The sequence below is a fragment of the Diceros bicornis genome, chromosome 6 (assembly GCF_020826845.1).
Source record: "Diceros bicornis minor isolate mBicDic1 chromosome 6, mDicBic1.mat.cur, whole genome shotgun sequence".
In the NCBI taxonomy this organism is placed as follows: Eukaryota; Metazoa; Chordata; class Mammalia; order Perissodactyla; family Rhinocerotidae; genus Diceros; species Diceros bicornis.
Window position 1 is genome coordinate 75,374,545 of NC_080745.1, and position 288,358 is coordinate 75,662,902.

A 288,358-nucleotide genomic window follows, 5' to 3' on the forward strand; every position below is an offset into this window, starting at 1 on the left:
CTTGCAAGAGGGCTGCTGCATTTGGAAATTAGTCATACTATTCTCTCTCCTTTTATATAGGTTTGAAAGTGTACATTAAAAAACTAAAAAAAGACATTTATTTTGAGCCTTAACACATAAAGAGATTAGTAGTCATCATTTCTATCTTTACCAAAAAAATGATAAACAAACTGAAAGTCAACTATTTTTCTCTGGCCTATCATGCAACTGAGTTCACAGGGCAAATTGTCATCTTGAAATCTGGAGAGGGTAGGTGAACTCAGAAAGTCACAGCTGAGATATATTTACATGGAAATGAAGCAGTGGGGGTCATAAATTCATAGGAACACTTTAATGACCATTTTGATGAATAGTTGGAGGCTGAGTATAGACTAGCTTGAGAGTGAGAAACTCTTGAGTTTGCAGTCTTAGGGTTGGAGGGCACACTCTTGTGGGTTTTACTTCCAGGAACCCCACTAGGTTCTAACGGTGAAGAGCTAAAAAAAAAAAAAAAAAAAAAAAAGTCCCCTCATAGCTCTGGCAGGTGGAGGGAAGAATGCCATTGCAAAAAACACCCAGGAGGAGGGAAGCTAAGAAACACTTATGAAAGTCAGAGCCCAGAGGCACAGGCCCACTAAAAGACAGATTTAATCATAAGATAATAGAATGTTCCCCTCCTCCGTACCTTACCACCACATCAACAAGACTCCAGTATAATGGTACAGCTGAAAGAGCTGCAAGGCCCAGATGTTATCTAAGGAGGAGTTCTTAAGAAAACCCAAAGACAACAGAGAAGACAAAAACAAGGGTATTAGAGAAAATAGAAGCCTTTGGCATCTAGAGTTACAGCAAACATTAAACACAGCCCAATTCCTAGGTTAATATAAATCCTCATGCTAAAGGTCCATTTATCTCAGCTCCTATCACTGAATACATCATGTTCAGCTTTCAACAAAAAATTACAAAGCAAGCTAAAACATAAGAAAACACACAGTCTGAAGATACAAAGCAAGCATGAGAATCAGATTTAGATATAACACAGATTTTGAAATGGTCAGACAGAAAAGTTAAAATAACTATGAATAATATACTAAGGACTCTTTTGCAAAAAAGTAGACAACACACAAGAACAGATGGGTGATATAATGAAGAGATGGAAACTCTAAGAAAGGATGAAAGGAAATGCTAGAAATCAAAAACACAGTAACTGAAATAAAGAATGCCTTTGATAGGCTCCTCAGTTAACTGGACACCACTGAAGAAAGAATTAATGAATGTGAAAATATGTCAGTAGAAACTTTCCATACTGGAATACAAAGAGAAAAAATAATGGGGGAAAAACCGGAATCTACAAGAACTGTGGAGCAATTTCAAAAACTGTAACATATGTATAATTAGAATAACAAAAGCAAAAGAAAGAGAGAAAAGAAGAAATATTGAAGTAATAATGGCTGAGAGTTTTTCAAATTTAATGACTGACACGAAACCACAGATCCAGGAAATTCAGATAACACTAAGTAGGATAAAGACCAAAACATCTACATATAGGCATATCATATTTGAACTGCAGAAAACCAAAGATATGGAGAAAATCATGAAAGAAATCAGAGAATGAAAGCACCTTACCTATAGAGGAAGAAGAGTAAGAATTACAGCAGACTTCTCATCAGAAATTGTACAAGCAAAAAGAGAGTGGAATAAAATATTTCAAGTATTGAAAGAAAAAAACCCACCAACCTAGAAGTCTGTATCAAGTGAGATTATCCTTCAAAAGTGAAAGGAAAATAAAAACTCTCTGAGACAAATTAAAAATTGAGGAAATACATGACCAGCTGTCCTGCCCTACAAGAAATGTTAAAACAAAATTTTCAGGGAGAAGGAAAATGATATAGGTCAGCAACTTGAATCTACAGATAAAGGAAGAGCATTGGAGAAAGAATAAATGAAAGCAAAATAAATTATTTTATTTTTCTTATTCTTACTCTATGTAAAACATAACCATTGTTTAAAGTGATAATGTAATCATGTATTGAGTAATTATAGCATATGGATAAATGAAATGAATGACAGTAATGTCACAGGGAATAGAAGGGAAGTATTGGAAATATTCTGTAATATATTAACTACATCACAAGTGAAGTGGTGTAGTATTGTTTAAAAGTGGACTTAGATTAGTTAAAAATATATATTGAAAACTCTAGGGTAACCATTAAGAATGTTTTTTTAAAGGAGGATAATGATTATGCTAAAAGAGAAGATATATTGGAATTATTCAACATTCTCTATTAAAAAGAGAAAATCAGAAAAAGGAGGGAAAAAACAAAGAACAAATGCAATAAATAAAAAACAATTACCCACAAGGTAAATATTAATCTGACTATATAAATAGTCACTTTAAACATGAAAGGCCTAAATACAGCAATTAAAAGACAGATTTTTCAGAGTGGATTAAAAAAAGACAATTATATGTTATCTACAAGAAAATCACTTCAGTATAAAGATAGGTTAAATGTAAAGGGATGGAGAAAGACATACCATGCTAACACTCAATCAAAAGAAAACTGGAGTAGTTATATTAATTTCAGACAAAGAAGACTTCAGAACAATAAAACTTACCGGGGATAAATAGGCATATTACATAATGATAATGGTCAGTTCTCCAAGAAGACACAACCATCTTACATGCATTTGCATTTAACAACAGATCATCAAAATAAATGAGGCAAAATTTGAAAGAAATGCAAGGAGAAATAGATAAATTCGTTACTATTGTTGGAGATATCAATACCCCTCTTCCAATAATTGGTAGATCAAGCAGGCAGAAAATCAGTAAGGATATAATTGTCTTGAACAGCACTGTCAATCAACTTGATCCGATCTATATTTACCTAATACTCTATCCCACAACAACAGATTACATATTCTTGTCAAACTCAAATGGAACATGCACCAAAATAGACCACATTCTGTGCCATAAAATACATCTCAACAAATTTAAAAGAACAGAAATCATACAAATATGTTCTCAGAATATAATGGAATTAAACTAGAAATCAGTAACAGAAAATAGCTGGAAAATCCTCAAATATTTATTGATTAAACAACATACTTACAAATAACACATAGGTTAAAGAAGATGTCTCAAGAAAAATTAAGAAATATTTTGAATTAAATGGAAATGAAAACACAACTCATAAAAATGTATGGAATGTAGTGAAAATAGTGCTTAGAGGGAATTTATAGTGTTAAATACATATATTAGTAAAGAAGAAAGATCCAAGATCAGTAATCGATTTCTTCTAGGTTGTCCAATTTTTTCACGTTAATTGTTCATAGTAGTCTCTTATGAATCTTTGTATTTCTATGGCATTGTTTGTAATGTCTCCTCTTTCATTTCTGATTTTATTTGACTCCTCTCTCTTTTTTTCCTGATGAGTCTAGCTAAAGGTTTGTTAATTTTATGTATCTTTTCAAAGAACCAACTATTAGATTCATTGACCTTGTCTATTGTCTTCTTAGTCTCAATTCCATTTATTTCCACACTGACTTTTATTATTTCCTTCCTTATACTAATTTTGGGCTTCATTTGTCCTTCTTTTTCTAGTTCTTTGACATGTAAAGTTAGGTTATTTGGGGTTTTTTTGGTTTCTTGATGTAGGCATTTATCACTATGAACTTTCTTCTTAGAATTGCTTTTGCTGCATCTCATAAGTTTTAGTATGTTGTATTTCCTTTTTCATTTGTCTCAAGGTATTTTTTGATTTATCTTCTGATTTCTTCTTTGACCCATTCGTTGTTCAGGAGCATGTTGTTTAATCTCCATATATTGGTGAATTTTCCAGTTTTCTTGTAATTAATTTCTAGTTTCATACCATTGTGGTTGGAAAAGATGTTTGATATGATTTCAGTCTCCTTAAATTTATTAAGTCTTGTTTTGTGATATAACATATGATCCATCCTGGAGCATGTTCCACGTCACTTGAGAAGAATGTGTATTCTATTGCTTTTGGATAGAATGTTCTGTATATATCTGTTAGGTCCATTTGGTCTAACGTGCCACTTAAGGCTAATATTTCCTTATTGTTTTTCTGTCTGGATGATCTCATCCATTGATGAAAATATCTTACTATTATCGTATTAAAATTCCCTTAATTTCTTAATAAATAATTTGTCCAAATCTTTGCTTTGCTGTCTCCTTTCAAACCATGTTTTCTAAGACTTAACTTCCCCAATCAAATAAGCTTCTCAATTTGGTGTCATCTATTTTAAAATATATTGTATTTTATGAAGGAATAAAAATAGTTTAAGTAACTCAAATAGAAACTAAGGCTTTATTCAGCTGATGTGGCTCAGGGAGCACCTGAAGACCAGGTAACTTTGAACCAAAGCAAGGTTTGAGGAGTGAGAGGTGAGGAGTAAGGAGGAATAGTGTTCTTACGGTATGGGTTAGGTGGCAGTTTTTTTCATCTCTATCTGCTACAAAATTTGTGATTGGACTGGTTGGAGATTATTCTAGTTTTTGTTCCTCTTGACTGTGTTGTTGGAGTAATCCCATCCTGGCAACTGTAAGAATAATTCTTTCGAGAGTTCTTTGGAAAACTGCTTTGCTGTTTGTCAAGGCTCAGGGGAGAAGTAGGTAGGGGAAGAAGAGGAGGGGTAGGGGACAAAGGAGAGTGGAACCAAGTGCTGAAGCAGAAAAACTGGGGACTCTCTAATATGTCTGTTTTAATCCTTTACAGCCTTCTTTATTTACACAGACATAGTGGAAAGAACTTGAATTCCAGACCCTCTATTTCCATATCTTGGTAATTCTACACCTTTCCTGTCTTTCCTCTTTTCTTTCCTTCCTTTGTTAAGTTGTTACTGAACTAGGCTTGTTGGGCCCACCACACAATTATGCCAATCACTGAGACAATGAGATTGCAAAGAGAAAGGATTTAATCACAAGGCAGCCAAGTGAGGAGACGGAGAATCAATCTCAAATCTGACTCCCTGAAAAATGGGATTAGGGATATTTATGGGATAAGAGGGTGGGGTGGTCTCAAGTGGGAATAGATGATCGGAGGTAAGGAGAAGTGAGGCAATTGATGATCTAGTCAAGTTTCATGGATTTTCATAGGACGCATGTTCACAAAATGGTGTCTTTACCATGATCTGATGGTGGAGTTTTTATCTCCTTGATGTCAAAGGGTCACTCAGTCACTCATCCTGGTCATCCGCACAGGCCCAGTTGATGATTTGGTCGTCTCAACCAGCCTAAACTGGACAAGGAGTAGATTTTCAGTTCCTGAAAAAACTTAAGCACCCCACCCATTACCATGGGACCCAAGTATCAGAGATGTTATCTATAGGGTAGGCTTTAGGGAAGGCATTACCTGACTACTTTTGCAAACAGACAACTAACTGAGTAGAGTTAAACAAAGTTGACCCCTGCTTTCAACGTTGTGTGGACTTGCACAAGGTACTTCTTCTATTTGTACCTCAATTCCTAGGTTGGAAAATGTGGATATAATTCCTACCTTACAACAATATGATGAAGATTTATGAGATGATATGTGACATTATTTCAGTACATATACTGAGGAAAATGTGTTCCTCTCTGGACTTCCTCCATTTCATTATCATAGACCTTTGGAGTTCAAGGTTAACATAGGGGAGAAAAGAAACATTTGAATCACAAATTCTCAGGGTAGATGACTTCATAGTCTGCTGTGCATCACCAAAGGGTTCAAGGGGACCCAAGCTCACTACAAAATCTTTTTATGTTGCCTTTCAAACCAACCCCACCCTTCTTTCTATCACCATAACAATCCACAACCCATATTCCTGGCACAAAAAGTCCAGGATTAAGGTTTCTGGTATTTCACTTGTTCAAACTTATCTCCTCAACTCCTCCACCAAAAACAATATACAAGAGCTCAAAATCAGATATGATACCAAAAGCGAAAGCAATAAAAGCAAAAGTAAATAAGTGGGACTACATCAAACCAAAAAGCTCTGGACAGCAAAGGAAATAATTAGCAAGATGAAAAGACAACCTATGGAATGGGAGAAAATATTTGCAAACCATCTATCAGATAAGGGGTTAATATCCAAAACATAAAAGGAACTCAGAGCATTACAACAGCTGGCCAGGAGCATAAGTCAGCCTCCCTGGGTGCCTACAGGGAGAGCAAACAGGCCACAACAGAAGGACACACATAGCCCACATAGGGGTCACCGCTGGAACATTGAGAACTGAGGGAAGCACACGGCAGGCCTCCTAAGCCATCACTTACATAAGGTCATCTATCCAAGAGCAGGAGACATAGCTGACCTACCTAATACGTAGTCACACGCACAAAGACAGAGGCAAAATGAGGAGGCAAAGGAATACATTCCAAGTGAGGGAAGAGGACAAAACCCCAGAAAAGGAACTAAGTGAAACAGAAATGAGCAACCTACCCAACAGAGAGTTCAAACTAAGAGTGTTAAGGATGCTCACTGATCTGGGGAGAAGAATAGATGAACTCAGTGAGAATGTCAACAAAGAAATGGAAGATATAAAAAAGAACCAATCAGAAATGAAGAATACAATACTGGAAATGAAAAATTCACTAGAGGGACTCAAAAGCAGAGTAGAGGATACAGAAGAACGGATCTGTGAGCTGGACGAAAGACTAGAAGAAATTACCCAAGCTGAACAGGTAAAAGAGAAAAGAATTAAAAAGAGTGAGGACAGTCTAAGGGACCTCTGGGACAACATCAAGTGCACTAACATCCATGTTACAGGTGTCCCGGAAGGAGAAGAGTGAGACAAAGTGGCAGAGAATCTATTTCAAGAAATAACAGATGAAAACTTCCCTAACCTAAGGAAGGAAACAGAAATCCAGGTACAGGAAGCACAGAGAGCCCCAAACAAGATAAACCCAAAATGGCCCACACCAAGACACATCGTAATCAAAATGTCCAGAGTTAAAGATAAAGAGAGAATCCTAAAAGCCGCAAGAGAAAGTCAAGTTACATACAAAGGAAACCCCATAAGGCTATCAGCTTACTTCTCAGCAGAAACCTTACAGGCTAGAAGAGAATGGCATGACATATTTAAAATGCTCAAAGGAAAAAACTTCCAGCCAAGAATACGCTACCCAGCAAGGTTATCATTCCAAACGGAAGGAGAGATCAAAAATTTCCCAGACAAGCAAAAATTAAAGGAGTTGGTCACCAAGAAACCAGTGCTACAAGAAATGTTAGAGGGACTGATTTAAGGGGAAAAGAGAAGACCACAAATAGGAAAAATTATCTATTTCCATGATAAGAGGGAAATGGATAAAAATGCACAAAAAAGAGGTTAGATATGATATCAAAAACATAAAAGGAGGGAGGAGGGGAGTTAAAGAGTAGAGCTTTCAGACAAGGGTCAAATAAAAGAGACAATCAATTCTGTATAGAGGAAGGAAGGAACAGAGAAGGACTACTAAAACACTGACAAAAAAACAGTTAAAAAATGGCAGTAAGTACATACTTATCAATAGCTACTTTAAACGTCAATGGACTAAATGCTCCAATTAAAAGGCATAGGTGGCTGATTGGATAAAAAAACAAGACCCATATATATGCTGCATACAAGAGACACAAATCAGATCTAAAGACACTCACAAACTGAAAGTGAAGGGATGGAAAAAGATACTCCATGCAAATGACAATGAAAAGAAAGCTGGGGTAGCAGTACTCATATCAGACAAAATAGACTTTAAAACAAAAACTGTAAAAAGAGACAAAGAAGGTCATTACATAATGATCAAGGGAACAAATGAGCAATAGGATATAACACTTGTAAATATCTACGCACCCAATGTAGGTACACCTAAATATATAAAGCAATTATTAACAGACATAAAAAGAGAAATAGACAGTAACACAATAATAGTAGGGGACTTTAAGACACCACGTACACCAACGGATAGCTCATCCAAACAGAAGATCAATAAGGAAACATTGGCCTGAAATGATACACTAGAACGGATGGACCTAGTAGATATATACAGAGCATGCCATCCAAAAACTGAAGAATACACGTTCTTTTCAAATGCACATGGAACATTCTCCAGGACTGATCACATATTAGGCCACAAAACAAGTCTCCATAAATTAAAGAAGATTGAAATAATATCAAGCATCTTTTCTGACCACAACAGTATGAAACTAGAAATCAACTATAGGAAGAAAATCAGAAAAGCCACAAATACGTGGAGATTAAACAAAATGCTACTGAACAACGACTGGGTTAATGAAAAAATCAAAGAAGAAATAAAAAAATACCTGGAGACAAACGAAAATGAAAATAAGACATGCCAGAATTTATGGGATACAGCAAAAGCAGTTCTAAGAGGGAAGTTTATAGGAATACAGGCCTATCTCAACAAACAAGAAAAATCTCAAATAAACAATCTAGCAATGCACCTAAAGGAACTAGAAAAAAAAGAACAAACCAAGCCCAAAATCAGTAGAAGAAGGGAAATAATAAAAATCAGAGCAGAAATAAATGAAATAGAGACCAAAAAAAAAACAATAGAAAAAATTAATAAAACCAAGAGCTGGTTCTTTGAAAAGATAAACATAATTGACAAACCTTTAGCTAGACTCACCAAGAAAAAAAGAGAGAAGCCACAAATAAGTAAAATCAGAAATGAAAGAGGAGAAATTACAACAGACACCTCAGAAATACAAAAGACTATAAGAGAATACTATGAAAAGCTATATGCCAACCAATTCGACAATCTGGAAGAAATGGATAAATTCTTAGAATCATACAACCTTCCAAAACTGGATTAAGAAGAAGTAGAGAATTTGAGTAGACCAATCACCAGTAAGGAGATCGAAACAATAATCAAAAACCTCCCCAAAAATAAAAGTTCAGGACCAGATGGCTTCCCTGGTGAATTCTACCAAACATTCAAAGAAGACTTAATACCTATCCTTCTCAAACTCTTCCAAAAAATTGAGGAGTGTGGGAAGCTCCCTAACTCATTCTATGAAGCCGACATTACCCTGATACCAAAACCAGAGAAGGACAACACAAAAAAAGAAAATTACAGGCCAATATCACTGATGAACATCGATGCAAAAATCTTCAACAAAATACTAGTAAATAGCATACAACAATACGTTAAAAAGATTATACACCATGATCAAGTGGGATTTATTCCAGATATGCAGGGATGGTTTAACATTCGCAAATCAATCAACGTGATACACCACATTAATAAAATGAAGAATAAAAATCACATGATCATGTCAATAGATGCAGAGAAAGCATTTGACAAGATACAGCATCCATTTATGATAAAAACTCTGAATAAAATGGGTATAGAACGAAAGTACCTCAACATAATAAAGACCATATATGAGAAACCCACAGCTAATATCATCCTCAAAGGTTAAAACTGAAAGCTATCCCTCTAAGAACAGGAACCAGACAAGAATGCCCACTGTCACCACTCCTATTTAACATAGTACTGGAAGTCCTAGCCAGAGCAATCAGGCAAGAGAAAGAAATAAAAGGAATCCGAATTGGAAAGGAAGAAGTGAAACTGTCACTATTTGCAGATGACATGATTTTATATATAGAAAACCCTAAAGAATCCACCAGAAAACTTTTAGAAGTAATAAACGAATATGATAAAGTTGCAGGATATAAAATCAACATACAAAAATCAGTTGCATTTCTATACACTAACAACGAAGTAGCAGAAAGAGAAATTAAGAATACCACCCCATTTACAATTGCAACAAAAAGAATAAAATACCTAGGAATAAACTTAACCAAAGAGGTGAAAGAGCTGTACACGGAAAACTATAAAACATTGCTGAAAGAAATTGAAGAAGACACAAAGAAATGGAAAGATATTCCGTGCTCTTGGATTGGAAGAATTAACATAGTTAAGATGTCCGTACTTCCTAAAGCCATCTATAGATTCAATGCAATCCCTATCAAAGTTCCAACAACATTTTTCACAGAAATAGAACAAAGAATCCTAAAATTTATTTGGAACAACAAAAGACCCCGAATAAGTAAAGGAATCCTGAGAAAAAACAACAAAGCTGGAGGTATCATACTCCCTGACTTCAAAATATACTACAAAGCTATAGTAACCAAAACAGCATGATACTGGCACAAAAACAGACACACAGATCAATGGAATAGAATCGAAAGCCCAGAAATAAACCCATACATCTATGGACAGCTAATCTTTGACAAAGGAGCCAAGAACATGCAATGGAGAAAAGAAAGTCTCTTCAACAAATGGTGTTGGGAAAACTGGATAGGCACATGCAAAAAAATGAAAGTAGACCCTTACGTTACACCATACACAAAAATTAACTCCAAATGGATTAAAGACTTGAATGTAAGACCTGAAACCATGAAACTTCTAGAAGAAAACATAGGCAGTACGCTCTTCGATATCGGTCTTAGCAACATATTTTCAAGCACCATGTCTGACCGGGCAAGAGAAACAATACAAAAAATAAACAAATGGGACTAGAACAAACTAAAAAGCTTCTGCACAGCAAAGGAAACCATCAACAAAACGAAAAGACAACCTAACAATTGGGAGAAGATATTTGCAAACCATACATCTGATAAGGGCTTAATCTCCAAAATATACAAAGAACTGATGCATCTCAACAATTAAAAAACTACCAACCCAATTAAAAAATGGGCAAAAGACCTGAACAGACATTTCTCCAAAGAAGATATACAGATGGCCAACAAGCACATGAAAAGATGTTCAAAATCATTAACTATCAGGGAAATGCAAATCAAAACTACAATGAGATATCACCTCACCCCCATCAGAATGGCTATAATTAACAAGACAGGAAACAACATGTGTTGGAGAGGATGTGGAGAGAAGGGAACTCTCATACACTGCTGGTGGGAGTGCAAACTGGTGCAGCTACTATGGAAAACAGTATGGAGATTCCTCAAAAAATCAAGGATAGAACTACCATATGATCCAGCTATTCCACTGCTGGGCATTTATCCAAAGAACTTGAAAACACCAATGCATAAAGATACATGCACCCCTGTGTTCATTGCAGCATTATTCACAATAGCCAAGACTTGGAAGCAACCTAAGTGCCCATCAAGGGACAAATGGATAAAAAAGCTGTGGTATATATACACAATGGAATACTACTCAGCCATAAGAAACGATGAAATCCAGCCATTTGTGACAACATGGATGGGCATTGAGAGTACTATGCAAAGTGAAATAAGTCAGAGGGAGAAGGTCAAATACCGTATGATTTCCTTCATTAAGTAGTAGATAACAACAACAATAAACAAACACATAGAGACAGAGATTGGATTGGTGGTTACCAGAGGGGAAGTGGGGAGGGAGGAGGGCGAAAGGGATAATTCAGCACATGTGTGTGATGATGGTTTGTAATTTGTATTTGGGTGGTGAACATGATGTAATCTATTCAGAAATAGAAGTATAATGATGTACACCTGAAATTTATACAATCTTATAGACCAATGTTACTGCAATAAACAAAAAATTAAAAAAATAAAAAAGGAACTCATACAACTCAATGGCAAAAAAACAAAATGTGATTAAAAAATGGACAAAGTCCCTGAATAGACATTTTTCCAAAGAAGACATACAAATGGCCAATAGGTACATCAAAAGGTGCTCTGCGTCACTCATCATCAGGGAAATGCAAATCGAAACCACAGTGAGATATCACACACCTGTTAGAATAGCTATTATCAAAATGACAAGAGATAGCAAGTGTTGGTGAGGACATGGAGAAAAGGAAACTCTTATGTACTGTTGGTGGGAATGTAAATTGGTACACCCACTGTGGAAAACATTATGGAGATTCCTCAAAAAATTAAAAATAGAACTACTATATGATATAGGAATCTCACTTCTGGGTACACATCAAAGGAAATAAAATCACTATCTTGAAGAGATATCTGTAGTCTAATGTTCACTGTAGCATTAATCATGATAATCAAATCATGGAAACAACCTGCATCCTTTGACAGATGAATGGATAAAAGAGATCTGGTATAAATTTATATATACAATGGAATACTATTCAGCCATAAAAAGAAGGAAATTCTGCCTTTTCTGACAACATGGATGGATCTTGAGTCCATTATACTAAGTGAAATAAATCAGACAGAGAAAGACAAATGCTGTATGTTCTCACTTATATGTACAATCTAAAAAAGCTAAAATTATAGTAATAGAGAGTAGAATGGTGGTTTCCAGGGTTTGGGGGAAATGCAGAGATGTTGATCAAATGATGCAAACCTCCAACTATAAGATAAGTAAGTTCTGGGGACCCGATGTACAGCATGGTGACCATAATTAACAATACTGTATTTAATACTTGAAAGTTGTTTAGAGAGTAGATCTTCGATATTATTACCAGGTACAAAAAAATGGTTATTGTATGAGGCAGTGGAGGTGTTAACTAATATTTTTATAATCATTTCACAATATATCCATGTATCAAATCAAATCATCATATTGCACACCTTAAACTTACATATGTCATATGGCAATAATATCTCAGTAAATAAAATATCTCAGTGAAAAAATAAAAGAAGAGAGCTCAGACTCATCACCCTGCCCTGACTCCTTGCTGCCCATTATATTTTACAACTTTATGTGTTCTCTTAATGTTTGCATCCATATAACTAAAGTCCCAAGTAACATATGTTTCATATACTAGAATGGAAAGAACCACAGCCCCCATTAAGAGGGACATAAAAAAGGAAAATGGTAATCTAGGGCACTCTCAGGCAATAATTTGGAACCATAAAGGGAACAAAGTCAAAGCTACTATGTAAATACAAAGGAATCTAAGTTTGAAATAAAGGGTGTTGGATACAAAGTTCAGGCATTAAAAAAAGGAGAGGGAAAAGATTTTGCAGTTTTTTGCCTGTTAAGATAGTGCCTCAATTCTGTTTGAATATTAGTCCTCCACAGGGCTAGGGGCTTAGAGTGTGATAATTGACCTCACCCCTGTCTTCACTCCTGAGTTTAACATCAACTTTGAAAAACCCAGTAGTCAGACAGATGGAGATCAATATATCAGCCTAATTACCAATAAAGCTGATTGCAAGAGGTGGCTTGGATGTGTGAACACTGTCAGACTTCCTAATATGTGTCTCTTAAATCAAGACCTCAGAGAGGTCTCACCTGAGTGAGAATGTGAATATAAAAGAAGACACATTCCATATTGATGCTCCTCATATCCACAGTAGAGAGTGAGAGACTCAATATACAAATGGATAATGGCCAGACCATATATAAAAATAGAACTCTGATCCACAACCTGTAGCAACCAGCCCAGAGAACCAATCCATTATCTATAGTAACTAGACCAGGAAGCCAGTCTGCTATCTATAAGACAGACTTGTAGGAAGTCTGCTATTTCTAGTAACTGGTCCAGGGAGCCAAACAATAACCCCTGTAAAAATCAGCCCAAAATGGCCAGGACTTCATTAATAACTAACAGCTTCCATAACTTTGTCCCTACTTTCAATTTAGGACCAACCAGAAAAAGCCAAATGTGCCTCCCTAATCAATCATATACAGTGCCCCACTTCCAAAGAGCCTGCCTCCAGCCTCCCTAGGCCAACAGTCTACAATCAGAGCATATCTGAGGCTTTCCTTTTTCCACATAAAGCTTTCCCCACTCCCTTACCTCTTTTCAAATCTCTGCCAAAATACTAAGTGATGGGGGCTGACTCCCTTGCTATAGCAAGCTCTGAATAAATAGCCTTTGCTTGTTCTCATTTGATTGGTCTTCATTTACTTCCACAGGATGTAGAGAAAGAGAAAGGTCACAGGATCTCTCTCTCAAAGGCCACCCTAGGCATTGCCTTGACCTTGGTGTGCAGAGAAGGTAGGAGCAAAGTCAGATGCAAAGGTCCTCTAACAGGCTGCTCTGAAAGAAGAGGACAGTTTCTGCCGGGCTGCTCAATCCTTGCTTCCCAATTTTACTAATTGGATACATCTCTTCCAATACCTTGGAAGGGAGTAAGTGAGTTAGGGGTGAAGAGGAGGAAGTGGAGGGGAAATTCCTTCCCTTGTAGGAGATTTGAGAAGTAGGGAATCAGCGTAATTCTAACATACAGTATTGGGTCTCTGCAACTTTAATTCTTCAACACATCTCAACACTATGTATGGTGTTATCATCATCATTGTCATCATTATCATCATCATCATGGTCAAAGGAAATATGTTGGAATCAAATAAAAACCAAGAAACTGGAAGGCTTCCTGCTGGGCTGCCCTTTGTTATCCTAGGATTATTTTGCCCAGGATCCTTCCCCTGCTTAAAATCTACATAATCAGGAAATGATTACTGAGTTTAATAAGACCTCAAACCCCTCTGACAATCAGTTACTGGGGCCCGTACATAAGGTGACTTTCTCTTAATGCCCCCTGACTTGTGGAGAGAGGAAAGAGCAGAGCAAGCACCCGTTCCCCAAAGACTGAATTACTGGGATTCACAACCCAGGATTGGAGGTTGGAGGTGGGGAAGGATTTCCCTAGTACCTCTCTATCACTTTTGTGATAACAAAGGTGAGAACAAGATGATTCATTATGTAACAACAGCACAGCCTGCCAACAGTGGTCCCTGCGTGAGCAATGTGGGTACAGCTGTGTGCTCACTTCTCCATCTGGGGTGAGCTCAAAATACTCCAAGCAAGGGATTCACATACAGCCCTGCCTGTCAAAACTAGAAACCTTGCCAAAGGCTTGAGAAAGCCACCTTGAGACTAAATAGGACTCATTTTGTTACTCTCAATTCAGAATTTAGAACAGATTTGTACTTGTAGTGATGTCCTAATTGGATAAATAATAGCACCTCCTAGTTGTCAAAATTACTTGCATTAAAACTCAGTTTGAACAATACAATGAAATGTCCTTCTTTGCACACTGTGTCCCAATCATGATGAATGGTGTGGTTATTCTTGTCCATCTTCTTCCTAACATGATTAAGAAGGATCGCTTATTAGACAAAAGTGCAGAACAAAGACAAATGCATCTCCAGCAGAAGACAAAAGTCATTACCTAAACAGATGCACCCAGGTTGTGGGTACAAGTGACACCACAGCACGTTCCTGGGGTGGCCACAGAGCATCAAGTACAGTTCCAGTGTTCACATAAACAGCAGAGCTGTGCTGGTCTGGGAGAAAGTAAATGAGTGAGGAAGGGTTAGAATAAACTTGTGCAAAATAAGAGCCTGTTGTCATTGAGAATCAACTCCAAAATGCAATACTTTCTTACATGTGATCCCCAAATTTTCATCTCTATTCATTTCATAGTAGGGAGTCTTATTTGCTATGGAGTTAGCCCTGGGAGATCAAAGTTTCCCCCAAGGAATTCAAGTCAAGATCTTTTATGGATGGATCAACCAAAAATATTTATTCAGTATCCATAAACAATAAAGGCTCGTGCTAGATATAATAAGCGATATGTGTAATAATATGTCTCAGTCTTTATCTTTAATAGACTTATACTTTAGTTGGGGAGATAATCCTCATAATTATCTTCCTGGCTGAGCTGGCTAACCTTACAAGGAAGCAGAGTGTCACTGGGGAATCAATATCACGAGACCAGAAGTCATCTCATCAGCAACTCAAGATTCAGGTTAAGAATGAGGTGTTCAGAATGAGACAGGTTTACATTCAGTCACTTACTCGCTGTTCTTGAGTAATGTGTTCAACTTCCTTTTGCCTCAGTTTCTAAATCTGTAGAATAGGGTGGATAATACATATGTGTGAGAAATTTTAGCAGAGCCTGTCCGGTAGTTGTGACACAATAGACAACAGTTATTCTTTTTTCTAATTTCAATTAGCACTTGAAAAAAGGACCCAGTGTGTTTAAATTTGTTTATTTTTGCTATTTTGTTGTTATTTTGTTTGTGTTTTTCCTCCCTCATCATGAACCTGAAAGGATGTTCACAGTGAAGATGTGTCTGCTACCTTGGTTGAATTCATGAGCATGTGTGGCTGTGAAGGGGAGCTCTTGTTTCTGAGGATTTGCCAGTATTTGGACTTGGATGGGCCAGGAAACAGCACAGAAGGAGAGCGTGGAGACTTGGATGCATGTCCAGTTTGCTTGTCATTATAAATAGTACTTTAAGCTAACTTGCCTAATCACTTTGAGTCTTGTTTTTTTCATTTATCAAATGGGAAAGATAGAAAGAAACTTCCACTTACTGAGTGTCACATGTTATGATAAGCACAACCTGCATACACTGACTCATTTAATCCCTACTCCAAAGCTTCAACCAGTTTTATCTTTATTTTACAGATCAGGGAGCTGAAGAAAATGGAATCTGGGGCCCAAAGTCTTGCAGCAAGGCAAAGCCATTCAGTAGGAAGACCACAGGCTTGGACTCAGATCAATTCAGCTCAAATGTGTCCTGGCCAGTGCCATCTTGAATAGACTACGCAGCACCTCTCAAACTCAATGCTTTCATCTGTAAGATGGGAATAACAACACATACCGTTTGGGCTTGTCAGTATTAAAATAAAATAATGACTGTGCTAAGTGTCCAGATCAGTTCCTGTACCTAGTTGCATTAAATGGTGCCTATGAGGACCTAGACCACAATCAAAATGGGTCACATGACAAAGGTATATTGGAAATATCTGGATCTGGACACAGGTTCAGAAAATAATACTGGCTTAGATGGGCTTCTTTGAAGGCTTCAACATCATCTCCTGCTCCTCTGCCTTTAATCCTCCTAAAGGAGATAAGTTGCATGGATGTTCCTGACAGAAGGAGAGAGAGCCTTGAGCCCACTTCTGCCTTCCTGTTTAATGACTGGTGTTAATGTCCAGCTCACAGCTTTTCTCAGAGGTGTAGATGGAAAAAGTAGCCATGAAACAAGACCTCCAAGTTTCCATCAGGGCCATGAGATTCATTTAAAAGTATATTTAGTGAGCACCTACCATATGCCGGGTACTCTTCTAAGTGTGCGTTCACAGCAGTAAATAAGACAGACAAAGATCCCCACACTCATGGAGCTTACTATCTAGCAGAGGGAAAGACAATAAACATAATAAATAAGGAAATTATATAACATGTGAGAAAATGATTGAACCACTATGGAAAAAAGAAAAAAAGAGGTTAGGATAAGGGATTGGGAGCATGGGGGATGGGGTAGACTATGACAGCTTTTAAATTGGTTTTCAGGGAGTCTTATCCAACAGGCATCATAATTAATATCACCTCAGAGATAATAGCCTTGAGCTGAATCTGCAGATGTTTAATGCTGCTTTGTGTGAAAAGTGGATTGAAATGATAATTTAAGAATAATTATTTTAATTGATGTTTGAGTATCAGAGAGGCAATGAGCTCTCTGGTGGGATGGGAAGGCGTGCTTGTGCTCAGGGATGTTCAACTTCATTTATTTAAATGAATTTTCCATTCAAGTCTGTTTTCTGGATGCGAGGTAACCCTTCCAAGTAATCGTGAGCTATTCTCTTTACTTAGAAATATCCTCTCATTTGTTCTCTCCTACCGAGCAAAAAGGGTTGAAAGCAGCTGTGAGAAACCTCAAAATCATCAGACTAGAAAAGGAGCGAGCTCAGCCAGGTAGTTAAAATAATGCCATTGTGCTTGTTATTCTGACCTGTTCATATGAAGGTGGCAGAAGTTCATGGAATTTTCTGCCAGTCAGTAGTTAACAGAAACACTTCTCTTTCCAATGAAAAGGATGACACTATGTATACTGCTTATAATTAATTCATGCCTTAATGATGCCAAACGACCACTACAAGTGGAATACAAAACTACCTGGAAAGATGATCAAATTACATTTTAAGTGGGAAAATTGCATGTGTGGTATGATACTATTTTTTGATATTATTGTTTATATATAAATGCAAAGAAACTAAAATATTAACAAAGGCTGTCTCTGGGTGGTAGACTTCAGCCTGATGCTTATTTTCTTTTTATACAATAAACATGTCATTTTTGCAAAAAGAACATATCAACAGTAAAAGTTATATTTAAAACATAATAACAAATAAGTCAGATCATCCATGGATATATTAGCCTTGTCCTCACCAAAAGACTTGAAATACCTTTGACTATTGGACCGCACCCTTATTGTGTATTGAGTGTATGCAGTTTTAGTGGAGGGTCGCACCGCTGATGTGCTAGTAAACATTTAACAAATGGCTCTCTAGCCCACTCCCCTGTCCAAGAAAAAAAAAGCCCTGATTTTAGTGTTTGCTAATTTCCATGGTATATGTAGTCCCTCCATAGCTAATTTCAAGCTATCAATGTCATGTCACTGAATATTGAAAAATCCAGAATTTGGAATCTCTATGTTACATGAAGAAAGAAACCTTACAAGAACAGGTAATTGAGACATAGAACAGCAAACGCCATTCTAGCAAGAGACCCTGCGTTATGTCACTGAATGAGGATTTGGGAAGATACGTTCACAATTGACTCTTGTGAGCCTCTATGTGATATGCTAGTACACCATTGGGTCATGTTCACATCTGCCTGAACACAGATTTAGGCAAGGAGCAAAACTGGTCTTATACATTGTTGGCTCACTGATGCTTCTCTTTTCTCTGGGAAAGGAAGTGGCAGATACAACTACTTATTGTCTTCCACTATGGTAAGGTCTCTGGAAAGCCGCAGGATCTTTTGCTAGTAAAAACTTTCCCGCTCTATTTCTTAACTAACTGTTCTTATATGGTTTAATTTTTTCATTTAATAGTATTGAGATTCGGATTCTAAATTTTTCAATATATGAGTTCCTTACCGAGTGTTTCAGGAACTTCTCAGAGATTCTGTGGGAAGGAGGGAGATAGTCAGTTCAACACAACCTTTGCTATATCAGGGTGGGAGTGGAGATTTAGCTTGAGAGAAAGGCAATAGACATTCACCCTGAAGCCAGATTGTTACATAAAAATCACAGGGCAATGATATTTGCACTGAGGAACCATTTGACGTAGATGGTGGTCGGTGATAGCCAGGAATCCGCAGAGTGAAATAATGACTACCATATACTGGGCATGTACTACATGGCAGGAAGAATCTCAGTCAAATCTTTGTGACAATCTTATGAATTAGGCATTGTTATTAACCCCCGCACTATAGGTAGGGAAACTGCATAGATTTATAAAGATATCAAGGGGTAGAAATCTGATTCAAACCCAAATCAGCCTTATCTGAATCTACCCGAGTGGATTCTCAAAAGCACGACACTATGTGGCCTCCCCAGTGTGTGGGGCAGTTCCTGGAAAGGCCCTGGGTGACAATATACTCTGTCAGAGACACTGCTATGTTTTTTGCAAAACCCATTTCATTTTCTTCCTGGTTACACAGCTAAACTTTATTTTCTAGGTTCCTTGAGATATGTTGGAGCCATGTGACTGAGTCTAGATTAAATGAAATGAGGTCAGAAGTAATGTGGGCCACTCTCGGCCCGTACAAACCCCATGCTCAATGCTCCTTTCTCTTTCCTCCTTCCATGGTGACTTTGGAAGATACATTTTGAACACGGAAATACCAAAAAATGGAAGGAACCTGAGTTTCCGAATGAATGTGGTTAAGTCATGGAGACTTGGATTTATTTGTTACTGCAGCACGGCAGAGTCTACCCTAACTTATCCACACATCTCAGTGAAACCTTTTGGTTAAAAGCAGATGATGTGGCCAGACCCTTGCTCTGCTCAGATGTCCCTCTCAGAGTAGTCCCCCAGACTTCCATAACACAGTCCATATACCTCTATGTTACTGTGTTGAATTGCAGTTTACACTTTCTATGTTTTTTGGTATGTTCCTTTAATGCAGGACTGGCCTCCGGAGCTAGTCCAGGCTGACTGTTGGTTGGCATATTGATTGGACCTCACACATTAGCCTGTAAATGTCTGAAATGAAGGACTGTCAAGAACCAGTACAGCATTTTGAAATTGTTGCAATGTTTCTTTGGAATTGCATTTTTGCTCTCTTCCCTCAAATCCCCAAACCCATGGGGTCCTCTCATCACTGATTCTAGGAAACAAACTCTTTCAATTGAGATTATAAGTCAGTGCCTCACTTCTCCCTGGAAAATTTGCATTTTAAAGCTGACTGAGGAAGGAGAGGCTTTGAGCCCTGGGAAGAGGGTGCAGACAGCTGGAGTTGGTCAAAATTGTTGGGGGACCCTTCTCTGCTCCTGTAAACCCATCCCTTGGCCGGCTGAAGCCATGATAGCACCTGAACTTCCACCTTATTGCACTTATCATGTTTTATGCCCATGCATTTCCATGATTATGTGATGCCTGGTTATCTCCTTACCAGACTGTATGCTCCCTAAGGACAGGGATTATAGGTTTTGCTCACACTGCAAGCTCAGTGTCCAGCACAGACCTGTTGTTATGCTGTGGGTGCTGAATGCGTAAGACTGCCCTGGTGCCCAGAGTCAGGCTGTAGGCTCAGAAATGTTCTACTAGGAAGTGAAGAGGAGAACTGCGCTAGACACTTACAGGTTTTCTCATTTAAAACCTAAGTGAGAAACTTAGAGCCACTCTGTGAGGTACTTATTATCATCCTGATTTTACCTTTTAGAAGAGAGAACAGTTCACTGCTGCTAAGTGATGATATTGGGATTTGGCCAGGGTCTGGCAGACACCAGGGTTTCTGCTCTTTCCATCAAACCTCTCTCCTTCCACATTCTCAGCCAGTCAATTGGGGTCAGAATGGAGTAAGAGGTTAGAATAAATAGCCCCGTCTGAGATGCTGGTCCATGAGCCTGACTGAGGCTCCTGGTCCTCACTTTAGACTCCTAGATGGCCCTAGACTCAGTGCTGGGAAGATGCATACATTCTCATGAGCATCTTTTCAGTTCTGGTTGCTGAAAGCAGGCACTGGGGGAGTGAAAAAGCCAGGGGAAAACACAGAAATTCTTTTGAGTCTGCCGAGAGAATGGGATACCCTGAGACTGATGAGAAATTAAAAATACCATAAAGCTTTTTGAAGAATCATGCCACTTTTATCTATCATTACTTTCTTTTTGGGCAACCCTCCTTCTGATTCTCTCTCTCTCCTTATTTCTTGTATATATTACTGATATTCTGCCATGTGTGTTATGGGATACACACCCCACCAATCTTGCCCCACTGACTGGACCGAAGTTTTATACACGGAGCACTCTTGGAGATCCTCGAGTTAGTAGAAAGCCAGAGACCACATTACCACTGACCACATGGCTTCTCCTTCCCCTGATCTGCAGATAGCCACCTTACAAAATCCAGACATGTCTTATTTCTCAGCTGGTTAAGACCAATCCCTTTGAGTGTGTGGAGAATCAGCATCAGGCTGATCCACTTTCTGTATCTTCATTTGGCTATCAGAATACATAGTGAATATCCTAAAAATCTCTAGTGTATATTCAAAATCTACGTTTTGTAGATTCAGAATATAGTCACCAAACAATCTTGAACTTGTGAAATAAAGTGCTCTTTGATATCCCTGCTCTCAAAATATACCTAGAAACAAAAGAATCATGCCCACATTGAAGACAAATTTTCCCTTTGATCATGTTTAATGACACTACTTTTACATATTTTATCTGGTTTCCAAGGAGCATTTGGAGGGTGATATTCTATCTTCTGTTGTCCCTTTGCTCTGATTTTTTTGGTTCCAGGGTTCCTTATGTTTCTATATTGAAAGAAATAGTTAATGTATGATGACAGGGTCTGCTGGCAAAACTGAGCTCGACTTAGATAGAGTCCCATTTCCTCCTGTATCGTTCAGAAGAAACAAAAGGAAACTCTGTGAGTTAATAAAATACGAATGCCACGGACTCACTTTCTCTCAGGGGAATCTGAAAAACAACCTTGGCCCTCTTCCCAGCTCATTTAAAAGTGAGAAGTCAATGGAATGAAGCTGTTTGTGCCAAGCAATAATGGTGATAAATAATGCGTGGGCATTTATTATTTCCACAGTCCCTCCCCTCCCTTGATCCAGGCCCTGAGAAAACTTTCTCCTCCTCACGCTCATTCTCTGCCAGCTGAAGGGCCCAGTAAGAAATGATTGGTAGTTCATGCCCATGCTCACCCGGAGCAGAAACTGGGAGTCACGTGTGCTCTGCAGGCCACATAGAAGGATGATGTACCCTGCTGGGATCTGCTCCACATCTCCATTTGACGGAAGAGGCTCCTCCTAACTGCATCTTACAGCAGGCCTGTGTTTCGGGGAATTGGCCTGATGGGAGGATGGATCGAGTTTTCTCAAAAAAATGGCCATCAGGAAAGAAGGAGAAGGTAATGCTTTGTGCTTGTACAGAAGAAAGGGCAGCCAGACCGTGGATTGTCACCCAGTTTGCAACCCATGGTTCCACTCTGCCTTTTTGGAAGAGCAAACTCCAGGTTCTTTGCTCGAAGCACTGGAAGGACAGGTTGACTTGTGTTGGGGGAAGAGGGAGAATCTCCCTCTGCCCTTTTCCTTAAGGTTCTTATGGCTGGCCAAATAATCAACAAGACAGGTTAGCAGGAGAAAATAATACCAAGTCGAATAACATGTATACATGGGAGAAACTCAGAAATGAGCAACTCGTCCCTCTGTCTAATCTGCTTGCTTAAGTATTGCAGCTAAATGTGAGGAACGTGTTGGGGGTGGGTAGTGGTCTGGGACTTCAGAGGCCAGGAAGACAATTCTTTTCAGGGTCATCTATAGATAATGTGGTCAGGGAGAGACAGAGTTTTTGATAAAAGAGGCTTGGTGCCTTTCCTATTGTAACCTCTATCCTACATTATCTTTACAGCCATCATGATAATAACTCCTTCCTGAAACAGATCTTTTGTTTTAAATTCTTTAGGCAGTTTGGGAGGGGAAACTCAAATATTCTTCCTGAGTTCTCTGAGTCCTTATTGTCTTCAGCTCGAAATAATCCGCATACCAGAGTGGTACCTCCTGGGGTAGCTTGGCCTGGGCGCCATCACTTGGATAATCTGGTTCAGACTTTCCCAGCCAGAGGTCCAAGGAACTGGTCCCTCCAGATGCTGGAAGAAAAGACAAAGTGTTCCGTGGGCAACTATGTTTGAGAAATAATTGAGTTTCATTAGCACAGGATTTCTGAGAATCAAAAATATGTGATTCTAAATTGTGAATCTCCAAAAGGGAGGTACAGCAAATGGTGGCTCCCAAACGTAATTGACTGTAGAATTCTCTCGCTAACTTTTTTATAGGAATCACTTACCAGCTGTGTGACCTTGGGCAAGTTACTTAAATGTATTCTTTATTTTCAAAATGGGGAAATTACACTGATTAAATGAGTTAATGTATGTAAAGAACTAAGAATAATGCCATAGAATAGTAAGTACTATGTAAACAATAAATGATTGTTGTTACTATTTTGATTGTTGTTGCAGAATCCGGGATTGCCATGGATTAAGAGTTTAAGAGTTTATGACACATATTTCAAGCATAGTGGAAAGAAATCAGACAGCTATAGTTTCAAATACCAGCTGTCGTTTTCCAGCCGTGTACTCTTGGGGAAGTTTGCTTCTGTACCTTAGCTTCTCCTCTTCAAAACGGGGATGTCGTGGTATCCTGTAGGAGTATTTCGAAATTGAATGAGGTAGGATTACGTATGTAAAGTTCTTAGCACTGTGTCTGCCTGCATATTGTAAGAACTTTCAAACATCACCTACCATCATCATCATCATCCTTTTTATCACTATAGCCATCATCTTAATTAATATTCAAAACAACCCTGCAAATTGAGAATTATTGCAATGGAAATGTAATGGGGTCAGAGGGGTTAAGTCATTTGTCCAAGGCCACTCAGCTAGTAAGAGACAAAATGCAGATTGGACCCCAATTCTATCTGGTTTGAAAATCTCCATATGCCTGAGACATTAAGTGTTTTTAAAAAATCCAAAATCTCTATGCTCCCTATCGTCCCCAACCTCCCTTGCCATTGGGCTGGGTCGAATGAGTGAATCTGGCAGATGGGAAATGACGAGTCATTTCTGGACCAGAACACTTATGCTTTGGTGAGACTCTCTCATCCCTCTCTTCTCTGCCATGACACACTTGGAAGATATATGCTGATTATGATGTGTCACAGACTGAGGGAGGCTGAAATCCTGAGTCACTAGGTGGAGTAGTACCCTCTCCAGCCTTTATTGGGTTAAACCACTAAGATTTTATGGTTTGTTGTGGCGTCTAGCAATGTGTATCACAATACATCATACTCTACCCATTATGCTTAAGATACTGCCCCTGTTCACAAAGAACTCAACAACTAGTGTGGGATATAAGACACACACACATGAAAATACATTTTAAATACTCAAGAGTATGTCAGCAACTATATCATTAGGGATCCAATCAGGAAAACAAAATCACTCTAGGTATATGAAACAGAAGATATTTCACATAGGAATTGATTACAAGGACATTGCAGAGGCTGGAGGATTAAAAGAGGAGAAAATAGAGATACTTATAGCATTTGTGGGAAACTAGTACTATTTCTGGATCCTCGCAGCAAAGATCTACCTGGAGGCCAGTGTGCTGTGCTGCTAAAGCTCCTGCAGTTGGAGCCTGGCTGCCTGAGCATGACCCAGAGGCCTGTGCTCTGAAGCCACTGCTGCTTTTGCTACAGTTGCCAGTCCCGAAACCATTGCTGCCATTGTCACTGCCACCAACACAGCTACTGCAACCAACTTGATTCCTGATGCTGCTGCCGGAAACACTGCCAAAAGCCACCTTCCAACCTCCTTCCTATGCCCTCCATTGGCAGAATCTAAGCCAGTCACAAGGAAGTCAGGGGTGTATTGTTTACTATTCACAGAAGTGCAGCATAGAGGGTGTGGAAGGAGGGATGAGGACAAATGGCTGGCATGGAGTCAAATCAAGCAGTAAGGACAATACTTGCCAAGGAAGCTTAGAGAAGCAATTAGGAAAGACTCTATGGTCAAGGAGCCATGTATCAGATTCTTGTTGCTGCTGTAACAAATAGCCATAAAGTCAGTGGCTTAAAACAGCACAAATGAATTAGTTTACAGTTCTGGAGATCATAAGTCTAAAATGGGACAGCATGGCTGCCTTCCTTTTGGAGACTCTAGGGGAGAAGCTGTTTCCTTACCTTTTCTAGCTTCTAGAGGCCATCCACCTTCTTCAGCTTGTGGCCTTCATCACTTTGACCCCTGCTTCCATCATCACATCTCCTTCTTCTGACTTTGACCCTCCTGCCTTCTCTTATAAGAACCATTGTGGGGGCTGGCCCCATGGCATAGCGGTTAAGCACGCGTGCTCCGCTGCTGGCGGCCCAGGTTCGGATCCTGGGCGCGCACCGTCCCACATCAAGTGGAGGAAGATCAGCATGGATGTTAGCTCAGAGCCAGTCTTCCTCAGCAAAAAGAGGTGGATTGTCATGGATGTTAGCTCAAGGCTGATCTTCCTCACAAAAAAAAATAAATAAATAACCATTGTGATTACATTGTGCCCACTCAGGTAACCCAGGAAAATCTCCCCATCTCAAGATCCTTAGTTACATCTGTGAAGTCCATTTTGCCATGCAAGGTAACATATTCATAGATTTCAGGAATTATATACAGAGGACCATTATCTTACCTACCACAAGAGATTTGGGCCAGATGCTCAAAGGCTGCATAAAATTGAGATGAGTAGAGAAGAGTAAGGGGAGCAGTGAGTTCCAGGCAGGGGAATTGGCAAGTGCAAAGGCACAGGGGCAGAGAAGCATGCAGTCTGGTAGAGGACAGTCTATAAACAGTTGTGACTGGCAGACGGCTTATGTAGGACCACTGTGAAACATAAATCCAGAAAGGAAGTTGTGGACCAGATGCTGCAAAGCATTGATTTTGTAGTTTATGTTGTAGTTAATGGGAAAACTTGAAAGACTATTGAGCAAGGAAATGATGTAAAAAAAACTCCTGTCTAATAATGTAAATAATGTCAATAGCTAAGATTTATTGAGACTGCCAGGCATTGGGTTGAGTATTCACATTCAATAGCTCATTAACCTACATGACAGTCCTGTGAGATGGGAACCATTAAGATCTCCACTGAGCAGATGAGGAAACTGAGGCCAGGAGAAGTTTAGAGATGTTCCCAAAGCCATTTGTTTGGTAAGTCAGGGAACTGCAATTTAAATCAACTAATCTGCCTTTGGAGTCTGAGTTCTTAACCCCTGTCTTAGTCTACTCAGGCTGCCATAACAAAATACCATAGAATGGGTGGCTTAAACAACAGAAATTTATTTTCTCACAGTTCTGGAGGCTGGAACGTCCAAGATCAAGGTTCTGACTGATTTGGTTTCTGGTGAGAGCTATCTTCCTGGCTTGCAGATATGTCTCACTGTGTCCTCATATGCAGAGAGAGAGAGCAAGCTCTCTGATGTCTCTTTTTATGAGGGCACTAATCCCATCATGAGGGTCCCATCCTCATGATCTTATCTAAACCTAGTTGTCTCCCAAAGGCCCCATTTTCAAATACCAGCACGTTAGAGATTAGGGCTTCAACATACAAATTTGCTGGGGGACACTACTCAGTCCATAGCAACCCCTAAGTAAGTGTAAATCCATAGAAGAAGTAGATTAGACCAGAACTGGATTTCTCAAATGCTTCCATTTTCTAGAATCTCCTAGACAAACTTTGGAGAAGTTAATTTTGAAATTTCATGAACAGAAAAAGAATGGGAATTACAACAACAATAAAGTGTCATTTCACTCCTATCAGATGGATGAACATTTAAAACTGACAACACCAAGTATGGGTGCAGATATGGTGTATGGGAACTCATATCCTGGTGACAAGAGAGTGATGCCTACGTTTTGGAGAGTAAATTGACAACACCTCATAAAGGGGAAGATGCTCATACCCCATAAGCTGGCAATTCTACTTCTTAATATATTAATAGAGGAACCATGTTACAATTATGTAGGAAGACATTTACCAATATGTTTCTTGTAAACATATTTTGCTGTGTGTGACTGCAAAATAGTAAAAACAAGCAAGCCTTCTATTAGTGGGGAGAGAGATAAATAACTGATGGTTTATTCCAATGTTAGAATAGCATATAACAGCTAAAATGAATAAACTTGAGCTCATCTATCAACATGGGTGGATCCCAAAAACATAATATTGAAAGAAAAATATAAAATAAGGCATACAATATTGGCTAAAATGCACATAAATTTTTAACACACAAAAATTTAGTGTATATTTTTTGTGGATACATATACACATAGTAAAATTACAAAAACACCCATGGGAGTAACGCCCATGAAGTGTAGGTACGTGAAGAGGGTGGGGAAGTGAGAGTAGGGCTTTAGCTTTACCTGCAACATTTTATTTCTTGGGGAGAAAAATAGACACCTGAAGAGTATTTGTAAAACGTTAACATCTGCAAATCTGAGTGGGAAAGATGTTTGTGTTGTATTGTTTTCTGAACTAGTATGTTTTCATTCTATAAAATATCCAAATTCTTTCATAATTTAAAATAATTAGGAAAGAAATCAAGGGGACTTAATAATAATAATGCTCAGCTCCTCAGGCTGATTTGAAGATTGAATGAGATACTATATCTAAACCATCTTGCACCGGTCTGTCTCTAGAGGCAAGACTATGGCCTCAGGGAAAGAACGTTCCCTTCCCAGATTTTCTGTCACACCTTGACAATTATGTATGATCTATGGACTTTATATCTTTTATTTTATTTTATCATCATAACAAGCTAGTGGATACAGCAGATATCATTATTCTCATTTTAATACACTGGGGCTAAGAAATGAATGTAGGTGGTTCTAGGCAGGCTGGAGGAGGAACCATGTCTCTGTCTCCTGACACCTGACCATGGCTTTTCCCACTATCTCCCCAAGATGGGGCAGTAGTGGCTTGTCAAGGGCTGGAGCAAGTTCTTCTCCCTGCAGTGTGATCATAACTCTGATAAGCCTAACTTGCAGGCTGTAGAAGAGAGAGACGGATTGGAGGGAAGAGGGCTCCCCTGAGAAATTCCTCCACTGGCGGCTAACAAATCCCCTAAGCTTTCTTCCTGAATGCTCTTGTTCATAAATTGGAGATAAAAATACAAGTTTTTCCCTATCACACAGCCTTGTTCCCTGTAAATGCTTTAGAAATATGGATCAAACGAAATCATATGTGTAGTCATGCTTTGGAAATAATGATGTGATAATAAATGTAAAATACTATTATTATTGCATAAATGGGCCATTGGACTGCATGTTTTGATATTTCAGCATTTCCATATGGTTAATATCCTTCCTAAAATTCTAAGAAAAAGAGAAGGAAGCGGGGAAACTCTAGTATTTTTAACATCCAATCTGATGAAAAGCCCAAGAGAGGATTTCTAATTGCAAAGAACCAATTCCACTGAGTCAACAAAACACAAAGTTATGTTTAAGTGTGTGTGACATGTGGGTACCACAATATCTTCTTCAATAAGCAGCTTCAATTTGTTCACATTGCTTTCCATGCTGTAAAAGTAATTTCTAGTTTACAATATCCAATATGATTCATTAATCTAGAAAATTAGATTTCTGGGGGAACATGGTCTGTGTGTCCAAAAATTAAAATCCAACTCTCGGCGCTCTTTTGTTTTCCTTCAAAGAAACTTTTAGGTTTGCAAATGCAGAACTAATTAATTTAGCGAAATTATTGCCCTCAGATTTATAAAAATGCATGTTTGACTTAGTCATCACAGAGCTAGGGGAAGTGCGGGACAGCAAGGACATGGAGGCTGATAAAAATGGAAGAGAGGGTGAGTTGACAGTGAGGTCATGCAAGGGCATCTCCATAATGGGGATGACACTCTGGGCACAGGCAAAACCTTCTATCTGCCAAGGTACCTGGAAGCTAACATCTGGGACGAGTATCTTCTATTAGCCCTATAGGGCTTGTCACCGAGCTTTTCAAAAGCATGCCTTAATGGAGAATCAAAAAGAACTAGAAGGGAGCTTTCCAGCCATTCAGCAGTCTGAGGCAGTTGGCTGTATCTGGAGTGACTAACACCTAAGGGGCAAGTGCCTGGGTGCTAGCCAACTTGCATGGTCTAAACTTTCTCACCTGCACAAAGGAGATAATACCTAGCTTCCCAGGCCAGTAATAAAGTTTCAATAGATGACATGTTGTAAATGCTTGGGAATGCCTTACCACGTACATCACTGTACAGTCTATTTTCCCTGAGAAATGTTTGGGGAATAGGATGCGACTCCACATCCACCACAGATTAGACACCATTCTTTCAACTAAAGTTCTTATCTTTCTGAGTCTACCCAAAGCACTTAATAAAGGCTTTTTGAAGCGATCCTTCGGGAACAAGACAAGGGGTTGGGCAAAGAAGTAAATTATTTCTTATTGATGACAGTAATGGAAAACAAAACTCAGGAGAAATTCATAAGAATAATTTCTCTTTTACAGGGCAGCAGATTTCATTTGAATTGATCTACACTGACCATTATTCCCCAGCTCCTTACTGTATGCCTCATGTCTAAAACAATCCTTTCCAAGCTATACATCGTAAGCACCCGTTCAAAATAATTAGGTATTGCTTGGATTTTTTACCAAAATGATTCAGGTCTGAGTCTCCGGTTTTTATATCTCATGTATCATGTGTCTTTAGAACTACTTTAATTTAATATTAGAGAAATTAGATACGTTTATAATCAAACTCCATTATTCACACAATCTAGGCATCCACACTTTTCAATGCTTTTATTTCATACTTCAGTTTGTTTTCTTTTAAGGGTTGAATCAACTTGATTAGGTATTCTTATTGTTCAGCATAAGCTTTCCTTTTCTTTTCAATCTCCTTCCGGATACACCACATCTCTATTCATATGCATTTCTATAAATTTACACTTGATCGTATTCACATAACCTTCCTGCTTTAAAACATGGATGATCAAATGATTCCAAGTTTTATGACATTTTTGTCTCCTGGCCCTTTAGTAGTATCGGAGCTTTAGCTATGTAACAAACTATCCTAAAATTCAGTCCCTTAAAATAATAGCCATTTCTTTAGCTCAAGATTTAGTGGGTTGACATTTTGGGCTGGGCCCATCTGGGCAGTTCTGATGTCTCAGCGAGGCTCACTCAGGCATCTTTCATCAGCTACTGGTTGATGGTCTCATTCATGTGTTTGGCAGTTAGTTGGTTGGTGGTTGGCTGGCTGTTAGGATAACTGGGCCAAATGTCACTCATTATCTAGTAGGCTAGACCAAGCTTGTTCACGTTGTGATGGTCTCAGGGTTTCCAAGGGTAGCAAGAGAAAGCAAGCTGGAATGTGCAAGCATTTTTCAAGTCTCTCCTGCTGAGCAAAGCAAGCCTAGGACCAAGCCCACAGTCAGGATGGGAGGAGACCACCTAAAAGAGATGTGAATAAATTGGGGGCCATTGCTGCAACCACCTACCACAAGCAGCAAAGTCAATTCCTACGTTGTTCCTTCCTCCTGAATGGACTCCTTTCCTGCACCTTCCTTGGGGAGATTTCCAAGAGAAATTCTAACATACACCCTTCCATTCTGCCCCAAACCAAATAAATAAGGAAGGTCTTTTTCTCTCATCATCTCCAGCTGAATCCAGAGGTCTAGACAGCTTGAGATTGAGCCAAACTTGGGAGATTTCCTAAATTACCCTTAACTGAGCACTGACCATTGAGCCACAGAGACCTACCAGCTTCAACATTTCAAACTCAAACCAGGGTAGCACCGATGAGCTGCAGATCTTCACTGATGAAAGGAAACTCAACACATAAATAAATGTACCATTTTTTTATTCTTCAGAAATATTATAGATTGCAAGTTCACTTTGTTTTTATGATGGATTGAACCACTTATATCTTGAGACATGATTTTCTATGAGATTGCTCCATCAAATGGTGTGTGTATTCTTAAATAGGTATTTCCAGATTGCTTTCTTCACAGGATGTAACAGTTCAGATTTCTACCAGCAATGTATGAATATATACTTAAATTCTCCATCAGGAATAGGTAATAGAGGCTTTTACAATTTTTGTCAGTTTGATAGGTGTGTGATATTTCATTGTTACTTTAATTTGTATTTCCCTGACCACTAGTGAGTTGAAGAAATTTTAAATATGTATGCTGGTCATTTGGATTTCTTTTTCTTTGAATTGCTTATTCACACTTTTGACTCATTTTTCTGTTCAATTGTTTGTTTTCTTGTCAATTTGTAAGACCTCTTTGCATATAATTAAAGTTAGTTATTTTTTTTTTTGGCTGTACTGAAATTTTCCACCAATACGTAGTTTGTTTATTGATTTATTTTTTGCTATGCAGAAAGGATTTTAAAAATTATTTTTTTATAAGCAAGTATGCTTATTTGGTTTTTAAATGGTTTCTCGTCTCCCTGTCTTGGTTAACAAAGTTTCTCCTGGCTTTAGATTGTATATGTAACCTCCTTGATTTCCACTAAGATTTTAAAATATTTTTGTTATTTACCGTTAAATCTTTCACCCATGTGGAATTTATTTTTGTAGGTGATGCACTATAAAGGCCAAATGTTATTTTATTCACTGTGGATGAGCAATTATACTATCACCATTTGTTTAATAATTCACCCTTTCTCCACTGAATTGAAATAGCATCTTTAACAGCTATTAAATTTTAATACATAGTGGAATTTTTTCTGGATTCTCTACTCTATTTTTCTGATATATATATATATTTTTTTTTTTGCTTTTGTTCTTCTCATTTGTACCAGCCCTTGCCTGATTCCATACATATTCACAATTATTTCCTCTTAAGTCTGAATTTGAATTCAGAAGATGTAAGTCCAAGTAGAAGCACCTCCTCTTACAAGATTTGACACACTCGGCAAGATGCTTTGCTTCTCCAAGCCTCAGTCTTCTCTTTGATAACATTAGAGTGTTAATACCTGTCAGGCCTGCAGAGCTGCTATAAGGATCAAATGAAAGAGTTTGCACAGTGCTAGAGACCCTATAAGATCCTATAAACATGTAAGCTATTATGGTACAGAGAGATGGAATATATCAACAGATATATATGGCCAGAACACATATGAAAACAGAATTCTGACCCACAACCTTTGCAGCCACCAGCCCAGGCAGCCAAACCACACCCTCTGCAGCAATTGGCCCCAAATGATCAAAACTTGGTCAATAATTACAGCTTCCCTAACTTTTGCCACATCTTTCCCTCACTTCCAACTCAGACCCAACCAGAGAAAACCAAATATGGTCCCCAAACAATCACACAGGATTCCTCTCTTCTAGTTAGCCCATCTCCAACTTCCCTTGCCAACAACCTCCAATCAGAGCTTTCTAAAGCCTTCTCTCTTCTTTTTTTCACTATCAAGCTTTTCAGTCCCTCGCCTGCCTTCCTCTGAGTCTTTGCTAAATACTAGTGACTGACTCCTTTGCTAGGGCAAATCTGTGAAAAAGCCTCTGATTGTTCTCATTTTGATGGTGTTTGTATATTTTTATAATATCTGGTGTATATTTAAATTTACTCCTGTAAAACTTGACAATATCCACATTTTTTATTCCAGAGAAATCCATTCATTTGTTGGCTTAACGTTGATATTTATTATGCATCTACTATATAAAAAAACTGTGATGGCTCCACCAGGGTTTCAAAGAAGACTAATTAATTTATGTAGAACCATAGATTACATAGACCCCCGTGGAGCACATGGCTCTGCTTGTAAAATATGATACAGAATACAAAAAAAGTAAATAAAAAGAAAGTCAGCAATTGAGATTTCACATGAGATATTTTAATAAGGTGCTCCATAGATTTTTTTTAAAAAGAGGCTTGCAAACAATTATCTGAATTAATATGGACTATTTGTGTAATTTTTGCATGTGTCTGATTTCTTGATATTGGATGGGAGAGGTCCAGATGATACCTTGATACCGAGATGGAAGCGTTATCAAGCCACGTCTTCTTTGCTGGCCTCTGGATACCTCCTTAGACTGTCCGGAGCTTTGTGACCCACAGCATGAAAACTAGAGATCCAAAAAAAAGATGAAGGCAAAGGAACTGAACCTGTTTAATAGATAAGAACATTGGGAACTGAAATAAAAGTAGAAGAATTATTAGTCCAAACCCATTTGGTTTCAGACTATTGTACTTAAGCAAGGTGCTCCATGGAGTTAGCCTGATTCTGCCTCCATTTCCCTCTTTACCTTAAGTGCCTATTTTACTCAAGACACGTGCCTGGCCTTTGTGGGACCCAAGAAATCAGTCAGACTCAGTTTTGCCTTCAAGGAGCCAGGTGATATGGGAAAAAGGTAGGGGTTATGAGAATTCAGAGGAGAAAGATAAATCCCCAACTGCTTCATGGGGAGAAAGATCTTCCCCAAAAGGAAACAGAAACAGAAACAGGGGCAAGTGTATGCGGTTTGTGTGGATGGCTTGATTGTGATGTGCATAGATGGTGAGCATGGAGGTATCAGTGATAAGACAAGAAAGGTAGGTTGGAATCAGATGATGATGGGCCCTGAATGCCATGGAAAATTTAGTCCAATATGAAGATGAGAAGAAGACAAGTTCAAGAGGTCTGTTCAAAACTGACCAAGCCTGGGGCCGGCGCCATGGCTTAGCGGTTAAGTGCGTGCGCTCCGCTGCTGGCGGCCCGGGTTCGGATCCTGGGCGCTCACCGACGCACCGCTTCTCCGGCCGTGCTAGGGCCGTGTCCCACATATAGCAACTAGAAGGTGTGCAACTATGATGTACAGCTATCTACTGGGGCTTTGGGGGGAAAAAAAAACTGACCTTCTTCATCTTCTGGTATGAAAATGTCCTGTTGATCCCATTGATCCTGGGAAATGTCTATTTGCTTTCTGAGACACCCTTTCATCAGGGTCCCAGCTTCCAATAAAGGTGATTCTAATAAAGGAGGCTACAATATTCAGGGCTGTAATCATTAGGACCTCCTTGCTTACACCAAAAGTGTAGCTTCTCTAAGCCAGATCTTGAGTCATGGTCCTGTCTGCCATTATTATCTCATTCCCATCCTGGTCTGGGGCTGGGCTTCTGGTCTGTCTCCCCCTATCTCTGACTCTGCACAGTGAAGATGACTTAAGGTAATGCTCCCAGCCCCCTACTCTACCTGGATCTCAGAATTCAATTGCAGAAGTTAAACCGAGAAAATTCCCTGTAAGAGGAAGCCTTAAGCAATCCTTCCTAGAAGATATACTGGACTTTTAATTCCAATCTTTTCCTAGCCACAGTGTATTATGAGGTAAATGTTCAAAATTTTAAAAAGATATAGAAAAGAAATTATGTTTTCTGTATGTTGCAGGGAGGGAAAGAAGTACAGAATGCAGACAAGTGGGAAGATTCCTTTACAGTGTTTGTCTTGTTTTTTTGGTTATGTCATTCCTTAGGGCTGGGACATTCAGAGCTTTTGTCTGTTCTACACGTCCATGTGGGCAGCAGGTCTGCAGAAATACCCACAATTGGTCCCCACAGGTACCTAAAGTTGGAAAAGTATTCCATTTATATGGCAACATCTGGACATACTAAAGTTACATTTTCATTTTCTAGCAAGATGACTTATTTTGAAAGATTGGGAACCTGTGCTTTGAAAACATGTTGAAAAGATAATGTGAGTAATAACACCACACAGAAACTATTATTTCAGCTGTAAAATACAAGTTCCACAGAGAGTGATGGTTTTGAGGATAAGATAGGGTTTTCAAAGATAAAAAGTCTATATTTTTGGTCCAACTTTTTACACTGTGCAAAGGGCTCTATTATCTGAATCGTGTTTTTAGCAACTTACTTTTCTTTGTGGCAGACATGACAGTTCATTTTGAATGAGCATCTTGAAATCTTCTTAAATCCACTAAGACTATAACTACCAGCTAAAATAGCAACTACTCACTTTACTTTTGACTTTTTTTTACTTTGCTTTTTGTTAATTGACTAAATTTGTTTATTCAATAGAAGTCTAAAGATTTTATGCAATGGAAAATGCAAAATAATAATGAGATGCAATTTCTGCTTTCTAGAAGCTTAGAGTCTAATTAGAGGGACACGATTCATAGACTAACAACTATGACACAAAAGAGTATATGGTAAGGGCCTTATGAATGATTTCATTAGTTAAACGTTGTCTATAGATCAGGAGTTACAAATACAAATGGCTAGGGGATCCAGCAGGAAATGAAGGATAGGTAAAGCTGGCCTGTGAAAGAAGCAATAATGATTGGTGAGGATTGTGGCAAACTCTAGAGTACTTATCCTACCTAAAGAGGGCAGCTTTTACACACGTGAGCTGTATGTTGTCAGGCAAGAATATGGGCCATCTTCTGCCCACCTTCTTATTTTTCAAAAGAGTCTAATGATCTCGATTATCATAATATCTAAAAAAAATCTAAAAAAAAATCTAAAAATATGTAAATATCTAAAAAATATCTAAAATCTAAAATCTGAAATATCTGTAAAAAAAATAAAATTAACCCTACGTGAGTCTACAATGTGCAAGCCAAATGAAATGTGTCTGCATGTCATATAGAGCCATAGGCCATAAGTTTTCAAACTCTCTTTAGTCATTTAGAGAAGGAAGTAATTACATTGTAACAGATAAGAGCATGGGCTTTGGAATCCAGCAGTCATAACCTCAAGCAATGACTTAACTTTTCAGATCACTACCTGTAAAATAACAGGTAATCACAGAGTTGTTGTGAGGATTAAGTGATAGACCATATACAGAATATCTATGAGGGTTCCTGGAAAATTTTAAATACTCATTCAATGATAGGTCTCTCTCTCTCACACACACACAAACACACACACGTACACACACTCATATCCTGGAAATCTTGAAGTCAGGAAGATCTATGGCTTCCGTATTTATCCTCCAATTACATGGTAACAACACATTCAGACTAGAGGTTGAATTAAACTGACCACTAAACTTAGTGAAATAATCACCGTATTATAGTTCTAACTTCCTATTAATTGGTAGTTAAACATAGAGGTTTGATCAGATTCAGGTTTGATTTTGTCGTTTTGTGGTTGTAAGTCTACTTTACAAGTGAACTTCCACCAGGAAGTACATAATGTATAGTTAACTCCCTTTTTGTGATGGTAGCAGCCATCAATGATCAATGCCTGAAGCCATTAATTCATTAGGCGTTCTAAAACGGTAATATTATAATTCTATTATTCCTTCTCCGTTTGTTAGCAAAAATACTTCAATCAGGAAAAATTTTCTCAGTAACTATTTTGTCATCCTGACATATAAATCTTATTAGAAAGACAAGATAAAGCTTGATTCTTTCTTTAATTACCAGTTTTCAAAATAATGAATAGTTCGCTACCATCTTGAAAAGGTCAACAACTTGTTTGTCAATTTTATCATTGTCATCATCAGTAATACTATCATTGTGAACTCATAGACTCAAACATATTTAATGTCATTTAGTCTAGTGCAGTTATTATTCTTACTGATGGACAAATTTCTCCTTCTTTAGTCAGTTGGAGCTTACTCAGGTTGGCTTCAAAGTCCCTCTGTCATGACCCCAGTTGACTTTGATATCTTCTCTACTTTCTGCATGATAAAATATTCCAGGATCATCCTGAACTCTTTCTGCTGTGAGCTTAGAAATAGCCACTTCTTCAAGGACTCCTAGTTCTTTTAACAGGAAATGATAGTTACAAATCACAATCTGGGCACTTGGGGTGCTTATTCCTACTGAGTTGGTCATGATTTCTAGTAATTTCATTTGACAGAATTAAAATAAAAGTATGATTCTTAATATACACTATATAATGAGATCTCACTGATTCTTCCAATCTAAATTTAGAACTACAAAGTTGTACTTAACCTGATTTTTTTACTTAATATCAAAATCACATCTGTATTTCCTTTCACCCACACTAAAAGTCTTGGTTCTCAAAGATATCAACATAGACATTCTTTTGCTTCATTCCTTAAGACACCTGCAGCTTGTCTTAGAAGAACATCTCCAACACTATTGCTGATATGACATTAAAGATTGTTGTTTTTTGGCCATTAGTTTTGTCCTTATCCCCCACCAGGGATATACAGTCAAATATGTGTTCAAATCACTTTGAGTACTTTCTCTCTGCGTGATTATGCCACCAATTTTGAACACATCCATGTTAATTGTCCATCTTACTTTTGATTTTTAGGAATTGCTTTTTAAAAATGAAATTTTGTTTCATAATTAAGTAAAATACCTATAAAACCTACAAATAAAGTACTTCAAAGAAGTCTAGCTTCTATCCATGCCCCTCCTTTTCACTGTAGGTCAAATTTTTTTAAAAGGTTTTTGTGGTTTATCTTTCCATTTCTCTAATACAATTGTGTGTGCTTATCCTCTCCTTTCTTAGATAATCCATAGCATTGTATTGTATTGTTATTGTACTTCCAGTACAATGTTGCATAGGAGTGGTTGTAGTGGACATCCTTCACTTGTTTATAACCTTAGGGAGAAAGTATTTGATCTTTCACCGTTAAGTATGATGTTAACTATAGGTTTTGAAGATGCCCTTCACCATCTTAAGGAAGTTCCTTTCTATTCCTATGTTGCTGAGAGTTTTTATCATTACTAGAGGTTGATTTTTTTTCAAATACTTTTTCTGTATCTATTGAGATGATTATATGGCTTTTTTCCTTTAATTTATTGATATAGTGAACAATATTGATTGATTTTTGAATGCTAAACTAACATTGTATTTTCAAGGTAAACTATTCTTGGCATGATGTATTACAATTTTTCTATTGTTATGTTTGATGTGTGAATGTTTTACTGAGTGTTTCAGCATCAATATTCATGAAGTGTATTGCCCTGCAGTTTTCTTTTCTCTCAATTTCTTGGTCTGTTTTGGTATGAGGGTGATTGTGATCTCAGAAAATGAATTTGGGAGGTGCTCTCTCCTTTTCTATCTTGTATTCTCTGTGACAGTTTGTGTATAATTTGAATTATTTCTTCTCTTAAACATTTTGTAGAATTTCCAGTGAAGCTATCTAGACCTGAAGTTTTCTTTTTGGAGAGGACTTTAGCTACAAATTTAATTTCTTTATTAGATACAGAACTATTCATATTATCTAATTCTTCTTGAATTAGGTCATTGGTCATTTGTATCCTTTAAGAAATTTGTCCATTTCATCTAAGTTGTTGAGCTTATGAACATATACTGGTTTGTACTATCTCATTTTTAGATTTTAGTCTCCATAGTAACTGCAGTGATATCCTTTTTTCATTCTTAGCTTTTAGTGTCCATAGAAACTGCAGTGATATACCTTTTTTCATTCTTGATATTAGTAATTTGTATCTTCTTACTTTTGTGAATTTTGTTGATCTTTTCAAAGAATCAGATTTTGATTTCATTGATTTTTTTTTCTATTGTTTTTCTTTTCTCTATTTCATTTATCTCTGCCTTAACTTTTATTATTTCCTTTCTTTTGTTAGCTCTGGGTTTAGCTTGCTCTTACTTTTCTAGTTCCTTAAGCTACAATGTTAGGTTCATGATTTGAATCTTCCTTGTTTTTTTGTTTGTTTGTTTGTGAGGAAGATCAGCCCTGAGTTAACGTCCATGCCAATCCTCCTCTTTTTGCTGATGAAGACAGGTCTTGAGCTAACATCTATTGCCAATCCTCCTCCTTTTTTTTTCCCCCTTTTTCTCCCCAAAGCCCCAGTAGATAGTTGCATGTCATAGTTGCACATCCTTCTAGTTGCTGTATGTGGGATGCCACCTCAGCATAGCTGGACAAGCAGTGCGTTGGTGCGTGCCTGGGATCCAAACCCAGGCCACCAGTAGCAGAGCATGCACACTTAACCACTAAGCCATGGGACCAGTCCCTTCCTTGTTTTTTAATGTAGGTGCTTAGTTACAAATTTTTCCCACTACACACTGCTTTTGCTGCGTTCCATAAATTTTGGTATGTTGTGTTCATTTTCATTCATCTCTAAATGTTTTCTAATTTCACTTGTAATTTCTTCTTTGATCCAATTCGTTGTTTAAGAGTGTTTTGCTTATTTTCTACATATTCGTGAATTTTCTAGTTTTCCTTCTGTTGTTGTTTTCTATTTTCATTTCATTGTAGTCAGAGAAGATGCTTTGTATGATTTTAAAACTTATTGAGAGTTGTTTTGTTACCTAACAATTATGTAGTCTATCCAAGAGAATCTTCCATGTGTGCTTGAGAAAAATGTGTACTCTTCTGTAATTGGGTGGAGTGTTCCATATAAGTCGATTAGGTCTGGTTGGTTTATAAGGTTGTTTAAGTCCTTTATTTCCTTATTGATCTACTGTCTAGTTGTTCTTTCTCTTATAGAAAATGAAGTATCAGTGTTTCCAACTATTATTGTAGAACCTTCTATTTCTGCCTTCATTTTCGTCAGTTTTTGCTTCATATATTTTGGGACTCTGCTGTTAAGTGTGTGTATGTTTGTAAATGTTATATCTTCTTCAGGGATTGACCCTTTTATCAATATACAATGTCTTCCTTGTCTCTTATGACTAATTTGTCTTACAGTCTAATTTGTATGATATTAATATAGTGACCCTAGCTCTCTTTTGGTTACTATTTGCAAGGAATATCATATATATATAATCATTTTTAATCCATTCTACCAATTTCAATTGGACCATTTAATCCACTTATACTTTAAGTAATTACTGATAAGGAAGAATTTACTTTTAGTATTGTACTGTTTGTTTTCTATATGGCTTACATCTTTTTTTGTTTCTCAATTCTTCCATTACTGCCTGTTTTTCCTTAGACTTAAGGATAGTTTGGATCTCTGACCTCAGATCTCTGATGGGCTCAAGATAAGTTATGATTTTGTGATTTTGTAGATAATTTAGCTTTTTTTTTATTGTTATTTTTTTTCTTATTGTTGATTTTCCTATTATCTCTCTTGTTCTTATTGTTTGGGAGTGATGTTCTTTCCAGTTTTTTCCAACCCAAGTGGAACTTTTAAAATCCAAGTCTTTCTCTTGAAAGAAAGTTTTAGTTATTAATTCAAAGAATTTATAGGACCCAGAGTGCTCCAGTACTTTCCGATCTCATTGCATTTCAATTCCTTTTCATTCACTCATAACTTATATGTTTCAGAACATCTTCCCACTTTCTGCTGCTGTTCTCATATTGGCTAGTCATATTTCCCAGTGAGTACTTATTGAAGATTTTGAGTTTGTTCTATCCTCAGGGCCATGATAAGCCTAATTTCCTTTCCTCTACTTTCTCCTTTACAGATGCTGATGCCACATGGGTCTTATTAGTGATTTGTCTCTATCTGTTTATATTTCGGGTTTATGGAGATAGGCAGGTGATCCAATTTTGCTGTAGGTGTCCATAGGTCTTTAGTTGGCTCTTTTAGCTATTCTGCTAATTTAATGGAAAGATTCAGGGAGAACTGAAAATTACACTTACTGTCACTATTATTCCAGGATCTATAGTTACTTTTTATTACCCCTTAATTCCAGTAAAATGGCTACCATTTACTGACTGCCTACTCTAGACCAGGCACTTTACATATGCTATTATTAATACTTTTTACCAACCTTGCAGCATATTAGTCCTATTTTGGAGATGAAGTGACTAAGCAGACTTATCTACCTAAGATCCCACAGCTAGGTGGTGGTGGAGGTTGAACTAGGTCTTTCAGAAATCGGGCCAATCGGGCCAGCCCCACGGCTTAGCGGTTAAGTGCATGCGCTCCGCTACTGGCACCCGGGTTTGGACCTGGGTGCGCACCGATGCACCGTTTGTCTGGCCATGCTGAGGCCACGTCCCACATACAGCAACTAGAAGAATGTGCAACTATGACATACAACTATCTACTGGTGCTTTGGGGGACAAAAAGGAGGAGGATTGGCAATAGATGTTAGCTCAGAGCAGGTCTTCCTCAGCAAAAAGAGGAGGATTAGCACGGATGTTAGCTCAGGGCTGATCTTCCTCACAAAAAAAAAAAAGAAAAGAAATAAATGACTGTGCTTTTTTGACTATATCGTATGACTGCTTCACCTAAGAATATCAGCGCAAGCTAAGGCAGTGCCAAAGAGTTCTGAGGTTAACTTCACAGCTATGACTTACTCATACAACCTTTCACTGACCTTCTAGGATTATAGTCACTCATTCAATCAACAAACATTTATTGAGCTTATTTTATGTGCCAAGAACTTATATAATGACACAGATATAATGAGTATTATCAGTAAGAATCTCTGCCTTCATGTTACATAATCTAGGACATGTACTCTTAGAGTAACAGATCCTACTAAATAGCAACGAGATAATAAATATGCTGATTTCAAAGGCAAGAGAGGAGATCCTGGGCTGTAGTGATAGAGATCCCTCGAAGAGAGTAAAATTTAACTGACTTGAAGGGCATGAAGAAGTCCATTTATTGAACTTGGATGTTCAGTGAGGACTGGGAGTAGGGAAGGTTAATAGTGTGATCCCTAAAGATACCATAGGATGGAAATTAAGGAATAAGATTAATAAACACTAAGTAAACTGATTTGGGGTCGTCAATGCCCACTAAGTAAACTTAGTGTTTATTAGACACAAAATTATTTGAAATATTAAAAAATCACATTTATAAATAGTCAAGATTTAGTTAAATAAAAAGGAAAGTGCAAACATTTTGGGTCAGAAAGAATAATAGCACACTCATAGATGTGGGAATGCTGCGGTCAACTCTGGGGACAATGAAGTGAGTATCCCCAAAGAGAGCATAGAAAAAGGGGTTGGAAGAGAAGAATGGGGCTGGTATCATATGAACTTTGAGTTCTAGCTTGCTTACTAACTTCACGATCTTGGACAAGTGACTTAACCTCTCCCAGCCTCAGTTTTGTCATCTCTAACATAAGGATAATAATAAGACTTCTTCATAGGGTTGAAGTACGGATCAAATGAGATGAGGCACATAAAGAACCTGGCCCAGTGCTTGCCACATGTTAAATACTCAATACATATTTATGATGATGGTGCTAATGTTAGGGATAATGATGACAATGAGACTGATTTGGGGTCATCAATGCCCAGCTAAATACCAAGGTGTTGGAATTCTGTTCCATAGTTTATGGGAACTGCTAAAGGGAATTGACTCTTTCTGAAGATGAATTTGGCTATATCATCAGAATGGATTAGCAGGTATAGATCAGAGAGGCAGGGAATAAGGCTAAAAGTTTTTATCTGGCAAAAGTTCAGACATGAAAAGTGCAGAGCATGGAGGAAAGACAATAATGTACATTTTTCTCTCCAATGAGGACACTCTTTGTTTTTTATCTGGTGTTTTGTTCTGATTAAGTATGTACATTGTTATCTCAAGGATATTTTCTCACTGACTCAGAATCAATATCAAATTATTCTTTTCTGTCAGTTTTGTAGTTCTTATCCTGTAAAGGATTCAACTCCAGGCACTAAAATTGAAATCAAATAAATAGAGATTTAGGACTGATTATCAGATGCTTAATGTTCTTCCTAAAACTAATGGTACTGGAGAGAAATATAAAAAAGGAGTGTACTTTGCTTAAGCAAAAAATTTCCCCATCACTTCCTAGAGCAGTTTGCTTAGGGAATATAGTCTTCTTGAACTCCTCCGAAAGGAGGTGAAAAAGAGGTCACCAGTCTGATGGGACCAAGTAATGAGGCCAAACTGACACATGCTCTGGATATCCCCTTTCTATAGCTGAGTAAGAGGAGATAACATATTCAGCTTAGAAAGAGTGATTCAAAAACTTCCTTTTGGCCACATAATTCAGCAACAACAAGATGGAAGTTTTAACTTATTTTACCATCAGGAGGACGATTGCTTTGATATTTTCTCCAGTAACAAATATGAGTTTTCACTGAACCACAAGCAAATCTTCTCCTGGGTCACCTTTTGACCAAAAGCATATGTTTATAAGCTGAAAAACAGAAAAAAAAAAAAGTCAGTCTGTGTATAGCTCATAGTGCTAGTCTGTGTGTAAGAAACTGAATGGAGGATAAATGGCTCACATCACTACACTGCTGTGACATTGCCCTCAAAATGGGATTTGATCTGGTATTCTTGGGAGTTGGACTGGATTTGTGAGAGATCTTTCAAACCTCATCTCCTAGACTAATATAAACCTCCACTCTTGTTCCAGGCCATGGTCAAAATCAATGTCACAAAAGATACGTTTTCTTGCTGGATCTGAGCCAGGTTTTATTTCACCCACTTTTCTAGTGCCAAACTAACCTTCATTTACTTAATCTAAAAATATTTATTGAGGGTTGAATCTGAGCCAGGGACCTGCTTGGAGCTGGAGAAATAAAAGTTAGTTTGACCCAAGAGATGGATCCCAACTTTCTCAGGACCAATGTGTAGCTCTTTTCTATACATTTGTCAGAGCTTGTTGGGTCTTCATTTATTTATGTTTCCAGTCTTCAGGCAGACAGTTCCATACATTTTCCCCTCCTGCGACAGTAAGAACTTGCCTTATTTTCCTAATCATTTCATATCTAGTTTCAAAGAGAAGCCGCTATTGTTACTCTAAATTTCCCATTCTTAATTAACAAGGCGATAAAAGTCCAAACACTTTCATAGCTACAAAAATGTGGGTCTGTAAGGACATCTTATTTCTTAGCAACGAATGGCATTTTAATCTGGAAAGCATTTATATTAGAATGGTTGCCCTTTTAGCTATTGTTTCTACTGTCAGGAATAAAAAACCCTGGAAACACTAGTTATTATTTCTCAGTAGAAAAGGAAGTTTGAGGTACTTCTGAATCATCAGTTCTAAAAAACTTCCCTGAGATCATGCTATTTTATTATGTATAAAACTGTAACAGTCTTTTAAAAATTAACATTATTGTCAATACGTGGAATAACGATAAAATGTGGTGCAGTGTTCTAACTAGGCAGGCAGAAGAACAGCCCACTCTGGGAAGGAGATGGCCTTGCCCCTGTGTCCAAGAGCTAGCAGCTGTGGTGCTGGGAAGGAAGTGTGCAGAGAGAAGTCTACACTTCAGCAGAGCTCAGCCTTGCAAAAGACAGGGTCCAACGTGAAACAAATGGGACCTGTTTTCACATTGCCTACCCTTGCTTCTCCCCGTTCTGTGGTAGATGACCTGCATCCTGGGTAATTCTGTTAGAAGACTGAAGCCTGGGACACAGCAAGCAGACACAGATGGGCAAAAAGGCCAGTGAATGAAGAATCATCCTCTAAAAGGGAGCTCTCTATTCTGCACAGCTTTGAGTTACAACATCCAATGCTACTGCCCAAGAAATCCCCTCCTGCGGATTCCTGCTGTGGAAGCTTTGCTACAGAAACACCAGTTTACCACACTTTGTTCAATCAGGAAAGACCTATGGCTCCTCTCCCTTCTTTGCAGTCTTCCCCTACAGTGTAAGAAGCTAGACAGTGTTTATAATTTTTCTGGATGAGATTTGGTCTGAACTAAGGCGAAGAGGAGGACAGAGATGCGACAGAGAGTCACGTGGAGAAGGTAATGGGGTTTGTTCGTGTTTCCTCCTGGAGACGGGGAGCCTGCTGTCCTTTGGGAGACATCTTCTCCATCCATGATGACTCATAGCAAACATTCCTAGTGATAGGTTCCCTGGTTCCAGAATCTAGAGCCTCTTCTCAGTTCTCCCCTCACCATTTCTTTGTCAAATAAAAAAATTTAAAACCTTCCATGACACAATCCACTAGGAGAAGAGCTCTTCCTTTTCTAACTAGAGGCTGTGCACGCTGGAAGTGGTCACCTCCCATCCAATCCACCAGTGAAGCCTGTCCGTCCCAATTTTGAACTGTATCTGGAATCTGACCACTTCTCACCCTCACCACTTTCTCTGCTAGGACCTAGACCAAGCCACTACCTTCTCTTGCCCAACCTCAGTCCAACAAATCCATCATCCACCCCGATGTGCAGTCTTTCGGGTCATGTCTCTCTCCTACACAAAATCTTTCAATGGTTGCACATTACCAAACAGTGTTACAAACTTGGTGTACTGATCGTGTAGAATGCTTGTAAAGATACCTAGTATGAGGTCCAACCCCTGAAAATTCTGATTCAGTTTGGCAATTCTATTGCGGAAATTCTGAGGCCCGTACTTTGAGAAAACCATCCTAGAGGATAAATGTCAAATTCCTTTCCATGGATGTCTGTGATCTGGCTCCTCCTTATCTCCTAGGGGTCACTTTTACTGTGCCCTCCTCCTCTACCCGCCATCCTGTCTTTCAGCTATGCTGAACTACCTTCAGTTCCCAGGAGCTGTCTTGCTATTTTAAAATTTATGTCTTTGCTCCATCAGCCTGGAATGCTACCTTTCTTCCAACTTGTCTGCTCTGTGAACACCTATACATCTTTCACTATGTGAAAATACTTATGGTGTCCACCATGTTCCCCAGGTAGAATTGATAGCCCCCTACTTTCTGTTTTCATTTTATCTTTATGGACCTCTTTTATAGCTCTCTAATACCTGATTGCGAGTACGTGTTTTCTTAAGAGATTAGACGTTCCTTGAATTCAGAGACCATGTCTTAGTCTGCTTTGTAGCCAGGTGTCTGGTATTGTTTCTGGCACACAGAAAGTGCTCAAAAAATGTATGCTTTAAAGAATGAATGCAAAAGTGATAGATTTTAAGAAATTTGTGTATTCTTCCAAATCAGATTAAAACTGGGAGTCAATTTCCTCCAGTCAATAAGTAATGAAGAAAAACAAAGCCTTAGTTTCATAACACAGAAGGTCATGGGCACTCACTTCTCAGTAGCTTGGGGTACCTCAGTTCCTCTCAAACTTTAGTCTTGGAGAGCTTGACAAATGCATATTTCTGGGCCAGTCCCTCAGAGAGTCCAGTTCTGAATGTCTAGGCTGTGGGCCCATGAGGCTACATTTTAAACAGTGCCTCAAGTGGTTCTCGTAGAGATGATTCCAAGACCCTAAAAGGTTTGTTTCTCCACTAGAATAAAGCAGCCAAAGCCTGATGCAAACCTTAAATTCTGCAACCCAACACCCTGGCACCTACTGGTATTAATACAATATAAATATTCTTAGCTATGATTTGAACACATTTTTCCTCCCTTTTGACTGACAGGAGGTTATAAACACAGCTCAGAGTTGTCAAGCCCTGGTTGACAGGAAAGCTTTGTCGTTAAGAGGATATTGTTGATCATAGTGGGGGAAGTTGTAATGCTCTTGAGGAGTTAATTGCCTGAGTCAGTGCTCCACTCAAGCAGCCATCTAGTATGTGCCCTCTCTCAGGTGTTCAAGGCCTACAAGTTTCCATCTGTCCTCCAGGAGAAAGGAACTCCAGGAAGCCTGAGGCCAGGCCTGAGACGCTGTGATTTCTTTAAAGGTTGGAACTTTGTCAGAATATCTTCCCCATCCTGGCAACCCTTCCTCGTTGACCTTCTGGAGTGAAAAATCTCAAGTGCACGGAACTGCCAGGCCGATTTCTCCTTTCCATTGCTAGTCACTATAGAAAACTGCTCAAGGGCTAGCTGCTCCTAACATTATCCCAGCACTTATGCTCCCAGGCTTGACATAAAATCTAATCTTATCAAAACAGACAGAATCAAAAAAAGAAAGGTACCCTTGACAGACCTTCTGGGAGGGACCCCCTGCAGGAAGTGAGATGAGGTGAGGTGAAGTGTCTATGGGTTCCCCAACCCTGGGGCAATGTCTAGTTTGCTTCCTACACACACTGATACTTGCCTGGTTGAATAGTACAGAAATAAGTAGGCAGTGCTAGGGAGGGGGTGAAAGATTTATATTAATGAAGGAAGTCATGATGGTCTTTGCTCCTTCACATAAAAGTGGAGTAATCATTTAGGGGCACCTAATGTGTAGGAAACTGGGCACCACCAAAGACAAAAGAGACACTGTAGGGCTGGTTTTATAAACTGAAAGACATTTGCCAACATCACTTGGTTTTCTTAAAACATGCTTTGCCCATCTTTACTCAGATTTAGCAAACAAAAAATATTTAACAACACAGTAGCTATTACATTTTATGTGCAGAGTACTGGATGGAACACATTACGTTTATTGTTGTAACTTTCACAGCAATCCAGAAATGGAGATACTATTATTCCTATTTTATAGTTGAGGAAATGGACATTCACGGAGGAATAGTTTGCTTAATCATTATACTACAGCTAAAACTATCAGATGTCTATCCAAGAGAAAATGTCATACTTGTTTGAGAACTAATAATATAAGTAGCATGATCACAAACATGTTTTAAAATAAAGAAAAGGACGTAGGAGTGGTCACAAAAGGTAAAATTCAGAAGAAGAAGAAGGTAACTGTGGTTAGGGTGGTCAGAGAACGCTTCATTGAACTGAGACTGGGAGAGTGGGCAGAGTTTGGTCTGACTGGCATTAGACTGGACGGGAAGATGGAGGCAAAGCAGAGGCAGGACTCTGGGCACACAGAGTTGTTCAGTCTGGTAGACACAGTTTGTAATTATGCATCGTGGAGAAGAAGTTTAGAGGCCTCCGTGGGTCTAGAAAAAAGAGAAACCTTGACAGTTACGTTACAGAAACTGTTTTTCCTTATAGACAAATGGAAAGCTTCAAGGTTTTTTTTTGTGTGTGTGTGTGTGTGTGTGTGCGTGTGAGGAAGATTGGCCCTGAGCTAACATCTGTCGCCAATCCTCCTCTTTTTGCCAAGGAAGATCGGCCCTGGGCTAACATCTGTGCCCATCTTCCTCCACTTTATATGGGATGCCACCACAGCATGGCTTGACAAGTGGTGCGTCGGTGCATGCTCAGGATCTGAACCCCGGGCCACTGCAGCGGAGTGCACACACTTAACCACTATGCCACCGGGCCTGCCCCACTTCAAGGTTTTTTGATTGAGTTTATTTTAGGCAATCGGGTACAGAATGAATTAAGTGAAGGAATCTATTTGGAAAGGCATTTCAGGGATTGAGAGACGAGAAAAGAATTATCACTGTATACATTTGTTTTATTCTGCAACTCTGAAAGCATGTGGCGGAAGGAGGTTCTTCACATGTGGTGGAAGGAGAGAACAGGATAAGAGAGAGAGAAGGGGCAACACTAACAAAGAAGTGCCTGGACTTGCTCTCAGGGTCAATAAAGACCTAGTTTTGAATCGTCCTTCTACGATTCACCTGGAGAGTAAGAATAGCCAACATCTATTGAACACTGATTGTACATCGCACACGGTGCTATCATTCACTCACTGCACAGACATGTTCTGAGTGTTTTCTACATGTCAAGCATCAATTTAGGCACTAGATATATGGCTGAACAGGACAGAAAATGGCCTGTTCTGTCTCTAATTCTATGAGATGGATACCATTATTGTCACCATTTTACAGATGAAAAGATCAAAGTTTTGAGAGGTTACATAACTATCCAAGGTCACATAAATGGTAAATGGCAGATCCATGCCTCTCTAGATTCTAAATCTAGGAACAAACCAGCAGGCTATTAGAGCAGGGTGCAGATAATTAACCTTTCCTGAGCTACAGTACTCTCTTCTGTAAAATGGGGACATAGAACTTTTTCGTAGCACATGGCAGTTTTGTTTGTTGATTTATTCATTCATTCATTATTGGAGGCTAATTAGACTAGAGAATCTCAAAGTGATTCCCAACCCTCTTTTAAATGAGGTTGGCATGACTCCAGGGATATTAGAGAGCAACGGGGCTCTGCTCACACTAAGGATGACTTCAGTCCTTGTGTTTTGACAAGGCCACAGTTGGCAGAAGCACAAACAAAGTAGGTATATTCTTTCTCTTCAACCCAAGTTCTGAAGTCTTCTTGATTTTCCCAGGAGTCAAGGGAAAAGAATTATCACTGTACACATTTGTTTTATTCTGCAACTCTGAAAGCAGTGTCATGGACACAAGGAAGTTGTTATTATAATTATGGGTTTATAAGCTTTGGTAAGAAGCTAATTTTCTTAGACTAGACTCTAAGAAGAAAACAGGCGAGAGGCTTCACGACTTGGTTAAGTGTTGAAGTAGGCATCCTGTGTGGGTAATACCACTTTCTTAGTCAGATTATATTCATAAGAAGGCAGCCTGAGGAGGGGCCAGGAAATGGCACACAATCCCTGCAAATGAGACTTGCCGCTGGGCAACCTTTGTAAGACAGGAAATGCATTAAGGAAAGGAGGCAAAATTAATTGTGTTACCTTGTAGAAAATACCACCCACAATACCTTCCCACCAGAACAGGTACAGAGAGAGCTGTTAAGAGCTGTGAAGCTAGTTCCCTTTATTTTCAAATACAAATGAAGAAAGAGATCTTGGATATGAAAGGGACTTTCATTTGAGCAATGAGTACATCACCCAGCAAGATGGATGGAAGATATCTGTCCCAAGTAAAGTCAAGCATAGAGCACAATGAATTGGAGATTAGAAATCATTCTATGTAATTTTTAATTATTTACTTCACATTGATTAAGCATTTTGTACGTTCCTGGCTAGGCGCTAGGGATTCAAGGACAGATTCACATATGGCAAAGTAGTTGAGTGTGATCCTTGTTTATTGTTACCAACAGAGGAGTGGCTTTGGCTTCTTATTTAACAACTCTGAACTTTACTTTCTCATTTATAAAATGTGGACAGCAATGACACTTACTTCGTAGGGTTATTATGAGGATTAAATTAGTGGCTGGCAGACAGTAAGTGTTCAGTAAATGTTACCTGCTATTACCCATCACCGTTAGATGCTGGGATAGAGTGATGAGCAGTACTGACATGCTTGCTGCGCTCTAGGGGCTTAAAGTCTATCACACTTACTAATTTTCCAAAGAGGCTATGGTAGAGGAATGTTATAGGGTATGGTTATCAGCCAAGGGTACAGTGGTCAATTTAAGTTAGGAGAGCCTGAAAGTCTTTCATCAATAGGTAGATTGGACAATGACAGATCGGGGCAAGAAAGTGTACTTCATGTAGGCAGATCAGTGTGCTAAAAGGTAAGATGCAGCATCCAGGACTGTCAAGACATATACTGGGATGTAGGAGTGCAAAGACTGAAGGGGAAGCTAGAGGCCAAATCATGGAGGATTCTGGTGCCATTTGTTCCTTCAATAAATGCTCTTAAGTGTCTACCATGTGCCAGGGACTGTATGAAGTACTGTAAGAGAACAAAGAAGGAAAGGACTTCACTTCAAAAGCCATTTACAAAAAACCCTTGCCGAGGGCAGTGGGCCATAAATACGATGACAAGAGGAACAAACTGTACAGTTGCCCTGTTGCTGCCTCAGACTGTGACCCAGAGCAATTCAATTTATCTCTTTGGGGCTCAGCTTCATCATCTGTGGACTGGGGATATTAATTCTTCACCGCCTACCTCACCTGAAAACAGGAATGAGAGCTGAGAATATCAGAGAAGGCAACCATGGGAAGGCACCATGGGAATTGTAAGGAACCACTGACATATAAAAGACTGTGAGAAAATGATGATGATGATGGCAAAGACCACGATTGTGACGATAAAAAAACTAGAGAAGATGACGATAAATAAGATGAAAAAAGTAAGGATCATCATGACGATTCATCACGATTCATTCAATCTTTGAACAAATATACGTTGAGAGCTGACTATATGTCAGACACTGTTCTAGCATTATGGGTACGGTAATAAACAAAACAAAGTGCCTCTCTTATCTTTTTTATTTGGAGGAAAACTATAAATAGATGAATAGTCATATAGTTATTAGAGTTTTAGGTAGCAAGAAAAAAAAATCCCTGTGGGGGATTTCAAATCAGGGAGGCAGATTCCAGTGGGCCCCCCTTCATTTTAACTTTCTGATCCAATCTTTGTCACTTTATGTGGTGCAGAGTGGCAGACGTGGTCTTGTGGCATTTGTGTAAGCTCTGAGCTGGGTGCATGGAGGACAAAATGTGGAAGAAAAGATCTTATGGATGCGATTTCGCTAGGCTCGTTCTGAGCCCAGATGACCAGTCTGAGCAAACAAAGACCCTGGTTGTTTCTTTCCTATAAAACATGTTTCTGAGGTTTGTCCTCCCTGCCTCCAAGAGTGATTTCTGTGTAAGGTTTAGGAGTCTGGCACATACTGCAGGTTGGTAACATCAATTTTCCCCATAAGAAATAATAACATCGTCATAATTGTCTTTGGTTTTAGGCTTATGTTATTGTCCTGAGGGAAATGAAGTTGAAGGTGGGTGAAGAAAGTCTATTAAAACCCTGGGTTCTTTCTGCACGTACAAAGAGCGTACAACAACTTCACTCACCCCAGTTTTGGCAGCCAGGGTCTGAATTGGCTTGGGCAAACCCTGAAGTAAACACCTGAACATCACAGGAGCAGAGAACAGTGAAGCAGAGGGACTGCAGGGAAGCCCAGATACAATTAGCACATTCTGTAACATTTTAAAATTTGATGCAAGTCAAAGAAAAGGCTCCATTGGGCTCTGGAAGGTCACCAAAAGCAGGGGCCATGTTTTATTCACATTTATATTCCTTGTCTTTTAGTACTGCATCTGGTAACATAAATCAGGAAGCATTTAGTTGTTTGAATGTGGGACAGAATAAAAGAGAGAATGAGTAAGTGAGCAGGAGAATTAATTAGCAGAAACGGGAGTGGAGCAGAAGTGGAAGGAAGAGACAAATGTGGAATCCGATCCAGGCTTCATCTTCCCCAGCTGGAAGATTCTAGGCACGGTCTTGACCTTGAGCTTCATTTCCCTCATCTGGGAAATGAGGATAATTATCATATCTACCTGAGAGAGCTATTGTGAGGATTATGAAATGACATACAGCATATAAAACTCCTAAGCAGTGCCTGGGATGTAGATGTGCTCAAAAAATGGTCAGTGTTAATAATCATATTAGTTATCATGCTCCCGATCATTGTCAGAATGGCAGTACTTTTCAGCACCAGAGGAAGAATGCATAATGTAGACATATTTCAGTAAAATGTCTAATCACATCATCACTTAGCCAGGGCTTCGATCCCTTTAAATTGTGTATCAGTCTCACCATCCCTAAATAAAAAGCAGTACACGTATATTTATTGATCACTTATGTGTTTAAAGTGTTAGGTGCTATAGGGGACACAAAAAATGATAAAATGCAGGCTCTATCCTCAAGACGCTTTTACTACTTAGAAACATAGAGAGATAGATACAAACAGACAAGCAAAACTACGAAAGGACCAGTCCCATGGCCTAGTAGTTAAGTTCAGAGTGCTCCGCTTAGGTGGCCTGGGTTTGGTTCCCAGCCGCAGACCTACACCACTCGTCGGCAGTCATGCGTGGGGTCACCCCCATACAAAATAGAGGAAGTTTGGCAGGGATGTTAGCTCAGGGCGAATCTTCCTCAAACAAAATGAGGAAGACTGGCAACCGATATTAGCTCAGGGCGAATCTCCCTCAGAAAAAAAAAAACCTATGACACAAAGCAATGCAAACTACATATTATAGGGGATCAGAGAAAGCAAGAAGTACTCAGAGGTAGAATAATTGGAGATACTAGAGATAGTACAGCTCAATTCCACCTTCCTAAGAAGCAGATGTTCTTAAACTGGATGATGGGTAAACAAAGAAAATGAAACTTAATATTAAACATTTCAGTTAAAAAACTTGGAACTTCTAAAATATCATTCTGAATAAACTTTAGATCATAGAAGAAATGAGCATTGCAGTCACAGACTTTCAGAGAACAGCTGTTACCGGATACATACCCAGGTTCTTTACCTGCCACACAAGAGGGGCCAAATAAAAACTGGAACACCAGGCTTATGGCAAGGAAAGAGTTTTTATTTCAGGTGACGTCAGCCGGGAGACAAGAGCTCTCAAATTTGTCCTGTCTCCCCGAAAGATGGGAGGCAAAGGGTTTTAAAGGTTGTGAGGAATGTGGCTGCTGGTAGGGAGGGGGAGCCTGTGGCCTTGCTGGTCAGCGCTTTCCCATCAGCCTGCGTTTGGCCTTGTGAGGCTGCCGGCAGGGAGGAGGAGGGCGAGATAAGGGAATCACAGGTGAGTGTCCTTCAACTGTCTCTGTCTCTATGGTGGATGGTGGATTCTGGCGCCAGGAAGCCAAGGAGTTGAGGTCTGAGAAGCTTTAGCTTCTTGATATCGGTTTCCCTCTAACAAATCTTAAGAACTGGTAATTAACCAAAACATCAGTGTGAGCCCAGCTTGAGGCCACCGGGGCTTTTAACAATTAGCAACTTCTATCTGCCTTGTGAAGTTCAGGGATACAAAGGTGTAAAAAAAAACCAACAGTTACATATGAATATAGCTCAGAAGCAGGCAAAGAGGATGAGTGCTTTTGGTTTTAACCCCATCTATTCTGGGTTTAATGTAGGGTAACTGGTATCAGGGCCGTTATCACAACTATGATGAAAACTACATAGCAGATTTACGAGATGTGGTCAAAGCTGCACTCAAAGGAGATTACATTGTCATAAACGCTTTCATTTTTAAATACCAAAGAATAAATATGAGAGAAATAATCATTAAATTCAAGAAATTAGGAAATTAACAAAATATACCTAAGTAGGAGAAAAGAATGACAAAGATGAAAGCAGAAATGCATGAATTAGAAAGCAAAGAAAGAATTATTAATAAACCAAAGAGGTGCTTCTATAAAATATCCATGTGTCTTGAAGAAATGTATACATCTTGTGGGAAAAAAAGAGAGAGAGAATAAGACAGTGTGTGGAGAAACAGGCTATCTTCCATTAGAAATGGAAAATAATTCATAACACATAGAGACAGTTTTAAATTATTTTTAAATGCTATTAAAATGTTGAATAAAATCGATAAAGTTTGTAGAGGATATACATGATCAAAATTGGCTTAAGAATTAGAAAAAAGGAATTGGACAATAATCAAGGAAGCCTTCCCCTCCCCCTCCCCAATTTCAAAAACAACCTGTATGGTGTTTAATGGACCCAGATGAATTTTACAGATAAATCCTTTAAGGAGCAGACAATACCTATGTTGTTTTAACTCTTCCATAGAGAGATAGAAAGATTCCCAATTTTTTTTTTTTTTGAAGCTAGTATAATCCTGATAACTCAAATCTGATAAATGTAACACAAATGAAGGGAATATTAGACTATTTACGTTGCTGTTGTATCCAATAATAGAGGTATTCCAATCAACTATCCTGGATTCTGACCAGATTAGCCCATCACAACTTCTGGGAGAAGTAGGATAATGAGTAAGAGAATGAGATAATGACAAATACAGAAGCAAGAAGAAAGAAGTTTCTGTGGTGTGGGAAGGAGGGTTAGGAGCTGCACTTTCTTCTACCTATCTTTATCTAATTGGAAAACTCAAGAGAAAACAACTGAAAAAATTTTGGAATTAGTTAAAGAGCTTAGTAAACTGATTAGTTACAAACAAACGTACAAAACAATTATCTTTCTATATAACCAATTTTAAAGTATAATGGAAAAGTTTTCCTAATAAAAATACAAAACATCTTGGGATAAATTTACTAAGAATACTTGGAACCTGTATGAAGGAGACTATAAATATTTTCTTAAGGTCATAAAAGGAGGTTTGAATACATGAAAAATTATACCTTGGTTCCTTGGTAAGAAGACTGAATATTATGATGTCAAGTATACCCAAATTAATTTACAGATTTTAATACATATTAGTGAAAATCCCAACATGATTATTTTTGAATTGTCCAAAAGGTTATGAAGTTCATCTGAAAGAGACAAATAGATTAGAATAGCCAAGAAAATTTTTAAAAAGATAAATGATGAGGCGGTACTTGATATATTTATTTAATATTTATTTAATATATTTATTTAATATTTTTGAATTACATTTTACTATGTTAGTATTTAAATATATTTTAAAGCTAGAATAAGTTTTAAATGCCTAGAAAGATATTAAACTAACATGATAATTATGAATGCCTCTAGGTTGGGGTGGTTGTTCGTTTTTATTCTCTTCTCAATGTTTTCTCCATATTTTCTAAATTTCCAATGGTGGACACGTATTATTCTTATTATCAGAATAAAATTTAATGTTGTTTTTAAAGGGTTTATAGAGTGCAGATAGAGAAGACAGCCAGTCCAGTTTGTGGCAACTCTATGAAGAAACAGATGGGATATAAATATTAGCTCCATGAGATTACACAGAATTTACATTCTTACTTTGAATGTGTCATATTTTTTAAGTTTTTTATTTTGAATGTTTTTTATATGTTTGTAAATTCCTCCTCTCATAGCTCCATGAGGGATGGAGATTTTTTTCTGTTTCATTCACTGTTGTGTCTCCAACATCCAGATCAGTGTCCCTCCCGTATTATGTACTCAGTAAATGTTTGATGACTATTAAATGCATATATATTAGTGTGTTTGATGTCTTAGTTTGGATTACCCCCAAAACTGAGTCTGAGTACAAGTAGCTTACCTGGGAGCTAAGCCCGAGAAGCAGAGTGAGGGAGTAGGTAGAGTGAAATAGGAAAGTAAGGCCAGGGGATCTAAGGATGCATTATGAAAAGTAAGCCTGTAAGTAACAGAGGCCCAACTCCCCTGGTACCTGCTGTGAAACAAACAGAAATTTACACGTGAAGGATGGGAGGCCAGGGCATTTGTCTACTGGCTCCCATCATCCATTGATTGAGGTTTGCCCTTAAGGTATTGATTTCTCTGCACTATAAGCAGGCCTCTGCAAGGCTGAAAGATCTTAAGGCAAAAAAAAAATGAAAAATGATTGTCTTGTGCTGAGGCAAGACACAGTCATCATGAAGTAGGACTTAGTTTCCAGGGATCTGTTCATCACAGCAGAGGCTAAAATCAGAGGTGGACCAAGAGGTGGACTTCAGATACCAGCGATGTCTGTCACAGCTGATGAAGAGTATGATGATGCCATTTTGGAAAGGTGTTGAGTCTAAGGAGTGGCAGGTTGGCCTCTATTCTGTGGCAAAGGGAATGAGAACTCACGGAGAAAAACAAACTCATGCTAGTACCATTAAGAGAACCACAAGAAGAGCAAAGTCAAAGTAAAGGGGAGCAACGATGCTTTCCTTTACAACCAAATGGTTAATAACAACTTTGAGTGGAGAGATCATATGCTCTAATCTTGAATTATGGGATTGAATAGCCACATTACAAAATTTATATCCTGAATTAGAGGGTGGCTGTGTTTGGAGTGTAAGAGACTGAAGGACTTAGAATTTCCACCGTGGTCTTTGTTCTGCATAGCTGTTTTTCCCTATTCCCTTTTGCAATTGACTTTAGCCCCTAAGAGTGACACCTCACCCCTTTCGATGAACCTGAATTGCCTTGTAATTAATCTGTAGGAATAATTTTTCTCTCTTAGAACCATTTTCTGTCCAACTATTCTCAAAACAGGCTAAACTACTGATCCCTCTTGCTAAAACTCTTAAAAAGCTATGTACCTTTCTCTTTTAAATTATAACATCTTTTGGAGACTTTTCATGCCATTTTGAATAAAGGCTTATCCGAACCACGCTCTGGTTGATTTTCCTCCAGTTTTTGGTGCAATCAATTGGATCAGGACTGAACTTCTGCTCATCCTTGGCCACCTAGATGAGAATAGAGAGTATCAAAGACCCTTTGATATCTCCCCTCACTGGAGTCCTAGGGCTGGTCAGCTGAGTAAGTCCTACTCCTGATGAACAAGCACTGTGCTCCCTTTGCAATGAAGTGCTACCTAAGCAGTTATTTTTAATTTTTATTGTCTTTGATATAGTCCTCTTGTTTTGCTTTGCCTCACTGCTTAGGGCTATCATGGACTAGGTGAGGGTTAGGTTCCAAGAGCCTGGTTATCTGTCTCTTGTCTGTTCTCATCAAAGAAATCTCTGTGTCATCTGGCTTCTGCAGTTCTGTTAGGGTCTTACTGAGGAGATCTTTATCTTCAGTGACCCCTCTGGGGAACTTGGGATACGTATAAGAAGATTCATTTTCCTGGCACCTAAGAATCAAAGGGTTCAAAGATTTCAAGTAATCGATGAGTAATTTATTTATTGGTCTAAAGAGACATCTGAAAGATAGAAAATTTCTGAAATTACTCCCCTTGAGGACTCCTTAGAGAAGGCTAATAAAAATATACAGAATCTAAAAATCTAAACTTAAACTCTCTTCTTCTCCAAACCCAACTCCAAATTGGTCTCCCTCTGTTGCCCTATACATCAACCACCTCCTTGCCCTTGCTCCACTCCTTTCGTTACTTCTGAATCTTCACCAGAGCCTTTCCACTTCCCTTCATATCTTTCTCACTGGACAATATGTGTTCATAATGTCTTATAATGTAGGTGGAGATGAAGGTCAGCCTTATTGCTCTTATAATTTTTAACCTACTCTAATTAAGATCAGATTTGCATAATTTGGTTAAAGGCTCTCCAAACTCTTAGATAGAAGACAGTTCAATGAAGAGTTTAGAATTGTCTTATGATCTTATAATTCTGGATTCCCTGATCACTGTCAATTTGTTCACTACCTTGTGAGACCTAACGACACTAAAACTTGATTAGAAACTACGGAATGTATTGATTACAGAATGATTAGCAGCTATCTCTATGGTCTTTCCTGCTAAAATTGATGAGTCAACAATCCAGTCTTATAAACAGAAAAGGAATGAATCAATCCCTAATCAGAAACTGCATAAAGATCACCATGGAATACTATCGTTTCCATAAGAGCAAAGATATGCCAATAGCCCTATCCACCTTCTTTGTTGACATTCCTGAATCAGAAGTGGCATATTTAGGTAGAAAACAGAAGCCAGAATGGCAGTCTGCCCCCCTCCTGAATTAATAGGGCTTGCTGAGCATTTTGAGGATACTTTGACTCAGAAAAAAAGAAAAATGGCAGGTCAAAATAACAGCTCTTCAGATAAAGCAATGAGATAAACCCAAGAACAAGGGCACCTCTGTGCCTGATGTAGATCAAGACATCGGCCAATATTGTGAGGAAGAGACATTGGAAGAACAATTCCCACCTTAGCTTGAAAGATGAAATCTCAAAACTTCTATGACAGAATGACAACCCTCTGAAGAAGTAGCCCCTCAATTCTGCCCACAATTGCCTTTAACACAGAAAGGAAAAATGTCCATGCAATTTCAAAACCAGAAGGTTCTATTTCTAAATGATTCTAGTCTACACTCTGTACTACAAACCTTTCCACCTTTCCATCATTTCTTACTCAGAATAACAAAAAGTTCCAACAATTCGAATCTCAAATACCCCTTAGACCACCTTTGTCTCAGCCACTCTTGTCCCTCTGAGCTCTTTTGCCAGCAACACACTTTACGGCTTAGTGACCCCACACCAGTGAATCAGTTGGAACAAGACCTACTTTCTAAATGGGATGCCACTATTAAATGTGGACCAATGGCCTCTTTCTGGAACACCCAGAAGGAGAAGAATCTCCAGTCTGTAATTTAATGATTGCACAGATTGATTACTCACTAGCAACATTTCAGACCTTGAATGTGTCCCTAAAAGCTTCTGGGTCAAAGACAGTTCAGATGTATGACACATTAGGGAGGCAGAGCCTTAAAGTCTCAATTAATTCAGCAACGCTCTTACTAAAACTGTTCCAATACCCACTCCAAAAGGAGGGTACTGAAGAACTGCAGGCCATCATATCTACATTCTTCCAAAAAGGGCTCATTATCCCCTGTACCTGCCCATGTAATGTCTCTGTTCTACCCACCTAAAGGACAAATAAGCACGGTCACTGCTTTGTTTAGGAATTATGGATCATTAATAAGACTGTGCCTTTTCACTTTCCTGTAACCCCAAACCCTAATACCATCATGTTCTCAATCCACAAAACAGCTGCTTAGTTTACACTGGTAATGCTATGCTCTACATCCTTAGGATACCCTGCTCACAGACTCACCGTATCTATTTGCATTTACTTGGGGAAATCAATAATGTGTATAAACAGTTTACCCCAATAGTTTACAAAGTACTCTCTTACTTCTTAAAATTATTTAATCATAGCTTTAGAAGCAACCAAATCACCCAGGACTCTGTTCTTAAACAATATGTGGATGATTTGTTATGTTCTCCAAATCAAAAGTCTTGCAGAATTGATTCCCTTTATTTGCTGACAGTGTTAGCATATGAGGGACACAAAGTCTTTATGGATTATCTTCAATTTTGTCATACCCAAGTGCATTATCTAGACTGTGACATAATGCAATATGGAAAGACTCTTTCTGTTCAAAGACTATAAGCTATTTGTGACTTTCCCAGGCCAATTACCAGTAGACTACATAAGAATTATTTGGTGTCATATGATGAACAAACATTTGCTTTGTAATGTTTTTGAATTGGCTTCCTTGTTTATGATCCAATGAAAGCTGACACACATGAGCTCTTGTCCTGAAAAACTCACTGGAAACTGTTGTAACATAAAGGACTCTCTCGAAAACCTGCTAACCAATTACCATCAAACTTTCTATTTGTACTTTAAAGATCAAGACAAACTTTGGGGGTTCTACACCACAGTACCATGGATATCAGTGATCTATATCGCTTATTATAGCCTCTCACTTTTGCTCACCAGGTAACAAAATCCTACCTCCCTTATTTGTGTGCAGTGGTAGCAGCCACAAATTTAACTGAGGCCTCTGCTGACTTAGCCAGGATCTACACTTAGCCACATGATCTCTCATGTTGTTCAGACTTTACTCTTGTCTGAAAATACTCAGAACTTTTCTGCTTCTAGAACGACCTCCTGTGAAATCCTTCTGTCATCCACACGTATTTCTATCCATCATTGCAAGACGCTAAACCCCACCACCCTTCTTCCACTCTCAAAGGAGTGAAAATCTCATGACTGCCATGCTCTTCCTCCTTGCCTTGCCTTGACTTCTTTGAAACGTATCTAGAAAACCAAGATTTAGAACTGTTTGTAAATGATCCTATTTAAGAACTCAAGAAGGAGGTTATAAAACTGGATATGCAATCGTAACCCATTCAGACTTGATTGAATCCAATCCTTACCCAGAAGCTGATTCTGTACAAGTTGATGAACTTGTAGCCCTTAACAGGGCCTGCTAGTTAAGTAAAGACAAAAGAGTGTCTGTCTATACAGATAGTAGATACACTTTGGGGGTAATTAATGATTTAGAAGCAACATGGCTTCTTAACTTCCCCTGTGAATGATTATGAATATGTTCATACTAGTGTCTCTCCATTTTCTGGTTGGCCAAGAGCCTGTCCTTACTGTAAAGCAACTGGTGTTTGTTTCTCATTTAGTGAATATCCACATATTTATTTTGTGATGGGGTATCCATTTCACTAAAGCTGTAATTAAGGAATTTGCAAAGCTCACCTGTCACACACAAGTTTCACCATCACTATTTCCCAAGAAAAATAGAAAGAATGAATAGCAAATTAAACTGAAACTTGCAAAAATATCACAGGCACTTACGTTTCCATGGTTAAAGACCTTGCTCTTGGCTCTCATGGATGTTAGATTCGCTTTAAACAGGAACTCATAGACTCTTCCCATAAGAGCTGGTCACTGGATGTTTCATGTGTCTCAGCTGCTTACCTCCTATCCTTAGCTTTACTCTTTTACTGGTCAAAATGGCCAAATACTACAGAGATTTAATACAATTTGTTCAAGCTTATTAACAGCAGGTCCAGGTGTCTTTTCCCAATTATAAACCATAGGAACCCCTGCCTGACTTTTAGCCTAGAGACCATGTGTACTTGAAATGACACCAATATAAAACTTCTCTTGAACTTCTTTGTAAGGAAACTTGTCAGGTGCTATTAGTTACAAACACTGCAGTAAAAGCCCAGAGAATTAACTTTCAGATTCATCTCTCTCATTTAAAAAGATATCTTATATCCACTTCCTGGATTTCCAAACTAATGGAAGAAACAGACTATCATGAAGGAGACAGCCTGCCCAAGAGCCTCAGATCAAGCAGCAGACTATATGTGTATTAGTTAACATTCTCCAGAAAACAGAACCAATAGGATATATATAGGATATTTATTATAGGAATTGGTTCCCATGATTACAGAGGCTGAGAAGTCCTGTGATATTTCGTCTGCACACTGAAGAACCAGGAAAGCTGGTGGTGTAATTCAGTCTGAGGCTAAAGGCCTGAGAACCATAGGAGCTGATGGTATAAGTCTCAATCCCAGTCTGAAGGCCTGAGAACCAAGAGCTCTGGTGTCTGAGGGCAGGAGAAGATGAATGTACCAGCTCAAGAAAAATCTTGACTAATGATATTGAAGATCTTTTCATGTTTATTGGTCACTTGTATATCTTCTTTGGAGAAATATGTATTAAAATCCTTGGCCCATTTAAAAAATTGGGTTATTGGTCTTTCTTATCATTGAATTTTAAAAATTCTTTATATAATCTATAAACAAGTCCTTCATCAGACATGTCTGCCTATATCATGTAAGTGGTCTTTTCACTTTCTTGGTGGCGTTGTTTACAGCATGAAATTTTTTAATTTTGATGAAGTCTAATTTATCTATTTTTTCTTTTGTTCCTTCTGCTTTTGGTATAATACCTAAAAAACTGTTGCCTAACCCAACATAACAAAGATTTACTCTTATATTTTCTTCCAAGAATTTTATGGTATTAGCTCTTACGCTTAGGTCTCTGATCCATTTTGAGGTAATTTTTGAGTATAGTATGAAGTAAAGGTTCACTTTCATTCTTTTGCATTGGATTATCTTGGCATTCTTGTCCAAAATCAATTGACCATAAATATTTGAGTTTATTTCTCGATTCTTAATTGTAGTCCGTTGATCTACTTGTCTATCCCTAAGCCAGTATCATATTGTCTTGATTAATCTGTAGTAAGTTTCAAAATTGGGAAATATGAGTCTTCCAACTTTGTTCTTCTTTTTCAAGATTTTTTTTGCTATTCTTTGTCACTTACATTTCCATATGAAATTTAAGATCAGCTTGTTAATTTCTGCAAAAGAGGCAGCTTGGATTTTGATAGGGATTGTGGTGAATATGTAGATCAATTTATGGAGTATTGTCATCATAACAATATTAAGTTTTCCTATCCATGAATATGGGATGTCTTCCCATTTATTTAGGACTTTTTTCAATTTATTTCAACAATGTTTTGGAGTTTTCAGTGTACAAGTCTTGCACTTCTTTTGTTAAATTTATTCCTAAGTATTTTATTCTTTTTGATTCTATTGCAAATGGAATTATTTTCTTAATTTCATTTTTTTGTTTTTCATTGCTGGTGTATAGAAATACAACTGGTTTTTGTACATTGATTTTGAATCTTGCAAACTTGCTGAATTTGTTCGTTAGTTACTATACTTTCTTAGTGCATTTCTTAGGATTTTCTATATATTAGATCATGTCATCTGCAAATAGAGATAACTCTACTTCTCCCTTTCCAATATAGATGACTTTTATTTCTTTTTATTGCCTAATTTCCCTGGCTAGAACCTCTAGTACAATGTTAAATAGAAGTGGCTAGAGTGGATATCCCTGTCTTGTTCCTTATCTTAGAGCAAAAGCATTTACTTTTCACCATCAATTATGTTGTTAGCTGTGGGTTTTTCACACATGCCCTATGGATACCATATTGGATAGTACAGCTCTAGACTTTCCCTACCAGGTCCAGTGACTCATTCTTTCTGTGTTTCTTGATTGATTCTGCCCTGGAGAAGGAAGAATCACTTCTCTGACTGGTGAGTTTGGAAGAGGAACAGGGCACGTGGTGTTCAGCCTCTTCCCCTTTCCTCTTTCTGCGTGGCCAGCTGACCACAGGAAGCACATTTTCCAGTATTCTCCTCTATGCTTTAAGTTTTCAGGGGAAAGTCTTAACATGGGGAGATCTGCAGTTGTTCACTACTGTCTGTGATTAGGTGTACAATTTGGAATTTCAGTTTCAGAAAACCCGTCTACGACATGTTCTTCAGTATTATCTGTACTAAAGAAAATATGACATTTTTACCCTCATCTGACTGAGGCGCTCTGTCTTAACTGATTCCTGACCTGGGCAGGGGAAAGGAATGTTATACAGACCCCCATGAATCCCAGATGAGGACTGAAAGAATGCTTCAAGGTCTAATAAAATGCCATACGAAAACATTAAAGCCATCTGTGTGTTTAGCCAGGGAAAGTAGTATAACTAGTAGAATCAACCCCTGATACAAGCTTTAGTGTGCTCGCCAACCATGCACTTTGAATGATATATAAGTTTATTCATCATCTTTAACAGGGAAAATGAATTTGGCTAAACAAGTGTCAAATTCCTGGGTAAAATGAAGAGCTGAGGTTGTATGTGGAAAGAGATGGAGAACAGGAGGGGAGATAAATGTTTGTCTTAGATGGCAGACTCAAATTTCCAAGAGTAGAGGACTGATGCTTCAATGCCAAGGATAAGATAGTGTATCTATAAATAATATCAGAGAGGCTTCCTTAGACAACCAATGATTTTCATAGCCCATAGACCCCAATGTAAACCCCTGGCTGAACTGAGTCTGCTTGCTTCATACACTGAGAGATTAAAAGAAGAGGCTACGATTATAATTAAAATCTTCCAATAACTGAAGTTTGTCTCATGAAAGAAGAGTTAGATCTATTCTGGAGCCTTCAGAAGGCAGGTCAGAAATAGCTTATTGAAATTAACATGGAATAGAATTTGGTCAATGTAAAGAAAAAGCACATAGTTAATGCTGGTCAAAAAATGGAATTGAACACACTGTGATGGCAAGAGCCAACATTTTGGGGAACATTTTACCAGAAACTCAATGCTCACCTCTAGAAAATACTGTAGAGGGAGATTCCTGCAAGTAGTAGGCATAGAACCAAATGTTCCACATGGTCCTTTCCAACTCTGAGGTTGTAGGATTCTGGAAGGAACCAACGTGGGGACTCAATGCAACTCTTTAAGTAGAAGATCTGGGTTCTTGGCTCGATTCTTCTACTAACAAACTAGCTGTATGACCTTGAGCAAATTACTTATTCTTTATGAACTGCAGTTCCTTTATCCATAAAATGCACATCCAGTGTTGCAAGAGGTAATCTTTATTTAAATTGTCTTTTAGTTTTAAAAGATACTAAGATTTAAAAGGAGACAGAGTGGTCTAGAGCAGCAGTATTCAAATTTGCATAGACGAAGACTTTCTAAGGGGTAGAGCACAGTGCTGTGGTGAACCGGCTTCTATTAGCTCATGAGAACCAATTGTGCATCTTTTTCCAACTCTGTAGTTCCGTGATGTCAGATTGGTATCATGGGAATATTTACAACATGGAACTCAGTAAATACTGCAAATCTGAGCCTTTTTGTTTCAGAGAGTAGATTTATCAGAACAGTGTTGGTTACTGGGCAGGTATAGTTTTATGGAAATCAATCTTCAGATTGAAGATTGCCTAACAAAGTGACTGAGATGGTGGTGTAGTTTCTTTCTCCTCCAACTTTACAAAAGAAAAGCACATCTCATGCTATCCTAACTCTTACTAAGAAGCATTTCCCCAGGGAATAGAAACCTCCAGAGCACTAAACAAAGACACATTTTGAAATGCTGTTATTGGTGTTGAGAAAGTGAATGACTAACGACTTAGAAATCAATCCTTTTGTAAAACAGGTAGTTTCCAATTTGTTTTCAATAAAATTGAAGGACAATTCATCTGAGCTGCCAATAAATAGATCATTAACAATTTTTTATGATAAATCTCTGTGATTTTTAGCATGTAACTCAGAAGGAATTCAAAGAATTGAGTTGCATTGTTATAACAAACACTAAATATTGCTTGTCATTGTTTATATTTTACAAAGAGAGAAATAGAATTAATGTGGAATCCTGCTTCATTCTAACAATGTGATATTTGTTTAAACGTACATAACCTAATTTAAACAAAATCCTTTTCATATTATTAAGAAATATACTACTGTAAAATTTTATTTTTTAATTAATATTTTTCACAATTTACAATATATTTATTGTTTTGATTAATATATGAAATAATAGTTTTAATGACATCTCACACAGAAAAAAAGTTAATACTTAGACCCTTATGCTCACAGGCAATAAAAAGTTACATATCCACTTATGTATAACATTTTTGATGCAGAAAAACATAATAGGGTTTTCTATAAAACGGTTTCAAGCTTAAAATACATTACTTTAGGATAAAATTCTGTGTGGGACGTGAAATAGAAATTTGAGTTCAAGGAGAAAAGGAACTGGTGTAAAATTTCCAGCTGTTAAAGAACTTACTCTTGTGCATATGTGTGTGTGTGTGTGTGTGTGTGTGTGTCTGTTTTAAACCGAGGATAGTGAATATCACATTGTTAAAGTATTTAAATTCTTCTAGATGATTTAAAATAACAAGGTAACAGTTTAAAATGTTAATATTTACCACACATTGGAAATGATATCCTTGGCAGTTTAGTGAGTGAGTTGGGGGCTGGGCATGTCTGCCCCCTCCCACGATAAATCATACAGCAAAGGGGAGCATGATGCAAGCCACCCCACCAACTTAGAGACACTTCTACGTACTACTACATGATTCGGTACAGAGGAGCCTCTCAATAAATCCGGGATTGATTGATCAGTCTAGCTAAGGGCCAGAGAGAGATGAAGTTCTTAGTTCAAAACACAGTTGGAATACTCAGTGGCTGCAGCCAAAAGTCATGTCAGCCAGCCAAGTAGTTCTCGTCTTCTCTGCTACAGCCCGGCAGGAGGAAGACTCGAGCAACATATAGAGCAACAATTCAGATGATGCAGTACAAGAAAGCCTCAACCTTTTTCTGAATCCCAAACCTAAGACAATGACATTCCACCCAAACATAGGTATTTTGAGTGTAGCTGGGGATACTTAAGTGGCACTGGCACTTATTCTGGGGAATTTGAGATGAGAAACCTGGATCTTTCGATGCAAACCTTAGAAAATATCTGGCGGGTTCGAGGTGCTGGGATGGGGAAACCTCTTTGGCCTCTTTCCATGAATTTCCCACCCTCATCCTCACTCCTCTCTCTAAAAGGAGAAGGGGTAGTTTGCAGAAAAGAAGCAGGAAATTCTTGATTTAGCTTCTCTCTTCTTTCTCTTGGAAACTAGAATTCTGGTTTGCTCTTCTTAGCCTTAATAAACCCAGTGCAGCCTGTGACTAGAGGGGAGTCTAATTCTGGGGGTTCAGTATTAGTAAGCTTGTGTTGCTGCATATCTAAGCCACATCCTCCAAGGCAGCTTCACTGGCAATAAAGCTGATAGTTTGCTCTCCAGCTATCTGCCCGTGTTGCCTCTCAATCGAACAGCTAACAGGGAAAAGAGGTCCTTAAATCCTCCTCCAAATAAGGGTCTATCTGTGAAATCAAACTAAGAGGTAAATGTGGCTGGTCCACAGATCATTTTTATCAGGATTTGGAGAGGTTGCAGGTAGCATCAAGGTCTCAGTACAAGAAAGGTAAATAAGATTAGATTGGGGAGAGAGAGAGGGAGAAATTTGAAATGCCCAATAGTGAAAAGCTTTCCCCCAAACTCTGTCTCTTCGTTTGTCTAAATGTTCTCCATCTTTGTAGGGTGGCAGTGTGGCATGTTTTAAAACCTGACTTGACCTAGCGTGAGTCTTCAACAGTAAAATGTGAGAAGACGACCGATATCCTAGGGTTGTTGTAACATAGTGGGGATTCCTCTCATTTGAATCTATTCTGTATATATTCACAAACATATGGCTTTAAGGACATAAATACAAATTATGGCTGATTGCAAAATCCTGGCCCATTGGTAATTGACTTTATGAATTCACTGTTGTTTCTCTCTCAGACTGGTAGGTTTGTGCCTCTGGTGACGTGCTGCAAGGCATGCATGTCTAGCTTTCTCTTTGAAGTACATCTACTATTGTGGGTACAGGAACTCTTACAAGCACACACCCCGAGGATAAGCTCTGTTATTAACTTCTAGCAGAACTTTAGACTGCTTTAGATCATGAACTCTTTAAGGGCAGAAATCATGACCTGATTAGCATGATACTTAGTATCAGAAACTAGAACTCATGTGATGGACTTGAGATTCCACCTGGTAAATTTGGGTAGTTCATTTTTCATTCACTCATTTATTCATTCACTCAATAAGTGTTTATTGAATGCCTACCATGCACTGTGTGTTTGTTATAAATTGCGGAAATAGTCATAAATTCCTCCTATCTCTGTTCCCACTTTCCCACCAGGTAGCCCCTTTGCAATGTGACTTTAAAACTCCTCCCATGAAAAGAAAGAGTGTATTTCTATACTTCTTTAATCTGGACTTTACTATGTGAGTTGCTTTGGCCAATGCGGCTATTAGCATGTATGATGCAACCATGGCCTTAAAAAGTGCTTGATCATTGGGGTTTACCCTCTCTTGTTGCTCTGGGGAACCCTGTAACCAACACTATGTGAATGAGTCTAGGCCTGCCCACCAGAAGAAGAGTGACACATGAGCACACAGTTATCTCTATTGTCTTTGCTGACAACCAATCAACCTCCAGATCCGTGAGTGGGCCATATCGACCATTATCTGACTGCAAATACATAAGTGAACCCAGTTGACACCACGTTGAGCAGAGAAAAATTGTCTCAGCAGAGCCTCACTCAAATTGCTGACCCACAGAACCATAAGCAAATAAATGGTTTGTTGTTTGAGGCCGCTAAGTTTCTGGGATGGTTTGTTACACAGCGAGAGCTAAGTGACATAGTGCTGGAGATTTAACAGCAAATAAAGCAGACAATGTCCTTGCTCTCAGGGAATCATCTTTCCTTTGGAGGAGAACAATAATAATTAAATACATAAGAAATAAGAAAGAAAATATCAGATACGATAAGACAGAGAATTGAAATGGGTCATTGTGATAGCAAGCGCCTGAAGAACTGCTTAAGATTGGGTGGTCAGCAATGGCCCTGCTGGAGAAGTGATGCTTAAGCTGAGTATCTGAATGGCACAAAGCAAGCCAAGACTAGGGCTAAGATTTTTCCACGCTGGTTTCTTTGAAAAATTATGTTAGACAGGGACCAGATTTCTGGCATACATTGGGATGGCTTCTAGGCAAGTACAAGGCAATGGCTTTCAAGACAACTTCCTGCCAAATTTTAGAGTTTTCAAATCTGAAGATGAAATGGTGCTCTCACTCTGCTGGAACAAAGGGGTCAGAGAGGAGTGGGGAGGACATAATTCTCATGGGTTAGAATGAATATCTTGCAAGAGAAGTCCCCAAGATCTTTGTGCAAAGTTTGTGCATTTGCTGTTGAGACCTGGGGAGTTTTCCACCTGACAAGTTTGTCCTGGTTCTAAAATAAATTTCAAATATACAACAGGGACCAAAATATACCATGAAAAGACAGCAAGATGGATGATGTGGAGACTATGCAAGGCTCCATTGGTCAGTATATGTTTTTTGAGAACATATGAGAATTAGATTGTTTTATGAGAACTAGATGCACAAAACAGTTTATTTCCTAAAGTTACAACATGAAGGATTTCAACCAACTGTCCATTAATTCTCTGCCTGTTCATTCACGGTGGCCCAGGCTGTCAAGATGATACCCAGCCTGTGTCCATAGACCTGAGGGAAAAGATTAAAAGGAAGGAAAAGTATGCAAGAAAAAGGGGAGTGTGGTGCAAGGAGCAGAGGGGAGCCTACTATATATCTCCACACCGAGAAAGCAGATGAGGAAGCTTGTTCTAAAGAACAAGAATAATATTTATTAAAAGGAATTATGCCAATCTTAGGGTAGAATCTCAAACTACAGCTTGGTTAGTATATAAAATCCTTTATGTGCCACTGATAAAAGATAGAATCATAGAATAGTGGTGGAAAATACTGGAAAAACAACATCAAATACATGTATACATGCACACGCACACACAAATGAATATTTTTAGCAGAATCGACTGAGTCTTTCAAGACTTTTGCTCTTTGGGACTAAATTAGAGTAAAATTTGCCATAATACGATGGAAGGAAGGAGAAAAGGAAGGATGAAAATGGAAGTATAGAGAAGAGAGAAAAAGGGAAGATAAGAGTAAGAAGCTACGAAATTAAGGTTATTAAGTATGTGTGTACTAAAGTGTAAAACAAAATGCAAACCATAAAGCTCTATTAAAGGTAGACTGCAGCGCCACCTCCTGGCTGGAAGACTTTTTGGATGACGACACCCACAGGCTTGAACAGCAAGCCATTTCTTCTCCAGCAATGGAAGGTATGGGCTGGTGGGATAGTTGCTCTTTAATGTTGATAATGTCTTTAATTGATTGCGATCCCTATTAGTTCATAAGTGCCCAGAAAAATTGGCCTAGAGAAGAAAAAAAAATCAGCACTTTACTTCTATCATTGGTTTTTAGCTTATTTTCACTTAAATTTGTTTAAAGTTAAATTTGCATTAATTTTAAAGGCTTGATGCTGATGTAAACTTTAATTCTTAGTCATTAACTAGAGAGCACTGCCAAAGTCAAATTTTTTTCAAAACAAGTCATGGCTGTCAGTATAAGAATATAGACACAAACTAGGCACATATTCTAATCTTATTGAGTAATCTTTAAAATTGCCTTAGGGTTTTGGCTGAGATGTACTGTCAGGTGGAATTTGTGCAATTAAAAACCTGAGAAGGAACAAAAAACATTTCTTCCCGCAGTTAATTTTGAAGGACGTCAGGAAAGACTCGGGGAAACAGCATCAGTTGTTAACAGGATCAGCACGGTGAAGCGAGGGACGCTGACCAAGGTTGGCAGCAGCTGAGTGAGGAGAGTACGCTGCATCCAGGCTTCCTGCCTTGTGTGTAGGCTCTTTCCACCAGGAGCAGGAGAGCGCTCTACATCCAGGGCCTCAGGAAGAAAAAACTAACATGTGACTAGCTAAGGACATATAGACGTTTCTAAGGGTGATAGTTGCCTGTGGTCATGACAGTGCCTTTCCAGGTCTAGACAATGTCACACAAGAAACAGCCCCCTGTTTTCTTACCATTTGAAAGTCATGATTGCTTGGGACTGATTTTTTTAATGACCACATTAGCCATTAGCCTCTTGTAACCATGACCATCAGACTCATTCTGCCCACGGAGTGGAGGTTCTGGCCAGCTGGGAGCCCTGAGTGAGCACCAAGGACCCCAGGACCTCTGTGCAGTGTGTGGACCTTTCCTGTGCAGAGAGCATTAGCATGTGCTAATGATACTTCCCTGATACATGTCTTCTGCCACATCCTCCTCCCTTCCCTCTGTAGGAGATCCAGCAGACATGCACATAAAGACATGGGCTACATGGAGATGGAGTGGAATTAGCAAGATGGTCTCAGCTTTCCTCAAAGGATGACAGCTCTACCGAGCGGTTGATAGCCGTCAATCATGCTAGCTTCAAAAGGTGCTAAGAAAGTCCCCTTTCCCCCAGTGTTACTGGGGCTTGCACAGAGTATGTGCTCAGTTTTTGCCTGTTGACCAAAGAGATGAAAGAGGTGGCTGGCTGAGGGGAGTGAGAGCTTGGAAACTAGATAACCTCTCAGAGGGTGGTGGAAGGGGGCTTGTAGGGTGGATTCTGCAGGCAGGAATGAGGGACCAGCCCCATACATGGGTGGGAGTTATGTCCAGAGAAATGTACCATGCATTTACCTCAATAAGAATCATTTTCTCAACTGTAAAACGGGATTTTTTGCTAATAACTAATAACTACCTTACATGGGATTTTGGGGGGGAATAAAGATATAACGAGATAAGGCATGTGAAATGCCTTGCATATCTTCAGCACTCAGTGGATATTATTTCCAATTAACCAATGGCAAACTGAAGCTCAGAAAGGTGAACTGAGTTCCCCAGGATCACACAGCTAGCAAATGGCAGTGTCAAAATGGAATCTAGTTCTTCTGAGTCCAGTACCCTTTCCACTAAACCGCATTCTCTCTATCCAGCTGAGAACTGGAAGTATCAAAAATCTCACGGGTGCTTGTTTTCTTTTGGGCACAGGGACGTAGCCATTTCAAGGTCTCTAGTCTTAGGGAGATAATCTACCCAAATGCTCTCAGGTGAGAGGACGTGAGAGGAGGTAGGGTAGGGTGGTGATGAGCACAAGTTCTCAAGTTTGACTGAATGGACCCAGGGCTCCACGACTTCTTAGCCATGTATGATGTTCAGCAAATTGCTTACCATCTCTAAGTCTCATTGTCCTTGAGTCTTTTTTAATGTAAAATGGGGATGATAATAATAGCATTTACCTTATAGTTGTGACGATTAAAAGATAAGATCTATGTGAAACACTTAGTACAGTGCCTGGTACGTAGTAATAACTCAATAAATGCTATCTGCCATTACCATCAAAGCTATGATTTCCAACATATTCCAGCCCTGGGATGGGGTTGGTTATTGACTTCAACTGAAAGATCAAGAGTTTGGGATCAACCCAGCTCTTCCCCTCTCATCCTTCCACTCAAGGCACACACACAATTATTTTTGTTTTAATCAAACTTATATATCCTATTCCAGGCCAGATGTCCCTCAGTGTTTTTGTTCTTAAGTGGTGTCAGGCTAAGCACAACCCTATTGTCTGGGCAGGCCTGGCAGGGCATCCAGTAACCAGGCCAGTGGGAGAGGGGTCATGAGTGAGGGTAGGACCCTGAGAGGCAATCGCTTACAGCTATGGCCAGGAACACAGAGCCAGAAGGGGAGTAAAAATCATCACACACACACACACACACACACACACACACACACACACACACGAGAGTCTGGGCCAAAGAAGGCAAAGAATTGTCCAAAATCAAGGAGTGAGAATGAGAGCTAAGGCCAAGGAAGGGAAAAGACTCACATATTCTTCTAGCTATCACCCTGTCTCTGTTTGCTTTTCACAGCCACTCTTCTCAAAAACATTGTCTACATTTACTGTCTTTATTTTCTTATTTCTCAGCCACTCCTCAATCCACTCCAATCTGGCATGCATCCCCATTCATTCACAAAACAGTTCTTGATGAAGTCACCAAGGAATTCCAAGTTGCTAAATTCACTGGACACTTTTTTCAGTACCCATTTGCTATCATCTGAATGTTTGTGCCCCTCCAAATTTCGTGTGTTGAAATCCTAACCCCCAAGGTGTGTTAGGAGGTGGGGCATTTGGGAGGTGATTAGGTCCTGAGGGCAGAGTCCTCACGATTGGGATTAGTGTCCTTATAAAAGGGGCCCCAGAAAGCAAGCTCATCCCCTCTTCCTGCCATGTGAGGTTACAGCAAAAAGACGGCTGTCTAGGAAGCTGTCCCTTATCAGACAACAAATCTGCCGGTGCCTTGATATTGGACTTCCCAGCCTCTAGAACTGTGAGAAATAAATTTTTGTTGTTTATAAGTCACTCAGTTTATGGTGTTTTGGTATAGAAGCCTGAACGGACTAACATACCATTTTACTTGACCTCTCAACAGTATTCGGATAACTCTTCCCTTCTTAGAGAACTTTCTTCCTCTGTTTTCCATAACATCCTGGTCTCCTAAGTTTCCTCTGACTTACTATTTGTTTTTAGTCTTCTTTACAAATCTTCCCATCTTTATGGCTATTAGATATTTGAGTTCCTCAAGGCTCAATTCTAGAACCTCTTCTCTCACTTTACCTTCTCTCCCTAGGCAATCTCCTTGTTTATGGTTTTAAGTATCTTCTCTATGCCAATGACTCTCAAGTTTATATTTCTGATTCAGAATTCTCTCTTAAACTGGAGACCTGTATATCTGACTGCCTACTTAACATCTTTATTTCAAACTCAAATGTGCTCCAAATTAAAAAATAGTCCACAACTGAACATGATTTTCATTCCCAAACTTGGCCCTCCCTCTTTTCGTGTTTCCTGTATCATTGAGTGGCACTGCAATTTATCCCGTTATGCAAATAAGAAAGTAGAAGTCATTCTTTACTCCTCCATATCAATCTATCAACAATTCCTATTGAATTTATATTCCAATATCTTTCTGATCTAAACATCTATCTCTAGCTCCAGTGTCAATATTCTAGTCTAAGCCTTTTTGCCTGAACATCTTTAATAGCTTCTTAATTGATTACCCTAATCCCTTCTTGCCCTCCTTCTAACCCATTCTCCACACTGAGGCTAGAGTAATCTTTTGTCTTGTTTGAGTATAACTCTGATTACAGGAGATCCCCAGCCTCTCCCCCACTACTTAAACACTTCAGTGACTTCCCATGCTCTTAGGATAAAATCATACACATGACCTAGAAGACTCTGCATGATCTCAACCAGCTCTGAAGTCTCATATTATGTCACCTTTCTTTGTGGTCTCTCATTCTGGCCTCAAAGGTAGTCTGTGCTGTTATCTTTGCCTGGAATGCTCTGCCCTCCCTCTGCCTTCACCCTACTTATATCTGTCACTCTTTAGTTTTTGCAGAAGTCTTTTCTTACTCTCTCAGGCAAAGTCAGGTGCACCTGCTAAATGCTCTCATAGTATCATCACACACATCTTCTTTAGTGCACTTATCCAGTTTAAGTTTGCAGATATTTGTATTATTTATTAACTGGGTCTCCCTTTCTTCCAGATATTGGGAGCATATTTGTTCTGCTTACCATTTTATTTCCAGTTTCTAGCCCAGACTCCACACATAGTAGAGGTTTAATAAATATTGCTGAATGAAGGGAAAACAAGGTAGCGTGATGAGGAGCTCCCTGACTCTTAGAGGACCAGAGCTGAGAAAGTCAAAGCTCCCTTTATTGGAGTGCTGGTTGCATGGTGCCAGATATCTCCATGTTCAAGGGTATAGAGTTGGGGAAAATTATAATCATCTCTAGGAAGAAGTGGGTCAAAGGGATAGCACCTATCCTTGTTCCCAATGGCCAGAATATCCTTAGATGGCACAAGGCAGAAAAAAATGGCTGAACATCCGAAGGGGTTAAAGGGAAAAAGGTTAGAAGAGAATGCAAGCAGATAGAGAATACACAACATGAAAACAAGGAAGCAACAGAACAGAGCTTCTGGGGAATCTCTCCCCAGAAGCCTTTTCCATAATGATTGAGTCTTCCCTGTGGGTGTTTAATGTGACATCCTCTGAGCTACTCTCTGACCTCATCCTTGCTGGTTTGAGTATCTCCAGGGTTAGTCCCCTGCAGTATCTGTCACCGTATTTTTGTTTTGGTTTGATTTGGCTTTTGTTTTTGATACAAATGTCCTCCTTTTTCTTAAAAAGACAGAAGATATTTGAAAATGGCCAAGGAGCTCTTTTGTTCTCTCCCTGGCTGGAAGGACAGACAAGAAACTACAAATTATCTTGTGGTGCACAAGTCATGGGATTTGCTTCTAGAACAATCACTCTTGGGGAGGGAGGCATATCAACTGGAGCAGGAAACATTTGCCAAGAACTGGAAGAAACTGATAGAGAAGAGCCAGAAAATACAGTGATTCTGAGGTACGCTGCCTGAGTCGCATCCCAAACCCCATCTCCACCCCTTTACTTACTATGTGACCTTGGGCAGGTGACTTAACTCCTTCGTAGTTCCAATTCATCATTTGAAAATGGGGTTGATGATACTGTTCTTACTTTACAGGGTTGTGAGGAAAAAGTGAGATTATGTATAAAACACTGTTAGCTCTTAATATTGCAAGATATTATATATAAAATGCATATTGGGGAAAGTGTTATTCCTTAATGGGACAGAATGTAATTTTAATATCTTTGGGGGTGATTAAATATCAATAGTTATTGAATACATGCTTTAGTGATTTCATGGTTCTCAGGGACAAGCTAGGGAGATCAACATCCATCTCTATCTGATGTTTAAAACAATACTACTTTAATCAAGAATATTTATTACAATGCCAAAAGGAGAGGTGGCAGTATAGCTGGGACAGACTATGTCATAGGATAAACTTGGCAGCCCTTCCTGCAGAATCAATTTTAGTATATGATATTTAATTTGAAACACTTTTTTAAAAATAATTTTTCAAAAACCATGCATAGGTTGAAGAGTACAATGTGAAATTCCCATTTTTTTAAAAAAAGACAAAGTCTTCAAGGAAATTTCAAGTTAACTGGGGGGATCTTAGAGTTGTGACTCCTGACCTCCAGGGGTATAAGCTCACTCTCCTTCACTATTAAGGCTGTTTGATGGAAAAATTTAGTTGCACTGATTTAAAGAATAGAAAGAAGATCATTAGGGATGAGAAAAACATCATCTGAGAAAGGAATTCAAGATGTTTTATCCTTTCAAAAATTGCTTTTCTCTTTGTGTTTTCATTTGGATTCTTCCAGAGAAATTGAGAAAGTGCAAGACAAAAAAGTGAAGAGAAAAATCAATTGCTTTAAATGATCCAAATAACTAGGGTTCAATGCTTCTGGGCAACCTTACAGCAAATATTAAAAAATGGTTCCTGGCCCAGGAACAACTCAAATGAATCCAGTAGATGCAAATGAGGAGCACAGGACCTTCTCTCCTGCTCTGTAGTACTCAGATTCAGGAAATGTGAAGCTTCTTTAGGTGACAGACACCCAAGGCAGTAGGTTCTCATCTAGGTGAGATACACTTAAGACAGAGGATGCAGGGGAGGAACACTGACAAGGGACAGAAGACCCAGTTTTACTTCTTAGCCCCAAGGCCAACAGGATGTGGGCAATCAGTTTAACTTCTCTTAGTTGCCTCATCTGTAAATTGAGCAGTTAGATTCAGTGTCTCTGAATCTCAGGGTTAGTAAGGACCTCTGTGGCCAATTAACCCAATCCTTCCTTGATACAATGGTTGTAAATCTTTTGCTTGAATACTTTTAGAAATGAGAAGACATCAGCTATCTCTAAATGTCATCACTGGAGGAAGAGCTCAGAGCTGGGAGTCAGAAGACTTGAGTCCAGGCTCCGTTAACAAATTGACTATATATCTAGGTACGGAACCCTTCACATTACTGAGTTTCAGGCTCCTATTCTGTAAAGCAAGGAAGGATGGATTAAATAATTCTGGATATGGCGTTTATGAAATTTCAGTGACAGGAAATCCCTAATATGCAAAGAATATCCTTTTCTTTCTTCCCCCTGCATCCTCTTTGCTCAGGACTATGTCAGAGAATATAACTACTGTGTCACTCTGCTACCTACCTTAAATGGGGAAATAGCCAAGAAGTGCTTGTCTGGGAATAAGAGGTCAAGCCTACGCCTTGAAAGAAAGGAATAGAAAAAGATGACTAAGAGGAACAAAGACAGAATGGACTCTGCACTAGCTGGAAGAAGAGTAGCAAGTTAGAGTGGGAGGATGAAGCCAACTCAATGTCTAGATTTGGAAAGAGGAAATAGAAAGGGGCTAAGAATGCTGCACCTAGGAGTGTGCCAAGGGTGAGGGCCCTATATGGAGTGGGGGAGGGAAAGTGAGAGAGTCAGAATATATGCTTTACACATAAAGTGATTTATTATAAGGAAATATATGTGTGTATATATATATATATAATCTGCTATTGGTTTTGTTTCTCCGGAGAACCCTGACTAATAAAGTTCTCTTCATCCTCTTGGCTTCTCTGCACATTCATCTTCTCCCTCAAACACACAGGGAAAGGAGACTAGAGTTGCACAATGAGATAATGGGCTCTTGCTTTGGGCTCTGACTGAAAAGTGGCTGCTCTGGCAATCAGGGGCTGCTGTTAGGACTGAAAGTCAATTAGAGTCAGACTGGGAGGAAAGAGTGGGCAGGAGCCAAGGGTCTCTTGGGAAACCAGCGTTACAGTGTTCAATGCAGTGGAGACCAAATTGCCCACGGGTGCAATTTGTCTTGTGGGAGATCAAAATTGGCCACCCTGAAATATGTCTCTTTACCTTGATTATTTTCTCTGATAGACATTTGACCTCCCCTACTAACTGCCTAAAGGAATTTAACTCTGGGTATGGACAGACTGACAGGGTCCTCGCTAAGCCCATTCTTAGCAAAGTTCTGTTTACCAAACATTTACGTTTGTAAAGGTATCTCCCTCTCTGTACTGGGAAGAGAGGGAGATGGCCTTATCTGTGGAAACTCTTATCAGCACAGAAGGAGAGGACTTAAATCTGCATACTCTTGATCACTGTGATTTCTGTCTCCCTCCTTACTTCCCTCACCCCCAACATCCTCCTTTGTCTACCTGAATACTTTGTTTAAGGTGAAAATCTTTGCCATTTGTTGTGTGGGAGATCAAGATTTGGCCACCCTGAAATATATCTCTTTACCTTGATTGTTTTCTCTGATGGACATTTGACCTCCCCCACTAACTGCCTAAAGAATTTGACATAGTAACTCCCTCCTGGAACAGATCTTCTATCTGATGGCTATAATATAATGTAAAATAGATGTTACAATAGGAAAGGCACCAACAAGCCCATCTTATCGGAACTTCTGTCTCTCTGGCCACATTTTCTGGATGGCCCTGAGAGGAGTTGCCAGACAAACATTTACATTTATAAGGAAAATCTCCATTTGTAAAGATATCTCCCTCTCTGTATTGGGAAGAGGGGGGACGACCTCGTTTCTAGAAACTTATCAATGTAAAAGGTGAGGCCTTAAATCTGCATAATAACCGTACTCTTGTTTATAGTGCTTTAGTGGTAATCTCCTGTTTACTGTGCTTTAGTGGTAATCTCCTGTAACTGACTCCCCCCACCCCCAACATCCTCCTTTGTCTTTAGCTGAGTATGGTATTTAAGCTGAGAATTTCTGCTATTGTGTTGAGAAATGCAGTGTCCCTGCTTTCTCCCACGTATACATGTTATTAAACTTGGTATTATCTTCTCCTGCTAACCTGACTTGTTAATTATTTGGCCAGCCATAAGAACCTTAAGGGAAAGGGCAGAGAGGGATTCCTCCTCTTCCCCCAACAGTTGAATAACTCAGTTTCTCTGGTTTCTCCCAGGTACACACGTTATTAAACAGGTATACTTTTCTCCTTCTAACCTGTCTTTTAATTATTTGGCCAGCCATAACAACCTTAAGGGAAAGGGCGGAGGGGTATTCTTCCCCTTCCCCAACAGTCTGAATGTCATCAATATCCTAAAGCTGGAGATTTGGCAGTATCGCTACTGATCAAGCTGGATTTTCCTATGGTGTTGTAGAATGACTGCATTAATGGCCCTGATTAACAGCCTCACTGTATCGCGCCTTTGGAAGCGCCCTTACTCACTGACTCAGTTTGGCCATGTCGCTTGCTTTGACCAATGAGACAGAAGCAAACTTAATGCAAACAGAAATTTGTGGAAGCACTTGCACTTTTTTTGCTTTCACCCTTGCTTCTCCACAATTGCTATGAGAACATGCCTGAGCCAGCCTGCTGGAGGGATGTGAGAGACACATGGAGAGAGGCTGCAGTCAACCCAGCCATCTCCATTGAGGCTATCCTAGATCAGTCATAGCCAATCAAGCCCAGACATATGAGGAAGCTTAGCTAAGACCAGAAGAGCAATCCAGCCAATCATAGCCTAAACTGCTAGCCTGTGGACTCACTTTGTCTTCCCATAGCTGATTTCCACCCACGTAACCACTAGATGATTATTGTGTTAAGCCACTGAGTCTTCGAGTGGTTTGTTCTATAGCACTATTGTCGCAATAGATTGTCAATATAGGGATATTTAATTTATCTTATATGATATGTGAGAAATAAAACTGAGTCTTCAATTAGGCCAACTCTGAGATAAAATGTTTTGGAAAACACCACCAGCATTCAGCATTCAAAAAAGCTGCTCTCTGCCTCCCTCCCTCATGCTTTTTGGAGTCAAACCCTGAACTCCTTTTTATGGACTGAATGTTCATATGTTTAATTCCCAATGCGATGGTATTTGGAAGGGGGTATTTGGAAGATAATGAGGTTTAGATGAGGGCATAAGGGTAGAGCTCCCATGATGGGATTAGTGTCCTAACTAGAAGAGAAGGAATCCAGAGTTCTTTCTCTCTCCACCCTGTGAGGATACAGCAAGAAGGTGACCCTCTGCAAAGAGAATCCTCACTGGACACTGATCCTGCCTGCACCTTGATCTTGGATTTCTCAGCCTCCTGAACTGTAAGAAATAAATGTTTGTCATTTAAGCTACCCAGTCAATGGTATTTTTGTTGTAGCAACTCAAACTGACTAAGACACACCTTTTGCATTTGTTCTGTCCTTCACGAAATACAAAAGGCCATACTGAAAGGTCAGTCATGGAGAAGTGACTATGTTCCTTGCTTGCTTGGTGTCTTGTCTCAAGGTGGCCACTTCTAAGTTCGGATTGTCAGCTGAATTACACAAACCTCTGGAGGTTGTCAAAGTAAGCCATTTAGCTCCCAACATTAAACAAATAATAGCAATAACCTCCCCAAACAGATGGCCTTTCCTGTCAGCATGAAGCCTTCTATCCTCAGCTAGAAACAAGGAGTTCCAAAAGAAAATACATTGCTACAGAAAGATTAACCTACAGTCAGGCAGCCCGAGACTGATTTCAGATATTGTTTTCTTGGTCTTTTATCTACCCTTGTACATGGTAGGTCATTGCTGTCTCATAAATCAGCCTCTTTACTAGTCCTACAAACAGAGGAGATGGCTGGAATGGACCCCACAGTTCTCAGGCTAAATGCAACCTCTGGCGCCTATGTCCTTCAGAGTAGACTTCAAGGATATATCTCCCTTTGGTAGTTGCCCAGCATGCTCTGGGCTTCCTGGCCTTGGACAGCCAAGGACATTTGGCCTTAAAATCTGTCTTCTGACTCCCGGCGTGGGACTTCCTGGCTGCTCAGCTACTCACCTCCTCCAGCTCCATCCACCTCGGCCATCTGTCTTTCAAGCTGTAGGCTGACTTGGCCAGGTAGACAGGCAGAATTCCCTGTGGAGGGAAATCCTGAGGGAGGCAGAGCCCTGAGTCAGTAAAGGGTGGATGTTTGAACCCTTCGAAAGGTATTTGCAACTCTCTCATTGTTCTCCATGCATCAGTCAGAGACGTGGGCCCCCCAAATGTCATTAAAGCCGAGTGCAAGGTCAGTGTGGGCGCGGCAGCCTGGCTGACTAGGTGCCGAGCTGCTGCGTTTCTCCCAAATATCCCTCATCAAGAACAGAATTAAGTCCAAGTCAGGAGGAAGATCTGATTTACAGAGAATAGAAATCAGAAACAGGGCATCGGGGAGGCTAAGTGATCATTACACAGAAAAAAAATCCAAAAGGGGTCAAAAGTACCAAATGCTGCAGGAATGGAAGAGGGCTTCCAGAGGAGCCAAGAGAAGCGCTTTGCAAGGGCATAGCTCCCAGTGTTTAGTTCATTCTCTTAGTCTCATTAGTCTCAGAAGTTTTGGATGAATCCAACTTCAAAAGAAGTTAGTGAGGTTCCACGTTGTCTTTTTGGCTGAGCTGTTGTTGGTAATTTCCCAGATAAAGGAACTCGTGTTAATTGCTTAAGTGGAAGGACAAGGTGTTCAAGTTTGCTCTTTCCCAAGGAGCTTTTTTTTTTAACAGGTCCTCTGTGGAAACTCTCACCCTAACCCAAAAGAACTCATGCAAAGGGTGGCGGAGGGAATCACATCTTTTAGAAGGCTGGTGCATGGTTTTTTGTTTTGCTGCAAATTAGATTAACTGTGTGACCCTGGGCAAGGCATGTGCCCTCTCTTGGACCAACTTTCCTCACCTGTCACGAGAGAAGTTTGCACCTTCTTTACAGTCCTTTCCTCCCCTGGCGTTCATTGGTTTCTATTCTTTCCTAATTCAAATCTAATCATTGTTGTATATTGTTGTATGTGCAGAGAACCACACATGACCAGTTGAATGCTGGTCTCTCTCTGTCAGACAGAGTCCTGTCTGCACTCAGGAAGTGCAATCCTACAAGGTCAATCTCACAAGGTCAATTTGCTCCTGAGTTAAAAAGGTTCTGAATTCCAATTGACTCCAGCACCAGTAACCAAGAAAGAATACTGGGGCTGGAGGGTGTTGAATAAACAAATCTAGCTGCTTGCCAAGCAAATAGGTTTTATTTTATTTTATCTAGCAAGCATCAATAACACAGTAGCATTCTAAGTGGGGGCTCTAAATAAAAACTGTCTTCTTCATTTACGTGAATTTATAACTATATCAGCAAAGAAAATTTCTGAATACAACTATTTATCTGCTAACCTGTTGATAATATGAGATGCACAGGTCTTTAACCATTTACCCCTAAAGGCAAGCTTAGTCAAAAAGCAGCTATTGATCCAGGGGAAACATTGGCAATGGTTCTTGTTATGGTGATGTTGTGTGTTAAAACGCTATTGTCTGGGGGCAGCTAGCAGGCAAGAAGTCATTCAGCAGAGTTACAAAACTAATCTTTACTGAATTTGTCGCAAACAAAGGATGAAACATTCATGCAAGGAGTCAAGATCCATCCTGGGCTATAAGCCACTGTTCCCGAGCCCAACATGCTGAGGAAATTCAATACACTCAAACTAGCCAGCAAACAGACCAGAAACTCCGAAATTGATTAAATCTAAGATGTGTTTATTATGCTCCTTGTGACTTAGCTGCCAGGGCCTCCTAGGAGAAAGCAAGAAAAAAAAAGCTAAACAGACAAAAGTATTTGGTATTCCAAGTGGATATGCTCGTTTCTGCTTCTTGGCCTCTATGGATTTCAATGACCCATCATGGGCCAACTATTTTGCACCCAGGGTCTGGGCTCACTTGCAAAGGAGGTTGTGGGCCCTCTCTGGACTCAAGGAAAAACCTAGAACAGATATGCCTAAGACTTTGCCGGGAGTGAAGGGTCTCTGAGCCCTAGTGCCCAGGGAGAAGCTGACAAATCATGTGAACTCTTTTTAAGTCTCTAATTAAGATCAAAGCAACAGATCTGTATCTCATTTGATTGGTTTAGCCATAGAAAAAACATGTGCATGCGCACACGCACGTGTAGGCACAGAGACAAGCCCACTTGACATTTTGCATTAAATTTAATTGGTGGTTTCAATAAAAAAGTAAAAAAAAATTAATTGTGGAGTTCAAATCCAAAAATGTTCAAATTGTTGAGCAGATATGGGTTAGCCCTGTGGATGTTATCGGTTGCGTCAGGCCTAGGAAACCTCTACAAAGAGAAAGGTCCTGTCTTCACAAGCTGGTTTCAGTCATGTTTGCTATCTGCAAACATGCAGATAGCATGTTTCCAGCACCCTCCCATACTCCCCCCTGTCTTCATACATACGCACACACACACACACCATCCTCTCAACCTCTCTCCCCTCTCCTCTGAGCATGTGATTTCTTTGCTGCTTCTTAACTGGAGAAAATCTTAACCGTAGCTCATGCCTATTCTTTCTCCCTTCACACATGCCCACACCACAACCCAACCACACCTAACTTGAGATGGTTTTTTAAATGCAATCTATTTTTCATGAAAACATTGAAAATCATTTTCTCTAGGAGGTGAGATCTTACATGATTATTCTTACTTTCCTCTTTGTACTTTTTTGCATTGTGTATGCTTGTACAATAGCGTGTGACATTTTTACAATAACAATGAACTTTCACTTTAAAAGAGGAAACAAAGGCAAAATGCACACAATAGTGCATAACGATTGCAATTTTTGTAAAAACTATCTGTTCAACAATAAGAATCAGGAGGAGGAATTCATTTGAAAATAATTTGTTTCCTTTCTGATTATAACATGGCTTAATAGTAAATAGAAAACAAAACTTTCAAACAAATGGTTCTAGAGCCCATCTGAGCCTCAGAAACTTAGGCAAAAAGAGGGCCCCACTGCCACACACATGGACTCAGCATGGCAACTCAGCAGAGAAAATGTGGTTCACCCTCTTTCAGGGCATTTCTTCTAAAGGCTTCTCCAGGCATGGAATACTGTTCATGCCAAGATTATGGCCATGGCTATTAAATTGAGTAAATAGACTTTCTGTGCTTCTAAAAGCATGAACACAATGCTGCTCTGCCCAGTCACCAGGGCATGATTCAAGCCTAGATTATCGTTCATCTTTGGCATTTTACAAACCGATGCTAATCCTCAGTTTGGGATAAAGATGTCCTAGATAGAATCGGCACTGGAGATTTCAGAAGTGTCTAGCTTTAGCAAAGCAGACTTTTCTCCCCCCATATTTTCTAATCTTTCTCTAAAGCACCAAAGAGCAAGCACATGCTCCAGGATTAGTTGTCCTAAATCTCCATCACGGTGAAAAGAGGAATCCTGAAACTTGACCAGCTGTTAAAAAATAATTAACAATTACTTCTCAAAAAGGCTTTCAGTTTAGGGTAGTACTCATTTTTTAACATATTCCTAGAGGAAGGAGAAAGAAAGAAAGGAAGAGAGAGAGAAGAAAGAGAGGAAAAGGGATAGAAAGAAAATGCATATAGGGTTTCTTTTAAATTATGACTGACACTCCCTCAGTGAGTTTGCTAAAGCTACCTTGTCTTTTATATACCCTCCCTCTTTCTTCTCAGGATTATATATGCACAATAAATAGTTGCAATGTACAAAGTAATCCGAGAGGGAGACATAAAACTAAATATGTAACCCAGGATGATATTTGGGTACTGGGATTCTGTTCCCAGCTGTGGCAGAGATCCCTGAATGTGCTGGAAGACTCTAGAAGGCCAGAATTAGGACAGCAGAGAATAAACCCAAGCCCCATGGACTGTTGCTTAGAACAAGAACGTTGAGTACTTGCACTTGCAGCTTCATCATGTTATACATAAAATTGAGAAATAAGAATGATACAGAAGTCTATGGATTGGGGAAGGAGTGTTTAATGTTGGCACGCTAGAGATGCTATTGCAATTTGATGATTCTGCTCCCTGCAGGAGTAGATTTCAGATTGATATTGGGAAGTTACTTTTTTATGAAAAAGACATTAGAACTGTGTATGCATTTACTCCAACTCAGCGGCAAGCACTGAAGTCAGAAGGGAAACCTCCTCTCAGAAGACTCAGAGTGCATCAGGCAGAGCAGAGAGAGGCAAAGGCCCCAGTGCCTTGTAAACAGCAGGAGAGGCCTTTCCCAGTGTGACAAGTGGAGCATTTTTGTCAAGCATGTTGTAGGGAATAAAAACCTCTTTAGCAATAGTACTGAAAAAGACCATATTCAAACTTGGGCAAGTGCATGAGTATAAACAAATTAATGAAACTGATCAAGAAACAATAGCCTTCCACCCCATATTGAGAAGCTCTGCCTCCTGTATCACCAAGGTTGATGAATGACACCATAGTCCAGGAGATGGGGAATAATTTTGATGCTTACCACAATCAGGATACAAAACAGTTCCATTAGGCCAATAAAATATCTTCATACTCTCCCTTTGTTGTCATACCTGCCCACCCTCAAACCCTGGCAACCAGTGGTGGAGTCTCCATCACCATGATTTTTTTCGTTTGGAGAATTTCACATAAATAGAATCGTTTAGCATGTAACATTTTGACACTGGATTCCTCCACTCATCATAATGACTTTGAGATTCATCCAAGTTGTTGTATCTATCAATAGTTCATTCCATCTTACTGCTGAGTAGTATTCCATTGTATGGCTGTACCACAATATGTTTATCCATTTACTCACTGAAGGACACTCATGTTGTTTATAGTTTTTGCCTATTTTGAAAGAGCTAATATAAACATCTGTATACAGGGTTTTGTGTAAACATAAATTGTCGTATCTCTAGGGTAAATACCTAGGATTGAGATTACTAGGTCATATGCTAAGTGTACATTTAACTTGGCATAGTGGTTAAGTTCACATGCTCTGCTTCAGTGGCCCAGGGTTCACAGGTTTGGATCCTGGGTGCCGACCTACGCACCACTTATCAAGCCATGCTGTGGCAGCCATCTCACATATAACGTAGAGGAAGATGGGCATGGATGTTAGCCCAGGGCCAATCTTCCTCAGCAAAGAGAGGAGGATTGGCAACCAATGTTAGCTGAGGGCTAATCTTCCTCACCAAAAAATAAATGGAATGGAATGAAAAGGAAAGGAAAGGAAAGGAAAGGAAAGGAAAGGAAAGGAAAGGAAAGGAAAGGAGGAAGGAAGGAAGGAAGGAAGGGAGAAAGAAAGAGAGAGAGAAAGAAAGGAGGAAAGAAAGAAAGGAAGAAAGAAGGAAGTTAGGAAGGAAGGAAAGAAAGAAAAGAAAGAAAGAGAGGGGCTGGCCCAGTAGCATAGCAGTTAAGTTCACATGATCCGCTTCAGCGGGCCAGAGTTCGCGGGTTCAGATCCCAGGTGTGGACTGATGCATTGCTTGTCAAGCCATACTGTGGTGGCATCCTGTATAAAGTAGAGGAAGATGGGCATGGATGTTAGCCCAGGGCCAATCTTCCTCAGCAAAAAGAGGAGGATTGGCAACCAATGTTAGCTCAGTGCTAATCTTCCTCACACAAAAAAAAGTATGGAAGGAAGCAAGGAAGGAAGGAAGGGATGGCAGGAGGGAGGGAGGGAGGAAGGAAGGAAGGAAGAAATTGCCAAAATGTTTTCCAGAGTAGCTATACCATTTTGTATCCTGAGCAGCAATGAGAGTTCCAGTTGCTTGTCAACACTTGATATTGTCAATATTTTTTATTTTAGCCATTCTAATAAGAGTATGTTAGTATCACATCATGATTTTAATATTCATTTCCCTAATGTCTAATGACATTGATTATATTTTCATGTGTTTATTTGCCTTTCATATATCCTCTTTGGTGAAGAGTCTGTTCAAGGATTTTACTGATTTTTAATTGGGTTATTTGTTTTCTTACTATCAATAGTTGATAGTTTTTTTTTTAAAACATATTCTGAATATAAGTTCTTTGTTAGATTTGTGATTTATAGAATATTTCCTTCTAGTCTATAGATTGGTTTTTCATTCTCTTCACAGAGTCTTTCACAGAGCCAAAGTTTAAAATTTTGATAAAGTTAATTTATCAATTTTTTTCTTTTTGTATCTTGCTATTGGTATTATGTTAAAAAAATTCTTCCTAACCACTGGTCACAAATATTTTCTTTCATGTTTGTGATTTTATATTTTACCTTGAAATCTATGATTCCTTTTGAGTTAAATTTTGCAAAAGGGGTTAGGTTTAGTGGAGTTTCTTTTGTTCTTTTTTGGGGGAAGGGTATATGCATGACTAACTATTCCACTGCAATTTATTGAAAAGACTATCCTTTCCCCATTAAATTTTTTTGCATATTTGTTAAAAATCAATTGACCATATTTGTGTGGGTCATTTCTGGAGTCTTTATTCCATTTCAGTAATTTATGTGTCTACCCCTACATTTGATTACTACAGTTTCATAATAAGTCTTTAAAATGGGTTGTGAGATTCCTCCCACTTTATTCTTCCTTTTCAACATTGTTTTAGCTATTCTACTCCATTTGTCTTTCCATATGAATTTTTAAATCAGCTGTCCGCAAGACGGTGGAATAGGAGGTCCCAGCCCATCATACACTTATGGTCAACAGGTATTTGAAAAATTGCTCAATAACACTAATCATCAGGGAAATGCAAATCAAAACCACAATGAGATATCACCTCATACCTGTTGGGATGGCTATTTTAAAAAAAAGATAACACATGTTGGTGAAGATGTGGAGAAAAGGGAACACTTATACACAGTTGTTGGAAATATAAATTGGTGCAGCCACTATGGAGGTTCATCATTACAGAGGTTTATCAAAAAATTAAAAATAAAACTACCATATGTTCCAGCAATCTCACTTGTGGGTATATTTCCAAAGAAATTGAAATCAGGATCTGAAGAGATATCTGCATTTCCATGTTCATTGCAGCATTATTCACAATAGCTAAAACATGGAAGCTCATAAATATTCATCGATGGATAAATGGATAAAGAAAATGTGGTATTTACATACAGTGGAATATCATTCACCCTTTGGAAAAAAGAAGGAAATCCTGTCATTTGTGACAACATGGGTGAACCTGGAGGACATTATGCTAAATAAAATAAACCAGACACAGAAGGACAAATACTTCATGACGTCACTTGTATGAGGAATCTTAAATAGTCAAAATTATAGAAGTAGAGTGTAGAACGGTGGTTGTCAGGGGATGAGGTGAGGGGCAATGAGTTGGTATTAGTCAAGAGCACAAAATTTCAGTTATAGAAGAGCAAGTCATAGAGATCTACTGTACAGCTGAGTGCCTATAGTTAACAATACTGTACTAAATTCTAAGAGAGAAGATCTTAGGTTAAGTGTTCTTATCACAAAAAAAAAGATTTAAAAGATGAGAGGAAACTTTTAGAAGTGATGGATATGTTTATGGAATTGATTATGGTAATGGTTTTAAAGATGTATACTTATCTCCAAACTCATTAAGTTGTATACATTAAATATGTACAACTTTTTATATATAAATCATACCTAATGAAATAGTTTTTAAAAAAATAAATAGAATTAAATCAGCTGTATATATCTACAAGAAATCCTACTGACATTTTCCTATGTTGAGTCTTCTAATCCATGAACACAATGTCTCCCCATGTATTTAGGTCTTATTTGTCTTCTTTCATCAGCATTTTGTAGTTTTCAGCTTACAAATACAGTACGTTTTTCTGGAGCTATCGTAAACAGTAATTTTTTAAAGACTTGTTCATTGCCAGTATACAGAAATGTGACTGACTTTTGTATGTTGACTTTGTATCCTATAATCTTGCTAAACTCATGTCTTAGTTTTAGGAGGCTTTTTTGTTTGTTTTGTTTTGTAGATTCCTTGGATTTTTCTCCATAGACAATCATATTGTCTGTAAACAATAACAGTTTTAGTTCTTTCCATCCAATCTGGATGTCTTTTATATCCTCTTCTTTCCTTATGGCATTGGCTAGGACTTCCAGTATGATGTTGAAGGAATGGTGAGAGTGGACATCCTTACTTTATTCCTGAATTTAGAGGGAAACATTCAGTTTTCGCCATTCAGCATGATCTTAGCTGTAGGTTTTGTAGATGCTTTTTATCATATTGAGGAAGTTTTCTTCTATTCCGAATATGCCGAGAGTTTTTTAATCATGAATGGATATTGAAATTTTTCAAATACTTTTTCTATATCAATTGATAAGATCATGTGACTTTTCTTGTTCAGTCTGTTAATATACTGGATTACACTGATTTATTTTCAAATATTGAACCAGCTTTGCCTTCCTTTGATGATGATATTATCGTTATTTTTATATTGCAGGATTTGGTTTGCTAAAATTTTGCTGAGTATTTTTGTGTTTATGTTTATGAGAGATATTGGAATGCATCTTTCTTTTCTTGTGCTGTCTTTGTCTTTGGTTTTAGTATCAGGGTAATTTTGGCTCCATTAAATACTTCCTCTTATCTTATTTTTTGAAAGATATTGTATATAATTGGTGTTATTTCATCTTTAAATATTTGGTAGAATTTGCTAGTGAACTATGTGGACCTACATATTTTTTAAAGGTTTTTAATTTTAAATTAAATTCATTAATAGTTATGGGACTATGCAGGTTTTATACTTCATCTTGGTTAAGCCTTTGTAGCTTGTGGTTTTCAAGGAATTGATCCACCTAATTTAAGTTGTAAAATTTATGTGCATAGTTGTTTGTGATAGTCTCTTATTACTTTTTTAATGTCTGCAAGGTTTCTAATGATATCTCCTTTTTTTATTTTTGATATTGGTAGTTTGTGTCTTCTTTCTTCTTTTCCTTGTCAGTATTGCAACAGATTTGTTAATTTTATTAACCTTTTCAAAGAACCACCTTTTGGTTTTAGTGGTTTCTGTTTCAGCTTCTTGGATTTCTGCTCTTTATCATTCCCTTGCTTCTGCTTGCTTTAGGTTTATTTTGGTGTACATTTTTCTTAAGGTGCAACTTTAGAGTATTGTTATGAGACCTTTTTTCTTTTACAGTATAAGCATTTAATGCTATAAATTTCCCTCTAAATACCTCTACCTGCATCCTATAGCTTTTGATATGTTGTATTTCCATTGGACATTTTTAATATTACCTTGTGAGTCACTGGGTCTTGTTTAAATCCTATCAAGAATGTTGATATTTTTGTTCTACTAGGCAATCAACAGTGTTGGATTCAGGCTGCAAATTCTGACTAGCATTCTATGGGTTGTGCTTTCAATATAGTACCATTTTCATAGACTTCACAGTGCTATTCACATCTATTCTATATGTGTGCCATTCAACAACCATTCCAGCACCTAGGTTGTAGTCTATCCATTAGTTTAGTTCTCAATGTCTTTGATATGCTGTTTAAGATCAGATCTATCCATCCTGGGTATGTTCATAAACAACTTTTGGGCATTGTATTTTCCAAGTTTCTCTGTCTCTGCAATCTCCTGATACTTTTTACTTCCTTAAGGATCTCTTTTTCAGTCCTCCAGTCAGAATGCTGGGACTTTCTTTACTCCAATCTGCTATGTACCCTCTGTGATTACACCTGCATCCCAGACCAAGTGGCAAAATGACAGAAAGAGCAAATAAAAAATGAAGGTGGTTTGTCCCACCTTTTGGGACCACAGATCCTCTGATTAGAGAGGAAGGTAGCCCTCTTTGAGGGTTTTATGTATTTGTGGGACTCTGCTGACACCACTGGTGCTGCCTTCACTGTCACAGGATTACCCATAGACTGGGGCACAAGAGAACAGAGAAGAGAAAAGAAAAGTGAGACATTTCCTCCACTCTCTGAGTGTTGGGAAATCTCTTTCCTTCCTTAAGCCAGAGCTAGAGAGCTCTTTCTACTCTTACCAATGCCTACTTCTAAGTCTCAGGCTATTCTGAGTCCAGGCTGGGGAATACTGGAGTGGAAAATAAATGGTGAACTCATTGTCAGGTTTGTGGTACCACAAATTCTTCTCTTCTCCAATACGCATGCTACTCTTTACTTTTCAGAGTTCTCAAATAGGTCTTCCATGAGTTTGGTTCAGGTCTTATAGCTGCATTCAGTGGGAGAGACAGGGTGGAGTATTCTTCATCTTACCTAGAATTGGAACCTAATTTTCTTATTTTTAAAGCTTATTTCAGAATCTGAAAGGATCACAGATATGGAATAGGGGTCTCTGGTATAAGCTACTCTGTGTCTTATTCGTTTTTGTACCCAGAGCTCCTAGCATATGTCTGGCATAGGGTAGTCACTCAATAAAAGTTTGATGAATGAAATGAATGGATGGATATAAAAATGAGGGAATAAACAAACATCATATTATAAACTAGGTGAGTTACAACTAATATAGGTGCTACAGAAGAGGAACTGTTGAATGCAGACAATGAAACATCATTGATAGGCCAAAGAGATCACAAAATAAAAAGAAACTAGAAGTTCTTATCAAAACTCCTTTTCATGATAGTTGTAGTTGCTGAATCTATAACCTTTGAAAATGGAGTGCAAATAAGTTACAAATATGTTTCTCTGACTTCCTTTCCATCTATAATTATGTGAATTTCCAGACGCCATAAAGGTCCTCTTAATTTCTTCTGGGTGTCTCCACAGTAGGGAATTACTATGACGTAGTGGCCGCTATTTTCTCTTCTCTCCTGAGATCATGCTTCCTGTTGCTTCCAATGCTCTGATGCTAGAATAGGTATACAAGTTGGACCAGCTTACTCTTTAAAGACACTGCCCATTCCTGCCTCTTGTATGTTAAAAGAGCCTCTGAGGGGCTCTGTGAGTTTCCAAAGGAAAAGGAGTAGTTGACATATTTTTTGAGCTAGGCAGTGGGATCCATCCACCAACTCCTCTGCCTAAGACTGCCTAAAAAGAAACAGCACTTGAGACTAAGGAGGCTCCAGCAAACTGTTGGAAACTTGTTTTATTGCAGTCAATTGTGTTTGCTTCCTTGTCATTCTCTGACAGAAAAATAATTAGAAATGTTATTATCCCCAAAGGACCTGCTCAAATCTTCCCCACTAATGAGGCAATGAATTCTCTGAACCATGATTTAAAGACAAAGGGAAAAAAGTTTCTTGCAGGAAGATATGAAAAAAAATGGTGGAGACATGACTACATTCTGAAAACCTGGCTCTTCTCCTTACTAGCTGTGACCTTGGCAAGTTTCTCATCTGGCTGTGTCTCACTTTCTCTTAAGTAAAATGGGGAGTATGGTAGAACCTACTTTAAAGTCGCCCTGAGGATTAAGTGAGCTATGTGCCCAAAGCACTTGGAGCGTTGCCTGGCCCATGGTGGATACTCCCTATATGTGTGATTACCCGCTGCCACAGAGGCTGATGCAGGGACAGACCGTTCGCCCAAGGCAGCCCACTCTAAGTCTTTCTAATTAGAGCTGTAAACCAGAAACAGAAATCCGAGTCTTGGAGCTGAATCATGCTCATGGTAGCTTGAGAAAGAAGGTCCCTGCACTTCTGCTCCTGAGTTCCTGGTCTTTCCAGTCTTGCCTGTTCATCCCCTATTTTCTGTGAAATGGCTTAGAGTGTGTCAATAAAAGGAACATAGTTCAAAGTGTGTAGGCTCTCTCAAAAATGGTAGACATTGTGTTCCTAGCTGGTGACCTGAGAAAAGATGATAGAACAGGGGCAAAAAATAAGACAGAATCAGATACCTTAGTCCTGTGTATTAAGGTATCTTTCAGCTCCTCTAAAGAACCTTACTCTACCATTCCTCAGTGCCTTTGCACATGCTGTTCTTTCTTCTGCTCCTGCCACTCCCTCACTCCCTCACATTCTTCAGATCTCAGCCTGGGTATTATTTCTTAGGAGAAACCTTCTCTGACCCACTGTGCTAGGTCAGTTCCTGTCCCTGGACCATCATGTTAAGTCAGTTGGACTCTGAGAGAGTACCCTGCACTTCTTCTGTGTGCTTATTACAGCTTATAATTATATATTTGCAAGGTCCTTGATTAATATTTGTCTGTCCCATTAGCCTGTAAGCTGCTGAGAACAGAAACCATCTGACCTGCTCATTACTGTATTCCCAGCACTGGGCACAGTGCCTGAAACAAAGCCATGGCTCAAAAGAGATTTGTTAAATGAATAAATGAGTGAACAAACTAATGTCCAGTTCAAAACTTCCCACAACTATTCTGGTTCCCAGGCAGGATGCATTGCTTCCTCATCCATGCTCCCAGAATGCTCTGCAGATACACTGATTGTTCTTGCCATATTATGTCCTAGTTAGTAGCTCCCAACTAAATTCTGAGCTCCCGGACAGCAGGGTTTATGAACTAACTTCTCACCTTATTCCTATTGCCGCTGTGACCGGCACATGGCAGGTACTTGATTCAGGTTTGTTAAAATGAAAGAAAATTGAATTCCCTCCCACAAGGCCAAAACAACCAGCAGAGTCAATCCATGACTTGTTCCATAGAAAAAAATAAACTGGTTGTTTTCCTGAGTTGTCCACTCAATTTAATCAAGGTGATCCATTGGCTGTAATCTTACAGTGAACTTACATCAACTTTTTTACACTTCAAAGAACCTTCAAGTCTATCAGTTCCTTGAGTACCAGCCAAAGTCCTGTGAGGTATCCAGGCGGGTATTACTGCGCCCATTTCACAGAAGGAGAACTGAGCGTCAGGGAGGTTAAAATTGCCTGAAATCAACACTGAGGAAAGAGTGAGCTAGGGTGCCATCCGTGTCTCCAGACTCCTTCTGAGTCAAGGACTCTTACTGCAAAGTCAGGGTTCTCCAATACTGTGGTCATTGATTTTCTTTCTTTCTTCCTTTTTTTTTTTTTTTGAGGAAGATTAGCCCTGAGCTAACATCCGTTGCCAATCCTCCTCTTTTTGCTGAGGAAGATTGGCCCTGGGTTAACATCCGTGCCCATCTTCCTCTAGTTTGTATGGGACGCCGCCACAGCATGGCTTGACAAGCAGTGCACAGGTCCGCACCCAGAATCCGAACCTGTGAACCCCAGGCCGCCGAAGCGGAGCACGTGAACTTAACTGCTACACCACTGAGCCGGCTCTGTGGTCATTGATTTTTAGGGGAGAGTATGTCCTAATTTCTCTAAAGACTCAAAATTACTGAGTGTGTCTATATATGAAAGGGGAGAAGCACAGGAAAAGATGAGAGACATCCCTGGAAGAGAATAAAGGAGTGAGGGGAGCTGAGGGTGGGTGGGGGCATTAAGGAGAAAGCCTCTGAGGATGGGGTACAGAGCAAGCGAGAAGGCAAGCAAAGAGGGTGTCTCCATTCTCTGATAAAATCCTGCTAGCCTCAGGAGGAGGAAGTGGAGACCCACGATGTATATTAGGGGCCTTGTCCACAGCTTGTCACTCAAAGATCATCCAGGTAGCTAAGACATTGAGATTGCACTCCATCAGCATTTTCCCAATCTATTTCATCAAGGACATGCTTTACATTATAACACATTGTTGATGGGATACCAGTGGGCCTCATGAGATATAATGCATGCCTAGATTAAAGCAGATATCAAAAAATGATCTTGAAAATGAATGACCGTAAGGAATTATGGAAGTATCTTTGATTTATGTGCAAATTAAAAATTTCATGATTAAACAAAAAAAATGACCAATTGAAGAAATCAAATGCTTTTGATTTTATTAAAAACACAAAGAACAGGTCTCACACAGACATGCTGAAATGATAAATCAAGAGACATGACAAAGACCATTGATTACCCAATAGATGACACACATCACCTTGGTGGCTCTTGAAATTGGCCTGAGCATCATGAGCTGATGGACCCATGGCCCCTCCTCCTTCAGAGGGTTACACTCAACTTCCTTGGTTTGCTTCCTCTTTCCTTCACAGCAGATATGGCATATTATCACAGAAGAAGGACAGGTCTATGTTTTTTTAAGATTCTTAGAAATTCCTTTTAAGAAAAGTATTCTTAGATGTAAACTTTAAAAATAAAATAAGACTATGTATTGTATATGTATGTATGTATGTTTATACATGCATGTGTAAATATGTATGTATGTGTGTACATACATACACACACACATCCAACCACTCACATCTCTTTATGTTTCTGGAATCCAGACTGAGATGTAGCCTAGATAATCCCTTCTGTAGAGCATTTCCACCTACGCAGTATTCTAGTTCCAATCTTCCCAGTGGATATTGATGCCCTGGTGACTGACCACTCACTCGACCTGCTGCCATGGAGAACGGGCACAGTGTGAAGCTCCAAGCTGGAGGCGCCCAGATGTACCAGGGACCTGTCAAAGGCCTGTACAGGGATGGCCCTTGTATCAGACAGGAAGCAGATGCCCCAAACCCCAAGGGTTTTACTGAAATGAATTTTATGAAGGGACTATTTCCTGAGGTAAGGGTAGGGTTAAGAGAGCCAACAAGGGAGGGTGAGGCTCTTAGAGACTAGAAACAGTAGGAGGCGTGGAGGGGAGGGAATTGAGTTTCCAGAGTCCAGTGAAAGCTGGAGCCATAGAAGGAGGGCCCCAACAGGAGCAGTTGTCAAAGGAACACGGTTGTTATCAAAACCTTAGCCAGGCTGCAGCCGGAACAGGAATAAACACCCCAGCCTCTCTAGGATTGCCAGATAAAATACAGGACGCACAGTTAAATTTGAATTTCAGATAAACAACAAATGATTCTGTAGTGTAAGTACGGCCTAAATGCTTCATAGGACACGCTTATGTTACAAAATGTTTTGTGGTTTACCTACAATTTAAATTTTACTAAGATCTTGTATTCCACCCCCTACCCGCCCCCCTGGCTTTACTGAGGTATAATTTAAAGTATACAATGTGATGATCTGATATATGAATGCATTGTGAAATGATTACCACAATCAGGTTAATTAACACATCCATCACCTCACATAGTTACCTTTTTTGTGAGTGTGGTAGGAATACTTAAAGTTTATTCTCTTGGCAAATTTCAAGTATGCAATACATTATTATTAACTATAGTCACCATGCTGTACATTAGATCCCCAGAACTAACTCATCTTATACGATCCAGGAATCCCACTTCTGGGTATACATCTGAAGGAAACAAAATCAGTATCCCAAATAGATATCTGCACTACCGTGTTTATTGCAGCATTATTCACAATAGTTAAGATATGGAAACAACCTAAGTGCCGGTTGACAAATGAACGGGTAAAGGGGATGTGAGGTGTGTGTGTGTGTGTGTGTGTGTTTATATATGTGTATATGTATATAAAATATTATTCAGCCATGAGAAAGAAGAAAATCCTGCCATTTGGGACAACATGGATGAACACGGAGGAAATTATGCTGAGTGAAACAAGCCAGACAGAGAAAGACGAATACTGTTTGATCTCACTGATATGTAGAATCTAAAAAAAAAATTCAGGCTTATAGAAACAGAGAGTAGAACGGTAGTTACCAGGGGCTGCAGGGGAGGGAGGAATAGGGAGATGCTGAGATCCTGTATTTTCATTTGCTAAATCTGCCAACCCTAAACCTCTCTCCTCTCACTTCCCAGTCTCCGACCAGTGCCTTCTATTGTCCAGCCCCAGCTAGAAACCAGAGGACAAGGGAATCCTGTGGTGTGGTCACCACAGGTCAGCCTCGCCTGGGCCACAGGGCAGGACACAGAGGAAGACAAGATCTGCAGGTGGGGTGGTAAACAGAGAATAGCAAGAAATAAACAATGTCCAGCTTCTGCCATTCTGAACTCATCCGTTGTGGCAGAGTGGGGTTTTCTCTGGACAAAGCAAGTGTGTGCTCCTTATTTCCTGACTTAGTGTGCTTGAAAACCATTCTTCCTTCTTCAACCTGTATCAGCGGCTTTCAATCTTTTATTCCAAACAAAATCTTCCACAGAATCTCAGCACACAAAACACATGGAAAGGGGACAGCTAAGATAGCAGCAGAGGTGATAAGCCTAAAGCCCTGCCTGCCTCCCCTCTTCACCGCCCCCCGCCCCACCCACATACAAGCACAACTACCTACAGGTACCTGGCCTGACGGAAGCTGGTCTGAGAACCCCTGCTGTAAAGATGCAAAAAGCAAATATAGTGTGCTATCTTTTGTGTAGGAAAGAAATAAGGGAAGTATATATCTTATTTTTGCAAAAGGAATCATAGGGAAAATAGAAACTATTAAAAACTGTTACCTTTAGGAGATAGGTGGGAGGGGATGGAGAAGACAGGGATGGGAGTACGAATTCTCCAACTATATCCTTGTGTAGTTTTTTTTGTGTGTGTGTGTGAGGAAGATCAGCCCTGTGCTAACATCTGCCAATCCTCCTCTTTTTGCTGAGGAAGACTGGCCCTGGGCTAACATCCATGCCCATCTTCCTCCACTTTATATGGGACGCCGCCACAGCATGGCTTGCCAAGCGGTACCTCAGTGAGCGCCCAGGATCCGAACCGGCGAACCCCTGGCCGCTGCAGCGAAGCGCGCGCACCTAACCGCTTGTGCCACGGGGCCGGCCCCTGTGTAGTTTGGATTTTGAAATGAGTGAGACCAAAGGGATGAAAAAACAGCACACCCTAAAATTGGGAACAAACAGAAACAGATGGAACTCTATTAAATCAATGGCACAGCACATAAAGACTTAATTCAAGTAACTTCTACACACAGTTCTCTGATGATAGATATTTAGAGGGATATATTATAAGACAAAAAGAATTGCAAATGAGGCAGCCTTGTGGTGATGGAAAAGTTCAGTATCTTAATTGTGGTAGTGGTTATAGGAATCTTCATGTGTGATAAAATTGCTTATTGTTACACACATGGGTGCATGTAAAACTGGTTAAATCTGAATAAGCTCTGTGCATTGTACTGATGTTAATTTCCTGGTCTTGATATTGGACTATAGTGAAGCAAGGTGTAACCAGTGGGGGAAATATGCTGAAGAATACACAGCACCTCTCTGTAAACTTTTTAAACTTCCTGTGAATCTATAATTATTTCAAAATCAAGAGTTTAAAGTAAAAGGATTGCAAAGAATCATGGAACTTTATATAGTAGATTTATTGTATTAAAATGGGCGTAGTGATCTTGAAATTCTTTTCTATAGAGAGTAGGATAAAGTAAATATATTAATGTTATTAGGAGTAAGATGTTTACTATACAATAAAAGAAATGTACCTACAAAATAAAAGAAGATAAAGAAAGACTTTATAATGTCAATTATGTTAAAATTGAATAGAAAATCTATTATAAACTCATCTTTTAAAAACACATATTTCCTGGATCCTTCTACTGAAAGGTCTGGAAGCAATGATACCTGGTAGCACTCACACACACTGGATTCTGAGTACCATTCCCACTAAACAAACAAACAAACAAGACAGAGTTCCTTGGAGAAATGCCTAGGCCCAGATCTGGAGCAGAGATGATGTAAGATGAACCTGGTACTTCATTTTGTGCCAGAAGATGCTCAAGTATAACAGAGTCACATCAGAACGACACAGAAGCTGACTTCAATAGTTCCTACTTGCCAAATTTAGAACAATTTAAACATCAGAAAGAAATATTAATAGTAAAGGATTATAATACATTGAATGCTTTTAAAAAATATTTGATTATTTGGAGAGAGAGAGAAGAAAAGTTGTTCTTTTTACAACAATACTAGCTAATAAATGTAAGAAATGATAGAAATAGAAAAATCATCATTTTTCAATGCCCGGTGTAACAATTGGTTCAGGCAAAGATTATCTGTATCTGTTAAACTACTCGGTAAGATAATGATGAGGAACAGGACACTCACACAGTCGCAAAATGCTACCCTATAGATCTCTCACTAATTACAAAGGGGAAGTGGACGACGAGTGGCGAGATCTGGAGGTCATGATCTTCACGAAAGATCCATCACCAGTAGAAGGGAACTCGGCTGGGGCTCTAATACTCTGTGATTGAACAGAGCACAGCAGAGACTTAAAGGAGAGAGGCAGGGGCAGGAAAGTCTTCAGAGAGGACCTGAGTCTGGAATGTTGAGTAGGAACCTGCTTGCTGGAGGAGGCATTCCAAGCACAAGGCACAGGAGAAGCAAAGGCAATGCCGCTTGAAGCAGCCGACTGAATTTAGAGAACTGCAAATAGATGAGAATTGTTTGCAGAAACAGTGCAGATAGGGGGCTAATGGAAGGTGAGGCTGGAGAGCTAGGAGAAGCTACATCATTAAGGATCTCGATTACCAGGTTAAGGAGCCTGAACCTCATTCAGAAGGTGATGGTGAGACTTCGAAGGGACTTAGGAGGGTGGCAAGAATGAGGATAGGAAGAATGTGACCAATGAGAGAGCTGTGTAGAAGGTAGAATCCACTGGGCTCAGTGACCAATCAGGGACATGGATGATGAGAGAAGATATTAGAATGAACTGGATAATGTTTTCACACCGAGGGCCAATCCTGTGCACAGGTGGTGTTGGGCTAGAGTTCTGGGTGAAGAGCATCTGAGGTCACGTCCAAGGTCAGCAGGTAACGGTGCCAGGCTGATTAGTGATGTCAGCTTTGGTTGAGAAGAGGAAGAAGCAAGGAATATCAGGGTGGATGGTGATACTGATAACTCAGATTAAAAGTGTAAGAGGAGAAATAGATGTAGGGTAGGAAGGACAAGTGTGTTATTTAACGATGCTGAATTAGAAAGTCTTACCAGTTACTTTGGAAATCCTAGTATCTCGTGTGGATTCAGTACATATGCTGGAGCAGTCTTTTGGAGTTCTAATGATAACTTAAGGGCTATATAATGTATAGATTATTTACCCAATAGACCTCATGGGCTCCTTCAACATATGCACCAAAGAGCACCTTCTGGATTCAGAGCATGGAGCTTGAATCAGAGGAGTCCCATTAGGTTTAAGAGGATTTACATAGCTAGAAGTCCTGTGGATGCTAGAATGAAAAAGGCTCTCCACCTGCTTTTGCATTTAATAATAATTAATAACAAATATGCTCTTCCCCGTGGGAGTCAAGCATAGACACAAATATCTGCCGCAAATCCAAGTTCCCTGCTTTGGATGTCAGTCCCACGCCAAAGCTGGCCCCCCAGTTTATTAGCCTGAGAGCCTGTCTAGTCTGGGCCCCGCACTGGGTGACTCATAATTAAAACAATTGCAATTTATTTTTAAAATTTAATTCCAAATATAATTGCTCATTTGCTTCACAAGGGGATGGCGTGCACAGAAGCCTGTGGGGAAATTAAAGAAAAGCACGGAGACATGCTCCTCTTGGCGCTTATATTAAAATAATCATTCATATTTTTCTGGCAACACTTTTTAATAAGTGTCAAATCTTCATTACTTTCTTTGACATTTGCGTCCACATTAATCACGTCGAATTCATATGGTATTTATTTCTGGAGGTTGTAAAAGTCAACACAGGGGCTTCCCCAAGCTAATCAATTAGTCTAAATCCACTTCTGGATTCCCGACTTGTGGAAGCTACGCTGGCTCAGGGAGTATTCAAGAAACCAGAATCTGCCTTTGTGATGGCTTCAGGGGTGAGGAAGGGGATACAGTCCTATCCTGCCACTGGCCACAAGTTTTCCTACTGCCTTGGCCACCAGGATCAGGCCCCTACCAGGGCCAACTTTCTGACACAGGAAACCCACACACCCCCAATTTTCCATAGCCACAGAGTGGCACTGAGCGGGTGTGCTGCAGCTCTCTGAGCCATCTTTTTACAGCGGAGGGAATGTCTAATAGTGTGAGTCATGTAGACACTTGCTGCTTCTTCTGGGGTCACCCCTATAAATTATAGAAAGAGCACTTTTAATGAAGTGAAGACTGGAAGGACAAAAACCTTGAAGATGCGCTCACCCACAGTGTCTGAGGCTCTACCAATTTTCAAGCTGATGAGTGGTGACATCATCAAATATCTTCCACCCAGGAAGAGACTCATAGCAGGGGATTTGGAGGATATGATGACCTCAACATTAAGCTTGGCTAAAAGAGAAAGTGACAGGGGCTGAACTTGATCAATGTTATTCCCACTTTTAGGGTTGAAACCTGCAATGTTGACACTGTTGATGTAGAAGGAGGGAGCCATCTGGGGTTTCTTTAGGTTTCACTCATTAAAGAAGAAAACAAACGACAGGGAAACTCAAGACGGTGGGACTGGGCCAGTCTGCACTTTAACTCACCAATCTGGGACATCCAGCTTCTGGTGTGGAAATTTTATTCATTCCTAATGCAAAAGATAGAGGTTGATTTAATGGATGTATTACATTATACCCTAATTTATCCTTATAATCACTGGATACAAAGAATGGAACTGATCTTCGGAAAATTGTGAAACTGGCAAATTTTGTCTTTTCTTCTCCCAGCTTCCTTTTTTGTATAATTTTCCCCAGGAGAGTTCCCCCAACTATCTCTTTCAGGTGTTCAGTGTTCTTTTTATTCTCGTGTATCCTCTGTCTGGGGGATCTCCTCTCAAGCAGCATCTCTTGCCAGTCATTTTTATCTTACTATGAATTTATACAACCACTATCTTCCTTGATGGTCTTCCTTCTTCCAGAGAAGACCATCTGGATTTTGAGGAAACTGGTATGTAGGTAGAGACTTCTAGTTGCCATCCCACGCTATTACCTCCTGAGCCTCCTCCATCTTTATAGAACCCAAATTATCAGCTGAAGTCATGGCTATTGAGAATAAAGATTATATTTTCCAGCCTCCCTTGCTATTAGATGTGTTCAGGTAATTATCTCATGGCCAGAGGAATGTGATGGGAAGCCATGTGTATAACTTATAGGACACGTCCTTAAAGGGAAGAGGTATGCCCCTTCCCTGCACCTCCTTTTTTCTTCCTGCTTCTTGGAACATGGTCACGGAGGTAAGCCATCTTGGACCAGGAGGCAAGGCCAACATCCCGGGATGGCAGAGCAACAAGTCAGAGGAGCCTGGTCTCTGGATAACCACAGGGAGCAAAACCATCAAACCAGCACTGGACTACCTACTCAGGATATGTCATGGAGAAATATTGTTTAAGCCACTTTTTTTTTTACGTTTATTACTCATAGCCAAACCTATATGCAGCTAAAACCAAGGTAAAAGATTAGCTATGGTAGAAATGGCAATACCCTCTCAGAGCATCTAGGTTTGGATTCCATAGCCACTATTTATCACCTGTGTGACCTTAGACAATTTGTTTCCCCTTCCTGAAACATGCTTTTCCCCAGGTCTCTTTCTAAAAAATAAAAATAAGAAGTTCTATTTCATAGACTTGCTGTGAGAAATAAATTAAATGCTTATGAAAGCAGTTTGTATACTCTAAGGCACTTGTAGCCCTGCGATGTTGATCAATGGAAGTCAAGGCTCTTCAGATTTTAAGGAGAGGAACCCACTCACACTAACTCAGTGATGGGTTTACTTTAAGGACACAATAAGTGAAAACATACACATCCAAGAAAGGGCGATGAAAGGGGGCTGAGCTTTCAGGAGGATTGTCAGATTTAGATACTACACTCAATTTCCCCCGGGAACCACATGACCTCCCCCATACAGCTTCCTCAACACCTCAACACACTGTGAACCTTCAGCTTCGACTATAGTCAGATGGGTCCTTCAGTCTCAATTCAGATCCCCACAGAGGATCTGATTGGTTAATGTCATTGGCTGGATTCAGGTCAGGTGCACCCTTTGATCCAAGCACTGTGGCCAGGGGTGCAGGGTCATGTGGTATGGAGGGCTAGCCTTTCCAGAAGCTGTGTGGATTACCTTCTCCAGACGGATAATGGGTGGAGCAGTCAGTATCCCTTCTGGTACGCAATGGAGATAATGACAAAAATTACGTTAACTATTCCTAGCAGAGGAAGGGTGTAGACAAAAGCCTAGAAATTTAAGTTTTGTTTGAAAAAGTTATGAGTTCTCCAAATATTTCACCTTTCTTATCAATGCAATGGACCTTATAACATCAGTTTCCCATGGACCAACACAGTTAAAAACTCATCTTCTCTTTAGCAGTCAGCATCCCCTTGCTCACCCACATCATGGACTGTCTGGACATTCACGTTAACATCACCCTGTCCTTTATCTTTAATGACTGAAATTAAAGGTTCCTTTCAAATGGGACATAGATGGGTATAAAAGGGCATGGCATCTTTCCACCACAATCTGCTACCCAGAGCCATGGTTGAATTTTTGTCCTCACAGAGCCTTAAGCTTTTTTGTAATTTCCAGCTCTTTAGTATGACCTGCCTTCTAAGTGATTGACCTACAGCTTTCCCTTTGCAAAAAGAAGAGCAAAGAAAAAGCATATCCAAAGACCTGAATGCAATGGAGAGAAGACATTCTACCCGGCTTCACAGTCCTGCCCTCCTGCTGGAGGAAAGAGCATCTTATGCCCAGCCAAGAGCCTGTGCTCTCTTTCTGCCTCTGAGTTTTGAGGAGAAAAAATTTTTAGAAAATAAATGTGAAAGTGAGTTAAGCCCATGTATTTCTGATCATGCCAGATGAAGAGTAAGAGTTGAGGAGAAATTTTCTAAGCTCTAGCTTCTTTAATTTCACTTTTGTTCCTTCTAATGAGGCAACCATCTTCCAGAGAACTCAAATTCACCTAAGCCAGTTTGTATTTAATTTTCTATCACTTACATCAAAAAAATCTTAACTAACAACAATAAAAAAATCACAGAACTGATTTTTTGTTGTCATTCAGTTATCCTTTTTCTTTTTAAACAGTTTTATTTAGGTATAATTGCAAACAATAAACTGCACGTATTTAAAGTATAGAATTTGATAAGATTTGATGTATTTATACACCCAGGAAGCCATCTATACAATTAAAATAATGAACATATCACCTTCAGAAGTTTACCCCTGTCTCTTCATAATCCCTCCCTCCCATTCCATCTCTCTCCCATACCATTTTTCCTGGCAACTACTGATCTGCTTTCTGTCCTAGATTGCATTTTCTAGAATTCTACATGAATGTAATCATACAGTATATATATTTTATATATACATATATATATTTTGGTCTGGCTTCTCTCACTTAGCACAATTATTTTGAAATTTATCCACATTGTTGCATGTACCCATAGTTCATTGATTTTTATTATTGAACAGTACTCCACTGTACGTATATACCACGATTTATTTGTTCACCTGTTGATAGACATTTGGGTTGTTTCTGGTTTGAGGCTGTTACAAATAAAGCTGCTAGGAACATTCAGGTACAAACGTTTATACGGACGTATACTTTCACTATTCTTGGGCAAATACCTAGACGTAGAATGGTTGGATCCTATGGTGCAGGATTAATCTAAAAAAATCCCTAAGCTATTTGCCGAGGTGATGGAACCATTTTAATTACCATCAGCTGTGCATGAGAGTTCCAGATCCTCTGCATCTGAACAAGTATCCCTCTCAGCGTGTGGGCTCTAGACTACCTGCATCAAAATGTCCCTGGAAAAAAGGCAGACCCTGGCCCCATCCCAGACCCTCATAAACAGAGTCTCTGGGTAGCACCTCAAGGTCAAACTCACCAGGTGATTCTTAAACAAAGTCATTAACGATGAGCCCTCAAGCATCTGAGAACATGTACATACTTGGATTCTCTCTTGTCAGCTTCTGGAAACTTTCTCAGAGTGAACCAGTGGTTCTCGACCCTCTCTTGGCATAGAATCACCTGGAAAGCTTAAAAAATACAGATGCCTGGGCCCTACCACGGAAGATCTGCAGCAATCATCTGTAGTAAACCCAGTCTTTTTGCTTTGCTTTGCTTGTTTTCTTTTTCCTTTTCTTCCTCTCCTTCTCCTCCTCCTTCTTCCCTCCTCCCTCTTCCCTTCTCCTTCCTCTTCCTTGTTTTTCTCTCTTAAAGCTCCTGAGACAATTTTCATATGCAACCAAGGTTGAGAGCCACCCAGTCACAGAGCAGGAGCAGCAACATCCTAGCCATGGGGCCAGGCAGGCCATGGAAATGAATGAAGCAGGCTGGCTGGGGAGCGTAGTGAAGTAGAAACTTAAGCTTCATCCAAAGAGGGTGGCCACTGCTCAGCTAGTCCACACTTGCCATGTGGGAACAACATTCATACTTGCCAACCCCTCATATTTTGAGAGAAGTCTGAAATAATTATTTCAACATGAGATCTCCTGATTTTTAAATGTGTGAAAATAACACGAAATGCGTAAATCATTTTGCACAGAACAGAACACGCCTCTGGGTGATAATGGCCCAGGGACTGCCAGTTTGTGACTTCAGCCTTCAACGTTTCTCAGTCCTGTGGACAACGCTAGGACATCTTTTCATGGTGACCACTGCTTGGGCGCCAGTTCTGAAGGAGAAGATGAGTTGTATGTAGGCCATACCTGCCTTCACTGAATTTCTATACAGGGACAAACTTGACTGGGTTCCTTGACGTGGATTTGTCAGACTTCCTGACTTATTTGAGGCCAATCAGAGAAGTTAGTCTCATAATTAACAAATAAGATAGTGTATTATTCATGTTTTCCTCCTTGTAGAATCCTTCTTCTATCAAAGTGATATTTGTAAGAATATGATTTTTAAAAATGACATCTGAGAGTGTTTGTTTTTCCATCAAACTCACAACTACTAACAATCTTATCCCATCCAATCCCTTAACCACACTTAGAATGGTGGTTCTCAAACTTTAATGTGCATAAGATTCACCTGGGGTACGCGTTGAAATGCAGAGCTCAGGCGTAGGGCGTCCATATAGTTTATTAGCAAAATCGGAACACTTCTAAAAGTGAAAGTCACTCCAAGGTGCTGAATGTAAGCTGGTTCATGCAGTCAGCCCACCCAGGCCTCACGTGTACAAATTCTGATTCAGTGGGCTGTGCTGGAGCCAGGGACTCCCCACTTTCAATCAAGCAGCCCAGGTAAACCGGATGCAGGCGGTCTCAGTCACCCTTTGAACGACACTGACTTAGTAGTGGGAGGAGAAGACAGTAGAGAATTACTTATTTGGGAGATGGAAACACCTAGTCTAGAAAGAGGACTCACTGAGACCCAGCTGTGTGATGCTCAATACATTCTACAGTAAACAACCAGCCAGCAAGGAAAGTCGGAGACAAACACTAATTGCTAATCTCACATTTTCTTTTTTCCATATTTCTCACAAAAGTAATTTGTTAGCTCTACTTGATTACATAGTACTTGACTGTCTTCAAGTCAACGCCTAAAGACAACTGATAATTAACGAGGTGCGTGTAAGCATTGTGATGAAAAAAACAGAGGCCGCAGACATGCGTTTTTATGAAGATATGCTAATGAATCTTAGCACCCTAATCTGAAAGCATAACTCCAGAAGAGTTTTCTTTTTATTTATTTATTTTAGCCAACAACCAAGTGATAGGTAATGAGCTCACTTGGGTCTGGCTTCCTGTGCTGTGGGCACTGGGGCTCTCCGATGGATCCATCTGAATCATTTCAGAACTTCAATGAGTGTTGCTCTGTTTCCAGCAGCAAGGAACTGGCAAAGAGGGTTTGCATTTTATTTGTGTTAGCCACAACCCCATATCTGCACAACATGAACTGGTCAAGAAATGGGTTTTTCGTTTGATTTTGTTTTTAATTGACTCCCATCTGATGTATTCACATCAGAGAATTCCAGGGTATTGAAGGCCATTGGACCTCTGAGGTTCACAAGCATATTCTACTTTTTCTCTGGATGAGGCAGCAGAGTCTAGTGCTTAGAGCACAAACTGTAGAGCCTGCTGCCTGGGTTTGAATCCTGGCTCTGCCACTTATTATTTCTGTATTCTAGAGCTTAATTTCTCTGGGTCTCAATTTCCCATTTGTAAAATGAGGATGATAATAGTGCTATTTCCTAGGGGATTTTATGAGTAATAAATGAACTAATATTTGTGAAGCTACAAAGGTGAACACTGAGGTTCAGAGGATCTAGCCCTTGGAGTGGAACTTTTACATAGGGAAGTTGTGTTAATGATCTCTTGGTTGAACTTGGCCCTTCGGTTTTCATCTGTGAATCACTCACTGTGTCTCCACTAAGCCACCAATACTGCATCTCAGTTTCTTCATTTCCCCAAAGTCTCCTTAGGACAATATTAACTTTTGGCACAATCCCTCCCATGAGGCTTTCTGTTGGTTGGATCTACACAGGACGCAAAGCTGCTAGCTAAAAAGACAGCAGCTTTACCCAGGGAGTTTCAGAGCCCAGATATAGAGTGGAAAGGAAACTTGGGCCTTCCTGTTCCTGCAAACACAACTGTAGGTAGCTAGGTAGGTAGCTCACAACTGTACCCTGGCCTTCCTGGGGTCCATGAGCTGTCCTTCCCAGAGTGAAGTTTGACCTCCCTCTCTCTTCTGTACCAGAATTGAACCACACACCCTCCTCCCCATCCTACACCCTTGTCTTCAGGAGAGATTAAAACTCTGTGCAAGGCTCTTTTTTCTCCCCTCCAGACATTCTGTGTTTAGAATCATAGCCACCTTTATTTTCAGCTTTGAGCAGATGTTCCAGGCAGAAAATGCCTGCCAAGTTCAGGAGGTTTGGGCTCACGCTTTGCAGAACAAAACTCTGTGCTGACATTCTAGAAAAGAGTAACACTTCCATGCGAAAAGAGTATTCCTGAGAGAGGTTCAAAGCTTCAGAGAAATAATTACAGTGCCTTCTACTTGACAGTTTACCAAGTTCTTACACATCCGTGATTTCATTTGCATCTTGTAACAACCCTGGGAAGTAGTCATGGCAAGGATTAGGACTGTTATTTTACAGATGACAGGACTACAGATGAGAGAGATGCAAGGATTTGACATGCTTCTAAGAGCTTGGTCTCTTGCCTTCCAAACTTATGTACTTTCTACAAATAACAACATAGTACATTCACACATTGCTTTTATATATACTTTACAAAGTACTAACTTGAGCACAGTGTTACCTTATCCCCAGCAAAGTGCCATGAGTTAGATAGGGAAGTATTTTAGTCAGCACAAAATAGGCTATGCTTGGGTAACAAATAATCCCTGATATCTCAGAAGCTTAACCCAACAAAGATTGATTTCTTGCTCATATCATAATCTGATGCATGTCCAGGTTGTTCTCTCTGGTGGTTTTTCTCTAAGTAGTAACCAGGATCCCTCTATATTATCATTCTCCATTTCAAAAACATGGCCTTAGAAAGTCAATGGGGAATAAGAACATAATGTCATCTATTTCCTGGAAGGTTTTACTGCCAGGCCACCACTTCTACCCACATCCTATTTGCCTGAACCCAGTCATGACCTCAGCCTAACTGTAAAGGAGAGGTAGTCTTCTTGTGTGCCCAAGAAGATTGAATGAGACGGGTTTTGGTGAATACAAGGCATTCTTTATGCCATTTCAGATTGCACCAGCACTTATTCTAGGCTGTCTGTGAGGGGTTGGCAAATAAAACATCACGGTCAAAAACTTTGTTCTGTGCCAACTATACGGCAGCAACAAAATGTCTCCAGGGCAAATTGAATTATTTCAGTGGTAAAGCCCTCCACAGGCTGAAGAATGTTGCAACAGGTCAGGTTACCAGACCAGAGGAAAGAACAGAATGATCTGTGCATCCCTGGGACTGAAATGAAAATATTGCTATTTATCCATTCATTCTTTTACTATCTCCATCTACATCCGCAAATGATTTGAGTGGGTTTCTAACATTAAAGCACATCCAAGAGGAAAGAATTAAGAACAAAACCACATACAAAAAATGAAAAGTAGTTAAACAGGGCAGAAATCTAGCTATACCAAATATTTAGGATTGATTAATCATCACAACTGAAAAATGGATTTGTCCTGAGCTTACTGGAAGCTAAAGTAGAAAGGAGAATAGAGAGGTTATGAAAATTGCATTTTTGAGCACAATGTCCTAGTTACTATGCAAAATGTTTTACATGCATCAGCTTATTTGGCACACACATCAGCTTCTGATCATCAGTTAATGATAGTAGCACCACATATTGAGTTTGTTCTCAGTGAGATGACATAAAACGTCTCAAGTACAGTCAGTGGTCAAGGCCAGGTTCCAACTCAGCCCTGTCTGATTCCAGAATGTGCACTCTTTCTATAACCTAATGGTTCTCTTTGTCACATAAAAGGAAGCATGTAATTAAGTAGACACAAGAAAAAATAGAAGATGCATATATTCTCTATTTTTACTAAAAGAAAAGGGTAGTATCTCAATGAGCTCCAAGTCAGCGAGTCCAAAATTTTCCTCACTGTTTCAAACCACTTGGAGGTTAAGGCCGAGTTCACCTCTGAGGGTATCAAAGGGGCCCGCAACACACCTGTGGCAAGGAGCAGATTTGAAAGCCGAGGGAGGAAAACAGTGCGGGTAAACAAGGTTAAGATTTCTGTGTAAGGTCACACAGCAGGGCAGTGCCAGAGTCTTCCAGACCTTCTCCTCGCATTCTGTTTATTAGATTGGATTAGATTAGATTCTGAAGGCTAAAGCACTAAAAGAGAGTGAATTTTCATTTTTACCAAAGAACCAGTAGCAAAGAAGAGAGAGGCAAAACTTGTAGACCACATATCCGTTCCCTTTACCATCTTTGATTGACACATGGGCAGTCATTTGGCTTATTTGCTAATGGCGTTCCTGCTTCCCAGCAGTGCTATACTGCACATCACCTCCCCAGCTAACAGCTGTTTCCAGTCCACGCTGGCTGCATAGACTCAAGGCTAAAAGTACATCCTTTCCTAAAGCTGGAGACCAGGCATATCATCCAGGGATGTGCACTTGATGAAAGTGGGTAATTTGCCTACTTCATAGCCACCTGGAAGTAATGGGCTGGCCTGGGGTGTCTCCGAAGTAGCTTAGAGCTGCAAGAAACTGATGGCAAGTGGCCAGTGAGTGGATATGTCCTGAATTACAACAGGCAGCCTTCACTCTGCATGGTTTGGAAATCTGCTGTGCAAATTTCAGTTAGCATGGTTTAGTTCAATAACACCAGTCCCCCAAAACACAGTTCAGTTTTCAGTTACTACCATATGTTAACTGTGAGTTATTGAATAAAGTAGAGACTTCGCTGCCAGCTCTTCAGTCCACAAATCAGTATGTAAATAGCAGACACGCCTCATGGTAAGTGACCGATCAAATCACGTCCTTCAAAGTCTGGCCTTGATTGGTCACTGCACGTGATACTCAGTTCACACAAAGCCAGCAAATCTTGGAGTTGTGCAGCCTCCTTGTCTCTCAGTGATAAACCCATGGGTCATTTTACAAAAATGGGTAATCAAAAGAGGGGGCTGGCCAACACAGAGAATGACACAGCAAAGAGAAAAGTGAAAACACCAGAAGCGAAATTCGAATCGAATGAAAACGGAGCAGCAATAGCTGACCATGAAATGTTGAATGCCACTGTTGGAGACCCTCCAGACAGCCAGCCAGAGGACTTCATGAAGGTGACTTATCCACAGAAATGAGGAAAAGATGGAAAATATCCCAGAGAAATTGGCACCATCAAAAAACTTCACATGAAAGGAACTCTCCGAGCTATTTCACAACATTGAAAGTGCAAAGGATGAAATGTTGGAAGCTAATCCTAATTTAGAAAGAAGTATGACAATTCTCCAAGGCAGAGAAAAGATGTCGCTCAGTATTATAAGTGATATGATGAGAACAAGGCGGGCACTGTTCAAACCACTCTTTATAACTTTTTTACAAGAAAAATAACATTTTGATTCTCAATGTTTCTAATGTTTTAAATAACCCCATATTAAGCAAATATTAGCTTTATTAATTATTTCATTTCCCTATACATTTAAAAGTGACAGTAAGAAAGCTTTTAATGTTTTGATGGAAATTTTTAAAGGTCACGGGACAATAGTAAATTTTCCCACTGATTTTTAAGATCGCTTTGTGTGGTTTCAGTTTGCATGGTCATTTTTACAGTCACAAATTACTATGCCAAGCGAGGACCTCCTGTATTTCCCTGATCTTTCAGGGAGGAGTTCTGCTCAAATAAGTCATAATACAAAACTAATGGCCCCTAAAAGATACCCATAGCCTGCACTGGAGAATGATATCCATTGGCGTGACCTTTGTTCATTCAACTAACCTCTGGCGAGGGTTCTGGTAGCCTGGACACAGTCTAGAAATGAAAGAGATACATTAAAAATGCATTTGATATTTTCCAGGAGAGTAGTATGTAACTAGAGGGATATAGGTTATCCAAAAGGAATAAGTATACAGATGGTCCCCAACTTATGATGGTTTGACTTACAATTTTTTGACCTTAGATGGTACGAAAGCCTTACTCATTCAGTAGAAACCATACTTCAGATTTTGAATTTTGGTCTTTTCCTGGGCTAGTGATGTGAAGTAGTGTATTCTCTCGTGATGCTGGGCAGCGGCAGCGAGCCACAGCTCCCAGTCAGCCATGCCATCACGAGGGTAAACAACCGAAACACTTACAACCCTTCTGTACCCATACAACCATTCTGTTTTTGACTTTCAGTACAGTAGTCAATAAATTACATGAGATATTAAACAATTTGTTATAAAATAGGCTTTGCTTTAAATGATTCTGCCCAACTGTAGGCTAACGTATGTGTTCCGAGCATGTTTAAGGTAGGCTAGGTAAGCTATGATGTTTGGTATGTTAGGTGTATTAAATGCATTTTCAGCTTATGATATTTTCAAGTTATGATGGATTTATCAGGATATAAACCCATCATAAGTCAAGAAATATCTGTATATCTAAATGAAATAGTTAAGCAGATATTTGGAGTTTCTCTTCTGATTCTCAGAAGAAATCCAGGCTAAAGATAAGTAACTAGGACTCATTGCCCTACTGGTTATAGCAAAGGCCATAAGACAGACATAGGAGTCTCCCTGAGAGAGGGTGAGACAGACACTACTCAGTGCATCTCTGCTTCTTTTAGTGATAAAACCCAGATTTTTTTGTTTGTCTTCTCGCTCCATGTGGTTAGGTGTTCAGGGTGGGGCCTCTCCACAGCAAATTCCCAGCATAAATCATGATTAGTCTAAGTCCGTGAAGATTGTCCCATGTCCCTTGCAAGGTTCAGGCATAGGCCTGGGATGCAGCTCTGGCCACTGAGAAGGGAGGGCTGGGGGCTTCTGGGAGTGTCCCTTTCCCGGAAGAGTGAGACACAAAAGTGTCCATCTCCATTAGCAAGCTTGTATGATGTGACACCCGAGACCCTAAGCCAATTGCAACAAGAGAACATGTGTAAGAACCAAGCCAACTTGCTGAGGAGAGCAGGACATAAGAGGGAAGTGACCTGAGCTGCTGAATTAACCCACCTGGAACTGACCGATGTGGGAATTTCTTGACACGTGAGACAAATGTCCTTACAATGTGAGCTGTCACTTGCAACTGAAACATCCTAATAAATGAGACAGAAATCTGAGAAATGACAGAAACTAGGAGAGCCAGGGAAGGAGGGAGGAGAACTATGGAGGCCCAAAGAAGAGATCCAGGATGGGGACTCCTGGCACCACTGAACTCTCTGATCCAAACACTTTTTTCAGCTGTATTGAAGTATAGTTAACACACAAAGTTGTAATATATTTATTTATTTTTTTTTTTTTTTCCCCCAAAGCCCCAGTAGATAGTTGTATGTCTTAGTTGCACATCCTTCTAGTTGCTGTATGTGGGACGCGGCCTCAGCATGGCCGGAGAAGCAGTGCGTTGGTGTGCGCCTGGGATCCGAACCCGGGCTGCCAGCAGCGGAGCGCGCGCACTTACCGCTAAGCCACGGGGCCAGCCCAGTTGCAATATATTTAAAGTGTACATTTGATCCAAAGGTTTTTAAACAGGAAATGTACCTTCTCTTACAAGTGTTAATTCCATTTCCAAATATACACGCAAGTCAGCAAGGACTTAAAAGTCCAGTAAGTAGAGGAAGAAAAATCACTGTCACTGCCTTAACCAAAGGGAGTTTAATATTTATTTTTTCTTTAAAAACCTTGGTTACATCTTTCAAGGCTCTCAAGCTGGTTACACATACAAAATGAGGATGAATATCTTGGCAGGTGGTAGAAAATGAACAAGCATGGGCAACCAGCAACAACAGAAATGAGATAACCTGGAGGTTCAACAATGCTGAAATTATCCACAACCCCGGGGGAGACTATTATTAACAAAAAAGTACCAATAAAGGGCCAAATGGAACTGCTAAAAACTAGCCCAATCTTGTTTCTGCCTTTCAAATTAAATAGGATGTGGCATCTGTATTTAAGCAAGAAATGTCTGTGGGGAGATTTTGTTATGTTATTGGATTGGGATGTCAAGACAGCATCCTCTACTCAACAGTCTTAAAAATTAAATAAAGGGTCCTTGTATAAGGAATGCTTTGTAATTATCATGAGACAAAGTGCCAAAAGGGCAGGGTGGTACAAATCACTGCTACGGACCTGGACCTGGAGGTATGGTAAGAAAGACAATTTTCTCCTCTCATCTCCCAACTACCAGAGATTGGATTCACTATGGAGAGATCAGCAGCTTGGCTTTGCACTCAAACAAGCGTGGATAATATCAGCCCTGCCAATTATTAGTGGTAGATCTTAAGCAAGCAAGATCTTAAGCAAGTCACAATGTCTCCGAACTTCAGTTTCCTCATGTGAAAATAGGAGCAATAATAATATAAGGTTATTATATATAAGGCTATTATAAATATTTAATGAGATTGTTCTTATAATAGCCTAAGTCAAAATGACAGGAATAACTAATACCCATTAAACATTTACTATATGGCAGACATTTTATAAAGTGAAATGACAGAGAGAGACGAGAGTTGGGTTCATCAGCAATGCCAAGTTGGTGATGAGAAAATTCATGCTTGTATTGAAAATGTGGGAATATGGCTTTTCTCTTAGATCAAGGTGTGTTAAATAGTGGTTTTAAGAGGCAAGACTAATCAATTCCTTAAATAAAGTGTTACCTATATTGAGTAATTTTAGTGACTGTGATAAGACCTGTCCTCCTGAACTTATTCCCTTATTTTTGTTTGAAGTTCCATTATAGGTCTTTCTGTTAAGCTTTGTTCTTTCCCTGCCATATTCTGTAATGCACACGTGTTCTGTAAATCAGCCCAACATCTCTTTCCTCCTTCATTTCTAGCAGTCTCTTCCCTTCTTTGAGGAGCTGCACATTCCCCGACTCCAAGAAGTTCTGATGGGGCTTCAGTTCACAATTCTCCAATATCCTGGCTATGAGGGGGAGAGGGAAGATGAGCAGGAGTGTCACATGACCCAGCTCTGGTTGATTATTATATCTCATCACCCTGATCCAAGATGGGCAGGTGACTCTGGGAATTTTATAATCGGATGTTCAGAGACAGAGCTTTCTGTCTCCTGGATGACAGGCTGTGACGATGCGACCCCCAGAACTGCTGGCATCCAAGTTATATCTACGGGAGGAAATAAATCTGCAGGAAGAGAAAATTAAATCAACAGACAAAGAGAAGCATTAGGAGAAGCAGAGCTGAGAGATAAGAAGCCCCGAGGACATTGTTTGGGTCCCCAGATTCAGTCACACCTCAAGTTAACATCGCCTCCATCCCTCCCAGCCATGGAAACCAACAAATTCTCTTCTTTGTTTAAGCTTCTTTGATTAGAGTTCTGTCACCTTTAATCAAAATAATCCTGATCGATATAGAGCTCATCTAAAGCAAGTGCATGATCATTTAACTAAAAGAAAAAATCTAAGATTTTGTGGCGGAAAAACATGATGGAAGGTTGTAGAATGAAAATGCTTGAAAGTTGCTGATTTAGAACACAGTTCTACCTCCACAGTACCCAATTTCACAGGGGAACTTTACCCTGTGCATGTGTACCTCTCTCTGCCACCAAAGACTTGTGACTTTCTGGAAAGAACTTTCTGCTACTCCAGGCCAGTTGGCCCTTAAAGAATCATTTGCTGGGGCCACAGTGCCAAAAGCCCTCTTGGATGTTCAGTGTGCCTGCAGCTAATGTAAAGGTTTCTTGCTGTCAGATTGTTAAAAGTGATTCAAGAAGAAAGATGTGGGAGGAGGTACTCAACAGGGGAAGAGGGGAGCTGCAGCCAGCTGGAGGTAACCCAGAAGAGACAATCACTCGTGGTCAAGACAGGACCCGGGGATGGAAATAGGAGAAACAAGATACCAGGGACAGTCTTGAGTCTGTTGATGCCAGGACAGCTAGTTCCAAGGTGAAATCTGCCTTCAGGCTTTCCACACATTTATTGAACACAGTGTTTGATGGCTTTGGAGAACCACAAATAGAATAGCTCTGGTCCCCAAGAGTCAGAAACATGGAATCCATCTAGGATGGATTCTTTCTGTCCCCCAGAGCTCAATCAGCTTTCTAAACTTCTTTGACCATTGAATCCTTTGTTTCTTGAGCACATGTTTTGTTGTTGTTTCAGATAACAGCATTAACACCCTATAGTAGTATTAGGACTACCGTATCTTGCCTAATAATAGCTCTCATTTATTGAGTACTTGATATGCACCAGACATCATTCTAAGCACTTGGCATGCCATGTCTCATTCCATTCTCACAGCAGCCCTATTGCTTAGTAGGAATCACTATCCTTATTTTATAGATGAGGTAACTGAGCCTCAAAATGGTTAAGGAATTTGCTCTAAGTTGCTGCTACTCAAAATGCTGTTTCGTGAGCTCTTTGCTATCAGTCAGCAAAGGAATGAAAAACTTACACTAGAATGTAAACCAACACACTGCTACCTTCATTGAGAAAGTCTTGATTTGGAAAAAAAGGAGTCAGCAGAACTAATGGTGTGCTGAGTGATGTAGCTGAATTACATTCTGGCACAAACTCCTAACCTCCTTACTGACTGGTAACGTTTACGGACTGATGGTGGTCTGCAAACTCGACTTTGTGTAGCACTGCTCCAGGTCACGGAACTGCGTGAGGAGAGGAGCCAGGATTCAAACCCAAGCATGTCTGGCTTCAAAGCCTCTCCTCTTAAAACCACCATGACCTGTTGTCTTCTGTAATGCAGTTCTACTGCCACCAACCGTTTACCCAGTTTCCAGGCCATACCAATGGGATTTCCCAAGCTACTAGATAAATGTACCCAAAAAAGGTTTATATTCTCTTTCGGTGGTGAACAAATCCATTAGTCCAAGAAGAACCTGTAAAGTCTTTAAGACAAGTACATTATGACATGGCCATAGATCTGGTAGCTGAGTCTATGCATTCGAGAAGCAGGGAGCATCTGAGCCACATGCTGACATGACCCTGTGCTCAGACACTGGGAGACCTTGCCACAGGGCAAGGTCTTTTTTAGACTTGATTCACTGTAGCTTATAATTAGGCATTGTCGCTTTGATGCCTGAGTGAATTAGTGAGGATGACATGGGGGTCCCACAAAGGCTGGAATGGGGAAACTACAAAAATAAGCAGCCAGAAAAAATTGTTCTTAACAGTAAGTCAGACTTCTGGGAAGTCAGTGTCAGGAATTTATATGGCGTGCTCAGATGATTTAAATGACAGTGTCAGAGACGTCTGTTTTTCTCTCCATCTTTGAATATTATCTGTATTTGTATTTCCCTTTGAGGTAGACACTTTCCCTTCTCCATCTCTTACAGGGACAACTAGTAGCGTCTTAGAGTAAAATAGTTCATTTTAGTTCATCTCATCCATTTTTTTTTTTATTTAAACATTTATTGAGTCCTAGTGGGTTTCAGGCACTGTATTGAGTACTAAAAAAATTTAAAAAGGAAAAAAAATACCCTGAAGCATCACAGAATTTCAAATAAAGCAACTCTGCTGTCTTAGACCCTATCCAAGGAAACTGAGAAGTAAATAAAAATCTTATGATCATATCAGCTTGTTACATATAGCTGAACTTGCTATAGCTGAACTCTGAGCCAGGTTAGAACAAGTCTCCAGGATAATAATAATAGTAACAGGTAACATTTATGGATGTGCCAAATACTATATTAAGTACTTCACATGTTATTATATTTAATCCTCCCAAGTCTAAGAGATAGGCCTTATTATTATCTCCCTTTTAAGGATGAGGAAACTAAGGCACAGAAAGGTTAATTAACTTGTCCAAGGTCACACAGTTAGTAACTGTTATATCTGGTTCAAACCAATGCAATCTGGCTTCAGAGCCCTTGTTCTTAGCTTTAAATCTTTTTGAAATGGCCTGTTGGGCGCTTCTTCCTACCAGCTGAAGCCCATTTTCTATTTCAATTAATTCATTAAGGACATGCACCTGCTGAATTCAAGCCACATATCATTCTAGGCTTGGGGATGGGGACAACAGGGAGGCCTGAACCCTGGTCTGGTCACTTGGCACTTACATTCTGGCTGGGCTGATGAGACACATGTGCAAAATACCATTTACAGACAAGACAGCATTTCCTGCAACAGCATCGTATCAGACTGCTGGGCCAGACTCCACGGTTCCTAACATTTGCAGAGTCTAGAAAGCAATCCCAAGTACTGCTTCCCAAACTTGACAGCACCGTGTGAATTTAAAAAATATTAATATCCACTCCCAGAGATTCTGATTTAATTGGTCTTGGGTACTGCATGGCATCAGAGCCTTAAAATCTACCTGGGTGATTTTAATGTGCAGCAAAGTGTGAGAATGACTGATCTATTGTTTTTCGTGTGGTGAGTTAGAGTAAAACAATAAAGGGATCACTGTAGGCTACTCATTTTATACACAGCTGCCATGCTACTACCTATTTTCATGTAAATGCGCTTTCACATGATGCATTTAAACCTCACAGTCAATGAGTTGGCTATTATCATGCCCATTTTACAGATGAGGGAATTGAGGAGTAGAGAGGAAAACAACTTGCCTGGGGTATCAAGTCACAGAGCCAAGACTCCCCTCCAGGACTGTCTGCCTCTGAAGACTGTTCTCTTCACCACTAGCTTATTACGCTTTCCCACAGATGGAGAGAAGAACTCTTGAAAGAGGTGGATCAGGGCTGTACCCTGAAGGACAGGTGCAAGAGTAAGCAGAGAGGGAGGTGGACATATGGGGGAGGATGGGCAGTCAGCAAAGCCTGGAGGCCTCTGGGGATTCAGGACAACAGACTGGAAGGGTTAACTGAGCAAAATCTGGGCTTTTCTGCATTAAGACTCACTGTAAAGCCATTGTTCTCAAACTAGAGCAAGCATTAAGGATCACCTGGAGAGCTTGTTAAAACACAGACTCCTGGACCCCTCCCCTCAGAGTTTCTGATTCTGATTCCCGAGAATTTTCATTTCCAGCAAATTTCCAGGTGAAGCTAATTGTGCCGGTCCAGGGACCACAATTTGAGAACCACAGCTATAGAATGGGCCCTTCTGTAGAATGGGACAAACGTCCATTTGAAGACTGCCAGAAATTGCCTTCCTGTAGTTAGAAATAGAGTCTAGATCTTAAGATCCTTGAACCCGGAGAAGAACACTGTTGGTAACACAAGTAGTTTCAGTCCTTTAGGGTAGAAGATGGAACTTGTTCCATCTTGGGGCCCACCCTCTCCTCCTTCCTTTGTGGAGGAACCAGTTTAGTGGACCCCTTTATTCATGTATCCACCCATTTTTTTTCCTGGGGAAGAGCAGAACCCAAGAAGTAATCTACATGTGGATGTTTCTGAGCTGTTAAGAATTTCAGTCAACAGCATAACAGGCCATCTTCACTGTGGACCAAGCATATCTTGGATCTCTCAGTTTTTGTTCTTCTTCTGGCAAGGTCCAAAGACAGAGGTTGGGGACCTAGGATTTGAGATGGCTGGGTAGGGTGGGGGTGAGGAATTCCCGGATGATGGTAGAGTGAGGACTAACAGGAAAGTAGAGAAGCAAGGGACCTGTGAGCACTGGGCTCCAAGAGCAGCAGTATCTGATACTTGGCGTTTCTGTAAATCACTGCTGACACCACTTTTATGGCACTTACTATGTGTCGGGAAATGTTCTATCTTCTTTATGGATATCGATTCATTTAAGCCTCATAGCAGCCCTATGAGGGAAATTCTGTTATTATCCCCATTTTACAGATGAGGAACTGAGGCAGAGGGAGGTTAAACAACTTGCCCAAGATCACACAGTTATTAAATAGCAGATCCAGGACTTGAACCCAGCCACCTGCTTCCAGAGTCTGTGCTCTTACCAGCACCTCTTGGTGATAATGAAAATAGCTAAATCTTACTATGTACTTACCCTGTGGTAGCCTGGTATTTCACAAGCATTTTCTCACATATTCCTAATAATTACTATGAAATAGTCTCTATTGTTATTGCACTCATTCTACGGAAAGAAAATATTATTAAATGCCTTAGCCTGGCCTTTACCTATGCTTTGGAAGAATTAAGGCAGGAGCTGGGCCAATTCTTCAGGATAGGTGGTAAAGGAAGAGGATAGTGGACAGGAGAAGCAATTTTGAGGCAGCCATTTGAGATCCATCAAGAAGCCTAAAGCAGCATCTCGAGTGAGAGGGAGTGCAATTAGACTGGGTTGGTGGGAATCAGCAGCATTCACTGGGGCCTTTTGGGAGGGCTTGCAGAGGACCCCACTTCTGGAAGTCATGGTGTGTTGAGACTGGGCGATGTTCACTGGTATTATAAGTAAGCTGACCACTCAGAGTCTGGAGAACTTGGACTCATTCATTCATTCAGCAAATACTTTTTTTAGTATCTTCTATGGCCAGGCACTGTTCTAGGAACTTGGGGTTTACTGGTGAACTAAAGACACAAAGGGCACGCATTCTAGAGAATCACATTTAACAAGCAGCATCTTGGCAGCAAAGTGTAGATGAAAGATCCCCACCACTAGGGATGCTGAATGAAGGGTTAAGAGACCTGACTTCTAATATGTTCTACACTGAGCTTTCCATCATTCACTTTCTGGGCTTCAGTTTTTCCTTCTGTAAGCTGGAGAGTATTCCTACTTTACGTTTATAGTGGGGATAGAGGAAGATAAATAGATTTGCAAAAAGAAAGCATGCTGTACCCACAAACGACAAACCCTTCCTCTGCTTTAAACCTGCTTTGCTGAAAACTTTTATATAATTGCCAATAACACATCACTCAAAGGCGGGTGAGGACATGCTGTCTGCGATTCTTCGTTTGGGCTCCAGGACTCCTGCCTTCCAGAGGGGCCTGGCAAATGATTACCAAGTCATCTGATGAATATGCAACATGCTTCTGTCTTAGTAAGTCCCACAGCTGTTGGGAAATTGACAAGGAAAACAAAACCATAGAAATACGTGATGTTGAAAAACTGCCTGCCAACCTCACAGAGACCCCCGGGGGGGTCTCCCAGCCACAGATGGGTCTGGGCTTTTCCAGAGATGCAAAATCTGCTGCTGGTGAAGAGCACCCACCCAGTCAGGGGTGCCCACTCCCACAGCATCTTCTTTCTACTTATAATTTGCGTCCTTATCCATCCATCCCCCAATTCTCAATACAGATAGATACACACACACACACGCATACATGCAAATACCTTTTGTTCTGTCAAATCAGAAATAGGAAATACTTGGGGATAGGCACAATGGACAGAGCTAGGATCCTAAGATAGACAGATAGACCTGAGTTAAAATTCTGGCTCCCCCACTTACTAGCTACATAGTCTTGGCAATTCATTTAACCTTTTTGAGTTTCAGCTTCATCATTAGTAAAATAGGCGTAATGACACCTATCTTATGGTGCTGTGATAAGGCTTGTTAATAGAGAGCTCCAAATACGGTAGGTATTTAATAAGCAATAGTAATTATGTTAATTAATATCATCATTTCAGTAAGAAGAGATCAAAGCCTCCTTCAGAGTTTTGGCGAACCTCTGTTGATTTTCTTGTCTGGCATTCATTCCCACCTTTTCTGGTACTAGCCCTCTGGTTATCCTCTTCCCCAATGCATGGGGTGAGGATGGTACTGACTCTACAAACCTCTGGCCACAGTAATTGGCTTTTGGAAAGGTATATTGACCCAATCCGAGCCAAAGAGCTGCAATCCTCTGACTTTAGTTGGAACTGTTAGAAAAAGGAGTCCTCATTTTGTCTGGACTTAAACTCAGGAAAACATAAACCTGGAATTGCTAGGGGCACAGGACAGAGGACGGCTGAGACCAACAAAGAAAGGAAGCAGAACTGAGAAACAGAGACTGTTCTGATGACATTGCCTGAGCCCCTGCGTCCAGCTGGATCTGAAGCCCTAGAACCTTCAGTTACACCAGGCAACACAATTCTGGTGCTTAAGTCAGTTCCACTTAAGGTGTTGTCAGGTTTGATCACATGTAAACTAAACATGTGTATTTTACTGTATGCAAATTATATCACTAAAAATATATTTTTAAGTCAATATTTTTTCTGAGTTCCATATAGCTGAACAAATCTTCCCAGGAATAATTCTCATTGCCACTTCTACCAAGACATTACTGTGTAACTCATTTTTGGCCCATAAAATGTGGACCAAATGCTAAAAGCAGCAGGTTCACACCACCGCCTACACAGTATCTGTGATTTGACACAGTCTTGCATATTCAATAGAGATGTTAATTGATGCATTTTCTTCTAAAAAAGCTAGGTGGTTTTTAATGTCTTAAGATACATAGATTACAATTCACAGCATTTGTAGGCACTAATGTTTAGTTTCAGCGTTCAAGACTGTTATTTTTAAATGTGGGGATCTTCCAGGAAACATTAAGGTCTTGTTTACATGCAAACTACAGCTTAATTCTGCAAATCAAAAGAGTTTTATGGAACTCTTTGAGGGGAATGAACAGGGTAATAACCAGTCAGCCTCTTCCATTTAAGCCTGCTGACATACGGCCAAGTGTGCTTCATCATTATTCTTCAGTAAAGTGCTCTTTGTGCTTTGCATTTCTCATTAACAATTGGTTTTATTTCAGCTCATTCAAGCCTGGGCAAAGTCAATGGAAAGTGTATATGTCCAAGCAGTTTCTAGGTGCCTGGACGTGTCACAGGGGAGTGTGGACAGAGAGGAGCAAGAAAGGTTGTGACGGCTCACAGCGGATCCTCTCCCCACTTCTACAGTCCTGCTTGGCAGGGAAGAAATTGGAGGGCATCCTGCTCTCTATTTACTTAGTTTTGGATTTTGATGGCAGCCCACGTTGTTCATGGCACTTAGTGATTGTTCTGCGTTATAGCTACTTAATGTCCTTATGTCCTGTTCTATATTCCATAGCTGTAGAATACCTATTCTATACCTATTCTACAAACCCTTGGCCACAGCAATTGGTATTCTATGGCTACTTATATTTCAATTCCTTCATGAAGAAAAAACCATGTCTCAACGTGGCCATGCACGTGCCTTTGAGTTGGATAGGCCTAAATTCAAATCCTGGTCACATGACCTTGATTTGGATAATTTACTTCAATCTAAGTCTGTACTTCTTCATCATTAAAAAGGAGCCAATAATATCTACCTTCCAGAGCTGTAGTGAAGAACCAATGGCCTAATACCTGTGAAGCACTGAGCACAGTGCCTGGTCCATCGGAGGTCCTATACAAATGTTTGCGTCCTGGCTCTTCTGCTCCTCATGTGCTCTTCAAGGACAGAGTCCAGGAGTGTTTCTCCTTTGTGTGCCACCAGCTCTTGGGAAAACAGCACATGCTAAATGTTTTTGGAATGAATGCATGAATAACGGTGACTTTTCATTCATTAGTGCAATTATCTGATGGTCTCTCCTGCTAGACTGGACTGTAATATACTCCAGGAGCTGGAGGAGTATATTTGCCTGTGCTCATTATTCTCTCCTCAGCACCAGCACAGTCCTGGCACATGATGCGTATTAAATAAACCTTTGCTGAATGAATGAATGAGTGACCAAAAGACACTACTACCATTATTGGAGGCAATACTAATAGACCTATATGAGCATGAGTAGTGTGTGTATATGTACGTGTGCACACTTGCGTAAAGTATGTGTGTCCATACCGTTCCACTGTATTAGTATACTGAGAGGCAGAGGAAGAGGCCATATTGAACAAAGAGACATGGAGGTAGGGAGAAAATATGTTTGGGAAAAGTTGGAGAAGGGATGAAAGAGGAGAATCAAAGTCTGGCTTAGAGTTGACTCCATAAAAGCCATCTTAAGAAGATAAAAGCAATTAGGCACCAGTACTCAAATTCTTAACATGCAAATAAAAATAGATGTAGTTTGATAGACAACACTCAACGCTATCTTCAGGTTGCAACTGTCAGCTTTACTAATTTCTTATATTGTGACCCTGATACCCAGATATGTTTTCTCCATCCTCTTGCCAGGACCTGGGCATCTGTGCTTTGGCCAGTATTGCCACTATTTTGGTCCCTGGACTTCCTAGATTGCTCTCCAGCCAAGCCTGAGAGGGACCTAGACTCAAGGAATTCTGCCACCCTCCCAGCCGGGCTTGCCCTGTGCTGTCCTTGGAACTTGCCTACCTCTGGGTCCTGAGTCATGGTGCCTTCTTCCTTGACGTTATTGTGGGATCCCCAGTTCTCTGCTTGCTTGCTTGGCTTATCGTATAATGTGATATTTATTGTTTCTTTTCTGATTATGAAACATAAAATTTTGGGGAAAAAATAAACGCACATAAAGAAGAAAATTTAAATCACCCATTATCTCATTCCTCAGAAAAAACGACTATACAAGTACGTACAGACACACACACATGCACACATGCAACACATGCACCTTTTCCTCTCCCCACAAAAAACTGAAATTTTACTCTCCATATTATTGTAACATATCCAATTTGGTTTTCTTTTTACTAGTAGTACATTGTGAGCATATTTTCTCAAACATAAGTATTCTTGGAGTTTTGATTTTTAGAGGTTAAAAAATATTCCCTGATTTGGCTGTATCATAATTTATTTAATAAATCCCATATTGTTGAACACAAAATTTCCTATATTTCACTATGATAAATCAGAATGTCTTTATAAGAAACCCCTAGATAGAAACTACGTGGTAAAAGGCTATGCATTTTTTAAGATTTTGGATATATATTGACAAATGGCCCTGCAGAAACATTAGACCCATTTCCGCCATACACCCACACCAGCATTGAGTACTATACTTTTTTTCTTTTGTACATTTTTTGTGATTTTTAAAAATATTCAATGCTATTTCCTAACAGGATTTGTCTTTCTTTATATATTGGAACATAAATGTTCCTTATATATCAAGCTTATCAATCCTTTCTTATCCATATATATCGCAACTGTTTCCGTATGTTACTGTTTTCTTTTTAGTTATGTATATGGAGTTTATTAATATATAGAAGATATACTAATCTCTTCCTGAGCTCCAACAATCATTCGAACAAATTTTTCCAATCTGTGGTTATTATAATTTTATTTACATTCAATTTAAAAACATTATTTTTTTGCATAATGTGTAAAATGAGGAATTGATAAATACACTTTTCCAAATGGCTAACCAGCTATATCTGAGCATTATTTACTGAACGATCTGTTTTGATGCTTGATTTGCAATGCTATATTTATAATGTATTAAATATCTTTTTGTCCTTGGTTCTGTTTCTGGAATTTCCATTCTATTTCATTTACCTTGCTCATGCCATTTGATTTATTGTTACTGTATAAAAGTCATTTAATATCTTGTAGAGCAGGTCATCCCCTGGCTTATTATGTTTTCTTTCCTTTTTACAAAATGCACTTGGCAATACTCATTTTTTACATTTACATTCCCAGATGAATTTGATTCCCTTTTTTCATGTTTAAAAAAGTCCCAATGGCATTTTGATATTAATTGAATTTAAATTTAAGGATGTGTAGAATAGTAATCTTCAAACTCTTGAAACTTTCCATCTACTAAATGAAACTATTTAATTTTTTGAAATATGTTTCTATGCCTTCTAGAAGTTTTTAAAAACTTTCTTCATATAGGCTGTACATATATGTTTTATAAGGTTATTTATAGATATTTTTGTATTTTTCATGACTATTATGTATGAAATCTTTAATTTGCTTTTTTCTTATTAGTTTTTATTGACATATAGTAAAGTGACATTTGTGTATTTCTTCATTACCAATCAACTTACCATACTCATATTAGTTTCAATTCTTTTTCAGTTTGATTCTCTAGGTTTTTTGGGAAGACCATTACCACTTACAAATAAAGATAATTTTGAATCCCCCTTTATGATACGTCAACTTTTCGATTCTTCTCATCTCATCACATTAGTAGAACTTCTAGGATCACTTTTGTTTTTTGCTTTTGAATTAATACCGTTGTTTTTTAAAGCAGCTTTAGATTCACAGCAAAATTGACTGGAAAGTAGAGAGTTCCCACGTACTCCTGCCTCCCCCACCTCACACACAGCTTCCTCCACTGTCAACATCCTGCATCAGTGTAATACATTTATTACAATCAGTCAACCAACACTGACACATCTTTGTTAACCAAAGGCCATAATTTACATTAGGGTTCACTCTTTGTGCTTATATTCGATGGCTTTTGACAAATGTGTTATGCCATGTACCCACCATTATAGTATTATACAGAACTCTTTCTCTGCCCTAAAATTCCCCTGTGCTGCATGTATTTATTCATCACTCCTTCCCCTGCACCCCTGGCATCCACTGATCTTTTTACTGTTTCTATAGTTTTGCCTTTTCCAGAATGTCAAATAGTTGGAATCATGCAGCATGTAGCCTTCTCAGAATAGCTTCTTTCACTTAGCAATATGCCTTCAAGTTTCCTCCATGCCCTTCTGTGGCTTGATAACTCATTTCTTTTTAGTGCTGAAAAATATTCCATTGTCTGGATGTACCACAGTTTATTTATTCATTCACCTATTGAAAGATATCTTGGTTGATTTCAAGTCTTGGAAATTATGAATAAAGCTGCTATAAATATTCATGTGCAAATTTTGGGTGGACGTAAGTTTTCAACTCCTTTGAGTAAATACCAAGAATCACAATTGCTGGGTCATATGCTAAGCGTATGTTTAGTTTTATAAGAAACCACCAAACCGTCTTCCAGAGTGGCTGTACTGCTTTGCATTCCCACCAGCAATGAATGAGAGTTCTTGTTCATCTATATCCTTGCCAGCATTTGGTGTTGTCAGTATTTTGAATTTTAGCCATTCTGCTAGGTATGAAGTGGTATCTCATTGTTTTAATTTACAATTCCCTAACGACGAGTGATGGTGAGCATCTTTTCATACGCTTATTTACAGCTGTATATGATCTTTGGTGAGGTAGCTGTTCTGACCTTTTTCCCATTCTTAAATTGGATAGTTCATTTTCTTATTGTTGAGTTTTAATTGTTCTTTGTGTATTTTGGATAAGTCGTTTATCAGATATCTCTTTTGAAAATATTTTTTCCCTAGATTACTTTCCAAATAGATGTGATAGGGCATATGCTATTTTATTCGTGACTTCTATGGAGAGATCTCTGTCTTCCAACATTAATATAATTCAGTTATAGGTTTCAGATGAATATTTTGGCTACTGTAGAGGAAATCCGGATTCAAATTCCCAAGTTACTGAACATGTTTAACAGATATGGATATTGAGTTACATATTTTATCAAATTGCTTCTCCTTTAACCTATTAATGAGCATGACTTTTATTAATAGATTCTTACGATTAAACTATTTATGCACTTCTGAAATAAATTGCAATAATATTCTTTTAATATACTATAGGATTCAAATAAGTAATATATTATTTAGATTGACCTGTCCTACTTTTAGGTTTTGTATCAGATTTAAACCCATGAAATGAGCTGAGAAAATTTTTTTCTTTATCTCTATTCTGTAACAGTTCATACAATATGAAATGTATCACTTTCCTTAAAGTTTGAAAAATCTTACATTTAAAAACAAAATCATTTTTCTTTTATCTACATTAATTTCTACCTCCTGCTTCCTTTTGTTGGTTTATTGTTTTTCTTATCTAATTCCCTATGTTTAGTATTTAGCTTATTTTTATTTTGTTTACGAATAAAAGCATTTAAGGATAAGAATTTGCCTCTGAATTTAGCTTTGGCTATACATTCTCATACTTAATATTCTTATTGTTAATTTTAAAATTTTATATTATTTATTTTTGCTTTTCTCTTTGACCAATATTAATTTATAATATTTATATTTTCCAAGTAAGTACATTTGGAAAATAGCTGGTTATTATTAATTTTTAATATTGTTTCCTTTTGGGTAGAAAATTACTGCTTTGAGGGTAGAGGATGTACTCTATTTGTTTTCTGATGTTTTGGAATGATTTAGAGCTTTTTTAGGCCTCTCTATATGCTTTTTTTATATGTGCCTTATTGGAACTTGAATGAAAAAGGTATGTTCCTTGTAGAGTTTAAAGTTTGGTATATGTTTATGAAATTAACTTTAGAATTTTTTTTCAGACTCTCTAATTACCTATTTACTTTTATCTCTCTGTCTGTCAGATGCAAAGAAATGTGTGCCAGTCACCTACTGCCTTTCACTCTTCCGGTTTTTTCCTCCTGGTATTTTTATTAACCTTTGCTTTATGTATTTTTATGTCATGATGTCTTACAATTGTCATCCTCTTGTCTTTTTCCTATATATGTTGTTTTATTTTTTGTTTATTTATTTTTTTGCTGAGGAAGATTAGCCCTGAGCTATCATCCATGTCAATCTTCCTCTATTTTGTATATGGGATGCCTTCACAGCATGGCTGATGCATGGAGTATGTCCACACCCAGGATCTGAACACATGAACCCTTTTGCAGGCTGCCAAATCAGAGTGTACGGAACTTTAACCACTCAGCCACAGGGTGGGCCCCCCCTCCTATGTATTTTAAAAGAAATTCTCTTCTATACCAAGGATTAGATTTTCCCCAGATATCAAATTAGCCCTTTGGTATTTCTAATATGGATTCAACTTCTGCCATTGCAATTTTAATTTCAATTTTATTTTTATTTAAATTCATTCAGCTTCATTTTATTTTTACCTATATCTTGTCTAAATGAGAAGATACATGTAAAATGTTTTCAATATTGCCTGGCACAGAATAAGTGCTCAATAAATCTTATTATTGGTATTTATGTCTAATTTTTTTATACAAAACACATTTTACAGCTTATTAAGAACTTACATTTCTAAAATTGATATATTCCCTGTATGTTTTAAAAGTACACTCTTTCTAGGCCTCTTGAGAACAATACTCTCCTTTTTGTTATAGATTCTATGGAGCTCTGAATCTTTCTGTTTTCTCCTCCTGAATTGATTCTCCAAGCTTGATGTTTGCTCTTAAACAAGTTGGGTGCATTCTCTTTGGTCCTGTTCACTGGATCACTCTTTTATTTTAGAATTCTCCACCCAAATCTTAACTTAAAGGGCTGGATGATATAAATTGCATTATCAGTTCCGGGATCCAGCAACTTAGATGAGAAGGGATGGGAAGAGGATGCAGTCCTGATTTGGCCATTGTTGGGAAAACTCTAAGCCATTTCTTCTTTATTGTTTAGTGAATCATTTGTGATGGGGCCACCTTGTTCAACCACCTTTCTATTCAGCCTGGTCTTTTTGCCAGTGGCAAGCTTCAGCTCTGCCCAGACTCCTACCCAACTTCATTACCCACGGCCATCTTCTCTTCTTATCTGACTGCTATGGAAACCCTGGGATCTCTGGTGCCACTGACTTTGAAGGCTGCTAATCTATGTGGTCAAAAAGCAGTTCAAGTCCCACATTTTATGCCACACGGTCTCCCTTTATTCTTAAAAAATTAGGGATTGCTAGCAGGGGTTTTCTACATCATTCTTAATGGGAGAGATATCAATGTGTCCATTGTGCCATTGTCCTAGTTTGTCCAGGAGAGTCCAAGTTTATACTTGTTATAGAGCAATTAATGCCTCCTGATTATTTTAGTGCTTTCTTTCATTCTCAAAAAGTGTCCCTGTTTGGGATATAAATAATATAATTTCAAATGAGTGATCTGTTTAGAGCTGCCTGCAGAGCAGGTGGCTCTGTAAAGAAAGGGCTGATTCCCTCTGAGAGGGAGATAGGTCTGGCACCATAAGGTAATAAACCTTTCAATAAGGGGACGAGAGTCCAGTGAGGTTGTGTATGTGACAGCAAATGCAAAGCACTGTATTCATGTGAGATCGTTCTCTTTGTTCCATTTGTTTGGAACGTTTTCTCAGAACCAACACACCCCCTTGAGAAACTATATCAGAGTTTGCACTTGGAAAGCAACATTTCTAACACATCCAAGTTCATAATCAGAGGCCACCTCTTTCTGCTCAGCCTTACTCATCGCCTGCTCATTACCAATCCCTTAAGCTCTAGGAGGCCACAGCTGACACACATCTTTAGGTGACAGAAAAGGCTGATGCAACCAGAGTAAATTGTCAGCCAGTTCAATCCTGAACAGCAGGAGGCAACAACAATAATTATATTCAGAATAAGTGTAATAACTTAAGGCTAATGAAGTATTCTACATTCCACTTGGTTACCAGGCAGTCAGGGGTACAGTAGCAGCTCCTTCTATTGCCCATATTTAGCCAAGCTGACAAATTAGATGTGGGAGTCATTTTGCTCACTAAATAGTGAGCAGGCATATTTGACAACAGGATGGTTCTGTTACTCCCCAGATAGATTCCCTGATTCCATTACTCCCTAAAACTCTAGTAGAGGCAGCCTAGAGCCTTAAAGCAGATCTCACTCCTCTCCTAACATCTGGAGTCCTAACTAGGAAGCCAAGGTGGTGGGTGAAAACAAGGTTTAGGCTTTGTAAGATGCTGGGTGCTGGGAGAAAGGGCTCTCTTGCCTTCAAATTCACCAGTGGAGACAGTAGTTGTAATCCGTATTTTTCTTTCTGCCAACAAGATAAGGAAAAAAGGTGACTTCTGACTTCAGTTTTACCCTTCATCACCAGGAGGTCTTGACTTCGCCACTCCTTGTAAGAGCAATGCTCAAGAACAAAAGATTTGAACCTGGATGGACCTGGGTTCGAATATTTGCCCTGCCACTTACTAATTGCATAGCCTTAGAAAATGTACTTACATTCTCTGTGCCCCAGTTCTCCCATTTATAAAATGAGGATAAAAATACTTTCCTCATAGTGTCAGCATGAAGCATTAATAAGATGGCGTGTACAAAGTGTTAAGCTCAAACTTGGCACCTATGGGGTCTAATTAATGGTAGGCTTTATCATAATTAATATTTGTTGAATGCAGGAATGACTAAATGAATAACTGAATGAATGAATGAAATGGGACTAGAGGTGAGGGTGGAATGAATAAATGAATAATAATTGAATAACTACTCTGAGCTAGGCACTGGGGAGAAAATGGTGAGCAAAATTTAGATATCATCCCTGCTGTCATAGACTACATATAGTACTGGAGCTAGACCTTAGTTTTAAAAAGAAATACAGCACTGATAAATGTACTTTTAAAAATAGAGTTAAATGCTCTATGAGAACATAAAATAAAGGAACCTGATCTCAGGGAAGGCTGTTCTGAGGATGTGCCATGTCTCAAGACATGATCTCAGATCTGAGGGATGAGAAGGAGTTAATGAAAGGGAGGGATGAGAAGGAGTTAATGAAAGGGAGTGATGAGCATTCTAGGAGAGGACAGCATGCATGGAAGCCCTGTAGCAGAAAGAAACATAGTGTGGTCAAGGAACCAAAGAAGGCAGTAGTGTGTATTTGAGGTATCCAAGTGGGCAACTGGAAGTCAGAGGAAAGCACCTAGATCCTAGGGCCATCTCTATGTTGTCAGCACAAGGGCATAGATGAGCTGACACAGAAGACTAAAAGTGGTTAGAGGTTTAGTAGGCAACCCAGGAGAATTCGTTGTCATGTAAGCCAGGGTATTTCAGTTACTATAGCTGCATAACAAATAGCCCCAAAATGTAGCAACTTAAACCAATCATTTTATTTTTCTTATGATTTTGTGGTTGGGAATTTGAAAAGGGCTTGGCTCAGCAGTTCTCACTTGGGGTCTCTCATGCAGATACAATCAGATGTCAGCTAAGGCTTCAGTCATCTGAAGGCTCAACTGTGCTGCACCTCCAAGACTGCTCACTGACATGGCTGTCAGTTGACACTGGTTTTCAGTTGGGGAATCAGCTGAGGCAATTGACTGGCGTGCCTACACAGGGCCTCTCCATCATGGTAATCTCAGGCAGTTGAACTTTGTAAATTATGACTGGTTTCCCCCAGAGCAAGTGTTCTCAGAGAACCAAGAAAAAGCTGTGTGCCTTATTATTATCTAGCCGCAGATGTTACACAATTTAACTTATGCTTCACTCCATTGGTTGAAGCAGTCGTGAGGCCAACCAGATTCAAGGTGAGGGAACACAAGCCCTACCTCTCCATGGGAAGAGTGTGAACAAATGTTAAAATCAGGTTTTAAAGCCACCACATGAAATAAATAAGAACGATGATCCATGTCAATTGTTGCTAGGAGCTCAAGTACAATGGGACATGAAAAAAAGACAGGATTTAGCAATGTGGAGATCACCATTTGCCTTAGCAAGAGTGGTTTTTATCAAAAGATGGGGGCTGACATAGTAAAGTCCACTTCTCATGGTAAGCCAAATACGGCTGAAGAGAGAAGGAGCAAGGTGGGTTCATAGCTGTAAGGGGAGAGAAAGCTTTCTTCATTTCTTCCTTCCTGCCTCCTTCTTTTCTTCTTTCCTTTCCTAATGGGATAGCTTTAAGTGTGTTTAAATATTTGTTAATGGGAAAATCCCAATTGCAAGGAAGCATACTCAATTTCTCCTTCTTCGAAGTTCTGTAGCACCTACAGCTGATCTCCTTCACCCACTCACTGCACAAGATACGTCAGAGTTAAATTGGCCCTCAGCGTTCACGTGTGTATGTTTTGTAACTTCAGTAAACTGGAAGGACTTGTTTTCTGCTGTGGTTCTCACAGTGCCTCACATAGAAAAACTGAGCTCAGGTAAAGTCACAATAAGTATGCTACTTATTAGCATGTTAGAGTCACACGCTTGGAAATTCTCAAGGACAGAGGCTGGGTTATCAGCGTCTATGTCTTCCAGTGCCTGCAACAGCACCTGGGCCACGTGGGTGCTCAACATCTATTTAACAAATGGAACCAAATTGAACCAAGAGATAAAACTGCTCCAGTGGAATGATTTTTGAGAGAAAGAACAATGACCACACCAATCTCAAAAGTTCTCGTTTTGAGGACTTTTCAGACGTATCTGCTAAAAGTTGAAGCAACCTCATCTCTGGCCAATAGTGAGACTGTTCTCCAGAGATGATGACCAGAACCAGATGTCATTCAATATTTATTGAGGACCTACAATGTGTCAGACACCCAGGCCTGGGGAAAATCCATTCCTCAGACTTGACAGACTCTCAGGAGTCTGTGGCTGTTGGCTTCTGTATTATACATCCTAAATGTCAAATTTCTGGGTGTGTCAGAAAGGCTGCTTTATTTAGACAGCAAACAAACTTTTGGTTGCAGGTTTTGAAAATAACACAATCTATTTTCCTTTCCCCTAGTTATTTTCCATTCTTATGTAATGTGTGTTCTACAAAGCTCTGGCCAAGGCAGGAAGCAGAAAGCAGCAGCCAGCACACATCTAATGGACTCAGAACCAGGGGGCTAAGGCTCCGTGCCACGTGACTCTGGACTTGCTGGATGTCTTGGTTCAATGAGTTTGCAGCAAAACAGGGAATGTAGGTGAGTTCAAAACCCATCAAACAGAGTGATGAACAGACAGTGTAGGTGGAGGCCTAAGCCACAGACAACACTGATAATTTGGAGAATGGACTTCATTAGCTCATGTTTCCTGAGAGAGGGAAAAAATTGAGCCTAGGAAATCTGTTCTCAGTTGAAATTCATTCCGGTCTCTTTTTCTCCTCTCCTTTGGCATGCCATTATCTTCTTGGAACAAGTATCTGCAGGTGGCTTTCTGACTGGTGGATGACTGACCTCTTCTGAAAGTTCATTTATTAGTTTAGGAAAGTATTAGAAATCCAGAGGGCTTCTTACCTGACCAGAAGTGTTTTTACCTACTAGGGAATGGAGAGACAGAACAGCTCAAAATTTTTCCATGACCTTTTGTTAGTATAAGGGGAGAAAATGTTTTTCTCAACCCTCTTAGGGCCAGCCCTGGCTAGGTCTGAAGGTTAAACTAACAAAGACAGATTAACAGGAGAAAAGCATACAAGTTGATTTAACATAAGTTTTACATTACACTGGAGCCTTCATAAGGAAATGAAAATCCAAAAAATCAGACCCATGTCACTTTTTGCTAGGTTTGGTAAAGAGTAGACAGCCATGGAGGAATATGAGAGGTTAAAGAGTGATAAACAAATAAAAAGCAATAGGATATATTGGAGTATATGAGGAAGCCATTTGGTTTAAAACTAATTCGGCCTGACCTTGTTTTTCCAAAAGGGCCTGATGTGGCCTGTTGAGCATGCACTGTACATCCGCTTTAAACATTTACTATGTCCCAAAGACAAGAAGGATGCCCTTAAAGATAGGGATGTGGCTTCCCCCATATCAGCATTTCCTTAAGGATAAGCATCTCTTCCTAGGAACTAAGGATTAATTACCAACCTGCTGTGCTCATCTTGTGACCACTGACCTGCTGACCGCTGACCTGCTGTGCCAGCTAAGCGTCTCCTGACAGAAGTAAAAGATATTCCTGTCACATGTGATGTATGCTCTTTGTTCCAAGGTGGTATATAAAACACTCTGTACACCCCACTTCTTTGGTGCCCTTCTTTCCTTGGAGAAGGGAGGCCCTGGGCTATAGTCCTCAAACCTAGCTCATAATAAACTCACCTCAATTTTGATTGACAGATCGATTATGGATTATTTGCATTGACAGGAGGATAAGGTCAATATAGCAAACTGGGGGAAATTTGACAAAGTCTGTTTGTTAGGATTCTTCTTGGAGTCCCTTTGTCTCTAGAGATAAGGATCTTCCTTTCCTCTGGCTATAGGGAGGGCACCTCTCACAAGAGGATTTTATAACCCATTTCAGGAGAGAAGAGGGAGGTGGGAAGGAGGAGATCAGAGCGACCTTCCTGCTTCTTCAGGTTTCTCAAACTCCTTCATATTCAATATGCCAAGGGGCCATATTTTGGGGTAGCTTGTCCTGAACCCCGTCATTAGTCTTTGTCTACTCCCAGCCCTCTTGGCAAACTTCATATAAAACACAATATGCTACAACTATCAGATTTAATGGACCCATTCTAACTGGTAGCTCTTTTGCTTATACTCCCAACTTTTGAAGATAGATATAGATTTCCATGTTTACCTGAATAATACATTTTAATAATTGTTTTTTTCCTGAGCAGGAGACACCCAGTCCTATAGTTTTTAATTCAGTATAAAGTGTCTCTTGATACTTTTATGAATCTTTCAATACAAATAAGAGGCTGCAATTAGCATAAATGGCTGGAGAATACACAGAAAGCTTAATCTTTTACATAGCACCAACTTGAATATTAATCACTTCAGCTGGAATGAGAAGGGATAAGTGGTAGGCTTTGATACTGAAGTGTATTTTGAAACAAAATTACTTTCTTTCCTTGGTTTATTTGGGAAGAATTAGAAAAGTTGGCCTAAACTTGTCGTCTAAGAAGAAAAAGAGGAGAAGTACATATTCTCCAATCCTGGTCCTCCAGAAACACTGAAACTTTAACGGATGCTTCCAGTAAACTGACAGTGAAAGCTACTCCTTTCACCTACTATCCATCTGTATAACAGACATCAGAGTAAGCAGTAGAGATGGAATGAGTACAACATTTCTTCAACCAGTGGTCAAATGAAGACCTTACAATGGCTATAACACTACCGTCCCATGTTGCATCTCCCTTAGACACAGATGTCTCGGGACCCACTGGCTTTAGGACCGACTATCTTTTGAACCACTTGTTGCCTAAAAGGATCTATCACATTTCTTGAGACATCAGTAGACTATATAACTCATCATGAAATGGGTTGCCATATCTTATCACAGTTATTGATCCCTCTTGTCTTCTTTCTCCACTGCCAATCCGTCCCCAGGTAGCATCAATGTTTCTTTATAAGTCTTCCACTTACTTCCGTTTCAGTCCGTCTCAATACCCACCACTCCATTTTAGGCTGTCAGCATCCTGGTCTGTCCCACTGCAATAACTTCTCTTCTGATCCTCCAGCCTCACTCCAATCATTAGTCATCATCTAATTCACCACTTTGTACGTGAGAAATGGGGTGAAAAGAAAGATGAGTTTGGGAACCAGAGAGACCTAGATTTAAATTTGAAGCTCTCCACTTTGTAGCTTTGTGAAGTTAGACAAGTAATTCCACTTCTCTGAGCCCCTACCTCCTCACCTATGACATATGAATAACATACTTACCTCATAAAATTGCTGTGAAAATTATAGAGGAAAATACGTTGTGAAACCCAAATCAAATACCCTTGCTGTAAGCTATTCATGCATGCTGATGTAGTCAAGAAGAGTATCCAAAATGGTCTTTGACTTGAGGTTACTTTTATCTTCCAAGTTTTTTGAAATCTAAGGAAAAGAATGGTCTCAGGAGTGGTTCCTTTTCTTTCTTCACCTCATCACTAGCTCCTTACTAGTCCTGGGCCTTCAGTCTCAGTTCTTTTAGCCATTTTACATGGCAATTCCCTCGCAGTTATTAAGAGCAATGTAGGGGAGGTAGAAAATTCTTCCTCTACCTTCCTGGGTTCAATGGCAAACTGATAAAAGATTTACAGGAGGAAAAACCCCAACAGATTTAATTACTTGCATAGGCATAGGAGTTCACAAAGAAATGTAACTCAACAGGGAGGTTAGAATTTGGGGCTTATATACCATCTTGAAGGCAGATAAGGTGTAGAGAAGAGGCTAGACAAAGGAAAAAGGAGTTTGGGGCTGGGGCAGGGGGAAGAGTGATGCTAACATGAATAGGAAATGTAAGGTAAATAAGGTTGTTTAGTAAGGTTTGTTATACACATAGGAGTCCTCTCACTGCTGAGAGTTGTCTCCAGAGTAGTCCTCATCCTGGTAGGAGAGGGAGAGGGAGATACCTTTGCAAATGGAAATTTGTGTCCTGCTTTTAAACAGGAAGGAGGAGGGCAAAGAGCTAATAGCCTTTAGCTCAAAACAGTCCTTAAGCCCACGTGGCATAGGTTGGGATGGCATAATCTGGTCCCTATCAGCAACAATCCTCTTAGACTCTGTCTTAATTGCCTCCCATCTCCCTTGGCTCCTATGTCCCTTTAATTCCTCTGCTCCCTTCTCTTCAATCTTTAGTTCATCACTTAAGTAGTTACTGGAGGTGAGGGGGAAGATTGAGAATTGGGGTGTTCTTTAAAACACTGAAAGACCTAAAAACTACAAAGCATTCAGCCATTTTGCACTGTTGAGATGAGTCCCCTCTTAGCACATCTCCTGTGTGTTATTAAGCTAAAAGTCTCAGTATTATTTCCCTATTGCTGCTATAATAGATTACCATAAACTTAGTGGCTCAAAAGAACACAAATTCGTTATCTTACAGTTCAGTAGATTAGGAGTTTGACATGGGTCTCACTGGGCTAAAATCAAGGTGTTGGTAGGGTTGTGTTCCTTTCTGGAGCTTCTGGGGAAGAATCTGCTCCCCTGCAGTTTTCAGCTTCTAGAGGTCACCCAAAATCAGCGGCCTATGGCTTCCTTACTTCATCTTCAAAATCAGCAATGGTGCATCTGTCTGAGCATTGTTCTGCAGTCACATCTCCCTCTGACTCTCCTCTTCTTTTCTCTCCTACTTTAGGGATCTTTATAATTACATTGGGCCCACCCAGCTAATCCAGGATAATTTCTTAATTTTTTTTTTTTGAGGAGGATCAGCCCTGAGCTAACATCCATGCTAATCCTCCCCTTTTTGCTGAGGAAGACCGGCCCTGAGCTAACATCTATTGCCAATTCTCCTCCCTTTTTTTCCCAAAGCCCCAGTAGATAGTTGTATGTCATAGTTGCACATCCTTCTAGTTGCTGTATGTGGGACGCGGCCTCAGCATGGCCGGAGAAGCGGTGCGTGGGTGCGCACCCGGGATCCAAACCCGGGCCGCCAGCACCGGAGCGTGCGCACTTAACCACTAAGCCACTGGCCCAATTTCTTAATTTTAAAGTCAGTTGATTAGCAACCTTAATGCCATCTGCAACCTTAATCTCCCTTTGCTATGTAACGTAATATATTCCCAGGTTCCTTGGATTATGACATGGACATCTTTTGTGGGTCATTATTCTGCCTACCCTTTCCATTTCTTCTTTCTTTTGTTTGCAAATGTCCCCTTTTGTTAACTTTTCAATAAATTCCACATCCCATTAAAAGGAATGAATCTATGAGGTTCTAGGGAATGGGGTTGGGACAAACCATCCCTCTATACATCTAAAGAACTTAGTAGAGTGCCATATACAAAGAGGAGATTCAATACATGTGGGCTTCCTGCCTTTTATCCTCTTTACTAATACGTATGAGCTTGCCTTTCTGGTCCAGCATTCATAGTCCTCTGTAATCTGGTTCCAACCTGCCCATACACATCATCACTACCTGGCATACTCATTGTCTCCAATCGTCTTTCAAGCCAACGAAATTCTTTGAGAACCTTCCCTCTGTGCCAGGCATGGTGCTAAAGGCAGATAAAGTGTATTTAGTCCACTCTCCTCAAGGATCTTATATTTGAGTGGAGCAGTTTTGTCGTCTTTTTCCACCTGGCATGCCACAGTTCTGCTATTGGCCCCTTATATCTTCTCAAGTCATTTCCTTCTCCCATTACACTGATCAGTCTCCCTGTTCTGTGAAGCTTACCTATCAAAATGTACCCCTTTCCAACTTAAAGGGACCTCTCCCCTTGGAGGATTCAGAGTATACACAAAGCCATACTCCTCATTTGATGCGGTTTTTGAATGTATGTCTCCTGAGTCACTGCATGCTTATTTCATTTTTCCCAAAGTTTAGTTTCCTCTAGGGCAGGAACTGTGTCTTCAACCTTTTAGTATTTCCCATAAATCAAGGAGTGGGTGTTGAATTGGAGGGGAGTTGGGGGGCTTTGTTTTTATGAAGTAGGAATTTCAGAATAGCATTGAAAAAAGCATTGAAATAATTTGCTGGTCATTAGTGCTGGTCAACAATATGCCTGATTCTCCCCTTTCTGGGTATTTGAGAAATTGCACTCCCAGCCCCCTTGAAGTTAGATGTGGTCATATGACTTGCTTTGCCCAATGAAATGTGAGCAGAAATGACATAGTTACTTCCAGAATGCTTTTAAGGGCTGGTGCATGAGGTTCCCTTATCATCCCATCTTCCATGCCAACTGACTACAGTCTAGATGTTGAGGCTCCAAGAGCCAGTACCCATGAATGAGGCAGTATGGAGTGAGTTCCCACTGAACTGAGATGGACACATAGCACAAATATGAATTAAACTTTGTTGTTTCAAGACATTAGGATTTGGGTTTTCTTTTAATAGACTTTATTTTTAGAACAATTTTAGATTGAGAAGCTAGTATGGAAAAACCGAGAAGATAGAACAGAGAGTTCCCATATCCCTCTTGCATCCAGTTTCCCCTATCATTAACATTTTACATTAATTTAGTATATTTGTTGCAATCAATGAACCAATATTGATACATTATTACAGTCATGTACTGCATAATGATGTTTCAGTCAATGACAGACCACATGTACAATGGTGGTCCCATAAGATTAAGACCATATAGCCTAGGTATGTAGTAGGCTATACCATCTAGGTTCATGTAAGTATACTGTATGATGTTTTCACAATGATGAAATAGCCTAACAATGCATTTCTCAAAACACATCCCTGTTCTTAAGCGACACACAACTCTATTAACTAAAGTCCATGCTTTATTTGGATTTCCTGAGAATTTGCCTAAAGTCCTTTTTCTGTTCCAGGATCCCATTCAGGACAGCACATTACATTTAGTTATCATGTCTCCTTTAGGATCTTCTTGGCTGTGACAGCTTCTCACAGTTTCCTTGTTTTTTATATCTTTGATAGTTTTGATGAGTACTGGTCAGGTATATTGTAGGATGCCTCTCTATTGGAATTTGTCTGATTTTTTTTTCTTATGATCATGGGTTTTGGGGAGGAAGATCACAGAGATAAAGTGCCATTTTCATCACATTATATCAAGGGTATATACTATCAACAGAACATCACTATTGATGTTAACCTTGATCACTTGGCTCAGGGAGTCTTTATCAAGTTTCTCTACTGTAAAATTACCCTTTGTTTAGCCCCTTTTCTACAGTGTGCTCTTTGGAAGGAGATCACTATGCAAGCCCACACTTAAAGAGTGGGGAGTTGTGCTTCTCCTCTTTGGGGTGGAGTATCAGCAAAAATTATTTGGAATTTTTCTGCATAGGAGATCTCTCTCTTCTCCTCCATTTGTTAATTTATTCACTCATTATTAATTTATCCAATCATTTATCTAAATCAATATGAAGTCATGAATATTTATTGTATACTTTGAGTTATAATCTAATACTACTTTCTCTATTTCAAAAATTTGTTGCTCAAATTTTTCCTACTTTGTACATTGAGTTCTCTTTCAGTTGGTTCCTGTTCTCCTTGACATGCCCCCATTGTATTGTTTTTTGAATACTTCCTTACTTTTTAAGGCACAACAAGATGTTTCAAGATTATCTTGCATATTTCCTGCCCCAGTTCTAGTAACAGATATTTCTCCAAGAAACCCTGATTCCTTTTATTGGAGAATGGTATTAGAAACCAAGATCTGGGCCCTCATTGCTGCTGGGTTGTCATTTCCTTTAGGCCCTCTTAGGTGATGGAGCAAACAAATATATGAGTACATACTAACCTGTATATATACACATATCTAAAAATATTTCTATGTGCAACCATCTGTATCCATATCAAGCTAAACATGAATTCTTACTGATGTCTCCAACTCTAATCCATTACTCCTGGATCATTCTAGTCTCCTCCTTTGTTTATCTGTAAATTACCACTCCAACAGTGAGAAATATGGTTCCCACCATCTACCACCCATTTACTTAATTGTTCAAGTATACATGTAGAGGAGTATCAGAATTTATAACTCATACTTTCCTGGGAAATAACTTTATCAACTAGACTACAGTTCTTATGTGTAGTTCCTTTTGCCTTTACTCTTACAGATGACATTCATTTCCAAAGTTACTTAGGTCAGCACATTTTCCCCCTATCTCCTTCAGTAAAATTGTTTCATACATTTGTAATACGTTTATATTCTCTTGTCACAGTCTGTATTCTTTCCTTGGACCTGGGAGTTGTTTTTAACCATATTGATACAATACTCTAGTCCTGCTTTTTATGTATTAACTCATGAAAGTGGTTACTATATATCCATTAAAAAAATTAGACTTGAAGAGTTTTCTTGGAGGGCATGTTTTTTCTGCCTCATCCATCATTCTGAGGTCAGAGAAAAATTCAACTTTACATTGGGAATTTTCTCCCTCTTCTATACTAAACCTACTTCCTAAAAATTATGGAAGGTTATATGGACTTTAGGCATTAATGCCCATCATGTCTATATCATGTGGTCCTTTTAATAAAATTCTGCCCTGATCATTACCCCTGATACTCACAAAGCACTTTTCCCAGTCCACATAGGAGTTGGGTCTTGACCGTATTCCTGAGATTTAAGGATTGGCAAATTTGAACTCATTAGGGTAGCACAGAGGCCAACAAGAGCCAGTGACAGCCATATTTCTAGTCTTTTATCATGCCTATATCCTAACCCAGCCTTCTCCTCAGCTATCAAGTCCTGCCTCTTGACTATGCTCTTAGAAACTCTATAATTGCATTTCTCAATTTTGTTTTTCCTAGAAGAGGGTCCTAATAGGATTCTGTCTGTGACTTTGGAAAATCCAAATTTTAAAGGAAAGGAACTGTAGAGAACTGTCTCCTCAAACACAGGAGATACAACTCAATTATTGAAGAACAAGCTTGAGTAACCACCAGATTGTAGAAGTCTAAGTTGAGTTGGGAACTTTCAAAAGCATAACTTTAGGAACATGATGTTGTATCTTGGCCTTAGCTCCTCAGTGTTAAACTGGACTTTCATTGTATTTGAGTGCTGCATTCAGGTTTAGCGGTCCTGCCTGCTTGAACCAATCTGAATGGTGCGCACACAGGGGAATTTCTGGGCTGCCTGTTATGTGGTGGTACAGAATTATTTTCTAAGTAGCAGCAAATCCCTTGTCAAAACAGATTATTTTAAAACCCCAGGGAGTTGTTAGCACTGGGTAACTAATAATAAGAAAATGCTTGCAGATTAACAGGACTATGCTAACACTAAGACTACCTGACACTTACAAAGCATGTAGAAGTGCATACACACACACACACACACACACACACACACACACACAAAAGGATTCATACACTATAAAGAAGAAAGGAGGACTCTTTCTCATGGTAACCTGTCTGATTCAGTCTGCAAATTTAGAAATATTTTTTAAATTATTAGGAGCAGCTTTATACTATACTCAGTGCTCATAAAGATTCACATTTAGGGAGCTCCAGTAAACATAAACATAAATTGGTACAAAAATGGCATGCTTGGATAATTTGTTTTTTTTTTTTTTTTTGCTTATTTCTTAAACTAAGATTGCTCAAAAATCACCACATGCCTGCATCCTCCAGCTAAGAAAACTATGACCCAGAGTCCCAACCTGTGAGCTAAGCATGTGCTCCAACTGCAAAGCATTGGGAGCCTTCAGGTTTTATAACCAGAACACCAGTGTGCAAAGCGCTGAGCTACATCGCAAGCCAGAGACAATACGTCAAATACGATTTTGAAAATTTAATGTGTCAATTTAAAACTGCCACTCGCAGAGTGGTTAGAAAACCAATTTTCAGAGGAAAGGGTCAGAAGTGGTAAACAAATTCCCACTGCTAGGCAGTTGCCGATGTAAATTGTCTGGAATGAAAGATATTTATTCATGACCACAGTAGGCTCAAAAAAATTAATTTAGAGAAATTTTTTCACCTCCCCTGGAGTATGCAATTCTTAAATAAATGATCAATAGCTGACTGGAGCCAAACAGAAGGACTAGTCCAGGATCAGGCAGGTAATTACTTACAGTGATGAGCTGAGGAAGTAAGGCATCCAGGGACACAGTGGCATTAATCATGGCTTTAAAGCATTTCTCCTTCTCTAGTTTCATTATTTGAGAAATCACTGAACAACTTTGTCTACTAGAAAATCCATAGATCAGAGTGTGTGTTTCAGATACCTCCATTTTCAGGCCAACTCCCAGAGCGGGTGGAGAGAATTATTAATGGGAAGCAATGTCATTTTGTGCTTTTTAGGAGACATTGGAGCTCCTACTTAGTCAAGAGAGCCTGAGTGAATGGGGACTGGGGGAAGTGAAGGAGATATGGGCAATTTGGGCCTGTAAATATCTGTTCAGTTCCCTAGTGGGAATTGAGGCTAGAACATTTGCTCCATTTAGTCCTTAGAACAAAATGCCCACATCTTGTGCTGAAACTTTCAGCCTCTACAAGCCAGACCAAGATGAAAAGGCTAATGTTGTGGAATGAGTTTGGCACTTCAGCCCTGGAAGTTTCTTTAGTCTTTCCCAAGGGTGATTAACTCTCAGGCCCGTGGAAGGAGAATGCAGTGCAGAGTGGCAAAACCAAGGAACACTGGATGTGTGGACATGCTGACCCTACAAATTCTGCTTCTAGGAATCCAGAAATAATTACTCAAATATATAAGCACACCCATAGCTAAAACGATAAATATATAATGTCTATCACCAAAGAGATAGGCTAAATTAAAAAGCATATATTTCATAACCATGAAAAACAATAAGGTAGGTCTATATGTATTGTATGGAAATGAATTGCAAGATAAATTAAACGAAAAAAGCTAGAAACAGGACAGTATGCTTAGCTTGTTTCTATTTGTGTAAAAGAACATATACTTATAAATATTTTATGTATTATCACTCCATATACACAGAAAATTTCTGAAAAATATCCAAGAAATTATTTACAATGGTTGCCTTTTAGAAGTGGGGATGGGTCATAAAAAGAGGGAGAGGAATATAGATTTTCCTTTTGTGTTTATTTTTCTTACTACAAGCATGTATTGATTATAAAATTTCAATTCAGTTAATAAAAACGTCCCTTTTTCTTAAGAAGAACATGGGTCTAGCGGTGTCATCTTTAGTTCTAATTCCTCTGTCATTTGATGACCAATGAGAACTTACTAAAACCAGGCCCAAGAGGTCAGAAGCAGGCTCTATCATTTACTAGCTGCATGACCTTGGGTAAGTCATTCATGCGTTTTTCTGAAATTGAATAGGTTGGACTAGACTGGTATATTCAAAGAAAATGCCACATTTTCTGCCTTAGCTAAGGGTGTGGAATGCTAGGGGAGAAGCAGAGGGATTTCAGATGCTGGGCACACATCTCTGCTTTAAGAATGGATTTAACCTTATCTAGTCTACATGTATGGAGCTTCCATGTAAGTTATAGTTAAAGGAAGGGTCCTGAGGCTAAAATATATTGAGAAACCTAATATCTCATAAAGGTAATTGATGCACACCCACATTGGTTACCATTTACTGAGTACTTTAAATGTGTCAAGCACTGTGTCAACAACTTTATATATAGCATTTCTATTAATCCTTATAATAACTCTATGAAGTAGGTACTATTATCATATCCATTTTACAGCTAAGGAGAAATAAATAACCCCTCTTACCCTGGCCTATATCCCATAGCAAGAGAGCAGTGAAGCAGAGATGGAGAAAAAACCCAAGAATTTGTGACTCCCAAGTCAATGTACTTGATGACTATGAGGTACCTGTCAGGCATCTGAAGAAGAGAAAGCATGTTCCCATCTACCAACTTTTACCTAGCCCACCAGGAGGCTTACTGCCTGATAAGCATGGTAATGTAGATGCTCGGCCAGTGCTGCTTGCAGAGTGGTCTGGGGATGAGCAGCATCACCCGGGAGCTTGTTAGAAATACAAAATCATAGGCCTACCCTAGATCAACTGAATCAGTATCTCTAGGGGTGAGGTCCTGCCATCTGTAATTTAATAAGATCCCCAGGGGATTCTTAGATGCCCTCAGGTATGAGAAGTAGTCTGGGGACTACTACTCAAACTCAGTTCTAGGCCAGTAGTTCTCAGGTCTGCTGAATATTAGAATTACCTATAAAGTTCCTTAAAACTATTGATGCTTAAGCCCCAGCACAGACCAATTAAATCATAGCTGTGACCTGGCAGTGTGTATTTTTAATAGGTATCTAAAGTATTCCAATGTGCAGCCAACGTTGAAAACCACTTTTCTAGACCTAAAACTTCGAAGACAGTGGGTCCATTGGAATCACCTAGGGAGCATTAAAAAATACTGAGGCTTGGGTCCCCCCAGAGATTTTGTTTTAATTGCTCTGAGAAGTGTCCTGACTTTGGGATTCAAGCCTGGTTTCGAATTCTACCTGGCTTATCTTCCCATACAGAAGCAGCAGAAGCCTACGGTTAATGGCAAAATTGTTCCAATGGATAACCCATCAGCACCTGGGTACTCTGAGTAAATTCCTAGTCCTGGCAATGGCACTCTAAGACATTTATTTGCCAACTTGACAATGTAAAAGTTTTGCTGCACATCTTTGCTTCCTGTTGCCTTCCCTAAACCCTCAGACAGGTAAAAATGAGTACAGATACTGCAGTATGTGAGCTTGACACTTATTTAGCTGTAACCTCAGAAATCTGAACCATCATTCCCAGGGAACAGCTAAAATTGCAGCCTGTTGAGAAGGAGAAGCTTGAAGGAAATAAACTCAGACCTGAAGCACTCCTGAGAAAATTATGCCTTTCAGGGAAGAACAATGCATCATGCCTTTTAATGAACAGGATATATTCACTTGGGTCTCATATTAAGTTAGAGCTCATGCAAATCCCAATTGAGGAGTCAAATTTGCATTTATATAGAGGCTGAATACTCTACCAAAAGGTATTTGTCCTAAAAATTTATTTTTCTATAGGAAACTTAGTAAAGTGAAAATGACACCATCAAATCATTGGGTGAGGGTATTAGGCAGAGCCTGGGCTTCTAATCTAAGAGATCCAAGCTCAAGTCTGGCATCTACTTTTTACTAGTCAGGTAAGATAGTCCATCATCTCTCTAAGGTACAACTTCCTTGTCAGTAAAATGGGGATTATATCTCTTTCATGGGTTGCTTGGTAATAATCAAATAGGATAATGTGTGTAAAGCTCCTAACAGTGATTCGAATGCTGTAGGCACCTGATGAATGTTTGTTTTTATTTCTTTCCTTGTCTTGTTTCCTCAAACAGACAGGAGATGAGATGGACTTATTACCATTAGTTGAAATCCATTCTGATATCACAACTGGCAGCTACTGGAAGTCACCTAGATGAATCAAAGCCAGCATTCCACTTCTTGGTGTCCTTGTAAATCCTCTAGGCTCCTCATCAAGCAAAGGGACTAGCATGACTTACACCAGGGAGAATGAGCATCAGAAATTAAAGATCAATGAGAGATTGAAAGCCATCCAAGAAGAAGGAAACAAGACTAAGAAATCAGAAATAAAAAATGGACTAGAACTTGAACCATGAGCTTGACCAACTCAGGCCTTCAGAAGTCTTAAGGACTTCCTCTCTTAGCTGCTCTGACACCACTCACTCCTAAACCTCCTCCTGAATATCTGGCATCTCCTTCTCATTCTTTATCTCATGTTCTTCCTCTGGTTCACCCTTGTATACGGTGTTCTCTCAGGAAGGAGAAAAGATGGCTGAAGGCAGGAACTTAGAATCTTGTCCTTGCCCATGATTTCAAGGATACCATTTGAAGGATTACTCCCAAAGCCCTTCTCCACTCAATGCTCCTCTTCTGAGCTCCAAACCTGAATATCCAACTGCCTGCTGGGTATAGATACTTTGATTTCCCACTGAAACCTGAATCCAACATGTCTAAAACTTAACCAGCATTTTCCCCAAAATTTATTCTGTCTCCTATAATCTGTATCTCAATGAAAGATGCCTCCAGTAATACAATCACACAAGACAGAAACCATTCTTGACACATCATTCTTCTACATCTAATCATCAATATATTCTGATGATTTAATTTTTTTCATTAATTCATTGGATAACTCCAAAATCTGTCTACTTACTAGTGGCAGGGCCAGATATTCAAATATGAAAAACTAATAACAGTAAAATGTAATTTTCATTCATTTATTCAATAAATATTTATAGATGTTTTATTCCTTGGCAGACATTGCTCTAGGTTCTCTGATAGAGAGAAAAACAAAGAGACTCTGCATTTGAGGAGCTCATAGCCTAAAATGGGAGTGAGAGAAGAACACGCTCATATATCAATGACAAAAATCCAAAGTGTTGATAACTATAATGTAGTATAATATTTGCCAATATAGTCTCTCAACCTTGAACATTTTGAGAAGGCCTCGAGGGGAGATAACAATTTAAGCAGGAAATACAAGGATAAAAAAGTATATCCAGAGGATATTACTACCATCATTTCTACCATTACTGGCTAATATTTATTAAATACCTTACTATGCACCAGGCCCTGTGTTCAACACTATACATGAATTATTTTATTTATTCCTTACAAAAGCCCAGTGTGATAGAGGCTGCAGTTAAAGTATTTCCATTTTGCTGATGAAACTAAAGTTTACAGAGGTGGAATATTGCCTAAGGTCACACAATTAGTAAATGGCAGAGGTTCAAACTCAGGTCCATTCTTTTCATCACTCTGCCATATTGAGAATGGCATGCCTAGCAGAATATAAAGTAAATGCCACGGGGATGCCACAGAAGGCAGGGCTAGAGCTGTGTTCTCCAGCTTGGTAGCCACGAGGTACATGTAGTTTCCAGAGATATGGGCTATAAACATAAAATATAGTCCACATTTTGAAGACCTCACATAAACAAAAGAATATAAAATATCTCAATAATGACCTTTATACTGATAACATATTGAAATTATAATATTTTGGATATATTTGGTTAAATGAAATATATTATTAAAATTAACATCACCTGTTTCTTTTTACTTTTTTGTGGCTATTAGAAAATTTTAAATTACGTATGTGACTCACATCTGTGGCTTGTGTCATATTTGTATTGGACAGTACTCAGCTAGAGGCGTTGAAGGGGTGGTAAGACGACTGTGAGCAGAACTGCCTGAGAAGGTGTCACAGAAGCATCAAGACCTGAGCTGAGGGTTGAGAAAGATGAGTCAACTTTGAAGGAGTAGGGAGAGGGGGCAGAGTTTTCAAGTGGAAGGAACAGCTCAGGAGGAAAGATGGCACAATTTCTGTTGGGGAAGATTGTACAGGTCAGCAGAAGCTGAACTATGGAGTTTGTCCAGGGTATCTGCACATAAATTAAAACTCTCATTTAGACTGATGTCTGTAAACAGGAAACAGCTTTTATTGAATTCTTCATTAGATAAAATGTGAGGCCTATTGTAATTCTATTGCAAAGGGAAGTAAACTGTCAGTTTAAATAACAGTGCCATTTGGAGAACTATTATTCTGTGAAAATATTAGGTAAGACAGGTCCTCGGAAATTTGAGATTGCAATTTGCTCATCCTTGAAATTTTCAAGTACATTATCTCTAACTGAAAGGTAGCACTCTAATAAATTATAAATTTTATTTCAGATGGAAATAAATGACTATAAATTCTGGCTCCAAATTTGTGTCAAGCTTTCTCTTTGTATAAACTTTCATCTGAATTTGTCTTCAGTAGAGATGTCTATACTCTATGCTTGAGTGTAGATGTGAAGTTGAGGTGACATTGACATGAGAAAGTTCACCGTTTGGAGTCAAACAGACCTGAGTTGCCATGCTGGTCTCCTGTTTACTGGTTAGTTACTTAATCTCTCTGAGCCTAAATAGCCTCATCTGTAAAATGGAGTCAATGATACCTGCCTACTCCCCTTCTCAGAGAGAGGTGGTAAAGATTAATTAAAAAAAAGTTAGGCAATGCATTTAGCACAGCGCCAGGAATGTGGCGGAAGCTCAGTGCACGGCAGACACACCAACTCAAACCCACGCACAAATGTGTGCATCTAGTTTAAGAAATGCAGGCTTGATTTTTGAATATACTGATTGTGAATGGTGAATGGTCAGGGGAAAGCATATGCAAACCTGTCCAAGTGACTTCCTAAGGTCTCAGGGCACTGCCTAAGACCACTCTGCTCTTGGCTACCTTAAGGAGTCTTTGGAATGCTCCATTAATGCCAAGTGAACTGAGAATATGCCATTTGTATAATAAGCAGCAATTTTCTTTTCAAATTTTCTTAAACAAGATGGGAAAACAGTCTTCCAGACCAAGAAGTGTATATCTCAAGAGACTGGGTATACGTTAATGAGATCCCAAGCCTCCACTTACAGGCTTGTTACACAGCAGAATTTGGCAGATTTCGCAGAATTAGTCAGAAATAGAGAGAATCTGGTCATTCTATCAACCAGAATGACTAATTCACTTTTGGACTTTCACACAAATACAAATAACCAAGCCAATTCTGAATTAATCATATACCCATATCTGGAAGCGTAGGCTGGATACTCCCTTTATTTTATGATATTGGTTCTCAAGATACACAACAGGGCTTTGAACTCTGAGGGAGCAAGGATTATTTTACCCATACTTGAATCCCCCACAATGATTAACTCTAGTACCAACCAAATATTTAATTGAATGAATGAACCAATGAATGAATGATTTGGGTCGAAACTAACACATTTTTACATGCTTTCATGGTGAATGAGTCCACTCTGGTAGAGGGTAGAAGTGTTGGATCGTCCAAGGGCCCCTGGGACAGTGATGTTCAAATCTGGTTATAACAGAAATCCCAGAGGGAACATTTTAAAATTACAGATATCCCTGCCCCTGATCCTAATTTTGTGTTTCTAAGGTGGGGAGCAAAAATATTTCTCCCAGACAATTCTGATAGTCAAACAGAGTTGGGACTCACTGTCTCAGGGAAAAAGCATTGGGTGAATACAGATCTTGAGGCCAGTGAAATTCATTGAATCCTCAACCAGAATCCTGAAAATCTTCCATCCTGGGAGTAGGACAGCTAAATGAGCACTTCAGCAAAGAAAGCAGATTTCAAATATTTAGAAGCAATGATAAATAACTAGTCCCAACCTCAAGAGAATGGGTATGAGTTCTTTGAATTCGTTAGTCATCATAGGCTTATCAGGTGAATGTGTTTAAAGCAATAAAGCAATGATGAATGATGTCAGCTGAGTCATTAGTAGGGCAGGTTTTTCTCTGGTGATTTCTGTTGCCAAGTTCATAAATGCAAAGTGAGACACATTGGGATAATTAGAAACCAGACTGGCAACTGAGATGATTCTTTCCCAAATTTGCTTAACCAGGAAGGAAGGAAAGGTACCCATATGGAAGGATGCCAAGGAAGTCAGGAGCTTCAGACAGCATGTCCCTACTGAGTAGCAGAGCAGGGGTTTGTAAGGCTGAGTGGATCTGTGTGCATGTCTTATATCACAAACTAAGGGGCAAGGTTGGGCAGTGAGGCTTCTGGTGAACATCTCAAGCTCAGAGGCTAGAGTCAGAGGACACGCGGTTTTACCTTCCTCAACTTTACTCAAAGTGGATTCCAACAGCCCTCCCAGACCTCAGGATGCTGGTGTTGTCATGCTTACCAGAAGCCCAGCCAATCTGAAAGAATTCAAATATAAGAAGCAAGAGCTTCCACATTCACCAGAGAAGTGCTTGCTTAGCTGATGAGGCTTGGCTCAAAACAATAGATGGATCAGGTAATCCCATTAGTTTTCATTTCTAAAAGCCTCTTGGAAAATGTCAGCCTAGATATATAAGCCAAGGAAAGTTATCTGGTTGTTAACAATGATGCCTGTAGGAATATCTAATCCAAACAGAATCAGAAGGCAGGCAGTGTAGGCAGGGTCACAACGGTACTCAGTGGGGGTCAGCTGACCTGTTGAGACTGCAAAGACTTCATGGATTTGAATTCCTGTTCTCCACTTTGCTGGCTATATGAGCTTGGACAAGTTGGTTAACTTTTTGAGTCTGTTTCATCTGAAAAAGAGAACAAAAAAAATGTAACTCAGAATTGTTGTGAAGTGCTTAGCTGAATGCTTCCCATCTCTTAGCTCAGATATATGATCAGAGGACGTTCACCATCTGCTGGGAGCACACCTAAATTGCAAGGTCTGTGTTTTGAGTAGGTAAATAAATGACACTTCCTCTAAAAGCTGAGTTACCACTTAACAGGGTAACAAAGATTCGAGTTGTATTCTCCACTCATTCTTTAAAGGCTGAAATGAAGAGTAACCCTAAAGGAGCTGGCTTCATTGAGACTAGCTTATCAACTTTTTTGGCCTGAGTTCATTCATTCGTTCTCCAGGATACGTGCCACACAGCTTGTGAAGTCAGTCATCTGGGGTCCCATAAATCAATATCTAATTTGCATCAAATGTGTCAACAAGTTAACAAAAAGACAGCAAGGCTGGTTCTTTTGGCACTTGTAGTCTCTCTGGCAGCTAATTTACAAGTTAAATTGAATCATCAGCACCCGATTAAATTCCTCCTGCATCATGGCACAAAATGCTCATTTTTATTTCCTTGATGAAGGAGGAGAAGTGGGTGAGGAGGGGACAGCTATCACATGCTCATCCTTGTATTTCCTTGAATTAGAATATTTCCCTCTTGAAATCATCTAGTTTCCTAAGTCTAGTGAAGTAAGGAAATGTTATAATTATATTTCCTGGTCGCCTACATATTTATCTCCGTTGCTATAATCTCTGTTACTCATTAAACTCCCACTGACGCTATCAAGGTTAAAAAATTTATCTGCACAGATCCCAATATCCGCTGCAGTCCCCAAGTACCCATGAGCCAGCAGCTTTTGCGCTGACTCTCATCCAGAGAGGGGGTTTATCATTTCTGGATAGGACCTGCCAATAAAATATTTAAGTCTCTGCAGTCTCAACAGCCACCACCAGAAATCAGCTGTTCAGCCTAGCTGGGGCAAAAGGGACAGTTCTTCCTCCTGGAAGGAGGTTGCCAAGTAATAAGCCATACTACCCAGCTGTACTTCCGAAGTCCTACTGCTAGCATCACTGGTTGCCTGTTTCAAATCTGCTTGACAGCCCCGTATACCAGCCGGCACCAGATCCAATCTCGTATCTGTCTGGAGTCTGATTCTTAGCCATAGCTCCTGTTTACAACATCAATCTCGCCCTATAGATTTGATGTTCAGATGAGAGTGCTCCAGACCTAAGTAAAGCCCTTCCCTCAAAGACCGTGGATCAGGATTGCACTTCTAGCTCTCCCAGTTTGGTCTACCTTAGGGATGGTTTCAGTTTGGATTCCCCCAAATCAGACCCTGAGACAAGGATTTGGGTACAAAATAATCTCAGACAGCACTGTGAGAGAAGGGAGGAAATCCAACAAGAAAGGGTGTGTTAATGAACAGGTTGCTGTTGTGGAAAACTTGTACTCAATCCCACTGGGCATTGCCCAAGAGATGGCATGGAGACAACTTAGAGTTGTCCCATGGATAAGTGAAGATGCTGGAGAATTTAGCCACAAACTTCCATTTCTCTTACTGGTTGAAGGTCCCTTCTGCAGCATGATTTCCCTGGGGCATCCAGCTTGCCCTACAAGCAGACTATATTCCACACCCAGAGAAGACCTTCAGACAGGGAAGCTCAAGAGACCATAGGGTATCTGTTGACATTCCAGCAGGCTGAGGGGATACAGCCAAGCACCAACAGTCTTCAATAAGGACATTATCCCAGCTCACAATAAGCACAACCTAATCGGTCACCAGCTGAAGGGGTCAAACACCAAATTGGAAACAATGTTATGGTGATTCTCTTTCAAGAACATCTCAGACAAGAGTAGATGAACATACTGAACCAAATAAATGGGCCACAAAACCACAACTTTGGGTTGGAGTTCGTCTACCGTGGGGACAGAAATGTTTGAGGAATTCCTGTTAAATGCTGAGGAGTACACAGAACTTGTCTGCCTTGTTTATTCTGCATATGTTTACAATAGCATAGGTTATTGTGTTTAATTCTCACAATGATACTGTGAAATAGAGATTTATATTCTCATTTTACAAATGAAGCTGCTGAATTTTGGAGAAATTAAGTAATTTACCAAAAGTGACACTGTAAGTCATGAAACGGGGACTGAGACCCTCCAAAGCCCCCCTCTTTTTGCTGGACCACATGCTTCTTGCTCCCCCTAAGGCAAGACCAGCCTACTGGTGAGGTAGAACAGATAGTCTGCTGTCTGCAAGGATTTTAGGGACTCTTATAAGACCACCATCCAACACCATACTTGCTAAATATCTCCATTTCTGGACTGTGACTGATGCCTAAAATTTCATGGTCATCAATTCATTCTTTTGGGATAAGGATAAAAAGACCACATAATTTTCTCGGGAAGTATAGCAAGTAAATTCATTAGACTCTGAGCTAATCTAGGGCAAGGACCTTACGGATCATCATTTTATCTCTGGTATCTAGCACAGAGCTCGGTGTGTTAAAAGGTCCTTAGTATTTATGTGTTGAATAAATAAGTAAACCTCATTGTGAATAAATTTAGGAAATATATATATGAAGGGTATAAAGGCTAAATATAAAAACAGGAAAAAGTAAACAATGTAGGCAAAGAGAACTTAGAATTTTCCCCATTTCTCATTAATCCTATTAACCCAGAAATCTATGTCTAAACTTTCCTTTGTTTCCTTGATCAGTATAGCCAACACTTACAGGCTGCCTGCTACCTTCTCAAAGTCTTTCTGCTTATGTTTACCTTTTAAGGCCTTCATAGGGTCCTAGATTCCCCTCTAGATGCAATACTGCAAAGGAATCACTTTTATCTGTTTTGTGTTCCACTGTATGTTTAGTTCCTACTTAGTTTTGGCTCTGACACAAAATGGGATGAGACATGCAAGTGGGATCTTCAAAACTAAGATGCTGATCCTCACTTTAAATTAAAGAGCATTTGGGATGGTCAGAAAATGTTCAGAGTTGCTGTTTGCTTCAGGGGTCATAATATATGACACTCAAGAAAGACTCAAATCCTACTCTTTGACTCCACATTGCAGAGAAAGGGTTTCTGTGGTCTCTCTAAACCTGGGTCAATATGAACTTGAAGGTTACATTGCTCTTTTCCATGGGGTCTTTGGGGGATAGTGTGGAGCCAGCATGGGGATAATAAAATGTCCCAAGCTCTTGTTAAAGAAAAAATTATTCATGACACTGTAGGATTCCAAAAAGGAAATCCAACTCCAGTCTCGGGAAGGCGCGGACCCACAGACACAGGAGACCGAGCTTGATGCAAATGCACGAGGTTTTATTAAGCGGAGCTCCGGGTCGACACGTATCTCTCGCAGGAGACAGAGGGGTCGACCCCGAACCTTAAGGGGCAAGCTCTTTTATAGGATTCGGAAGCATAAAGCGGGAAAAGGTTGGCGCGGTCTTACATGATTGGCTAATTTAAAACATTTAAACAGTTACATTTTATGGCGCGAATTGCTATGGCGCGAAGCAATTATCAGGTTACACACACGCGTCCCCATCTGGACCCCCTCCACCCCGACCCTCCCAAACTTATCCCTCTGGAGCACTCTCTTGTTCTCAATTTTCCCCGAACAGTTTATGGCGAGTCTTCTATGAATAGAGTCAGTCAGGATCGATAAACGTTCCCCCTTATACCAGGAATCCTTAGGGTGTGGAGGTGCCTGTCTCTAAGGTATTAACTTTTAAATTTTTAATATAATTTACTTCCTTCAACACTTGTTCAAACAGAAAGGCAGATATCACTCAAGACTATCACAACAGGTATAGGGACTACTGCAGCGGGGTTTTGCAGTAGGGAAGAGAGATTGGTCTTAATGCTGAACAACAATGAAAAGTGCTAATTCATAGCCAAGGAGCAGGGTTCTGTGGGAAAAGGTCAGTGGATGGAAAATTACTTACTAAGAGAAAACGTCAGGGGTGAGGGGGATTCTGGCTAAACTGACCTAACTGAATTCTTGCTGAAGGCAGGCCAGGGGGATCAGACATCACTTGGGGGCTGGCAGTGGACGAGCAATTTGGTCAGGTATCAAGAGTGATCAGATATTAAGGGTGAGGGATTCTGGGTAAACTGACATAGCAAGATTCTGGCTAAAATTGGGCTCTTGAGGACATGCCCAAGGATGGGGCCTAGTTGGAAAAGAGCTCAGAGTAGCCCAACTAGAGTTTGGTCAAGGAGAGAATCTTTGTAATTCCTACCTACCAGATTTGTCTTTGTCTCTTCTCTATTACCCAGAGGCCTCAGGAGCCCACAACTGCTAGGGGGCGAATTCCAAACTGACAAAATGTACCATATTATTTTATTCCAGCCCCAAAGCTTCTATGAGTACTTCTAATTCTCAATCACAGCATTACAAATAGTAAAATAAGTTTATAAATTAAGAAACTGAACCAGCAAATGGCAAAATAGTGATTTAAACCTGGCAATTGAGACTGAATTTAGTGCTTTTCTACTACACCAACTGATAGGCTGTAGGATTGTTAAAGGGTACATATATCAAAAAAAGAGTAAAATCATGACTCACATACAAATATAAAAGGACACATGTCAAAATATCAAAGATTTTATTTTTTGTCTAGTTAATAATGAGAGACCCGGTAAGATGTTATAACTGGTTCAAAAGGGAAGCTTGAAGGACACATTTATAGAGATTCAGGAATGTCCAAGTAAATTTTCTAATAGATGCAACACTGACCTGTTCCACCTGAAGGAAACCAAACGCATCATCACTGGACAAAATCTATTTGCATTTCTATGATCAGGATTTATTTGCGTCACCATCAGGTCTCTGCAGGTTAACTTCTGCCTCTACAGAATTGCAAAGTAGTCCAAGACAATGAAAGGCACAGGCCCTATACAATCAGATAACCCTGGAAGGATCCTCAGACAAGACCTAGGTTCCTTCAAAAGGATTCCAAGTAGTCTTGGGCCCATTTCAAAGTCTTTCACAATTGTGCTTGTTAGTAGCATGACGTGGGAGGAGATGCCTCTGAAGAACTCAGCTACAAGGACAATCTATCTAGAAGCCCTTCCAGTCTCCTTCCTAACCTGTTCTACTTCATACCCTGCCTGAAAATGAGAATCAAGATCCCATCCCAGGGTCCAGTTTAAGGAACTCTGTCAAAGTGGGAAAGAGATGCTGTGGAAACATCTAGAAACCACGGGAAGCTCAAGCTGCAGCAATTTTTAACAGAGCAAAACCATAGTGCTCAGCTTCTCCATTCTCCAAGAGCTATTGCCAAGGACTAATCACTCAGATAGAAAGGGAGTAAACAACTCCCCAGGCAGTCTGGCTTGCTGGTGACCCTCTCTCAGAAGCAGTCTTCAAAGGACAAAAATTAACTTAGAGCAATTTTTAAATGTGAGTCAAGAATTCTGTACTTTTCCCCTTCCCTGTACATTTGGATGTGTACATCAAATCCAAGCATTTACTAAACACTTGAGGTATTCTTTGGTGGAGCAGGCTTGGTGGAGGGTACAGAAGGAGGAGCAGGAGATGTTGGGATCTGCCTACACATATGACAGCACAGAGCAAAAGAACACATTGCTCATCTGAAAATAAGGTTGTATAAGCACATTTTAGGGGATGTTTAAAGGAGTGCGAGAAAAAGGAAGCCTAAGATGGCATCAGGGAAGATTCTAGGTGGGAAGAGGTAGATAGCAGAGCTGGGTGTTGAAGGAGAGGCAGGAGTTAACCAGGTGAAAGAAGGTGGGGACACAGCCCTCCTTGCCTGGGGAAATGCTACCGCAGCTGCAAATAACTCTGGTTCTAGCATAGCAACTCCAATTAATCTCCCTGGACCTTGATGTCCTGGCTCAGAAAAAACAGCTTAATTCTCCTTTCTCCTCAATTCTTCATGTAGACAATCACCTGAATCTTGTCCACTGCAGAGGCTGCAGCAACGAAAGGTATCAAACCTCTTAGTGGGAGGATTCATGGTGTGTCACCAGCATGAATATAGTTCCATGATGGACAGAAGAGGATCCAGGAAAATAATCCATCCTAAATCAGAAAGGGTCAGAGAGGTTTCCAGGTCAAGGGAACAGAGTCAGAGAGTGAGGCTATTGAGAATATTAGACGAGACAATATGTAAATCTTTGATCCAGGGTCTGGCACTTAGTAAGCCTTCAGTAATTACTAGCTATGGGGCTCTCTACCTTGCTGCCTGAGTGCATCCTACAAACGTATCCTATTTTATTCAGTATCTATTGGGGCAATCACGACATTTGATATCAATCATTTACTTGGTGGATCTTATCATCTGCAGTGTATAATCAAAGAAAAGAAAAAAGCTCTCATTAATAAGACTAAGTCTTTCACTTAAAAACTTATTTCCATCCATCCAGAAGGTTACCAGTTAATGGTGTTCATTTCTGTATAGTAAAACCACTGTAGATGCCTTCACTAATGAGACGCTTTTAAAAACAGCAGCTCTGTAAGTCTCCTAGTGCCACATAAAGGACTTTTATGAGGCTATTGGCTTTTGGCAAATAATCACTTTAGTGATACATCCTAAATATAATTGTAAACGCTCAGTGGGGCCATTTAACCTTAATAACATGTGAGCAGGGAAAAGCAGAAAGAATGACGGGCTCCCTCAAGAGAAACCAGAAATTATGAAAAATGGGATAGGCTTTGTCTCCTCATTAAACAAGATCAGTGGAATGGTCCACTCGGAGGCAGAGTAGATTGGTGGTTGAAAAGACAGACTTTGGAATCCACCTCAGACCTCAGACCTAAACCCTTGTGAGGCCGTTTCCCTTTCAATGACATGAGGATCATGTTCAACACCTCTCAAGATGAATGTGGGAATTCACTTAAATAAGGGCATAAATGGAAAGTGGTTGGCACACAGGTGATCAATAAACTGAAACTATTTTCACCATGATTATTATATACATACAGTATATGCCAGACTCAGAGACTCTTTGCCATATCCCTTCATAGACATTGAATCACTGCTGTTCTTCTCCTGGAGAATCAGGGTAGTCAGGAGCCTCTCGGTGAAAGCTTTGTTCTCTGGCAGATAACTGAGAACTCTAAGTGCCAACTAAAAAGTCGATTTTTCTCTGGACTTACATATAGTTATTTTATTTTAGGTCTGCTTGCATGAGGATTCTGTAAATAAGATCTATGGCTGAAGGGCTCAAGCATGATCAACGAAGCAGAGAGTTCCCTCCAAGTGTGTTCCCCACACTTATTTCTCAGCGCTCTATCTGGAGAGCAGTTTGGAAATTTCCATTATGCCACCTGGCATCTGTTTTGCCACAGGGGAAAAAAAAATGTAGCTTATTTGAGATGATGATGTACAATCTTTTTTTTATTTTTTGAATCAGACAGACTCTAGAGGTGAATGTAACAAAAAAAGCAATCTTCAAAAACAAAGTTCAGACACCCCCTTCCAGGATATGTACTGATCCATACAGACGCACACCTCCACACACACCTGCAGACTATGGCATCAGTGCTTGACGTTACACCCAAGAATGAGAGTTTTGGAGTTTGTGCATGTGTGTGTCTTGCTTTTTTTAATGATGATGCAGATGAGCTAGGTAGTGAAAGGGTGTTTGGGAAAAAAAATAGGAAAGATGAGATGATTCTCACTCCATCTATATTTCAAAGTAAATCCCCAGGCAAAATGAATCAGCTCTTCAAAGATGTTTTCCATCAAAGAACCTTCTAAGATTCCATGACAGGTTTCACTAAGGAATCCCAAATAGATCAATTAACTACCTTACTAGAACTTTGTAGTCAGCTCTCTTTCAATAATTGAGGCTTTATGCTCCTGCTAATAAACTTTGAAAATCAGCTTTAGAATACCAGGCATCCTTAAGCTGACAACGCCCTTAGAATTCAACTGTCCAATCCCCTCGTTCTACACATGAGAGACCAAATTCTTATCGGTCAAGATGTAAGTAACAGAAACTTCCAGCTCAGACTGGCTTAAAGCAAAATGGAAATTTTTATTTAAGTAACTGAAAAGTCCAGTGGTAGTGCAAGCTTCCAACATGGGTAGATCAAAGTGCTTAAGCACCATCATCTGGCATTTATCGGTCTCAATCCCTCATTCTATTTGTCTCTACACACATTTGTCTCTTGTATTGTCCTAGTTTTAGATGAGATTCTCTCTCTGAAGAAACAAAGATGGCTGGCATGACCTCCAGCGTACAGCTAGAAAACCTAGAACTCCAACAGGGAGAAAGCCCTCTTCCCCAGAATTCCAGCAAAAACCATAGAGTTCACACTCATTGGCCAACTTGAGTCATATATCCATGTGCTCATGTACTTGGAGGGGATGGAACATGCTGGTGGCCAGCCCTGGATCACAGGCCCACCCCAAAATGATGGGCCAGAGAGGAGAAGTAAGTCATCAAAGGAAAATATGACTACTCTCACCCTAGAAGACAGATGAGTAGATATTAGGCAGAATCAACAGAGGTTTACTGAAGGCATTGAGAAGGGCTGTAACTTATCCCAAATCACACACAGCTAATGGAACACAGATCTCCTGCATCATGCTATATTGATTTTTGATCCACTAGGGTCAGAGGAACTATCATTAAGAGGAACCAGGAAATGGCTTGGTTTTGAGTCAGCAGATTCATATGAGGTTACCGGAACAGTGTACAAGTACACATTGTCAGCTGAGAAAATACATAACGACAAAAGCTACTATGAATTCAGCAACACCTTTAACATAATTATTAATCACAAAGACATCTACGTACCTTTGAAGAATAGCCTTTCAAGTATGTGCCAGACATTCTACTTAGTCTACAGACAGTTCTTGCCCACATGGATTATAGACTCTTTGTAATAACTATTAAACACCTCACTGGGTTCACTGATCAGAGAGTTACTGAGAATTGTTGTTCTAATCCTAGCCTTGCCAGAAAAGAAAGCAATGTCTTTGGAAAAACTAAAATAACAATCACCCTCAGAGACCGCTCTATGGAGGAGATAGAACGTGAGTGCCACAGGAAAAACATGATTGCAGCATTGAGAAGGAAGAAGGCTACCTTTCACTGCGTGGGAACAGCAGGAGACCAGCCTGAGTAGAGTAGAGAGGTAGGCTGGAGAGCAGTGATGGGCCAGATTTTGGAGAGCCAGGAAATCAGCTTCTGTTTCCATATATCTACTGACTTTATATCTTGATTCAGTACTCAATGTGGGGGTGGTTAGAGGTTCTTAAACTGGCAGATATTGGAATGAACAGAGTGATAAGCTACAAAGATAATCTTTGGCTCTGTTAGGAAACTAGTTCTCCTGATCTGCAGTGTTTGCGGAATTACAATAAATTAATTTCAAGGTATCAGTCTTAGAATGAAGATAAACCATTTCAGGCTCCACTGAACCTCCACTGTGTGATGAGCAGAGAAGCAGCCTTCTTGTTACCGTTCTACGTGAGAGGGAAATGGAGGCTCAGAGTGGGAAATGCTGCTCATAGTCCTACTCTTATTCTGCTGAGGAGAACTTCCTGGTACTGTGTAATCAAGCCCACAAATATTCATTATTTAATAAGATCTTCACATTGTCAAAAGTGTTCACTGACCTCAAGGGGCCTATAAGATGTTGGTATCATGACTCTTGATAAGATATATGACCAACTTCTGTTCTGCTATTCTTTGTCCTGGCTATTTGAATGGTCCACCAGTGGGTCATGCACTAGACTACTGGAAAGGCTTAAGCTCTTTATCTTGAGGAAAGAGAGGGAAAAGAAAGTGAAGGAAAAGCAAAATTGATGCAGCCAGAGACCATGCTAAAAGCACTCTCATTCATGTTCTCACTTAACCCTCCCAAATACACTTGATGCTATGAGTTATTACCTTCATCTGAACAGAATGAGGCTCAGAGAGGCTGAGTGACTTACTTAAGGACACATAGATTTTAATAGCCTAGTTGAGAGTCAAATCAAGGTCTGAATCCAAAGTCCATGCACTTTCCAATACATTATACAACTGTGACAGATCAGGGCAGGGGGTGTCAGGAGTGGCAAAATGGTTTTGTCTATCATTACTCCATGGTTATTAAAGTGAGAAATACCTGGGACCTTGAATAATTAGAGAACCTTACTCTGCTCACATCTCACTTCCTAGACATATTCCCCCAGCTGTAGACAATCAATCATCAATTCATTTCCCTCCAGCCAATTTTATTTTGAGCTTACTCATTGAGTCTCTATAATGTGCTGGACACTAATGTACTTAGTTTCATTTCATTCCCACAAAAACTAAGTTAAGTGGCTACCATTTGTCCTCATTTAACATATGGGAAATCTAAGGAACAAAGAAGTGAAATAACTTGCCCTAAGTCACACAACAAGGAGTGTGACAAAGATGGAATTCCCATCCATGTCTGGCTCAAAGCCCAAGCTCTCCCCCGAATGGCAGGCACTCAGCCATGCCTAGCACTTGATGGCACTCTAACCACCAGCCATTTTTGTCCCAAATCACTTGCCACAGAGATTTTCAATTAGGTTGTGAAGGGCCACTGCCAGCTGATCATTCAGAAGCCTCCTCATTCAATTATGAACTTTCCCAAAGGAATGAAGACTCCAACAGGGTTCCTTCCTGCTCAAGGTACCAGCTGCCAAGCAGCAATTGGGTGTTCCCTACAAGGCTGAGTGGCGCTGAAGTTGCCAGGTGTCATTAAACTGTCAAATCCTTTCCTGGAGCCCCAGCAGCCTGACAAGCTAATTGTCAGCTGTTGAAATCAATAAGTTTCAAAAGGCTTCACAATTAACCCCCCTCTGCCTCTCGCAGTATTTGCTCTTTCAGCTGAGGGTGTCCTCACTCTACTTCTACTGCTCCAAGTCTGCCTGTGCCGCTGGCCTTCAAGCCCAGGGAATCCACATCCATTTTAGCATGGCCAGTGCCACTAAGTATAATCAGGGAGGTAAATTAGCTGCAACAAACACATGCATTGCACATTCCAAAAACAAAGGCATTTTTGATTATCCTCTGAGTTATTTGCCGTGGAACGATGAGCCCCCATTATTGTTAGAGCACCAAGCAGAAAACAAAAATTTAAATCATAACATATATTCCCAAATATCTCAATTCCCTTATTTGGGGCTGAAAGTGTTAGAAATACTCTTCCCTAATTAATAGAAAAAACTTAACATTCACAGATAATTTTATATCATAAAAAACTGCATTTATTTGAGTTATCTAAGTTATAAACCCACCCTGTGAGAAAGATAAGGTGGTGTTTTTAGCTCAAGGTAATACAAGCGGTGATTATCAGAATGTGAAATAGAAAATGATTTTATTGACTCCTCTTTCAGTGCTCTTTCCTTTGGGCAAGATTGCCTTCAACTATTCTCCAGAGATAGTGGAAGGTGACCAATTGAAGCTCAAGGAGTTGAGCTCAGGAATTGAAGAGAAGAGGAAAAACACCTCCAAAGAGAATTCTGACCTCCTGCAGATCTAGTCCAGCCTCCCTGGCCAATCTTGCAATTTTAACAAACATTCACAAATTATCTATCATGGGCCAGGAGAGTCCCAGATGCTATAAAGACAGAGCTTAACAGAACTGTCTTTAGAGGCTCACAAACGAGTTGTTCAACAATGACCTATAGAAATATTTGCTATTAGAGAAGAATGTGCAATTTCTATGGAAAATCAAAGGTAGGATGAGGGGAAGATAGGGAAGAAAGGCACCCCACATAAAGGAAAAGTATGTTAAAAAAGTGTGTACATTTGGGGAACTGTACCCTATTTGGTGTGGCTAGAATGAAGCTAGAACTGTAGGTAGGAACAAGATCCTGAAGGGTCTTGAATATCGTGATGAAAGATTTAAACATTATTCTTAAAGCATGGGCAACCAATGAAGAAATTTCGATCACTGAAGAAATTTGAAATTATTTAACTTGCATTTTTGAAAAGTCCCTCTGATGGCAGTGGGCAGAATGGGTAGGGCAAGAACAGAGGTGGGAAAACCAGTTAGGAAGATATCGAAATCATTCAGGTTTTTTTTTTTTTTTTTTTTTTCTTGAGGAAGATTTGCCATGAGCTAACACCCCTGCCAGTCTTCCTCTATTTTGTATGTGGTCACCACCACAGCATGGCTGCCAACAAATGGTGCAGGTCTGTGCCCAGGAACCAAACCTAGGCCACTGAAGCAGAGTGTGCCAAACTTAACCACTAGGCCACAGGGCCAACCCTAAGGTTTTTTTTTTTTAAATAGTGTGAAACTGAAGTATCCATAGGGGGAGAAAGAAGACAAGGACAGAGTTGAAAGATGTTTAAGAGATTGAATTAAGAGGAATTCACGATAGATTAAAAAGTAGAGGTTGAAAAAACAAAAGGTCAATGATGACTCTCAAGTTTCTGATTTCAGTGGTTGGAAAGAGTCATGCATTCACGAGGGAAGAGCAGAGTGGAGAGGAAGTTGTAATGTAGACTTTCAAACATGTCAAGCTTGTGAATCCTCAGATGGAGATGTTCAGAAGATCTATGGATATACAGGTCTGGATTTCTAGAGGGAGGTCAGGGATGGAGTTAAGGATCAGAAAATCCTCAGTGTGTAGTCAGTAGTTGAAGCCAAAGGTAAAGATGACAGTACCCATTAGGAGAGAGCAGGAGTGAACGGATGAAACCCTGGGACATACCAACACCTGTCAGGCAGAAGTCTTAGAAATCAAGGAGAGAGAGAGGTCAGGAAAGAGGGGAGGTCAACAGTGAGCTGAAAGGTGATCATTTCACTTAGCACCAGAATATTGCTGCTAAACTTTAACGAGTTCCTCTGCAACTGGTTAAATGTGAGAGGAAATAGTAGGAATGACATTTTTTTTTCCCTTGGAATCAGCTTATTACTTTTTACAGAGGCAAAGGGTTTCAACTGTTGATATACAAACACATCTATTCACATCTCACTGTAAGTCAGGGAATCAATTGTTAGTGGGGAATATGACACCTAGGACTAACCTAGATCATCCTTTCCTCTCTGAACTTCAAATGCTTCCTGTAATTAACTCTCTCTTTCCTAGATACTCAATTAGGAATGCCACTTAAAAAAAAATAGTATCCAAATATAAGCTGAAGCCCTTTATGGTCCTACCTAGAGATGGTGTTGCATTCAAAGAAATGCAGACCAACAACCATAAATATTTTGAGTAATTCCAATTGTTACTTGAAGAACACGAAAGGGAATCAAATTCGTAGTACATACCCAACCTTCCTAATGCTTTTCCAACCCTCTTCCTTTGTTACACCTCAGGAGCTCCTTCAGAGCCTCACAATCTTAAACCTACAATTTCCTTTCACACCTCCAAAGCTTCCAGAGCCCCAGAATCTGTGTTACTTTTTCCACTGTCCCTTTATCCTATGAACTAGCTGTACAGGCAGAACTCCCATCATAAAGAGAAAGAGAGGGAGAATGAGAGGGAGAGGGGGAGAGAGAGAGAGAGGAGCTGAATAAGCAAAGGTTAATTCCCTCAAAGCCAGCAGTGAGAAGTTCAGCAAAGGCTGGGAAATGCCCATTTTAATAAATTTTGTACCAGCTACAACTAGCACTTGAAACTTTTCCAAACACTCATATTTGTACTCTCATATGCTCCTCACACCACTACTTCTATGAGATTGGCAGAACTGATTTCAATATCTCTGAAAACAGATACCGAGATCATAAAGCGCCTGTCTGTACTCACCTATTCAGTCACACTGGAGCCAAACCAAGACCTCAGCAAGGCCTCCTGACTCCTGCCCAGAAGTGTCACCCCAGCCGCCTCTCCCTCCCCAAGTACCACCTGGCTCAGCCTCAGCAGATACTCCCTGACTGGGCTGTGGCTGATGAGAATGAACACAGGGGTGTAGATCCATTTATGAAATCTGGCAGCTTAAGTACACTCCATTGTAGGGAGGGAAAAATAATTTTCTCTCTGCCCCTCTGAGTTCTTAGCTGAGACCCCTGTAATAAAAGATATATTAACAAGAGAAAACCAACCAATGACCTTAAACATCATATCATTTCTTTTATGCTTGAATTTTGCATGCCTACAATTTTTATTGAAATACCATTTCATCCTCCTTCCTGACAGACAGCTCCCTCTCAAGCCCATCATCTGCCAGATGCACAAAATCTGGAGGGAAATGCTAGAAACCAAGCTCCTCCTTCAAAGATAATTAGGTATGAATTATTCAGAAATTCTATATTACTGAGCAGTATTTTGGTGGCAATTCTGTCCACCCTACACCTTTCCTCATGATAGTAAACAAGATTAAGTCTACTACAGGATATCTTATTTTATCTATTTCTCACTTTCAAACTGTTTTAATTGAGAGATAGGCAAGTCAAAAAAAAAGAACTAATTTTTCAGGGAAGAAAATCATATATCTAACATTAGATAGTAGTTTCTATGATATTGTGCTCAGACGAAAGGAAAGACTATTTCCTTTCGGAAAGATAGCAATTTTAGTAACAGCAGTTCTTCACATGGTACGTGGGCAGCAACCTGGTCCCCTTCCCTGCCAGCAAAGTCAGGGACTTAAGTTGAACATAAGTGTTGAAGCCCTGTTTACTCTGCACATCTTGGGGAAATATCACTGCAAAATTAAAAATACTGTTGGCACCAGGTGCATGCTAAGAATGTAAGTGGTGCTGTTAATTTACTCTAATGAATTAATTACAGTAATGCCCTGATCTACAGGGAATTTCCCTAGAAAGAGAAATAGAATGATAAAAGACAGCTCTAATGCGGCTTCATCACTCACACTGGAGGAAGTTCACTCCAGAAGGGCTGCTCCGGGAAATGTAGGGCAAGGGAGGAGGTTGAAAGAAATCCCCAGAAGGATCTAACATACCAGTGGTTCTCAGCAAGCACCAGAACATATGGAGGGCTTGTTAGAACATACCCTGCTGGGCTTTCCCCTCAGAGTTTCTGATTGTTTCTAAGTTCCCAGGTGACGCTGATGCTGCTGGTCCAGGCACCACACTTAAGAACTATGGTCCTTGACCAACTGGCCCACACGGTAGGAGGCAGAGTGAGCTCTGGAATCAGCCAGACCTGGATGTAAATTACAGCTCAGCTAACTAATTGCAAGATGCTGTGGAAGTGCCTTAACCACTGTAAGAGACACACTGCTCACTGGGGATGGATGACAGCAACCACCCCCAGTGCTGCTGTGAAGAGGGGCATACAGTGTGACATGATGTGTGGCCTTAGCAGGTTCCAAAGAGATGGTGACTGGCCGCAGAAGCAACAGCAGCAAAGGCACATCTTTCCCATATGCTCAGTCAAGCATTCATCAGTGCAAAAACAGGAAGGGACACAAGTTTACCTTGGCTGTGTCCCCTCTGTGTCCCTTTGGGTCCACTTTTTTAAAAAGCCCTGCTCTTAAGTAAAGATCAGCACACTGCATGTAGGACAAACCAGAACTTACAATAATAATGACAATAATTGACAGCTAATGAGCATGTCTAAGATGCTGGGCACCATGCCAAGAGACGTACCACACTTATGTTTAAACCTCATAAGAACCATGTGAGGCAGGAAGCATCATCATTCTCACAGCAAGGTAACAGAGGGGAAACTGAGCCTCCAATAGGTTTAGTAACTTCCCCAGGGTTAGCCCACCAGTTAAGTCACAGACCTGGGATTCGAAGCCACATTGATCTAACTCCAGAGCACAGGTGCTAGCCACTACACCGGGGGCTTACCTACAGCAATGACAGTGATGATATTTGGCATTTTCTCAGTGCTTTCCAGCTTATACGACAATTTCATCTTGGCTGTCCTCCCACAGCCCTCAGAAATAAGCGAAGCAAGCATTTCTCTGTCCATTTTAGAGACTCAGGGGGCTAATCTGGGACATGTCTGGGGCTCAGATTTTCACATGCTGACACTCCGTGAGCTGTCTTTTCATTACACCCAGACAAGACCTGCTGCCATTATTTATTACGAACCTACCTTCTCAGGAAGGAGCAGCCAGCTGGTCACAAGCACTGGCGGTGAGTGCTGGTCCCTGTCTCCACAGGGAAAGACTGTTTAGGGGTCCAGCTTTAGCAGCAGGGGCCATGGGAAAGCTGGACTGGAGATAGAGACATTGGGTTTGATTTCTGGCTTTCGCTACTTACTTGCTGTGTGCCCATGAAAAAATCATTTAATATCTCTGAGTTACCTGATAAAAGCCTCAGCAGCTCACTGATTATTTGTAGGAATAAGAAAAGATGTAAGAGGAAATAAAAGTCAGAAAAGAGAATGAGAGGAAACCCCACTGACCACCCACACCTCATATCAGTTTAAGAATTTACTCACATGTGTTACAAGAGAGGGTGGTACTTTCTATTCCCTCAGATCAGTAGATTAAAAAGTGATACAGCTCGGGGACTGATGTCAGCAACATGGCAGAGTGAGCTGTTTCCTGTGTCTCTCCCCCTTTAAACTACAACTAAATGGACATTCATCAATCAGCGGAGGATACCCACACAGCGCACCAGGATGCCTGAGAGACCCAAGCAGCTGTATATCTGAAAGTGGATGGGCTACCCACCCCCGCCCCAAGGAGGTGGAGGAGATAGGTGAACACACTCTGGACGCCAGGCAGCCCAGCACATGTGTGAGACTACTTTCCTGGCTGGAGCAATCATAGCACCACTGTGGCCCCAAGGGTGGGAGTGTGCCTCAGCACGACTGTGGAAACAGGTGACAGCAGCCTTGAGCCCCCCGTGTGATAACTTCCCCATCTAGTGGGGGAGCCCTCAGGGCCACGCAGCCCACAGAGAGCAGCACAGGCTTGGACACAGTGGGCAAGCCCCACTCGCCAAGCACAAAGGCCAGTGCTACCTAGGAGCAGAGGGCAGCTGAGCTGGTGCTCAGGCAAACAAGCTCCCAGCTGCCGTGAACACTCATAGTACTGCTGCGGCCCTAAAGGGGGGAAGCATGTCTCAGCAGGACGGCAAGAATGGGCGGCAGTGGCCCCAAGCCCCCATGTGACCACTCTTTCATCTAGTGGGAGAAACCACCACCCCACCATGGTCCCAGGGAGTGGCTTTGGCTCAGTCCCAGAGGAGAGCTCTCACCCACCAAGCACAACTGCTGGCGTGACCTAAGAGCAGAGGGCAGCTGAGATACCAGTCCAGGCTAACAAGCTCCTGGCTGCTGTGAACACCCATAGTACTGCTACAGCCCCAAACGGGGAAGCGTGTCTCGGCAGGACTGTGGTAGCTGATGGCAGTAGCCTTGAGCCCCTGTGTGATCACTCTCTCGTCTGGTGGGCAAATCCACAATCCCACCCAGTCCCAGGGAGTAGCTGGCTCGGTCCCAGTGGGGAGCTCGCACCCACCAAGCACAATGGCTGGTGTGACTAGAGGCCGAGGGCAGCTGACGTCCCAGTCCAGGTGAACAAGCTCCTGGCTGCTGTGGACACTCATAAAACCACTCTGATCCAGAAGCAGGGAGAACAACCCCTGGGATCTGTGGGAGCAGGTGGCAGCGGCCCTGAGCCCCCCGATGACTACTTTCCCATTTGGTGGGAGACCCCACAGGGCCACTGTGATCCCAAGGAGTGAGCCAGGTTTGGACAGGCACAGCTGACAAGGATTGTGGCAGTGGGCTCAGATTACACAGCTCCTGCCCCCCACCCCCTGCCCAAGTAGCCTCAGGTGGAACCTGCATCCAGAAACTATCACTATGCTCCAGCACAAATCCATTCCATCAAATGGCATAAAGAAATTTACTAATACTCTAGACCAGAAGGAAAAAGACAAACACCCAGAAACTAATCCTGAAGGCATGGAAATCTATGATCTAAATGACAAAGAATTCAAGACAGTCATCATAAGAAAACTCGAGCTACAAGAGAATTCTGAAAGACGTTCAATGAAATCAAGAATCAAATTACTGAACAAAGGGAATTCTTCATAAAAGAGATTGCAACTATAAAGAAAAACCAAACAGAATTGTTGGAGATGAAAAACACAATGTGTGAGATAAAGAAAAATCTGGAGTCCTTAAACAGCAGGGCTGATAATATGGAGGATAGAATTAGCAATCTGGAGGATAGGAACACAGAAATGCTTCAGATGGAGGAGGAGAGAGAACTTAGACTAAAAAGAAATTAAGAAATTCTCTGAGAAATATCTGACTCAATTAGGAAATGCAACATAAGGATTATAGGTATTTCAGAGGGAGAAGAGAGGGAAAAAGGAGCAGAGAGCTTGTTCAAAGAAATAATAACTGAGAACTTCCCAAACCTGGAGATGGAGCTGGAATTACATGTAAAAGAAGCTAACAAGACTCCTAATTACATCAGTGTAAAAAGACCTTCTCCAAGGCATATATTAGTAAAGGTGGCAAAAGTCAACGACAAAGAAAAAATACTAAGGCAACAAAGCAGAAGAGAATAACCTATAAAGGAAGCCCTATCAGGCTTTCAGCAGATTTTTCAGCAGAAAACTTACAGGTTAGGAGAGAGTGGAATGACACATTCAAAATTTTGAAAGAAAAAAACTTTCAGCCAAGGATACTATATCCAGTGAAAGTATCATTCAGATATGATGGAGAAATAAAAACTTTCCCAGATAAACAAAAGCTGAGAGAGTTCATTGCCACAAGACCCCCGCCCTACAAGATTTGATCAAGAAAGCCCTCATACCTGAAAAAAAAAAAAAAAAAAGAAAGAAAGGGTTTACAAAGCCTTGAGCAAGCAGGTAAACAGGCAGACAAAATCAGAAATTGCAACTCTCCATCAGAACATATTAGCAAACAATTATAACTGTAAAGATAAAGGAAAAGAAAACATCAAAAATAAATATTATCACTTCATTTTAACCACAAATTCACAACACATAATGGAATAAGTTGTGACAACAACAACTTAGAAGGGGAAGAGGAAAGGGATGAAACCTGCTTAGACTAAGGGAAGAAGAGGCTATCAGAGAATGGACTATCTCATCTACGAGATCTTTTATACAAACCACACAGTAACTACTAAACAAAAAATCAGAACAAAGACACAAATGATAAATAAAGAGATAACATATCATAGAGAGCCACCAGACTGAATTAGTAGTCCAAAATACATGTGAGGAGAAACAAGGGAAATACATAACAACTGAAAAACAAGAGATAAAATGGCAGCATTAAGCCCTCAACTATCAATAATCACTCTAAATGTAAGTGGATTGAATTCACCAATCAAAAGACACAGAGTGGCTGGATGGATTAAAAAAACAAGACCTAACAATTTGCTGCCTCCAGGAAACACATCTCAGCTCTAAAGACAAACACAGGCTCAGAGTGAAAGGATGGAAGATGATACTCCAAGCTAATGGCAAACAAAAGAAAGCAGGTGTTCCATACTTATATCAGACAAAGTAGACTTCAAGATGAAAAAGGTAATGAGAGACAAAGAGGGGCAATATATAATGATAAAAGGGACACTCCACCAAGAAGACATAACACTTATAAATATATATGCACCCAACACAGGAGTGCCAAAGTACATAAAGCAACTAATAACAAACCCAAAAGGAGATATCAACAACAACACAATAATAGTAGAGGACATTAACACCCCACTTACATCAATGGATAGATCATCCAGACAAAACGTCAATAAGGAAATAGTGGACTTAAATGAAAAACTAGACCAGATGGACTTAATAGATATATATAGAGCACTCCAGCCAAAAAGAACAGATTACACATTCTTCTCAAGCATGCATGGAACATTCTCAAGGATAGACCATATGCTGGGAAACAAGGCAAGCCTCTATAAATTTAAGAAGATTGAAATCCTAACAAGCATCTTTTCTGACCATAAGGCTAGGAAACTAGAAATCAACAACAAGAAAAAAGCTGGGTAAATGACAAACATGTGGAGACTCAACAACATGCTACTGAACAACAAATGGATCATTGGAGAAATTAAAAGAGAAATCAAAGAATATCTGGCGACAAATGAAAATGAAAATACACCATACCAACTCATATGAGATGCAGCAAAAGCAGTCCTGAGAGGGAAATTCATAGCAATACAAGCCCACCTTAACAAACAAGAAAAATCCCAAATAAGCAATCTTAAACTACACCTAACAGAATTAGAAAAAGAAGAACAAACAAAGCCCAAAATCAGCAGAAGGAGGGAAATAATGAAAATTAGATCAGAAATAAATGAAATTGAAACAAAAAATACAGTAGAAAGGATCAATGAAACAAAAATCTGGTTCTTTGAGAAGATAAACAAAATTGACAAACCCTTAGCCAGAGTCACCAAGAAAAAAAGAAAGATGGCTCAAATAAATAAAATTAGAAATGAAAGAGGGGAAATCACAATGGATACCACAGAAGTACAAAGGAATATAGGAAAATACTATGAGAAACTATATTCCAACAAATTGGACAATCTAGAAGAAATGGATAAATTCTTAGACTCATACAGCTTCCCAAAACTGAATCAAGAAGAAATAGAGAACCTGAATAGACCAATCACAAGTAAAGAGATTGAAACAGTAATCAAAAACCTCCCAAAAAATAAAAGTTCAGGACCAGATGGCTTCTCTCGAGAATTTTAACAAACATTCAAAGAAGATCTAATACCTATCCTTCTCAAACTATTCCAAAAAATAGAGGAAGATGGATCACTTCCTAACACATTCTACAAGGCCAACTTCACCCTGATACCAAAGCCAGACAAGGACAATACAAAGAAGAAAAATTACAGGCCTATATGGCTGATGAAGATAGATGCAAAAATCCTCAACAAAATATTGGCAAACCGAATATAGCAATACATTAGAAAGATCATACACCACAATCAAGTGGGATTTATACCAGGGACACAGGGATGGTTCAACATCCACAAATCAATCAAGGTGATACACCACATCAACAAAATGAGGAATAAGAACCACATGATCATCTCAATAGATGCAGAGAAAGCATTTGACAAGATCCAACATCCATTTATGATAAAAACTCTCAACAAAATGGGTATAGAAGGAAAGTACCTCAACATGATAAAGGCCATATATGACAAACCCACAGCCAACATCATACTCAATGGGGAAAAACTGAAAGCCATCCCTCTGAGAAGAGGAACAAGACAAGGGTGCCCACTCTCGCCACTGTTATTCAACATAGTGTTGGAAGTTCTGGCCAGAGCAATTAGGCAAGAAAAAGGAATAAAAGGAATCCAAATAGACAATGAAGAAGTGAAACTCTCGCTGTTTGTGGACGACATGATTTTATATATAGAAAACCCTAAAGAACCCATCAGAAAACTATTAGAAATAATCAACAACTACAGCAAAGTCGCAGGGTACAAAATCAACTTACAAAACTCAGTTGCATTTCTATACTCTAATGACGAACTGACTGAAAGAGAACTCAAGAATACAATCCCATTTACAGTCACAACAAAAAGAATAAAATATCTAGGAATAAATTTAACCAAGGAGATGAAGGACCTATACAATGAAAACTATGAGACATTATTGAAAGAAATCAATAATGACACAAAGAAATGGAAAGATATCCCATGTACATGGATTGGAAGAATAAACATAGTTAAAATGTCCACACTACCTAAAGCAATCTAAAGATTCAATCCAATCCCAATCAGAATCCCAATGACATTCTTCATGGAAATAGAACAGAGAATCCTAAAATTCATATGGGGCAACAAAAGACCCTGAATAGCTAAAGCAATCTTGAGAAAAAAGAACAAAGCTGGAGGTATCACAATCCCTGACTTCAAAACATACTACAAAGCGATAGTAATCAAAACAGCATGGTACTGGTGAAAAACAGACACACAGATCAATGGAACAGAATTGAAACCCCAGAAATAAAACCTCACATCTACAGGCAGCTAATCTTTGATAAAAGAGCAAAGAATATACAATGGAGAAAGGAAAGTCTCTTCAATAAATGGTGCTGGGAAAACTGGACAGCCACTTGCAAAAGAATGAAAGTAGACCATCTGCTTTTGCCATACACAAAAATTAACTCAAAATGGATCAAAGACCTAAAGGTGAGACCTGAAACTATAAAAATCCTGGAAGAAAATGTAGGGAGTACACTATTTGTCATTGGTCATAAAGGAATCTTCTCAAATTCCATGTCTACTCGGACAAGGGAAACAAAAGAAAAAATAAACAAGTGGGACTTCATCAGACTAAAGAGCTTCTGCAAGTCAAAGGAAACCAGGATCAAACTGAAAAGACAACCCACCAGCTGGGAGAAAATATTTGCAAACAATATATCTGACAAAGGGTTAATCTCCACAATATATAAAGAACTCACACATCTGAACAACAAAAAAACAAATAACCTGATCAAAAAATGGGCAGAGGATATAAACAGACATTTTTCCAAGGAGGATGTACAGATGGCCAAGAGGCGTATGAAAAGATGTTCAACATCACTAATTATCAGGGAAATGCAAATCAAAACTATACTAAGATATCACCTTACGCCCTTGAGAATGGCTATAATCACCAAGACAAAAAATAACAAATGTTGGAGAGGATGTGGAGAAAAGAGAACCCTCATTACCTGCTGGTGGGAATGCAAACCGGTGCAGCCTCTATGGAAAACAGTATGGAGATACCTCAAAAAATTAAAAACAGAAATACCTTATGATCCAGCTATCCTACTTCTGGGCATTTATCCAAAGAACTTGAAACCAACAATCCAAAGAGACTTATGTACCCCTATGTTCATTGCAGCATTATTCACTATAGCTAAGATGTGAAAGCAACCCAAGTGTCCATCAACAGATGATTGGATAAAGAAGATGTGGTATATATATATACAATGGAATACTATTCAGCCATAAGAACAGACAAAATCTTCCCATTTGCAACAACATGGAGGGACCTGGAGGGTATTATGTTAAGTGAAATAAGCCAGAGAAAGACAAACACTGTATGACCTCTCTCATATGTGGAATATAAACTAACAAACGGACAGAGAGAACAGTTTGGTGGTTACCAGGGGGAAGGGAGGTAGGGAATTGGCACAAGGGATGAAGGGGCACATTTATATGGTGACTGACAAATAATAATGTACAACTGGAATCTCACAATGTTATAAACTATTATGACATCAATAAAACAAAAAAAAAGTGATACAGCTCAGAAGTAGTAACAATTATTAAGATTCGGGATAGAAATAACATTTATGAGGATCTACTGTGTACTGGGCACTCTGGTAGGGGGCTTTAAACACATTTGTATATTTAATTTCATCCTTTATTTTTTTGAGGAAGTTTAGCCCTGAGCTAACATCTGTTGCCAATCCTCCTTTTTTTTTGCTGAGGAGGATTGGCCCTGGGCTAACATCTGTGCCCATCTTCCTCTACTTTATATGGGATGCAGCCACAGCATGGCTTGCTTAGTGGTGAGTAGTTCCACGCCCGGGATCTGAACCTGTGAACCCCAGGCCACCAAAGCGGAGCATGTGAATTCCACCACTACACCATTGTGCCAGCCCCCAATTTCATCCTGTTAAAGCACTGTGGCGTAAATGCTCTGGTCTTCCAGTTGAGCTTAGAGAAGTCAAGTTACTGTTGGGGCCCAGGGCAGGCCACCCCAAAATATCCCACAATGCCATGTTGATTTTTTTTAATTAAAGTTACTTGAGAAGCAGCTGGTGCAAATAGGGCATTTTGACTCTCTTTGTTGCCCCTGAAAGCGGGAAATAAACCTCCCATGGGAAAGGTACCTTCCCCACATGAGGAGACAGAGGGACATCCTTATCACCAGAGCTAGAGAACTAAGTGCTGAGAAGCCTATACAAACAAACCTTGTTACTTGTTTAATTTACTACCCCAAACACAAACTCTGCTTAAATTCCTTGGTAATTAAGCACCCAAACCTAAGTTTCTTTGTCTTGTCAAATCCTCACAAATTTATTGTTTATGTAAAAAGATATAAAAGCTGCCTGTTTTGTGGCCACTCTCTGAGCATCATTTTTATGATCTCCAGTGCAGACATATTAAATCAGTTTTTCTCCTGTTAATCTGTCTTGTGTTAATTTTATTATTAGTCCAGCCACAAGAATTCGAGAGGGAGAGGGTAAAGCGGAAAATTTTCCCCTCTCTGACATTACCCAGCTAGACACAAACCTGGAGCTGTCTGCTTCCAGGCCCTCTCTTTCCATGATAAACCCCATAAAGTTTGGAAGATAAAGGAGGGTGGCACTTTTCCTACCATTGATGTGCTGCAGCTAGCCCCAACTGCCCTCGAGAGCCTGTTGTACACGTCTATTCCCCATTCTCCTTTCAGTGACTTCACATTCATAGCTTAATACCAGCCATGGTGGGAGTATTTGCACCATGAAAATCAGCAAATGCTACAAAGCAGGATGTCCCTTACCAGTCGAGAGCCAGTTCACCAGCACACTAGTGCCCCATCCCCTCATCTTGACATGTAAGAGGAAAGCCAAAGCATATATTTCCTTTCAGTCAAGGTTGACCTCCTACCAGGCAACAGCGAAGTTACAAGGTACTAAACCACTACTTAATATTTCCAGAAGGAAAAATAAAGTTGTTTTGATCCAAAATAATCTTGACTTCAAAAGAGACTTTGTTCCTTTTCCTTCTTCGCTTGATGAATGGTGTTCATTATCCCCAGAGCCCAAGAAAATGAGTGTTCTGAGGACATTGTTCCTTAGGTTCCATTTGGCCTCTTCGAATCTCACAATGAGAGCTGAATATCAGCCCGAGAACATAAAAGTGTCAGCAGTGTCCTCTTCTCCATCCCAGAAATAGGACTCAATAAAGTGAGTCTATGAAAATGTCAAGCAGCAAAGACAAAAAGAGGAAACTTCTCTTAATCTCCAGGATGTTCTTTTCCAGGGATTGTAAAAAGCCCCCTTTCTCTGGGCTCGTGAAAATAAAGCGGTCGTTTCAAAGTTGATACTGAAAGACTTTATGTTTCATTCTGTGGTTGGAAGCAGGAAATCTCCTAGGTCGGTCCCTCTCTCTCTCCTGAGGGCTCCATTTCCCTCTCAGCAGGATGATTAAACTAATCAAAAGAGGGCTTTTCTTTCTCTTGCCTTTGAACTGCCCTTCACACTCTGCATGCTGCCTGGCCCTCTTTAGGAGCTTCATATCTTAAGCTTCTTTCTTAGACCTTCAGAGATACTAGGATACAAGAAATTCTGCTAACAGCCTCTTTTGCAATTCCACAAGAGCAAAAAATAACTGCCTTTTATGTTTCTTCATATGATAAAAAATAAATAAACATAGAAGTTTAAAAAATAACAGCAACAAAAACCTGCCTCTTGTCTGTCCCACCTTCAGGTAGAAGGCATCTTATTCTGGAGAAGAGTCCCTTCTTCCTCTCCCGTCACTTTTTTCAAGGATCACTTATTTTTTCTGCTTACTAATAAGCCCTACACTCACTCTGTTGTCTTGAAATCCCATTGTCCTATCGAGGAGACAACTGGTCATAGCTCAAGCTCTGAGTGGCCCAGGTGGCTGCACTGCTGGGAAGCCTAAGAAACTCGAGCACAAGATGAGCCTGGGGACAAATGCCAAACAGAAGCCTGAGGCTCCTGCAGGCAGACAGGAACTCTTCCACTGGGACATGAACCCACGTCTGCAGTTTGAGGACTTCCCTTTTTCATGAAATACAGATAACAGAGATTCACTTAGGAAATAGAACCTGATTTTAATTCCCTAGTCTAACCTTTCAATGAAAGTTTGCTTTTCACTAAGCAAACAAATATTTTTTGAGGGAAAAAGAATTTCTCATGAACAAAGCACATTGCTAGAAGACACAGAAGATAAACAGTTAAAAAATGAGAAGGAACCACCTCCAAAACAAACAAACAAAAGCAGAATCACTGTGGGTGGAGCCCAGGCATCTTGCTTTGTTTTTTTTTAATTATTTTATTGAGGTCACATTGGTTTATAATGTGTACATCATTATATTTCAGCTTCTGTATAGACTGCATTGTGTTCACCACCAAAACTCTAGTTTCCATCCATCACCATACACATGTGCCCCTTTACCCTTTTTGCCCTCCCTTCACCACCTTCCCCTCTGGTAACCACCAATCTGTTCTCCTTATGATACCAGCTCAACACAAGGTTGACATAAGGGAAGCCATATTGTAGAAAAGGAACCCTATTGTAATTTTGAATCACCTCTGATTAACTAGCCCAGACATGCTCTGTGGATTTTATGGCCCCTCCCAGCTGCTATAAGTTGATAACTTTGTTCTCTTGAGTTCCTTAAGAGTGTGATGACCCCCAGGCAGAGAGTCTATGCTGAGATCCATCACTAAGGACAACTAAAAGATCAGGGTATAGGGCGTTGCTCCAGTCTCTGATGCATATCCAGAAAAACCAAAGACTATCAGGAACTAAGACCAGATGTCTGCCCCCACCTGGAGGTCAGATGGATGCCCCCACCCAGGCCCCCACCTGGATACCAGCCCCGTATATAACTGGCCTGTACTCTTTGTACTGGAAGATGATTCTTTGAGACATTAGTCAGCCATCTTCCCCCTTGCTAGCAAGCTGTAATAAACTGTTCTTTCTTTTCCACCATCTTGCCTTTTGACGATTGGCTTTTGTCTTGCAATGAGCAGATCGTGCCTTCTGTGTGGTAACACTCATCTATGTGTTTGTTTGTTTATCTTCCACATACGAATAAAATCATATGGTATTTGTCTTTCTCTGTCTGACTTATTGCACTTAGCATAATAGCTTCAAGTTCCATCCATGTTGTCACAAATGTAATTAAGACCTTAGACCATAAAACTCCTAGAAGAAAACACAGGCAGTACACTCTTTGACATCAGTCTTAGCAGTATCTTTTCGAATATCATGTTTTCTCAGGCAGGGGAAACAAAAGAAAAAATAAACATATAGGACTACATCAAACTAAAAAGCTTCTGCACTGGCAAAGGGAACCATCAACAAAATGAAAAGACAACCCACCAAGTGGGAGAAAATATTTGCAAATCATATATCCAATAAGGGCTTAATTCCAACATATATTAAGAACTCACACAGCTCAACAACAAAAAAACGAACAACTCAATCAAAAAATGGGCAGAGGATACAAGCACGTATTTTTCCAAAGAAGATATACAGATGGCCAACAGGCACATGAAAAGATGTTCAACATCACTAATTATTAGGGAAATGCAAATCAAAACTATAATGCGATTTCACCTCACACCCATCAGATTGGCTATCATTAAAAAGATAGGAAATAACAAATGTTGGAGAGGATGTGAGAAAAAGGAACCCTCTTACACTGCTGGAGGGAATGCAAACTGGTGCAGCCACTATGGAAAACAGTATGGCGCTTTCTTAAAAAATTAAAAATAGAACTGCCATATGATCCAGCTATTCCACTTCTGCGTATTTATCCAAAGAACATGGAAACACTAATTTGAAAAGATATAGTCACCCCTATGTTAATTGCAGCATTATTCACAATAGCCAAGACCTAAAAGCAGCGCAAGTGCCCATCAATGGATGAATGGATAAAGAAGATGCGGTATATATATACAATGGAATACTATGCATTGCTTTTTTAAGTTCACCAAGTGTATCAGTCAGGGTTCTCTGGAGAAACAGAACAAATAGTATATACCTATATCTAGAAAGAGAGATTTATTTTAAGGAATTGGTTCACGTGATTGTAGGGGCTGGCAAGTCTGAAATCTGCAGGGTAGGCTGGCAGGGTGGAAACTCAGGCAGGATTTCTTTGTTACAATCTTGAGGCAGAATTTTTTCTCTGGTAAATCTGTTTCTGTTCTTAGGGACTTCAACCGATTGGATGAGGCCCACCCACAGTTTAGAAGATAATCTGCTGTATTTAAAGTGAACTGATTGTAAATATTAATCACATCTACAAAATACCTTTGCAGCAATATCTAGACTATTTGACCAAATAACTGGGCTCCATAGCCTAGCCAAGTTGATACATAAAATTAATCATCACACCAACTGATTCTATTGTGCAGCCAGGGTTGAGAACCCGTTGCCTTAAAATAAATTATTTTGGAGGTAATTATTAGAAATTGTGTGGGTGTTTAATGATAGCTTAGATTCCTAAGCAATTGGATAACCTGGACTATTCATCAAATAAAAGTTTGTTTCCCTGTCCTCCTTCAATTAAACTGTACAGTCGTGCACCACATAACATTTTTCAGTCAATGACAGACCACATATACAACAGTGGTCTCAAAAGATTAGTACCTATTGCCTAGGTGTGTAGTAGGCTATACCATCTAGGTTTGTGTAAGTACACTCTATGATGTTCACATAATGACGAAATCGCCTAACAATGCATTTCTCAAATGTATCCCTGTTGTTATGCTACGCATGGCTGTACTTCCTGAGTATCCACCTTGTGACAGGCACTGCTCTGAGCATCCTGTGGATTATTCAAGTGGAATCAAAACTCAAAGAGTTCATACCAAGTAAGAGAGGACAAAAGCCAGCTGCTTATGCCAACAGCTCTTAAGTCTATTAAACTTCTTGCCTCCCTTGATCTTCCCCACAGTGATTGCTTCTAACTGTTTCCGCTCCCCAGAGCCCTCCAACCCATCCTCACTTCCTTCACCAACATCAAATAAGCTTACCTCCTGTCTTGTTGAAAAGGTGGAGGCAAACAAAGATGAAGTGCTTTCACTCCAAAAACTTTCAATATCTATCGATGGGAACCATTTATTAGGTCCTCTACATTAAGATTAATTATGCCCAAAGAAGGAACTGGTTGGGATACTGCTTCTGTTGGCTGTGATCATGGTGCTCTCAATCAATTATCCTAACCAGTTCAGACATCGCTTCTCACCTACAGATACGTTGTCACATAGAGGTATGGATTGTCTCTACTTGGAAATATGTGAATAATATTTCCTCAAATGAGTGATTCCCCAAGAAAGTTTTTCCACAAATCCAAATTTATAGTTCCTAGTGGATTGAGAATTATAATTCTAAATGGTCCCTGAACCTCATTCATTAATTGTAATCTAGGAAGATGCTGCTGAATCTCCAGTTGGTAGCAGGCAAGATATGTCTAGGATTGTTTGTCATTTCAACTATGACAATAGAAACAGTGGGAAAAGAATCAAAGCGTATCTTCAAAGAGATACCCTTAAAAACAAGTGGATAACAGAATACTACAAACTACTCTCCGTACATAAGTTTTATGACATAGGCAAATAGATGAATTTCGCATAAACTACTACAACTTACTCAATATGAAATAATTTAATTATCCCTATAACTATTAAAGAAATTGAATTAATAGTTTAAAAACTCCCAAAAAAGAAATCTCCAAAACAAGATGGTTTCACTAGAGAATTTTATCCAACATTCGAAGAAGAATTGACAATAATTCTATACAATCTCTTCCAGAAAATAGAAGACGATGGAACACTTCCCAATTAATTTTATAATATATATAGTACTACCCTGACACCCAAAACAGACAAAGATAGTACAGTAGTATGAAAAAATAAAACTAGAGACAAATCTTTCTCATGAATGTAGACCTAAAAATCCATAACAAAATATTAGCAAATAAAATTCATCAATATATAAATGAATTATACACTATGACCACATGGGGTTTATTTCAGGGATGCAATATCCAAAAAATCAATCAATGCAATCTACCACATTAACAGACTAAGGAAAAAAACTCATATGATCATATTAATTTATGAAAAATTTTAATATCCTTTCATAATAAAAACTCTCAGGGGGCTGGCCCTGTGGCATAGCACTTAAGTGTGCGCGCTCCGCTGCTGGCGGCTGGGGTTGGGATCCCAGGTGCTCACCGACTCACTGCTTGTCAGGCCATGCTGTGGCAGCATCCCACGTAAAGTCGAGGAAGATGGGCACAGATGTTAGCTCAGGGCCAGTCTTCCTCAGTAAAAAGAGGAGGATCGGCATGGATGATAGCTCAGGGCTGATCTTCTTCACACACACACACACAAAAATACTCTCAGAAAAATAGGAACAGAGGGAAACTTCCTCTATTTTATGAAAAGCATCTACCAAAAAATTACAGCTAGAATTATATTTAATAGTGGAAAACTGAATGATTTCCCCCTAAGATTGGGAGCAAGTCAAGTATATCTGTTCTTACCACTCTTATTCAACATAGTGCTGGAAGATCTAGCCAATACAATTAGACAAGAGGGAAATAAAAGGCATACAGATTGGAAAGGAAGAAATAAAACTTAACTCTACTTGGAGATAACATGATTGCCTATCTAGAAAATCCTAAGAAATCTACCCAAAAAACTCCTAGAAATAATAAGTGAGTTCAGCAAGGTCACAGGATTCAAGATAAACATACAAAAATCAATTATATTTCCATATACTAGCAGTGAACACATAAAACTATAACTAAAAATATAATATTGTTTATAATTGCATAAAAAATGAAATACTTATCTATAAATCTAACAAAACATATACAGGACTTATACACTGAAAACTATACAACATTGATCAAATAATGACATAAAACAAAGATAGTGAAAATCAGTGATGAAATATAGCATGATCATGGATTGAAAAACTCAACATTGTAAAAATGTCAATTCTCCCCAAATTGACATTCAGATTTAGTGCAATTCCCATCATAAGCTCAGTGTGTTTTTTTGTAGATATAGATAAGATTGTTATAAAACGCATATGGAAAGGCAAAGGAACTATAATTGCTAAAATTAATTTTGAAAAAAATAAAGTGGGAGGAAACAGTCTACTTAATTTCAGGTCCTACTGTACAACTACATCAATCGAGACCGTGTAGTATTGGCAGAGGGCTGGACACATAGATCAATGGACAAAATAGAGCAATAGACTTACTCGAATACCACCAGCTGATTTTTGACAAAGGTCCATAAATTTCCTCAATGAAGGAATTATAAACTTTTGAACAAATGCTACTGGAGCAATAGGACATACAATAGGGAAAATTTTAGTATAATGAACTCAACCTAACTCTCATACTTTACACAAAAATTAACTCAAAATGGATTCTGAACATAAATGTAAAACCATAAAACTTTTAGAAAAAAAACGGTAGAAAATCTTCAGGATCTAGGGCTAGGCACAGAGTTCTTAGACTTGCCACCAAAAGCATGATCCACAAAAGCGAAATTTGATAAATTGGATTTCATCAAAATTAAAAACTTTTGTTGTGAAAGACCTCGTTAAGATGATGAAAAGATAAGCTTCAGAGTGAGAGAAAATATTTGCAAATGACATATCCAATAAAGGACTAGTATCTAGGATATGTAAAGAATTCTAGAAGTCAACACTAAAATAGCAAATAATCCAGTTAGAACATGGGCAAAAGGCATGAAGAAGTGTTTCACTGAAGAAGACATACCACTGGAAATAAGGAAGATGTTCAACATCATTAGCCCTCAGGGAAATGCAAATTAAAGCCAGAATGAGATAACACCATACACCTATTGGAATAGCTAAAATAAAAAATAGTGACAACACCAAACATTGGCAAGGATGAGGAAAAACTGGATCACTCATACATTGTTGGTGGGGCCATAAAAATATAAAATGTAGAAAGCTGTTTGGCAGTTTCTTCTAACACTAAACTTGCGGCTACCATAAGACCCAGTAATTGAATTCTTGGAATTTTATTCCACAGAAATGAAGACTTTTGTTCACATAAAAACTTGTACATTAATTTTGATAGCAGCTTTACATCATAGCCAAATACTGGAACAACCTAGGTATTCTTCAACTGACGAATGGTTAAACCATACCATGTGGCATATCAATACCATGGAATACTTCTCAGCAATAAAACACTAACAATTATTGATACACACAACCACATGTATTATGCTGAATGAAAATAAAAAGCCAGTCCTAAAAGGTTATGTGCTGTATGATTCCATCTATATAACATTCATGAAATGACAAATTATAGAAATGGAGAACAGACTAAAGGTTTCCAGGGGTAAGGAGCAGGGGCAGGAGGGAAGTTCAGTGTGAATATAAATGGGTGACATGAGAGATTCTTGTGATGATGGAAATTATTCTGTATCTTGATTGTATCAATGTCAGTATCCTGATTGTGAGGTTGGGCTATAGTTTTACAACATGCTACCATTGGGAAAAACTGGGTAGAGGGTACAGGGGACCACTCTGTGTTCATTCTTACAACTGCATGTAAAGATATAATTATTTCAAAATATAAAGTTTAACTTAAAAATTTTTTAAAGGAAAATCAGGCTTCTGGTTAATGTGGAGCATTGGGGATCATGTTTAGCCTCCTTTCTGAAACAACTGGAAAAAAAAGGAAAATATAAGAATATAAGAAACAACAGATTTCAGGACATTGGATATCAGACAATATGTGGAAAAATGATTCCTGAGGGATGAGAAGTGAATGATGGGAGCCCCATGATTGCCCCAGACTAGAGTTCCTAGGCCACAGCACAGCAAAGGAAAGTCAGGAGGAGCTTGTGGTCTCCCTGAGTTGAAGAGATGGCAATGGGTGTCCGTGGGGGCCAAGGTAACTAGAGTCTAGAGCCCAGAGAGGAGAGCGCGTGGAGAGAGACCTCTGGAAACTTAAAGAAGGTTCTCCCTTTAGTATTCAGCTAAGTCCTTTATCAGCACCTATGTGAAAAGAAATTATCTGAGGTTGAGGAAAGAACCACTCAAAATGATGAGAATAGTTCCTATTCCCACCAGTCACAGTGGAAAACCTCGTAATTCATAAGGCATCAGGTAGAGCACTCAGAAAGATTTGCCCTCATTTCTAAGGGTAAAATTAACTCAAAAACAGACCTGAAAAGATCAAATTATTTCCAAGTTATTTACCTATGTCCCCAAAGAGAAGCTCAAAAATATGTATATAGATGAAAAAATACCCAGCACCCAAAAGTGAAAATTTACAGTGTCTAGTATCCAACCAAAATTTATCAGACCTGCAAGGAAGCAGGAAAATATGACCCATCATGAGGAGAAAATTTAATCAATTAAAACCTCATGAAAAGAAAAAGCAATCAATGGAAACTAACCTATAAATGACACAGATGATAGAATTCTCAGATAGAACAATAAAACAGTTATTACTGTATTTCATGTGTTCAAGAAACCAGAGGAAATATTGAACATGTTAATTAGAGAGATGGAAGATATAGAAAAGTTCTAAATTGAACTTCTTGAGATCGAAACTATCATATTTGAGATGAAAAAAAATATATATATATAGATCAAAGGCAGATTAGACATTACAGTATAAGGTTAGAAAAGAAAAAGACAAAAAGCTTACTGAACTTGAACACATAACAACAGAAACTATTCAAAATGAAATATAGAGGAAAAAAAGGTGAAAGAAATGAATGGAGCATCAACGACTTGTGTAATAAGGTCAAGTAGTCTAACACATGTGTAATTGGAATCTCCAAAAGAGAGAAGAGGAGGGACAGAAAAAAATATTTAAAGAAATAATGACCAAAACTTTTGCAAATTTGGTGAAAATTATACACCCACAGATCCAAGAATCTCAATAAACCCCATGCACAAGAAACATGAAGAAAACTACCCCAAGGCTCATCATAATCAAATTATTTAAAGCCAGTGACAGAGAAAAATCTTCAAAGCAGCCAGGGAAAAAAAGAAACATTATGTATAGAGAAATAAAGATAAAGATGATAACAGATTAATCATTGGAAAGAACGCAAGTCAAAAGAGAATGGAACAATATCTTTAAAAATGCAAAAATAGCTGCCAGTCTAGAATTCACTGTCCAGTGAAAACATCTTTCAAAAACAAAGGTGACATAAAGACTTTTTCTGATATACAAAATCTGAAAGAATTTATTTCCACCAAATCTGCAATACAAGAAACGTTAAAGCACAGCATTACTCCGTGTGACTTAGTAAGACATACATATTTGTTCTCTGTCCCCGGTTCCTGATGCAGAGCTCCTAAAACTCTTATAATTTCCTGAGTGATGGGGGTGGAAGGAGTACCTTTTGTTCTAATATTTGATCTTAGACCCTATTTCCCGACAGAGTTCCTAAACCCCTTGAAATTTCCTGGGTGATAGGAGCATTTTTTCTTCTAATGAGGTGACTCTTGGTGGGCTCCTGCATAGCTTCAGGATGGGGACTGGTCACCAGAACGACCAAGCCATGATCAGAAGCTCGGAAATTTCAGCCCCATTCCCCATCCTCTGGGGTGGAGAGAGGGTCTAGAGATTGAGTTAATAATAAGTCATGCCCATGTGATGACGCCTCCATAAAATTCCCTACACTAGGGGATTCAGAGAGCTTCCAGGTTGAGGAATGAATCCACATGCTGGGAGGGTGGGGCACCCCAATTCCACAAGGATAGAAGCTCCTGTGCGCAGGGCCCTTCCAGACCTCGCCCTATGTACGTCTTCGTCTAGCTGTTCATTTGTATCCATTATAATAAACTGGTAAATGTAAGTAAAATGTTTCCCTGAGTTCTGTGAGCCATTCTACCAAATTATCAAAACTGAGGAGGGGGTTGTGTGGACCTCTGATTTACAGCTGGTTGGTCAGAGAAGAAGATGACAACCTGGGACTTGCAACCGGCGTCTGAAGTGGGAGGCAGTCCTGTGGGACTGAGCCCTTAAACTATGAGGGCTATGCTGACTCCAGGTAGTTAGCATTAGAAATTGAATTAAATTGTAGGACACCCACTTGGTGTCTGCAGATAACCGGAGAATTGCTTGGCGTGGAAAACTCACACATTTGGTGTTAGAAGTGTTCTGTGGGTAGAGAAACAGTTTTCCTTAACTCTGATTCAAAATCTGGAAAAAGGCTTTAAAGAAAACTACAGACCAATATCCCTCTTGAACGTGGATGTAAAATCACCTAACAAAATTTTAGCAAATTGAATCTAACAATAGCTAAAATGATAATACTTCATGACTAACCAGGGTTTATCCTAGGAATGCAACACTTAAAAATCAATTAATAGGGGCCGGCCCGGTGGCGCAAGCGGTTAAGTGCGCGCGCTCCGCTGCGGCGGCCCGGGGTTCGCTGGTTCGGATCCCGGGCGCGCACCGACGCACTGCTTGGCAAGCCATGCTGTGGCGGCGTCCCATATAAAATGGAGGAAGATGGGCACAGATGTTAGCCCAGGGCCGTCTTCCTCAGCAAAAAAAAAAAAAAAAAAAAAAAAGAGGAGGATTGGCGGATGTTAGCACAGGGCTGATCTCCTCACAAAAAAAAAAAAAAAAAAATCAATTAATAATTCACCCTGCTACAGACTAACAAAAAAAATCATATGATCCTCTCAATAGATCTAGGAAAAAAACACTTGATAAAATCTAATATCCATTCCTTATTTTAAAAACTCACATCCAACAAGAACTGAAATGGTACTTTGTAATAAAGATGCTCTATGAGAAACCTACAGCTAACAGCATACTTTATAAGGAAAGTCTGAATGCTTTCCCCTAAGATTAGGAACAAGGCAAGGATGTTCTCGTCACCATTTCTAGTCAATATTGTACTAGAAGTTCTAGCCAGTACACTAAGGCAAGGAAAATAAATAAAATACATCCATATTGAAAAAGAAAAAGTAAAACTGTCTTTATTTGCAGACAATAAGATCATCTATATATAAAGTTCTACAGAATGTACAAAAAAACTATTATAAGTTAGTTTAGCAAGTTTTCCAGGCTCAAGATCAATAATAAAACTCAATTGTATTTTTATATTTTAACTCTGAACAGTCTTAACTTGAAAATAAAAATCAATGCTATTTATAATACCATCAAAAATATGATATATATAGCAATAAATCATATAAAAGATATGTAAGGCCTACATCTTGAAAACTAAAAAAAAAAAAAAAAAAAAATGCTGTGTGAAATTAAAGAAACTCTGAATAAACGGAGTGTTGTACTATTTCAGAATATTTGCCATTGTTTATATGTCCGTTCTCCTAAAATTGACAGTAGATTCTATGCAATCAATCAAAATGCCTACGGGCTTTTGATGTAGACATTAACAAGCTGCCTTTAAAATTCATGTGAGAATGCTATGGACCTGGAATAGACAAAACAACTGATTACAAGAACAAAGTTGGAGGACAAGAACTTCCTAATTTCAGACTTACCATAAATCTGCAATAATCAAGATATAGTGTGGTATTGGAGTAAAGGTGTGTATATACATATGTATATACATACACACACGTACATATATGCATATATATACACATATAGATGATCAATTGACTTTTGACAAAGGTGCAAAGGCAATTCAGTAAAGAAAGAATAGTCTTCTCAGCAAAGAGTGCTGAAAATTGGGTATTAATAAGGAAAGAAAAATTAAATCTATACTCCATACCACATGCAAAATTTATTCAAAATGAATCATAGAACTATAAAATTTCTGTAAAATATTTATGAACCATGAGTGAGGTAGAGATTTCTTTGACACAATACGAAAAGTTTAATCCATAGAAGAACTGTTTGATAAATTGGACTTCATCATTAAGAAATTCTCTCTTCAAAAACATGTTGAGACTAAAAAGACGTGGCACAAACTGGGAGAACATCTTTTTTTTTTAATTGATGTTTTAACAGTTTTTAACATTGTGAAATTTTGGGTTGTACATTTTTGTTTGTCCATCACCATATATATGTCTCCCTTCACCCCTCGTGCCCACCCCCCACCCCCATTGCCCCGGTAACCACAATACAGTTTTCTCTGTCCATGTGTTGGTTTATATTCCACATATGAGTGAGATCATACAGTGTTTGTCTTTCTCTTTCTGGCTTACTTCACTTAACATAATACCCTCCAGGCCCATCCATGTTGTTGCAAATGGGACGATTTTGTCTTTTTTTATGGCTGAGTAGTATTCCATTGTGTATATATATATATATATATATATATATATATATATATATATATATACCACATTTTCTTGATCCAATCGTCAGTCGAGGGACACTTAGGTTGCTTCCACTTCTTGGCTATGGTGAATAATGCTGCAATGAACACAGGGGTGCATAAGCCTCTTTGGATTGTTAATTTCAGGTTTGTTGGATAGATTCCCAGTAGTGGGATGGCTGGATCATAGGTCATCTCTATTTTTAATTCTTTGAGGAATCTCCATACCGTTTTCCATAGAGGCTGCACCAGTTTGCATTCCCACCAGCTGTGTATGAGGGTTCCTGTTTCTCCACATCATCTCCAACATTTGTTGTTTTTTGTCTTGGTGATTATAGCCATTCTAACAGGCATGAGGTGATATCTTAGTGTTGTTTTGATTTGCATTTCCCTGATGATAAATGATATTGAACATCTTTTCATGTGCCTATTGGCCATCTGTATATCTTCTTTGGAGAAGTGTCTGTTCATTTCCCCTGACCATTTTTTTATCGGGTTGTTTGTTTTTTTGTTGTTCAGTTGTGTGAGTTCTTGATATATTACGGAGATTAACCCCTTGTCAGATGTATGTTTTGCAAATATTCTCTCCCAGCTGGTGGGTTGTCTGTTCATCTTGATTCTGATTTCGTTTGTCTTGTAGAAACTCTTTAATCTGATAAAGTCTCACTTGTTTATTTTTTCTTTAGTTTCCCTAGTCTGGGTAGGCATGTCATCCGAAAAGATTCCTTTATGACCAGTGTCGAATAATGTGTTGCCTATATTTTCTTCTATGAGTTTTATAGTTTCAGGTCTCACATTCAAGTCTTTGATCCATTTTGAGTTAATTTTGTGAATGGCAATAGCAGATGGTCCACTTTCATTCTTTTGCATGTGGCTGTCCAGTTTTCCCAACACCATTTATTGAAGAGACTTTCCTTTCTCCATTGTATGTTCTTAGCTCCTTTGTCAAAAATTAGCTGTCCATATATGTGTGGTTTTATTTCTGAGCTTTTAATTCTGTTCCATTGATCTGTGTGTCTGTTTTTGTACCAGTACCGTGCTGTTTTGATTACTATTGCTTTGTAGTATGTTTTGAAGTCAAGGATTGTGATGCCTCCTGCTTTGTTCTTTTGTCTTAGGATTGCTTTAGCTATTCGGGGTCTTTTGTTGCCCCATATGAATTTTAGTATTCCTTTTTCTATTTCCTTGAAGAATGTCATTGGGATTCTGATTGGGATTGCATTGAATCTGTCGATTGCTTTAGGTAATATAGACATTTTAACTATGTTTATTCTTCCAATCCACGTTCATAGGATATCTTTCCATTTCTTTATGTCGTCATTGATTTCTTTCAATAATGTCTTGTAGTTGGGAGAACATCTTTTTAAATCACATAATGAAAAAGGACATGTATCTAGAATATATCAAGAACTCATACAATTTCAGAAAACAAAACCCAATAAAAATGGACACAAGATTTGAGCATATACTTTACCAAAGAAGATGTGCAGATGGCAATTAAACACATGAAAAGATCCTTAATATCATTTGTCATTAGGAAAACACAAATTAAAATTGCAATGAGATGCTACTACATTACCTACCAGAATATTTAAAATTCAAAAGACTGACAATATTAAATGTTGATGACGTTTTAGAATTAGAACTCTCATATACTGCTGTTAAAAACGTAAAATGGGGCCGGCCCCGTGGCTTAGCGGTTAAGTGCGTGCGCTCCGCTACTGGTGGCCCGGGTTCGGATCCTGGGCGTGCACCGATGCACCGCTTCTCTGGCTATGCTGAGGCCCCGTCCCACATACAGCAACTAGAAGGATGTGCAACTATGACATACAACTATCTACTGGGACTTTGGGGGGGGAAAAAAAGGAGGAGGATTGGCAATAGATGTTAGCCCAGGGCCGGTCTTCCTTAGCAAAAAGAGGAGGATTGGCATGGATGTTAGCTCAGGGCTGATCTTCCTCACAAAAAAATAAATAAAAATGTAAAATGATACAACCACTTTGGAAAACTTTGGCAGTATTTTAAAAGGTTATACATGTGCCCATATACAAGATCTATACATTCCACTCCTAAATATTTACTAAGAAAAATAAAAGCATATGTCCATATAAAGACATATTTATTTATAATAATCTCAAACTGAAAACAACCCAAATATCCATCCACAGGTGAATGGACAAATAGTGAAATATATATATATAGTGTAATGTAATATTACAATGAAAAGGAATGTGCTCAACATGGATGAATCTCAAAATAATTATGCTGAATGAAAGAAGCCAGACAAAAAACAGTATGTTCTTTATGATTCCATTTATAAAAAATTCTATATAATTCCAACTAATGTACAGTGACAGAAAGCAAATCAATGATTGCCTGGGGCAGATGCAAAGAAGAGAGGAATTATAAAAGCAGAAGAGGAAACTTAGGATAGTAGATATGTTCACCATTTTGACTGTGGTGACAGTTTAATGGGTGTATTTATATGTACATATAGGTCAAAATTTGTAAAATTTTACATTTTACATTTGTAAATTATACCTCAATTATACCTCAATCAGCTGTTAAAAGTGGAAATAAAATTGAAATTAAAATGTACTTTAAATGAATGGCAATGTGAACACTAAATATTAAATCCATTGAATGAGACCAAAGCTGTATTCACAGGAAAATAGATAGTTGTAACTGCTTATGTTCAAGGGAAAAAACAAAACAAAAATAAATGAACTATTCATTTAACATGGGAAGCTCAAAAAGAACTGCAATGCAAATATAAAGTAAATAGAAATAAAGAATTAATAAGAATAAAGCATATATAAATAATATAAAACACCAAGCTAAAAAGTTTTCAATTGATTAAAAACTTGCTTTTGTTTTTAAAACCAATAAATTGATCAAACTTGTAGGTAAAGCTGTCACTGCTTTCATCTACTTAGAAATCCAACAAAAACTGCTAGCCAACTATTATTACTAGTAAGAAAGCTCTGGAAGGTGACTGAATTGAGTAACACCAACAACATACAAAAGGCCAGAAATAACCAAGTAGAAAATGGCATGGTGGGAAAAAAAGATCACAAAATATGATAAAAACTGGGAGTAAAAAATCAACAACAGATCTTCATGATGAGAAGGAAAAAATGAATGCATGGAAAGACAGGCCATTTTCCTGCTTGGAAAGACTTAAAGATGTCAGTTCTGTTTAAATTAATCAATAAATCAATCACTTTCAATAAAAATCTGAAGATTTATGATTCTAAAACTATGAACAATGTAAACTACACAGGAATAGGAAAGATTTTTTTATAAAACAATGAGAGGTCTTAGTACCATCAACTATGAAGACTTACTGACAAATAGATCAGTGGAACAGATTGTAGAGTACAGAAGCAGATCCATATTGTACCATACTGATCCACAGTGTAGACAGTGTGCATTTCCCTAGATTCCATTAGGCCCACCTACTCCCCGTGTCTGGACCACTTGCTCAGTGGAGCCCTGGGGCCCCAGACATCACTTATCTTCTAATACTGCTGAGTGTCTCATTTTCCTTGAGGGACTTGTGGTTGGGTTCCAGCATGGCATCATTGTGCCTGCTATAGGGGTGGCCCCAGTCACTTCAGGACCCAGGCCTGACCCTATCATATCCATAGCAGGTCTGACTTCCTTGGAAGCTGGGAGGGAGGGATGGTAGTTAACATAGTCAGGAAGTGCTTCAAAGGGAACTATGGTGCAACAAAATTTGACCAATGAGAGACAGGGAACAAAATTAAGAAAGAAGCCTATATATAAATCTCTCATCCTTTTCCCCTCCAAACAGGCTATACCAAGATACAATGATTCCATATGGCCTTACCAGCCCCAAGGTACTGAGAAGTTGGCTCTGCTTGTTTTTCTTTTAAGGCCATGGCCAGCCCAGTAATTCACCATTTTGTATTTACTTCCTCTCCTTCCCCTCTCTCACCTCTTTATTTCCCCACATTCTGGGGGCCATGCCTTGCATCCTCTATTAAATCACTTCCATGTAATCTTTGCCTCAAGCTGTGTTTTCTAGGGAACCCAAGCTAAAACCCAAACATAAGAATATGGAAATTTTCATATAGCAATTGTGACATTTCAAATAATTGGGATAATATTGACTACTCAATAATTGAGTTACAACAATCGGCTATCAATTTGGGGAAAAAAGGAAGTTAGCTTCCTGCCTTACACAAAAATAAGTTTCATATGAATTGACGAGTTAGATGTAAAAAGCAAAACTATAAGACACAAGAAGAAAACATAGAAAAATATTTCTTATACTACTCAAGATAGATGGAAGCAAAATGGAAAATTCAGACATCATAAAGAAAAGGATCTAACCTCTGGTCACTCAAATGTAAAACTTCTGTAAGAAAAAAAGACAATATAGAGAAGGTTAAAAGACAAGTGAATGACTGGGAGAATATATTTACAACAGTTAAAACAAGGCATTAATTCAGAAAGAGCTCTTTGCAAATTGATCAGAATAATACAAATATTCGAATTGATAAATCAGCCATTAGGCAGGGTCCAGTCGAGAAACCAGAAACACATTAGGTATTTTGGACAGGGGACTTAATACAGGAAATTGGTTACCCAAGTGTTGGAGGGCTGAAGGAACAAAGAGGTAACCTAGATATGATAACTGTAGGAAGCAGCTATCACTTCTAGGGCTGGGAGAAAAGATAATAAGGGAGTAGGCTTACGAGAACCTGCAGGTCAGGGGGTGCAGTCGTGGGGGAGTGATGTGACTAGTTCTGGGGAGGCTGAAAGAAGCCGGAGCTGGAGCTAATTGTGCCACTGGAGTGATACTAACAGCAACAGGAAAAAAACATGAAGTCAGTCCCTTCTCCCTTTCTCGTCTTCCAATCTCCCTCTATTATAGACTCCCTCCTATTGATAGACCCAAGGAAGCAAGGAGGACAGAGAAATCTAGTTTTCAGAGTTCCCGTTCCAGCACAACAGAGCAGAATATAGAAGGATGGATTTGGATTTGAGACACAACAGGTAAGTAACCAGCAGAGTTATGAATAAATAATTCCTAAAAGAAGAAGTCAAATGGCCAAAAAGATTATTAAAAAGTTGTTTTTATCTCACTAGCGGCCAAGCAAATGCAAATTGAAACAATGATGCCATTTTTCTACCATTGACTTAGAACAATGAAGAGTGATAACATCCAGTATTGGCAAAGGAGGGAGAACATGAGTCATCACTCAGACTGTTGATGCGTGTCTATGTCGTTCTAGCCTTTTGGAGACATTACCAGTATCTGCCAAAGTTTAAAATAGGCATATCTTCAGATTGGGAAATATTAGTCATGTGCACAAAGAGCAGCATTGTTTGTAACAGTAAAAATAACAACAACAAGAATAACAACAACAAAAAGACTCTATTCTCTTGTTGAAGAAGGATACAACCTCAAACCATTAATAGTGATGACTTTGGGAAGGGAACAGGATTGGGAGGGTAGAGTAGTGGGGAAGGGAAGCTTTTATTTTTTAATCTATATCTATATCTATATCTATATCTATGTACTGTTTAAAAATTTTTGCAAGAATATATAATCATGTTGTCCAATCAGAGATGAAGTTTTAGTATTGAAATAATTTTTTTTTGAGGAAGTTTGGCCCTGCACTAACATCTGTTGCCAATCTTCCTCTTTTTTCCTTTTTCTCCCCAAAGCCCCAGCCCATAGTTGTGTAGCACAGTTGTAGAGCTGTAGCTCTTCTATATGGGAAGCGGCCTCATCATGGCTTGATGAATGGTGAGTAGGTCTGTTGGATTCCCAAGGGGAAGGGGAGGGAAATCCCAACTCACCAGGTCTCGGGATGACGCGGGCCCACAGACACAGAAGACCGAACTTGATGCAAACGCAAGAGGTTTATTGAACGGAGCTCCGGGTCGACTCGTGTCTCTCGCAGGAGACAGAGGGGTCGACCCCGAGCCTTAGGGGGCAAGTTCTTTTATAGGATTTGGGAGCATAAAGCGGGAAAAGGTTGGCGCGGTTTTACATGATTGGTTAATTCAAAACATTCAGACAGTTACATTTTATGGCGCGAATTGCTACGGCGCGAAACAGCTATCAAGGTGCACACACATGTCCCCACCTGGCCCCCCTCCACCCCGACCCTCCCAAACTTATCCCTCTGTAGCACTCCCTTGTTCTCAATTTTCTCTGAACAGTTTAGGGTGAGTCTTCCGCGAACTGAGTCAGTTGGGATCGATAGACTCTATTCACAGAAGACTCGCCCCAACTGCCCCTTAAGGTGTTAACATATTAAATTTTTAACATAATTTACATCCTTCAGGTCCATGCCCAGGATCCGAACCAGCGAACACTGGGCTGCCGCAGCAGGACATGTGAACTTAACTGCTACACCACCGTGCCGGCCCCCTGAAATAATAATTTTTAAATGTTTAATTGTGTTTAATATGTTTATTTAAAATAACATTGGTGATAAATTACTAAATTTGCAATAAATCACTTTTCAGTAGGACAAATTCTCTTGAGTGAAGGAGAAAGAAGTGACAATACAGCCAGTGTTGGGTATGCCCACAAACGAGGCATCATAAAGCATCATCCTTCCTGTGTCTCACAGTGGAAAGTGGACTGAGAATCGTTGTATTACACCATACTTCCAAAATCCAGAATTTCTATATGAGCAAGTCTTTGTTTTCTTCTTATTTTACCTTTAAAGATTCATAAAGCCATTTGTCATTGTCTGAATCTCCTAGAATTATCTCAGGGTATTGGATATATTAAAAACCACAAAAATTAGACAAAGACTAAGTGACATACAGTTGAATCATGGTAGTGACATAGCACAAATATTTGTTAGACAGAAATTCCAAGGCAGGTAGAAAAACTCAAAGGCCTGCTTTTCATCTTCCATTTTACTTTCTTTGAAAGGGTCTCCAGTAGATTTTCTTCCAGATCTGGAGCTGTAGGCCTTGTTCCTAGTTTTCCTATTCGGATCATTAAGCTCTCCCTATTTAAAATACTTAAGGATTAACTGAAAACCCCTATCACTGCTCCTTTTTCTTTGTCTTTTTTTTTGTGTGTGAGGATGATTAGCCCTGAGCTAAGGTCTGTTGCCAATCCTCCTCTTTTTGCTGAGGAAGTTTGGCCCTGGGCTAACATCCATGCCCATCCTCCTCCACTTTATATGCAACGCCACCACAGCATGGCTTGACAAAGCGGTGCGTCGGTGCGCACCCAGGAGCCGAACACGGGGAACCCCGGGCTGCCGAAGTGGAGTGTGCGCCCTTAACCGCTGCGCCACCTGGCTGGTCCCTCACTACTCCTCTAATTCAAGAAGAAGAAAGTGGTTTTAACTTAAGCCTTTCTCCTGAAATCGAACATATGGTCCACAAATTGGATTTCTCAGAAAGATATAAATGAGAGAGAGAAGAGGTTGTGACGTACGGGGGTGGAAATCTGGTTCACCACCATGGCTACCATAATGTGTTTAAGGAAGAGGAGAAAGAACAAGACAGAAAGGGAAAGCCAACACTGACTTTTATTTCTGTCCAAAAATACAACAAGGTCAGAGCCTATAATACAAACCCCCAGCTCTGTTCTCCTCCCAGATTCTCACCTTCATTTTCTCCCATCTGTCTGTCTGCTCCAATCCTCTTGCTCCTGTGTCACACAGAAGCAATGGGGAACAGAGAAAAGAGTACTAACTAGGATGGAGATACTACTTCTGGCCCTGGACTTGTCACTTGTTAGCAATGTGGCTTTGGATAATCAACCTTCTGAGAGCTTCAGTTTCCTCATTTACAAAATGGGAGTCATATCTGTCTTTCCAGCTCACAGAGTGTTGTGAGTGTTTGTATGAAAGCCACAAGGCTTAGAATGTTACTGCATTTACCATTGCCCTTACTTCCTTGCCAACACCTTAGGGACTGAAGTTACCCCATTATTTGAGTTAACTATCTGCTCACCAAGACTGATCGTCCAAGGTGGAGCTGAAGTTATGACCTCACAATGGTTCCGAATTTCTCACACATTGAAAACTGCAATGAGTTATTCAAACTACTCATAATAATTCCAATATAAAAGTTTCTAATGCTGTAAGGCTAAATATCTTGCTATAAAATCTTATCGGGAGGTTTTGTTGGTGTTGGAATGTCTCAAAAGTAAAATTCCCAAGTTTGTTCCTCACAAATTAATCTCATAAAATGCTTGAGGTGGAGAGGAAGACAGTCCTAATTAAGTTTGGGAATAATCCCCTCCCTTTGAGATTCAAATAAATGTTAGAATATCAAAGACTCCCAGAAGCAGACACCTGGGTAACTTTAACCCAATACTTTCCAAATTTCTTTGACTCAGAAAGCCATTTGATGTATGTCTTAGTATTGGTTCCCTCAAGCAGAACTAAGATAAGGATTTGAATTCAAATAGTTTATTAAGGAAGTGGGGAAGTAAAATAGGAGAGGGAAGCCAATATAGGGTGTATTAATGAGCAGGTTACCTCTGTGGATTCCTCTGGGGACCTTTGGTGATAGCGTCTGGGCTCAGAGTTGTCCCATCTAAGAGGCAAAGAAGCTAGAATTTTCATCTGCCAACTCACTTCCATCCTTGGCCAAAGACTAATCTCAGGGCTATCAACACTTCAGCACCTCCATTATGTCCTGCAGTGAGTTGAGCTCTGAGAAAACCCTTAAGTAGAGAGTTCCAGGAGCTTGCAGGAAGAAGCCATCAGAGTTCCTGGAATAGTGTGTGCCAAGAATAGGTGAGAGGCTGCTGCCAGCATCCTGTACTTCATGTGACAAGGTGACATCTGCATCTGTGGAACTAAAATCCCATGGCCCACACTTCGGAGAACAGATTTGGAGAATGGCAAATTCCCATGACACCAATCTTGGGGTTCTTTTTTCTGTTAGGATGAGGGTTAAGGAGAAGAAAAATGATGAAAAGCAGAAAAAGAGAGCACCAAATATGCTTGTACTAACCCTCTTTCTCTTCTGACTTCTAACGGCTCCTGGTCTCATTTCCATCATGACTTATTACAATGACTGTGACCTTTACTTGTCTGTTTTCCCCTCACTCAGCAAACATTTAAGGAGCATCTACTATGTTACTATGCGCCATGTTCTGAACTCGTAACATAAAGTCCAATAAGCCATATATTATATTCCATATTTCGTATTTTATAATAGAGAAAGCAAAAGAGAAAGAATCATTTTTCTTAGCTGAGGCTAAGAAATTGGACCCATCAAGACCTCATCCCCAAGGATACTGAGTCACATTTAAGAGATTTGGGTCTTCAAAGAAACAGCCAGTCTAGAAAATGACAGCACTCATCCATCCAGAGGAACCATCACTTATCATGTCAATACTACTGGATCTGTGCAGAAACTTAAAAATTACTCATGATGTTTAAGCCTGACAAAACAACCCATAGGAAAAAAGATGGAGGAGGTAGGGGCAGAGATAACCCTAACATACAAATGCTGCTACCAAGTTTAACGTCCAGCAGTAATTTGCCAAGAAGAGATCAATAGTGACTAACTTGTTTAACATCCTCTGAACAACATAGCGACAACTGAATTATGGAAGTAAAACCTGGAGAGTTTTCCTTAAATATTGGTGATAATCAGCAGCTCTTCGGTTACCCTATTTCTCCATACACACGTTCTTTTGACACAGTTAAACGCTGAGGTCTGGCCAGGTTAAGAAGCACAGCTAGACTTCAAATGAGGAAAGCTAAATAAGGTGGTATCAACAGTTTGTACCTACATACTCAGTTCATTCATTCATTCATTTAGGAAATAGATGAATGTCTCCTATGTGTGAACACAAGGCAAAGTCACGCCTTCAAGGAGCTTATGTTCTCTTGAAAGTAACAAAAAGGCAATTGTCATTCAATATGCTAAATGCCATAATAAAAGAATTTCTAGATGGGCTGGGAGTGAATAGTCATCCACCCAGTCCGTAGGGGTAAGCCAAGATTTCCAAGAGGAGATATTAGGGTGAGTAGGATTTGGCTGGTCTCTATTTCAAAGTTTCAAAAGAAAATAGTTGAAGTGGCTCAAATAAAGGCTTTATTCAGCTGATGTACTTCAGAGGGTACCTGAGAAGTGATAACTGAGTCAAAGCAGGGTTGGAGTTTTATGAGGATGAGTAGAAGAGAGGGATATGTGTCTGTGTAGTTGGGCTCGGGTAGCAGTGTTTGTCTTTGCTGCAAAACCAGCAGGTAGAACAGTAGGCAATTGTTCTAGTTTTCGGCCCTCTTGTTTGGGATCATAGAGACGTGCAATGCTGTTCCGATAACTGTCAGAACACTACTTTCAAGAACTGTTTTAGCAAGTCTTACCGTTTTTCAATTAATTAAGGTTCAGAGATAGAGAAGAGAGCCAAAAAAATGTGGAAAGGGGAAAATTAGAGAAAAGATGCAAGAGTTGAAGGCAAGAGAAACTGGAGACCCTCTGTCACATCTGTTTTTGTCCTTCTACAAAAAGACTCATTAATGTCATGGGCCTCATTTTCTCCACCTTTAAAGAAAAAAAAAGGAAGGGAACATCTATATACATAAAATGCTTAGTTAGGTTTCCCCGGGGTTCAGCAGGGGGTGGTTTCACGTAATCCCTCCAGCCAATGAGTACTCAAGTGTTCCATGTTTGCATGAAGGCCATGACTGTTAATAGTCAAATGATGAATTGCCTTTACCTTCTGATATTTGTATTTGCTCTTAGGCAGGTGATGTTGCCCTCTCAGGAGTTTCTTCTTTGAATTCAGTAAGTGTTATATCTGAGAGGAACAAAACTGGTAAATATGTTTACAATGAAATATGAATAAATATATAACATGTATTAATATTTTGTTAATAATTCTTAGGATCTGCTAGAATGAGCATGATATGTGCCAGATTCTGCCAGCTGAGATAAAAGACTCGAAAGTGGTTTGATATTTTCAGAAGAAAGACCCAGTCTGTACTCAAGCTGTTGTTTCTAATGCTATAAATAATCATAACTACACATACAAATGACAAAATTTTTGAGCAAAGAAGATGTAAAAAATCTTCGCAATTCAATTGCTTTGCCAATATTAATTTTTATGTGAGAAGAGGTAAGAGACCAAGATGTTTTCTCTTGAGCAAATGATTTTTCCTTTATGTGCAAGGGGCCTTAATTGATTCACGTGAGCCGTGAGGACCCTGAAAGACACCACTGGGAGGGGCGATTCCTTCTTAAACTTGTTAACACTATGTTTGGCTCTTGTGTCAGGAGCTGCATGGAGATGATCTCAGCTTTGGACCTCATGTCTTGATTTTGCAAATTCTTTACTGCAAATTGGACTTTTCCCTGATTCATGACTTTCAAAGGGCTGTCTGAGGGCTGAAAAGTGTGATAGAGGGAGTAAAAAAATGGAAAGGGAAAATGTAACCCATTTCTCATAAATAATGGCAGTGCTTCCAGGCCCTGAGACCTAGATATTCTTGTGTATCAGAGAAAGAATGCCTCCATTTTACAGATTGTTTAGAGCAGAATCTTGGAGAAGGAAGATGGAGCATAATAAAAAGAGATGGTCAAGAAACAAAGAAAACTTGACTGGTAGGAACTCAAACAAGTGGTTTTGTGTTTGAAAAATAAGACACAAAAACTAAGAAGAGAAAACAGCAGCCATCAAAAGTACTTGATAAACTAGAAAGCCTCACAATATAATCTATTGAAGCTCTTTCTAGGCCTTTGCAAGTAAACTCCACTAGGATTCTCACCCTGGTGATTCCCAGTGAGCACGTTAACATCAAGAACAGTCCTAGAGAATCCTATAGAAATGGGTCAACCAATCAATTGCATCTCAAATATACTATAAGCACATGCATTTCTATTCCTGGGTCACTTTGACATGAAAGTATTTGCAAAATTCAAGCCATAAATAAATATTACACCTACTAAGTAAGAGATTTGTGAGGATAACTGTGGCCTAGACACCAATGATTAGAAAACAATTTTAGAGTGATCAGTTAACCAACCAATGCTTCCAAAGGCTGCAAGTGAAATATTTCTTGAAATTAAAATGGTGTTTTGCTGTTGTTATTATTGTCAGTGGGTTTTTGGTCAGATTTGTTTTGTTATTCAATGATTTGTGGCATAGCCTTGTCCTTTACATACCTGATTTTTGTTGTTTCAAAAACTCTTGCTTATTTCCTTCATACAAAAAGCCAAGTTTTTACCTCTCTATACACCAATTCCCCAATAAAAATAATTCTTAGGTTTTCCATAGAAGATTTCACATCCAAGAAGGAAAGTAAGCGAAGAGAGAGATTTCTCCCTACAGAGATGTTCCTGAGTCTTACCTAAGTCACTGCCACTCCATCAACTGCTCTGCTCCTGTCTGTCTTGGGCTGCTCTCTGAAGGGCCCACTCGCTGGATATCTACAGTTCTCCTACCATTTCCTTCCGAGAACTGAAACCATCCACCCCACACACCTTGCTTTGTGTGCATTAGTATCACTTTACTCTTCCATTGTTTCCATCAACAGAACTTGGCCATTCCAGGAAACTCTTGCCCAGGAAATCATTTATTTCTCCGTTACAGGAACTTCCCACAACTCTTCAACAGAAAGCGTCAACAAATAGTTTGCACACCAAGGCTCCTTAAAATCCTCACCTTGCTGCCTCCACCAATCCTAAACTTAATTATATCTTGATTCTCACATAATTCTAATCAAATCCCACATTGAAAGACCCACGCAGGTAAAGAGCATCTTTCCTATAACTCTGCATAACTATCTATTTTATAGATTTTATTTAAATAACTTGCTTTGGCCAGCCCTGTGGTCTAGTAGTTAAGTTTTGGCCCTCTCACCACTGCAGTCCAGGTTTGTTTCCCAGTCAGGGAACCACACTGCCTATTTGTCTGTTGTCATAGTGTGGCAGCTGTTGTGATGCTGAAAGCCATGATGCCACCAGTATTTCAAATACCAGCAGGGTCACCCCCAGTGGACAGGTTTCAATGGAGCTTCTAGACTGAGACAAACTAGGAAGAAGGACCTGGCCACCCACTTTGGAAAAAAGTTGGCCATGAAAACCCTATGAATAGTAGTGCAGCATTGTCTGATACAGCGCTGGAAGGTGAAAGGATGGTGCAAAAAGACCAGGCAGGGTTCCACTCTGCTGTACACAGGGTCCCCAGGAGTTGGAATCCTCTCGATGGCACTGACAACAGCAAAACTTGCTCTGAGTCACAGGCATGAAGGGCTTTCCCCAACTCATAACTTAGTAGAATGAGCACTGGACTAGGAGTCAAGAGTGTTGGATCTCAGCACTGGCTCTGCCATAATAGACCATGTGAAATTGAACCAGTCTTTTCCCTTCTCTAGGTTTTCCTTTTCTCATTTGAAAAAGGTAGAAGTTCACTTGCCCAACATTTATGCAGTAAATATATCTATTAGGTATCTGCTATATGCCAGGCATTATGAGATACTTCCAGCTCTAAGTTTCTATCATTTCTATAAAATTCAGACCTTAACAAGTGTTGTGACACAACCATCAACATGCTTATCCCTCAGGACCATGTGGACCAATACTTTGCTTCACTAAGTCACAAACTCCAATATCTCTCAGCATGACAATTCTCAAAGTCACGCCCCCACTATGGTTATAATTACAGCTAGTTCCTCCAAACAAATTAATTTGTGGCATGCTGTTTATGTTTTGGATACTATTTATAAAACATACAGAGCAAAAGTAAAAGAAAAGAAAATTAAGACTGTCAGATTCCAGCAACCAGTAGGACACGTTTTTTGCATTATTTTAACCATTTTCCTCTTAATTAATGTTTGTTCTTATACTTTTAATGAAACAAAGAAATTCTGAAAGTTTTAATTCCTTACAGAGTAAGTGTATCATATCCTGTAGATTTGGCTCCTATAATGCTCTTCCTAAACTTTTTCTTCAAACATAAAAAGCTTCCAGCATTAAGAATTTTTAACAGCCCAAATCCTTAGGGATAGAAAAAGTAGAACATTCTGAGCATAAGAGGCAATAATCTAGTTAGAAATTTCCCAAGAGAGTCCAGACAAATACAAAACACTTAAGTCCTGCTATAGAAATTTAAAAATAAATAAAATCAGCCTAAAATGACCCAGTTAGATACCTACCCACCCAGGGATTGCTCGGTAGTGTGTGACTTCATATCTTTAGTTGAGAAATGACTGCACCATGAGGTACGAGACACAGGTTCAAATCTTTGCTCTGACACTAACTAGTGGTGTGACTTTGAAAAACAGACATTTTCCCTGAACATCTGTTTCTTCATTTAAGAAGTAGGAATCATCAGGGGCTGGCCTGGTGGTGCAAGAGGTTAAGTGCGTGTGCTCCGCTGCAGCGGCCCGGGGTTCCCCAGTTCAGATCCTGGGCACGCACCGACACACTGCTTGGCAAGCCATGCTGTGGCGGTGTCCCATATAAAGTGGAGGAAGATGGGCATGGATGTTAGCCCAGGGCCAGTCTTCCTCAACAAAAAAAAAAAAAAAAAAAGAGGAGGAGGATTGGCCGATGTTATCACAGGGTTGATCCCCTCACAAAAAAAAAAAAAAAAGAAGTAGGAATCATAAAACTTGTCCTGCCTACAATTGTGAAATAAGACAACATATGTAAAAGTGCTCTAACATTTTAACACGTCATTTTATTATAACGAAATACCATGAACCGCCATGCATTATTTGTATAGGCTGATAAGGCGATGTGTCAGTCAGATTTTTGCCTAGGAATGGGTCCTCATCATCCACTTCACACCTAACAATTGATCTGAAGCTAAGCCGATAGTGCTAACCCATCCCCCTGCCAGTGACAGGTTCAGCAACGGGAGGCAGATTGGGCAAGTTTGGGCCAAAGAAACACAGGGAGAGGCAGACTGAGAAACAAGAAAAGAAGCTAGTCCCTCTCCCCCATTAGGGAGGAGGTACATAAAGAAGTGTATTTCCCCAGCTGCTGCTGGAAGCCATTTTGATTTCATGCCACAAGGTAAAGCAGAGACAGTAGACGAAATATAGAAAGAAATAGAATATCTGGAATTTGTAAGGAACCTGTGCACCTGAGTGCCACTGAGTTACTAAATCAACCAATCCTGACAGCTGCTCTGCCTCTATATAATCTGATATGGGACTCCATCCTGCAGTAGCTAGGAGAACTGGCTGAGGAGCTACTCTCTGAGTTGAAATCGTGAATGTCACTAACTACTTATGTGACTACGGCAAGTTACTTAACCCCTCTGGGCCTCAATTTCTTCATCTATAATATGGAAATAATAATAGTACTTCTTCCATAAGGTTGTTATGAGGATTAAGCGAGTAAATAATTTTAGGGCTCTTCGTGTCTGGCGTATTGTAGGCACTATATACGTGTTCGTTAATAAATAATTTAGAAATACTTTATTTATTATTTTAAACAGTCTAGGTTAGGTTTTGTTATGTGGTCCCAAAAGCAAGCTAAATAGACTGTTTTTCTTAGTCCTCTGAGTCAGCTCTTCTTAATTACAATGTCAAAAAGCAATGGTGTATCAAAAGTAAATTTTAGTAATACTAATTAAAATAGTCTTTAAATGATTTACTTTAATATATGTATTTGTATGTATATATGTATGTATACGTATATATAGAGAGAGAGAAAAGAAAATTCAACATTATCTTGATATCAACACTATTCTTGCATACTTTGTCACAATTAGCTACACGATCTGGAGTAAACATTTTCCCTCTCTAGGCCTCAGTTTCTTGAGAAATGGCTGGAATTATACCCAATAATGCACATGGAATTGAGAATAACTTGGGTTTTCCCGAGGGGGCGTGTTGCGTCTGGAGTGCCCAAGGCTGCATGCTACTTCTAAATCTCCAAACTGAGCTCACCAGGGAACCTAACTTAGGGCCCCGTCTGCCCTTCCTCCTATTATCATCTTAATGGGGGAAAGATCAAGTTCTCTAAACATTGCCCTCTGTGGCAGAGATTAGCTAGATACTCACTAACCTATTGCCTCTTTTCTTGGGCGTCCAGCTAGGCTACATCTTTCAGCTTCCCTTGCTGTTAGGTGGGGCATGTGATTGAGTTTTAGCCAATGGAATGTGGGCAGAAATGAAGTGAGTCACTTCCAGGTCTGACTCATAAAAGCCTCCCATGTTTGATACCCCATCCTCTCTCTTCATGGAGAATATTCTGAAGGCCTAGAAAGGGTGGAGCCACAAGATGGAAGGAGTGTGAGTCCTTGACCAGTGGGAGGCTAATTGTCCGGAAACAGCTGCATTGGCCCATAATGTAAACCGGAAATGAACTTGTATTATGCTAACTCCCTGAGGATTTGAGGTTTATCTGTTAAAACAGCTCACGTTCCTTTACTTGATAAACTCAGCAAAAAGAAAAGTGATGCCCCTTAAAAAGACACCATCGAATTCAGAAACTTAATGCTGTTGTCCTTAATTTCACCTTTAGCAAGGGCTCTGGGTAATCAGGTGAATTTCTGGATTTGCTTCGTTGCCTTCACATGACGCACAAGAATATAGGTGAAGAACACTGTGTTCCTCTGATGAGGCCAAATCACAGTACTCACAGTCGCTCTAGCTTTTAATTCACTGTCTACAAGGTCCACAGGACAGGCTCCTTTTTGTTTTGAAGGGGAAATGTCTTTCAGGGAGTATGTCAGTGCATTCAGGCAGCAGTCATAAAGAGATGGGTTACTATTCTATTCGCAGTATGATTGCTCCTTACTGTAGGTGATGTCATCTGCCAGAATGACTTTCAGGAATCCCTAAAATGTGTTTGTGACTCAACAGTCACTGCCAATCAATCACATGCCCTCCTACAAGGGAACTAGGGTTGTTATTTAACTTTGATGGTTCACCTACTCCACAGCTAAATGCTCTTAATCCATTAAAAAAGGAAAAAAGGTGTAAGATAAATGGTATGAAGCAAAGAGGCTACTACTATAGTGAAAGTCATTCTAGAATATTCTCTACTGTTTGTCTCTCTAGTGGTCTCTTTAACTAAATAAGACAGCAAAGATAACAGATCTTCTGCCTTTTGCCCCATCTCACGCCCTCCCTTTCATTTTTTTGTTTTTTTTTTTTTTTTTTCTTTTGGACTCATTTTTAAATAAGTGTATGAATTGTGACATCAGCTACGTTTTGTATCACTTTTCAGGCCCATTTTCATTAAGGATTGTTCCCAAATTATATGATATTCTCAGCGCAACACAAGGGGCTCAGGAAAAGGTGTGATTCAGAAAAATTAGACAAAGGTGGGGCTCTGATTAAGAAAACCAAACATAAGGGCCCTTTGAAGACGCAGTAAGCATTCCTCAGATGTAGCAAAAAGTCAAGAACTCAGGTCCAGGCTCCACTCCACCCCACCCTAACACCTCATCATATTTTCTTTAGTGAGAGAAGAGAGCCTGTGGTGGGCCAGGTACCTTGGAGGCTTCTTTTGCTTTTATTAATTCATTTACTTAACAGACATTTACTGGCCCCCTACTATATGCCAGGGACCTGCACAGTCCTACTCCAAAGCTAACTGAAAAATCTACACTGAAAACACTCTTATTTTTTAGTCTTTTTCATTGCCAAAATATAATATTTTGAGTACATTAAAGTTTAAAAGGTTTTAACTTTAAAAACTTTTAACTTTAAAAGATGGTCTGGGGGCCGGCCCCATGGCTTAGCGGTTAAGTGCGCATGCTCCACTACTGGCAGCCCGGGGTTCGGATTCCAGTAACGCACTGGCGCACCACTTCTCCGACCATGCTGAGGCCGAGTCCCACATACAGGAACTAGAAGGATGTGCAGCTATGACATACAACAATCTACTGGGGCTTTGGGGAGAAAAAGGATAAAAAAAGGAGGAGGATTGGCAATAGATGTTAGCTCAGGGCTGATCTCCCTCACAAAAAAAAAAAAAAAAGAAAAGATGGTCTGGAAATCTAATCATTATTTATCATCTTATTTTTCAGGGAAAATATACTGTGAGTCCCAAATACCTGCCTTTTATTTGTTCATAATTTTTCTCCACCTCTTCTCAAAAGTATTTTAGGTGGTTAGCTGAAGATAAATAAAATAACTCAAAAGCCATTTAAAAAAAGGGAAGAAAACTCTGTAGCAGGGATAAATTATTAAAATTGAGCTTTAAATCAGTTAAATACTTAATTGAACAAAAATATATTTAAGCTTCTATTAGATGCCAGGCTTGCAACATGGAATAAAATAGAAAAGTCCCAGCTCTCGTGAAATTAATATTCTAGTATGTCGGAGCAGGCCGGGATGGTGGGAGGACTCCAACAGTAAACAAGGAACACATACAACACCAAAATAATTCCGGTCAGTGGTATGTGCTGCAAAGGCCGTATGAACCATGACAAGTGTTGTGGGCTGAATAGTGTCCCCCCAAAATGCGTGTCCACCTGGGACCTCAGAATGTGACTTTATTTGGAACTAGGGTCTTTGCAGATGTAATTAGTTAAGTAAAGATGAGATCCTCTGGATTGGCCGGGCCCTAAATGCAATGACTGGTGTCTTCATAAGGAGGCTGTGTAAACACACAGAGACACAGAGGAGACACACACAGAGGGAAGACAGCCACATGAAAACAGAGTCAGGAATTGGAGCATGGCAGCTATGAGCCAAGGAAAGCCAAGGATTGCCAGCAACCATCAGAAGCTAAGAAAAGGCAAGGAAGGATTCTTCCAGAGAGACTTTAGAGGGGGCATGGCCCTGCCAACACCTTGATTTACGACTCGTATCCTCCAGAACTGTGAGATAATAAATTCCTCTTGTTCTAAGCCACCCAGTTTGTGTTACTTTTGTTACAGCAGCCCCAGGACACTAGTACAATAAGTTACAGGGACTAGAAGAGAAGCTAGCTAACATAATTAGACTAGATGGATGAAGTCACCTTTTTCAAGAAGTGACAAGTAAACTGAGACCTGTGTGACACTAACTTTCACTCTGAGCTTCCTACCAGACAAGGCAAAAATGTGACATAGTGTTTCTTCGCTGTTAAAACCAAGTATACGTGTTCATTTGAGGGGACAAACATTTTAATAATTGCCTTACAAGTGGATTTTGTGGACTAGAACCTGTTTTCAGATTGAGGAGTCTTTGTCATAAAGGTCAATCCTGCTCTCTTTCTTCCCAAAAGCTAATTTTTAAAAACTGAAGCCACTCAGTTGGTTGCAGTGCCTCACTCTTTTCCTGGGACTGTGGGATGTGTTTAAAGGCAGCAGGATTTAATAAGGTAGACTGGAGTTGGCAGCACTGCTCCCCTTGGCCCCAGCAATCTGCCTTGGTCTCAACTGTTACAAAATAGAATAATCTGCTTTATTCACAGTTTATTTTACATGGCCCTTGTTAGGCAATGGGTGTCATCTGCCACTCTGGAAAGTTCAATAATTTAGTTCAGAAATAGTACATGATATAAATTATAGACAACAAAGCAGAAATGACATTGTGCTGCATGGAGAAAAATTATAGCATTCAGTCCTAAGGCCACTAGGAGAGAGAAACAGAAATTAAAAGATATGGCAGAGAAGACAAAGATGGGCTCTGAGATCAGATCCTACAAGATGGAGAGTCAGTGAGGTGTGGAGAAATGCAGGCAAGCAGAGTTATGATTATTCTTGGAGACATAACATTGATTAAATATTACTATTATACAACTGTTAGCTATAGAACATTCTGTGAACTTTTCAGTACACAATATTCATTCTGAATTAAGGCAATATATCTAGTTCCATCTATACATTCTGCAGAGATCTAAAGACTGAGAATGGTAGAAGCTTTGAATTAAAACCTTACCTCCTCCCCATCCCAACTTTTTCCATAGATTAAGTGTGATTTTCAAACAGAGGCCCACTGAGTCATAGTAGGCCAGGTCACAGGCCTCAGCCCTGCTTTGAAAGAGCAGCTTCTTTTATCTGTTTCATGTACAGACAATCTGCCTGTAAATTTGTTTTTTTAAAGAGATCTACTGTTTTGTTTTTTCTTTTTTTAATAAAAAATCATTTATTTTTACTCAAAAGTATAGCAAAAAAGCCAACAAGACTTGAGCTTCATTGCCAGGAACTAAGCCGCCAGGAAGAGTCATCACTTTATTTTGTAGAAAAGGCCACCTTAAAGTGGACTTTAAAATCTGTTCTAGTTTGAGCAGAACATTGCCCAGCAAGGTCAGGGAGACCCCACTGGCTAGCTGCTCAGAGGACTTCAAAGCAGTCACTTGCGTTGGTGAATTCACTACAGCTCACCTCTGGCACCCGCCTTTGAAGTTTCAGAATCTCAATTTTGTTGGCACTGCAAGAGTGGCCTCAATGATCTGGGGTTGACTCGTGTTAACTCCAGCTAAGAGAGGCTGATGTGAAAGGTAAAAGGCCAAGCAATTGATTAATACGATGAGAAATAGAAATGTCTTGTGAACCAGAGCTCTTGAGCAGATACGACTAAAGCATTCTCTGCCTGTAGACAAATCCACATGAAATGCCAAAGGATACTCCAAAGAGAAAAGACTGAGGAACAATTCTCTGTACTAAATGGTGCAGGAAAATAAACGATCAAGCATGTTCACTTTTTGCTGCCAACGTTCACTATCCCTGAATGCTAGGCTCCCAGTGAGGGAGGCTTTCGCACAATAGCAACCCAAGATAGTGTCATCCACCCAACCCCACCTCCCCAGTGTTGGTGCAGCAGGGAGAGAAAAATGGGCAAGTGTAGATTCTGGCCATCTTGGGTTTCCAGGGGCTGTCCCCATCACTAGGGTTCTTCAGACACAATGCTTTAACTGGAATAAACCTCTACCCAAGTGACCGTCCCATCTCAAACAAGCAAAAACAACTACTTTAGGGGAATTTAAGGAACATTAACCTATTTTACCCCTTGGGGGTATGGGGATGGGATGGAGGCTGTACCTGGGGCTGCAAAGGAAGCCAATCACATTTCCATATTTAAATACTCCAACCATTCTTATTACTTCAAACTTTAAATTCTTATTGCTAGTGTGCATTTCAAGCAGCCAACCTGCCCTGAACAGTTATTGCATCTTATTAAAAGGAACACTCCCTTATAATCAATTAGACTCATTACCTTCAATATTCAATTTCTGTCAAGCCACAGCTTAAATAACCACTTCAGAGAATCTGTTTGTGAACATGAGTCCTGCAATCATTACTAAGTGCACTCACACACTTTTGGGATTTCTTTTCAAGGCTAATCTGCTCCCTTCAGCTCATGTAGTCTCTTTCCTAACATGGTACAATACAATGATTAGGTTTCTACTTAATGACTTACAATTACATGCCGGTGTTGTCTCTCCGAGAATAAACTCAGATCACCTTATATAAAGTTTTGTGCATCCTCAAAGTCGGCAGTGCCCGAGTTAGAGGTGGAATCATAGTTTAGTCTTACCGCTGGGTAATCAAAGCCATAGTGTGTGTAAGTTTTACCTGTCTAACTCTCCGAGGGCAATATCACTTCTCTGGTAGCTGCGTTGGGTCTCATTGCTAACCTCATGTTATGTCAACAGTATTGTTACCCTTGGTGAAGTGTTGGCCAATTATCCTGCTATCGTCTCTCAGCTTCAAATCCACCATTCTATACTCTGTTTTGTGGTGCTGGGTCTGGGACTCTGCAAAACACCTTTCTCCTTGGTCATCTGGCTTCTGGTTAGGTTTTACCAATATGGGGCTCTGAAGAGAGACCAGAAGTTAGGAGAGGAGGAGCAGACACCTGCTTCTTCCTATTTCCCTACAGATCCTACCCTTCCATTTGAAAAAGAAGCCACTCTCAGGCACATGCAAATTGGTTAATTGAGTGCAGAAGATTTTAATTATTTTTTTTCAGTTACCCTAAGTTTTCTGGTTATCGTAGAAAGCACCAAAGTTTGGGAGTCCCGGCAGGCCCAGAGTCAGGGCTTTATGGGTTCTAGAGCAGAAGTTGGCAAACTACAGTCAGAGGGCCAAATCTAGCCTGCCACCTGATTTTGTAAATAAAGTTTTATTGAAACACAGTCATGCTCATTCATTTCTATATTGTTTATGGCTGTGTTCACACTATGGCAAAGTTGATTAGTTGCAACAGGAACCATATGGCCCACAGAGCCTAAAATATTTGCTATCTAGCTCTTTATCAGAAAAACTTTATCATCCTCTGATGCAGAGGACCGTAAATCACTGCTCCCTTCACAAAGGTGTTTACATCCTACTGACCCCATTTCCATCCACTCTGGCTCTCACAGAAGACCTGTACTTACACCAAAACAAGACCCCAAGACTGAGTGGAGAGCTACACAGTCAGGGTGAGGACGAAGTAAAAAGCCCTCCACTTTACCCAAGAAAAAGTCGGCATGAGTTGTTAACAGCAGTAATGATTGCAGGAGAAAAGAGAAAGAGTTACTCCTTGATCTTTCAAAGGCCATAGTCATCTCAATCAGAAAAGACTTTTACAGCCAAGTACGAGCACTTTCCTCCATCTCCCAAATGCACCACTCGACTTTGAAGCATCAGGCAGCTTTTAATCTTTTTAGCCTCTTAAAGGGATGGATAGAAAGTGGACACCCTCCTTGCTAATGCTCTCCCATTTCCCAGAGGCAGAGGAAAATTGATTTATCATTTTTTTAAAATTCTGACTGTGTACTCAATTTTGGATTGGGCAATGACTAGAGAAGGACTCAGAAAAAATAAAACGTGGTGCTCCCCTGTAGGAGCATGAAATCTGTATAGCAAAATAAGATTTAGATACTTGAAGAAGGGTGTACTGCAAAGTGCATGAAAGTAGGGCTCATTCATTGATTCACCAAACATTCATTGGCTTTGAGGAGAAAAAGATGAAATACATGTATATCTATTGCACACATGCACACATAAATATATATACTTTGTCTTCAAAGGAGTTACTAACCTAGTATGGAGGTGATAAATCATGAGACCAAATCATTATAATATCTTTTGATTAGTGTTATAAAAAGCACAAGATTTTTGGACACATAGGAGTAAAAAAATAACTATCCTAGAAGGATTGGGAAGGATTTGCAGAAATTATATTGGAACCATCTTAAAGACATCTGGGAGATCGCTGGGGAGAGCACAGTCCAGCAGAGGGGAAATTATCACTATTGTCAGGATGCTCCCTCCCTCACCCCGATGACACAGCCTTCCTGGGGAACCCAGACAATGCAAAGAAGAACTAAGAGTTGTGGGGCTCACCAATGCTCAGGGATGTTTACTGGCCTTATGATTTTCACTGGCATAGGAACAGGAAAAGTGACACCAAAAGTCGGGCTCTAAGTACAAGCACTTTCTTGTTCACTTTGACAAAAATGTACACTGGTCACACCCTTGTTTCCAGTGACAAATCCTTTTCCAGAGATGCAGCAGCACCAACCTCCCTTCTATCTCTGTAGCAATCCACGTCCCACCATAAGCGGAAAAAACAGGGCAAACATCCAAAAATGCCAATGTAGCCCGGTTTGTCCCCAAGAGGTGTTTGTCTTCTCAGAACTTACCTCTCATCTTCAGTTCTTGACATGCATCGGCTAAGGCGGTGGTTTTCAATGTGCACTCTCCAGATCAGCAGCATCAGCACCACCTGGCAACTTGTTAGAAATCCACACTCTGAGCCCCCCCCCCAGACCTCCTGAATCAGGCACTTGGGGTGGAACCAACAATTTGTGTTTTAACAAACTACCCACAGAATTCCAATGTACACTGATGTTTGAGAACTACTAGGCTAAACAGTTCTAGATGCCAGAGAATATTACTTAGAATCCTAAAGAGTCTGCTCTAATTAAAAACGAGAAGAAAAAATAATTCTGGCTCCACTATTACTGCAAAGACAAAAGGGAATATAGGCATCACTGTATGGCCTAATCTATAGATTAAGCAAGACAGGACATTAAAAGACTGTGGAATAGTAGCAAGAAAGACAGAGAAGAAATTGACTGCATATCCCAGTCCAGGCAACTAGATGAAAATACCTGTCCATATTTTCAGATGAGTGTACTCCCTTCTTAAGCTTACTCCAGCAGAGAGCATTGCAAAGGCCCACCAACTTGGAAAAGAAAGAAGTTTGCTGTGGTTCACTCCTACAGTGAAAGCGAAGAAGGATGGAAAAATAGGCCATAAATGCAGATTAGGGCAAGATTGTGAAAGGCTGAGTCCTTCTTCTGCATTGTGCCTTTGTCACATAGATAACAGGAATCCACTATAGCTGTTTTTGTTGTTTGAGCATCGTGGCGATGTAAGGGGGCCTGGGTTTCAGAATATCATTCTAGTGGCAAGGTTGGGGTAGAGGAGACAGTATTAGAGAGAAATATTAGAAGCTTATCATTTAAGAAGCTATTATTCTAGGTGATGAGAATCAAAACCAAGGACTCCACAGAGGGCATGGGAAAGAAGAGTCAAATTACAGAGAACTTTTAGGAAGAACTTTTAGGACATGGTGTCAGACTGGATGTGGAAAGGTTAGGGAGGGGTTAGTGAAGATGACTCAGATTCCTAGTTTGACTGTGGGATAGGTAACGATGCCACTCATCAAGGTAGGGAATACAGAGGAGGAAGAGGGTTCAGAGGAGAAAAATGAGTTTTATTTTGACTGTTAAGGTTCATGGGATCTGTGTGAACTTCACATAGAGGTATCTAATGTCATTTAATTTCTTCACCCTAAGGGCAGAATGCATGCAGCGAACTCACTGTGGTTTAATCTGCATTACCCACATCAGACCCCCATGTGTCACACAGGTGTCTACCAAGCTCTAATAAGGAACGAGGAAATTTAATGATCAGTAGAGGTACAATATCAATCCAGGTTTGTAATATGACTAGAAATTGAGCTGTACTGGAAAACATGTTACATTTTGTAAGAATTATTTCGGATATTATTTTCTAAGTGATATTCCTAACCAACTTTTCAGATCTCAGCTGGCTTGGGCTGGAAATTAAGCCAATTTAGAACAAATCCATCACGCTCTCTGGCATCTCAGGGTTTTAAAGGATAAGAATTAGAAGACACAGCCAGTTATCTGACAGCATGTGATGTGAATGTCATGCAAATTAAGAAAGAAACCCTTTGTCAAGTCCTAATCAAGAGTAGCAAATTGAAAAGGAGGTACCAGCCCTGATATAGTGCTGTTTCCTCAATCTCTCCATACACAATTGACTCCACTTGTCTCCTCAAACTACTTAAAAATAACTCTTATTCCTAACATTCTTAATCCCTTCTTCTATTTATTATTTCTTCAGAAGGCTAAAGGAAATGTGTCCAGTGAAACAACTCAATTTTGAGAAAGAGGCCAGAGCCCAATTCAGATGGGATTTATCCATGAGGGGCGGGAACATTCACCCCTGGTCCCAGAGTTTCTCTTTTCTATTGAACCTGTAAAGTGAATTGGTAAAAAATGAGGCATATCTTGACAGTGGGACTCTCAAAGCAGTTATTTGTTCTATTTTATATTTGCATCATGTCAATGCAAATAATCCATAATTAATCTATAAATCAAAATTGGGATGCATTTATTATATGAGCCAGCTTTGAGAACTATAGCCCAGAAGTGACCTTCCCCAAGGAAGGAGGCACTCCGAAGAAGCGGGGTGTACAGAGTGGTTATATAACATCTTAGAACAAGGAACATACATCACATATGACAGGAATGTCTCTTTTACTATTGTCGGGAGATGCTTTGCTAGCACAGCAGGTCAGTGGTCACAAGGCGAACACAGTAGGTCTGGGAAGTTTCTGGGAAGAAATGCTTATCCTTAAAGAAATGCTGATATGGGGGGAGACAACATTCCTATCTTTAAGGGCATCATTCTCAGTTTGGGGACATTGTAAATGTTTAGAGCAGATGCACAGTGCATGCTCAATAGGCCATGTCAGGCCCTTCTGGAAAAACAAGGTCAGGCTGAATTAGTTTTAAATCAAACGGCTTCCTCATATACTCCAATATATCTTATTGCTTTTCATTTACTCATCAATCCTGACTTGATCAGAAAGAGAGTATCCTGGCCACCCAGTAAATAATATCTGGTATGAAATGTTAAAGGAGTAATTAGTGACGAGAATATAAGCACGAGAGCAAGAATGATATGGTTTGCAGAGAAATCATTTCCATTCAAACCGCTCAGAGCCATGGGTCTAGTAGGACTGGATCAAAGTCTTTTGATGTTAACCTCTCAATGAACCAAAGCTCCTGAGGGAGGAAATGAAAAATAGCCTGTTCCATTTTCTGGGAAAACTTAGAAATGCACACTACTTCTCTGACTATTAGATTACTCCAGATAAAGAAATACTTGGCTGCAGATATAATTACTTGGACAAGAGTGCTAGAGCAAAAGAGCGGCATCAGATCTTTAATGAGATGACCAAATACCTCTAAGCACTGCATCAGAACAGCATAAGGGTTATTTTATCACGCCATTAGAGAAAAATAGAAAGAGCTCATTCTCCTGAGCTGGAGGGTGAGTGGTCCTGGAGACCAAGAAGAGAAAGGCCCAACAGCTGCTCCCCTCATAGTCTACTCCTTTACTTTCAAACCCGTGTCCTGGGACCAAACGGTTGGGGTAGGGAAGACAAGAGTGAGGCAAAGTGTTTGTGTGTGTATGCGTGTGCAAAATGGATGGACCATCTGCTTTCCTGGGGGTTTAGGTAAAGCTATATTCTTACACAGCAAGGGGGATAGTGTGAGATTAATAGGTGACAGCTGACACCTGCTAAAAACATTTTACCTTAACAACTAATGTGATGATTGCAGCAACAAAGCAAAGTATTTCAGCAACCAAATTACAGGCTGTCAAGAAAGGGGTAAGTGCCTAGAAGGTTGACAACAATTTCTGCACACTCAGCCCTTGGACCTAGCTCAGTGCTAGGCAATAATGGTGTGCAGTGATCAATAAAAGGTGCATGCTCTATAGATTGATTGACAGGTACCCTCCACTTCACCAGCAACACCACTCCTGTCCTGGATATCCAGTGGTCACTCATTAGGCAGGAATGACAGGCAGTTGATTCATGGTCCAGATCGACTCTGGCAGGCCAGTATAGCTATGACCACAGAGACAAAAGGACTTCAGCCTCCACCTTTACCCTCAGACCTTTAAATCAGGAAACCTAAACCAAAGGAACCAATTTTGGAAATAAATATACCAAGAGGGGCAGATGGGGACTGCAGAAGGGAGTGACTGCCCCTGCCCGGTGTCAACCAAGCGCTGTCAAATGGGAAGGCAGGCACTGCCATGTTGTAAGATCACCTAACTTCCCAAGGAAAGCTAACCTATCTGACTTTCATGTGAAATCTCATGAGGTTTAATATTTCATAAACATTGCACAGGCCAAACAAAATGCTGCACCAGTGGGTCCACCAGGCTGTGATCTTTGTTTCGCTCCTTAACCAGGCTAGAAAGCCTTTCGCTGCAGAATCGGTAATACGAAGCTCTGAGTCAAAGCCTGTGGGAGCTGAGGCCCATTGCCCTCTGTTGGTTGCTGGGGAAAAGGGAATGAAGGACACACGTTGTAGCTTCCCCAAAGTGTTTGTGTGTGTACGTGCATGTGAAAAATGGATGGAACATCCGCAAGATAAAAGAGAGCCAAAAACAGGGGCTCACAAAATGCACTCTGAGGACCGGACATTTCACCAAGGACCCGTCCCGGGCACAGCAATGGTTTGCGGTTATAGCCATTATTCTAAGGCAACCAGCGACCACAACAGCCAAAACCACTCTTGTCATCAAAGACAGTGTGTGTGTGTGTGTGTAGGGGGTGGTAGGGGGATGGATGGGCAAGAAAAATTCTTCTAGGACCCTAGAGGGTGCTGGGTGTCACTATCCCAGATCAGTTCCTTTCCGACACATACACCCTCTTCATTAATTCAAAGCATGGCCATTGCCATTCTGAATACAAGAATCAAGCTTATCAATAGTTAGCATATTAATTGACTTTTTATTATGTAAAGTATGCTCAAAGCATCTCATTCCTGTGGCTTAAAAGAACCGAAACTGTCAGGAACAGAATTTGGTGAATGGGATAAAGAAAGATAAGGAGTTGGCTCTGGCTGCCGATTCTGTGGCCATCCTCCTCCCACTGGGCAGTCGTCCTCAGGGCATTGGCAATCAGGGCAGCTTTACTGAAATCCTGCTCTGAGGCTGGAGTCTCTTATTGCAAAGGGGTCTGTTTATTTTTTCACATAGAAGACAGCTTCAAAGGGCATTTTTTTGCTTTGGTTTTCCTTTGGGCAACATAAAAGCAGAGAACAAAGGGAATTCAGAACCTCTTTTCTCGCCACAGGCCACTCAGTAAACAACCTAAGTTCAGAAGCGCCAGTGAAGCGCTGGTCAGCTCCTCTGCATGCCCAGTGCCACTCTTGATATTGCAGATACAGTCCTAACACTGCTTCTGCAAGCAAGACCAGGTGGAAGGAGGTCCCTTCTCAGGGCCAGGAAGGACCTTATCTCAGCAAAGTGAAGAGATGTCTCTGAGGTGCCATACCAGGTGTTGAGAGCAGGAGCTCTGTCAGGTTTCCTGGTTCCAAATCCTGGCTCTGTCACTTCTTAGCTCTATAGTCTTGAGTAAGTTACTTAAGCTTTTTGTGACCCTGTTACCTCATCTGTAAAGATAATAATACCTAAGTGTAGGATTGCTGTAAGGATTAAATGAGACAATGCACATGCCTGGTACATGGTAAACACTGAATAAATGTTAGCTAGTTTTGTGGTTGTTATTAGTATTACTATCATAGAAATAAGAACTTTAACTGTATATTTCCTCATTTGTTCCCTGACTACTTCATAGGTAAACCATGTTAGGGCATCAGAAATTGTGTCATCTAAAGAGTACTGATTTAGGGGTCCGAAGACCAAGAGATGGGAGTTAACAGTTAAGCTAGGCAGCTGACCAGCCAGATGACTCTGGCCAAGTCACTGTATCTTCTTGAGTCTCAGTTCTGTTATCTGTAAAATGGGAATAATCTTTGCCCTTTAGGGTTGTTGTTAAAATCTATGTTAGAATTATTTGTCTATAACGCATTCTATCAATCTCAGTTATTTCTATTCTTTCTTTCTCTTTCACTCTCTCCTCACATTTCTGCTTCTGGTACCTAACACAAATTAAGGGCGTGGCTGAGACGAATGAAGAAAAGAGAAGAGAAGAAAAGAGAAGAGAAGAGAAGAGAAAAGAAGAGAAGAGAAGAGAAGAGAAGAAGAAAGAGAAGAAGAAAGAGAAGAGAAAAGAGAAGAGCGTTGAATGATTATTCACATAAAAAATGGTGTGATTTTTTTTTTATTTTACAAATTCTCCTTAGTCTACTTTGCTATGATTTTAAAGAATTTATGTTAATTGGCCATCCTGAATATAAGGAAAGCATTTGCTGTATTAAAGATATGAGGGTTAAATTGATGCAAATCTTCTGGAAAGCTACATCAGTATGCTTCAGGCACTATTAAGAAGCTTATTCCCCATGACTCCATAATTCCACTCCTGGGGATTTGTCCTGGAGAAGTATTTTAAAAGAAGAAAAATGATCATTAGATGAAGTTGCTCATTGCAGTATTATGTATAATAGTAAAACATTGAAAACAACCTGAATGTCCAACCGTGGTAAGATGAGCTAGTAAATGGAAGGCCATTAACTTGAGGGACTATATCACAGGCATTAAAAATGAAAGTTGTGGCTCTCAGCGCCAGTGTGAATAGGCATACCTAATTTCACATAGATCACAGTTACTACTATCTAAAAATAAAGCAGTTGTATGAGTGAGGGGAAGTTATGGAAGATGGGTAAAAATTTTTAAATGTGTTTTGAAGTTTAACATTGTTTTTTGCAATCAATAAAACTGGAGGATTGAAGCTTTAAAAATATATAGGCATCAGGTCTTTTGGCCTGTGGACAGGAACGCTGACGAAAAATAGCAATCTTCAAGAAATTACCCAGAATGGCCCAGCAAAATGGCCGAGTATGGCTTCCCACGGCTATGTCTTTCCAGTGGTGTCTGGCTCACAAAATTCAAGTGCTAATCTATAATGTTTAGTAACTCCAAGAAATATCGGCACTTGCAAAGGAATCTCAAATACCAAGCTTTTCAGCCCTAAAGAATGAGATATTGATCGAAGAAAGGCCATTGAAGTCAAAATTTGGGGGGAGATGAAATAGGAGCTCACTCCCTTTTCTGGGTCCTCTGCTAATCATTTGCATATTCATCCTCTCTTTGACCCCTCACAAAAACCTCAAGAGATAGGCAAAGCATCATAAACTATGTTATCAGGAGAGCTCGGAAGCGCTATATTAACAGGCTGACAGTCAGGCAGCTAGAGACTCAAATTCTAATCCAACCTAAATTTATGGGGACAGTAAAATAGCATGGAAAACTGTAATTTGGTAGAGTGTTGATTGAAAGAAAAAAATACAAAAGCATATTCACACTGCAATTACCTTGAAGTAAAAGCATTCCACTAATTTAGAAAGAAATGGGAAAAATTAAAACAGTTTTGCAAGAGTGGTGACATTAGGAGGTTTTTTCCTTTTCAACTTCCTTTATTATTATAATACTGTTTTGCAATAAGGAGTCCCATGCTAGTTTGACTGCACCACATTGCATAGTGTACCCTCACCTCCTGCAGGCCTGGGATGTCCTGGCTTAAGCCATAATTATATTAAAAATGAAACTGAATAAGGTCTAGCCCCGTGGCGCAAGCGGTTAAGTGCGCGCGCTCCGCTGCAGCGGCCTGGGGTTCGCCGGTTCGGATCCCAGGCGTGCACCAATGTACTATTTGTGAAGCCATGCTGTGGCGGTATCCCATATAAAGTGGAGGAAGATGGGCATGGATGTTAGCCCAGGGCCAGTCTTCCTCAGCAAAAAAAAGAGGAGGTTTGGCAGATGTTAGCTCAGGGCTGATCTTCCTCACGAAAAAAAAAAAAACTGAATAAATGAATAATAATAACAATAAGAGCTGCTGTGAATTAACCATAATTGTCTTGATGATTAGAACAGCTATGAATTAATAAACCAGTTGTAATTGTAATGCCCACTGCAGTAATGAGCTAGAAAATGAGTGCATGCAAATGGATCCATCAGGAAAGGGGCTGGAATATATGGCCAAAGACTGAGGGTCTGTGTAGGTGGAGATATAAAATTGCAAGACCACTACACAATCCCAGAAAGGATTCCAACAGAAGCATCGACCAGAGGACATTCTCCCTCATAGTGGCTTGGGCTGAACTGCACAGGATCATACCCACTAAGAAGAGCAAATATAAGATATCCCCCAGTGCCAACTAGTGTCTGGATGTCTCAAGGATGAGGATGGTGGAGTGGGGCTCTTCCAAGTGGGGAGAAGACCACAAAATTGCCAAGAAAGTTGGTGTTTTACGACCGGACACTCCACCCTTATGAGGTATATGTGCGGGCCGTGAATTCTGTGTAAAATCAACTTCAAAAATAGAACTTCCCTAGTGCTTTCTATCTATGGAATCAACTCAGACTGACCTTGTATCTCTAGACCTGCAGAAATGGCTGCTGAGAATGTAAACTCGCCAACAGACAATATGTGCTATAAGGAAGTTACATGTACACGCATGCCCACACTGACGGTGGGCACTTATTAAGAAAATGAACTTTGGAGATAGAAACCTGGGTTCAAGGTTACTACTTATTAGCTGTTCTTATTAGACAAGTATTCACCTTCTTTGACCTTTGTTTTCTTACCTATAGAACAGGCACAGTAATAGAACCTATCTAACTGAGCTATAATGAGAATTAAATGAAATGATACATGTCAAGCTCTTAGTGCAAAGCTTAGTGTACCCTGAATGTTGTTGTTAGTTATGACAATTAATGTTATTAGAGTAAGATTAAGTGATGTAATAATTCATAAATCACAATTTTATGTTTAACCAGAATTGCACACCTATTGGCGTACTGTCTTCCAATTTTCTTTCCTGAGATCCTGCTTTAGAAAAACGATCTTTCTTACTGTATTTGAGGCAGGTAACTGGAGGCCAACCATAACTGTTGACTGAAATGTTGACAATGAGGTCCTGCCTATTTCCAGCATAGATGTGATGTGAGGAAAAGGATGAAAGCAAGAGATTTTTAGAGTAGACAAGGAATCTGGTAACAAGAGAGGCTGAGCGAGTTCACTCTCGATATCTTTGCAGGTTCTAGGTACCCTTCTATCTTGGATCAATAAGGAAATAAATGACACTTCTTAGAGGTATGTGTTCAACAAATCTTTATTAGCTCTAAAACAATAGTTACTAGTAAATGGACATCTAAATATATGCCAGATAACAACAGCTAACATTTATTGAGGGCTTACTGTATACCAAGTATGATTCAAAGCATTTTGTATGTATTAACTTATTAACGAGGTAGCACCATGAAGTAGGTGTTTTCTTATTCCCATTTTACAGGTAAAGAAAATTGAGGCAGAGAGACTAAGTAATTTGCTTAAAATTAGGATGATGGAGTCAGGATTCTAACTAGGCCATCTGGCTAGAGAGCCCCTCTAGGATAGAGATCAAGAGACAGTTCAAATATACTATTTCTAGATTGCAACGACAACCCTACAAAGCAGGTATTTTTATCTCTATTTTACTCAGCTTTACAGATGAGGAAATTTAAGCTGGGTGGCATACCAAGGTTGTAGGAGGGAGGTGTCCATGGGAATAGTTGGCCCTGTGGGGAGGAGGATTTTATTAGTCACATTGTTTAAAATTGCCAGTGCATACTGAAAACAAAAAGTAGACTGACTTTTATTTGCTTTCGTTATTGGTTTAAATTTCCTACAGACAATGCACCCCCTTATTGCCAATACCTCCCCCAAATCCCCTCACTCCATCCCACACACACACTGGGCATGCCACCAGCTTGAAGAAATTAAATGATGAGGGTCACACAACTCTTAAGTGCTAGACCCCAGATCTGAAGCTAGGCTTGCCTAGTTTCAAAGTGCATGATAGTAAGAAGTAGGGAGGTACTACAATTGATTCCTCCCAATTCATTTATTCATTGGAATCACTTGGAGAACTTAAAAAATTATACTAATACCCAAACGGATCCCACAGACTGACTTAATCAGAACGCCTATGGGTGAAACATTTATTTTCATCAATATTTTAAAGCTCTGCATTTATTCCAAAGTGCCACTGAAACTGAGACCTTTACAAGTGAGTAGAATTTCAACCTGGAATTCATTTCTTTCTCTTCTAAAACAATCTCTAGGTAAGACTCTTATTTAGAGACAATCACACATTGAAATACCTCCAAGCTGAGTCCCTAAATTCGCAGCCCTGAGATAGTTCCAGGCTAGCCCAAGAAGTCCAAGTGAGATAGCTTTGTGTGCCAAGCAGCCCCACTTGGTGGAGAGTCTTCCCAAACTTTTAAAAATGAATATAAAATTCTGGCATATCAAGTAGACACAGCAAAATGTACATAGGACGGAAAGTTCCTAGTTCCCAAGACAACCTAGTACTGACTGATGTGTTTGCAAATCAAACACAGTTTAACAGCAAGTACCAAAGTATTCTAGTCTATGCTGGAGAGCCTATTTGTAAGGTTCTGGGGCCAGAAAGTTCCCCTGGCCCCTGCCCCGTATTCATTCCAGATGCTACTGAGGCAACCTGGATACAAATATGACCTTTAATGGTTAATTTAATTTGAACAAAGCAACTCCTGACCACCCATTCAGGCCATCAGAGCAGATAGTAAGACCAGAGGATACTACTCAAGGCCCGACTTCAGAGTCATCTAGAAAGTTTTAAAAACATGTGTCTTAAATTCCTGGGCTCTTCTTAGCCTGTCTGATTAAGAATCTCCAGAGACAGATCTCAAGTCACGATGGCGGCGTAAGCAGACTCTGAACTCACCTCCTCCCGCGGACACAGCCAATTTACAACTACCCATGGAAAAATTACCCCTGAGACAGAACTGAAAACTGGATAAGAGGAACTCCTGCAACAACGGACAATCCTGGCTGAGGTGGAAGAGGCAGAGACTCCCTTCTGGAGAGGAAAAACGCTGCCTTCACAAGCCGCCAGCCTCACGGCCGCCGGGAGCAGCTCACAGGTCTGCAGCCTCCCCGGAGGCGCGGGGCCCTGAGCCGGGGAGCCCCCGCTGGGGGCACTTTGTGGACCCAGCACAATCGAGGCGAGTGGCATAATATCTGACTGTGCCTGCTACTAAAACATTGGGGAGCACCCCCAGAAAACCCGGTTCACACAGAAACTAAAACTGGCTCTTAAAGGGCCCGCGCACAAACTCACCCGTTTCAGAAAGCATCCTAAAATCACCAGAAAGAAAGGTGCACAGTGCTGTGGTGAAAAGAGACTCACCTAATAGGCCCTGAGTGCATCTCGGTGAGGGGTGAGACCTCTCCAGGGACTGGGACATTGGCGGCGGCCATTGTTGTGGCCTGGTGTGGGCGTGCTGACACAGACGCCATTGGAGTTCTCCCTGAGGCCTGCTGGCCCAGGGTCTGCCCCACCTGCTAGAGCACCGATTTAATCCAGCTCAGCCAGGGCAGTCAGCCCACCCTAGAGACTGGCCCCACCCAACAACAAGCCCTCAGGCAACTTGTGGGCCTGCATAGATTGGTGACTGGATTCTCTGCAACCTGGCAACTGAGCCGACTTTAGCCGGGCCGGGTGTGCACAAGGAGCAAGGAGCGGGTGGAGAGTGTGGGGCGGTGGCGGAGTGTGTGGGGCTCCCGCCATGGAGCGACTGGGTCCGCTTGGGGAGGTCGGGGCATGTACATAGGGCAGGACTGTGTGGACTGTGTGTGTGGACCTGTGGGCGGCAGGGCTTGTCAGCTGCAGAAGACTTGTGCTTCTCAAAGACCCACATAGGGGGTTTGCCCCACCTTCCAAAGCCTGAAACAATTGGGTGCTCCTGTGCCTGAGGCCAGCCCCACACAGCTGCAACCCTCAGAGAGCTGACAAGAGACCTAATAGGCTAGAGGCTTACAGCAATTGTAAGGCCCTGAGCCTAACAACCTGCCACGCTGGGGGCCTACTCACTTAAAAGAAATACTGCAACACAAATGTGGTATTAGAACTTGCAGCCAAATGTGCTGGGGCTCCCCACACCTGATAAAGAGACTGAAGGGCCCACAACAACTACAAGCAGCTGAGCATTACAACAGCTGGCCAGGAGCATAACTAGGCCTCCCTGGGTGCCTACAGGGAGAGCAAACAGGCCACAGCAGAAGGACACACGTAGTCCACATAGGGGTCACCCCTGGAACATTGAGAACTGAGGGAAGCACACTGGAAGCCTCCTAAGGCATCACTTACATAAGGTCACCTATCCAAGAGCAGGAGACGTAGTTGACCTACCTAATATGTAGACACAAGCACAGGGAAAGAGGCAAAATGAGGAGGCAAAAGAATACATTCCAAGTAAGGGAACAGGACAAAACTCCAGAAAAGGAACTAAGTGAAACAGAAATGAGCAACCTACCCGACAGAGAGTTCAAACTAAGAGTGGTAAGGATGCTCACTGATCTGGGGAGAAGAATGGATGAACTCAGTGAGAATGTCAACAAAGAAATGGAAGATATAAAAAAGAACCAATCAGAAATGAAGAATACAATACTGGAAATGAAAAATTCATTAGAGGGACTCAAAAGCAGAGTAGAGGATACAGAAGAACAGATCTGTGAGCTGGACGAAAGACAAGAAGAAATTACCCAAGGTGAACAGGTAAAAGAGAAAAGAATTAAAAAGAGTGAGGACAGTCTAAGGGACCTCTGGGACAACATCAAGCACACTAACATCCGTGTTATGGGTGTCCCAGAAGGAGAAGAGCGAGACAAGGGGGCAGAGAATCTATTTCAAGAAATAATAGATGAAAACTTCCCTAACCTAAGGAAGGAAACAGACATCCAGGTACAGGAAGCACAGAGAGCCCCAAACAAGATAAACCCAAAGAGGCCAACACCAAGACACATCATAATCAAAATGTCCAGAATTAAAGATAAAGAGAGAATCCTAAAAGCTGCAAGAGAATGTCAAGTTACATACAAAGGAAACCCCATAAGGCTATCAGCTGACTTCTCAGCAGAAACCTTACAGGCTAGAAGAGAATGGCACGATATATTTAAAGTGCTAAAAGGAAAAAACTTACAGCCAAGAATACTCTACCCAGCAAGGTTATCATTCAAAATGGAAGGAGAGATCAAAATTTTCCCAGACAAGCAAAAATTAAAGGAGTTTGTCACCAAGAAACCAGTGCTACAAGAAATGTTAAAGGGACTGATTTAAGGGGAAAAGAGAAGACCACAAATAGGAAAAATTATCTATTTCCATGATAAGAACGTAATGGATACAAATGCACAAAAAAGAGGTTAGATATGATATCAAAAACATAAAAGGAGGGAGGAGAGGAGTTAAAGAGTACAGCTTTCAGACAGAGGTCAAACTAAAGTGACCATCAATTCTGTATAGAAGAAGAAAGGTACAGAGAAGGACTACTAAAACACTGAGAAAAAAAAAAGTTAAAAAATGGCAGTAAGTACATACTTATCAATAGCTACTTTAAATGTCAATGGACTAAATGCTCCAATTAAAAGGCATACGGTGGCTGACTGGATAAAAAAACAAGACCCATATATATGCTGCATACAAGAGACACACTTCAGACCTAAAGACACTCACAGACTGAAAGTGAAGGGATGGAAAAAGATACTCCACGCAAATGGCAATGAAAAGAAAGCTGGGGTAGCAGTACTCATATCAGACAAAATAGACTTTAAAACAAAAACTATAACAAGAGACAAAGAAGGGTATTACATAATGATCAAGGGAACAATCCAACAAGAGGATATAACACTTGTAAATATCTACGCACCCAATGTAGGTGCACATAAATATATAAAGCAATTATTAGCAGACATAAAAAGAGAAATAGACAGTAACACAATAATAGTAGGGGACTTTAACACTCCACTTACACCAACGGATAGATCATCCAAACAGAAGATCAATAAGGAAACATTGGCCTTAAACGACACACTAGAACAGATGGACCTAGTAGATATATACAGAGCATTTCATCCAAAAACCGAAGAATACACGTTCTTTTCAAATGCACATGGAACATTCTCCAGGACTGATCACATATTAGGCCACAAAACAAGTCTCCATAAATTTAAGAAGATTGAAAAAATACCAAGCATCTTTTCTGACCACAACGGTATGAAAGTAGAAATCAACTATAGGAAGAAAATCAGAAAAGCCACAAATACGTGGAGATTAAACAAAATGCTACTGAACAATGACTGGGTTAACGAAGAAATCAAAAAATACCTGGAGACAAATGAAAATGAAAATACGATATGCCAGAATTTATGGGACACAGCAAAAGCGGTTCTAAGAGGGAAGTTTATAGCGATACAGGCCTATCTCAACAAACAAGAAAAATCTCAAATAAACAACCTAACAATGCACCTAAAGGAACTGGAAAAAGAAGAAAAAACAAAGCCCAAAATCAGTAGAAGAAGGGAAATAATAAAAATAAGAGCAGAAATAAATGAAATAGAGACCAAAAAAACAATAGAAAAAATTAATAAAACCAACAGCTGGTTCTTTGAAAAGATCAACAAAATTGGCAAACCTTTAGCTAGACTCACCAAGAAAAAAAGAGAGAAGGCACAAATAAGTAAAATCAGAAATGAAAGAGGAGAGGTTACAACAGACACCTCAGAAATACAAAAGATTATAAGAGAATACTATGAAAAGCTATATGGCAACCAATTCGACAATCTGGAAGAAATGGATAAATTCTTAGAATCATACAACCTTCCAAAACTGGATCAAGAAGAAGTAGAGAATTTGAATAGACCAATCACCAGTAAGGAGATCGAAACAGTAATCACAAACCTCCCCAAAAATAAAAGTCCAGGACCAGACGGCTTCCCTGGTGAATTCTACCAAACATTCTAAGAAGACTTAATACCTATCCTTCTCAAACTCTCCCAAAAAATTGAGGAGGGGGGGAAGCTCCCTAACTCATTCTACGAAGCTGACATTACCCTGATACCAAAACTAGACAAGGATAACACAAAAAAAAGAAAATTACAGGCCAATATCACTGATGAACATCGATGCAAAAATCCTCAACAAAATACTAGCAAATCGCATACAACAATACGTTAAAAAGATTATACACCATGATCAAGTGGGGTTTATTCCAAGTATGCAGGGATGGTTTAACATTCGCAAATCAATCAACGTAATACACCACATTAATAAAATGAAGAATAAAAATCACATGATCATGTCAATAGATGCAGAGAAAGCATTTGACAAGATACAGCATCCATTTATGATAAAAACTCTGAATAAAATGGGGATAGAAGGAAAGTACCTCAACGTAATAAACACCATATATGAGAAACCCACAGCTAATATCATCCTCAATGGTGAAAAACTGAAAGCTATCCCTCTAAGAGCAGGAACCAGACAAGGATGCCCACTCTCACCACTCCTATTTAACATAGTATTGGAAGTCCTAGCCAGAGCAATCAGGCAAGAGAAAGAAATAAAAGGGATCCAAATTGGAAAGGAAGAAGTGAAACTGTCACTATTTGCAGATGACATGATTTTACATATAGAAAACCCTAAAGAATCCACCAGAAAACTTTTAGAAGTAATAAACGAATATGGTAAAGTTGCAGGATACAAAATCAACATACAAAAATCAGTTGCATTTCTGTACACTAACAACGAAGTAGCAGAAAGAGAAATTAAGAATACCATCCCATTTACAATTGCAACAAAAAGAATAAAATACCTAGGAATAAACTTAACCAAAGAGATGAAAGAGCTGTACACGGAAAACTATAAAACATTGCTGAAAGAAATTGAAGAAGACACAAAGAAATGGAAAGATATTCCGTGCCCTTGGATTGGAAGGATTAACATAGTTAAGATGTCTATACTTCCTAAAGCCATCTATAGAATCAGTGCAATCCCTATCAAAGTTCCAACAACATTTTTCACAGAAATAGAACAAAGAATCCTAAAATTTATATGGAACAACAAAAGACCCCGAATAGCTAAAGGAATCTTGAGAACAAAGAACAAAGCTGGAGGTATCACACTCCCTGATTTCAAAATATACTACAAAGCTATAGTAACCAAAACAGCATGGTACTGGCACAAAAACAGACACACAGATCAAGGGAATAGAATCGAAAGCCCAGAAATAAACCCACACATCTATGGACAGCTAATCTTTGACAAAGGAGCCAAGAACATACAATGGGGAAAAGAAAGTCTCCTCAACAAATGGTGTTGGGAAAACTGGATAGCCACATGCAAAAAAATGAAAGTAGACCCTTACCTTACACCATACACAAAAATTAACTCCAAATGGATTAAAGACTTGAATGTCAGACCTGAAACTGTGAAACTTCTAGAAGAAAACATAGGCAGTACGCTCTTCAACATCGGTCTTAGCAACATCTTTTCAAACACCATGTCTGACAGGGCAAGAGAAACAATAGAAAAAAATAAACAAATGGGACTACATCAAACTAAAAAGCTTCTGCACAGCAAAGGAAACCATCAACAAAACGAAAAGACAACCTAACAATTGGGAGAAGATATTTGCAAACCATACTTCTGATAAGGGCTTAATCTCCAAAATATATAAAGAACTCATGCATCTCAACAACAAAAAAACTAACAACCCAATTAAAAAATGGGCAAAAGACCTGAACAGACATTTCTCCAAAGAAGATATACAGATGGCCAACAGACACATGAAAAGATGTTCAAAATCACTAACTATCAGGGAAATGCAAATCAAAACTACAATGAGATATCACCTCACGCCCGTCAGAAAGGCTATAATTAACAAGACAGGAAACAACATATGTTGGAGAGGATGTGGAGAGAAGGGAACTCTCATACACTGCTGGTGGGAGTGCAAACTGGTGCAGCCACTATGGAAAACAGTATGGAGATTCCTCAAAAAATCAAGGATAGAACTACCATATGATCCAGCTATTATGGTATATATACACAATGGAATACTACTCAGCCATAAGAAACGCTGAAATCCAGCCATTTGTGACAACATGGATGGACATTGAGGGTATTATGCAAAGTGAAACAAGTCAGAGGGAGAAGGTCAAATACCGTATGATTTCCTTCATTAAGTAGTAGATAATAACAACAATAAACAAACACATAGGGACAGAGATTGGATTGGTGGTTACCAGAGGGGAAGGGGGGAGGAAGGAGGGTGAAAGGGATAATTCGGTACATGTGTGTGGTGATGGATTGTAATTAGTATTTTGGTGGTGAACATGATGTAATCTATGCAGAAATAGAAGTATAATGATGTACACCTGAAATTTTTACAATGTTGTAAACCAATGTTACTGCAATAAAGAAAAAATTAAAAAAAAAAAAAAGAATCTCCAGAGATAAAGAGATTTAAGTTTGAAAAGCTCCTGCAAGTGATTTTGATGTGGGTGGATTGGTTCCCAATATGGTAGAGGCCTTGAGTCATGGTGTGACTAGCAAAGCATTAGGTCTTTAGGCTCCGAAGAGCTCTCCCACCTACTCACCCAAACACCTGAAGAGTTGCCATTATAGCAACATCCCTTCAGGTCGAGCAAGCATGACCTGAGAGTCCCCAAGTACAATGAAATGCAATGAGGAGGGACTAGATGGGGACTCCAGACCCCAGTGTAGGTAAGGCTGGGGATGGAGTGCTTATTGTAGAACTGAGTCAAGAGGCCTCACTGCAGGTGGACAGACACAGACTTTGGAGTTAGGCCAGTTTGGATTCTATTCTTGCCTCTGCCACTTTGCCTGCTATGAATTTTGGAACCATTAACTTAATCTCCCCCAGTCTCAATATCTGCATATGTAAACTGGGAAATAAAAATGCCTCCCTCTTTTGTTTATGGCAATGATGTATTGTGCCAGTCCTGGGCCTTTTAGTTTTCAACTCCATTCTTCATCTTTCCATTGGTCTACTTTGTGTTTGTAGGGAGCTGATACTTGCAGGCTGGCTTCTGGCTGGGTTGGCCAGTGGAAGACCCCACAGGAGACTGGAGGGTCAGAGAAAGGGAGAAGCCATGGCATTCTCTCCCTTTCTCTCTGACTTGGTGGCATCCCTGCAGTGGCTTCTCTGTCATGGCCCTTACTCCCAGCAGATAGGCCCACCATGGTTCTAGTTCCCACTGAGTCACTCCCATCCCCTGGCCTCCAGTTACCCTGAATTCTTCCATTGTCCCTCCAGCCTAGGGGTGGAGGAGCCCTCTGCTGTGGCTAATCTCTGGTTGCCCCCATCCCAGGTGGCCTTGTCAGCTCTTTCACCACCTGTATAACCAATTCCCTGGTTTATATTCCCTCTCTTTTAAATAATTAAGTGATTCCTTCCTTCCCTCCCATTAAATCTTTTCATTATAATGTTCCAGGTATAGGGCTTGGCACTATTTACACTCAATATGTTGGAACTATTATAATCAAGTATATTGTAATAAATCACTGCTATTCCCCAAGTGCCTCATGCCATTGTCCTCAGTATGAGTGCTCAGGGGCAAGATGGCTGACTGTAGCCAAATCTTTTTGAGGAGCTCCCCCAAGCTTGAAATAATAACAATAGTCAACATTTATATAGTGCTTCCTCTGTTCCAGGCATGGTCCTAATTGCTTTATTTAAATTAACTCTTTTAATCTTCACCACAACCCTATGAGGTAGACACTATTATTATTGGAAATGAGGCAAAGATAAAAAAGCTAAGTGACTTGCCCTAGGTCGTAGAACTAGTAGGTGGTAGAGACACGATTCAACCCTGGGCAGGCTGGCACAGGAAGCTGTTCTTCATAAGCCCTATTCTACACCTCCTCTCAAGACAACTGCCTCAGAACCAAGAGAAACTGCATTTCCACTCTCTGAGGCCATTGCCACTCAACTCTGAACCTCCCATGTGAAGGGGCATCTATCTCTTACAGTTTCAGACCTACACAAAAACTATGAGGTCCTGATAGAGCATCCCTGCCCATCCTGGCCCAGAGGAAGGACTGGCATGTAGCCTTGAGGCTGCCTGGCACCAACTGCCCTTTTCTGCTTTAATAAATACTTCTAGTGGAGCCTGACCACACAGGAATCTATAAGCCATTAAGTCGAGCTATATTAAGCCTATAAAAATCAATGGCTAACCTTCCAATGACCTTCTTATAAATTAGTTTATCAGAAGGTTTTACGATTCACTAATTAACTGAAGGCAGAAGGGAACTAACTAACATTTATTGAGTGTTTACTCTATGTCCAGCCGTCTACCAGGAGCTCTACACACGACATCTCTTTCCTTTTCACCTTTCTAGGAATCCTGTGAGAGCAAAGTATGATTCCCACCATACAGATGAGAAGACTGAGCTCGGAGAGATTGAGGAACTTGTGAGTGATGCAATCATTTAAACCCTGGTCTGTCTGACTTCAATACATCACAGTTTCTTCTGAGCTAAGATAAGGATGCTGTCTAAATGGGAAATTTGAAGTGTGGCCACAAAAGGCCTAATTACAAAGTTTGGGACACTTCCTACAGAGGAGATTCCAGAATTGCTAGAGACCAGTTACTGCTCTGTGGCTCACATTTTCCCCCCTTTTGAACAGGAATGTCTATAGCAGTTATCCTATGCCTGTCCCACCACTGAATGCTGGGGAAAGGGGGGCAGATAACTATCTCTTTATTTTCACAGATCCTTATTGAGAGTAACGGACTCAAGGAGCTGTACTTAACTACAGTCAAGGAGCCTCATCCCACCTGAACCTGATATAGATGATGATATTTAGGACTTTGAGCTGCTGGTGTAATAGTATAAGACATTTGGAAGTCGTGAAGGGACAAATATATTCTGCATGTGAGAGAGCCGTGACTTGCTGGGGGCCGGAAGGTAGACTGTGGTAGGCAGCCTTTAATATGTCCACTAGTGATCCCCACTTCCTAATAGTCATGCTTTTATGTAATGCCCTCCCCTTGAGTGTGGGCTACACCTAGTGACCTACTTCTAATGAATAGAATACAGTAAAAGGAATGAGTTTGGTTACAAATTAGTTTACAAAAAAAGACACTGGCTTGTGTCTTGCTCATTCTCTCTTGTTCTCTCTCACTTGTTCACTCTGATACAACCCAGTTCCCATGTTGTGAGCCGCCCTGTGGAGACGTACACGTGGCAAGGAATGGAGGAAGGTCTCAGGCCAACTTCCAGCAAATAACTTGGGCCCTCAGTCCAACAGTCCACAAGAAACTGAATCCTGCCAAAATCACGGGAGTGAATATGGAAGCAGATTCTTCTCCAGTCAAGCCTTCATACGAGACTGAAGCCCTAGATGACATCTTGATTAAAGCCTTGTGAAAAACCTTGAAGCAAGGGTCTGGCCCGGTAGCGTAGCAATTAAGTTCATGCACTCCGCTTTGGCAGCCTGGGGTTCCCAGCTTCGGATCTCGGGTGCGGACCGATGCACTGCTTGTCAAGCCACGCTGTGGTGGTGACCCACATAAAGTAGAGGAAGTTGGGCCTGGATGTTTGCCCAGGGCCAATCTTCCTCCGCAAAAAAAGGAGGATTGGCAATGGATGTTAGCTCAGGGCAAATCTTCCTCAAAAAAAAAAAAAAAACCTTGAAGCAGGAGCACTCATATTTCTGACCCACAGAAACTGTGAAACAATGTTTAAAGCCACTAGACTTTGGAGTGGTTTTTTATGAAGTAATAGACAACTAACATATTTAGTATCTCATTCCATCCAGGATCTCTTTCTAGTGAAGACTCAAGAGAAGAGTACCATTTGGCTCCTACTTCAGCCCCCGGGAGAGAAGCAAGGAAGGAAATGAACATTTATTGAGTACTTTTACTAAATATTAAGCACTTACCTTGGTGATTATCACATTTAATCCTCCCAAAACAAGCCCTATCTCCATCTTGCAGTTGAAGAAGCCAAGACTGAAAGAGAGTAATTAGACCACCAAAGTCACAATGCCGATGAGTGTCAGAGCTGAGGCTTGGATACAAGCCCCTTAGCCTGGAAAGCTGAAGCTTTTTCCACTAAACCACACTGTTGAGGGTGGGCCTACTCTGTGTCTAGTTCCATGGGCTACTTTGCTGTATTATCTCAAGTAACCGATCAAGTTTAGTCAAGAAAGAAAACAGGCAGATCAGCAGACACTCAGAGGATACACACCATGCCTGTCTTGAGGCACAAAAGATAAAAGATAGAGAAAGGGGGCTGGCCCAGTGGCATGGTGGTTAAGTTCACGTGCTCCGCTTTGGAAGCTTCGGGGTTCGCGGGTTCAGATTCTAGGTGCGGACCTCTGCGTCACTCATCAAGCCATGCTGTTGCGGCGTCCCATACACAAAGTAGAGGAAGATGGGCACAGATGTTAGCACAGGGCTAATCTTCCTCAGCAAAAAGAGGCAGATTGGCAACAGATGTTAGCTCAGGGCCAATCTTCCTCACACACAAAAAAACAGAGAAGTAGGTTAAAAGGACACAGTTCCCGGGCAGGCCTGGTGGTGTAGCAGTTAAGTGCGCGTGCTCTGCTGCAGCGGCCCGGGGTTCGGATCCCAGGCGCACACCAAAGCACCGCTTGTCAAGCTATGCTGTGGCGGTGTCCCATATAAAGTGGAGGAACATGGGCATGGATGTTAGCCCAGGGCCAGTCTTCCTCAGCAAAAAGAGGAGGATTGGTGACAGATGTTAGCTCAGGGCTGATCTTCCTCACAAAAACAAAAAAAGAAAAAAGGACACAGTTCTCTCCCCTAGCCCTGCTTGGTCTCAAACCACACGTATACACTCTCTCCCTGACCTAAATTTGTCTGGCCTTTTTTTTGCAGATGAAGAAGATCAATTCCATATTGGGAGAGAATTCCAGAGCTTGTGCTTGGCCAAAAATGAAGAAAATTTCTAAACATGATGGTAAGAAGCAACAGAGTGGGGTAAGCGTAGAGACTAGGAGGCAATGCCCTAAAGAATCAAAACCGCTTCCAGGACTCAGACACAAGGGAAAAATCAATGTAAAGTATATCTGTGCTCCAGTTTTAAATATTTCCTCTCCCTAACCCATGTCTCCTCTTTCAGGGCATCATTGCCCTTACTCCCCAAGAGACTGCTCTCAACCTGTCTCTATCTGCCAGCTTCCTAGAGAAACTACCTATGCTGCAGCATAAACTGTGGTCTTCCAACTTCTTTGCTAGTGTATTCCCCTAAAATTTGGGGGGAAATATGCGCTTTTAAAAAATGATGACAAAATTTTTAACTTTAAGTTTAAATAGATATAAAAAAATATAATTTCAAGCATATCATATATTTTCCCAACATATATGATTTTATTAATTTTTTTGAGTTAATTGTAGATTCAGATAGAGTTGTAAGAAATTATGAAGAGAGATTCTATGTGCCCTTTACCCAGTCCCCCCCTGCTCATGCTAACATACTGCAAAACTATAGTACAATATTACAACCAGGATACTGAATCTTGATATAATCAAGATTCAAAACATTTCCACCACCACAAAGATCCCTTGTGTTAACTTCTTATGGCCACATCCACTTCCCTCCCACCGTTTTCACCCTTTATATTAGTTTTCTAGGACTGATATATAACAAAGTTCCACAAACTGGAACAAATTTATCATCTCGTAATTCTGGAGGCTAGAAGTCCAAGATCAAGATGTTGGCAGAGTTTGTTCCTTCTGAGGGGTGTAAGAGAGAATCTATTTGATCCCTCTGTCCTAGCTTCTGGTGGTTTGGTGACAATCTCTAGCATTCTTTGACTTGTAGGTAGATCTCTGCCTTCATCTTCTCATAGTTTTCTGTGTGTATGTGTGTGTGTGTGTGTGTGTCTCTCCAAAGTTCCACTTTTTATAAGGAAGCTAGTCATATTAATCAGGGACCCAGAATATACCAGGTTGATCTCATCTTAAATAATTATACTGGTAACAACCCTATTTCCAATTAAGGTCACATTCTGAGGACCTGGGAGTTAGGAATTTAACATATTAATTTGGGGGGGGAACATAATTCAACCCATAATACTGCCCCCTACCCTCAACCTCTGGCAACCACTAATCTGTTCTCCATTTCTATAACATTGTCATTTCAAGGATGTTATATAAATGGAATCCTATAGTATGTAAACTTTGGGCTTTTATCACTTAACATATTTCTTCGGAGATGTATCCAAATAGTTCAGTGTATCAGGCATTCACTCCATTTTACTGATGAGCAGTATGTTCAGTGTGCAAGCATTGTACGAAAAACTACATTTTGTTTAACTTTTCACCTGTTGACACTTGGACACTTGGGCTTATTCCAGCTTTTGGCTATTAAAGATAAAGCTGCTATGAACATTCATGCACAGGTTTTAGTATGAACATAAGTTTTTATTTATCTAGGATAAGTGCCCAGCAATGAAAATTCTGGGTCATATGGTAATGGTATGCTTAGTTTTATGAGAAGCTGCCAAACCTTTTTCCAGAATAACGGTGCCATTTTACATTCCCATCAGCAAGGTATGAGTAATTGGATTTCTCTACAACTTTGCCAGCATTTTTTGTTATTGATTTTGTTGTAGTTGCTGATGTTTAGCCATTCTGATAGGTTCATTATGGTTTTAATAAGCATTTCCCTGATAGTCTCCACTATAAATTTGGACTTATCTAGTTCTCTTTTTGGCTCTCTCAGTATTTGTCTCATATATTTTGAGGCTCTGCTGTGTGGTGCATATATATCTAGGATTGTAGTATCTTCCTGGTGATTGATCCTTTTATCATTATATTATGTCCTTCTTTGTCTCTAGTAATTTTCTTTGCTCTAAAGTCAACTTTATCAGATATTGATATGGGTATTCCTGTTCTTTTGGATTAATGTTTCCATATCTTTTTCTATCCTTTTACTTTCATTCTACCTATGTTATTGAATTTGGAGTGGGTTTTTTGTAAGTAGCTTATAGTTGAACCATGATATTTTTTATCAACTCTGCCAATGACTGTGTTTTGATTGGCATATTTAGACCATTTATATTTAATGTAATTATTGATATGTTAGTGCTTGAGTCTGTCATTTTTTTGTTTGTTTTCTATTTGTTTTCTCTGGTTTTCAGTCCTCTGTTTCTTTTTTCTTGACTTCCTTTAGATTAATTGAACATATTTTAGGATTCCATCTTAATTTATTTGTGTTTGTTAAGGCATGTTTTGTATAGGTTTCTTTGTGGTTGCTCTGAGCATTATAAATATACATATGTGACTCACAATGGTCTACTGATGTCAATATTTTACAATTTTGATTGTAAAAGTGATAACTTCAATTCCATTTAAGTCCTTTTACCTTCATCACTATTAAATATCATTGTCTTGGGCATCAGCTAGTTATAATTTTTGTTTCAATCATCAATTATGGTTTATAAAACTCATGAGGAAAAATATAGTCTATTGTTTGTGCTCATATTTCTGCTTTTTCTGTGATCTCTTCTTCCTTATTGATGCTCTAAGGTTTCTTCTTTTCTGTTTGAAGAAATTGCTTTAGCCAATGTATAAGGGTAGATCTGTTAATGACAAATTCTTTTAGTTTCCCCTCAGCTGAGAATGTTTTTCCCCTTCATTCTTGAAGGATAGTGTTGCCAGATATAGAATTCATGGTTCACAGTTCTTTTCTTTCAACAGTTGAGAAGTATTGTGTCACTTCCTTCTAGCCTCCATGATTTCAGATGAGAAATCTTCTATAATTGAAATTGGTGCTCCCTCATAGGTAATGCTTCATTTCTCTTTGGCTGCTTTCAAGATTATTTCTTTATCTTTAGTTTTCAAAAGTTTAATTATGATATGTCTCAGTGAGGATTTCTTTAGGTTTATCAGGTTTGCAGTTTGCTCAGCTTCTTGAATTTATAATTTGTGTTTTTCACCAAATTTGGGAAGTGTTCAGCCAGTATATCTTCAAATACTATCTCAGGTCTACTCTTTCTCCTATCCTTCCAAGACTAAATGGTACAAATGTTGGACCATTTGTTATTACTTCACAGATCTGAGACTGTTCATTTTCATTTTCATCTATGTTCTCTCTGGTGTTCAGATTGGGTGATTCCCATTGTTCTGCCCTCAAGTTCACAGATTCTATCTTTTGTCATCTCCCATCTACTATTAAGCCCTTGTTTTCTTTATTGGTCATATTTTTTAGTTCTGTAAATTCCTTTTGGTTCTTTTTTTATAACTTCTATTTCTTTGCTGAAATTTTATATTTTTAAAAATTTGTTTCAAAAAGATTCATAATTGATTGTTGAATTATATATATGATGGCTTCTTTAAAATCCTTGTCAAATTATTTCAATGTCTTATCCTTCTCAGTGATGGCATTGGTTGATTGTCTTTTCTCATTCAAGTTGTAATTTTCCTTGTTCTTGGGTGGATGGATGGTTTTATTCTTGTAGCCTAGACATTTTCTCTATTATATTAGGAAACTCTGGTTCCATTTAAATCTCTTATTTTAACGAGAAGTCACACAGTTTAGGTTTAGGTTTAGCTCACGTGTCTTAACTTACTTTTGTAGGCTGTGGTTCCAATGGCAGTTTAATTTCCAAAGACTTTGTGGTTTTATTTTGATTTGTTTGATTTATTTTGGTACTGCTGGGGCTACCTGAGACGGTGGAAAATATTTCTCCAAGCTGGACACTGAGTCTGGGGGAGGGTGGAATAATTTTAATCAGGCAAATGGTATAATCACTATTGTATTTTAGAATTGCTTTTTTCACTTAATATTATAATGTATGCATATAGCACTAAATTTTAAACCCTGAGTAACATCATCTTTAACTGTTCTTATGTTGTTTTAACCCTCAAATTATATCCAGAAGATAACAAGTGGGGTGATAAGAAATTAGGAAGATAACATTGGTGTTCCTGTTTCCTTTTGTTTTTAAAGCTATAACTAGGGAGTTAATCTTAGCTGCTGTCTTTCTTGCTCCCTTAACATTCCAGAAAGGAGAATTTAAAGAAAAGGATGGTTTCAAGGGTAGGAAAGTCCCATTTTTGGGGTACTACCTAGCTCTGGAATTTGAATTGTGGGTACTATTTTTTCTTTTCAAAGTGCTATAATGTGAGAGTTTATATTTTTAATTATGGTTAATTTAATTTTGAGAACATATGAAAATTATGTGCGAGTCCATGAACTCAGGTGAACAAATTATATCACATTTTCTTTATTTCTTTAAGTCTATTTAATATTATCTCCAGGCTCTCCTCCAATGGGCCAGATACATCTATCAGCTACTCAGTCTTGGGGACCCTTCCACAAACATAAAACAAGGGACTCAGGCACTATGATACTGGGATGCCCTCTTACCTTGTTTAGCCCGGACAAATCCATTATCCTACATTGTAAGGTCCGTTTAGAGCCTGGGCTTTTCCAGTGAGATCATTATGCCCCAAAGTAGCAGTGTGTCACCTCCCACAGCTTGCAAAAACCACAGTTCCTCTCTCATTTTTTCAGATTCTGGAAATCTCTTTCTAGTTTTGGGGAAACATTTTCACTTTTCTTCATGGATTAGGCTATAGAGCAGACTATGGGTTTAAACTCCAGCTCTGCCATTTGTGAGCCAGGTTGCCTTGGATAAGAACCTCCACCTCTCTATGCCTCAGTTTCCTTATCCACAAAATGAGAACAAAAACAGAACCTACCTAACAGGATGTTATGAGGATTAAGTGAGCTAATGCATATAAAAGCCCCCAGATTGGGGCTTGGCGTTTCATCCTTCTCATTACCATCATTTTCATCACCGTCTTCATTCCTGTTTCTCTCCAGGGCACTCCCTTTCTTCCCCACCAGGACACCTAGCATAAACTCCTCCTTGGGCTGACATCTTTGTAAAACAAAGTCAGGAAGAAATGAGTCTTGCAGACAGTGTTTGCCCTTTGCAGAGCCACAAACCTCCTGTAAGTCAGGAACCCAGAACTTGCTACCCATTTAGGGAGACAGAAAGAGAGAAAATTATAAATCATCATCTGCAAAGATTACCCTGCCAATTGTCATGGTGGTTTTATGACTGTATACATTTTTCAAATCTCATCAAATGGTGCACTTAAAGTTGGTGAAATGCATTGTATGCAAATTATACCTCAATAAAACTGACAAAAAAAATTACCCTGCTACATGAATAACACTATATTCAAAGATATTGGGAGGGGAGAGAAGTACCTTGGATGTGGGTTTTTAAATGGGGACATTACCATTCTAGTTTGTCTTAACACTTCTAATATCTCCACTGTGAGATTAAGCCAAAGCTTTTAACCATAAATTACCCAGTGACTTCAGTGTTCGGGGGTAGGGAGTAGTTGCTTCTATATGTATTCAGCAAAGGAGAGCAGAAAGCAGAGTGTTGTTGCTAAAAATTTGATTTTATAGCCTGGGATCACAACAAAATAATAATCATAACTTCTGTGTGCACAGTGCTAATTTAGAGCTAGAGACACACCTTCACAGAGTACCTAATTTGGTCACCTCCATGGCCCAATATATCAGTAAGGCAGGTACTGCCCCCACTTGACAGATGAGATGCTCATGTCCAGAGAGAAGTCACTTGCCCAAGGTCACACAGATTGGAAGTCCCATAGCCAGGCCTTGAGTCCTGGTGTGCTGTTACCAAATACAATGTTCTTTTTACCACATAATTGGACACAGTAATCAAATTTTCAGGCTCTGGAATTGGCCACATTTCCCTCCAGGGTCTAGCAGTAGAAATTCCTATAATAAAATAGGATTCTGTTGGTCCAAATCTAGAGCCTTGTGTTGGCATCCTGTAGCGAATGCCATATTGTTATCACACTGGCCTCACAGGAACAGATGGGGAGAAAATGCAGAACGTTCTTCCTCCTGCTCCTGTTGTCCTGATCCACATGAATTGTAGTGCAGGAAAGAGAAAATGAAAAGGTAGCAGTTTGCCTGTAAAGCATCAAATTGCCATCTGGTCAGAAGGAAATTATTTATTATTTAATCATTCCCATGTATGATTTGAGGCAGCTCCAAAAGGAGTTTTTGTTTTGCCTTGAGGATTTGGACAGTTTCAGAAGCAAATTTTACCATCTCTTTGTTTGCTGGCCCACAAATAAGGGGTCGCTTTCTGAAATTAGACAACTAATTGATGTGCTCTGTACATGAGAGAGACAGCAAGGATCGCCCAAAACCTCACAAAAGAAAAGGAGGAGAATCAAATGGTGATGGATGAGATTTCCATCTCCAGGAGTAATCCAATTGGTTTCCGCAAATAGGAAGCAGAAGAAACCTGGGGACAATCAAGTTTAATCATTGAGTGTTGAAGACAATCTCCAGGGGTGATGATGAAACATATATCTCAGAATGCTGCAACTTCCCTGTATTAGTTTGCTAGGCTGCCATAATAAAGTAGCGCACACTGGGTGGCTTTAACAACAAAAATTTATTTTCTCATGATTTATGGAAGCTAGGAATCCAAGGTCAAGGTGTCAGTAGGGTTAGTTTCTTCTGAGGCCTCTCTCCTTGGCTTGTAGATGGCCATCTTCTCCCTATGTTCCCTCTGGGCTTGTCTGTGTCCAAATTTCCTCTCCTTATAAGGACACCAGTCATATTGGATTAGGGCCACCCTAATGATCTCATGTTAAATTAATTACCTGTTTAAAGATGCTATGTCTAAATACAGTCACATTCTGAGATCCTGGGGATGAGGACTTCAACATACAAGTTTGAAGGGTGACACAATTCAGCCCATAATATTCCTTAATGTGTCATCTCTTGTGCTGAGATGTTGCTTTTAGGTCCGTTTCTGACCTTTGCTCTGTTCTGTATTGTAGAAAACTACATTTCCCAGTCTCCCTTGCCAACTGGCTCTTGCTAGGTAGAAGACATTGGAGGAAGACTGGATGGTAGAGGAGGGGAAAAACCAGCACATTTTTCCCTCTGCCTTAAGCAACCTCTCTGATAGTGGATGACTCTCCTCCATTGTCCCAGCACCTGGTAGAAAGCTCTCTTTTAATGGTCTCCGTTTCTGTTGAGTAGTCCTCACCATGGCTGTAGCTCCTGTCAGATAGTCCTGGCTTCTGGCTCTGGTAACCCCATCTCCTTCCTTTATTCTTCCCCAAGGGTGGAAGTAGCTTTCTGCAGTTTCTAATCTCTGAGGTCCTTCAACACCCTCTGTTTGGCTTCTCAGCTCTTCTATGACCGGGCTAATCAATTCCCTGCATTAACTTCTCTGTCTTTGAAAGACTCAGAATGTCTTCTGTTTCCCTACTAGACTCTGAATGCTGCATCCCAATCTGAGAAAGATGATTCTAATGGAAAGCAAAAAATAAAGCTCAGACTAGAACCTTAAAACACAAAAGGAGCACCTATTATGTGACAATAAAATAAAGTAACAAAAAAAAACTACACATTCTCTCTACTTATAGAGTTTCTTTCTAGGTGAGGAGATAGACATTAGTAAAGATCTCACAGACTGCAACATTATATGATTCCCATATACACAGCCAGCAGCCAGGTGCCAATGAGAAAGCTTAATCTTCGTGGTCCCCCACCTTCACGGAATCCTTCCAAGGCTCAGGGATAAAGCTTGACTATGAGTTTACATTGTCATATATTTTTTATAAAATTTTCCAAAGAAACATATGTTTGTATTATTTTTCTTAAAGAAAGTTTCTAAACTTGCATATACTTCAGACCCAGAAAAATTTCATCTGCTCCTGCTGCAATTATTTCCGAATAGGCAGGTAGGGGCTCAGCCCTCACAGAAACAAATATTCGCATTTGATTTAAGACTTTAATCTGTTCTTTGGACTCTTGAATCCTGGACACTCTGATCGTGGACTGGAATTAGCCCCTAGCCATAGCCATTCTTGTTCCTCAAAATTATACTAAGGCAGCATATACCCTATGTGCTCTAGGGTCAGAAGCCTTGATTATAGTCCCATCTCCACCTTCTATTACTATAAGACCTTGAGCCTCAGATTTCACATATATTAAATGGAAATAATATTAGTACTTAACTCAAAGGATTGTTCTGAGGATTTAATGAGATGATCCAGGTGAAGTGTTTAAAGGGTGCCTAGAACTCTTTATGTAGTAAGTGCTACATAAATGTTAGGCTTTGTTAATATTGTTAGTATGGACTTGATCTCAGACTCCTGTGCCATAGTCCCTGTCTCTATGTTTCTTTGCCTGGATGCATTCAGCTCCCTATTTTAAACACTTTACTGTCTCAGAATAGTAAACTGACTGCATCACCTCTCTTGGCTCTGTCCTAGCACCAGCCTTAGGTTTGGAACTTGAGCTTACAAGGGACATTCTGTGTCCTTGAATGTCCTAGGAATGGACATAGACAGCTTTTACCAGCCCACTGGTGCAGAGGCTCCATACCTATCTCTGACTTTCTGTTGACCCTCCTAGCCAAGTGCAGCACTACCCCCTTGAAGTAGCAGGTTGACCCTTTGTTTCTGGCAGCAACTTCTTGGATTAAAGCAGCAAAAGATGAAACTTACCAAGCAGGCACAGTTAATTCTGAGACTTCCTCCCACTTTGTTGTGAACTCTCTTTTTCTGGTCCATACCAGACCTCCAGAGCTCCTGCGATATCTAATACCTGAGGCTCCCATCAGATACATCTTCCCTTAAGTTCCAATTTTATGCTTTCCACTCCTATACCCCTACTTCTGCCAAAATTCCCAATTATTTGTGTTTCATCTTTATTATTGTTACCATGGGTAAGATGAGAATTAATGACAACTCTATTTGCATTTTCATGAAGTTTTCTTTCTTTAAATAAGTACATTATGTAATAGTTAATATCCACAGAAAGAAATAAAGAATAATTTAGTGAAGACCTATATACCAGCACCCAGGTTAAGAAGTAAAATATTACCAAAGCTACCAATGTACTCCTTCCCTACCATGTCACTCTCCCTCCTACCAGAGGTAACCACCATCCGGAATTTGTGGTTCATCATTCTCTCATACTTCTTTATACTTTTCCTATATACAGGTAGATATGTATTCCTAGAACAAGTTAAAGAACATAATATTATTTTTATAAAGGGTAAAAAGTTGTTCTTCTTTTTACCCAAATGGTTCTGTGATTGGCCCATAGAGGAAGATATTGAAGATATCAGGAAGGAAGGTCAATTATCCAATAAGTCTTCCATTTTGGAAACTGCAATTTACAGTTCTAGAATTTCTTTTGATTCTATTTTTATATAAATTTCCTATCTGTTCGGTAATTATGACTATCTTTTATTTTTAAAATTTCAACATATTTATAATAACTTCTTTAAAGTGCCTGTCTGCTAATTTCAAAATCAGAAACATTTTGTGTATTTTTCTACTGACTGCTTTGTCTCTTGACTTTATGGATCACATTTTCCTATTTCTTATTTCACGTTTCCTGCACGTCCAATAACTTTTTTAGCATACTGGGCATGGTGCTAAATTGTAGGACCATGGATACATTGTAGACTCTGGGTTCTGTCATATTCTTCTGAAGAGTGTTGATTTTTGTTCCAGAAGACACTAGCTGATATTTTGGTCTTGTGGAGGTTTGATTTTACCCTTTGTTTTGATGGATCTTTTTGGATTTTGCCCTTCATTCTAAGGCAAGCTCCTAAGACCAGAGATGTGGTGGGATTTCAATGGAAAGCTCAAGGTGTTTACCAAGTCCCACTAACTTGGAAAGACTAAAACTCTTAATTCTGTCTCCTCTTTAGTAGACAGAAGTGAAAGCTCTGCTTAAGTATTTCAAGCTTTGAGCTATTGCTTTCTGCTGAACCTCTTGGAATCACCCCGTCCATATGCAGCTCAGGGTCAGCCAAGGATTTGAGCAGGGTTTACATGCATATTTAGGGGCTCCCCTCTTCATTCTGGAATAGCCTCCTTCACTTTCCAGCTACTTTGGCAGCTCTGAATTCTGCCCTGTAACATGTCAAGCCAGTAATAGTATCTTTCTGGTTCAGTTCTAGTCCTCTTCTGACATGTGTACTAGGTGACCCAAATGGAAAATCCATATAAATGTGTATTGCACCCAGTGGAATTTCCTTCTTTCAAGGATTAAATACCCTCTAGTTTCTGCTTGCTTTGGGTCACTCTGCAGTGCCATCAAATGTCTTTTGTTTTATATTTTGTGCAGAGTTTATAATTATTGTCAGTGGAAGCATTAGCTGATACAAGCTACACTGCCATTATCAGAACTGGATCAGAAGTGATATTCTTACCAATTAAAAATATGCTTTAAAGGATCAAACAATCACTTCTCTTTTCTTCTCACCTAGGACATTAAGGACATGTTAGAACCAGCCACTCAAAGAAGTTTAGTTGTTTCAGTAACCTAGAAACAGCGTCACAAAAATACAGTTGTATTTTCCTGGTAAGTAGGGACTGCCTTGCAGGAGGTAATATGTCTCAGGCACTTCTGGCATCATCAGTCAAACTCTCCATAACCAAAATATCAATTCTGTAGGTTATTTTTATAGGTCTACTTTATGTTCCACCCAAACGTTATGGTCATTACAGAACATATTTCCTAAGTAAAATATCCAGTGCAATTCCACTTGGAAGCTTCTCTCTAACTCAAGTGAATACAATTTTGTGCTGGCAGAAGAATTTCTGTTCCCCATAGTTATAAAAATAAAGTGCCAAATGCTCAAATTTACTTTTTGCAGGCACCTGGATTTTCTTTCCAAGGTCAACAGTTAGATAAACATTTATAGGACTCTCCAGGAATCTGACCTAGTGTCTCCAGTCCATCCATCACCCTGACCTAACACAGATTCAACTGTGAAAAGCCAATATATAACAGAGATGAAAGCAGAACTTCTCTGTTTGAAGTAAATTAGGCCCTAAGAACCTTGTCCACAGACACCCACACCTCAGAAAAAGAAGCTTTTGAGTTCTAGTTCAGTGAACTAACGGGTCTCTGGAGAACACAGTTTGTAAACTGTTCCTTTAGACCAGGGGTCAGCAAACCTTTTCTGAAAAATGGCCGGATAGTAAATACTTCAGGCTTTATGAACTATACAGTCTCCATCACAAATACTCAAACGTGCCATTGTAAAACAAAAGCAGCCATGGACAATAGGTAATTAATGGATATGACTTCGTTTTTTATAAAAACAGGCGGTACACTGAATTTGGCCCATAGTCTGTAGATTGCTGATCCCTGCTTTAGCTGAAAGGGGAAGGGCTCTTTAGAAAGCCCGGGCAACTCCTAGAAGCCAGCACATGCTCTTTGAAGGTCTGACAGGTTAGACACTATCCTTTCCTTAAAGAATTTAGTACTGTGTATTATCATTGTTGTTACTGGTTACATGTCACCTCGACAGTCTATTAAGTAAATAGCCATTGACATTCTCAGCATCTTTGAAGTGTCTCTGCTTCCCTGTAGAAAATGTTGATTAAACAAATGACAAGGCGTAGCCATGAGGATTTGTAAGTACCACCATTACTAGCTGTGCAAGCTTGGGCAATCTCCTTCATCTCTCTGAACCGCCTTTCATCATCTATAACCTGGGAATCATAATAGCTACTTGACAGGATTGTCATGAGGATTAATGAACTTCGGAGTAAGTGCTAAATAAATGGTCAGGTCCCTTCCCCATTTTATTAAGCACAGAGAACAAGGATAGATTTCTTATGAAAAATGGCATAAAAGGAACAAAATTTAAAAATCCAACTTGCCTAGAAAACTACTCTAAATGTCAGTTTTATTTTAGAGAACTTCAAGTCTTTCTCTACCAATGGAACATGCAGTAGGTTCAGCCTGATATGGTGGGAAAACCTCAAAATTAGGAGAGGGGTCCAAGTGAATGAGGTTCTTGTTCTAGCTCTGCCGTGTGACTATGTGTAAATCATTTTTCTTTATTTCAATTTCCTTAATTTCCTCAAGTGTCAAAATGAAGGTGGCTGATTAGATCGGGGGTTCCCAAATTGTCAGAAAACCATCATCAGAAGTTCTTGAATCCATGCAAGCATCAGGTATTAGCCAAATAAAATGCTTTCATATGGAGGTAGAAAAAACTTAATGTTAAAAATGGTCCTAGAATTCAAAAGTGTGAGCAGTACTGGGTTAGATGATTCACCAGGTGTCTGCCAGTTCTAACTGCCCATGTTTCAGTGAAACTGTGCAGTTTGATTATTTCCGCACACATCACATAAAGATTGTTGCCAATATGACATTGTTATTCAGGAGGCATTTTATTAGTCACATTGAGTTCACACTGTGAATGCAGGCTGGGGATGTGGATTCTTTCCTTGGCTGTTTGAAAATCAATTGAAAGCCAGCTCCGCTGTAGGGAGGCATGGTAACAACGTACACAATCAATCTTCCCTCTTTGAAGAAGTCACGCTGCCCAGTGACAGGGAAACAGGTTACTCTGATGGAGAAACAGATGTGAGACAGGTCTCAAGAATGGCTGAAGTTAAGCAATTTCATTCAGCAAATGCACAGCTGCTGCTCTAGAACTAGAAGTAAATTATGGGAGACATAAGTTGTTTTTGCCTGTTCAGCATCCATTCCCATTCTTGCTGTAGCACTTCAGTTTTCCTTGGAATGGGGCAGAGGGTGAATCACACTCAGTCTGCGTGATGCTGGTGTGGTTGACCCCACACTCTGGTTTCTGGAGATGTCACATGATCCTAATCTGGCCAATCAAAATAATCGACCTCCCTGGACATAGGGATTGACTTACAGTTGGACACATGAGTCAGAAAAATTCATGGTGATATTTTGTTTCATCACTTTTATTGGAACCATTGATAAACATTCCCTCTCTTCCTTTTGAGATTATTTGACAGATAGAATGGAAGCCATATTTGCCACCACCACACATACACACACGAATAGCCTCTCAGAGAACAAAGCCAACACAGAGGGAATCAGACCAAGAAAAGAGGAACAATTTTCAGATTATTGAACACCTAGATTCAGCTGTGCCTGAAGCCAGCATACCCCTAGACTTTTCAATTATGAAAGCCAATAAATTTCTTTTTTCTCTTAAGCCAGTATGAGTTGGAGTTATGTGACATGCAACTGAAAGAGGCCAGACTAACAAAGAAATGTCTAAGAAAAAGCAAATTATCACATGAGATTCTGTTGATAAACACACACACACACACACAATCATGCATATTCTTTTGTTCCATAGTTCCAACTTCTCTTATTTGAGTTAGAAAACCAGGAGTCATCCTTGACTCCTCTCTCCGCATCACCTTCTATTCCCTAAATACGTTTACTCAGTTGCAAAGTTCCACCAACTTTTCCTCTTAAATATCTCTCCCACCTGCTTTTCTCCAACACCATGGCCAGTGCTGCTTCAAGATCTTCCTTGAAGCAGAACTATTATAACATCCTCCTAACATATTTACACATAACATGATTATATCCAAACCCCGTTCAAACACCGTCCCTACTCTTCTTCCAGAGCCATGTTTCTAAAGTGTGAATGTCACTAAACTTCTTAAAATTCATTAGACTCTCCATTACCTTCAGTGTAATCCAAATTCCATAGAACAATGTGTAAGGTTGCTGGTGCTACAATGCCCAGACTCTGCATGCTGTTCTAGATTTATCTTTAATAACACTCTTCCATCCCTTTATCTCTCTTTCTCCTTCTCCACCACACACACTACACTTCTCCGTGCTGAACTACTTACAGTTTCCCAAATAGAACAGACTATTTCACACCTCTTTGCTTTGTACAGTTGAGCTGACCTTAACTAGCAACATCTCTAGGAAATATACCTGTTACATCTGCTGTATCAGAACTCACCACATGCTCACAAGTCACCAAATATTGTGTGGTCATTCAATTCCATGGGAATTGAAACAACTACATTTTGTTCTGTTTTGACCCAGCCTTGCCAGGCCAAATCTCTTAAAACTGTTTCCACATTGTGCCATAGATGTTAACCCAAATGATTAAAGCCAAAATGGAGAAAGCAAGAAGAATTAGGTTCTTCAATTTTTCTGATACCTCCTATAGCAGATTATTTGCAATAGCCATATTTGAGCCTTCACTTCTGGCCAAGATGGAGTAATGGTTTTACCTTCTATCCTGAAACAACTAAAAAACAAACATAATCTATGAAACAATGGTTTACAAAACACTGGATATTAGGCAACAGAGGACAATAATCCTTGAGAGACAGGAAACAAACAAGGTGAGCTTTATGATTGCCCCTGCTTCCTGCCTTGAGAGCATCTCCAGGACACAGCACAGGGACAGGAAACCTGTCAGACACTGGTGGACTCACTGAGTTGAGTTGAGGAGACCGAGCTGAGTCTGGGGAAATCAGGGCAGTTAGAGCTCCAAGGACAGAGTATCAGAGAGGAGAGAGCTGCATAAAGAGAGCATCCCAGAGATCTGTAGAGGTCTCCTCAAGCAGGCAGCTGAGTAGTGATCATCACAAAAAGCCAAAACAGCTTTGAAAAAGAAGAACAAAGATGAAGGACTAACATCACCTGATTTCAGGTCTTATTATAAAACTCTAGTAAGCAAGACAGTGTGGTATTAGCGTAAAGATGAACAAATAGTCCAGCAGGACAAAACAGAGTTCAGAATAGACCCACCCATATATGGACAATTGAGGTTTTCACAAAGATGCAAAGGCAATTCAATGGAGAAAGTATAACATTTGCAACAAATGGAATTGTTGGAAACAATCGGATAGTTATACCTCACACCATATACAAAAACTAACTCAATATAAATGTAGCACCTAAAATGATAAACTTTATAAAATGAAAACTCTAAACCTTCTGGAAGAAAACATAGGAGAAAATCTTAGTGACTTCGGGTTAAAAGAAGAGTTTTTAGCTACGACATCAAAAGCACAATCCATAAAAGAAAAAATTAAAACTTCAAAAATTGGACTTTAACAAAGTTTAAGACTTTTGCTTTTCAAAAGATATCATTAAGAGAATGAAAAGAAAACCACAAAATGGGAGAAAATATTTGCAAATTATATTTCTGAACAGGGACTTATATCCAGAATGTATAAATAACTCTTAAAACTCAACAATAAGAAAACAAACAACTCATTTTCCAAAAATGAACAAAATATTTGAACAGACACTCAACTAAAGATACACCAGTGGAAAATAAGCTCATGAAAAGATGCTCAACATTATGAATCATCAGGGAAATTCAAATTAAAACCTCAGTGATGTACCAGTGCATACCTATTAGAGGAGCCAAAATTAAAAAGATTACCAATTCCAAGGGATAGCCATGATTTAGAGGAACTAGAACTCTCATACATTGCTGGCAGAAATGCAAAATGGTACAATCAGTTTGGGAAACAGTTTCGCAGTATCTTAAAAACTTAAACATAAATCTACTTTATGATCCAGTCATTCCATTCCTAGGTATTTACCCAAGAGAAATGAAAGTGTATCTCTACACAAAGACTTGCACATGAATATTCGTAGCAGCTTTATTTGTAGCAGTCAAAAACTAGAAACAACCTAAATCCATCAACAGGTGAATGGATAAACTGATATATCTACACAAATGAATGCTCACAAATAAATGGAATGATCTATGGATAAATGATTCAACATGTATAAATCTCAAAATAATTATGCTGAGGGAAGAAGGTAAGCAAAAAGAGTACCTACAGTATGATTCCATTTACATAAAATTCTAGAAAATGAAAACAAATCTACAGTGACAGAAAGATCAGTGGTTACCTGGGGATGGGGGCAGGGACAGGAAGGCAGCATTCCAAAGGGGCAGAAGGAAACTTTTGGGAGTGAGGACTATGTCCATAATCTTGATTGTGATGATGGTTTTGCAGGCATACGGATAGGTGAAAACGTATCAAATTGTCCCTTTTAAAGGTGAGGTGTTCTTTTCTATGTTAATTATGCCTCAATAAAGTTGTTTTTAAAAAGAATAACCATAATTATTTCCCTGACTGCATCCAAGTCCCTTTGCATTATAAGTTTGCAGCTACTCCCATCAAGAGGTAAGGTCTATTTCTTCATCCTTTGATTCTGGGATGGCTTATAGAATAGGCTGGAAGTGATGTTGTTGCCTATTCTGAGCCTAGGCCTTAAGAGACTTGCACATTCCCCACTGCCTTAGTCCATTTGGGCTACTATAACAGAGTACCATTGACTGGTTGGCTCAAACAACAAATATTTATTTCTCACAGTTCTAGAGGCTGGGAATTCTGAGATCAAGGTGCTGCCAGTTTCCATGTCTGGTGAGAGCCTACTTCCTAGTTCATAGATGGCCATCTTCTGCTGTGTCTTCATGTGGTGGAAGGAGCAAAGGTGCTCTCTGGAGTCTCTTTTATAAGGGCATTAATTCCATTCATGAGGGCCTTGCCCTCAGGACCTAATCACTTACCAAAGCCCCACCTCCTAACACCATCACATTGGAGTTACTGTTCCAACTTAACTAATTTTGGGGAGACACAAACACTCAGTCTATTGCACCCACTTCCCCCTCAGAACCCTGTTGCCGCCATGTGAACAAGTAAGCATGATAGTGGATGAGAGATACATGGCCCAGTCATTTCCCTCTCCCTGTTGACATCCAGTCAATCCCCAGAAACAGAGCCACCTAGCTGGCCTGCAGTTGAGGAAACCGAGCACGTGAGGAATCTCAGCTAAGACCATATGACCTGCCCAGCTGAGGCCAACTTAAACTTTCGACCCTCTGAATCATTAACTAAATACGTGATTGTTATGTTAAGCCACAAAGTTTGGAGTGGTTTTATATGTAGCATTATTTGCGGTCATACATAAGTGATTGACTTTCTAGCCAGGATCATATCCCTCACTCACTCAATTTTGCTTGGTCTTTGTAAGGCAGCTAGAGATTTAGAAACCGTTCACTATAATAGGTCAGGTACCTTCACTCAATTGAAAACTCTCATTTGTTCGTATATTCAACACTGAGCATCTACTATGCTCAAGGCACTATGCTAGAACCCAGGTGTAGATGTGTGAAAGAGATGGTCCAACCACAGGAGATGAGACATTACAAACCAGAATAACGAGCTGGCAGTGCCAAGTGTATCAAATTCATTAATTCCCTTTTCTAGGTTGACTTTGTTGTCCTCCATCTTTCCAAATCAGTTAATTCCTCTCTGATGTCAATACCAAATCCCTCCCTACTCTAAGAAGAGTTAAAGAAGAAGAGGGTAAACCACTAGTGAACCAAGACAAAATTCAGATAAGCACTAGAAAAGATGCCAAAGAAGGAAGTGACTAGAAGTGAGGACTAAAAGTTTATGCAACAGTTGCTGAGGGGCAAAGTTGCATAGTTTTGGGATGGATGAGAAGCCATAGGATTAGGCTACAAAAAAAAGAACCAAATTCATCAAGTGCAAGTATCAAACACTTGTCCTTTATATTTTTTAAGGGTTTAAAAAGCACGGCTTCCAAATGTTCTTTCCACTGGGGAGACATTGAGCCAGGAGACAGACTGATAGTCCATTACTATTTAAGTGTCCTGCCCTCAAATCAAGAAAATATGGACTTTATAAACTACGCTAGGGAGAGCATGGCCCCTCAAGGCAGGGGCCATTCCATTCCCAAGAGATGGTTTATGTGTGTAACGACAAAGGCAAGGAACAGAAGTATGAGGTGTTCTTTGCTCTTTATGTCTTTCTAGATCAAGAGAATATTCCTGTGATTGCCCTCAGAAATATTCCTCTCAGATACCAAGAAAATCCACCTCTTGGTGCACCAAATGTCATCCTGGTTGTTCATCTCCTATAAAAAAAAGTAGTCAGTCACCTCAAAGGGAAGGAACAGCACAGAGTTTGATTTTAGATGGATCTATTTTTGTCATCCTTCTTAAGACAGGATGGGTCACCGGTTCTACTCAGATGCTGGAAATAACTAATGACTAGTAGTTATCCGCTTATCCGCCAAGGGCTGAAGAAACAGTACCAGTAATAGCTAATCAACATTAATGGTATTTTCAGCAGAAAATGAAAAAGGACTTGCTTTAAAAACCCTCCTGACTTGCGTCTCTCAATTCTGAGCCTTTCACTCAGCACCTTTTTAACAGAACCTGTTAATTAATCTAGGACTTGGCAAAGACAAGGAAGTCTCCTCTAATCCATAGCCATGTGTGCCCCTAAGACAGATACCCGGGAGGAAAGGAGAGCCAAGTGGGTAGCTTCTGCAGCCTTTCAGGGCGCTCTCCACAACCCCTGCTAACAAACAGGCCTTTGTCCATCCAACACGGGGTTCAGGCCACTCTTAAGACTCAGATGCTGCTGCTTCTCTCCCAAGAGCCCTGGGCATCCTGTGCATAGGAGGATTCTCTCTAGGGAGCTCCTCTCTAGGAAACTCATCCTTCTTCCAAATTACACCTTCCCCAGATTCCTGGAAAAGCCCTCGCCTTACAGACAAAGGTCTCTCTGTAATTGGCCACTTCTTTTTTAAAAAATTGCTTTATTCTTTTATTTTTTTTATTTTTTTATTTTTTTGCTTTGACAGCTTTGTGCCTTGCATCATTAAAAGTGCAGTATCATTTAAACAAAAGTGAGGAGCGACATTTCCAAGAAAACGATTGCTGCTTGGGGACAGCACTATTAATTTTGAAAGGTTATTGCTTCAAAGAACACTCTTTTAGCACAGGATGTTAAACAGCGCGAAGCTTAGCATGTCAACAGGCGATACACTAGCAATTTTCCTTTTGTTCTGAGACCTCAAAAAGAATCTCGTCTGCTGGGAGCAGCCTGGCTGCACTTCCGGCCCTCTCCATAGTGGCACTGCTGAGAGCGAGGCACCGAGCCAGGGCCACCTGCTTAATGAGCGAAATTGGATGCTCTCACTCTCAAGTACCACTGAGAGGGAGCTATGGTCTTTTTTTTTTAAGGACACACTTTCATCACATGTTCCCAACTGCTGGCTCCGCTCGGCCATGGGCCGAGCCCAGTAGCTTTGACGGAGGAGCAGTAACTTCGTGAACCCTCTGGATGCTCAGTCCCTACAAGGCATCGGGGACATCTTTCCATTATAGCCTGTATTAGATCATCATGGTAGAGTAAAGAGCCCCTAAATCAAAGTCCAAAATAAGCCAGTCTTAGTCCAATTTACTGGCAGACTGTATTCTGTACCTTCCAGATGCATTGGCTACTGGGACTGAAGCCAAGAGAGAAAGACCATTCCATAGGACAGAAGATCTACTTTCTAAGAGACAAGAAGGTAGGACATTGGGGTTTGGCACCAGAATGAACCTTAATTTTAGCAGTAGGAAAAAACTAACATCATTACATCACTTAAATAGCTAGTAGTTGGAGTGACTAAAATGGACTTGCACATTAAAAAAAAGGAAAAACTCAATTACCAACTCTTCTTTCATTGTTGCACATACTGCTTAGAGAAAATAGTTTTGCAGGAGCTTGTCTGTTATGCAGCCAATAAAATTCAGAAGGGGTCAGGGAGAAGGGGAATCAAAGGGACGTTCCCCAAGCCCAGGTGCATGCATTCGAAGAGGAGAATCAGTTTGATAATGCATTCCGGGTGTGTTCTTCAGCACCGCTCTATACCAATCAGGAAATTACTGTCATCATCACACATATCGCTAACAAAACCAGACTCATCATCTCATCTCGCTTCAATTTCACTTTGTGGTTCCACAGGAGAGACCAACATTAAGTCCAAATGCAATCCTGGTGGTAGAGAAAATAAAAGCTATCTCTAAGACACACAAAATTATGTTAGTCTATAACATCGACGATCTCTATTTAACCGCTTAAAAAATTCATCAGGATTCGTCCACTATTGAAGAAGTAAAATCCTTTCAAATTTCCTGGAAAGAGTTTGACAAATGAAGATGTTTCAAGTGGACAACCATTCCCTTTAGAAATGGATAGTTCAAGATGAAAATAATAATAAGTGCTGCCAAAATCAACCCTATGAAAACAGTCTAATCACTGGTGCTAATAGTGAATGCCGCATTACTCAGCTTGCCCCTTTCTCCGTATCAAAGTGACTTGTGATCTGTCACAAGCAACAGGTTGACAATTTCAGTCACGTTAGATAACATTACATCTGCTCGGGACCTCAGCCACTTTCTGCAAATCCTCTTCAATCTGAGAGTGTTACTTGAGAACCAGTTAGAGCACTGGCAAAATCAGAAGTCTTTTCAAGGCTGAGCTCATGTGTTCAAGGCTGATGTGACGCATGTCTCCAAAGGTGGCTGAACTCACTCTTGGGGACCAGACTCTGGGGCTGAGTTCCAAGTGTCAGTTTTAAAGCTCACATACACATTTGTTTTTGACTCCCACACATGTATTTGGTCTTAGCTCAGATTAAGGAACTAAAAGCAGATGCTGACAGAACTGGTTGTACATTCTCCTGTGCTCTAACACGAGAGCATCTGTTACCCACATTAGCCATCAGAAGCAAATACCACCAAAATGAATAGTACTAGGGATCTGCTACTGACTTGAGCTATTACTCTGAGCAGTTTATATCCTCTCTGCATCTAGGGCTTCTTCTCTGAGAAGATGAGACTCAGTAATGCCTGAGACTTCTTTCTGTTTTACAATTGTGTGCCTAGGAATTGCCAATGAAAAGGGAAATGTGTATCAAAAGATTTATAATTTGGCCTCAAAATATTTTGAAATTCCTTTAAGTGCTGAGATAAGTAATAAATTTCTGACTTTTTTTTTTTTTTTACCGTGAAAGTAATGCCTATCTTCAAATGGAGGCAACACCAAGCAAAACAGGGCATAGAAGGATAGAGACCGCCACACTAACATTATTTGAGCCCCTGGATGCAACCATTCCTTAAGCAGATATGTTCCTGAACCTTTCGGTTATATGAGCCAATAAATTTCCTTTTATGCTTAAGCTTGTTTAGGTTGAGTTTCTAGTCACCAAAACTAGATGATTCCTGACTGATAGTCAGAATGGGGAATCTTGGGGCCCCTGAAGAGTGTCCATTATTTTAGTTTATCCCTATCCCAAGGAAGATATCAGATTAAAATACTTCAACTTCAGTAACTTGATCTTTAAGAAACAAATGGACTTTGTGACCTACCTTCTCAGATTGAAATCTGCATTTGTCTAGATTAGTCTATAATCCAGTGGAAAGAAATCCATATAGCCTCCACTGAAGGAAAAAGGAAAACGTAACAGAGGAGAAAGAGTTAATTATGGGGATGAATTAGTGAATGCTTAGCCCCTCTCTCTAGAAGCCCTGGACAGACCACACAGAGGCCCTGGCCAAGTCTGCTGAGGCCATATTCATGTCCTTGGAGCCAGGTGGTTGCACAGAACAGCCAAGGGAAGATGGAGGCAGAAAACAACGGCACCCTATGTCTCAGAGATTGCCAAATGACGAAGCTGGGAAGCCATAATGTACCTGCAGGCCCAGGGAATGAGACCAGGCTAGAAGCAGAGCAAAACTTAATTCAGAGGAACTGAGTGAAGAAGTCCAGTATGACAATGCAAAATGAGACGGGATGCCCAAACCTTGGAAGAGGGTTCCAGGGGCATGGTGCACCGGAGTCAGCCTGTGAAAAGGCTCAAGGTAGACAAAAGGCAACAGACCTTTAGGTTTAGGGGACAGAAGAAAGAAAGGACAAAGGTAAGGGGGACTGGAAGAGGAAGAAAGAAGACGGAACAGGAGAAACAATAAGGTGGAGTGATCAAGACCAGAGCCTCCGGAAACAGGCCGACTGGGTTTGCATCTGGGTTCTGCTCCTTCCTGTGAAACTTATTTTCTTCTTTTCATCCCTCCCTCCCTTCCTTCGTTTCTCTCTTTCTTTCCCTCCTTTTCTCTCTCTTTCTCCCTTCTTCCCTCCTTCTCTCCTTTCTTTCTTTTTTGTTTTTAACAACTTTATTGAGTTATAGTGTACCTATCATAAATTCACACATTTCAAGTGTACAAATCAATGATTTTTAGTAACTTTACCAAGTGGTGCAGCCTTCACTGTATGTCAGCCCTAGAACATTTTCCATTCTCCAATAGGAACCTTCAGGCCCATTTAGAGTTAACCCCATTCCCACTCTCAGCTCCAGGCAACCACTAATCTCTTTTCTGCTCTATAAGTTTGCCTTTTTTGGACACTTCATATAAACGGAATCTCCTGTGTCTGACTTCTTCATTTAGCATAATGTTTTTTGAGGCTCGTCCATCATCCATGGCATAGCAAATGTCAGGAGTTTGCTCCTTCTACAGGTGCACAGTAGTCCATTGTAGGAATATGAGACATTTTCTTAGGCCTCAGTTTCCTCATCAGTAAAATAAGGATAAGAATAACAGAACCAATTTGATAGAATATTAGTGATAAATGCAAGTAGTGCATATTAAGAGCTTAGCACAGCAGTGGGCATCCAGCACATCCATAATTAGGAAGCTACGGTGGTAATATAAAGAAAGCTTCAACCTTCCCCAATTCTCTGACTTTACAAACATCGCCTCCCTCCTACTCTATTCAGCAAAGAAAAGGGAAGCACATTTGTCTGCAATCTTATAGGAAGGAAAGAAGAACAAAAGCTAAGTGACTGCCTCAGGCCACACGCGATCCTCTGGGTGGAAGGAGGAGGAGTGCTCTGCCACAGAAACTCCTGAAATGTAGCATCTCCTAAATAGCATTGTCCCGATTGTCAGAGAGCCTGTTGCTTCTAAGTGCATCAGGGGGAAGACGGCAGAATTGAGTTCATAATGCACAGATTCACTTTTCTAAAAAACGGAATGATAACAATGTAAGAGAAAGCTTTGCAAGTAGGAATAACGGTGTGAAATTGAGGAAAGGAACAAATATAAGTGAATTGGAAAATGCCACCCAGATCCTGACTTCAGGGCTTTTGCAAGGGAATTGCAGGTGCAGCCCCCCTCCAGCTATCTAAACTCAGACAGGACAAAGGAAGGAGGCTGCCCTCCGTCAAGATGCAATCTACGGCTTTGACCACTTGTCTAGCTTTTCCTCTCTTTCATGTAGCTGACTCAGAAAATGAACTTTTTTAAGCTCATGATTTAAAATTTTTCATCATTCTTGCCAGCAGAAATATATTAACCAAATACAGAGATGTGCACGGTGAAATGGATTCTAGGGTCCGAAGCAGGTAGACTATTGATACCATTCTCTGCTGCAGAGCCCACGGAAGGAAGACCCACTGAGACTTATAGTTGAAGTATATCAAGTGTGGCTGGAACTTTCAGAGGAGGAAATAGCCAGATTATAAAAAGGTGGGATTTTACGTATGGGAGACTTTTAAATGCTTGGTAATGTTTTCGAAAACAGCTAATACCCAAACCAAAACTTGAATATCAGTTGGAGCATAGAGTTGCTGGAAAGACCCTCAGAAACTTCTAAATCAACCCTTTCATTTGATAACCAGAAGGAGGAGGAAGAATCGAAACACATAGACACGCGCACACACACACATCCATAACCTTGGCAGAGTGGATGAGGACTTCTGGTACATGCTGCAGCCTCCATTCACCTCTGTATTCTAGCACCTGTCACACCATCTGTGCACGTAATGCACCGTCACATCCGTAGGTCGGACTTTTCACTACCATGTGCAATTGCGGCTGTTTATTTCAGTTCCTTGTCTTATTTTGTTACTTTTGCACGCTTACTAAAAATAAAATTCCAAACTTAAATCGACCAAACACATGAGAAACTCTAGACACAGGGTCAGACAGCCCTCTTCTTAACCCTCACAAATCCTCATGCCAAAGTTTTCAAGGACCGACATATGCCAGACATGGTGCTTGGCACTCCTGACTGTAATGACAAGACTGTGATGTACCTATAACTACCTCCATTTTCTTGATGAGAAAACTGAGGCTTGGAAAGACAAAGTCACTCCCCAGGGTTACACAGATAGAAAATGATTGAGTCAACCTTGGAACCTGGCCCCTTGACTTTAAGTATTGAAGAACAAGGTACAGTAGAAATATTATAGACTAGAAATGAGTAGCCAACATATAAACAGATGTTCAAAATTATTAGTTTAAATGAATGTGAATTAAAACGAAATAACATTTTTTAATCTATTAGGAGATATAAAAAAATAATAAGGATTAAGGAAGTTTAAACTGAAATATCTCTTTGAGGAAAGCAATTTGGCAACACGTATAAAGACTGCTAGTAAGATTCCTACTATTTGATCAAGTAATTCCATTTCTAGGAACCTATTGTAAAGAAAAAACACAAACAAGGGCAGAGATTTATGCATTAAGGTTAATTATGGGGTTATTTATTATAGAAGACAAAAAAAGAAGAGAAGCTGCTTGAATATCATAATTATGGAAATTAATAAATAAATTTTAGCATATCCACAAAATGGAATTTTATACAGTCACTAAAAATTATTTTACCAAAATATTTAATAATATGGGAAAGTGCTTGAAATATCAAAATAGAAAGGCCTAGTCCATGGATGGGTGAATTGGTACAGAAAACATGGAATTTACATACAATGGAATGTTATTCAGCCATAAAAAATAATAAAGTATTGCCATTTGCCATCACATGGATGGACCTTGAGGGCATTACACTAAGTGAAATAAGTCAGACAGAGAAAGACAAATACCATACGATCTCACTTATATGTGGAATCTAAAAAAAAAAGCCAAGCTCATAGATACAGAGAACAGATTGGTGGTTGCCAAACGTAGGGAGTAGGGAATGGGTAAAATAGGTGAAAGCAGTCAGAAGCTACAAACTACCAGCTATAAAATAAATAAGTCCTGGGGATGTAGCGTACAGCATGGTGACTATAGTTCATGACACTGTATTGTATATTTGAAAGTTGCTAAGAGAGTAAATCTTAAACATTCTCATCACAAGAAAAAATTTTGTAACTATCTGTAGTGATGGATGTTTACACTTATTGTGATCATTTTGCGATATATACGTATATCAATTAATTATGTTGTACTGAAACTAACATAATGTTATATGTCAATAAAAAAAGCCTATACAATGGCATTTTTGCCATGATACCAATTTTTTTAAAAATCTAAGAAAAAAGATGGAAACAAAATATACCAAAATGAATACGGCCTTTCTTTTCTTTTAAATACCTTTCTGTATTTTTTAAATTTTCTGTAAAATCTGTACCTCGTATTTATATAAAAGACAAAAAGACCTAGATGTTGCAGTAAACTGCAAAAAGAATTTCATAAACGAGGATTGGGTTGGGTGATACTAAAGTAAACAAGAAATGAAGGCCTTTGACAAAGGAGTTTTTATTCTGCAAAATAACTCTGTGATAATGCCCCTCAAAGCCAGCACCACCTATGGGGTACAAGAGATGCACAAGAGACTCACAGTGCTTCCTCTGAAGAGAGAGCGCAGGGAGAGAGTGAGAGGGACCTAGAGTCCTGAGAAAAAGAGCAAAGCTCGCCAATAAAAGTGAAATTAGGTAAGAGCTAACCAGAGGAGAAGCCAGGCTGACACTGGACTATGTTAAAAATTCTTAAAACAGAAGAAAGTCTTCCTTGCCCTCAGGCAGACCAGATTATGGCAATCTGAATCAAAATAGTAGCCCCTTGACATTTCCATAATAAAGTGCTCTCTGCTTCTATACAATGCAGGCAAGCAACTGTGTAGTAGGCCAACTCTTGAGATGGGAGTCAGCTGATCGTAAATATTTTACCTTTTGTGGCCCAAATGGTCTCTGTTGCAGCTGCTCAACTCTGCCATTGCAGTGTGAAAGCTGACAGAGAAATACATAAAGAAAGGGGTGTGGCTGCATCCCAATAAAACTTGATTTACAGAAGCAAGCATTGGGCTAGTTTGGCTTGCTGGCCAGAGTTTGCTGATCCCTTAAGACTTTAGGGATGGTCATAAAATTAGTTTTCTTGTGGTTTTTCCCATCCGTCACGCTTCCTCATGTTAAGGCACCAGAGCTTGAATTTGCTGAAGTATGTCATTATTTGGGGAAAGACCTGAGTGGATCGTAGCTCAATCAGAAAATGTGCTCATTTTACAGCATTTTGGGAACTGAATGGACAGCAGGAACAGCGTTAGGCCCTCCTCAAGGTACTGCCAAATCTAGTGGGTAACCAAGTCGATCAACATACATAATTCTGGTGGGTGTGAAGTCATTGGTTACCCTCGTGAGAGTGGGCTTCGTGGACTGGTGGGAAGAGAAGTCAGAGACAGGGATCCAGAAGTGATAAATAGTCAGCTGTGTGTTCTTTGAGCAGAGTCCAGTGCTGACTCTTTTAGGATGAAATGCCAAAATCACAGGCAATGCTTTGATAAGCCACATAACATTCACTTCATTTCTCATTTGGAAAAAAATCTAATGGTCTGTCAATGTTGAATTTTACCTGAGCATAGTGATCCTGCAAAACAGTGAAGACTAAGAAATGACCTGACCCTTTGTGTTCCAGAAAATAGCTTACTACAAGTTTCCCCTATGACTTAGATAAGGCTCACCGGTACCACACCCCTCTTGTTTACCTATGGCAAGGCCAGGCATGGGCCCGCCGTATTTCTGTTGTTTGCCTCATCAACGATTAACTGAGCTGTTCATCCCGACTGATCAATCAGAGCAAAGTTACTTGTTAACCAAGCTTTGGTGGTGCTTCTCTGCTCCTCTAGGCCCCTGAACTCTGGCCACCCTCAGCCTGAATCAGCATACAGCCCCTCCAGAGACCAGGCTGACCTCCGGCTGTGACATTCTCTGATCCACCATCTGATCGCCACACTTCATCCCACTTCCACACACCTGGCACTTTCTAGCCTTGTTACTCCTTCATAAAAGAAAACCCCTTTTTGCCTAATTCCTGAGAAACTTGCAGATTTCATGGTCACAACATTCTCCCTATTGCAAAAGTCCCTATTTCCCCTTGTAATAATCCTCCTGAAGGAGTCTCTCCTTACTATGTCCAGATTTGATTTTCTTTGACGGACCCTGGATGATATGGTTGATATGGTCCCCTTCTATCTCTCTCCCTGCCTTTCTCCTTCTCTCTCTCTCTTTTTCTCTCTTTCCCCCTCTCTCTCTCTTTCTTTCTCTCCCTCTTTTTCCCTGTCCCTCTCCCTCTGCCTCCCTTCCTTTCCCTCTCCTGCTCCCTCTCCACGTCTGCCCTCTCCCCCTCCGCTGAAGCCGCAATACCTCTCTTGCTATTCCTCAACCCCCAGGCATGTTTTCCCTCCAGGGTCTTTGCCCTTAATTTCCCCTACCTGAAGTTTACAAAACCCTATAGCTACCTGGTTCACTCCCCCACTTCCTTCCAGTGTTTGTCACATGCCAGCCTATCTGAAAGGCTTTCTCCGACAGCTCTCTATAAAATACCAACTCCATCCTTCCCTCTCTCTCTACTCCTTATGGCATTTTTTCTTTCTCGATTGTGTTTATCACCACCTGACATATATTTGTTTATTGTCCATCTCTCCACACTTAGGATATAAACTCTGTATAACCAGACACATTGTCGTTTTTGTTCACTGCTATACCTTTCGTTCCTAGAATATTGCCTGGGATGGAACAAAGTCAACTTTCAGTAAATATTTAGCTAATAAAACGACCTGACTGAATAAAGTAAAATGAAAACTACTAGCCTGTTGTGGAGTGCTTGCTAGGTACCAGCACTGTGCTATGATTTCTAAGTCTCACAATTATCTGTCAAGGTTGGGATTATAATCTCCTTTTACAGATGAGGACACTGAGGTGTAAAGATTCACTAAAATGCCCAAATTTTTAGGTTTATGATGTTCTCAGCTAGGACTAAAATTTACTCCAAACCTTTATCTTTTTTTACTATAATATAGCAGTCTGCCTCCTAAACCTTTCTAGTTGCTGCAGCGTAATTGTCGGCAAGGAAAAGCAGAAAGGAGTCCATTAGCACCACTTGCCTTTGGCACCAGGAGCAAGGGTCTGCAGGAGACCCTGTGGGAGCAACCAAGATAAAGCAACCCTCAGCTGCCCTCCAGGAGGGAGGTGAGAGCACCCCACCTGGATGCCTAGGAGCGCGGGAAGCTGGATGGTCTAGCTCACTACCATCACCTCAACAGCCAGCAGCGCCTGACACGTGGTAGGGGCTCAACACAGCTGGAATGAAAGCACCGTAGACGGCGCGAGGGATGTAAGGGACCAGAGGAGGAAGCATACACCGGGAACTGGGAAGAATCTGAGAGGGCGTATGCTAGAGGTGGCATCTACAAGTCCCCTAGAAGGTGGGTAGATTTTGCTTTTAGACAAGCAGGAGGAGGGAAGGCCTCTAAGTCCTAGCTGGGACTCACACAAGCCTCACCGCTCCTTGCGCATCCGCCAGGAGGTGTTCTGACCTGATCTGCTGTTTCGAGGTGAGGGTGGAACGTGTGACTCACTTATTTTGCTCAAGACCAGCCCTAAATCTTCAAGGCAAAAATAGCAGGCATTGAATACTCTTAACTTTTCCCCATGTATACAATAAATTTTTAAATAGATCTTTTTTTGGCTGAAAAATGTTTGTCAAACATAGTAATGACTTGGCTTTTATTCAGCTCCAGTTATGAGCCAGGTACTGTGTTAGGCATGTTCCATGTGCCAGTGCATTTACTTTTTACAAGAATCTGTGAGAGTGTGATTATGTCCATTTTACTGAGAGGAGACTGAGGCTCAGAGAGGTCCAAAGTCATTTGTTATAAAATCATGATGCAAATTCAGGTCCACCTGACGCTAATACACTTACTCAGTTGACTGTGTTATTTTGCCTTCCAGTGAAACTTCTACTAACCAATTTCTTCATATTTTGCTAACTGAAGCACCCACCCAGAAAGGAGGCTCTTCCCCCAGGAAACCAGTTCCCTTTGGCGGAGCATTATCCAGCCTACTAATTGGTGCATAAAACTGCAGGTGTGTTCCTACCTCATGAATGCTGAAAATGAGAAAATAAACTTGGCAATCAGATAAATTAAGAGCAACTATTTACTTCTCAAAAGGATTCTGCCTTTTACAAAAGATTGAAATCAACGTCCTAATGGATTTCATTGTTGCTAATAAAGAATTTATCAGTGTACTAGGAAAATGATAATCAATTTGCCTGTCATACAATTTCCTATTCTAGTATAATCTGCCCACTTCTCAGCCTAGGCAGAGGGAAACTCTCAGTGCCATGTGACTTGGCCTCTGGTCACAGCTGATTTTATAAGAAGGTAGTCTGACCCAAGCTGGGCTGATTATATTCTCTCCTGAGAATGTATTACAGAGACCAGGGACTGAATTAGACTGTGTTGGGCAGGGCAGCTATAGCTCCATAGTAACCCCACATCACACACAAACCAATGTACTTGAGAAGCCAGAAACAAAGAGAAATCAATATACGGTATGAGAGATGAGAAACAGTATACAGCAGACACAGGAAACCACGCTACTCCAAAGAGCTAGAACAAGTGGCGAACTAACTGTGCTGAGTGATAACTGTCCACTTCTGGGAGGCCTGACTATTCCCTGAAATCAGGTTCTGTGAGAATCCCTGGATTTCTTACAGTAAATTTCCCTCTATTGAAGTGTTTTCAGGGGGGTTATTAGTTATCTATTGCTGTATAACAAATTATCCCCAAAATGTAGCAGGTTAAAACAATAATGTTTATTACCTCATGCAGTTTCTGAGGATCAGGAATGCAGGAGCAGTTTGGCTGGGTGGGTCTGACTTAGGATGTCCCACAAGGCTACAGCCAAGCTATGCTGTTAGTTGGGTCTCCAGTCCTTTCAAGGTTTGACTGGAGCTGGGGAATCCACTTCTAGGCTCATTCACGTGGTTTTTGGCAGGCCTCAGTTCCTTACTGGTTGCTTCCTCCCAGAGAGAGGGGGCAGGGGGTAGGGAGAAAGAGAAAGAGAGGGAGAGGACCCAATGTGAAAGCCATAGTCTTTAATAACTTAACCCCAGAAGTGACATGCCATCTCTTCTGCCGTATGCTATTGGTCTCACAGCTAACCCTGGTACCCTATGGAAAGGGGCTATATAAGAGAGTTTATAATAGGAGGCAGGCATCATTGAGGACTCTCTTAGATGCTGCCTGCTACAGAGTGGTTTCTATTTTAAGCAACCAAAGAATCTCAACTCAGACATCAGACACACATAAATGAAGGTAGACTTCCAGCAATATCAGTCACCCAAAATGCAGTTAGAAATTTAAATAGAAATAGAAAAAGGTCCCTACACACTAATGAATTTCAATAAAGCCTTTGACTTACATGGATAGTCAGATCTACTCTTGGACCTTCATCAATTTGCAAGTAAAACAAATAGGCAGATTTAAAGCAGTAAAAGAGAACAATCATTGCATGGCTTACAACACTAAAAGGATACAGAAGAACCACTAAGCCGAGGAGTCTGGGTCAATTTAGTGTTGAAGCAGAAGCTCAGAATGTGTATCAGTCAGAGAATGCAGTGTTATGCTGCAGTAACAAAGAAACAAAAAAGCCTAGTTGTTTAAAACAATTCCCATCGCATGTCCACCATGGGCCAGCTGCATTTTGCCCATTGTTGTCGTCATTCTTACTCCAGGACCAGGGCTGAAGAAGCAGCCTCAGTCTGAAATATTTTCAGTTGCTGTGTCAAAGGGAAAAAAGGACGTGACAAAACATGCGCTGAATAGACGAAGAATCATATCAATGAGATTTTTCTGCTTTTTAAGAGAGCAGATATGCTGATGAATAAAACTAAAACTGATGAGTCTTGAGTTTTTACCCCACCTATAAGTGATATCATATATACTTTATCAGGGACACAAGACGAGGCTACATAGCTACTTAGGAAACAGAAATCTTTCTATAGATGTGCATTGCTATATCTGGAGGGTGGAGAGAGGCAGTCTAGTGTAGCAGTGAATGAGCCCAAGAGCCAGACCCTCTGGGTTCCTATGCTGGCTTCACCCTTACTAGCTGTATGACCCTGGGCAAGTCACTGTACTGCTGGATCTTGGGTCCCCTCATTAGTAGAAGGGGCTGATAGCAATAGCAACTATCTCTTAGAATTGATGTGAGGATGCAACTTAGTAAAGACGTGAAATAACTAGAACAGGACCTCACACAGAATCAGTGCTTGACAAATGTGAGCTGTTACTATCGTTTCTGGAGTCTACTGTTCCCATGCAAGAAATCCCTGAATCACAGGGCTAGAAGTAAGCTTGTCCTCTCTCTCAAATACAAATGTAGAGCAAAAGGATGAAGATACAGTAAATCTGTTTTCTCAACTGATGAGGGCCATACAAAGAGATGCAAGGGGACCAGGAGAGGCTGCTGTTGATTCTTCATCTGTACAGAGAAAGTTCAAACCTTCCTTTTACCCTCTAGTATGTCCCCTACTTCACTTGCATTGTACAAACTTTCACAACGCTCTTTAATTTAATGCAAAATTCTCAGACTAGCGTTTAAGGACTTGCACACTACCTGTTCCAGCCTTACAGCTAATTTTTTCTTACACATAATTAACTATTTCAGAGGGAGTGGGCTCCTTGACCTATCCTGAGCTCATGGTGGGCTTTTCTGCATCTTTTCTCTTGTGATTCCTCTTCTCTCCTTCCCTCTTCCGTCTTTCCAAGTCACAGTCATGTATCAACTCCGTTTGCTCAGTGTTGCCTTTTCTGACTCTGCACTCATAAGTGGTGGCTCCTGCTTCTGAAGTCTTGTAACTCTCTGGGCTATTTATTGATTAATTTGTTCACTCAATTAGACTATTATTGAAAATGGACAAACTTTTTTTTCCGTTTGAGAAAAGATAAGTTAGAACTCTACACCATACACAAAAATAAATTCAAGATGGATGAAAAAGCTAACCAGAGTGAATAAGCAATTCTACAGAGATGGAAAAGAGATTAGTGGTTGCCAGGGGCTGAGGGTTTGGTGGGAAATGGGGAGTGACTGCTAAGGGATATGGAATTTCTCCTCGGATGATGAAAATGTTCTAAAATTGATTGTGGTGATGGTGGAACAACCCTACAAATATATTAAAACCATAGAATGGCACACTTTCATGGGTAAATTGTATGGTTTGTGTATTATACCTTTGTTAAATATAAAAAAGTATATTTTTAAAAACTTCTAACAAAAGCTGACTAGAGATCATTCATAGAGCTTACACTTATGATTTGTGCATTTTTCTTTATGTGTGCTACGCATAAAATTTTTTTTAAAAATCTGGCTGGGGAAAGGGAGATCTATAAAAATCCTAGGAGACATAATTTTTATAATACTTGGATGGAGAGGACCTTCTTCCATGAGACAAAGCTCTGAAAGCCATAAAAGAAAAAAATGGCATGTCGTATTTTACTATCTATACATAACAAATTACATTTCTCACACGGACTTTTGCAGGGGTCTTCTAACTGGTCTCTCTACTTTCATACCATCCCCCTCAAATTCCTTCTTACATAGTTCCCTATCCCATTCATCTGAAATGCAAATATAACAATAGCACTCTCATCAATAAAACCCTTCAATAACTTCCTATTGGCTAAGGATCCTGTTTGCTAAGGCTCAATCTAAGCTCTTGGTGTGGCTATCACTTCCCTCCACAATCTGTATCCCACACCCCTCTCCAGCCTCATCTCTCTCCACTGATTCCTCACAATGTATGCTCCAGTCTCCACACCGTTTGACAAACTAGACACTCACCATACTTTGCTAGATATTCGCCCTTGACGGTGGAGAAACAGGTGCCTAGAGCACAACATTTGGTCATCTGGCCACATACTATTCATCCTTCAACACTCCCCAAGCCAAGCCCCTAAACTGAGCAAAGTTCTCCTATTGACCCTGCCCTCACCTCTGTTACAGCACCCACTACATCACATTCAAATGTTCAAATGGCCTGGTCATGTCCCTGCTTCCTCTGCCAGAGTATTAACTCCTCAAGCAAGGGGCACTGTCTTTGTTGTCCTTGCACTGTCAACAGCTGACAAAAATGTCTGCTCCATGGCAGATTTGCAATAATTACATACTAAACATAACAGAACTGGGCCAGCATCCTCTTCCTCAGCAAATGTTTATAAGGCATTTTCTTGAGTATGGAGAAATTCTTCCTGCCCAGAAAGCAGAATTTCCCATGTATCTTCAAGACAGTCCTGCCCTGCACCGCCCAAAAGGCACTTTTCTTCTACGATAATGTCACATATGAAACCTTATCTTTATTACTGATTTTCAAACCTGGCTGCACATTAGAAACACCTAGAGAAGTGTTAAAATATTCTTATGCCCAGGCCTCATTGATCCCAGATCAATGAAATCAGAATCTCTAGGAGTGGTTCCCAGGCTAGTTTTAACAGTCTTTCCAGGTGATGGTAATGTGCAGTCAGGGCTGAGAACTTCAGGTCTACATATAAAGTGAAATAATGGAGGGCAGAGACAGCTCTCCAGACAGTATTGCCCTATATTGGCAAGCAAGGACTCTGCTCCGGGGGCCAAAACTTTGGAGTCGCTTCCTCAAAAATGTCTAAGCCCCAGTCAGATGCCTGGAATTTGTATAGGCCAACAATGCCAATGCAGGCAGAGAACCCTGAGCCCAAACTGGGATCCACATGGGCCCCAGTCATCCCCCTTCAGAGTCCCCTTGGTCTCACTACCCTCCTGTGGGGTTGACCAGATGCCCTAAGGAACTATATAACTCACACCTATAGTGTCATCCCAGGGTCTAGGGCTGGGCTCTAGTTCCGGGAGGGAGGACTGGAAAGCAAATCACTTCTGTTGGTTGGTGCAATATTTCTTTCACAGAATAGCATATGATTGGGCCACTGGACTGGTGCTGACATGCTGATTTGGGGTAACTCACTCACATAAAACAAAAGACAAGTTCAGGGCTCTGGGCTACCCTATGGTCCACTCCCAACTCTTAGCCTTGAGTTAGGCATGTGTTGGCTATTTCTGTTCCAACGGCACTGCCACCTCCAGTGGATAGTACTCAAGGGTACTGCAGTGGTGGCAGGCATCCCTTACCGTGAGCACCCCCTGCTGTTGGTACCCACGGCAGTCACCCTACCTCTTCTGTAGGCTCCATGCCACATGACAGGCAGTCTCCCAGGGATGGCTGTGCCTGTCCCTTCTGAGGGCTTTTGAAACTGTTGCTCCACAAATTTTATAGGCTCCTCCAATTGATGTCCCCTCTTGTTCTGATCGATGGAGTGAAGTTGTACTCTCTTGGGTCAGTCTGAATCATGCCAGACAAGGAACAGACATCTCTTGCGTGAATAGGACCACTCCTTTCAGCTCCTCGATAGTCCCTCACCTATCCCTCCCACTGGTGAAAGTGTGTGGAAAGCCAGGACATGGTCAACAGTGAAAGAGATCACCATCCAGGCATTCAGTGATGATAGCTTAAAGAGTTCAAGAGAAGACCAAATTGCAAGTTGTGTTGTTCTGTTTACGTTATAACAATTCTGAAAAGTGAGCTTAACATAACTAAAAATGAATTTTCCTACATACTCTGGATAGGACTTGTATTTGTGGTCATCATCAACAAAGCACAGTAACAATCCCAAAGAGAGTCATTGGAAGGCAACATCATGGATGATGTATCATGAGTAATGATATAACTAGCATTAAATAAGTAGCATTAGGGAACTGCAGAGGACAGAAGGTCCATATTGTTTCAATACAAACAGCTTCTAAAGAACTATGGCATTGCAAGTAATAACATTGCCGCTTCTTTCTCTCAGTGGGAGTTATGAAATTTGCCAGAAATGGCTCATTTGGCAGTAAAGAACAAGAACATGAAGAAATAGTTTATGGACCTGAACATGAAGAGATGGCGTCTGGATACTATGATGAATCTTTGTGACTTGATTGGACAACGAACTAATATATAAGTACCTTTTCTACCCATTATTCTAAATCTCTATCAATAAATCACTATACCGCACATGGGCCCATGAATTTTGAAATACATTTTTATTTGACCCTGCTGTCCTCAGATTATTCAAAGGATAGGGGTAGAACATTTTAAGGAACTTGGATTTTGGCATATCCCACTATATTGTGCCTAAACTTTATTTACAACCCTGAAATGTGGCTCCTCCAATTGACTGAGATGCTGAAGTTCAGTGAGTGGGAAAAAGAGGACAAGTTATTCACTCATCTTTGTACTGCCAGGAAGAGAGACCTTGACACATAGCAGGTGTTCAAATAAGTGTTTGCTGAACGAATAATAATCTTAATTATACCATTGATTTTGTCATCATAGGAAAAGTCTAAGATATACCACTTGCTTGCATTCATGAGATATCTCTGAATGTTTTTGATCTCTAACTAGAGTATAGACATTCTGGTTTACAAAGCACCATGAGATGAATTATCTCATCAGCCAGGAAACATTTCCTCAGCCCTACTATGTGTCAGGTTCTAGGGAAAAAGGATGAAGAGAAAAGTCACTGCTCTCAAGGATCTTAAAAGTCAGCATGAGAGCCAAACATAATATTACAAAGCAGCATTATTAGGGGCTGTGTGATGATTAATTTTATCTGTCAACTGACTGGGCTAAGGGATGACCAGATAGCTGGTAAATTATTCTTTCTGGGTGTGTCTGTGAGGGTATTTCCAGAAGAGATTAGCATTTGAATCTGTAGACTGAGTAAAGAAGGTCATCCTCACCAACGCAGGTGGGCATTATCCTATGTTGAGAGCTGAGAAGGCAGAAGAAGGGTGAATTTTCTCTGCTGCCTGAGCTAGGACATCCATCTTCTCCTGCTCTTGGACATCAGTGCTCCTGGTTCTCAGGCCTTTGGACTTGAACTGAATTACACCATTGGCTTTCCTGATTCTCCAGCTTGCAGACAGGAGATCATGTGACTTCTCAGTGTCCATAATCACATGAGCCAGTTCCTATAACAAATATCCACATATAATATATATGGCCATCATCAAATTGGTGGTGGAAGAGACTATAAGCACAGCCATGGACATGTTGGATTAAATCTGCCTGTAATACATTCAAGCACATAAGGCCAAGATATGAAGCTTAGCAGAGAAGTTAGGGCTGGAAATATGAATGGATGGTCGTCTGCCAGAGGTAATTTCTCAAAGGCAATGAGAGAGGATCATTTATTCTTGGGTATTGATTATTGCAGTATACCATATGTAAAAAGTAGTCAGAAAAGAGAACTAGGAGGAAGGACTAAGAAAGAGTGGCTGGGTAAGGAGAAGAAACCAGAGCTCCTGGTCTTGGGAATCAAGTGATGGAGGGATTAGATCTATTTTATCTTCTCAACCACCATTTCAGGGGGACAAAAGGCAAGTACCATACAGGGTGCAAGGAGCAGAGGCAAGACTCAAATCCAGTTCTTCTCATGGCTAAGTTTAGAGCTCTAACAAAGCTTTACTCCTAAGGGTAAGAAGAGTTGTGGTAAGTGTTGTGATTTGAAGGGATCTCAGATGGCTCAAATCGAACAGACACATTTACTTCACTAACTTTCCACACTACCTGAAACTTTCATCACCAACATCACTCTTTGGGATAAAGGACTTTTCAGAAGGCCTTTAAAATTGCACATTTACAGGGACGATTTTAACACATGAACACATTAGCAGCTCTTAATGTGATTTTGTTCTTTCAGGACAGCCCTGCTCACTGCCCCTTTTCATCAAATTTCCAAAGAAGAAATGACAGGTCATGAACGATGCCAGAACATGAGAGGGAGAGAGAGGGAAGTGTCTTTCGTAGGCTGAAAAGCCTCAGCAGCTACCAGTTAAGTGAGCTCCAATCAAAGCAAATGGGGTAATGGAAGGAACCCAGGACTGGAGTTGAATAGTTCAGCCAGAGTGGTAGCTGGGTGGTCTACATTAGGCCTAGGTTCTGTAGGGCTTGAATTGGAGCAGAGCACCCCTATGTGAGTGCACACAGGCACTGAGATTCAGAGAAAAAGGCAAGTATCAAATTTCTAAGACCAGAGAGGATGCCCCAAATATCAGAGGCCAGAGGTAGGATTGGGGCAGGAAGATCACAAAACCAGATAGAGATGGGGACAGAATTGCGAAGGTGAGGAATAGGTCAAGGAGGCTGAGGGAATGGCAAGGAGAGAAGGAGGGGGAATATGACTACAAACAACCGTGAATGTTTATGACTAATGTTCATGAACCAAGGGGTGCATGGGCTGGTCAGGTGTGGACCCAGCACCATGACCATCTAGCTGTGTGACCTTGGAAAAGACATTTTGCCTTTCTGAGTCTCACATTGCTCATCCATAAAAACGATGAATTGATTAAATTATTTCTGAAACCTTCTCCAGGCCTAAAATCAAGTAAATTTTCTTCTGTATTGTTGAGATCAGAGCTACCCTACACCTTTAACACAAACTCAAGAGCAAAATCACACTCCACGTCTTTTTTAAAAAAAAATCCATTTCTTATCTACATTAAGAAAACTGTCAGATGCTAAAAAAAAAGAAATCATCCATTGATTTATTTCTTACCTTCTAAACAACCATTTCTTTTAGCAAGAATAAAAATGAAACAAACCAAGAGGTGGAAACAAGAGGGCATTTTAAATTTCTAAATTGAAACAGAAAAGGAAGAAAGATTTAAAGGTAGCATATAATGGCTTTTCTGTTTTCCCACTAAGAGCTTTTTATGTAAAAGTTTCACCCAGAATGCTAACAAGGCAAAGAACCAGAAATGCATCAAATGAAACCATTTCCATTTCCAAAGCCATTAATCCCCTCTGTGGTTCGGACAGGGTTAAGAGTAACCCCTAAGGAGTTGGCATCCCCCAGATGCTTTTCAAGTACACCTGTCCAGGTGCACCTAGGCAAGGGCATTGGCCTGATTCACCGTACATTCCTGCAGCAGCCCCAGGGACTTCTCGAGCATGTCATCCTCTGAAGCTACGTGCTTCCTGCAAATGGCACCAGTCAGAGACCAGTTGGATGAGAGCTCTTCTACTGGAGGCAGCTCACCACTGGGGATTTCACTGCCAGGACTACCTGTAGATTGGTCATATCACTTATGCTGATAACATTCTCCTCTTCAGAAATAAAACATGGAATCTCTCTTATGAATAAAAATGTGAGATTGGGTAAATTCCACCTTCTGTGTGATTTTTTTCATTAGTTCATTATTTTGTAGATTCCAAGTAAGCTAGCTAGCAATATCTGAAGCCAAAGTCAGGGTACTTTAGTACTCGTCAGTTACATCTTTGACCACTATACCAAAAAGTAGCTCTCCCACGCTTTTAGAATGTGAAAAATGTTAAGTGAAGTAAACCAGAAGGAAAAGACAAACACTGTATGATCTCACTCATATGTGGAATATAAACCAACACATGGACAGAGAAAACTGTATTGTGGTTACCAGGGGCAATGGGGGTGGGGGGAGGGCACAAGGGGTGAAGGGAGTCATATACATGGTGATGGACAAACAAAAATGTACAACCCGAAATTTCACAATGTTAAAAACTATTAAAACATCAATTAAAAAAAAAGAAAAAATATATGAAAAATGCAAATAAAGAAGAATCTTGTGAGCAATATCTTAAATTCTCCGGGGACCTCCTCTCTGGAGCAATACAGCACCAGAAACATCAAGTTCTACTGCCGTTTGATAAAGACCTTGGTTTAAGTAGCTGCCTTACTCCCTCTGACTGCTGTTTCCCCTCCACCTTGGAAACTTAGTCAAGCTTATACAATAAGAGACCAGTCATGTAGGGTAAGCAACATTGGAATCTCATCAAAATCATCCTTAAAGTTGAATTCCAAAAAAGCTGTAATTTTCACCTCCAAAATACTTAATTAGAGATGCTACACATCACGAGGAAAATGACAAAGTTGACATTTCTACTGAAAAGTCACTAGAACCAAGGAATCTGTCTCCAAATGTATTAATTACAGGAAGATGTTCTTGAATGGTGGTTGGTGGTAATTGTTAATGCTAAAAATAATGTTTTCTCTCTATCAGTTATGTCAATTCTACTCTGGCCACCAGAAGTCTCATCTTCTCTATGAAGTCTTCTCAGATAAGGGGTTTTGTTTTCATGGAATATAATAGAAAGTATAATAATTAAACATTCAGATGACCCCAAGCTAATGGGGTTTACTATACTAGGGAGGATAGACCTAGAGTTCAAATTGGCATTGACAGATTGGATTGGCTGTCAAAATCCAAGCTAGTGCATGCAAGGAGCACACACAGCAGAGTCTCTGAGGAAGGGGGGACAGCCTAGAGGTATCATGGCCACTATGCCCTGCAGTGGTCAAAAAGGCCTGCAGGCTCAGCTCATCCCCAGGAAGTTCAGGTCTTACTCATAACCAAAGAAGAACAAAGTCAGAGCATAGATGGCAAAACAAACATTCCTTTTTTGCTCCTTCTGGGCATTGTTTTGGTCAGGGCTGGGGACTCTGCCCACATGAGTGCCCCGAAGACACTTCTCCTGATTTTTCCTTCATCTTCCTGTCCCTACTTGTCTCCCTACAGGGTCATATTGAACTTCCCTGTATTGAAGGCTCATAGCCCACCTCTTTCACGCAGTTGCTTCTTGACCCTCAATCAACAAATTGTAGGTCTTATCTCATGCTGACACTCCAAGAACTGGCCCTGGCAGCACGATTTGGTCTGGGATGTTCACATCCCTTAGTGTAGTATCTATAAAGAAATAAATCTTTCTCTTGCTAATCTAGATCATAATTTGTCATGCATAATTTCGATGTATTATTATGCTAAAGGACCCCCTGCGTGCCTTGGCTGACAATGGGAAGAGGTAAAGGGAGGCCCCCATCCTTCCACATACACAAACTGGGATTAGGATCCACAACTGCCACTACCAGTTATAGGTAGTTTAGGCAACATGCTTCTTTCTAGGCTTCAGTTTCCTCATCTGTAAAATAAATGGTTAAGACTCTCAGGCTTTCAGATCCCCCTTAGCACTAGCATTCTCTGAGTCTTGTCTCTACATTAGTCTTGCTCTTCTGCCCTCAGCCCACTCCATACTCTTCAGCCCTCGAGAGTGGTATTCTCAGGCTGTCTACTCTATTAGTATCATCTTCCTAATTTGACCATGAAGTCATGGCCTCATTGTATCTTAGGGCAGGAAGGGATCCCAGCCAAGCCCTAGTCAGCCTCAGAGAGGAGAAATGGCCAGCCCAAACTCAGAGTTGTTGAGACTTATATCCTACATTGTTCCAAAGAGGATTTATGGCAGCTTAGCAGGATAGTTATTAAACACAAGATGGGATAAGTTAGTAAAAGAAAAGATAGAAAGAAAAGCAAGGGTAGGGACACAGATGGAGTCTGAAATGCACCCCAAGAAACAAATAATAAAAGCCCCTTTTGAAAATTCTGTGGGTAGTGCCAATTCAGAGCCACATATTTGGCTCTGAGCTCTCCAGCAACCAAGGGGAAAAGGGAAACCCAGTGAGTCAGTTGAAGAAAAGTCTCCCTCTTCTCTCCAGTGCTTTTTCCCCTGCTCCACACTGCCTTTTGGCTGCACCTAATACAATGCTTAAAGCTAACAGTCATTCCCTGATGGTTGGAACTCTTCAGTCTTTGACTAACTCATAGGTCAAGGAGGAAACAGAAACCATAACCTAGCAGGCTGATCTTATTTCTTATCAGACATGGGTGTTACAATGCCGCTCCTTCCTTGCATCCCTGCTGGGGAAAACCGTAGAAAAATGTTGGTCTACCATAATATTCCTGGTTTTCATGTCATATCTTATTCATCAGTATAAGAATTGAAAGCTGGTTGCCGAAAACACGTTTCTCGCTCTGTCTTTTTATAATACAAAAGCCTTCATGTCCTTCAAAAAGAGTCTTTGATGCATCATTGAATAAACACCTGGCTTTCTGAAGAGAGACACTTTTTCTCAGCAGGGCAAAGAAATAGTTCCATTCCAAATCATCAGAAAGAACAAGTTCCACCTTCTCCTCAGAAAGCAGCCCCAGACTGGAATGTTATTGGGATGGGAAACCTGGCAGAAGGAGTATTTTTCAGAAGTCTGAGAGGCAGCGCCTCTCACTGTAGTGATCACTGTACAGTGATCTCACTGTAGAGATCAGTCCTTATGTATCCTTATATCTAAATAATGGTTTAATAGTTTCCAAAGTATTTGTGTATCTCCTATCTGTCCCAAAATCACTGTGAGGTAGGGAAGAGAGAGAATATGATCCCCACTTCTGGATGAGGATCTGAAAGTGATTAAGGGACTTTGTAGAGATGGGTTGCATAGTGACAAAGATTGTCTCCTTGGCCAAACCTTAGTTAGGCTCCTCTGAGCCCTCTGCTTGACTAGGCCCAAACTTGGGCTTCTATCTCCACCCTTGTAGAGTCCAGTTTTGGCAAGAATCTTGTCAGGTCAGTTTAGCCATAATCCTCCCCTCACCCCTGATGTTTCCTCTCAGTAATTTTCCATCCCCTGACCAGGCCCCTGCTCCTTGGCTATAAATCCCCACTTGTCCATGTGTATTTAGAATTGAGCCTGGTTCCATACTGAGGTCTCTTTTCCCCTATTGCGATAGTTCCTGAGTAAAATCTGTTTTTACCACTTTAATTAATGTCCAGCTTTGGCTTTTCTTTGGCAAGTGCCATGGGTCAGGTCTCTGATTCCCCTGGGAGGTGGCAGGTGAACAGTGAGGCCCTGGATCTGCCTCCCACTAATTAGTTGTTTGAGCTCAGACAAGTTACTTTCTCTTGGGTTGGGGTGGGGGTGGGGATGCAAAGCCTGTCTCCACCATTGCTACTGGGCAAGTTGCTTAAAGCAACTTGTCTCTCTAACCTTCCTCTGTCTGTCCCTGCTCTTCTCAAGCCCATCTCTTCCTTGAGACATTGGCTTCTGTGACTCGTTCTCATATTTGCTCTGCCCAGCATTTATAGGAAGGGAGAAAAAGACTCATTTATCTAAAAGGTGTGAGCACATGTGGGCAGGTTCAGTCCTGGTTTGCCTCTGTAATCCATGAAAGACTTTATCATGAGGCAACTAGGTTATAAGTGCAGGACGGCGGGAGCATTTTGTTGTTATAAAAGTCACTTTTTCATCTACTTAAGCTTCATCCTTTCCACATAAACAGGATAATGATGCCTCAGCTCGTCAAAAGATTCCCTGCCACTTAATGTAGAAAACCCAGGTTAGCATTCTTTGGCGTAACTATTCGTGAATGAAAAGGAACAGGCTTTATTATGTCATTAAGCTTCTTTCTAATTTAGAAAGACATGAACAGCCTCCCTCTCCCCCAAAGTAATGACATCTGAGAGCAACTTTATCCTGTAGGCAAGCCACAATCTGCCCCCCATCCCAAACCAGCAGAGACTGAGCCTCACTCCCTAGTCTCCTCCCCACAGGGCTCTATTGCAGGCACTATAACTTGATGCTGAACCCCATTTTAAAAACCTGCTTAATCTGCTAGAGAAAGACTCTGATGTTCCCAGCGACACCATCAGAAAAAGCCAGAAAGGGCTATGTATCCCATAGTCCCTAAGTCTAGCATGGGCCAGTTTAGAATTCTTTTCAGAAAGAGTTCTACTTCTATGTCTTGGCTACACTTCCACCATGGCCCAGTTTAATCTTGCCCTAAATGAAATGTGTTCTCATCACTTCTCCTTAGGAGCTGCCCTTCTACACAATGATGCACTCCAGTTAATTAACCGAAGCTAGATGAGAGCTGCGAACCGCCCTTCTTCCTTGCATTGTCTACTCAGAAATGCCAATGACAAACTATAGAGTAAGACCTAAGTGTGGATTATAACCTCTATTGTTTCCTATAGTCATATTAACCTTAAGATTCAGAAAACAATAAATTTCAGCCTAATGCTCCTTTAAAAGGCAGAGCTATTATGAAAATCTTTGGGATGTCTTACTAGCATTCCAAGGGGAAAGCACTTTTGTTGCATTATGGCAATGATTCCTTTGTTCCTGGTCAAATAATAATTTATATACAACACTGCCAATCATGTACCATAGTGAGGCAGGCAGCCCTACAATCTCCTATAGTGGGAGTATAGCCACAAATGTGTGTGTGTGTTCAAAATTTGTCCACTGTCAATGTGACTCTGCAACTGACTGAGCTGTCTACCAGGCTGCCCTCAGCATCCACACACTTACGACTTCCCATTGTGACAGCAGAAGCGGTTGGAGCCTTACCCAGATCCTCTTTACAGGCTGGTGCACTCACCCTTCTTCCAGTCCCCAAATGTGAGTGTTGGCTGCCAATGACAGCTGCCACCCTTCCCTTAAGAATAATCCTCATCAACAGGAACAACTTTCCCCAGCAATGCCTTGGAGGTTCTCAAGGCACAATCCCCCAGGGAGGAGGGGGAGAAGCCTGTAGCCAATGATTGAATCATATGAGATGTGAGAGGCAGGTCCCCTTACCTTGTAAGGCAAGCCCTGGGCCAATTCCGGGGTGCCATCCTACTCCAGAGCCCCCTATACCATCATACTGAAGCTAGACCCCCACATTGTTGTCCAAGTTTTCCGCAGTCCCCTCCTGCTGCCCTTGCTCCCTGAAAGGCCGTTATCTGAGAGCACTCACTGAAGAAATCCCTTACACAGGAATCCTGTCTCTGCCTCTGCTTCCGGGAATCCCAACCTGAGGCCTTGAGAAAGGAGCAAGGCTAAGAGTAGGAAATCACACCTGGATGTCAAGTTGCTAACCCATTCCTTCCAAGGTGTATGTCTCTTCTTTTCATTCCATGGAGCTGTTTCAGCATCAAAGACAGGAGCATCCTTGGACTTCAAAGGCTCAGTGTGTCTTGATAAGCACATAGCCCAAATCTTACTCACATGACCAGCAGGGCTCTGAGGAATGATTGCCACGGAAAATGTGCCTTAGGAGTACATGTATTTGCCTAAGGTTTTCAGGAAGGCACTACCGATTTCTAATTCAAGACAGAGTTCAATCATTTAATTGGGATAGGATGGAGTTAAGATTAGGGCAGATGTATTTTAACTGTTGGAGAAGTTGTACTTAAACTTGATCAAACATTTATTGAGGAGTCCCTGATGCAAAGTTTTATACTAAGTGCCTTGAATTTGCACAGTCTGTGAAAGTAGATTTCCATGTCTGAATTCTACGCGGGAATATGAATGAAATACAAGTGGGTTAATTTTGCAGTAAAGTTCTAGTACTGTAAATAGTTTAAGTATAGCACCAGACTGTAAGCTCCTTGAAGGCTGAGGTTTACCATTTCAGATAAATGTGTCAGTACTCTTGGAACGAGTATTTACTATTCTTTGTCTGCCCAGAATCTGTTCTACCTTTTAGTAGCAGCACCAGACTGTCTTTGTGAACTACCTCCCTGGGCTCTCAACGCAACTGGCTCTGGTGGAGTTAGCCCTGCCCCTCAGATCCAGGGGTGACTTTCATATCCCCTGGTGACAATGTTTGGTTCTGGAATGGGCCCATGAGCCAAGCCTGGCCAATTAGAGACCATGAATTCAAGTCAGTCTGAGAACGTTGCTGGAACACGTGGAAGGAATGTTTTTTCTCCCGAGTTAGTGAAACTCATAGCATGCAGGCCTGGAGCTTCTGGTGCCATCTTTTCATAACAAGGAGACACCCTGCAGGAGAATAAAGCCAACACAGAGGAAAGCAGAACTGACAGCTGAAAAGCAAACAATATTTTTCCCCCATATTCCTGGCCTCTCTATTACAAAGAGCGATAAATTCAGAAAAAGTTTAGGTCATTTTGAGTTGGATTTCTGTCAGTTTCAATCAAATGCCACAACTAAGCCCTAAACCAAGATAGGCATTCCGTACATGTTTTAGGTATGAATTGCTAATCAGAATGTTTTGGTATCTTTACTAGCAAGTAGACAAATTCTTTCAACCCACAACAATTACATCTAATTTAATAAATATGTATTGATCTTTTACTCTGGGCCAGATATTGGGCTGGGATCTTTGAAGGGTTCTAACAGGATTAAGACATGATTCCCTTCTCTTAAAACATTTATAACACTTCCAGCTTCTGAGAGAAACCCAGGAGATTTTAATGGTAGTCTGTTGTACTCATCTCCGTTTGCAATAACACATGGACATCAATTTGAAAGAAGTTTATGTTGAGAAATGTTTTATTAAAAACCCAATGGAGAAATAGGTGAGTCAAGTTGTTTCCTGGATCTAAACCACAAACTGGCATACCAATCCATGGATGATGACTCTACTGGGACACAGATATGTATTTTTAAACTTTTGAGGTTGGAGAGTAGCTTGAATAGAACAGCCAGAAGGAACAGCCTGTCCTGTGGAATGACTCACTTGAGAAATTTCCATTTTTATGCCAATTCAAAGCAGAATTTTCAGACTTAAAATTTGGATTGCCTTTAAAGTAGATTTGCTATTTGGACAACTTTCTTTTGATGAAATATCATGTCATAAGCATCACGGCTTCTGGTTTTATCTACCTTTTTGGATAATCATTAAATTTAATTGTTTTTCCAAGATTTAGATAAACTCGTGAGCAATGGGCTACTAACAGCAATATCCTACTTTTACAGAGGACTTTCCAGTTTACGAGAGCATTTTCATGTGCACTATCTCCTAGGAAGTTGGGAGAGTCAACCACTAAAGATATCTAAACAGTTGCTTAACATTTTATGGGGTATTATTTATTTTAATCATTTTTATTTTGTTTTCTCCATTTCTACTACCCTAAAAGAGGCTTTATCTTTCACTTGGATTTTTGCAATAGCCTCATAATTGGTCCCCATTTCTTAGCTTTTATTCTCAATATTCCTCATGCGTAGCTCTGATCATATCATTTCCCAAGTCGTGAGTGCGCCATGCTTAATGGAAAAAAATCTAGACATCTCAGCTAGTCATTCAGTGATCCATCTTACATTTCCAATGCCAGATCTTACCCATCCTTCACTCTGACAAGTTTCACAGAGAAAGAGGAATTAGTTTAATACTGAAGGATGGGAAAGATTTGAATAGGAAGATAGAAGTAGAAGCTGATTCTTGAAGGAAAGGAGGAATGACATGGGCAAAAATCACATGACTAGAAAGGCTCAAGGTGCAACCAGGAATGTTAAGGAGGCCAATCTGCCCTGAACAAGGCCCTGGGGAGGATGGTGATACCCTCAGAGCCTCATCAGCTCTAACATTTCCCACTTCTACTCAATAGCTCAGGTATATTCATTCTAAACACTCACTGTCTCTGGGAGGGACAAAGAGTAAAAGGAACAGAAAGGAGATAGAAATATCTCTCTAAATACAGAAAGTGATTAGGAGCTTTAGCCCTCAAAGCCAGAAAGGGTAACTCAGAGAGAGGGAGAGCACCTCTCAAAGGCACACAAGTTCACAAGAGCCGAGCCTTATGGTGGAGCCCAGAGCCCTGCTCCGAGCACAGCTTTGTCTGGCAAGACGGTAGTGCCCTCTTCTATAAAGGGCTGAGGTCGGACCAAGGTGATGCTAATAGTCCGCCAGAGGAAGCAATGGCTGAGTAGATCCCAGAGTTCTAGAGTCATTACAGTTTTATACGTTGTGGCCAGCCGCTAACAGCTATTTTGGGAGATGAGCAGCAGCACACGGAAATTTTTAAGATAGAAACAGAGCAGACTCTATTTCAAATAATACATATAAAATGTGGTGCAACAACAGGTGGCTTGGAGGAGCTAATAAACGACCCTTGGGAAAGGCCCCTTAAAGATGGTTGTTCAACTCAGGTGGGTCCACATCCGTGCTAGGCTGGGTGTTCCCAAATACCTGAGGAGCTCATTAGAAATACACATTTCCAAGATCCCACTTCAGAGATTCAAATTCAGTAAATCTTGGATGATGCTCTAAATTCCAAATTTTTAACAAGCTCCCAGGTGACTCAGATGCCCAGCCAGCTTTGGTAACCCAGGACAAGCCTACCCCACAAGTGTCCCCATCAGAGGATGCTGCACTCTCCCTCAACCTGGTTCCCATGCAAATTGGGCTGCCAATGAGCGTATTAGGTGCCACTGTTTATTTTATCAGTTCCTCTCTAGCAGTGGATCCCAACTGGTGTGCACGTTACAATCACCTGGAATCTTAAAAGTTTCAAAGTATGGGCCACGCCCCAGTCCAATTATCACAATATCTTGGGGATTAGACATGTGTTAGTAGTCGTTTAAGCTCCCCAGGTGATTCCAATGTACAAGTAAGTGTGAACGTCGCTCTTCTGTAATCTTGCTACTCAAATAGTGGTCCACAGACCAGCAGCATCAGCATCACCTGGGGCCTAGTTAGAAATGCAGAATCTTGGGCCCCTCCTAGAACTGAATTAAAATTCTGAATACTGAATTAAAATCTGCATCTTAACAAATTTCCATGTAATGTGCGTGCATATTCCAGTCTGAAAAGCCTGGTCCTATTGGTTTGAATCTCTCCATCTGTTTGTGGGTATCAAGGTCAGTTCTGCAGAACTGGGTAGGGAAAAGAACCATAACACTCCCCAAGAGATAGATAATTGTGTTCACATGAGCCAACCAAAAAGAAATCATTTTTAAACGTTTAATGACTGTGGGAAGAGCCAACCTGTCACTCCAGTTATTCAGCACTTACAGACACCACATGCTCATTCTGATATTTCTATTTGGTAACCATCAAAGATAAAAGAGCCCTGCATACGTGGATTATTTGTAGGGCATATCCTCAGCCCAGCTTGCTCAGTCTGAGCGGAGCTGTGCTCACCCCAGATCCTGTTGCCACGGGTCCTGTGAAAGATAAGCCTGGGCAGTGGCAGCTCTGACTGCTGAGCTGGCTGAGGACACAAGACACAGCTGGCAAGTTGCCTGTGCTGCTCTTTTCGTGGGGGAGAGGGGAGGAGAGGTGTGCGGAGACATCGTGTGCAACACCTGACTCCAGAGAAGGGGACCTGCCAAGGAAATCTCTGACAAGCACGAGCTCAGGAACAAAAGTCCAGAGCAGAATCGTTTCTGCTGTAATTGCCAATTTGTTCCTGTCAGCACAACAGTTACATCTAATTTACTGTGCATAAGCCACGCTCATCACAGGAGACGAAAACCCAGTGAACTGTCCGAACCAACCTACTCATGCAGGACCCTCACATGAGCCACTTGTGCGTCAGGCTCACTTGAAGGATGGGTTTGTCCTGAAGAGCAATTTCTCTCTCTCCCCTCCCAGGGCAAGAGGAGGACCAAGTGAGATTGTCTTTTCAAGGCACTTTAGACATGATAATTGTATTATCATATTTATCAGTCATTCTTTAGGGTGACTAGGAATGATCCTATTGTCTCGCACTCTCTGTTTGCAACTCAAAGAGGGAATAAGTTTATTAGTGTTTCCCTTGTCTCTCCCCCTCTCCATTTTACCTGTTCTAGCATCCATTGTAGATGTTCTATGGATCAGCAGTAGCTGAAAACCTCTGAAGATTGGCCAAAGACATCAAGAACTGTATATAATGAATTGTGTGCTCATGATAAATTGGGGAGGAGTGGAAGCCCAGACTGAGCATATAGAAAGAATCACGATGCACCCCTCCTTAGCTGCTCTTGTCAAGTTTCTGCTCTCGTCAGGAGGCTCTACTGAGTTAGTACAGTGGGTCTCAGATTTGAGCAGGCAATAGAATCCCCTGGATGTGTGCTAAAACCCCAAATTGCTGAGCTGCAGCCTCAGAGTTTCTGAATTGGTTGGTCTGGACCAGAGCACAGAAACTTGTATTTCTGTTAAGTCTCCAGGTGATGCTGTTGCTGCTGGTCCAGGGCCCACACTTTGAGAACTAGTGAGCTAGGGAAATCCCAAGAGCAGCTGTGGGATTCAGAATGTGGAGAGAAGCGTCCCTAGGTAACTCACTTCATCTTCACTTTGTGAACAGAGCATCTTTGTTCCATACTTTGAAGAGTTTCTTAAAGATCCAGTCCCAGAAGTGGGATTTATTGACCCACAGGGTATAAACATCTTTATAGCTCTTGATAATTATTTCTAAATTGCTTTCCAAAAGATTTGGGCCAATTTATGACAACATTATCATGTAGGAGTACTGAATATCATACTTTTGTTACAAGAACTGATTATAATTCTTGACTTATTTCATAGGCAAATAATAATGATGATAATGTCATTTAAAAACATATCCACTTCTTTGATTACTCTGTGTGGTGGAATATTGCTCCAAGTTTATATCACCATCTTAATTTGAGCATTAATATTAATTGAGAAGAAGAAAGGAAACCCACAGCACTCTACATGTCCCTTTAGTGTCACTTCCCACCTCCATCGAAACCCTATGACATAGGACCCTGTCTGGGTCTCCACTGCATTCTATACACCCTGTCCAATGCTTGCCACATAGTAGGTGATCAATAAATATTTGTTAAAGGAATAAATTATAACTTCCCTTGCTTGGCTGGAGAAAATTATATATAGTTGCTGCTTTAAAATAACATATTTTTCACTCCCCATCACTTCTGTGCTGTTTGTTCAAAGGAATGAAACTTTGATAATGTTTTGAATTGCCAATGCTAAGCATGCGTTAATGCCCCTGTGCTTTTCCGATCAGCTAACAAGCATCCCTGAACATCTGTAGTAAGCAGGGAGGCAGGAGAGAGGCAAGCACAATGTCACCTGATGTCACTGCACATGGGCTCTCTCCTTCTCCCAACCTGATTCTCTCTGATGTTTGTTTCCAGCATTGTCACAGTGTTCCCCAACCCGATTCCACGACATTAAAAGAGGATCAGAGACCCCCTGTGCAGCCAGGCAGCAGTGTGGAGGTGGCGGCTGGCTTTGTCACCTTCTCTCGTGGGCTACAAGAAGCACAAAGCTTGCTGGAGTGCTGGGTCCCTGGAACACAGCAGCTCCCCAAGCAGCCGGGCTCATTACAGAAGCTGCAGTTACTCTGATTCAAACTCAGAAGCAGGCCCAGCCTCTGCTGGGCCTGTGCTGGAGATTGATGGCTTTAATTTGATCTGAGTAACTCATTGAGGGGCCCAAGTGTCCTTATCAGTACTGTCACTTGGTAAGGAGTCATAAAATCAAAGGCGGGTTTCAGAGAGGACTGTGATTGCCGGGGTGGGCTTGTTTTCAGCTGCTGCTGCCGTTGGTTGCAGAGGCTCTGACTAAACTAGTCTTCTCGGCCTTACTTGAAAACAAAGATGTGCAGGGATTGCCTCTGCCTCCAGCCAAAAACCTAGCTGTCCTCTATAAGATGACCCAGATATACTTTTTCGAGTTCAGTTGTTATTACTCCCCGAGGTTGGAGCAGAGGAGCCCACACACACAGTTCCTGCCTCCACACCTCGGGACACACCCTAGTCTCCACTCCCTGCTTTCTCAGGCTGAGCCAGGAATGTCCCCGCCCTCTCCTCTTTTGCATCCAAGTCACCAACCAAGTTCATTTTGGGCCGTATCACCTCTGGGAATACTTATTTGACAGCCTCATCCCCAGGAAGCCCCCTCCTCCCAACTAACGCAATCTGTGTCTGTAACACTCAGTTGGTCTCTTAAACACATATCTAGTTGGGGCAAGTTTCCCCAACTAGAATGCAGGATTCAAGCCTCCAGTGTTGTTATAACTCTCCCAGCACCTTGAAAGCAGCAGGTACTCAAAAGCTACTGAGAAAAGGAATTTTGCAGGCATCCTGTTATAATCTAACCTTCAGGTCTCTAATAATTCTGCAAACCAAAACCATAATTAGGCACAAACCTAATCTGACTCTAACTAACCCCAGAATCCTGAGCATGGCATGCGTGTATGCACGCGTATGTGCACTAATCTGAACATCAATGGTGTCTTTGAAATCTGAACACAAGGATGTGACCACCCTGGCAAAGCATTTCCTTCAAAACAACGATCCTGAACTTCAGAAAACAGCCTCATGTCACGTTGATTTTTCCCACATAAATCCCTCCCCAAAGATTCTGGGGAAATCCATTTCTTGTCTGGCTCCTGTGCATGCACGGCAGTAACAAAGCTGTTGTTGCTTTCTTCTGTAACACTACACTCTGACTGCTCTCATCCTGTCACTCTGAAACGCCCGCTGCCCATCAAACCTCTCTCATTCTACAATATTATATACTTCCACTGCAGTAGCGTAGTTTTCAACCAGCCAGTTTTATACCTTACTTTTATTATTAATTCAATAAATAATTTAGAGGCGTTGATAGATGTGCATTTAACACATATATAGCTGATCATGTATCTACATTACAGCTGCCGTCTGGAAAACCATTTGAGGCTACCAAGAATTGCCTCATTAATAAATGTTACCAGCAATAGGTGAAATGGCTTATTTATTTAGTCAATGACTGATTTAATCTTCATAGGTTCATAGAAAAAGCCATACTTGTGGAGTCAGACAAAATGTAAATTATGTTTCTGTTTTCTCTCCTGCTCACAAGGCTAATATTTATATCTGTTCATCTTTTATACTTCTACATTTTTTTTCAAACAAATATGGAAGAACTTTACATAAACACATGATTCTACAACCTTTTTTAAGAAATTAACATAAAAGGTAAAAAATAAGATAGTAAGATGAAACCAGGTGTGGCAAATTACATTGTATAAAAATGGAGGCAACAATATCTCCCTACCTACAGCTCTTCTACAATGCCATCTTGACATTCCTCTAATAAAGAGGTGATGTCTGTGTCCCCCTTTTCTTGTTGGGTGGGCTTGTGGCTCCATTGTAATCAATAGAGTATGGCAGAAGTGAAAAGGCAATACAGCTTCTGCCTTGTCCGCGAAATACTTGCACTTGGAGCTCTGAGCTGCTGTGTAAGAAAACTGCCCCGAGGCAGCCATGCTGTGAGGAAGCCCAAGCCACAGGAAGAAGCCACACATAAAACAAGCAGTCCTGGTTTTCCTCCCAGTCCAAGCACCAGACTTGGCTCCACAGGTCATCCCAGTCTCCAGCAGTAGAGTCCTCCCCAGCCTTCGAGTCTCCCCAGTTGGGGTCCCAGACATCACAGAGCAAATTCAGGTCATCCCCACTGTGTGCCCTTTGGGGATTTCTGACCCACGGAATCCATAAGCTTAATAAAATGGTCACTGTTGTACTCCACTAAATTTGGAGTGGTTTGTTCTGCAGCAGTAGTAACTGGAACACCTAGAAATGGTAATTCACAGACTTGCTTAGCATCAAGATTTTCAACATTGACCTGTGAGGTAGATTCCTTTGATACTCTCAGAGGCCTCAGTAAAAAAAAAAACATCCTATAGCAGCAGAGTCACTGTGCCATTCTAGAAGTCAAAAAGCATGTTGTCTGGGGCCGGCTCCGTGGAGTAGCAGTTAAGTCCAGTGCAATCTGCTTTGGCATCCCGGGTTTGCAGGTTCAGATCCCAGGCATGGACTTACACCACTCGTCAGCCATGCTGTGGTGGCGATTGGCACAGATGTTAGCTCAGGGCCAATCTTCCTCAAGCAAAAAAAAAAAGAGAAAGATTGAGAACAGATGTTAGCTCAGAGAGAATCTTCCTTACCAAAAAAAAAAAAAAAAAAGGATGCTGTCTGATTCCAGCTCTGTCAATAAAGAGATATTTGACTTTGGGAACAATAATATCTGCACAATGCTTTCACTTTCTACAAACATCCTTTCACAATTTATAATTTCATTTATTCTTCCCAAAAGCCCTGTGAAGTAGAGCAAGTGTTCATCCCTCTCAATCTCAGTCTCCACACTGTAAAATGAAGACAATGTCTGTTCTAACTACTTCATAAGGCTTTTGTAAGACTCAAATGAGGTATTATAAGTGAACACACAATTTGAAGGGCAAAAAATAAGGATTTGTCATCTAAAAAGACAGAAATGTCAACACAGGCACAATATATTAATCTTTGTTAGACATACAGACTCAATAGCTACACAAACACACATGTCCTGATATAGACTTCATATTCTTGCCAGCCCAGAATAAATAAATTTGGTTAAAAGCAACTCAAACCTAAGAGGAGATGCCTCCTTTCCCTACCCAGTAATTCACAGAGACTGCTGGGTTCAGTCCCTCCCTCCCCACTCGATCCATGGGATCCTTTCAAATGGATCCCAGGTGGAGTCCCGCGTCTCATAGCGCATGGCAGGGTTCTTGCCCATGTTCACCTGGGTGACGTCACAGAACCCAGAGTGCAGAGACCACTGCACCTGGCAGCACTCGCATGTGCAGGGTATTGTGAGGGCGAGAGAGCAAAAGTGAATGAGTAGGAAAAAACAAATCCCAGTAATAAACCCCACGTGCACATTTTACTTCATCTCCCAGGGACCCTCTTTTTGGAACAAAGCTAAAGAACTGAGATGTTTCATGCCAACAAAGGGGCTGATCTCTAAGACTAAGAAGGGAGTGTCAAAAGAGGAACAAGAATAGCCAGAGCATGTTTAACACTAGCCTGTGGATCCATAGCGCAGCTTCGGGAGAGCAAAGAACACTGTGCCAGTCATCTGAAGACCTGGGTTATCATCCCAGGTCTGCCACTGACTAATTCTAGATAAGTCACTACTGAGTCATGAGCTCCTTGAGAGCAGATCTGTGTCTTGCTCATCACTATATCCCTAGCACTAGCATGTTTGGCATATAGACGATGCCCAAGAAATGTTTCCTCAATTAATAAATGAGTTCCATTAAAGTGGTAGCTAAGATTGTGGGTTCTGCAATCAGATAGACTAAATTCAAATTCAAATTCTATCGTTTGCTGTCAGTTACTCAACTTCTCTCTGCCTCAGTTTCCTCATCTGGAAAATACGGATAATAACGTTATCTTCCTGTAGCGGATACTGCTAATCTCCTGCCTGTCCCTCCCCCTCCACCTCCACTCTTCCCAGCACAGCTGAGTTTCCAGCTGAAGCTGACAGCTTCCCACCTTAAACACCTGCATCTCTTTCTTCTCTGCTGGAGGTCTTTCTCTTGCACCAAAAGAGCCTGCTCTCCAGACGCAGATGCAATACCAAAGTGCTAGGGAGTTATCCCAATGCTGAGTCTGTGGATAAATGCCCCAGCCTCCCCAGGCTCTGGTGGGGCAATTCTGACATGTGTTCCCCAGCGGGACTGAGGTCCAGCAGCCTACCCATTAGCACATCCTTTATTGGTTTTTCTACATGTCTCCACTTTCCTCTAAATAAACTCAATTGTGCTTTCCAAATAAACTACCTGCACCCAAGTCCATGTCTCAGAGTCTTCTTTGGGGTGTTATGAGCTGAATTGTGTCCTCCCAAAATTCATATGTTGAAGCCCTAATACCCAGTACCTCAGAGTGTGACTATATTTAGAGATAGGGCCTTTAAAGAGGTGATTAAGTTAAAATGAGACTGTTAAGGTGGGCCCTAATCCAATATGACTGGTGTCCTCATAAAAGGAAATTTACACAGAGACCCCAGGGATACACACACAGAGGAAAGGCCATGTGAGGACACAGCAAGAAGGCAGCCATGTGCAAGCCAGGAAGAGAGGCCTCAGGAGAAACCAAATCTGCCAACACCTTGATCTCTAACTTCCAGTCTCCAGAACTGTAAGAAAATAAATGTCTGTTGTTCAAGCTACCCAGTCTGCGGTATTTTGTTTTGGCAGCCCTGGAAGACCAATATAGAGGAAAATCCGTAATAAGATACCACCTCGTGAAGTCATTATGAGGAATAAACAAGACAATATGTCTAAAGTACCTAGTACATAACTGGAATAATGCTCAATTGACGTCAGTTGTTGCTGTCGTTACTAGTAACAGTAGTAGTGGTAGGAGTACTCCTATAGTGAACAGCACTACCATCATCATCGCCATCTATATAATTATAATTGCTCTGCTACAATTCCTCAAAGGGTAGATGTGAAGGGCAAAGAAGAGAGTAGATGTGGAAAGATGTTAAGTGTTTAACATTCGCTCACTCTTTCACTGAACAAACTTTTATTAGCACCAACTCCAGGCACTGGGCTAGGTGCTGGAACTATAGAGCACTGCACTGTCCAGTACTATGGACACTAGTCATGTGTGGCTCTTGACATTTCAATTATTTTAAAACCAAATAAAATTTAAAATTCAGTCCCTCAGTCACACTTGTCACATTTCAAATGCTCAAGAGCCACATGTGCCTAGTGGCTACTATATTGGACAACAGAGAAAACATTTTCAACATCAAAGAAAGTTCTATCAGACAGCGCTGGTAGAGAGTAAAAAAATGAATTCCTACTCTTAATGACTTAACCAATTACAAATGCAATCTGATAATGATGATATTTAGTGAAAGTGTACCGAAGAGTCCACACAGTAGGAGGTCAGTCTTTGCTTCTGGAGGACAGTACAGTGATTCCAGACTTCCAAGTTCTGAGAATAGGTAGTTGCAGTTCAAATCGCTGCCAATAATAGCAAGGATGTTCTTCCATTCACATAACACAATTGAATGCCTGCTCTGTGAAAAGTCACAATGCTGGGTGCAGCGAGGCATACAAAGACAGGAAAGCCACAGGTTCCAGTCTTAAGAAGCTTACAGTTTAGTATTAGGGAGAAGAGGTATACACAGATAGCTGCAGTATGTAGATGATTGAAAGTGGCATCACACGAGAAGTGACTGTCCTAACAGCAGCGAGCATGGATTGGGCATTTAGCATGTGTCAGCGTGGAGCCAAGAGCTTTACAGATATGCTCTCATTGAACTGTAATAATCACTCTGGTAGGAACATGCTGTTATCATCTTCATTTTACAGAAAAAGAAAATGAAGCACAGAAAGATTAAGGACCATGCCCAGGGTCACACAGCTTGTAAGTCATGACCCCAGGCAATAAGACCAGGGCCAGTGGTCTAAATCCCTAATAGTTAAGGTGGCTACAATGTGGCTCATGGTGGAACATGACCAAGCCTGAAGTCATGGGAGGACCCACTTGGAAAAATAAAAGCTTATGCCACACCCCCCTGTCCCACCTCAACACACACCTGTCTTAGTTTGGGTTTCCTCCAAAGAAGAGTGAGAGCCAAGGACTAGGCTGCAAGTGTTCTATTCGGCAGATGATCTTAGGAAGCAGGAGTGAAGGAGGAGGGAGAATGGGACAGGGAAGGAAGAAAAGCCTATGTCAGGGTATATTACCGAGGTCACTGCCCTAAGCAACAGGGAATCACTTCCACACATATAGGATGCCTCCCACAATTGTGAACCTAAAAGACAGAAGACTATCCACCAACATTTATCCAACAGTTCCCAGCCCTCATTGGCTGAGGGTTCTCCCAGGAGTGTTAATGTCACTCCACTTCTCGTCTGTCCTGCACAGCCATGCAAACTCCTGTGACCTCAGAGAGAACCCGAGACAGAATGCAAGAAGAGTCACATGCCAGCCTTGCAAACTGTACAGCCCAAGGTGAGCCTAGAACTGCCCATGCAGCTGCAGCTGATTCAGAGATAGGTGAGGAGATGCGACACAGGCATCAGAGGCATCTGCCATGTCATTCAGATTTCTCCCCTTTGGACTCACTCAATTGATTGTTCCAAACACAGAATTGTGGTCTAGGCATTAGGGATGCCCTGGCCAAAAGAGAACACCAGTTCTACCCTCATGGAGCTTACCGTCCAGTGGAAATTCATTTCTGACCAGGTTTCAAACAGGAATCTTCCCAGTGTCCACCAAAGTGCTGTGACCTACACCCAAGAAACACCTACTGCTGTCCAAGCCACTGAGTTCCGTTTCTAGTTATACAACTGCTTTCCCAGGAACTGGCTGTGTCCCAGCAGCTACTAAGCATTTTCCTCCTAAACTTTAGTTGGAAGAATTTCATAACTTTAACCTCATTTCAGCTACCAGAAAACATCATGCACTTTTCCACTGGGCCTAAAACATTATTCAGAAAGAAATGAACATGAGGGAGAGAGGGGAAAACCCACAGAAGCAATATCATTAGGATTGTCTGTTCTGGAGCCAGGCTGCCTACATTGTCATTTCATCTTTGTGCATATTTACCCAAAGTCCTTCAGTTCCACTCTGAGCTCCAAAGTCTGAAGTTTTCTTGAGGGAAGAAGGAAGATGAGAAAATCCACTTCATTAAAGTCTAAGGTTTTCACTTAAGTTTGAAAACTTCTTCATATCATTGAACTCCAGGGGTGTGATTTCTCATATGCAATAATAAATTTTTTTAAAAGGGGAAGGGGGAGACTCTAAACAAGGCATAAAACTTACAGCACTAAATTAGAATCCACCTTCTGTTGAGAAAGAAGGGAGCTACAATTTGAAGCATTTTGCAGAAAGCAATTAGTGACCATTGGAGGTATGATGTGCAGTGTCCCTCAAAGGTCTTATGAAAAAAGATGCTGGATGTGGTTATGTCCACACTCAAGAATTTCCAGCCATCATTATATTGATTTCTATAGCGTGTCTTTGACAACACCCCGTTGGTCAGCTTCCACTCCTACCCCCACACTATTAGCCTGGTTAAATCCATAATTCAGAGTTTTGTGCTAAAGAGATGGTAGTTCGTAAATTAGTTCTCTATGCAATCACTTTATTTTGTTCCATTGTTAAGGCTGTCAACCTTTGACATTACCTTACAACATAGGCCATTGATCCCAATGGGAGGTGAAGAGGGTAGATGGATCAGCCCTCAATACTGCAAAGACGTATGTCTTAACATGTCAGGTCAGGAGTGTGGCACATCGTCACCTTCACAGTTGTGAATGATGAGGTTGGGTTGGGTCTGTCTGGGTTGGATCCACTGAGAGCCTGACATTAGGTCTAGAAACCTCTCTTCCAACCACAGGTCTAAGACAACACTTTGCCACAGGACAAAAGCTTGTAGAAGGCCTGCATCCACATCCATAAGCACTGCCTAATTCTTTGGTTAGTGGATATTGTTGACATAACCTTTAGGTAGCTCTTCAATTCGAAGAACATCCCAATCTTTTTTTCTATTACATCTCACTTGGAAGCTGGCCCCATGTGCTTTCCTCTAATCACAAAACCACTTCTCATGGCAGAAATAACTACTCTTGAGAAGTACCGTGAAATAACAGTAAGTCTATATCCTCCTAACATTCTTAAGATATCTCCCCTCTGAGGTTAAATAGTGTGAAGTTGGCCAAAATCAAGAAAACAGTATTGCAAATGCAATAAGATAAGAAAAAGAAATGCAACATATACCTTAGAAAGGAAGAGATAAAACTATCATTGTTTGCAGATGATATGATAATTTAACTAGAAAATCTAAGAGAATTTTAGAATTCAAAAGTAGTTTCAGCAAAGTGGT

At 40.1% G+C, this 288,358-nt stretch overlaps 2 long non-coding RNA genes across 4 annotated transcripts in view; both read right to left on the reverse strand.

The window, feature by feature from the left end:
• The window catches only part of LOC131407447 (uncharacterized), an 18,043-nt gene extending 12,806 nt beyond the window's left edge, over positions 1-5,237 (reverse strand). The window contains exon 1 of the long non-coding RNA XR_009220493.1: positions 5,128-5,237. This is a non-coding gene — a long non-coding RNA (uncharacterized LOC131407447). The remainder of the gene's footprint in view (positions 1-5,127) is intronic.
• Positions 5,238-41,579: 36,342 nt separating this feature from the next.
• On the reverse strand, positions 41,580-219,739 carry LOC131407448 (uncharacterized). Of its 3 annotated transcripts, none has more exons than XR_009220495.1 (4): positions 219,689-219,739; positions 148,411-148,511; positions 99,715-99,758; positions 41,580-42,879 (listed from the first exon to the last, which is right to left on the reverse strand). It is a non-coding gene; the product is annotated as an uncharacterized LOC131407448 (long non-coding RNA). The 3 variants fall into 3 exon arrangements; XR_009220496.1 differs by lacking the exon at positions 41,580-42,879 and adding an exon at positions 120,915-121,984 and having other exon boundaries at positions 98,729-99,758; XR_009220494.1 differs by lacking the exon at positions 41,580-42,879 and having other exon boundaries at positions 98,729-99,758.
• Between the last annotated feature and the right edge of the window lie 68,619 nt (positions 219,740-288,358).